General features: G+C 39.6%; 14 protein-coding genes, 3 long non-coding RNA genes and 1 other non-coding gene across 28 annotated transcripts; 9 read left to right on the top strand and 9 right to left on the bottom strand.

The window, feature by feature from the left end:
- Positions 1-13,850: 13,850 nt before the first annotated feature.
- On the bottom strand, positions 13,851-26,533 carry LOC115766349 (clathrin heavy chain). 3 transcript variants are annotated; one of them, XM_030710245.1, is made up of 8 exons: positions 26,393-26,533; positions 24,744-25,138; positions 19,728-19,935; positions 15,358-19,659; positions 15,115-15,281; positions 14,955-15,041; positions 14,653-14,882; positions 13,851-14,074 (listed from the first exon to the last, which is right to left on the bottom strand). In XM_030710245.1, exons 2-8 carry the CDS (start codon positions 24,783-24,785, stop codon positions 14,056-14,058), a joined length of 5,055 nt encoding a protein of 1,684 aa, XP_030566105.1. In that variant the 5' UTR covers positions 24,786-25,138; positions 26,393-26,533; the 3' UTR covers positions 13,851-14,055. The 3 variants fall into 3 exon arrangements, with proteins under 3 accessions (XP_030566105.1, XP_030566106.1, XP_030566107.1); XM_030710246.1 differs by lacking the exon at positions 26,393-26,533 and adding an exon at positions 25,425-25,504; XM_030710247.1 differs by lacking the exon at positions 13,851-14,074 and having other exon boundaries at positions 14,426-14,882.
- Positions 26,534-31,919: 5,386 nt separating this feature from the next.
- On the top strand, positions 31,920-34,206 carry LOC115766467 (broad-complex core protein isoforms 1/2/3/4/5). The gene has a single exon (XM_030710409.1). It carries the CDS (start codon positions 32,041-32,043, stop codon positions 33,796-33,798), a length of 1,758 nt encoding a protein of 585 aa, XP_030566269.1. The 5' UTR covers positions 31,920-32,040; the 3' UTR covers positions 33,799-34,206.
- Positions 34,207-43,951: 9,745 nt separating this feature from the next.
- LOC115766375 (ATP-dependent RNA helicase dbp2) lies at positions 43,952-49,944 on the bottom strand. Of its 2 annotated transcripts, none has more exons than XM_030710274.1 (3): positions 49,479-49,944; positions 46,303-47,932; positions 43,952-45,838 (listed from the first exon to the last, which is right to left on the bottom strand). In XM_030710274.1, exons 2-3 carry the CDS (start codon positions 47,812-47,814, stop codon positions 44,489-44,491), a joined length of 2,862 nt encoding a protein of 953 aa, XP_030566134.1. In that variant the 5' UTR covers positions 47,815-47,932; positions 49,479-49,944; the 3' UTR covers positions 43,952-44,488. The 2 variants fall into 2 exon arrangements, with proteins under 2 accessions (XP_030566134.1, XP_030566135.1); XM_030710275.1 differs by lacking the exon at positions 49,479-49,944 and adding an exon at positions 48,502-48,521.
- A 277-nt stretch (positions 49,945-50,221) lies between these two features.
- On the bottom strand, positions 50,222-51,458 carry LOC115766376 (dehydrodolichyl diphosphate synthase complex subunit DHDDS). Its single transcript, XM_030710276.1, has 2 exons — positions 50,585-51,458; positions 50,222-50,520 (listed from the first exon to the last, which is right to left on the bottom strand). The coding sequence occupies exons 1-2, from the start codon at positions 51,248-51,250 to the stop codon at positions 50,275-50,277; spliced, it is 912 nt and encodes a 303-aa protein (XP_030566136.1). The 5' UTR covers positions 51,251-51,458; the 3' UTR covers positions 50,222-50,274.
- Positions 51,459-51,986: 528 nt separating this feature from the next.
- LOC115766447 (40S ribosomal protein S14a-like) lies at positions 51,987-52,645 on the top strand. Its single transcript, XM_030710374.1, has 2 exons — positions 51,987-52,251; positions 52,325-52,645. Exons 1-2 carry the CDS (start codon positions 52,015-52,017, stop codon positions 52,541-52,543), a joined length of 456 nt encoding a protein of 151 aa, XP_030566234.1. The 5' UTR covers positions 51,987-52,014; the 3' UTR covers positions 52,544-52,645.
- A 447-nt stretch (positions 52,646-53,092) lies between these two features.
- Positions 53,093-60,971, top strand: LOC115766409 (thyroid adenoma-associated protein homolog). 2 transcript variants are annotated; one of them, XM_030710328.1, is made up of 7 exons: positions 53,093-53,238; positions 53,303-53,462; positions 53,529-53,795; positions 53,932-54,755; positions 55,652-57,822; positions 57,887-58,054; positions 59,294-60,971. In XM_030710328.1, the coding sequence occupies exons 1-7, from the start codon at positions 53,130-53,132 to the stop codon at positions 60,800-60,802; spliced, it is 5,208 nt and encodes a 1,735-aa protein (XP_030566188.1). In that variant the 5' UTR covers positions 53,093-53,129; the 3' UTR covers positions 60,803-60,971. The 2 variants fall into 2 exon arrangements, with proteins under 2 accessions (XP_030566188.1, XP_030566189.1); XM_030710329.1 differs by lacking the exons at positions 53,093-53,238; positions 53,303-53,462; positions 53,529-53,795; positions 53,932-54,755 and adding an exon at positions 55,354-55,396.
- Positions 60,972-69,101: 8,130 nt separating this feature from the next.
- On the top strand, positions 69,102-120,685 carry LOC115766474. Its single transcript, XM_030710419.1, has 13 exons — positions 69,102-69,173; positions 69,405-69,704; positions 69,738-70,026; positions 70,123-70,631; positions 70,776-72,222; positions 73,428-74,039; positions 114,327-114,400; positions 114,485-115,256; positions 116,130-118,006; positions 118,067-118,705; positions 118,803-118,962; positions 119,804-119,972; positions 120,044-120,685. Exons 1-13 carry the CDS (start codon positions 69,102-69,104, stop codon positions 120,249-120,251), a joined length of 7,128 nt encoding a protein of 2,375 aa, XP_030566279.1. The 3' UTR covers positions 120,252-120,685.
- Positions 120,686-128,068: 7,383 nt separating this feature from the next.
- LOC115766396 (protein FAM98B) lies at positions 128,069-128,788 on the bottom strand. The gene is made up of 2 exons (XM_030710310.1): positions 128,679-128,788; positions 128,069-128,585 (listed from the first exon to the last, which is right to left on the bottom strand). Exons 1-2 carry the CDS (start codon positions 128,746-128,748, stop codon positions 128,215-128,217), a joined length of 441 nt encoding a protein of 146 aa, XP_030566170.1. The 5' UTR covers positions 128,749-128,788; the 3' UTR covers positions 128,069-128,214.
- A 2,836-nt stretch (positions 128,789-131,624) lies between these two features.
- On the top strand, positions 131,625-144,558 carry LOC115766388 (neprilysin-3). Of its 4 annotated transcripts, none has more exons than XM_030710295.1 (9): positions 131,625-131,747; positions 138,275-138,391; positions 140,019-140,175; positions 140,249-140,369; positions 140,976-141,290; positions 141,369-141,863; positions 143,038-143,867; positions 143,942-144,084; positions 144,149-144,558. In XM_030710295.1, the coding sequence occupies exons 2-9, from the start codon at positions 138,275-138,277 to the stop codon at positions 144,323-144,325; spliced, it is 2,355 nt and encodes a 784-aa protein (XP_030566155.1). In that variant the 5' UTR covers positions 131,625-131,747; the 3' UTR covers positions 144,326-144,558. The 4 variants fall into 4 exon arrangements, with proteins under 4 accessions (XP_030566155.1, XP_030566154.1, XP_030566153.1 ...); XM_030710294.1 differs by lacking the exon at positions 131,625-131,747 and adding an exon at positions 132,403-132,468; XM_030710293.1 differs by lacking the exon at positions 131,625-131,747 and adding an exon at positions 136,172-136,481.
- Positions 144,559-151,839: 7,281 nt separating this feature from the next.
- On the bottom strand, positions 151,840-154,048 carry LOC115766479 (maternal protein exuperantia-like). 2 transcript variants are annotated; one of them, XM_030710428.1, is made up of 5 exons: positions 153,966-154,045; positions 153,715-153,915; positions 153,507-153,659; positions 152,373-153,436; positions 151,840-152,101 (listed from the first exon to the last, which is right to left on the bottom strand). In XM_030710428.1, the coding sequence occupies exons 2-5, from the start codon at positions 153,838-153,840 to the stop codon at positions 152,092-152,094; spliced, it is 1,353 nt and encodes a 450-aa protein (XP_030566288.1). In that variant the 5' UTR covers positions 153,841-153,915; positions 153,966-154,045; the 3' UTR covers positions 151,840-152,091. The 2 variants fall into 2 exon arrangements, with proteins under 2 accessions (XP_030566288.1, XP_030566287.1); XM_030710427.1 differs by having other exon boundaries at positions 151,841-152,101; positions 153,715-153,891; positions 153,966-154,048.
- Positions 154,049-179,275: 25,227 nt separating this feature from the next.
- LOC115766405 lies at positions 179,276-181,565 on the top strand. Its single transcript, XR_004018200.1, has 3 exons — positions 179,276-179,290; positions 180,709-180,924; positions 181,033-181,565. It is a non-coding gene; the product is annotated as an uncharacterized LOC115766405 (long non-coding RNA).
- Positions 181,566-192,945: 11,380 nt separating this feature from the next.
- On the bottom strand, positions 192,946-193,988 carry LOC115766391 (alpha-tubulin N-acetyltransferase 1). Its single transcript, XM_030710303.1, has one exon. It carries the CDS (start codon positions 193,865-193,867, stop codon positions 193,118-193,120), a length of 750 nt encoding a protein of 249 aa, XP_030566163.1. The 5' UTR covers positions 193,868-193,988; the 3' UTR covers positions 192,946-193,117.
- Positions 193,989-209,299: 15,311 nt separating this feature from the next.
- On the bottom strand, positions 209,300-218,214 carry LOC115766489 (dopamine D2-like receptor). 2 transcript variants are annotated; one of them, XM_030710453.1, is made up of 8 exons: positions 218,111-218,214; positions 217,764-218,016; positions 217,191-217,489; positions 211,201-211,253; positions 211,008-211,149; positions 210,254-210,394; positions 209,910-210,010; positions 209,300-209,796 (listed from the first exon to the last, which is right to left on the bottom strand). In XM_030710453.1, the coding sequence occupies exons 1-8, from the start codon at positions 218,167-218,169 to the stop codon at positions 209,585-209,587; spliced, it is 1,260 nt and encodes a 419-aa protein (XP_030566313.1). In that variant the 5' UTR covers positions 218,170-218,214; the 3' UTR covers positions 209,300-209,584. The 2 variants fall into 2 exon arrangements, with proteins under 2 accessions (XP_030566313.1, XP_030566312.1); XM_030710452.1 differs by having other exon boundaries at positions 211,201-211,256.
- Positions 213,692-215,671, top strand: LOC115766490 (centrosomin-like). Its single transcript, XM_030710454.1, has 7 exons — positions 213,692-213,948; positions 214,026-214,399; positions 214,456-214,512; positions 214,568-214,750; positions 214,808-214,954; positions 215,132-215,398; positions 215,464-215,671. The coding sequence occupies exons 1-7, from the start codon at positions 213,921-213,923 to the stop codon at positions 215,584-215,586; spliced, it is 1,179 nt and encodes a 392-aa protein (XP_030566314.1). The 5' UTR covers positions 213,692-213,920; the 3' UTR covers positions 215,587-215,671.
- A 4,217-nt stretch (positions 218,215-222,431) lies between the features above and the next one.
- LOC115766492 lies at positions 222,432-222,932 on the bottom strand. Its single transcript, XR_004018209.1, has 2 exons — positions 222,732-222,932; positions 222,432-222,663 (listed from the first exon to the last, which is right to left on the bottom strand). It is a non-coding gene; the product is annotated as an uncharacterized LOC115766492 (long non-coding RNA).
- Positions 222,933-241,143: 18,211 nt separating this feature from the next.
- Positions 241,144-244,888, bottom strand: LOC115766488 (dopamine D2-like receptor). Of its 2 annotated transcripts, XM_030710451.1 has the most exons (3): positions 243,554-244,888; positions 242,746-242,936; positions 241,144-241,332 (listed from the first exon to the last, which is right to left on the bottom strand). In XM_030710451.1, the coding sequence occupies exons 1-3, from the start codon at positions 244,770-244,772 to the stop codon at positions 241,255-241,257; spliced, it is 1,488 nt and encodes a 495-aa protein (XP_030566311.1). In that variant the 5' UTR covers positions 244,773-244,888; the 3' UTR covers positions 241,144-241,254. The 2 variants fall into 2 exon arrangements, with proteins under 2 accessions (XP_030566311.1, XP_030566310.1); XM_030710450.1 differs by lacking the exon at positions 241,144-241,332 and having other exon boundaries at positions 242,572-242,936.
- Positions 244,889-245,961: 1,073 nt separating this feature from the next.
- Positions 245,962-247,038, top strand: LOC115766493. Its single transcript, XR_004018210.1, has 2 exons — positions 245,962-246,712; positions 246,825-247,038. It is a non-coding gene; the product is annotated as an uncharacterized LOC115766493 (long non-coding RNA).
- A 3,500-nt stretch (positions 247,039-250,538) lies between these two features.
- On the top strand, positions 250,539-250,610 carry Trnap-cgg. Its single transcript has one exon. It is a non-coding gene; the product is annotated as a tRNA-Pro (tRNA).
- Positions 250,611-288,358: the final 37,748 nt, after the last annotated feature.

Genomic DNA, 288,358 nt, shown 5'->3' on the forward strand with positions numbered 1-288,358 from the left:
GGAATATAAAAATTGAAGTCCAATGGATCAAAAGAAATCGTTTGCTTGATATATCTTTCGTAAATGTTCCATTTATAACAAATTGATCTAATTGCTCAGCCTTTGACCAATCTCTCCCTTGTAGTTCTCGGTAAAAAGGAGAAACCAAACAAACGTTTACGAATACGAAGCACAAAGGAATATTACAAATTGAAGTCTAATGGATCATAAAGAGACGTCTGCGAGCTATATCTATCGTAAATATGAAGAAACATTGATTCCGTTTATAAAAAATTGATCTTATTGCTCAACCTCTTCACAGATCTGTCTTTTATAGTTCTCAGTAGCAAAGTGCTAGTAACTTCAAAGGCAAAAAAATACATTTTATCGTTTCGTAGAAGCGAGTAATTTAAATTGTTGCCGGGTGAACCGAGGGACCGAATGGAATTCTTTTGGCAAAATTCGGTTGGGTTTCTTTTGAATGCCTAGAAAATTGTTAAGGTTTAGTTTGTAATTATCTTATCTCTTTAATGAGATTACATTTTATACACATATTTATTTGGCTTTTTTTATAGCGCTTAGTGAGGCCTGCCAAATGTATTGCAAAACCAAACAAAACATAACAAAACCTGCGAACAGTTGGGCCAAATAGCTTTTGCAGACTTGTCATATGAGCCAAGAGAGGTTTGTCGTTATGACAGAATCATAAATAATGCTGCCGTAAGGCAAGTGAAACTTTAAGCTCAAGTGATACGACTGTGCAAGTGCGAAATTCGATAAGTGCAAAAATTAAATAAACATGGACACACTCTCACAAACTCACACACATCATTTTCATATATGTATGTATTTTATACTTATATTTTCAAGTATTTGCATTTGTATTTGTATGTGGATCAGACGTCAAAGTAAATATTTAACCTGGCTTTTCGCCAGCGCAGAATATCAATGGATTCGCCATTCCGCTTTGAACTGCGATAAGTGCAGTGTAAAAGCGTGATTTCTATTCAAGTGAAATCCTATATGAGCACGAGTCTTGCAAAACTGAGCTATCGATAAGGAATCGATAACAGAAACTGAGTACAACTATTCACAATGCAAATGTAACACTGACCAATCACATTTAAATCAATCCAGTATATCAATTTTGTCCAATCGCGTAATTCATCTGATGAGCACCAACAAATCGATCGATACCGATATGTGTCTATCGAGATGAATCTATCGATAAGAATTGCTTATTAAAGACAGCGAGCTGTTTTCATTTAGTAAAAGCCAACTAAATGTTAGAGCAGAGCTTAACGATACATATCAATATATCGAAAACACTCGATGACTTGTGGAAAGCACTCAAAGCCAACCATTTATCGATATTATTTTCATATGCACTGTCGCTTTCTATTGACACTCTGCCAAGGCTTCAAGTGCAATGCGAAAAACTCCATAAAAAAAGGGGTGAAAATAGAAAAGTAGACTTGCTCTCTCGGTACTCGTCGTAGAACTCGCACCTCAAAAATTAACCAATCCAAAAACCAAAACGAAGAAGTAGACAGCGTCCAACGAAGCAAACAATCGGTTTGCGTGTCTGTCGCACACTTTAAATAGTTGTGTCCAAAGCAAAACAGGTAAAAAGTAAGAAACATCACATATACGCGATTTGTCAGGTGTGGGTAGTAACTTAATAAACTCACAAATATGAAAATGAAACAAGAGTTGTGTGTGCTCGACAGCCAGATACCACACATACGTGCTTGAACTTACCTCAGCCGCACACTGTGATCTTGGCGAGGCAGAGGCAGAGGCCTGCTTCGATGCTATATATAACAAAATATACAATTCTTGATCGATACGAACAAAATATCGATTATTCTATACCATACACGCATAGTATTTATTACATATGCGATTACTTGAGTTCGATTTAAATCGATATAAAGTGCTGATATTCCCATAGATATAAAACTTCTTTGTTTTTTGGATTCTAACCCCTTTCAGCAACTTTTAAAATGACTTTCAAATGTTACTCTTATGCTTTGAAAATCGTATAGCTAACAGATACTCCGAACATACGTTTCTCTAAGGTTGCGTTTTGCACACACTCGTAGGGTAACTCGGTGCGAGGCATATTATGGACTATCAACTAGCTGGCACTCTCTTGACTAGAGCACAATTAGTTACAGGCTGCTTGTTGTTAATTTTTAGCTGGTTTATATTGTTTGTTCGTTTTTCCAAGAACTGGGTTTCTATGCAAAGCCAAAGAGCTACCAACTACCAACACTTTTGACAAATCAGTCAAAAAGACAGAAAAAAAGAAACACAGAGCCAGAAACTGTGGGACCAAAACGCCAAACATGGTAAACATTACGAATGGGTAAAACGATCGCGGGGGTATGGGCCAAGGGGCAAGGGGAATGGGGAAAGGGTACCTCGTAATAGTTAATCGACTAATGCGCTGATTAGCTTGGCTTTAAGAGACGAACACGTTGCTTAGTATCCAACAGAGGGGTTGGGTTGGGGGAGCCATGGTGATCGCAGCGTACCCGCAGTCAGACAAGCCGACGGCTAGCAATGGGTGCGTCATATGCCCCAAAAGGGGGCGGGGCGAGGGCGGGAGGACTGGTTAGAGGCGGCAGTGCTTGTCAATCAACAAGCAACGCCACTTCTATGGCTTATCTAAAGTAACTAACGCGCCGCTAATCGATCACTCAGTATCTTTCTGCTGTCTTTCTTTCTGTCTCTCAGCTGTCTCTGATGTTCTGCGCCAAAAAAAGAGACAGACGTAGAGAGAGAGAGAGGGAGAGGGAGAGCGAGAGAAAGAGATAGTGAGATAGAGAGAGAAAGAGAGAGAGGGAGATGAAGAATGCGGCTGATAAGCTGCGGCGTTTCGAACTGAAACTGGTTTTTTGAGCATGCGGCAGGGGGCGGCAAAACGATTTCACAAGCCGAAAACCCAACAACCAACTAACAAAACTGCTCTAGTCGAGAATGACCGAACGGCAGATACCCTGTACCGTATATGCAGCATCCGACCCTTTTCTATTACAGCTCTAGACTGTACTAAATACAATTCCAAAAAACTTCTGTCTTTATAGTCCGGTTTTATATAAACTTATTAACTCTAGAGTTTGGAGTATATATAATTATATATATTAGTATAAGCTTCACACAAACTCACAAGCCTAACTACAAGCTCATGTAATCCCTGCTGGACCAGAGAGACGCACCTGGTCAAGATTGCTCCTCGGCGCGTTGTCTTCTGCCTTTTGTGCAGATAATTTCACAACTTTATGTTATCCTCAGCTTGTTTTATACATTTTTAATGGGTACAGGGTATAAAAAAAGAAGCCAAATGATTCATGCCAAATTCAAATGTAAAAACGATGCGTTGTTTAGTTTCAGCGCACAAGCACGCCGGATATCACAGCTATGCATATGTATATACATATGCATATACATACATGTGTGTGTGTGTGTGTGTGTGCATACATATAGCCAAAACAAAAAAAAAAATTGTTGCTTTTGCTGGCCGAAAGATTGATCGCATTTCAAACAAGCTGGCGATCAAATTTAATGCACACATAACCCCAGCGCTGAAAAGCCGTTAACATTTTGTGCACACACACAAACAGACACACACACACACACACACATAAATAGAAGCAGAGACACACACACACACACACACACACTCATTCACTCACACACACTTGTGCGAATATTGTTTACATTTATATTGAATTGCTCAGCGTCAGCGTAAAATACATTTTTTTTTTTGTACTGTTTTTTTTTTCTGTTCTTTTTTGCAGCTTTGCATTTTGAAGTTTTGGCTTAAACTCGAGTTTTAAGAGCCGCTTTGGCATGCGGAGCGCGTTGACATTCACCCGCAGCATTTGGAGAGCACTTGTTTATTAACCGATATTTTGGTTATCTAAATATAGAAACGCCAAAAGCAAGCAGATATAAAGGTGTGCAGGCAGGCTTGCAGATATATTTTGCTTTTCCACTTACACTATGCTACAAACGAGTTCATTTTTTGTTTTTATACCCTGAACCCATTAAAAATGGGTATAAGGGTATATTGTATTTGTGCAAAATCCAAATGTATGTAACAGGCAGAAGAAAGCTTCTCCGACCCCATAAAGTATATATATTCTTGATCAGCATCAATAGCCGACTCGATCTAGCCATGTCCGTCTGTCTGTCCGTCCGTCCGTCCGTATGTATGAACGCAAGGATCTCAGAACCTATAAGAGCAAGAGACTTGAAATGTAGATGCTCCTAGTTCCCGCGCAGATCGAGTTTGTATCCGATAATCGATACATTACTCCGTTTCGAAGCAATCTGTCAAAATCGATATCGATATCCTGTTTTTTGGGCAATTTTGGTAAATAATAAGAGCTAGAGTCACCAAACTTGATATATAGCTCCTAAAATAGAATATATAGATGCATTTGATGTTGGAAGAAGAGGGTTCAGGGTATCCCCTAGTCGGGAGCTCCCGACTAGAACCTCTTACTTGTTTTACTTTTGTCATGTTGACATTTTGAAAACTTTTTTTTGAGGATTTTCTTCACAATATGCTCACATTTTCGAGAGAGGCGATTTTATGCATAACTTTCATCATAGCTTGCATAAAATATAATTAAATTTAAAAGTTTTATTTATTTTATTTATTTATTTATAGTTTATATAGTTATGGTTAGACTGTTCCAGAGTTTTTGAATTTGAATGGACAGAAAAATATTAATATTTCGCTCAACAAAAACTCGAGAGCTTCGAGAAAAAAAAAACATATTCCAAAGTCCATTGTTATTTGACGTTTATCTAAAACAAGAAACTCCCAGTTATGGAGTTCTATCAAGATGCCAGCTATACGATATAATGTTCCGTATCGGAAGACTGCCTTTATTAAAAGCAAAAAATTGACGTGAAGTTTCAAGATAAACTCAGTAAGCAAACAAAAATAAATGGAGAATTAGTGTATATCGGTTATCTGATCTTAGCTTCGACAAACAGAAAGAATGCTAATAAAGAAATGCCTCTAGTTAATGTCAAATAATCTCTGCGGCAAGAATATAAGAGATTTCTATAGAGCTTATCCCAGATCATCCCCACTAAATACCTAAAATATCAATAGATGCTACGATTCTAATCAAATAACTCTACTAGAGAATAAAATTTGTTGATTCGCTTGAGAAGGTAGCACATAATATTTATTCATATGCAAATACCACTTACTTTTGCCCTAGCCTTAGCTCTATTCTATTCTATTTATTATTAGGCCATAAACTAGAGCTGGAACACTTTCGAGAACTCGCTTTTTTGTGAGTCTCGGCCACGCCTAATCAGACAAACAGGCAAACAGACATTCAGAGATCAACAGTTTTTGAAGGTCGCTTTGAGTATTTTGGGCATTTGCATTTGAAACTGGCCTCGTAGTTTGATAACTACTAAATACAACTGATTCGACTGTTTTTGTTGCTGTTGTTGTTGTTGTTTTTGCTTCAATCAAATTTGTCACATTGACCCATATTATATATAGTCAAATATGTAGTCCAACAGCAAACACGAGAGCTCTAGAGCTCTAGAACATGCCTTCGTATTCGATTGAAAATCAAGGGTTCAAACTATTCACCAAAAAAAAAAAAAGCCCGAGTTGAATTCGCCATTGAAATTTTACTTGAATGTACGCATACTCTACATTGTAGTACCAAAGGGTGAGCCAGTGTTGTAAACTGTCGCTAGCACTATCGATAGTAACTCTGTTGTTGTTGTTTTTATCGATCGATTAAGAGTTTTAATCGAACTCGTTGAAAGTGACAAAATTATGATTTTTATCGATAAGCGCCTTGCTTACGGTATCAATTTAAGCCTTGAATATCGATAAATATCGGTATACACTCATAAGGCTTGATTAATCGGCTTCACTTTCGTCTCGAATATTGATGATAAATAGTATATCAAGCGATTCTTGAAGTCAGCTTGCTTTTCACAGGGTATCTTTCAGTCGTTATTCAACTGTCGCATTTTAAGGCTCATGTCTGATTCGTATTTACTTTGGCTGTCTGTCTATTTGCTGGCGCAAACATGGAAAGGTAACAAACCTTATGAAGCTAATGAAGCTGACAAAGCCGAAAACAAAATGAGCTACAACTACAAAACGAGTACCCGCAAGGCAACCTGAATAATCACGAATACGAGTACCAGTGTCTGAGTGGCTGTGAGTATCTGGGTGTGAGTGTGCGAGTTCGAGTATCTCAAACTTGGACTTGGACTGTGATTTTGACAGTGACGGCGCTACACTTTTGGTGAATGCGTTCAATGGCATCCGAATGTGTGAGGTGCTGATGTGCACTGTCTACCCGCTGTCCCCGACATAGCGTTGAGCTGTGACTTTGAGCAACAAAAGTTTTGATTTGTTTACAACTTTAGTTACACTCAATTTGCGACTGTCACTCCATCATTCCATCAATCACTCTATCAACCAGTTAGTCTATCACTCAGCCAACCGTTGAGTAGGACTTGTCAAGCAACAGCGACAATATTGAATTAGGTAAGAATGATCGCGTCAAGAGTCAACGACTAACAAAATATTCAAGATTTACTCATACAAAATTGAAACTGTGTTTTGGGCCAAGATGAATGGGATTATCCAAGTTTAATGGAATACGTTTTGAACAAAATTTCATAGAGATCTTCGAAGTGGACCATAAAGACGATTATCCTTAAGCCAAAAAAGGTTGAATTCACGCTTTTTCCACTCTTGAGGGTGGAATATAACAGTTATATATGGTTATATAATGCTTCATATAATTTTGAACTAATTTTCATATAGATCTTCCAAGTGTACCCAAAAAACCGATTATCCTTAAGCCAAAAAAAGGTTTAATCCACAAGTTTTTCACGCTTTTTCCACTCTTGAGGTTGGGAATTTAACATATGGTTATATAAATGTATCATATATTTATCGATTTGGGGATACCAAAGGGAGTTAACGTAAAGCTGATCTAGAAATGGCTTTCATAGTCCCCGGAATCGACTCGTTCGTATGGACAGAGGGTCGGGCATGGCCCGTACAGGGTTTAATTACATTTTGCAGCTGAGTTGACTATTTATGGTCCGTCCACAATGCGACTCGTTTTTGCCTTATGCGAAATCGAAATTGAAAACCAAATCCAAATAGACAGACGCATACAGCCCACATTCACGCCATATTATTGTGTGTGTGTGTGTGTGTGTGTGTGTGTGTGTGTGTGTGCTTACATAATTAGTCGTCGCCAAGGTTAACGTCAACGTTAACTAAATGGTCAAGTGCTTGGGGCGTGCTTATCGTGAACACACGTCGCGCGTCACGATTCAATTCCATTCGATGCCTTATTGTGATAAGCGTTAAAAGTACAGTGCGCAATCGTATGCAAAAAGGTTAGAATGGACATCGATAAGATTGGCCCGACTATCGATATGGGCAAACGCTTCCACGATCGCATTGACTTATTGATCAACTTGAACTTGGACTTCTTGGGTGTGGCCAGTCAGTGGGCCATAAATTAGCTGTGAATCATTGATTCAGTATGCGTGCGCGCATTTGAGAATCGATTGTTGAAAAACGAAGCATTCGAGATCACACTGTGCAGTGGAATGCGATGAATGCAATCAAGTGAAACCCATAAGGATCTAAATGCTGATTAATTAATGTAACGAAATAAGTTTGCATATGTAAAATATATTGTATTTAGACCAATACTTATTAATACAATTAGCCAGTATTGGCAGAATGACAACTGAATATCAACATGGTGTGTGCGAAAGTTCCGCGCCAAAGCGTGGAAAATAGGTGGAAAGTTGCTGCGTCATTCTTATGGCTTGTAAAAGAAGGAGCAAAAACACAAATTGCGCTGATACTGGTAGAAGTTATACAAATTGCTTTAATTTCTTTGTAAGACATATGATTTTCCAATGCATTGCTAAGAGTTTTATCTTATGAGGGACTACTGTACATTGTGTTTATTGACACTTGACTACAATCTGAAGCTGGAACTGGAAAACCACATTGGCTTGACCAACAGGCAAATAGCTTTTTATATTCTCTGTTAGCAAATGATCATACACATGTAATATATATGTATATATATATGTATGTATGTACACCTGCCTGCACCTGTTGCTGCTGTTGTTGTTGTTGTTGTGCATTTGTTTTGTATTTTAAGTGCTGCGGCAACAAGAATAACAAACAATACACATGCAATAGCTTCTCGACTAATAAATTATATATATATTATATATTATTATACATACATACAAATGCATGAGCATACATATGTATGATTTCTAACTACACACACACACACACACACACACACACACATACATACTAGCATACGATTGTTGTTGCACTTAGTGACAAGAACAACAGTAAGAGTGAAACTGCCGTTAAAAGGTGCATGCTAAAAATTGATTCTATGTACGTGCGCTCTTTCTCTTTCTCTCTCTCTCTCTCTCTCCCTTTTCTAACTACTTGGGAATTGTTGCTTGTGTATTGTTTGTTGGTTTTATTTGCGCTACTGGTTGACCTTGACAGGCGTCGGCACACACAAACACACACACACAGACAGGGTGAGCAACGCGGTCTCACGCACGAGAGCGCACGTTCGCCTGACTAACAGAGAGAGAGAGAGAGAGAGAGAGAGAGAGAGAGAGAGAGAGAGAGACAGAGAGCAATATAGAAAATGAGAGAATAACATTAACTTTGGCGTTTCTGTGTGTGTACTCACCTTTAGCGGCACTCATTAGATCTTTAACCTCCTTGATAATGCGCTTGATCTGCTGACTAGTGTGATCCAATTCCTTCTCGTGACGATTTAAATTATCACGAAATTCGGGACTATCGACAATGCATTCCTCAAACTCCAATGGCTCCAGGCCGCGGCGAATATCTTTGCCGCCGCCCATTTTTGTTTTTGTTCTTGTTTTTGCTGCTGATGCTGTTGCTGCTGCTGTTGTTGTTGTTGTTGCTGTTGATTTTGCTGTGCTGCTGCTGAAATTTGTTTTATGCTTAATCTTATTGTTGATGTTGTTGCTGCTGTTGTTGTTGTTGTTGTTGCTGCTGCTGATATTGATTTGGGAGGCGTTTGAATTGTTGCGCCGAAAGCGACGACGCACAAAGTAAATGTGTTTGTTTTTTAATTTGCCTTTTGCTGCAGCTGCTGCTGTTGTTGTTGTTGTTGTCGAGGCGGCTGCTGTTGTCGCCGTTTCGCTGTTGCTTTGCTGCTGTAGTGGTAGCTGTTGTTGTTGCTGTTGTTGTTGTTGCTGTTTATTAGTAGCTGTTGCTGTTGCGTTATAATTGTTATATTTCTTTTTATTAGTATTTGCTGTCTGCGGCTCATTAGTATTTATATTTGTATTTGTGTTTAAATTAATATTATTAATATTGTTATTATTATTGTAATTATTTTTGTGTTGCGTCTGCTTCATAATTTTAAGCAAAACAAAATAATTGAACGAAATATTTTTTATATAAATATATATTAATATAAAATTAATATGCACAATTTGTTGTGTTTTTTTGTTTTGTTTTAGAACATTAATTTTTTAGTTGCACTTGGTTTAATTTTCTCTTTTTTTTTTTTGTTGTTGTCAAACGAAAGAAATGCAAAACAAAATTTGCGGCACTGCAAAAACAAAAGGAACTTTAATTAATACTCACACACAGCCACACGAAAAATGCAGATACATGCACATGTGCATACATAGAGATATATATGTACATATATGAGAGAGACATTAATAAAAATGATAATAATTATGAAAATCACAAATAACGGTTTTCGTTTCGTTTCCATTTTGGTTAAGCGCACACAAAAGCCAAACCAGCCGAAAAGAATCACATTCAAATATATTGTATGTATGTATATGCAGGTTAAAAAAAAAAAGAATAACAAAATATGCATGTATGTATGTAATTATGTACATGGTGCTGGGCGACTGTGTAAACAATAACAATAACATTTAACATTAATAAACGGCTGCCGTCTTTATTATTACCCGCAATACACAAATAGCAAACACATTGAAAAAGCAGGCAAAAAAAAAAATAGACACACACACGAAAAGCAAGCCACATACATGTGCATATGTAGTAAAATAATTACTTGTAGTACTAACTTTTTTTTTCAAATACTCAATATGAAGAGTGCAACTGCAGCTGCAGCTGCAGCAGCAGGAGCAGCAACAGCAACAACAACAACGACAGGTTATTTAGCTAAAGGCGCAGCAGCGCCAGAGACGCAAGAGCGAGAGAGTGCGCAGTCTAAGCAGCGCAAAGAGCGGCTCACATGCTCACTTGCTCGCTCAGTCGCTCACGCACTGATGCTGCTGCAGCAGCCGAAAACGTCAAGTCATAATAACGTTTATGCGTCGCACGTAGTCGCCAGCTATTGTTATATTTGTTGATTTCAAATTAAATTGCAGCCAAAAGCGTGCGAATAGTGAAATTTTCTAAATATTATTTATAAATTTGGAAATGTTTGTAATTATTGAGCTTTCATAAAGTCAATAATAACTAATGAAAATATTAGCAATGGCTGATCGTACTATCGGACACTGCATAAACGCAAATATTATTTAGCGAAATTCATGTGGCGGCCGCTATTGCTGCCCTGCTTTCGTTATTGTTGCTGTTGCTGTTGTTGTTGTTATTATTGCAGTTTTTTCTGTTGCGGCTGCTTGCAATTTGACTTTGGTTTGCAGTTACTTTTTGGTTTCCGTTTGCTGCAACTAATTTCATTTGCTAAAAATCAAATTTCGCTCAAGTACACACACACACGCACACAAAACACTCTGACACTCACACAGCTACATGCATTCGCCGCCGTTTTTAGCAGAAACTTGTTGAATATGTACGTAAAAACTGGTTGCGCGACATCAACTACAAAGGCGCGTTCAGTTCGGCACATACACAACACACACACACACACATACAAACACATACACACACACACGCACGCACACTTTTAACAACTGAAACTGCACTGCATATTTTCGTTGTTTATATTTATATTTTTTATGATTTAAGCTCTTTTTGTTTGAATAGTTTTTGCCAATTTGCAACACAAGCACTCACACAGCAGCGCACACTCACGCGCGCACTTGGTCAAAAAGTGCGACATGAACTTTATTTTCCCACATGTGTATTCCACAAAACGAGAGAAAAAATGCAAAAAAAATTACAAAAAAAAAAATTGAAAATAATTAAAACAACAAAATTACACACTTCATTGCATAATTTCAGCTGCTGTTGCGGCGGCTGCTGCTGCCATTTTGATACGCGCGATCAAGTAAATACGCGTATTTCAAACGCAACACCGCGGCACACACGAAAAAAAAAACAACAAAATGCAATTGTTGGCCGTCGGTCGCGCGACGTCGTAGTCCGTTCACGGCAAAAATCCAACAAGACACAATCGAAAAACAACAAAAAAATAACAGCACACGTTGAAAGTCAACCAAGGTATACCATGCGCCGAGCCGTCATTTAGCGTTCTCTGAGAGCGTCAAAATATGCGCATGTGACGTCACGTGTGATTATTATTAATTTTATGCATACATCAATTCGATTTATAGCAGATCTCCAATAGTTTTAAACAACTTACACATTTACTCGCCATTAGACCATAAGTTACAGTTACAACATCTGAAGCCATTTAATGTAAATGTGTGACGTCACGAGCATGTATGTTACTCTCCTGTTAGCCTCCTGTTACGGCGCTGTTTTTATGTTACTGCCAACATAGCGCGCATTCGTCGTACTGTTGCATTCAAATGATAAATTACAGTTTGACAATCAACATATTTTCGGAGTATGATTTAAATCAAACCATTTATAATCGTATTTATTTGAAGTTCGACGAATACAAACAAGTGTGCGTCTTTTGAGTCTGTTTACTTAGCAGCCGGTTTTCAAAAGTGTTGCTTTGCCAATTTATCGATAACGTCATGCAGTCATACGTTTACGTTACTCATTCTTGTTACGTAGCAAGCTTCCTGCATTTGCCGTTAGGTGTCTCCACAAACGTTTTGCTCACTTTGTCCTCAAAGCATCCGTTAGAAACAATTCTAAATACTGACTTAGTCACTCTAGTTAAACCCCCCATCCCAGACACACAGCAGACTAAATCACGAATAAATGCATTGATGTAGCGGAAGGTCATTAAAGAAATCGGGTTTTAAATGTAATTTATATTTTGTATATTTTCAATATGTATATAATAATAGCAATTACACAAAATAATATTAATAGACAATAATAATAATATTATAATAATAATCATAATAGTACAATAATGATCGGTATATATTTATTAATTCATATCATTATTACATCGCCTCTCGACGATCTCCAAATTAAATCATACATTCAACATGCAAACATACAAAAAAAAAAAAAGATGTTTAAAAAAAAAACAATACAATATGATGGAGAGATTAAAGAAATAATTACTGACACTGCTAGTTTTGATTTGAATCATAATAATGAGTTATTTAATTAGGAATTAATGGATATCATTTACGTACGCCTTGAGGGACGCTAGTTGCAATAGTCAAAAAATATGTTTTTATAAAAAAAAAATAAATAAAATTAATATACATATACAAATACATATACATATATATATATATATATATATATATATATATATATATATATATATATATATATATATATATATATATATATATATATATATATATATATATATATATATATGCGCATGAAGAGAACAGAAAATAGATACATAAATAAAAGATGCTTGCAGTGGCATGTTTTGAATATTTTCTCTATTTATGTTTATATACCGTTAGCATATAATAGTTCGAATTGAATTTTGCCTCAATATTTTCTGGTTGATTCGTTATGCGAATTGGAAAGTTTTCTAGTGTGTTTGTGGATCGTCGATCGTGTTTGTGGAACGCAAAAAATTTCTAAATTTAAAATTATCTGTTAACGTTGCATTTTTATTATTATATATTATATAAATATACATATATATATATGTATATATATATATTTATATATTTTATATATAATGTAATTTTTATTTCCTTTTTAACGTGCTACGTTCATTATTTTTCCTTTGTTGTTGTTTTTTTTTTGTTTAATGTTTTTTTGCTTATTATTTTTTATATAATTGTTATGTTTTTATTTTCACATAAATTTAATATAATTTGCTTTAAGTTAAAATCTTTACTTCTTTAAGTAGTAGAATGTTTCGTGAGTTTGTGTTCGTTTTCTTTCATCATTTTTTATACAAACAAGTTACAATTTCAATAAATTTCGTTATGTTTTTTGTTTTTTTTATCAGCAGTAATATTTAGTGTTTGTGTGTGGTGAGATTTGGCAAAAATGGCAAATATTCAACTATGGTGAATTTGCTTAGTTTTCACCTCGCTCTCTCTTTCGCTCTCTCTTTCGCTCTTAGCTCGGCTGGTTGCTGCCAAATTTGCCATTTTAATTAAATACATTTTAAACATTAACTGTGCCTGCTGTTTGCATTTTAATAAATATTTTTAAAGTTTCCTTCGGTTTTTTTTTTTTTTTTTGTTTTTGCTAATTGCAAAAGTGCTTTACGTTTTGTTTATTAGATGTTGCGTGCATTATATAATCATATACACGTGTATATAATTCTCCGATATTGTTTTTTTTTATTATTATTATTTATAATTAATAAATTTTATTTATTTAATTTTTATTTATATTTGCATTAATGTTTATATATTTATACGTGTCTGTGTGTGGGGTGTGGGTATTTGTGTGTGTGTGTGTTTTTTTAATGATTTCTTTTTGTTTATTTTGTATGCTTAAAATGTAATAATTTTAATAATAATAATAAACTACGACCATTTTTTTTTATTTTGTTAGCTGAACACTAGTTTTTGTTGTTAGCGTAAACGTTTCTTTGTTCTTGTTATTCTCCTCCTTTTCATTTAAGCTTATGTTGTTGTCGTGTTCGCTCTGACGAAGCTGTTGTTGTTGTTGTTGTTGTTGTTGTTGTAGTTTTGGAGCTATTTTGAGGCATTCGCTTAGTTGTTGCTTTTGTACCTGTTGGGTTTTTGGACATAGAAAGGGAAAGAGCATGTATTAGAAAGAGATAGCGTGAGCACGGCATCACATAAATATTTCAACTTTTAAAATGTTAAGCAAATGCATTCGATATAAATAATTACGAATGAAATATTTTGGATTATGAAAAGTTGAAAGATTTACAATAATAAATCAAATGAACGAATAAATTATAAAATATTAAAAAAAAATGAAACAAAAAGAAGGAAGCAAGCAACTAACCGAATTATTGTTTCTGTCAAAGGCAACTTTTTTGCGGCTCAACATTATGAACAAAAAAAATGGATATATTTATATATATATAAACATATATATATATATATATATATATATGGGTATACATATTTCACTACGCGTGTTGTTGTTGTTGTGTTGGTGTTTTGTTGTTGTTGTTGAATTGGTCGTTATTGGCGCTCATGCAAAGGAATTATGAATGCGGCATTCAGTTGTCATTGTTTATGTTTTTGTTGTTTATGGTGTTGTTGTTGCTGTTGCTGCTGATTGTTGTTGTTGTTGTTGTTGTTACAGCTACAATTGTGTTGTTGTTGGATGCCTACATATACGGATAGCCCATGTTGCGTCCTGCCGCTGCTGCAGCCGCTGCTGCCGCACCAGGTGGATAATTTGTGGCATATTGGGGCGGTATGCCCATTGCTGGACCTGCTGTTATCATCAGCTGCGGCTCCATTTGTATTATGTTTTTATGCTCCGTTGTGTCGTCCTCCTTCTCGCGTTGCGCCTCGTTCAGCTCCAGTTTATCCACCTTGGTGGTGTACTCGCGCAGCACCTGCAAATTCATTCAAATATAAATCAATCCGTCCGTGTTGTATTTGGCATTTCTTTCACTGCAGTTAATTACCTGTATCAAGTAGGGCATCGCAAAGTCCATGATTTTATGTTTCCATGCCAGTTCCAGGATGACATCGGGACGCAGCAAATCGTAGCACTACCAGGGATAAAGATAAATATTTGTAATACATATAGGGCTTAGTAATGGCAAAAAGAAGACTTGACCGCACCTGATATAGACATGCCGCAAAGCAATCGTGTGCATTGCGCTCCAGGAACCAGCCCAACAGCTCCTCAGCGATTTCCTGTTTGCCAGACTCGGCGGCATACTCCATAGCGTCCTTGTACAGTTTGTCCTTTTTGCACAGCTCAACGCTCTGCTTCCAGCGATTGTTGCCTGCATAGAATTAAATGTTTATTAAAGAATCAGATTAATGTAGACAAGGGCATGAAGATGCCCCATCGATAATTACCCTTGTAGAGATAGGCTGCAATGCGACGGAATTCGGTGAGCTCGTGCTTCTCAAGCTTCTGCGCCAGCGCAATGGTATCAAAGTTGTCAAAGCCATCGATGGAGTTGCGCAAGCCCTGGTAATCCTCCTCATCGATGAGCAGCCCATTGAGCGCCTCGTTGATCGCCTTGTTGTTCAGCGATTGTACGGAGCGCAAATATGGTTTCACCAGCGGCAGGTAGCCCGTCTTGGAGAAATAGCTAACGGCACGGGTGTGATCCATGCGTGGCGCTAGCACGAGCAGCATATCGTTCAGAAGCAGCGGCTTAAAGTCCAAATAGAATTCGATGGCCTTGTAGTAGAGCTCAATGTTGGCCACCTTGGTGATAATGTCCTTGAAGTGGCCCTCGCGCCACGCCTCCGTCGGATGGGCCATCATGGCCAACACAGCGTTATCATATTCCTCATACTTGTCATAGAGGAAGACCAGCTCGGACCACAGATGCGCCGATTCGGCGGCACGCAATACCTTCGGTATATTGACACGCGACCAGAACAGCTCCAGATGCTCGCGCATCTTGGATGGCTTAAACTTGGAATAGAGTATTGCCAATTCGCTGAACATGCCCATGTGTGCGCGCTCCAAACCAAGCGCCGATTCCAGCAGCGCAATTAGCTCCTCGAAATAGCCACGATTCTGATAGTAGTTAATCAAATCCTCGAGCTCATCGGCATGGACAACAATATGCAGGCCGCACATTTGCGCCAAACGGAATTCTTCGGCATCGACACAGGCAAAACAGACCTCCTTCCAGGTGCGCGTCGAGTTGGCTTTGCGTGCCGAATCGACAGCGCCCTGGAACTCCTTCAGATAGACCAACGTAATGGCCAAACGGGCAAAGTTGCTAACATTGTTGTACAACAATTTGGCGGCATCGTACATGCCATCGCTGAAACAGCGATCGCCAATCTTTTGTATGTCCGCATGATTGGGACCCGAGATGAATTCCTCAAGATCGGCCAGGCGTCCGGTGCGGGCATACGCATAAATCAATTCGCTTTCAATGTAGGATTCGCGTGCCTTCTTGCGTGCCATTTGCAGGTAGCGCACCAGATCATCCCAGGATTCCACTTTGCTGGCAACATCAACAACATCCATATAGGCACTGGGATCATCTGCCTTGATGTATGAATCGATTGCCTCCTTGACCAGGCCCTGTTGCAGCTGAGCCTTGGCCAGCTGTGACCATACCGCCGGCTCGTTGCAGCGCTCGGCAAACTCGTTGGCACGCTCCAAATTGTTGACCTGATCGATAAGGACCTGGATGGCTGAGGTGTTCACATCGAACTTCTTGAATATGGCGAATGCCTCTTCATACAATTGATTGCTAATCGCAATGTTGGCAATGTCTGGTGCATCGTAGTTGTCCAAACGGTTGATGTAGTCCATGACGCGTGTGCGATCCGCCTTGATGGCGGTTAGGATGAGCAGATTCTGTAGATTGCGATGATCGCTAAACACAGAAGAGTCCAGTATGATCTTTTCGAGCAGTTCGATTAGCTCGTTGGGCAAATCGGCGGTCATGAACGCCTTGACCGTAACAGATATATCATCGGGATCCTGTGTCTCGGACAGAGCTGTCTGCACCACCTGATCGATGAGCTGACGCTTGTAGGGATTGGCCTCCGATAGGACCTCAGCCCACAGTTCAGCATCGCGACGTCCAACCAGATAACGTGCCTCGCTCTTGAACAGCGAGTTCTCATTGCAAACGGCGATCAGCTCCCGATCGCATTGGCCACGCTCGTAGGCGACACAGGCCAAGTGCGGATCACGCTTCTCGCAATAGCGGCCAACGACGCGACTATCATAGTATTGATTCTCTTTGAGGAAACGTTCCGGATTATTGTTGGAATCAATGTAGATCTTGGCCAAGGCATTGTGTGTGGCCGGCTCAACGCAACCTTCGTGAACGCGCGATTCCAGCCAGGGCAACAGCAGTTTTAAGCGATTACGCTTCTCCACTTCTTCAACCAGCTCATCCGTTGAGAATTGACCCTTGACAACTAATATGAGGTTCTTAATAATATCCTCACTGCAGTCCACATCCAGAAGACCGCCAACAACGACCGGCAAACGTGATGGATTCACCTTCTGCACATAGATCTCAATATATTTTTGGAGATTGTTGCGGTAAAGATAGAGCACCAGATCGTGCACGAAATCGAAACGATCACAGACAATTATCAACGGCAATTGGTCTGTCAATTTGGCCTCCTTTAGGAAGTTCTTGACACGCTCCGGATTATAGCAATTGGATTCGCGACAGATGCGCTCCACCTCCTTGATCTGGTTGGTCTTGCAGGCGGCCTGAATATACTTGAAATGCACCTCTGGATCCTGCGAGAAGTTCACAATGCTGCTCAAAAAGTAAAAGAGACCGTCGTAGCTCTTAAAGCTCTCAAACAGATCAATCAGTGCCTTGGTTGTCAGCTGTTCGTGATATTTCGTTGCAATTTGTACGCAAATCTGCAAATTCTGGCGCAGATTAGCCGTTAGCATAGCCTTCAGGCACTCCAGCGAATCCTCGACGGAGAGTGTGCCAAAGAAACTGACCAGCCATTCGGCATTCAGCATGTGTGTGTGAACAACTGCACGCTTGATGTCATACAGATCCGTATAGTGTTCCAGGGCGCGCTGCAATAGGCCGGCCTTTTCGCACAGCTGGGCAATGTGGGCGCGATCGTAGTGGGTGAACATGGCGTTGCCCAGTATGGCATCCGCCACCTGCGGCGCCGACATCAAATTCATTTCAAGCAGACGCGTCTGCAGGGCACCCTCAGCGGGACGATTATGCTTGAGTGCGTCCAGTAGAAAGGCTGTGCATTGTTGCACCATTGAATGCTCCATAAAGATGTCGACAATTTGATTGATATCGGCCAGGGGCTCCTCCTCAGCGACCAGCATGGAGGCAAAGCCTGCGCCCTGTTCCGGATTGCTGCGCATCACGGAACGCAACAGGAATATATAGTCGGGTGTATAGTTAACCTTTTTGGCGTAGAGCACGATCTTCTGGAATTGACCCGTTTCGGCAAAGCATTGAATCACCTTGTTGGGCACATTGGCGCGCAGATAGATGGACAGAGCTAGTGTCAGATCCGATGTCTTAACAAGATCACCCAATTCCTCGCTGCACTCGAGCTTCTCCTCCTTCAGCCACTTTTCGCACAGCTGCTTTTTGCCCTGCAGTAGCACTGGACGGCACAGTTCCAACGATTCGAACTTGTTCAGTTTACCCTGATCCAGGAGTATGCCAAAGTATTGCAATAGCGGCGGCGTCGTGGAGCCTGCCGGCGTTTGCACCTGCTGGAAACGTTGAATCGTTTGCGGTGTACGCAGAATGGCCTTTGGGGCCAATGCAGCCACCTTGGCGGCTTCGGCATATTGACCGGCGCCAAAGAGTTTATTGAATTTACGAACAAACAGATCCTCGGCACCAGCCAAATTGTTGCGCACGGCCATGCGCAGTGCGAGATCGGGATTTTGGAGAACTGTATTAATATAGGGTATAATTTGCTCCTCGTCAACGGTGACGGACAGCACTTGACCCTTACGATTGACGCCAATGATGCCGCCGCTGGCCTCGTGCGGTGCGGTCACAAAAATCGTATCGGCCGATATGCGATTCATGTAGATGCACGTGGCCGTTTCCATATCGTACAGATGGATATATCCATATTTGGTTATCAAATAGATGGTATCGTACTTGGCGGAAACTTGCATCGCTACCGGAAAATCATTTTGCGCCTCTGGCGGAAAGAATACATCGACGGCCTTCTTCGGGAACGGCTGATTGCCATTGGGCGGTGTGCCGACCTCAATGATGTGCAGCTTGCCACCGGTTGCGGTGCGTACAGCAAAACAGAAAAGCGTTGTCGGCTCCTTGTTGCCCTCGATCTTGAAGGTGGCAAAACTGGCGGCATGACCCTCAATGGCCTGCGACACCTTACGCTCGACGGAATACAATTGCATGGCGCCAGCGACACGACTGGGCAGCGCCGAAATGCCAACAAGCAGCAGCCACTGCTGCGAGGCATTGCATCGGTAATTGATTATCTGACAGCCATTGAGCGAGGAATGTCTATCGAACATTTTCTGTGGCATCGAATCGCCCTCCATTGACCAATGAAAGACGCTCGTCTCGGTGACCAGGGCGAGCGTATTGAGCGATATCCATTTCCAGAATACCACATCCTCGTTCATCGTGTGCGCCTTCATTTTCGATTTCATCTCAATGTTGAAGATCTGCAGCGTCTTTTGCGCTTTAAAGAGACAATCAAAAAATTAGGTAAAGCTCCAATTTGTATGGGATAATTGCTCAATCGCTTACCTTTCAGCGCAATCACCTTGCTAGCCGGATTCATAATGGCCGAGTCCGCTGAAATGGGACGGCGCGTCGGATTCGAGGAGTCGTTCATATCAATGATGACCACCTGGGCGGTATCGTTCGTCTTCTCGCGCACACAAATGAACTTGTCCGATTCCATTGTGAGCGTGCTGAACGAGAAGGAGTTCGGATTGATGCCGACATTTGTGAGCTGCAGCGATTAAGTATAAGAAAACAACGGCAATAAGTTACTCTGTAGAAGTGTTCTAATATACATATATCTATTAGCTAGTTGTTCTTCTAATACCAACAATTTTAACTAACGGCTTTTCAACAATTTTCCATGCATGGGTTTTATTTAAAATAAAAACACGTCTTAAATGAATTTTTTGCAGATATCGGTGTGAACAAGATATTTAAATGAATTGAAGGCCGATTCGATCGATTCTAAAAGTTATATGGAAGAGGGTTTTCTTCAGATATTCTAAGACCTTAAGGGTAAGATTTAAAAAAAAAAAAAAAAAGTTAATATTAATAGTAAATATTCAGACCGCAATTGAAATTTCCTTGAACATATATTTGTCCAATCAATTTCTAAAAAAAAAATCTTTGAAAGTAAGCTTGGGGACAAATGAAACTTTATCATTTTCCACCATTTTTTCACACTTGTGGGTGAAATATATAAAAACCCCAACTACCAAGGCGACTGCAATAAGATATAGCCTCCTAGCTGGTCAGCTATGCATATAGAACACTGTTCCGTTTATTTTTCTGCTTCTCCCAGCTCTCACGTGCGTTGGTTTGTGCGTTAAACAGTAATCGGCCAGGCAATCAGTAATTCAGTTTAATACTTGTGTGTGCATACTTATATAGAGATATAGTCACGTTTCGCGTTTTGCGTCTAGACGTACAGAGGCTGAACCCAAAGATCATCATTATCGATAATCGTGATCAGCCACCCTCGTCGAAATCTTTGAACGAAATCAAGAATATGAAACGCAAATTGTCACAAAAACATCCCCTCTACTAACAGACCCCCCTTCCCGCTACAGGCCAAGCCCAGTAGCTGATCGTCGTCGTCGTCTGGTCAATACTTATGGTAAACAGAGACGAGAAAAGTTCAAGGTTCTGCGATCGATTAGGCACTCTCTCTCTTTCTCTCTCTCTCTCTGTCTCTTGCGCTTGCGGGTACATAAAAACAATTTTATCGTTGATAGAGCCAAGGCAGATTTTATATACTTTCTGGCGCCTGTTGTACAAATAATATATATGTGAGTGCGCGTGTAAATGTAGTATAAATGCAATGCACTCAAACAAAGAAACTCGCTAATGAAACAAAGAGAAAATACAGAGAAAGCAACAATGTGAAATTTTTCCTATATATGTATATATATACATATATATAAGGAACCACCCCAAATGGCGTTTTAACATTTTATATTTATTATTATGCTATATACGAATTGAACAATAAAGATAACACAGATACAGAGCAAATATGTTCGATTGATAAAGTCACAGCACATAGATTAAATCAAACTAAACTTTTTATAATATCCATATATATATATTTATCTCACACTATGTAGATATGCATTATATTAGTATATAACTAGAAATTGCTGTTATCTCAGGTGTGCCGACAATTAAATACCACATACTTGTACTTAGCACCACAGCATGCGCCCTTCTCTGCGATTTTCATGAATTCAAATAATGCACCCAAGTTTTTTTTTTTTTTTAAATTTTTTGTAATAGCGATGTATCAAAAGTTCAGTAGCAATGAAATATGCCGATCCCATAATCTCGCTTTTAAACTTCTTGCCTCAAACATTTTAAACTTTATATTTTGCATGTAGGTGGTTTGTTATACTCTAATTTTTCCTTCTATATCTTGTCTAGCTATACATAGTGGACTGTAACTTTCATGTTAAGTCAGTATAACAGCATAAATTTAACTGTATGTTGGAAGAAACTAGATGTCAAACAATGCGGAGCAACATTTTTGTATGCATCGCTGATAACGAAAGTACAACAAGAAAAACCTACTTATCAGTTTAGGGTAATCGTTGTTGTTCGCATTTTTTACTGCTGTTGAAGCTGTATCGGTGCCTGGTACATACACCCCATAAAAGAGCAGCAAAAGACCAACAAAAACAATCTTTTAAAAGATTTCATTTTTATAAAATATATTATATATATACAAAAGTTGTATATGTACATATATGCATCCGTATATGTATATATAGAACTTAACATTAAAGTGCGGTTTTTTTTACCGCCTTTTAGTCCATGAGTTAACGCTAATCTCAGTAGAAATGTGTAACTAATAAGTTGTTTGTTCCGACTGAATCATCTAAGCGCAATCGGAAATGCATAAACCGCTAAAAAAAAAAAAGAATTTTTTCAATTTCCTACTGTTTAAAATAGTCTTCAGCTTAGAATAAGCGCAAACAAACAAATGTATGGCCTACTATTACAGTGGAAGCTGTTAAATATAGAAGTCCGATGTCGATAAGAATGAACCATATGCTGGAAGTTTTATGAGAAAAGTGTGGGGGGAGCGGATTTGACGAAGAATTCATATAATTTACTCTACGCTAGGTTAAAGAAAGCAAAATAGAAAGTTTAAGCTAACAAAGTAACAGAGAGCGAGAGAGAGAGAGAGAAGAGAGCGAGAGAAGAGAAGAGAGCGCAAGCGATAAAGAGAAAGAAACGCAAAATGAGGGGCGTTAATTGCTTAAATGTACATATGTACATTTGTACATATATACGCATGTATGCACAATCTACATATCGATTCGGTATGTAATAAATGTGAAACTGTGTTGTGTCACTGGAATTGTGAGAATCTACGCGTAGAGCGATTATCAATCGATAATTGCAGTTGACCTTTGCAAATACCAGCACGTTTTCCTTGATAACGTTCATAAATATTAGATAGATACGATATTTGGGTTATTCGCAAATGTTGCTTCAGTTTTTCTATAACGCGTTTTCATGTTATTTATGTCAATTACAAATTAACATATGCTCGTTTCGCACTTAGTTCGAGAGGCGACACACACGCAAACGCACGCACACACACACACACACACACACACACACACACACACACAGAGGTATGCATAAAAGACGGTATAGTGCGTGCTCCATAATCAAATTTAGTTTACACGCCCCGCTTAGCACTTGCGCTGCGAGCGCAGTGGACCACGATTTAAAGTAGGGTGTCTCATGCGTATAAAATTAAATAAATTTACATTAGGTACACAGATAAACAAGAAAATTGTCATCAAAATTGATTTATTTATGCATACTGGAGCCCAAATGTTATATTGAAGCCAACAATATTGATATGCATAGAATCAACAATCCCTTACGAGGAATATACCATTGTATATTATAGAATTAGTTGTATACGAGTCTGGGCAAATCAGGCCAATGATTAGATAAACAGTTCGCCCACAGAGTGAGTCGCCCTAATGCGTTGAGTCTGATATTCTGACTTGGATACAAGTGAAATTAACAATGCCGTTCGACTGATGACATTATGGGCAGCACCATACATATGTAAGTTCGTTTGTACATGCAAGCACGCACATAGTTACTGTAAATATTACTGCCTTCTCTGATTACTTGTGCATCTCTCTGACACACACACACATACAGCAACGAGAAGAAAACGGTTTAAAAAAATCTTTGATTTATTCAATCAAAACGACGACAGCGAGCAGCTAAGCTTGAGTTACAACATGCTTTAGTGTGGTGAATGTGTGTTATGTTAGTGTGTGTGCGTGTGTATTGTTTTGTTTCCCCACACCATAAAAACGCATTGGAAGAGTGGGAGTGGTATATGTATGTAGGTGAAATACGTAACATGTTGCTGCTATAACCGCGGCTAGGCAATGAACTCCCACCTGCCTTTGCTGCACATTGTATTGTAGCAAGTAGTTTAAAAAAAATGGACCACAGTTTACATTGCTCCACTTGCAACGCTTAAGTCAACGCTACGATGCAGCCAGCATTCCCTTTGAATCAAAAAGAAACAGAAAATCAAAGAGTTCGTCATTACAGAGAAACCGGTTTAGCAATACACCAATACAAATGTCCGACAACTTCACCTCATGCAGGTGTGCGTAAGTATACGTGCATACATGTATTTATGTGTATGTAACAGCCGGCATTTGTCACCGGCAGAAACTGCTGCTTCTGTAAGGTCTTTCATTTGAAACCTGCATATGTATATGAAACCTATACATGTATATATGTAACATACATGTATTAGTAATTTTAAATAACAACAGTTGCATTTGGCATGCATTTAACTGTAAAACAGCAGCAATCCACCATAGATAAAAACTGAGCAAAACGGAAAGAGAAAGAGCGCGAATCTCCCAATTGGAGCAAGTGCCGCCTTTTCGGTCCGACTTGCCATGGACGAATTTATCAGCAACATTCACCCAACTCAGCGACACAGCAGCGAGAGCGTGAGAGTAAAAAGAGGCGACAGGCAAAGGGGTCTACCGGCTTGTGTGAGCGTGACTCATTCGACCATTTCATTTCGTAAGCCAGAAGAGTCAAACAAGCGGAGAGCAAAATGTTTTGACTAGTTTTTTTTTTACCAAGAAATTTCATTAAGAAATTAATGCATACAGTGGTTTACAATTTGCTTTCAAGTAAATTTAAGAATGTTAAAAAAACAGTTTTTAAAAAAAAAATGTAACAACTTAGTAAATGACAAATTGTATTTAGTGACCTGTTTAGTATAAAGAATGCTGAGATTTTTTAACACATCGATAATTATTAATATGAACTTGAACCACGGTAGAGTGTGTTCCTTTATTCTAATAAGAATGTGGTAAGCGGCGCTTGGGCTTGGTCAACAAGTGGTTTTCCCCACCACACAATCCACTTAACTCACACTTGCACAATAGGACCAGAACCTGACTAGGTGCCTCATTCAACAGAAATAGGGAACCAAATACCCTTACCGTAAACAAGTCAGAAAAATGTACTCACCTGTAAATGCTCTTGAAAGCGTATGGGTAACGGTTGCGTCATCTTGACGGACTGCTATTTTGGCTCTCTGATTGGGAGTTGCGAGTTGTTGTTTGCTGCTCCTCTGCTCACTGCTCACTGAGTTGCTGTAGTCTCTTCTTCTTGTTGGTTTAACGAGAGATAACACACGCACTTTTATTATTGTTGATAAAAGTAAGTAAAAAAAAGAACGGGAGAGAATACGAATACTGTTGTCTGCGTCAACGTTGACGTTGACTTTTGTTGGTTTTTTTTTATGCTTTTGATCAGCTTCTTGTTTGGTCGTTCGTTGTTTTTGTTGGTTTCTTATGCTGATTCGTCTCGGTTTTAATTTTTAGCAATTTCGTTTCGCGTTGCTTGTGAAGACACACCAAAAACTGCGCAATGGAGAAAAAGACGAAAAACAAAAAATGTTATATATATATATGTATATATTTATAAGTATTAATTGGGATGCAAAGTATTTGCTGCTGTTGTTATCACTAGAAAGTAAGCGGTTGTAGCCGAACCGCCTCTTCAAGCACGAAATAGGCCGCAACAGAAGAGCAACATTTATCCCCACACTCACATACACACACACACACACGGATAACCGAAATGTACCGAAATACTTTCTTGGTATATGTTATTTTTGATTAACAATCAATCAATAAATGTACGTACAATTTGTAGTATTATTCACTTGAAATTTCACATATTACTTGCGCACGACCGTTTGTCGGCAAATACAAAAAAATATTAATGAATCGACACGGCCGACAGCACTGACAGACACAATAACAAGTACGAGTCAGTGACAGAACGGCCCCTATGGTGTGTTACAGCGAAACACACCACAGCTGCGATTTGCCGTTTGTGCTTGTATTGGTGCATGACAAAGTCAAATACTGAAATGTCAAAATGCGCGCCGCATAAGTGTGACCATACATTTATTGCACAAAATTGATACATATAACACAAACCATTGACTAATGCATTATGAAAGTCTAACCGTAAAATGCGAGGTAGTTATTTTCATTAGATAAATCTGTCCCTCATTCGTCTTAACATGGGGCAACACCGCTGCTTGCTCATAGCTCACCACACTGTCAGCCATGTTGAGTTGCGCTCCGACACACTTACACACACTTGCATGCTTGTCGTACTCATGCACACACATACACAAGCACTTGCATATGAACGTGTGAGCAGTGAAAAAATTGCTTTGCCATGTACATACATATGTATAAAAAACACTTTTTGCATTGATTTTTGCCACGCAGCAATATCCACAAGAACTTCAATACTGAAGTTTTCGGAATATAAATGCTAAAGCCCCCAAATTTCGCGCACATAACACGACAAAGCAGCGCATTTGCTTTGAACACGTATGCCACATAAACAAAAAAAATTGTGTTAACATGAAAAACACCGCCCACTAAGCCTTTGACATAGGCATAGGGCCAAAAATACAGTTTTTTGTGTGCAAACGCCGTGACGCCTGTACGTCCGCTATTTCGCATTGGGATCAGCATCAGTGAGATCTTGCCAGTGCATCATATAATTTTTATGTATGTAATTTCTTATTTAAAGCCAAACGATGTTAAAGGTTGATAATTTTGCTGTTTTTGGTGAGGAAGGCGGAAGCGTACCAGTTTATTGCTGTAGGTTAACAATTGCACGTCTGCACGAACACACGACGATACGATTCACATTGAACTTTTAACACATTATTCTTATTCGTTAAAAAATACACGAAAGAGCAAAAATTACATCGAAAAAAAAGTATGAATGAGACAACGTCGGTCACTGCAAGCTAGGGATGTACGACAAAAATATATCGATTCGAATTTCCTTCGGCAGTAATCGAATGGTTTTACTCGCATCGGGCTTTAAAAAATATCGATTGCGCACTTAACGAGCATGTTACCTTCATGTAAGTTTACAATTACTTTGCGCTTAGACAACTCGTTCTACCATCCAAAATCGAATCAACTAATTATCCCGTTGCTAGAAAATTTATGGTTGCTCCTAAACTTACCATTAACAGAACTGCTCCGCAATTTAACAGAATTGCTCCACAGCAAACTAAAATACTCGCTTCTTTAAAATACGCAAAATATCGCTCATCTCTAAACTCCCCAAGCCGAACAGTCAATGAAGTTGGCGGTGCGCAAAGTTAATTATACTTAAACTTTCAATTTTAAAACGCATTTTAAGAACAATTTCGCATGAAAGCCGTGCACGCGATGTGCTAATGAAGTTTACTGTTTACGTTATACCCATGTTATTGTTAAAGCGAGCACTGCCACCGCTTTTCCTCTGCATTCGTTGGATGTTTTAAAAAAAAAAAACACGCGCGTTGCGCGTCGTACGAAACATATTCAAAAGTTGTTTGCTACATATGTGTGTGTGCGTGTGTTGTATGTTTGTCTGTATGTGCGTATGTGCTGGCTTTATTAAACATTAACATTGCGAAAAATCAATACACATTGTGTTCGCAAGTCTCTCAGTGCTTGTGTGCTGTGCACCGTGAGCCGCATTTGTGCAAGAATTGTGTTAAACAAAAAGCGACGCACGCAACGCAAGGATAAAGCCAGCAGAACGCGGCTAGCGGTAGGGGCCAACACGCACCCAACACATCTAAAACGAGGTAAAAACATTGTAACTACATATGCATGCGCACGTGTGTGTATGTGAACTATGTATGCATGTATGTATGTACATCCTTGCAACTAAATATAAACAGTCGGCGATGTCGGTACCACAAATAAATAAATCGCATCAAACAGAAACAAATATTCTCTGTATATGTGTCTTTATATTATATATATATATATACTTATATGCCTGTTTGTTTGTTGGATTTGTGTTTATATTGTTGTTTAATTGATGCCTTTGTCTCCAAATGAATTGCCAACTTCATTTCAAGCAGCAAAATATGCATAATTTTTGCCTGACGCGACGCAGACGCTCGCCCGGCTTTTTATTTATTTAGTTTTTTTTTTTTTGCCGCAGCAGCAACTCTTGTGATTTATTTTGCTCATGCAGACACGCAAGCCAGATAGAGAGAGAGAGAGAGAGAGACACACACACACACACACGCACGCCATGCTGCATGCGCCAGTGTGCTTCCTTTTTCTGCTTTAGCTTTGTTATTGTTGTTGCTTTTGTTTGTTTCTAAATGTTCTCTCGCTCCTTTAACAAACGCACAGTTCAACAATCATACGTGTGAGAGAGATAGCCCACGCTGGCTCTTTTAATTTTGCTTGCACTTTGCTCTCCTGCAGCGATTTTGCATTCACGTTTCTTATTGGGATGTGTGCGTTTTGCCTTTTGAGCGGCAACAGCAAAAACAAACAAATATTAGGGATATTCCTGCAAGTGCTGAGTATGTCCATATATGTATACACATGTGGGTATTATATACCTTTTATTGCCGATCAGATCTTATAGAATTTCTTCTACAAATCCTTAACCAAACAAGAGTATTATATCACATAACGTAACACTATTCAAGTGTGTGCTGCAATGTGTAAACATAAATTTGACATTCTGCTTAGAAAGTCGCACACACTTAACAATATTTAAATTTCGCGCGAATGTTTAGTGCTCAGTTAAATATTTGTACTTACGCAAATTTAAAATTAACGTCTCATAACAGCAGCTAAGAGCTGATTGCTATGACCACACTCATCTATTAATGTATCGATAATTTTTCGCGGTCAACAGTGGCAATTCTTGTTTCGGCTTAACTTTTGGTCTCCCGCTGTGTCAATTTTGTTTTGTTATTGCTGCTGCAGACTCATGTTTATTGCTCTTATTTCAGATAGACTGCTATTGTTATTGTTTTAGTCCATTTTGATGATTGTTTTTTTCAGCAGAAACGATTAAAAGACACGTATTTTCATTTTTCAAATTGAAATTATATTGCTGTGTCATATTTATAACAGACACACACATACATGCGTGCAGATAATCTCGCTCATCCATTGAGGATTGTATGCATGTATATGTATGTATGTATGTAACCAAATGTTTTGCCGTAGGCTGGCAACGCCAAGCAGGCGCGAAAAGCTAATTATTGAAATAACTGAAATAGAATTCTCGCAGTATTTACATTAATACATGCGCTACAATTGTACATGAGCATATATTTACATATATACATTTGTATGCCAAAATTGAAGCAAGTTTTCAACCCCTAACTATTAAAATGTTTTGCTGCAAATATTACAACTTCTTTCTGTTCGCTTGTCTTGTGCTGTGCTTTTTTTTTGCTGTCAACTTTTGCGCATTGTTGTTCTACTCACGCTTTTAATGCTATTTTGGTGTTACAGTCTCCTTTGTGCTGCCGACGCGGCGTTGTCTTCTCCTGAGCAGCATACACATGCACATACATACATATACATATATGTATATATATAAAGTTTTTTTATATTGTTTCCTTTTTCTGGAAAATTTGTTGTTTTTTTTTTTATTGTTGCCAATTTTGCTTTGGTCTTGTACCAGAGAGCGCACAAGCAGGGGCTGTTCTTGTTTGTGCTGAACGCTCTCTCGCTCTCGCATAAGAACAAGGAGTTTGTTTTTTTTTTTTTTTTTTTTTTTTTTTTTTTTGTACTTTTGTTTTGTCTGCACACTATTTTTGCACTATTTGCAAGCTTGCAAAGTAAGTTCTAAAAATTACTATTTCCATGTGCAGGAAGATACAATTCTGGACAATTTTTATGCATATAATCTAAAACTTTATAAATGTATATTTTATATTAGTTTTGTATTACTAGCGCCATTGTTTTTAGCAACTTTCTGATTGGGATATGTTGCAACTCTCTCTGGCTCTCTCGCTCTCTTAGATGCACCCAACAACAAATTGCTTGTTTTGCCGCTTGCGTTTTTCGTTTCTCTTTTTGTTTATCATACAAACATATACATATACGTATATATATGTATATATGTATATGCATTTGTATCCCTTTTTTTTTGTTTGTCAGCCTCCTCGCATTTTCGACATTATGCGGCATACAAACGTAGAGTGAGAACCAAACAGGTGCAATAACATTGGCACACATTTAATGTTTGCAGTTAAGTGCAAAAAAAAAAAAAAAATAATAAAATTATTAAAAATTAAACCGTACCGTTAACATGTTATATGAAATAATTGTTTTGGAACATTATTACTGTAAACCTCTAAAGTGGTTTATGGTTATAAACAAAAATGTCATAAAATAGTGTGTAAATATTCAAACAAGAAGATAGTTAACTTAAAAGCAGACATTCAACGTAATTAGCACAACATTGATATAAGTCATTTTAAATTGTTTACCTTTTATCGCTAGCTCAAACCACTATGCTGCTGGCTTATTCCACTTCCTTTGCACATTTCCATGCTACTGCGCAGACGCGTTCTTTCTCTCGCTCTCGCTCTCGCTCCTGCTTTTGCTCTCTGCGTTTGAGTTTTTGCATTTGTGTGCGTGCCATGCTCCCTTGTTTTTTGTTGTTCCTGCTTTGCTCGCTGCTTCCTTTCTGCCTTTGTATAATTCGAAAATGCTAAAGTAAAGTGCTCAAAATTGCTCTGTTCTTTAGCAGCAGCAGGCAGCAGCATATTTCTGCGTCTCTCCCTCTCGCACTGCTCCACAATGTTGGACTCTGCTCTGCTCCTCACGCCGCCAACCACAAAAGCAGCAGCAACAACAAGCAGCTGCCTGTGTGCTTTCCTGGCTCGCTCCGTCGTCTTCGTCGTCGTCGTCGTCGTTGTCGTCGCGTCGTCGGTTGTTGTTATGCTTGATTTTTATTACTTTACTTTTTTCAGTATAATTCATTGTCTTTTGGCGTTTGTTTAATGCAAAAAAAAAAAAAACAAAATATGAGCAGACCAAGACAAGAACCAGCAGACGCACACACACACACACACGCACACACACACAAACGAAATAACTGAAGATACCAAAAAGGAAGAAGCACAAACTACATTAAGCACAGACAGGAGTCTGTACAAAATAAAATTTTTGCGCAACGCGCTGTCAAATTGCAAAAAGGAGAGAAGGCGCATTTAACAAAAAGAAAAACTAAAATCACCAGCAAAAATTATAAATTGTGCGCAGCAAAATCAGCAACTTTTTAAGCAGAGCAACAGAAATTTGCAAGAAAAAAAAAAAAAAATCAATTTTGCCTTATTTCAATCGTTAAATTCTAGTTATTTTATTTAATTTTCGCTCTTGAATGCATGCTACATGCGCTTTATTCTTGAGTTAAGTTTAGTTTCGACTAAGCGCTCGCTTGTTGATGCTAGTCGCAAGAAGGTGCAAAGGAAACGTTCGTCGCAGCAACAATAAAAGAACTCGCTTTCTTTCGGTAATCATATTAATAAGAAATCAAATCAAATCGAATCAAATAAGTAAAATATGCTATTCAATAGTGTGCTGTGTTCGCGCTTCAACTAAAATATTTGCATGCAATGTCCTAGAAAGCGGATACACGAAGTGAATCATGTGAATGCACAGTTTGAATGCGTCTCGAGCTGTGAATCAATCTTTATGAGTGCCTAGAATGGGTTGAGTGAATGCATCTGAAATGTTGAAACGATTGTATTGAATGAACTCAGATATGCGAGTGAATGAGTTTTGAATGACTCAAAATACTCACAATTATTCATCTATTGTAATGAATGCATTCAAATACATAGAGTTGCAAATGCTTTGAGTATTGAATGAATACGTGAATGCGAGTGAGTGTTTTAAAGTAATTGAATGAACATGAATGCATTCAAATACATAGAGTTGCAAATGCTTTGAGTATTGAATGAATACGTGAATGTGAGTGAGTGCTTTAAAGTAATTGAATGAACATGAATGCATTCAAATACATAGAATTGCAAATGCTTTATGAGTATTGAGTGAATACGTGAATGCGAGTGAGTGTCGTGAATGAACATAATTTATGTATATGTTATTTGCCCATACGAATGCATTCAAACGAACACTGTGAGCATGGAGTGAATGAATTATGTAGCTACTGATGTGCATGATTCAATCAATGCATCAATGCAACCGACTCGAGTGTCTGTGTTGCGATCGATTACTCATTTAGTTTTAACAATAGAGTATTCATTGAATAACTTGTGAGTTTCTATTCACGTTGAAATTTTGACAAAAGCTTGTTTTTATTTTTTAATTATTGTTATTTTATTTTTTTTTTTAGATAATAAAACACGCATTGAGCTTCCTTTAGAGCTTCCATCGGATCTGGAGTTGGATACCGCTTACGAATCGAACGTGGACGAGGCGTTCTTGGCAACAACAGGATGAGCGCCACCACACAGGAGTTTTGCGTGAGATGGAACAGCCATTTGGGCAGCATTGGTGCGGCCTTTCCACAGCTGTTAGCTGGTCAGAGATTTGTGGATGTGACACTAGCCTGTGAGGGGCATCAGGTGCATTGCCATCGCCTGGTGCTGGCTGCCTGCTCCACATACTTTGAAGCCATATTGGCTGAGAATCCGTGCAAGCATCCGGTCATCATATTGCCCAGCGAGATCAAACTGTGGGAGATCCAGGCGCTGGTCGATTTCATGTACAAGGGTGAGGTTAATGTGACGCAGGCTGGATTGGGCCAGCTGTTGCGCTGCGCTGAGCAGCTGCGTATACGCGGCCTCTATGGCTCCGAGGCGGCCATCAACTACAAGCAGCTGCAACAGATGCGCCAGGAGGCAGCGACGCAGGAGTCGGCAGCTCCTCTAAAGCAGGAGCAACAGCAGCAGCAGCAGCAACAACAACAGCAACAACAGCAACAGCAACAACAGCAGCCACATCAACTGGACAGCACTGAGACGGATGACACGGCCACCAACTCGACGACATCGACAACAACCACAAGCACAACGGCGCTATCCGCCAAGCAGCAGCAGCAACAATTGCTACTGCAACAGCAGCAACAGCTGCAGCAAAAGGAGCAGCGCCAGCGCCAGCAGACAAATGGCAATAATACTCTTCAATTGCAGTTGCTGCAACAACAACAGCAGCAGCAACAACAACAACATCAGCAGCAGCAGCAGCAGCAGCCGCAAACAAATGCTGGCTCCTCGGCGGCTGCTTCGAACAACTCGAATGCACCGACCGAAGATGATTCGGCTGATGATGCTAGCAACAATTGGAATGTTTATAGCGAACACTACGAGGACTTTGCCGCGGCCAGCGACAACAAACTGAATGTGCAGCTGGTATTGCAACAGCAACACCAGCAGCAACAGCAACTGCAATTGCAGCATCATTTGGACTCCACCATTGAGGACGATCACAATTATGTGGCCGCCCATGATGAGGACAATGACAGCAGCGGCTTTGCCGGCACCATGGGCAGCTCCAGCGGCATTGTTAGCAATGTTGCTGGCCTTTCGCTCAGCATGGACGCTGATTTGGATACCTCGGCAAACACATCCGGCTCATCGCTAATGCACAGCTCCATCGATGGCTATACATCGTACAAGCGGGTGCGACGCTCAGAGGCCTCGCTCGCCCAGGCCGCCAAATGTGTGTCAAAGGGCGAAACATTTCAAACGGTCAGCAATATGTTCAATATACCCGTCTCAACCATACGCTTCTATATGGCACGCAAGGGCATATTGCCGAAACGGAAGCGCGGACGTGGCGCCTCCCACGCGGGCACCACCATTACCACAACCAGCACGGGCAATGCAGCTGCCGCTGCGGCAGCAGCAGCAGCAGCGGCGGCGGCCACTATGGCGGCGGCCACCACATTGGGCAGCTTATCGACGGCCGGTGCGCATCATGTGTCGCATCACTTGCCACTGGATGCCATACAGCTAAAGCGACTCACAAATGCCAGCAGTGGTGGTGGCGGTGGCGGTGGCAGTGGTGGCGCTGCCAGCAGCCCCTCAGGAGCAACTGCAACAGCAGCGGCAGCAGCAATGGCAGCAGCAGCAGCCGCCTCCTCCTCGCCACGACTGGAGGTGGCCACGGCGGCAGGTGTGCCCTTTCATCTGCTTAGCGATGCGGCGGCCTTCAAGCTGAGCGAACAGCAGCAGCAGGCGCACATAATCTAACCATGAGGTTGGCTTCGCTTGCATTTAAAACCACATGTGAAACGAGAGAGTGAGCCAAACATTTTACCAAGCTCTGCGCGATGCAGTTCATCCAGCTTTGTGGCATCTACGGTAAACAATGGACAATCCAAGCTCTCGCTAACAGCCGGAACAGGCCAGAAATGTGTCTGTTGAGACGTTTACTCATTGCTTAAGTGCATCTCAAAATCACACACACACTCACACTCACATACACACACACACCTGCACACTCATTGCGTAGTCGCTTTAAAAGCAAACCTTCCTTCCCTCCCTTCCCCACATTTGTTCCTCCAAATGCTGACGTTGAACAATGAATGATCTGCAGTACAGTTAAAAGCTATGCATATATACTAATAATTCTGAACGTATATCCTAGTTATACATATACATATATACATGCATATATGTATAGATAATATATACATATATATTTTTTTTAAATCTAATATTTTGCCTTTAGTCAGTTACATATTAATTATGAATATATATATATATATATATATATATATATATATATATATATATATATATATATATATATGTGTATACAGCATACGTGAGCACGCGTATGTATTTTGGCAAATTCCTCTGCTCCCACCACCCACCCCCCAACACCTCCCACTAATTGTATGTATCATCGCTTATAAGGTTAAGGCTTAGTTTTACATCTGTAATATAGTACATGAGTTAATTCATGCAACAATCCCTCAACCCCAATCAACACACAATTTGTTCATAAATCAACAGCATTAACAAACAAATGTAATACATCAAATTTTGTGCAGTTAACAGACAGTACAATAACAATAAGTTAGAAGAAAACAACAACAACAAACAAATCAACAAACAAACAAACAAAAAAAAAAACAGTTGCTATATATACAATACATTTATTTTGGGCACAAATATAGAGTTTTTTGTTCTTCATTAACTGTTAAACCATCTTCAAGTCATAACTTTTAAAGAAATATTTAAAAAGTCAAGCATATATTTTTATTTAACAACAACAACAATCACTAGCGCTTAAGGCAGCAATTTAGCTGTAAAATAAAGAGAGACAGAACCCAACAACACATTAACAAACAAACAAAAAAACAAACAAAAAACATACATTTAATATACTTTATATAAGTTATTACAAAAGATCAACCTTAATATATGCATACTCGATATTCATTTTAAGCAATTTTCAATGTAATGTTTCTAGTACTGGCAGGATATGTCGGTAGCTTGTATTCGTAAGATCCATAAAGACTTGAGAGCGAACAATATTATTATCGGAGTAGCTATTGAAACTATGTATTGGGCCCAAACAATGCCCAACCTGGTACTCGAATGTGCATTTAAGCTGTGTAAAGACTTGCAAAAGACTTCTTATTTTTTTGTTCGATTTAAGTTGCTTTAATATCCAAACTTAAGACTTATATATATATTTTTTTTAAAAGACGTTTTTTATTCGGTTAGATATATATACATGATCATATATATTTATTTCTGTCAGATAGAATACACGTACGCAATTTCATTATACAAATCATAAAACACACACTGTCTCAATTAAATGTTTGCCATACCCGTAATTTTAAATGTATTCATTTTTTGTTTAATTTTTTTATATGAAACTTGAAGCTATTGTTTTTTCTTTTTTTTTTTTTTGGCCATATATGCTAGTTTCTTTTACAAACTCAAGCTATTTTATTAAATGCAGTTTAGCACGTTTATCTTTGGCGAATTTGTCGGAGTCGAAGTCGGATTCGTGTCGAATTTTCGTTATGATCTCTCGAAAGTCGTACATATGTATGTATGTATATGTTTGGGTATGTTAAACTAAAGCGATTCATATGCAACATACATTATTTGCAAAAGAAAACAAAACAAATACCTCGTATACATTGAGCATTAAATAAATAATAGTAAGCCATATATATACACACATAACAACAAAAGGCAGACAAAGTGCATTCAGCATTCAGCAAACAATAAACGATAGCGAATAACGCTTATTTTACACATAAACAAACAGCTGCAAAATAACATTTATTAAATTGTAATTTATAACTAATCGAATGTTGTTACAATAGTCACGAGAAAACAAACAAATAATATTAAAATTGAGCCCGTAGCAAACACTATATATATTTTTTAAAAAACCAATTGTAAAATATTGCAAAATACAAACAAAAACAAATACGAAGGCAGAAAGTTGTGCCGCGCAGCTTGCTATTAAGGAACTGTATCTATTTTTATTAACAACAAAACAAAGAACAACTTTTTTTTTTTTGATTTGGCTTGTAAAAACACGTTGAAACCTACTCAAAACGAATGTGAAAAACGCAAAAATAGGAACTAGTTAATAACAAACAACAAAACAAATAACTAATTGAGGGACTGTAGAGCCCAAAAATATTTAAATCAAATGAAAGTATTATGTATCAAACGCAAAAATTAAAGACGGCAAGAATATTTATATATATAAATAAATATATATATGTATGTATACATACTATATTAACGTACATATATAGAATGTATAACTAAAAGAGATAATTAAACACGATAAGCCAGCAAGCGCGAATTATGTTAAAATGCAAAAAAAAAAAAAAAAAACAAAATTAAAGATAAAAACAGTTAACTTTATGTATAAATTATAAAATGCGACAACAAGCAGATGCAGATGGTATTTTAAATAAAAATTAAAAAAATTATTTTGCAAATTGTTCTTTTTATTCGACTATTTTAAAGCAAGATAAATTTATCGTATTCAATATTCAGCCATGAATATGGCCAATGAAATTTTACCATGTGGTAAAGTAGGCAGCAAATTTGCAACGAACTTCTAAAGTAGGGAAAGCAAGCTTTTGATGTTTTAACTGGATTACTTTCTATATAAACTATAATATTTAACAAAAGTTAACTGAAAGGCACTACAGATCTATACCTAGGCGCTGATTTCGCAGAGTTAATATGAACATCAATAGGATCGGCTAAACTTATGTAGATTAGTTCTAATTTTTTTATACCCTGAACCCATTAAAAATAGGTATAAGGGTATATTGTATTTGTGCAAAATCCAAATGTATGTAACAGGCAGAAGGAAGCATCTCCGACCCCATAAAGTACATATATTCCTGATCAGTATCAATAGCCGAGTCTATCTAGCCATGTCCGTCTGTCTGTCTGTCCGTATATATGAACGCAAGGATCTCAGAACCTATAAGAGCTAGAGACTTGAAATGTAGATGCTCCTAGTTCCCGCGCAGATCGAGTTTGTTTCCGATAATCGATAACTTACTCCGTTTCCAAGCAATCGATAAAAATCGATATCCTGTTTTTTGGGCAATTTTGGTAAATGATAAGAGCTAGAGTCATCAAACTTGACATATAGCTTCTAAAATAGAAAATATATATGCATTTGATGTTGGAAGAAGAGGGTTCAGGGAGCTCCCGACTAGAACCTATTACTTGTTTATTCATATATAATTATACATGAAAATACATTCTTACCCAAATGTGTACGATGATAATTTTGCCATCTTTCTATGATAGAGATTTTTAGAAGTAGAAAGCGGGTAATAGCAGGATAATACAACACTTACAATTAAAATCAGTGCAGGAAGACCTGCACGGGCTACTTGAACTCGTGAGAATCGCATAGTAGGGCGGGAGGTTGGCTTCATAATGTATGTCCATACATACAGGTACACAAAAAAAGTTAATTGCGTGACGGAACATTACAATACAAAATCTTAAATTAAAATGAATGCAGGAAGACCTGCGCGGGCTACTTGAATTCGTGAGAATCGCATAGTAGGGCGGGAGGTTGGCTTCATACATACATGTACACAAATAAAGTGTATTGTCGGCCGGAACACTATGAAACAAAGATGAAACCAAAAAAAAATGTGAGCTCCCATCAACTACGTCCACATTTCGGACTTGTTAAAAATTACTCACCAGACGGTTCCCTTATAAAATCATATTGATGCGCAAATTGTTTAAAAGTGTTTTTTTGTTTGTTTATTACATAGATATCATTCGCTTTGTAAACATACATATTTATGTAATTAGGTTTGCCCGAATAATTTTACGAATATGTATTTCAGACCATCTCTATAATTAGGGCTAGGGGTGCGGGGTTTCAGGCGGCTTGTTAAAGGAGTGGTAATTTTGCGTATGTGTGTGTGTGTGTGTGTGTGTGTGTCGCTTAATATACGTAAGATAAATTGGTTACATTAAGTTTGCATTATTTTCTTGATGCACATGTTTAACGCGAACTCGACATCGAATTACATCAATTAAACCGACATGCACGTACATATGTATTCATGAGTACAAATACATAAGTTGTATATATGTATGTGTATGTGTATGTATATATGTATATATATATATTTTTATAATATATTATATATCATATTATAATAATTTTTGAATGTGTGTGCATTGTTTGTGGATGTACTTAAGCTCTAAACATTTTATTTAAATAAGTAAGTTTTCTTTAGCATGTTTACAATTTTTTTTTTTTTCATTTTCATTTTCATTTTTTTTCTGTTTAGTTTTCAAATTACATTTTGTCCACTGCGTATGTTTCCAGCGTGTTTAATACGCAATCTTTGAATCAATCTTTCGTTAGTTTTAGTTAACATTTTTTCATTGTTTAAATCTTAAAATCATACATCATGTATGTATGTATGTATGTTTGTTTGTATGCATCTGTATATGTATGTTTAAATGCACGCTCGTTCGAAATGGCTAAGAATCTGCATTTGCTTACACAAATTGTATTTGTTTGTGTTATCCTTTCGTTTTTTTGTTGTTTTCGTTTTTTCTTTGCTAAGACAACAAATATATTAAAAAAAAAAATTATTTGTATATATATAAAGAAAATTTCTCATATGTTATTCCCCATTCAAATTAACCAAATAGCTTATACATGTGATAAGAGGTGTAGCTGTTAAGTGTGTGTGTGCGTGTGTGTGTGTGTGTGTGTGTCTGAGTGTTAGTGTGCGAGGTTTTAAAAACTAGTTTGTATAAATTGTTGGCTTGCTTTTTAATATTATGCTTTATTAGAAGTATATTTAGTAAGTTCATATATTGAAGTATTTAGAACGTTCTGCTCAATTTGTTGCCGAAATACAATATCATGACAATAATAAATATTTCTTGTATATCGATTATCGATTATCGTCAATTGTCATCGTCAAATGTCATTGCCGATATAAGTATGTACGTATGTATGTATGTACGTATATGCACACATATGTACTTATGTTATGTGGATACACGAGCAATGTTAACATTTAACGTATGTATCTACGTATTTCTACACATTCCTTTTTATTATTTTGTAACTGTATCACAATTGGGTTTCACGTTTTCTACCACGTTCTCAACTTCTTACTGTTTCCTTTTCTTTTCCATTTTTTTTTTTTATTTTTGTATTTTTGGTTTTGCTTTACTCTATATACCTTTCATACCATTTTAGCTATTATGCGGCCAAAATTTCAAAATTTTGCTTATCACTTACAATGCTGCCTTCGTCTTTTTGTTTTGTTTAATTTTAACAGTTTCTTTAGGTTTCGACTTTGCCAATTTGTTGTTATTTTTGTTTTTAGCTGTACTTGTTTGATTTGCTTGTGTGAAAATTGTTTGTTGTTGGAAAAAAGGTGCATTTAACCTTGGCGCTTAACAGTATGTAGTATGTATGTGTATGTGTCACTGTTGTCTGTGTGCATGTGTGTCTGCATGTGTGTCTGTATGTGTGTGTGTGTGTTTGTGTGTGTGTGTGCATTTTTGGCAATTGTGCGCTGTCAATTGTTTTGTATAAATGCATTTTCACTCACTTCATAACCAGCGGCTGGCTTTTGATAAATGTATGTATTGTATTGCATGTGGTTCTAGGTATATATACATATGGTATGTATGTATATGTATATATATATATAAAGGTATATAAAAACAAAATGAATGATATTTAAAACAAATGATATACGACGCTTGAAGCAAAGTAAATACACACAAAAATCATTTACAGAGAAATACAAAATACATATTTACTATAACGGCATATTTTGTTTCATCTTATTTTGGCTGCTTGTTGCGTTTTTTTTTTTTTTTTTTTTCTTCTACTAAACAAACACAAATCGAAACGTCAGCGACCCGTTTCGTTACGTTACGTTGCAATTATGTTACGTTACGTAACGTTACGTTGCGTTGCGTAGTTTTTGTTTACTTTTTGGTTTTTTCAAAAGTTGCATTTTTCATACTTTCAAAAATATATGTTCTATATCATTTTTGTATATGTACATATATATATTTGTAAAAATATATACATATATATATATAATTTTATATAGATAAGAGAGAGAGACTGAGACTGAGACAGACACAGTAAGTTAAATAGTTTAAGAGACAGAGAGAAAAAGACAGAGAGAGAGACTGAGTAAAGTTTAGCAAAATGTTTGCCTCATTTTTACAAGTTGCAGTAAATTTTCATTAACGTTTTTTTCAATTTTTTTGTTGTTTTTTTTTTCTTTGTTGCATCTTTTCAGTTAGTTACGCTTAAATTTTATCAGTTTCAACTTTTTCTCTTTTTTTTTTGTTTGTTTTGTGTTCTTGTTTCGTTTAACTCTGTATGTATATGCGTATGTTTACTTGTGTCTGTGTGTGTGTGTGTGTGTATGTGTATGTGTGTGTGTGTCTGTGTGAGTGTATGTGTTCACAACAACTTATAGGTAATACAATACAAATATCGCCTTTAGAGGTTTTGTTTCTTAAATAAAAAAAAGAATGTGTGCCTCATATCATCCATAATACATATTTAATAGCCATAAAGCATTGGCTTTGGTTTAGCCATCAGACATTGCCTATATATATATATATATAGTGTGTGTATATATATATATAAATATATATATATACATGACAATAATACAAATACATAACATATATATTCAGCCTGTATCGGCGGCTTGGGCTGTTATTTCATTTGTTTTTTGTTTTTTTCTCTTTTTTTTTTATCGTTTTAAATTGTTTATTAATTAGTATTTTTTATAAGTCTATCACATCATCACAATTCGGTTGCATAAAAAAATGCCTAGACAGCGGGCGGGGCTGGCCGGGAGGGCGAGGTCTACTGGGCCAACACAGCACCGGCAATGCCTGGGTCGATTTTTTCACTTAGTAACATTGTGTATACATATACATATAAAAAATAATATAGTTTTTAGTTTTCAGCTTCTAAAACAAAATGATAAGAAAACAAATTTAAGCGTATGAGAGTTCAACAGAAAAAAAAAAATAAAAATAAAAAATAGTATTCTAAACAGAACAAAATGAAACAAAATAATAATTATAATTATAATAAACAATGTCTTCCACTTATGGTATTCGTTCATATATATATATATATATATATATTATTTATGACATATATATATATATATATATATATATATATATATATATGTAAATATGTATGTATTTTCTCTTCTTTTAAATGTAGTTTTTGTTACAAGGAGATCCATGTGGTGTGATATATACTTTGTTGTCTTATTTTCCTTTTATTTTCCTAAGACATACACATCTATGTATATAAATCATTGCATATATATATATATATATATATGATATATATAAAAAAGAAATTTCGCTGTGTTACAACAACATACTCTACGTGTTTTTCCCTTGCGTCCTGTCTCTTTACTGCTTAACTTGTTTCGTTTCTTCAACTGATATTTATTTTTATTGTTCATTTTCTTTATAATTTATTCTATTTTCTTTTCGTTTTTTTTTTTTTTTTGCTATTCTCTCTGCTTTTGCTAGCTTTGTACTGCTTTTCCGTTTTGAGGATGAACTTAGAAAATTGTTTAATACTAAATGTTTTGTCTGCGATTCGGGCAGAAGGTAAAGCAAACTTATTGCGGTTCCATTTTTAATTTGGGCAACAACTTGGACCAAGATGGCTAACTAATTAACTTGTATATTGGAATCAAATATGCTACTCTCCTCATCAGGGGGGTGGGGGTGAGGGGGTGGGTGTTCTCGATGAAAATTTGTCGGTACATACTAATATGATATAAGAATGATGATAAATGATAATGAAACCTCGGGCTACCACACTAAAAAAGGAAATAATTTGATATATGTATATATATATGTATATATGCATTCCTGTTCTGTATTGTTATTATTATTCTTATTATTGTTGTTATTTGTTGTCATTTGTGAATGTCTGTTGTTTGTGTTCTGCATTGTACATATTGAATTAACTTGTTTCCTGTTTTATTTATGGATGAATGTGGCGTATTTTCTTTTTCTTATATTTCTTGCTTTTTTTTTGTAAATATTTTTATTGCATTTAAATTAATGAAATTTTCAACTTTTTTCATTTTTCATTTATCATTTCTCCAGTATTTGCATAGAACTTTTGAAATCAAAAAATAACATTGCCTTCTGCGAATGTGAATATATTCAGTTACATACAAAATAAAAACATTAGCGTGAATATTTTCCATTTTACGCATACGGAAATAGGTTAACATTAAAGAAGAAAAACAAATCATGTAATAAAATAATGTTAAATCACGTTTCGCCTTTTCGTTTTCAACTTCAAGATACGCATACCAAGCAAATATATGCATGACTATATATATTTATAAAAAAAAAAAGAAAAAAAAGTTTATATAAATATTACTCGAACATTAAAGTGTTTTTCCAATACATATTTCATTGTATTTTTGTTGTTGTTGTTGTTGTTTAGATTCGTTTACATACTTCTACCAAAGCAGCGCTGCTTTTTTGCCCTGTGCTGGGGTTATTATAATTTCTAAATATTTCATTTAAATTTTCAGTGCGATTTCGCAATTTTACTTTCATCGAAAAACGATTAGCTGCATTTCTCTCTTTGTGTGTGTGCGTGCGTGTATATGTGTGTGTGTCGTGTGGGTGTGTGTGTGTGTGTGTGTGTGTGTGTGTGTGTGAATGTTTGTCTGTATATTATATTAAATCAGAATTTATATGTTTTCAGCTTGTTGAGTATTATTAGCTTAGTTTGTTATTATGGAAATATTTTGTATTTATCATTTTTGTATATATTATATAAGCAAACCGTTAATTTCATACCAACCAGGTTAGTGAAAAGGTTTTAAAAATGTTCTTTTCTCGTTTTTGATACAATTTTCTGTTAATTTTCGTATGTGTGTGTGTGTGTGTGTGTGTGTGTGTATATGTTTTTAACAAATTACTAAAATATCTTGATGTTGTGGTTTATCTTGTTGATATTTATGTATACGCTTTTTGTGTATAGCACCTTAAAAGTATGGTTTGACAATATGCATAACAAATTGTGTGAATAGTAAAAAATGTGTGTGTGTGTGTGTGTGTATGGGTGTGTGTGTGTGTGTGTATGGGTGTTTGTGTGCTTTGTGAATGTGTGTTTGTGTGCGTGTGTCGTGTGTGTGTGTGTAAGTGTATGGTTAACAAAAAAAATATTTAGCACATTTTCAAAATCAAATGAACAGAAAAAAATCATTATAATCACTTAACTCTTTAACATTCGAAGAACATGCAATTTGCTGCTCGCGAGCGGAGATTGCTTAAAAACTAGATAAATATTTCTAGTTATTAACTGTTGTTGCAGTTCTTTTGTACGGAGCGTTGCATAAATGTTGTGGTTAACAGCAAGGCGACAGTTATAACGGCGCTGTTATCGGTCTCTGCAGCTATACCGAATTGTCAGAGATGGAGAGAGAGAGAGAGAGAGAGAGTGCAGTTAACAACATTGATGCTCGAAATGAAGCTCAGCTTTTGTGTCTCTACTTACCTATACGTTTGTTGTTGTTGGTATTGTTGATGTTGTTGCTGATGCAGTTGCCGCCATGCGAATAACTCAAGCAGTCTGTGTGTTTGTTTGTATGTGTTTGTGTTGCACAAAAAAAAAATATATATAATAATAAATATCAATGGAAATGAAAATCCACGTATCTATATATGTATAGTTAGGATATATGTATATGCATATATACGAAAGTTCTAAGTAAAAAGGGAGTAACTTGTGCTTCTGCAAATTTGTTGTTATTTTTTCTGTTTGTTTTTTTTGTTGTTGTTTTCAAACTCGTAAATTGTTGCCATTTGTGTCCGCGTTGTTGTTGTTGTTGTAGTTGCTTGCCTGCCCATTGGAACGTTGCTGGTGCTGCTGTTAATTAACAGCGCTCAGCGTTAACAGTGGTGTAATAACAGTTGATGTAAAATTGAATCGATTGAATCGTACGAGTTTACATTATGTATACACTGCATACATATATACATCATTATCGAGCAGACACAAGCAAATAGACATCCTCTACATCACATATGAATGCTCATTAAACAATTCATTTAAATATATGCATATAGAATATGTATAACTTGTATGATTCGAACGACTCGAGTCGAGTCACTCTCTAGTCGATTCACAATTATGACTGTTTATTAATTCGTTATGCGTGTTCAAGTGTGTTTTGGGGTGTGCGTGTGTATGTGTGTGTGTGTGAGTGTTTTCTTTTCTTCTTCTGCTACTTCTGCTTCTTCGGCTTCGTCTGTTGTGGTTGTGTCTGTTGTATTTGCGCTTCATTTTGGGTGTTGCAGTTGTGGACTCTTGGAAAAAAGAAAGACTGGTTTTTGAGCCATCTTAATGCTGGCCAGCCTGCTCAATGGCAGCGCCCGGCCCGGGCCCAGCCACGGCTGGCGCAAACTGATGATGCTGTGCCGTATAATAGGTGGCCGGCATATTGAACTGACTGGCATAGGGATTGGTGCCAGGTGCTGCGGTTGTTGTCAGCACGCCCGCCGCATCGTACATATATGCGGTGCCAGGTGCGGCCGCAACCGGTGCGCGTCCAGCGCCACCGGCAACAGCAGCCGCTGCAGCGGCCGCAACAGCCGCTATTGGCGGCGAATTGGCTGGTGTATAATGCACCATCGGTGTGCTAACACCAGCCGGTGCATATTCCTTAAAGGTTTTATCATCGCCGCCAGGATGTTGCTTTGGCTTTTGCTGTCCCTGCTGTTGCGGCTGCTGATAGTGTGGCGGTGGCTGTTGCTGTTGTTGTTGATAGTCACGTTTGGGAAACTGCTGGAAACGTGGCATGCCACTGCCAGCGGCCGCTGCATTCGGTACAAATTGTCCACGTCCCCGATAATTTGGCGGCATAAATGCGCCGGCCTGTTGACCCAAATGCGGCTGACCGGCATTGTGGGCACCAGCTGCACCTCCAGCACCGCCGGCAGCACCATTATGGCCCATTATGGCACGCGGTCCGCCATTGTTGAAGGGCGCACGGGGGCGATAAGTGGCGCTGCCATTGCGATTGGCGCCATCGACACCCGGTTGCTGGTTAATTGCGGATCCAGCTCCGCCGCGATTCCAGTTGCCAACGTTGCCGCCAACGCCGGAGCCGCTGCCATTCGGCTGATAAGTGTTGCCGCCAGCGGCATATTGCTGCTGATAGCTGGCGCGATTATTGTAGCCATTGTTGGGTCCAATGCTGTTGCCCGCCTGATAGTTGAGCGGATTGCTGCGCTGCTGATAGACGCCGGTCGTATTGCCGCCGCCATTGCCATTGTTATTCCAGCGCTTATTGCCGCGATAATTGGCCGAATTGGGCATAGCACGTGCCAGTTCGAGCAACGCCTGTGACGGTGTCTGTCCAGCCTCCTCCAGGACCGAGATCAGCTCGCGTGCCTGCTTGGCATTGTCCGGTGTAAAGAATGTGTATGCCGTGCCCAGCTGCTGGCAGCGTCCAGTGCGTCCAATGCGATGCACATAGTTCTCCGATGAGTTCGGATAATCATAATTAATAACAAACTGCAAATCCTCCACATCCAGGCCGCGCGATGCCACATCCGTAGCAATCAATATGTTTGACTTGCCGTTCCGGAAATCCTTCAGCACCGAATCGCGCTCACTCTGCGACTTGTCGCCATGTATAGATGTGGCTGTATAGCCCTCGCTGCGTATTATCTGCAATATGTCCTCCACCTGCGAAAAGACAATTGTTTAGTAAGGCTTACGACTAATCCAATTATGGGTTGCGCTACGATCACATTTTCTAAAAAAAGGAACTAATGCACTTCTTCGTCTTTGTCCGTCTGTCTATTGAAGCTAGATAATTGAAGTTTAGAATATATATCCAACCGATAAGATTCGTGTGAAGCTTTTGACAATTACAGCCACTTAGAGCTGAGCTCACAACTGTCCGAATATGAGCTTAAGTTTCGCAATCAAAATTAGATGTTAATATTTCCAAAATAGTATTGCTGAAACATGACTAAATCCCGCTTTTTATAGCTCCTGTATAAAAGTCTAATAACCGACTAAACTTAGAGCAAGCCTTAATTCGATTAATTGCCTTGCTTGAATCTTATCTTCTAAACTACAAGAAAATTGGAGTGTCCTTTGCAAATTTAATCTTAGAATTGTGATTTTGAATAGACGCAACTCACCTTGATTTTTGTCTCCACAAATATGATAATTTTGTTGCCATTGTTGGCAGCATTGTTGGTGGTTGGGGCAATATCTTTAAGTAATCGCACCATGCGCTGTGGCTTCTCGTTCTCGTTGCAGATCTCAACGATCTGTCGTATGTTGTGATTGGCCGACAAATTCATTGAACCGATATTGATCTGGATGTAATCGTTGAGAAAATCACCGGCCAATGCCTGCACCTCCTTGGGCCAAGTGGCCGACCACATCACAACCTGGCGATCCGGACGTATTTGCTCAATGATCTTGCGTATTTGGGGCTCAAAGCCCATGTCAAGCATGCGATCGGCCTCATCCAGGACAAGATATGTGCAGCGCTGCAAGTTGGTGTTGCGATTCTCAAGGAAATCAATCAGACGTCCTGGCGTGGCAATAATAACCTCGACGCCGCGCTCTAAATCACGTGCCTGCGGCACCTTTGAGGAGCCACCGAAAATGCATGTGTGCCGTATCTCGGGCTTGCACAGATGTCCATAGTCTCGCACCACCGACTGAATTTGCTGGGCCAGCTCGCGTGTGGGTGCCAGCACCAAAGCAATCGGTCCCTCGCCGCGCATAATGGGCGGCTGGTTGCCAATGTGCACAATGGCGGGCAGCATGTAGGCCAGCGTTTTGCCGGAGCCCGTTTGGGCAATGCCAACAAGATCACGTCCGCTCAGGGCAATTGGCCAGCCTTGTGCTTGGATGGCTGTTGGTTTGGTGAAGCCCTGGCGCTTCATCTCATCGATAATGTGGGGCGGGAGTGAGGACTCCTCGAAATTGGCCACCGGATGTGGCAGCTCATTGCCCGAGACGGTTATCTCCAGCTCGTGACGCATCTCGGCCACAGCCTGTTCGCTGCGATTCATTGTATTTGGATGCATGATATAGAAATCCTTTTGAAATGGCTGCAAATTCTCCCAGTGCGGCTTTACCAAATTACGTCCTGGATTCTTCGCCTTCTCACGCTGCAATTCGGCGCGCTCCTCCTTCGACAGCATACCCAATGCGGCTGCATTGTAATTGGCACTGCCGCCGCCGCCCTGATAGCCGCCTCCATTGCCCATGCCGTTGTGAGGCTTCTGATAGCGTTGCGTATAGTTTGGATTCTTGGCACGGGGTCCGCCCTGAAAGGCTATGCCATTGGCGCCAGCAAATGCGCCATTCTGCATGGCATTGCCACCACCGCCGCCGCCGGTACGATAGGGATTGCCACCGGCGCCCATGCTAATACCATTCTGAATACCATAGGTCATGACACCATACGGCTGGCCAAAATGCATTCCTCCAGCTGCGGCGCCGCCGCCGGCACCATTTAAAGCTGCCGCATTGCCAGCAGCGCCGGCAAAGCTATTGCGCGGATAATAGGGACGTTCATGGCGCGGTCCATTGCCGCCGCCAGCAGCTGCACCGCCGCCGCCGTTGCCATAGTAGCCGCCCGTGTGCTGCTGCTGGACGCCGCCAGCGTTCGGTGGATATGCGCCAGCGTACATTGGTCTTCCGATCACTGCGTGTGGGTTTTCCTTTGATTTAAGTGTGTGTGTGTGTGTGTTGTGTGTCTGTGTGTTGCTTTGCCGTCTACGCTTTCCTTTGCCGCTTTTTAATGTCCGCCTGGTTAGGACAAAAAAAAAATAAATTAGGAATAACAAATAACAATCAACATAAATCCAAAAAAAAAAATATGAAGCACAGAAAAATTCCCTGCAATTAAAAGTTGACAGCAAAGTATTAACAGTGCTATGTTAATAACATTTATTGCAATGCCCAACTGTCACACAAATATGTGAACTTTGTTCGCTGCGGTTTGCTCTCATCATACTTTAAAGTTTACTCGTATGCCTCTTATTTGTTTATATGCAATATATACAAAATAGCTAAGAGCCCCCCCCTAATCAATATGAAACTTTTTGAATATGAGATGTTATAAACAAACGTTGCCTTAATATTACTTAACAAATATTTATTTTTGAATATAATTTTACTTAAATGTTTAATTGTCTATCATGCGCCAGCAATAAATAAATAGTCTAGAAACTGCATAGGCTTCAGCCGAAGCCAGGCATCAAATTTAAGGAATTTCACATACATATACACTTTCAATTGGAGTATCAAATAAATTATTTGAAAAGTTTCTTCATTTCCTTTTCTTTTTTTGTATGCAACATTCTGATGTTACCCACCTGATTTGTTGTTAGCTTTTGTGCCGAAATGTAAGAAGTGCACAAACACAAACGCAATTTGTAAGTAGGGTTAAGATGTTTTTTATTTTATTTATTTATTTTTTTTTTTTTTTGATAAACAAAGTATTCCTATCAACTTCTATCAAAAACTGAGAGACTAGGGTTTTGCATAGAAATTGACAGACGAACTATCGGCTATATCGAATTTTCTGTTAATGCTGTCAATATAATACTCCATGGATATGTCACTTTAAAATGTCAAAACTAACATACTCCTCTGCAACGTTGACAGAAACTAATGTTTTTCTTTTTGCATTTTGGAAGTGTGTATGTATAAAAATAATGACTGCAGACCCGATGCTGTTAACATCACAATAACATGTGACATGGCTACCACACACACGCACACATACACATGAGCAGGTGAATAACAAACACTAATGCGTACACATATGCAACTATGTATATAAAATATATACAAATTACTGTTGTGGTTCGACTGAGCCAGGGTTCAGGATCAAGTCGTTTGGTGGCCGAACAACCACATGCAGACTTTTTATACAACATTATTAAATATATGCACATGCATACATAAGCATGCATGCATGTAAAATATACCTTTGTTGCGGAATTGCACTTAAGTGTTGATTAGTTTAGTAACGCCTGCAATTGAAGCACACAGCGGCGAGAGCATTCGTTTCTACTGCCTAATTCCATAAACTGCATATAAAATGTACCATAACAGCGAGCCCCTTGGCGTCTGCTCGCCCCCTCCGACAACAGCTAATGCGGCACACCACTCGCGCAAAAAAAATCAATACAGCATCGCCAGCGGCCGACCAAAAGGGAAGAAAAAATGAATAGAAAGAGAGCAACACGCAGAACTGCACATACGCACACACACACACATGTACGCACAAAGTATTCATATGTATATACACACATACAGAAGCACAAATCGTAGCACATTTACTTACCCTTTATTTTCGTGTTAGTTGTTAACTTTGAATAATTTTGATCTACTTTGAAACGTTGAACAAAATATTTGTCGTTTATTCGTCGTAGTTGATGCGGTCGCGTGTAAATCTTTTATGCGGATTTCGAGACAAATTTGTTTTTTTTTTTTGTCGATTTTTTCGTCGTCACGCCTAGTGTAAGAAAACTAGAGCTAGAGCTTGAAATTAATTGCCTTTAACACTGAAAACTAACTTTAAAGCTAACTAAAAGTGTACTTTGTTTTACACTATTTTATGAAAAACTAATTCCTATTACTTTTCTTGTGTATTTGTATATATATTTTTACAACAAAAAAAGTTTTGCAAGATGGTAATTTCAGCAATTACCACCAATGTGAGAAGAGAGTTGCAAGCGGATTTTGTTATCGTATTTGCATGAGAGAGTAATCGATTGCGCGATAGCTATCGCATACCTTCCGCTGTTAATTGTGAATGCTGAAGATTGGCCTGTAACCCTAATCGTTACTAGAGCCAAGCGATATTTTCAATTGCGACTTACCGTGCTAAATAACTGACTGCGATATTCGAAAGAATCCAAATATATTTAAATTCAAAATAAAACATTTTCTGACAATGGCCATGCGTATATATTAATGGCAATTGTATCTGGCATTCTTCAAATATACTAGTAGTACATATATATTGTCAGAACTCTCACCGGCTGCTTTGAGACTTGTTTCAAGTAACGGGTACACAATTTTAAGTTATTTACATTTAATTTATTCCCCTATCACAACAATAAACAATTCGCCTGGCATTAGTTGGAAGCCAAGGCAATCAGTAGTTTCCGACGATTGGCATCCAGCTTAAGCAGAAATTTCTGAACGCGCAGGCTATAGAATTCACTGGATTTGGCCAGTTGTACGCTATGCAGCCGCTCCACACGCCTGTAATCCTCCAGGCGGCATCTGTCGCGCTGGTAGGCAACAATGCTGGCCAAAAAGTTCCATATGGTTATCTGTGGCCACAGCACATCCGTAAAGTACAGCACAGATGTGCTCAGCTGAAAGACAATAATAAGATGTTTATCGTTACAGATGCTGCACACCATATTTTAGGCTACACACCTGCCACATCATAAAGTCACTCAGTCGTGTCTCGCCGGATGTGCGAAACACCAGATCCGGCGGCGATGAGTGGCGCGTGTAGAGGCACGCCTCCAGCAGTCGCTCATTGATATCAGTGGGCTGCAGTGGATCATCAGCTTGCTCGTCGTCCCTCAGGACAGCTTCCACTGCCTGTGTGATTTCGTCGCGGGAAGTGTACGCAAAGGCGACATTTAAAAATAACTTATCGTTGCGTTCAGTGCGCAACATGGCTGTCGCAATGAGCCGCTGCAGGTCGGCCGGCAGCAATAGAAGGTTACCAATCACTCGGATTCGTATGCCGTGCTCATCTAGGCGGCTGGCCTCCTCCAGCAACTTGGAGAACTTATCTCTGGCCAGATTGAATAGACCTTCGACCTCTTCGTTGGAGCGTTTGAAGTTCTCAATGCTGAAGGCAAACGTTGTCACCTCTCGTATGCCCATATCGAGGCACCAGCGAAGCACATCGGCCAGCTTGGAGAAGCCACGCGAATGGCCCTCAATCTTATCTAGTTGTTTGGAGCGGGCGAATCGTCGATTGCCATCCATAACAAATGCAATGTGGTGGGGTATGTGGCCGGATAGTTGCAGCGCCTGGAAAGCTATCTTTTGTATAAAAGTATACTGGTAGTCCGAAACCCACGACATCGTTCCTTGTCCGTTCCAAAGATACCTTGTGACAGTCAAAAAAAAGTTGACTTCTATCGAATGCACTAGTTGCAGTTAGGAGTTATCGAATGTACAAGATTACGCCATGATAGTTTGGCTATCATTCACAAAATGGAAGAGCTTGAAAATTGACATTTTAAGTAACTAAATTAAGCTTATTAAGCATCAAATTAATTTACAAAATCTTCATTTTATATTTGCACATCTATTTATTAAATATTAAAAATATTGATACGATCTGACGTCACGGACTCTTATTGCAGTGGATAAGCACCTATCGATAGCTGCGTTTATGGTTATCTTCCATTGCAACCATGGGCATTTTGACAGCTCACATGCCTATTGTGAATTGAGTGGCAACCCCCCTGTGACAGCTGCTACATAGCCTTCTTTTTTAATATCCGGTTCACGCAATTGGTTCGTGTTGTGACATTCTCTCGTTTTTTTAACACAAAAAATACGTTTTTAAGGCGTAACTTCTAAACAAAAACATGAATTGTAGAACCTGCAATAAGCGCAATATATTTAAAGCAGATTTACACCAAATTTTCTTGTTTTTGTTTCGTTGTGTCCGTGCCGCAATGGCAACTTTTTGTTTTGTTTTTTTTTTTTCTTCTATTTTATTTTTGTATGTGCCTGTGCGAAGCTGCCATGTGCATAGCTTGAAAAATGTGAAAACAACTTGTTGAACTGTGTACATACTTCTTCCCAACAGTTGCTGATTCGTCTTTAATTGCTGCAGAATGGCTCCCAGGAAGGCTAAAGTTCAGAAAGAAGAAGTGCAGGTCTCGCTGGGACCGCAGGTGCGCGATGGCGAGAACGTTTTCGGCGTTGCCCACATCTATGCCAGCTTCAACGACACTTTCGTGCACGTTACCGACTTGTCCGGTCGCGAAACCATCGCACGTGTCACCGGCGGCATGAAGGTCAAGGCCGATCGTGATGAGGCTTCCCCCTACGCCGCCATGTTGGCCGCTCAGGTTGGATTTCTTACCGACAGAATGAATGTCCACATCATTTATGCTAATAAACTTATATTTCTGAACGTTTCAGGATGTGGCTGAAAGGTGCAAGGTCCTTGGCATCACTGCTCTGCACATCAAATTGCGTGCTACGGGTGGCAACAAGACCAAGACCCCGGGACCCGGTGCCCAATCCGCACTGCGTGCTTTGGCACGTTCATCGATGAAAATCGGTCGCATTGAGGATGTCACACCCATTCCATCCGATTCTACACGCAGGAAGGGAGGTCGTCGTGGTCGCCGTCTGTAAATTTGGCAACATACGATGCACAAAAAATGCATATTATGTTCATGTACTTGTATGTTTCTAATTGATGAATACATTGTAATAAACCTAAAACACGGATGTAAATGCGATTTATAAGAAAAAGCATACAACAGGGTTTGTGACTGGAGTTGTTATATTGGTAGAGTCATACCAGATATCAATGTCTGCATATAATAAATAGTTAATTATTGGCAAATTTGAATAATAGAGCTGTCGTCCATCGCTTGGACACGCGCTCCATAAATTGAATGAAGCTCGAAATATATTTTCTTATAAGTCTAGTAATCTGTCAATAAAAGGTTACATTATAAGAAATCGCACATGATGGTGTGCTAGTTAAATATAAATATTGTGTGCGGTGCTGCTCTAGTCGTACAAAACAATGTTAAATACTCATGCAATTTATGTGCTAACACATTTTGCAACACTATGCTTCAGATGTTATTCAGCGAGCAGCGGTAATCGATACTCATCGGAATATCGATAAAGTGTCAACAATCATTTGTTCTCTAATAAGCAAGTCAGCACGTTGCTTTTGCCGGCAATTGCATTTACTTAGTTTGTCAAAATGAATGACTTAAATCTGCGCGTGGCCGCCCTCAAATTGTGCGCGCATCCCAAACGCTTTGCCGAGATGCGCGGCGCACTTGTCCCGCTGCCGCCAAAGTGGTTAAACTGTGAGTACCAGATCCTTCACAAATTGAAGTCATTTTTAATTCGAGTTTCTGGCGTGTTGTTTAGCACAAGTCGACTACGTGCTGAAATTCGCGGCAGCCACAAACTGTGCCAAACAAATGTCTATTGTTAAACAAATCTATGAGGAGCCACAGGCCTTTGGCTTTCTCGCCGATGTGCTATTCGTGTGCCCCCTAAAGCATCCCGTGCGCGGCGTTGTCACCAGGTATGAATCCAAAGTTTATTGGTGAGGTGAGATGCTTTCATTTTACCTGCGACTCCTTTCGGCCAGGCTCTTCTCAAACAGCGAGTGCACCAAAAGCGGCAAAACAACACACACTAAGGAAATTTTACTGAGCGCCCTGCGTGCTGCACTGCGCTACCTCGCGATGAGCATCAATAATAGCACCGTGCACGCCGACGTCCTGAACGATGTGTTCGTCTCGGTTAGCGCTTGCCTGCACAATTTCCCGTTTGGCCGCGATGCGCTCGCCCAGGAGATATACTGTTTTATACCATTGGTGCCCAAGGCATTGCGCCTGTACTGGACGACCATCAGGTAGGCAAGCGTAGCTTAGCTTTTGGTATAGCTAATATTGACTCCTGCGTGGACGGACCTAATATGTATCACTTACTTTTTTATTGTAAGCTGAATATTAATTGATTTTTGTTTTTTTTTTTTTTTTTTTTTGCAGTGAGCAGGGCGCGGAGCTATCGCCGACACGTCGCAATGAGTTCTATTTATATATACAGAATCTGTTGCGCTTCCACGTCAACTTTATGACGGAGTACAAATTTCAGCTGGTAGTGGAGCGTTGCCAGCAATTGCGGTTCATCGATGAGCTGGCCGAGTGCGTGGCACGTAACGTGGACACGCCGTGGGATGTGCGCGCCATAGCCGGCCTGTCGATCGGTCACAATGCGCGACTGTTCAATGATTTTGATGAATACCTGACCAAATGCCAGGAGCTGAACGATTTTAACGATCTGCCCATTAAGGCAGCATCGCTGTTGGTGCTCCAAAAGAGCGACTATGCCAGCCGGTCGGCCCAGGCATTGGACATATTGAAGCGTGTATTGGATCAGGTTAAGGGCTCTGCCAGTATTACCAATTTTCTGGTGTATTTATCCAAGCATTTGCACACCTATTCAAAATCTTTGGCATTTATACAGCTGCAGGATCGTGCACAGATCATGTATTGCCTGATATTGGCCATGCTGATGCGCTTCTCCCTTGAGCACATCTCGAGCAGCGTCGAATCGATTCGCCACATGTGTGCCAATATGCTGCATCAAGTGCTGCAGCATGCCAATGCCGCCGGACAGACGAACATCATTGGACAGGTCTATGCACAGTTCGAGCGTCATCGCATGCCACTCCCATCTGTCTGTCTGATGCTGCAGCAGCTGGTCGAGGTGATGGGCACCAAATCGGTGCTGCAAAATTGCCCCAGCATCTTTGATAAAATGTTTCCCGCCTATCTGGGACTGGAGGATAGCGTAAATTCCCTGTTCAAGTGTAAGTCCATTGCGATTATTTCTTAGGTTTAGTAATTGTCTTTTATTGGTAATTATATAAAGTCTTTGAATAAGTAATTTCCTTAATATAAGCGCTCAAACAACTTTGACTATTTTTCAATATAACTAAAATTTAATTTCGATTAATATTCAATGAATTTATAAGCTTCATTAGGTTCATTTATAAGTTGTATAACAATTAATATTCAATCAAAAGAATGCTCTGCATTTATCCTATATTTTATTGTTTTATATATACGTAGATTATATATTATTTATTATATATTGTATATAATATTATTTATTTTATTTTATATTATGTATTACTTTGTAAAATTCAGTTAATTTGAATACTGTCGATTGATAAAATAACTAGTTAATATATAATTTAAAATATTCATTAATCAACAGAGATTGATTAAAAGATTGAAGATTTTCGTCGATTTCAATTCAACTTAACTCATTTGAATTTCAATCTTGAATTATATGTCAGTAATTGATTTAGCTTAGCTTTAGAAACTTTATATATTATCTTCAATATGTTAACATAAATGTTGATAGATCGACAAGAGGTTTGAGTTGTGTTTGAAATACGAAAAAGATATAGTTGAAGGTTACCTCGAGCCAGCCAGATGCATATTGGTATTTAAATTAAACTGATTGTCATTCTATTATTGCTATTATATTTCTATTATATATAGTATATTATAGTTTAGTTACAAAATATGGACCATAAATTTAAAAACCTTTGGCTGCGACAACATTCCCACAATTAACTTAGAGTTCTAATACAGATACTCGTTGCTCAGTATAATTATTATTATTAGTTTCAATGAAATTCAATTTCCAATACAATAATTTGTCATATTAAAGATAATTCTGTAAAATATATTTCAGGCATGATGACCGTTGCACACAGAGAAGAAGAATCGAAGGATTGGCTGAATGTTTGGTGCACGGCTCTCATTAAGGCGGCACAGCCGTGCGACGATCGTCTGGCGGCGATTGAGCGGCTCATCAAGTCCGCGGTACAGCTAGAGCCGGATGTGCTGCCGGAGATGCTAAAGCAGCGTAATCTGCCATTTAGCACCAAATTGGCGGCCCTGTTGACGGCACGCCGTCATGGCCAGCATCGTCTCGTCAAATCGCTGATGGCGGAGCACATTGAACAGATAAGTGCGGCCCTTATTGGCGTGGATGACAATACGCGCCTGCTCGCTCTCTGCTTTGTGGTGGAGACGCCGCGCCTCAGCGAGCCGTACACACGCTTCGAGCTGGATTCGATTATCAGTTATCTGCAGAACAATGTCAACAATCCTAGCGCCCATATGCGTCAGATTGGGCACGGGCTCATGCAGAAGGCGGTCAAACGTTTGGAACACAATTTGGCCCAACAGATCAAGGAAACGACGACTGTTAGTGAGGATCACATGTTGATTAACTTTTTGAACACACTGTTGAATATGTTGGCACTGAATTTGTTTCCGACCGCCAACTATGGACGTCGCTGGTTGTCGATGCGCATATTGCGCGACTGCATCGAAATGTTGGAACGTCTGGGTCTGCCTTGGCTGGAGAGAATGCCGCCGCAAACACTGCCCTTTGTGGATCATTGCCTGCGCGACAGTTACGAGCACAACAAATTGCAGGCTGCCCATTTGTTGGCCAAATTGCAGAAATGCTCACGCCATCAGCCCGCTGAAATGATGGAGATGCTGCTATCGGCACGTCCGCCAGACTCCGCCACGGGCGCCTATCAGCTGCAGGTATATTGCAAGGCGGCTGAGGTGGACACACCGCTGCCAGAGACACTGGAGCTGCCCAAGCATCATCCACGCTATTATGCCGTCTTGCAGCTGTGCCTGCAGCATCTACGCGACGGCGTTGTCCTGGCACAGACCGATCTAACGCTGGCGGCCAAGACGAATCCATTGTATGGCCTGCTCTTCGCCAGTCGCCATTTGCTGCAGCAGCTGGAGCTAAAACAACTGGCCGAGGATATACTCTGGCGTCAGTATGTGGATCAGTTGTTGCATCTCTGCATAACGATCAGTGACATTGTGTTGCCAGTGGTGGGTAGCGAGTCGCCGGAAGGCCATTTGCCTGGCGACAGGCCCACAGAGGAGGAGGATCCGAAACTGGAGTCTAAACAGGAGCTGGATACGCTGTCCATAGTGCCGCAGCTGGTGTTGTTGTGCGCCTGGCGCAGCATCAAGGAAATATCCCTCCTTATGGGCGAACTGGTGCAGCGTGCACCGCTGCAGCAGGAGCGCAAACACCACTATCTGCTCAGCCAGGAGCAGGTGGCAATCATTGGCGAGCAATTTCTGTTGCTGCTCGCTGATATCAAGCACCGCGGCGCCTTTGAGCAGGCCTATGTCGGCTTTTCGCTGCTCTGTCGACGTTTCTGGCATAGCGATGAGCCGGCTTTGAATCAATTGCCGCCCGTTTGGCTGGACGAGGCCATGCAACTGGTTGTGGGCGATGGCGGCAAAGATTTGTGCGCGACAAGACGCAGCGCCGGCATGCCCTACATGCTGCAGGCGCTCATCTGCACCGAGCTCAAACTGGGCACCCATCATACGTTCAGCAAGAGCATGTCCCTGTTGCTCGATGTGTGTGAGCGTCGTGGACCCGGTCCCGATGCGGCCGTTGCCCGTAGCCATGCGATGAACATAATGCGTGCGCTCTTCCGCTGCAGCGAACTGGCCGAGCTGGTGGGTGAGTTTGTGGGGCGTGGCATTATGTGCGCCTTAGAGAGCCTGGTCGCTGTCGAATGGGCCGAACGCAATAGCGCCACATTGATGCTCTCCGCCCTGATGGTGCGCATCTTTGGCGTGGAACGCGCCCGCACCGATGTGGGTGAGCTGCACGTGCGCAATCGCATGACCGGACGCATCTTCTTCACGCGCTATCCCCAGCTGTTCGATTACTTTCATGCTGGACTCAAGCAGGCGGCGGAAGAACAGCAGACATCGGGTGGCCACACAGTTCAACTGGAGGCCACGCTCCAGCTGCTCAGTCGCCTCTATCCATCCTCTATGGAGGGCGCCGAGTCCAGTTTGAATGTGAGTACTTCTTGCTAAATGCTTAACAATATAATTAACCTATTGCTATATGCCTATTTAACAGCTCAGCGAATTTGTGCCTTTCCTGCAGCAAATCGCGTGCGTGCACGATAATACGACACGCTACCGCGCCAGCCAGGTGTTGGCCAACTTCGTGAATGCCACCACGGCCATCAAGCGTATACGCCGGATTGCGATGGTCTTCAAAGTGCTTAACTTTAAGCACAACAAGGTAGGCCGAGTATTTGCTTAAAGGAATTACCAATGTGGGCAATTGCATGGACAAGCACTTGATAGCTGTGGGCCAGCATTGGGGAAGAAAACAGTATTAGAATTTGTATATGTGTAATGCATAGAAGAAGACTTTTTCGACTTTGTATTGCATATTTGTTTTCTGATCAGTATCAAGAGGCGCTCCGATTTATCCCGTCTGTTTGTCCGTATGCTTCAAAGCGTTTATTTCGAAGAGTGTGGGACTTGTGCAATCATTGAGCTCATCAAAGTCATTGATAAGTTGTCTTGTTTTTCCACGAAATCGATCAAAAATCGATTTCAACATTCTCTTTTTCGACCATATCTCGGAGCTAAGAGGAGCTACGGACATCAAAAATTATATTTAGGCTCTCGTATAGAATATACATATACAAAATATTTCACCTTGTGTATACCTCACCCAATTCTTCCAAAATTTCAAAAATCTTATTTTTCGAGGAACAACCGATTTTTCTTATGTACAAACTCAACGATCTCGAGGAGTGTAAAAGACGGAGATTCGAAAATTTTAACTTACGTCTTCCTGGTGGACAAAAAGGCCGAGTTTATTACAAGTCATCGATAACTCGCCTCGTCTTCCACGAAATCGATAAGAATCGATTTGTACATTCTGTTTTTGAGCATTTCTTGGAGCTTATAAGAGCGGGAGAATTAAAATTTGGCACATAGGCGGCCGTGTAGTATGCACAGATGCAGAATATTTCAGTTTTTAGATTCCCTCATCCTGTTCTTCCCAAAAATTACAAATATATATCTCATTTTTTCGATGTATAATCCTCTGCCTTGGTATTACCACATATTTGAGTGCTTTATATTTGGGCAGAAAGTTTCATAACAATCGGATAATATGCACCGAAGTTATTCAAGAATGAATATCCCATACGGAGTGTGGTTTAAGGGAGAAAGCAGCTCAGCGAATCGTGTGATTGTGTGTGCTTTTCTTGTGAATGCATGGATAGCGAGAAGCTAGACTGTTTCCAAAAGCAGCTGGGCGCTGGGTTTAGGGTATCTCCTAGTCGCGCACGCCCGACTAGAGCACTCCTAGTTATTGCTTGGTAATGAGTAATTCGTAATAGAAAGTTTAATTCGCAAATTGTAATTGAATGAGAGACTTTAGTTTTGTGAAGAGTATAAATATCGTTTCCTTTTTTCGAATTTTTACTTAACATTTGATTAATATTATATATTACTTTCAAAGCATGGCACTCTTCCGAAAAACTTAAATAAATTGCATGGCATAACGCTGCAATTGATGGAACTGTATCGCATCGCACGCTGGCAGGATGTGAGATTGATCAGCACAACGATGTACATGCTCTCGTTGGCCGCCATAAAGATATATGAGCACAATATGTTCATATTTAATGCCATATTGAATGTACTGATTGCCATTATGCAGGATGCACAGGACGGCAAATACTTTGGCGTCGCGCTGCTCAACGCTCTGCTGGTGATCTATGAGCTGGACCATGAGGCCGTCTATAAACGTTGTGAGCTGCACGCGATTTCGCCGAAATTCTATGTGCTGTTTGGGCTACATTTGCAGCGGCTGACACAGAAGCCGGAAAATCTGCTGGAGACCATGCAGAAGTTGCTGGTGCAGCCGGAAAATCTGCCATCGACATTGGAACAGTTGAAGATCGATTTGTGGCTGTATGTGCTCATCCAACAATCAAATGGATGCAGCAAAACACGCGGCCTTGTCGAAAGCTACGAGGTGAAGCACTTTCAGTTCGATCCGGATGTGATGCTCTATTATAAGTCGCTGTCGCCAGCTCAACGTCTGGCGCTGGCAGCCCAATTGCGCGAATCGGACGATGTGCAGCAGCATGTCATGAAGATCGCTGCGGTGGTTGAACGCGGCCCACGCTGGGCGCCCGGCATGGCCGGTCGTGTCTACGCCCTGCTGGCCATGCTGAACAAACTGGAGCTGACCACCAAGCAGCTGCTCGAACGCGGCGGCTTCGATGCGGAGCCTGGTGTCGTCATCTGCATAACGCGACACATCATGCAGAGCGGCATGCGGCAGCAGTATCAGCCATTGTGGCTGCCACTGATACGCTATGCCCTCCACATAGCGGCACCCAAAAAGAAGTCCTATCTGCGGTACAGAGCTGCCCAGCTACTGGATCGGCTCACCGTGCACGTGCAGCAGGTTCTGTACTCGGACGATGCGGACATCATTGGCAACTATATACGTCTGGTGCTGCAGCTGCTGGTGGACGAGTCGGAGCTGGTGCGCAATTATACATCTGAGATGGTATCCAGTTGCATGGGCCTCTATCTAGCCGGTGATCTGGCGCTCGGTGATGTCTCAACCGTTAGCCTGCTGCCCATGGCAGCTGAGAAGTTCTTTCTGCAGCACATGCTCGACGGCCTGCAGAGATATAAGACAAATGGCAGCTTTCTGATAGCCATATTTAATCTGATTGTCGAGCCATTCGTTAGCTCCGAGCTGCTGGCCAATCGCACTGTGGATGAGGATTCAAGCAAGGCCCAGAATGGCGACGATGACGCTGAAGTCTTCGATAAGCAGGAACTCAATCTCTACTGTGAGGGACTGCGCGTTGTATCGCATGTCGCGAAGAGCTTTAAAATTGCATTTGCTAACAATAGGGAGTTGATCATCGCTCTCAACGCCTTGGAGAAATTGTGTTCATATAATGGGTTTGGCGATCAGCCCATTCCTCCCAGAATCATATCCTAGGCGTAGGCGTATTGCTCGATTGATGTAAGGAGAGAGCTAAAGAGGCTTTACTATTAGTACAAAAACAGTTGTATTTTATATCCGATTGGATTTTCCACACATTTAAAGTCGTGTACTTATAAAATATATACAAGCTTTATTGAAGCTACAAATTAAATTGAGAATAAGTTTTGTATTATTAAAGGTAATAAATTTATTGAATTGAACATTTTTATAATTAAATGCGGAACTTTCATTATCATTGTCTCTCTCTTTCTCCTTCGCACTTTCCCATTTACTCACTCGCCCTATCTCTTTCTAACTCGCACTTGTTGGTCCCTTACCCAGTAAAAACATCGAAATCTGTTACTTGAATTTATGAAAATCGCAAAGAAAGGTGCAATTTAAGAAATGAACGGGTAAATATCGAGTTTTACTTTACTCTCCCTGTGTTATGTAATACTACTTATTATATATTATACAGTCTATACATTTAGCCTTTCTTCTTGGATCCCGGTTTAATATGTATCGCTTTTCTACGCAATTCTCAGATTTATATGTATTAGTGACGTGTTTTCTGGTCGTTCTATTTTCTATTCAGTTTCTTATACTTTCGATTTTATTACTTCGGGTTTTGGCTTTCAAAATACATAAAAAAATCAACATAATAATCATTGAATTTTAAATATACTACATAATTTACAATAATTTTTCATTTATTTTATATAAAAACTAACTACCAAAAGTTTAAATCATGTTTATATTCTCCAAAAATTAAAAATCAAGTACCTTTTTTGAAATTTTCGAAATTAAATAAAAAAAATGTATACAAATAAGTGTACAAACACAATTTAAACATTTTTTAGAGCTTATTTCAAGCCTAAAATTCAAGCCTAAAAAGCGTAACCAGCCTGTCACCCTTCCAGTCCCTTCAATACAGGGTACCATTTCTGCCCCAAAAAACTAGCTTCATCTTCTGACCAAATCTTTATTCATTATCAGAATGTTAGAGGTCTTATTTCAAAACTTAAAAATCTATTCATGGCCAGCACTTCCTTCAATTCGGATATAATAGCATTTTCAGAAACATGGTTGAACTCAACCATATCTGATTTTGAGATTTTATCAAATAACTTTAGTTTGTATCGAAATGATCGGCCGACTCGAGGTGGTGGGGTGTTAATTGCCGTTAAAGCCACTCTCCAGTCTGAACTTTTCTGTTTTAGTACGCCTACTGACGCTGAGATTGTCTCAGTTAAGGTGTCTTTTCCTACACGGAATGTCTATGTAACATGCTCTTATGTCCCACCTTCTTCTGATATTCAAGTTTATATGAAACATATTACTTGTATTAAAGAAGTTTCTTCACACGTGCGTGATAGTGACCTATTTATGGTGTTGGGTGATTTTAATTTGCCCAACATCTCTTGGTCATTATTTACTGCCAAAAATTATCTAGTGCCCTCAGCACAGCACGATTTTATAGACTGCATGCTTGATCTTTCGTTGTTTCAAATCAATTCAATTTCTAATCATTTGACTAGAACACTTGACCTTGTATTTGTTAACGACTACCTTATTTCTAATGTGTCTAGGTCCCCTCCTTTATCTCTTCCTGAGGATGTCTATCATCCAACTTTAGAGATTGCAATGCTAAATTGTAATCCTCTCATTTCGTGCTCATCAGCCAATAAGCCCCGCTATTGCTTTCGCAAAGGAAATTATTCTTTGCTGAATCAGCTTATTTATTCAACCGATTGGTCTTTCTTATATGACTCAGTTGATATGAATACAGCTATTAATTTTTTTTACATCACCCTAATCTCCCTCTTAGATGTGTGTATTCCTAAGTCAATTCCTTCGACTACTTTTTCAAAACCACCCTGGTTTACTACCAGATTATCACATCTAAAAAATGTAAAATCCAAATATTTTAAAAAGTTTAAAAAGTCTGGTTCGTGTACAGACTTGGCTAAATATTCCATAGCCAAGTCGAACTTCTTTCTTCTTAATTCTCAATGCTATGAGAATTATCTAATACGTTGTAAAAGACAATTTTCCCGAAATCCGAGACAGTTTTATAATTTTGTAAACTTGAAGCGTAAATCTTCAAGTTTGCCATCTTCTTTTTTTCTTGGCTTGGATAAAGCTAGCAATGACACTGATTCTGCTAACCTGTTTGCTAATTTTTTCCAATCAACTTACTCTTCAGTCTGTCCTAATACTAATGCTTACCCTTATACTATTTCTTCCGCAAGTTATATACCTCCTCTAATTATTTCACACTCCTCTCTCCTATTAGCTATAAACTCTTTAAAGTCTTCTTACTCTCCTGGGCCGGACAATATTCCTAGTTGTCTTCTCAAGGAGTGTAGTTCTTCCCTTCTTTATCCATTGCTAAAGCTTTTTAATCTATCCCTTGAAACTTCTGTCTTTCCATCTCTTTGGAAAGAATCTTATATCATTCCTCTTCACAAGAAAGGTGGGAAGTCTGATATACAAAATTACAGGGGCATTGCAAAACTGTCCGCTATTCCTAAATTATTTGAAAAAATAATCACTTCGAATTTGCAGCATTTCTGCAAATCAGTTGTTTCCCCTGTTCAACACGGATTCGTAAAGAATTACTTCCTTGGTAAACGATGCTTTCCTTTCGAAAATGCAAACTGATGTCATTTACACTGACTTCAGTAAGGCGTTTGACTCTGTGCACCATGACATTTTACTTTTTAAACTTGACCGAATAGGTTTCCCCCTGTCTCTTCTGCTTTGGATTAATTCGTATTTAAAAGGTAGGACCCAAAGAGTAATGCTGAGGCTGACTACCTCTAAACGGGTTCACGTTACTTCTGGTGTTCCTCAAGGTAGTCATCTTGGACCTTTACTCTTTACCCTTTTTATAAATGATCTCCCCTCTGTCATATCACATGCCCGTGTACTCGTGTGTATGCGGACGATGTCAAACTTTTTCTATCATACACTAATCCCCTACATCATTCTCGTCTACAAGACGATTTGAACGCTATGCAACTATGGTGTTCGGCCAATCAATTGCATCTAAACTGTTCAAAGTGTATGTTTATGACTTTTAATCGTACTACACCTTATCTTGTCAGTTATACAATCGACAATATCCCTTTGCAACGTATACTAACAGTTAAGGATCTAGGCGTAATTTTTGATTCTAAACTCTGTTTCAATCTTCACATAGATACCATCGTTAATGAGGCAAAAGGTGTACTTGGATTCATTAAACGATGGTCTAAAGAGTTTAACGATCCTTTTATAACAAAACTTCTGTACATCTCTCTTGTTCGCCCTATCCTTGAATTCTGCTCTTGCATTTGGTCTCCACAGTATAACAACAGCCAGGATCGTATTGAATCTGTTCAGAAGCAATTTCTGCTTTTTGCCTTACGAGGTTTAAATTGGGACCCTAATCTTCGGTTGCCATCCTACTCCAGCAGACTGCTTCTTCTCAACCTTCCGTCGTTAACCAACCGTAGGACAATTCTCGGTGTTGTCCTTCTACATAAGTTGATTATTGGCGACATAGATTCTCCTTTTCTGCTAGGGCGTCTTCAATTCTCTGTTCCGGCTAGACCAACCAGAAATTATCGCCCCTTTTTACTATCTACGTGCACAACAGACTACGCTATGCACAATCCTTTTCGCGTGCTATGTAAAAATTATAATAGTTTGCATCACGTTTTCTCTACCGAACTGTCTCTACCCCTAATAAAATCGTTGCTTTCAGGATACCTTCGGGAAGTCGCTGACCATTCCCAGCTATGAGCAGGGGCATAGCTTGCCGGACAGGCTGAAAAATTTTTCCCCCACCGGGTCGGTGATTTCCCATTACTTTTCTTTCTGTCCTATCTACTTAACACTCTTTATCTAACTTACATTGCTTTACTTTATTAACAATTCTTCTTACTTTCATTTTTCCTATTTATTGTATTTTCTTTATTAATATAGCAAATTAAGATTATTTTAATGCTACTTGAAAACACTTTTTTCCTACTTACAACCTTCTGCTTAGATGTAGGCTCTAATAGCGTCACTGACAAAATTAGCTGTGAAAAGGGGCACAGCTGGCCGGACTGGCAAATAAAACACCTCCATCGGTCGGTGATGCTATTTAGAAAATTGTATCCTTTAACTAGGCTTTTAGCATAAAATTCTATTGTATATTCTATTGAATAATGAGGAAGACACTCGTTTTGTCGACCATTAATAAATAAATAAATAAATAAATTTGGCTTTTGACAAAAATAATGCAACATATTAAAAAATTGTTGCCATTAAATTTAATACGAGCTGTAAGCTATGTTTGTACTGCTAGATAGTTTAGCTAACATCAATTCGTGCTGTAATTTCCATTCGTGTTAGTGTTAACAACCACTATCGATAGATGCGCACTAACATCACTGTTATATAACAGCCCATACGCTTAGCGATATATCGGGACGTTTAGCCATCACTATAGAGAGCGCCAGTCTGATAAGATGCTCGTGAGCGTGTGTGTCGAGTGTCCGCGTTAAAAAATTTTTTCGCTGCGTGTGCGTGTGCTTTGGCAACGGCAGCTGCTGCTGTTGTTCTTTTATTTTTTGTTATTTTTTCTAGTTTGTTGAGTTTGAATGTGCATATGCCATTAACATTAAATGCAAGCATCTAATACGCAAGGCAATTCACTTCCAATAAGAGCACTCCTGCATCATTAAATTGTGTACGCAAGCGGGCGGGCGTTCGCCCCAATACTCGAATTGTGTACATAAGTGTGTGTGTGTGTTGATGCTGTTGTTGTTGTCAATTTGCTTGGAAAATACAAATCCCAAATTCATACACTTTATAAGTTGGAAAAAGTGCGCCCAGTTTTTAATAGAGTTCTGCTAAGGCAGCTCGATTGTGTATCTCCTTGTCGTTTGTGCGTCTGTGTGTGTGTGTGTGCGTTGTTGGCTATGTTAATTTCAGTTTTTCTTTTGTTGATGTTTTAGCAATGTGCCCAATGCCCAGTGTGTCTGTATATGTGTATGTATACGTGAGCAAACTACGCACAGTGTTGCCATATCGTCACAAATGAGCGAGCGTAAACAAATGTCTTGTAACTTTTTAACTTACATCCATATGCGTGTGCTTGTGTGTGTGTATCTGTGTGTACGTGAGTGTTGGCGCATTTGCATAAAACGCTTGCAACAGCCGCCGCAGCCGTTGTAATGCATAAATTATGATGAAATCTGCTCAAAATGCGGGTTAACCGTTTTGTTTATATTCAATTACTAAAAAAAAGTGTTGCATATTTTATAGGCTAAAACAGTGCAAAAGCACTAAAAACAACAAATCAAAAGACAACTTTATCAAACAAAAACAAACAAAATAATTGCATTTAAACTCGCAACAGCGCAGCGCCTACGCTAGGCGGCTCATCACCCAAATGGCGCTGCTGCTGCCAATGCCCAGGAATGGCTTTGGCTTAAACTGTTACTGGTATTCCCAGCTCACCTAAAAAAAAACACTGCTAGTAAGAGAGAAAGAGAGAGAGCGAGAGCGCGCTCGCGCGCCCGCCTTCCCGCCAACTGAAAGAAGGCGCGAGTGCAAGCGAGCGAGAGCGTAAGGTAAATATGCATGTGTGTATGTATGTATGTGCATGTAACTGTAGCTTAAGAGCTTGACTTGGAGTTAACAAATACTGTGAATGTGCTTGTGTGTTGGTGTTAGCTGAAAAAGAGATCTTGCCTAAAAAACTTTGAATTCGAAGGTAGACAATCTTAGACTATTGCTCAGCTTATACTCTGTTTATAATATAATTATGTATGAGTCATTCTTGTGGTATTGTGAATGAATGGTAAAGGATATATTTAGGTATGTCTAAATCATGATTATACCCTGTAATGAAAATATATTGAGAATAGGTACACAGTTATATCGGTCTAGTGTCTGTTCAACAAATCTAGAATATTCGCAAATTTAGTTGAAAACTAACGATTCCTTCCCCTATTACACGTAAATCGATAAATTTTAACTTGCCTGTGTTCTGTGTTTTGAGCATATCTTAGAGTTATAAAAATAAAGTTATAGAAATAAAAATTGTTTCAATTTTAGTATATATTTCCCGTTATGGCTAAACTTTGAACTTTTGTGAACACCAACATTTCAATGCCTTTTACATTGGCTTAAAGCTTTGATAATCCATAATACATGGCCTAATCCCAGCTTCGAATATTCGAAGGTCAGCCCATAGTAAACCCAAAAAAAAAAAATTTGTATAAGCTTGAAAAATATTTGTATCAACTTATATACATATAAGCAAAAAGCTGTGAATTCCAGTAACTTCATAATATAGAATTTTAATAAATGGGATACTTTTTTTTACCAGCCTTAAACTAGGCTTAAATAACTTCCGTTGCCTAAAACACACCAAGTAAAAAATACAGATTTTTCTTTTGTTGGAATATTCCTTTGACAAAAATGTCCCTTAAGTCTCGTGTCAGGTCGGCTCTCTAATGAAGAGACGCGACGCCAAAGAACTGACGGGTAGAAATTGCGACTACAATTTTCATTGTTTGTCACGCGCTGACACTTGAACCAGAAAAAAGGGAAAAGAAATTAAAAGTGAAGTGGAAAGTCGCTGAAACAACTGACTCAGCTGTTTCCTCTGACATGCAAATGAAATATCGAGCACATACATATATGTATGTAATGTAAAAGATAAAAATGTGTAGTCATCAAATTAAACAGGAATAGGGAACGGGAACTGTGCACGATGAGAACATTATTTTTTTTTTTTTTTGATGGAATAATCAATTGGATACTCGGTTTTCGGGAGAATGTATGTAACAGGCGGCAGGAGGTATTTACGATACCATAAAGCATATAAGTTCTTGATAGCGACAACAAGCCGAGTCCCATGATCTTGTATATATGAACGAGCCGTGAGTCGAGCAAGAGACTTAAAAAATATATACCGTAATCATGACAAGCTTATCAATTTTCCGATATATCTCCTTGGATAATTGTGTTATCGATTAATATCGATTTTGAGATATGATTTTTTAGGCCAAACTCAAAAAATTTAAAAGCTAGATGCACGAAACAAAATATCTAGGCTCTTTTGTAATGTATACAGATACAGGCACAGACACATTTACAGATAGAGATAGAGATAGAGATAGAGATAGAGATAGAGATAGAGATAGAGATAGAGATAGAGATAGAGATAGAGATAGAGATAGAGATAGAGATAGAGATAGAGATAGAGATAGAGATAGAGATAGAGATAGAGATAGAGATAGAGATAGAGATAGAGATAGAGATAGAGATAGAGATAGAGATAGATAGAGATAGAGATAGAGATAGAGATAGAGATAGAGATAGAGATAGATAGAGATAGAGATAGAGATAGAGATAGAGATAGAGATAGAGATAGAAATTGAGATAGAGATACAGATGCAGATGCAGATACAGATACAGATACGTTCAGCTTTAGGGTATCTAGTCCGGGCTAGTCCGGCACTTTTGACTAGAGCGCTCTTGTTGTCCCTTAATTCTTAATACGCTCTTACCAACCAGGGCTACAGCTTATACACTTTTCGATTTAATTTGTTTACAAAACAGTTTCGTATGAAGATAAAGTGGTTTTTAAATTCACACCTGACAAGTGTATCGTAGACGTGTAACTAGCACATATCGAGTGTAGTAAAAACAAGTAAGAGGTTCTAGTCGGGAGCTCCCGACTAGGGGATACCCTGAACCCTCTTCTTCCAACATCAAATGCATATATATATTCTATTTTAGAAGCTATATGTCAAGTTTGGTGACTCTAGCTCTTATTATTTACCAAAATTGCCCAAAAAACAGGATATCGATATCGATTTTTATCGATTGCTTGGAAACGGAGTAAGTTATCGATTATCGGAAACAAACTCGATCTGCTCGGGATATAGGAGCATCTACATCTAGCTCTTATAGGTTCTGAGATCCTTGCGTTCATACATACGGACGGACGGACAGACAGACAGACAGACAGACAGACGGACATGGCTAGATCGACTCGGCTATTGGTGCTGATCAAGAATATATATACTTTATGGGGTCGGAGATGCTTCCTTCTGCCTGTTACATACATTTGGATTTTGCCCATTTTTTAAGGGTTCAGGGTATAAAAACACTCTTAGCACAGGGTATGCATTTAGCGAGTACATGTAACGATATTATTCGCCTTTAGGTTTATCCTGCTTTCTCTTTCTGTCTCTCTTATGAGCTTTATCTCTCTTTCTCTTCCCTTGCGCACACTAGTCTCTTGGCTGGGCAGCGCACAGAGATGGGTCCGAAGAAGCGTTCCAGCGTTGCCGAGCGACAGCAGCGTGCCACAGCTGCGACGACGGCGACGTCTGCCACAGCGACGACGTCGACGTCGACGTCAAAGAAACGCAGCAGTGGCAAGCAGCAGAAGCTAACGGACGAGCCGGAGGATAGAAGGTGTGCCAAATCCGAGGCAACATCAACAACAACAACAACCGCCACAAAGCGACAGCAACAGCAGGCGACGGGGTCCAGTGCAATAGCAACAACAACAACAGCAACAACAACAGCTGGAGCAGCAGCAACATCCGCTGCAACAGCAACAACAACATTAGCCTCAGCCACCGCCAGCACGGACAAGTCTGGCGGATCGAGTACGCTAAAGCTGTCGCCGGAGGAGCGTCAGGAGGACGGCAAGGCGCGAGCCATAAATAAAATGCTCAAGAGTCTGGACATCAAGATTCATGGCTTTGACAATCTGCTGCCCAGCGGCGAGGAGCGCATGAGCGAGGGCCTCAAGTCCTCCATATCGGAAAATGTAAAGACCAAATCGCGTGCAGCAGCTGTCAAGGTCATAGCCAGCCTGAATCCTGGCAAGCCGCTCAATGTCAAGCGCCAGCGTGTGGACAACGAGGCCAGCAAGTTGGACAGGGAGCGCGACAAGGAGAAGGAGAAGGAGAGGGATAAGGATAAGGATAAGGATAAGGAGAAGGACAAGGAAAAGTCCAAGGAGCCGGAGGCAGTATTAAGCGAGCCAAAGGATGCTCATTGCGATAGTAAAGAATCTCCTGGTGCCAAAGGCGCCAAACAGTCCGCTGCCAAAAAGGCCAAGCTCGAGCCGCCGTCCACATTGGCAGCCAAAGCGACAAAGGCGGCGCCCAAAAAACAACAACAACAACAACAGCAATCGCAGCAACAAACGCAAAAAGACAAGGGCAGAAGCGGTGTGACAGCACCCAAGGGTGGCAAAAAGGGGGCGCAAGCAACAGCAACAGCAACAACAACAATAACAGCAACAGCAACAGCATCAACGACAACAGAGTTGGAGCAGAGCAAAACGAAGACACGCGCCCAGCTCGACTCCAACACGGAGCTGGTGCACATGGATTTGGAGGAAATCAATAGCATGCAAACACCGCCAACGCCAACAGCGACGCCAACGCCAACGCCGGCGCCGACGCGCACGGCCACGCCCATAGAGTCAACGCCCACGGGCAGCGGGATAATAACACCAAGCCCCGCAGCTGCAGCAGCGGCGCCCGCCAAGCAGCGCCCCAAAAACAAATACAGCAAAACATCAGCGGGCAAAGCCCGACTGCAGCAGGCCTGCAGTAAAACGGCGCTGAGCTCCTTGAGTGCGGCGAATGATATATACGACTTCAAGAGCGGCTCCGAGGATGAGGAGCCCATCAAAATGGTGCTGCCAACGCTAAAGGAGCTGCGCGAGTTTTCCGACGAGGACAACAGGCCGCTCAAGCAGCTGGAGCAAAAGCTGCTAGCCAAGGACGAAAAGGTCAAACAGGAGCAAGCAGCTGCAACAGTTGCTGCTGTGGAGCCCTTGCCCAAAGGCGGCGGCAAGAAGCAGATAAAACGCAAGCCGAATACGCCCACGCTGACAGCAACAGCAGCCACAGCAGCAGCAGCAACAACAACAGCTGTCACAACAGCAACAGTTGCTGCTGGCAAAAAAAAGCAAGCGGCAGCCAAATCAAAGCTGCCAACGCCGCCGGCAGCGGCGGCCAGCGATAGTTCGCGCTCCGAGAGCAGCGATTCGGAGGATGAGAAAAAGCTGAGCAGCTATGGGGCCAAGCGGCATCGCATGGCCTCGCTGAATGCGCTGGCCAAGGTGCAGTGCCTCTATGAGAATGAATCCCGTACCGCCCATGAGCTGGGGCTGTCCAAGGCGACGCAGCAGCCGCCGCGCATACGCACGCTCGATGGCAGCGACGACGACAACAACAAAAGCGAGCTGCCGCCAGACAGGGACAGGGACAGAGACCGGGATAGAGACAAGGAAAAAGACAAGGATAAGGATAAGGACAAGGACAAAGCAGAGGCAGAGATTGTCGTGGAGCCGCGTCGTGAGTTACGCTATGTGCCCGGCGGACGCGGAGTGGGCAAGCATTGGGAATTCGATAGCGACAGCGAGGCGGAGGAGTTGCAGCTGCAGCGCTTACAACAGCAAAAGAAGAAGAAGCTGCAGAAGAAAACGCCAGCCAAGAAGCAAACGCCAGCAGCTGGTGATGGTGAATCCAAAAAGAAGAACCATCATAAAAAAGTGCCGGTCGAGGACAGCGATGCGGAGACGCAACAGCATGACACCGACAGCAAGGACAAGGATCGTGACAGGGAGAAGCCAAAGGATATGGATAAAGCTAAGTCCAAGCCGCCGCCCAAACAGCTGCCCAAGAAGCGCAAAACCGCCTTCACCGAGGAACTCATTGGCGACTATAAGGGTATATTAGCGCGCAAGCGCATGGCCAGCCTCAATGCCAGCGCCATTGTGGCGGCCACTTACGAAGTGGAACGGCATCTGGACAAGAATTTGGCCAGCGATTGCAGCAGCTTTGAGAGCTACGATGAGCTGGAAACCACAAGGCCGACGGTTACGAAGGTCACGAAGGTTACGAGCGCGACCAAAGCCCAAGCCGAGCTGCACATCAAAAAGGAGCCCAAAGATTGCAAGGATAAGGACAGCAAAGAGTCCAAGGAGGCCAAAGAGCTAAAGGATCTGAAGGATGCGGCATTAAGCAACAAGCCGCAGAGCAATATGATCGAGGAAAGCAACGATTCCAAGTACTCCAAGGAGACCAAGGAGACGAATACGGACACTACCATTACAACAACTGGCTATCGTGGCGATTCGAGCAGCGCCAAAGATGCTAAGGACTGCAGCCGTCCAACGTCATCCAGTGTGGTCATTGTTCAGGACACAGATGTCACCATTACCGGCGTCTATGTCAATGCCAGCAATGGTGCCGCCCAGGAGGCATACTGTAAAATGCAGTATCGTGTCCAGTCCAGCGTGACAGAGGAGCGCCTTCTGCGACCCGGCTCCGTCGAGCCACCCAAATCCTATACGCCACTCAGCGCTCTATCCAGCATGCTGCCGCCTGGTGCCAGTTCCGGTCTCAGTGAGGGTAAGTTACAAATTCAAAAATAATCCTATTACAATTTTATCATTTTTAAATTTTAATAATATGGCAACTCACGCTGATAAAACTTGCTAAAAGTAAAAAGTAACAGAAAATTAGCAAAAATAAAAGTAACTTAAAACCAAAAAAAAACAAAAAAAAAAAAAAAAAAATAAAAAGAATATGGCAACTCTGATTTTTTTCTTTCGATTAATTTACCTGAAAATCGAATATAAATATATATTTAACCATTTGAATAATATGGCAACGCTGACAATCGAATAAAGTGATCTCGATTGACTTTAAAAATAAACAAAAATTTAAAAACGCTGAAAATTGAATAATATTATATAGATTAAATTTAGAATCAGATATAAACAATTTAAAAATTTGAAAATATGGCAACACAGTCAATCAAATAAAAACATAAATTTTACAACATTTTCATAATATGGAAACGATCAAAATTAAATAAAATTAACAGAATTGAATAAAGAAGTAAATATTTGTATAATTTGATGATATGGCAACGCTGGCAATTGATGAACTTTATGTAAATCTAAAAAAACAATCGATCGATTGCACTTGCTTCCTCCTTAGAGGAGGTCAGCGGACATGACAGTAGAGATGATTGCGTTTATTCGAACAGAATACTGATATATTTCCATATTCCCTTTTTCGCGTTGTGTATAGAGTATACTATTTTAATGCATTCAGTATCTATTGCTTTTATTCCGTTACAACGATAAAATTCGATGTTAAGTCCAACATATTCGATTCTTAAGAGTATGGCAATGATGACAATTCATTTGCCGTTTGTTTTGGCTATTTCAAACTATATGGCAACGCTGATAATTACCTTGCCAACTGGCTAAAATTACTTATCAGTTTCTATAAATTTTGGAGCTATTTAAATTTTATGTAGTTGGTTTTCCACTTACTAAATAATGTCAATATTGGTAGAATGTGAAAAATGTCATTCGAGATCACATACAAAATATATTTATCGACTTTTTCCATATAGTTATAAAGACTATGAGCTCGAATAAAATAGTTAAAATTCTTACGATTATCAAATTTTTTATCGAAATGCCAATATTGCCAACACAATGCACTTTTTTCAACGATTCATATCCAATAAAATGCAGTTGTTAGTTGCCATTCAATAATGATTGACAAAATTCTTATATTTCCATCTTTGCCGCTTGCAGCGCACAGCTCACCGCCGCTGCCCGTGCAGCCGCCGGCGCCGCACGTGTTGCTGCCGGGCGAACCGCTCAGCGCGGGCATGTATCATGCCCCGGATCTGGGCCTGCATACGGAGCATATGCCGCCGGATCATCATGGACCGCCGCCGCCATCTTATGCAGCCGCTGCGGCTGCAGCTGCCGCGGCCGCTGCCGCTTACCATGCCCATCAATTGGCGCCCGCCGGCAGCGGGGTGCTGCATATGCATCATCAGCATCAGTATGCGGCCGCCCATGCAGCGCATGCGGCACACGCCCATCATTACCAGCAGGCGGCTGAGTATCATGGTGGTCCGCCACCGCCGCCTCATCATTATGGTGGACCGCCGCCGCAGGCCCATTACGGTCCGCCGCCGCCGCAGGGTGGTCCGCCCACGGTGCCGCCGGATCGTTGCGATGTTGGCTCACCGCCGCCTTCGTATAGGGCCAGTGCATATCCGCCACCCCCGCCAGCCGGACCACCGCCAACGCTGGGCGGCGGCTCAAGCGCATTCTGTGCGCCCAATCCCCATCATCATCATCAGCAGCATCAGCCGCAGCAGGCGGGTCTGCCGCCACCACATCACGATCCCAGCGGTAAGTCGCCGGTTCAAAGAGACCAAAATATTTTACATAACAAACTTTATCCTTGGTTGGTTGGCCCAAAAAGAAATTGTGCCTTTTGTTATGCTCCCTCACAAGGAGAGGGTATTAAAAGTATATGAATTATCTAATGAATCGCTTGGACATACTGTTCATCTTACAATATATATTATTTGAGTGTTCCATTCCAACGTTCCTAATTTGAAGAAACCATTTTTGAAACCTAGCAAAAATTTGAAGTACATTATATCAAAGGACGCATAATATATTTGAAGTCTGTTTTATTTCCACTTCGTTCCACACGCTTTAAGCATAAACAATGTATATTCATAAAGTATTTTAATTTCAATTTGTAACAATTTTCTTTAAACTTGATATAAAATGCCCCGATTTTGAATGTTCCAATTCCACTGAAGTGTTCCAATTTCATTTTCTATCACAAGCGAATTCTTTTATGTAAAATAAAAAAAAATAGGAGTGTTTAAAGTCTGTTCTCTAATACGTTCCCTTGTATCTTGTCGTTACGTCTATTCCATTCCATTTCGTTTCACATGTAGAAAATTTGACACAAATTGCACTGACACTGTCCAAAAGCCATATAGAGTTGGTTCCATTTCGTTTCTCTTGTGGAAACGTTTGAAATTCAAACATTCTATAACTAAATGTCTTGCAAATGCTTTTCTCATGGCTTAAATGACGATAGAGCATTTAATGTTCGATAATAAATTCGAAATGAACATTTTATAGAATTTCATTTCTTTGGCAATGGGCCAAAACTTGAACACTGACTTGCCACGCCCCCTTTGCAACGCCTGCATTGATTTCAGTTATCAGCAAACAATGAGCGGCAATTTCTGCTGTTTCCAAAAAGTTTTCAACACAACGGATAACTTGGCGATTGCCCGCCAGGCAGGGCCCACTTTTTGGGTCTGATTAGTTATTAAAGAGCTTGCCAAAGCTGCAAACTTCAAAGCGTGTGTGTGTGTGTGTGGGTGTGCCGGCCTCATCTGCAGCGTTTGTGCAGGCTGCTTAAAAATGAAGAAAAAATCATTGCATACATTTAGGCGCGCGCATAGAAACTCAGCCGCTGTGTGTGTACAGATGTATGTCTGTGCGCATGTGTGTGTGTGTTGGCTAAAGCCGGAAACTGTAAGCAGGCAAGCAGCAAACGGAAACCGAGACCAGAGACCAGAGAATGCAAGCAAAAAGTAAACACGCTGCACTCGCACTCGCAGTCGCAGTCAGCGCCCGTTCGCGACTGAGCAGCCAGCCAACCTCCATTGATGTCATTTACCTTTTGGTACAGACACTCACACACACACACACACACACACACACACACACACACACACACACACACAACCTCACAAAACCACACAAACACATATGAATATATACATATGAATATATGTAACCACAAGGAGGCATGTTATACAGACATACTAATACATATGCAGCTTACAGAAAGTTGCCGCTTGCAGGCGCCCAAAAGTGTGCTACATAACTTTTCAGAGTCTGTAGATGATTTAATAACGTGCCAAGCCCAAGGTTAATAATGAAAACATTCAGTCAACGCCTAACTATCGATACTCCTATGCATATACAATATATACATGTATATATCGATTTTGATTGAGTGCATTTGTTAATTATACAATTACATGAAATTATTAAATTCACCGATTGATTTGTTCATATATCAAATGGAATTGGAGAAATATTGTAGTATGGGATAGAAACATATGTATGGGATAGTGTGAATTAACACTAGAAATTCTTTTAACGATATATTTACCAATCGAGATAATATTTTGAATAAATAGAGTACATTAAAGGATAGCGTTCGGGATATGCGTTATTCAGAGGTCAAGATCAAGTTTTAAAGTAAAACTTCCCTGAATAGTATACCATATGAACCGGCTCTTGTTATGAGATATATATTGCAATCAATTTATCGATTCACAGTCATTTTGCAAACAGTAGTCCCTTATCTTCTGATCAAATAAGTCATAAGCTTGCAGCAGTTATAGTGTCAATTGGTCTAAAACTGGATTCATAACGCGTTTACATTGCGTTCCGTGTGAATGCACTCATTCATTAAGCTGTTATTCATTTGCCGTTGATTGCAGTGTTCTCTCCCTCTATTAAGTAGGCTACCATTTGGATTGTCCCACATACAGTCGCATGTCTTTACACATATATATATATATAAAGATATATATGTACTGGTTATTTGTATTTTTTTTTTTATTATCCCCTCATCCATTCATTTATCCTTGTCCATTCGTCGCCGTGTCCGCTCTAACGTTTACGCTGTGCCGACAGTTGATAATTCATTAGCACATGTTCTATTTGACGTTCGTTCATCCATGCTGAAGTGCACACATACCAAGGCACACACACACATACAAACACATAAGCGAAATTGAGAGCGCGCTGCGCTGCCTTTTGTCCTGACGCCTTGACGCCCCCAAAAGCTGCGGCCGCTGCTTCTTTTGGCTGCTGCGTCTCTGTTACAAACTGCTGATAAACGTCAGGAATGCGCGCGCGAGAGAGAGAGAGAGAGAAAGAGAATGAGAGCGAATAAAAGCGCACAGAGAGTGCAGCAAGGATAGTTTTATATGCTGCTGTTGTTGTTATTACTTTTTTTATTTTTATTTTCATTTTTTTTTTGACTGTGCCGGCTGCCCGGCATCGTCTGCGTCGTTGAGTTACGTTTTAGTGCTCATTTAGACGTCGGAACGACAACGTAACGTAACGAATCGGCGACGGCAACGATGCCGACGACGTTTGTGGTTGGAATACGAGGATGATAATGGCGACATCTCATGATAATCACGTTCATGATGATGTTGTTTATCGTATGATGAGCGGGCTAGCCATGTATTGCGTATACGTAACGTGTGTCGCGCGTGCTGTTGATAGATAATTGTTTTTGTTTTTTTTTCTTCTTTTTTTTATTATTCTTTTTGTTATTGTGCTGTGTTGTTATTGTCGGCATTTCGTTTCGCATGTTGTTGTCAGCAGTCAACAACAACTGGCAATTATTGTCATGCTTGTTCGCAACGTTTGTCGGCGTGTTTCGGCTGCTGTTGTTGTTGTTGTTGTTGTGACTGCTATTATTTTAATTGTTATTAAACAAATGCCGCATCGTTTTTCCTGCAAATTGTAAATCACACATATGCGTATATACCGACAAATGCTTAACAAAAATTCGGTGCCGACGAGCCAAGTCGCACCGCGCCGCCCCGCCCAAATGCCGGCCGGTTCCGTGCGCCGCGTGATGCAGTCCGATTCAGGTCCAGGAGCAGTCGTAGCCGCAGACGTAAAGTGCCCCAAGCATAGTGCTGACCGCAGATCTAATTAGCGTTGCATTTTCCAGTTAATTTTAATTGAGACTGATTTATGAACAACGCAATTTTTTAACTGCGCCGCGTTGTTTTCCTCCCTACCCCTTTTGCGCTGATACTTTCTCTCTCGCTCCTTTCTCTCTCTGCTTCTTTCGCACTCTTCTGTTGCTACGAGGTTTTTTTTTGTTTTTTGTTTTTTGCTTTTATTCTTTTATTCTATTGAGAAAAAGCTAGCTAAGCATCCGGCTGACGACATTATTGCGATTGCGACTCAAAACTCTCTTTGTGTATATAAACAGGCGACAAAAACGTCATTCATGAAAATGTTCGGAGCAATAAAAAATAATTATTAATTACCAACAAAATAATGATATTTGATAATTATATGTTTTATAAGGCAACATTACTATGATTGTTAAATGAAAATAAATTTTTAAATTTTATATATATCTGTATAAATGAAAACATAGATTTGTTAAATAGTCAACCTTACTCATCAACGCATAGCTATAACGTCGCCTTCTCTTACGAGTTCAAGAGTTCAGATTTTTGATTTTCTTGTCACATATTGATTATATATAACTGTTTTCCTGCTTTTGTGAACTAGTATTGCGCAATTGTGCGATAATAATGTTCACAATTTAATGGAAAAATAACATGGGTATTTTATTTATATTCTTCCTATCATACAAATTATGTTGTTATTAAACACAACGAATTCGTCTTACATAAAAAGTTAATCCTTAAAAAACGTATCTTGCCTTGCAAGTTAAAACATTTGCGACGCTTTTGTCGGGTGACATTGTGACTTATTCGCTGCATGTTGTCTTCTTTAGGAAGCGCTGCACTAGCAGCAGCAGCAGCGAGCGCCAAGTCGCGGCTCGTGCTGCGCTCTCCATTCCGCGCGCTCTCTCATTCGCATACCGATTTTACGCTCTTTATCTTGCACTCTCTGAAATGGCGCGCCTCTCGAGACGTTGAGCTTTACGCTGCGCGCCGCATAAAAAGCTAACGGCAGAAAATCGCAACGCTGTCGTCGTTTGTTTTAGTTTTAGTGTTGTTGTTGCTACTGCTGTTGTTTTTGCCTTTTCTTTTTGTTGTTTTTTTTTTTTTTTGTTGTACATCTTTTTATTTTTTTTGCTAATTTCTTTTAAGAATTTTCTTGAACAATTTTCCTGCTGCAACGCTTTCGTTGTTGCCGTCCCGGTTTTTATTAGAAGTCGTTGGCTGCGCTGGCAACTCGTTCGAGTTTTTTTTGTTTGACATTGTCGTTGCTGCTGCTGTTGCTGCCTGCAACCGCTTTTTTTTTGAGTCTGTCTGAGTCTGTCACCGTTTAACGGTGCTTGTGCGTGTGTGTGTGTGTGTTTAGAATCGTTTGCAAGCTTGCAAAAAGTTGCGCTAGTGGGCGGTGGCTTTTGCCTGCCCGTCGCCTGTCTCTTCCTCTCCTCTTCTTGCATCGATGGCTCTGTTTGTTTGGGCACTCGCTTGGCTCTAAGCTCTTAACTGTTATCAGCTATCAGCGCAAGCCACACATACACACACATATATACATGCACAGCACGTCGTGCAACATTCATGTGGCATGTGCTGTATACAAATCGACACACAAAGCCATACATTTGACTAGAGCGACAGAGACAGCGCGCTAGGCTGCGGAAGCGAGAGCGAGAGGCCAAGACAACAAAGTGGAAATTGTAAACAGATTCATTGAGGCAACTGGCGCTGACACATTGCAACAACCAATCCTCAGTTACCCATTGTCCCCCATTCCGCCCCTATGCCAACCGTCTGCATTTAGGCCACAAAAATGCCATCGCCGGCAGTGTCCAAAAAAGCAAAGCACAAAATGAGCATAAGAAACAACAACAGCAACAAGAAAGAAAAAACAAAAAAAAAAAAAAGAGGCCCCCCAAAAAAAATAAGCGCGTATGCAATAAGAGAAAAGCAGCGTCACAAGAATGTGAATGCGAACGGGAATGTATACATATGTACATATGTATATCGAAAAATACAAATTCCCTTCCCCTCTCAATGCTGCGCCGCCCGCCGCCCATAACTGCATCAGCTGGCCACAGGCGCAGCGAATGTTCGACAAAATATATTTTGAAAATTCGCGTTGAAAATAACTCAATGTGACACATAAAAAAACTGAGTGTGGATTTGCAACAGCCGAACAGCAGGAGCGCAGTAGGGCAGGTATGCTCAGTGCCGGAGGGCGGGGACGGGGTGGGGTCTCTCATGAAACTGGGAGAAATTTAGGAGACATGATAGCCTGGCTACCAGCCGAACGTGACCTGCACCATGTGCCCGTGTCGAGTTAGCTAACTGACACAATGATTAGCTCTGGTAGTTTATTAAGTCCACAGCTACAAGATAGATACATGCATACATGCATGCATGCATATGTCTACATGTGCACATATACACACATATGCATGCACACAAATGTGCGCATAAATAGAATACATGCGTGTGTGTGCAGAGAAATTTAAATTCATGCGGATTATCATTAAATCAAGCACTACGAAAAAATCTATAATATCGAGTAATACTTATTTAAATTACGACTGTTTCTAAATTTGTATGTAATTCTTATGGCTTAAAACTATTTTCTAAAAATTAGCACACGTATCGGAGTGCTCTGAACTAAGGCATCAGATACATGTGCAGATACGTGAGATACGTGGGGCTGTGATAGCTGAATATGCCGTACATACCTCATTGTAGGGGCTTTAAGAACTCAATAAAATCTATTTCTTATACCTCTGTGGAGGGTATTTTAATTCTGTCATGGAATGAATGAATATATATTCTAGATCAGCATCAAGAGCTGAGTTGACATAGCCATGCCCGTCTGTAAACTAGTTTTTCAGTTTTAAAGCTATTGTCATCAATATTCTGTTTCCAAAAAGGTTTTCATTTAAGAGCTTCATCATTTTCACATATCTGTTATTGTTAATTGTTATGTACCCATTTGAGATTTCAAGTATCGTGCCCTACTCACTAACAAATGGGTTAAATCGGATTATGCAAACCATCTTTGTGGTTAGTTAAGCGTAATCAATGTTTGATTGCAAATTGAAATAGCCAGAGTTATGCCAGTTGCATTCCATTTATCTCAGACATACCTGCGCCTGCAGTTAATTTGAAATTTTGGTAAATCTGCGATTGTGTGATTAACGCACTTGAACGGGAACAGGACGAACGGCCTTGCTTGGCACACCGAAGATTAAATACCCTTGCACACATTTGGCTTAGATGTGCTTCAGTGCGAAAGCCTTGTGATATATCTGTCCGATTTGTTAGGGTTTTTTTGCTGATTATTTGGGAGCAAAGTGAAGCTTGTCATTGCTGAGTTTGGTTAAGATATCTAGAAAAAACGGAAAAGATTTCTATTACAAGCCAGTTTTAGATCGATTCTGCTTCAATTATATATATATAAGTAGTAATTACAAAAATAATCTCTGCCAAGCACAAGCCTATGAAATAAGCGTTAAGTAACAATTTAGTAGCTGGTGCTTACATTGAGGGATATTTACATTGATGGGGTATTTACAATGCGGACGACTGAGGATAAAGCCCAAAACTGTAAGGTATTTAATAATTCGTCTCCTAGAAAGGTTGCTGGGGTGTTACCTTTGAAGGCGCCTCTCTGTGATGGACCCTGACGAACGCAGCAGCTTTTGTTGATCTGACCTTTGATATAAGTTAGGCACAGATCTCGTTCGCATAAAAACGGATAAACGGACATGGATATATCGACTCAACTGTTGTTACTGATCAAGAATATATATGGTATTTGTATCTTATAGATAAATATCTTTACAAAATCAATATACCTTTCGGCAAGGCCATCAAAGGCAGGCATATAAAAGCCACAAACCTTGTTTAATGGGATGCAGTCAGAAACAACGAAATCGAATTTGCATTCATTATTCACTTGGGAGCGCGTCGGGCACAAACCTCATTCAGGATGATGGCAACAGCAGCAGCAACAATAGCCGCAGCAGCTGACCTTTGGTGTATCCAACGGGACACCAAGGACACATACATACAGCACTAATTGGGCCAGTGGGTATCCTTCTGCATGTGTATGTGTGTGCGCATGGATGTTTGCCCCCTTTGAAAACGCAATTTCAGTGCACGCACATTTCAATTTTGCGGTTCATGCTCGCTGCTGATGGCTGCGTTTCCGTTTCCTGGCTTTGGCCATTTTGTTTGCCCCGTGCACCTGTTTGATTCGGCACAGTCTGTGGGAATTTTCGTCAAGCTCGCATCAATTTTCAGTCGGGTGCTCTGGAAAGGAAAATGAATGTGGCTCTCAGCTCGTGAGCAATTAACTTGCCATTTCTCGATAAGAATCGAACACACACTCGCACGCACACGCACACACACACCCGCACACACGCTGAAAGGTGTTAAAGTCGAAAGAATTGTGCACAGAAGTGTTGTGGCAACAACACAAAGTTAACAAAATCTGATTTGACACGCAAAGCCACGGCAAATGCTGATGGCAAACGGGCAACAGCAGAGCTGAGACAGAAAGTACAAGAACGCGCGAGAGAAAGAGGGAGAGAGGAAGAGAGAGAGATTGTGGCGCAGGGGAAAGGGAGCTGGCAAGTGCGAACCTGTACCGACAATAATTGCCGTGTTAATATTCCAGCTTACATGGTCGTGCAGATTGGACAAAGTATTTTTGTGGCTGCAGCATAATTAAGATGCAACGTCTAGCAATAGGGTGGGAGAGGGAGAATCATAGGGAGGGAGACAGCGATCAGGGGAGGAAGTGAGGCTGAGTCCCTTAAGCTTGTCTTTAAACAAATTTTAAATAAATTGATATTAACGAAAAATGAAGTTTGGATTAGTTCGGATTACGTTTCAAACTAGCTTTTTGCCTTAAGGTTCGGTTCATGAGGCTTTGCTGCAAAACTTGGTTTTTTTATGTACTCTAAACATTTTAATGAAACATTTAAATTTTCAATTAACCGTCGCCCGTTGCACTGAAAATATTGCAATACTTTCACTTCAAACGAATATGTGTGGGTAAATCTCATAGTTAGGGCCCGAATTCTGTATGCTTTGGTGCTAAATATCCCTCTGCGTTTATTATTTTAGACTAAGGCATTTTTTATATTATCGATTAAGCTGTTTTTTGGAAAACAGTTTGACGCTCGGTTTATAGTATTATAAAAATCAACATGGAATTTCTTCCATTTTTCACTTAACCCGAAACCTTCTCTTATATTTTTATAGAGGGCATTATAATTTTGTCATGAAACGTTTAACGCATAAAGGGAGACATCTCCGATCCTATGTAGTATATATATTCTAGATCAGGATTAAGAGCTGAGGATCGGACTGCCATAAGAACGATCTGTCGGAAAGTAGGTCAATATTCTGTTTCCCAAGATATTTTTATCAAACTCAGCATTTAGGAGTTTTACTACTCTCCAATATCTGCAAATGGGCAATAAAACATCGTTTTCACCCGTTTTCCACCTGCTTGGGTGAATATCTACAGTTTTCAGTCAAAATCACAAGAAATGTTTAAAACTTGTTGTTTTCCTCTTAAGTCATAATTAATTTTTGTTAGAAATTAAAAGAGCTGACTAGTCTTGATATTCAAAAGAGACAAATTTGAAAATTTGATGTAAACTATTTTAAAAATGTTCGAAACTTAAACCTGGCCAGTTTTAAACTGGTTCATGGCCGTTGCATAATTGGTTCAGCATGAAAAAATAATGGTTCGGTTGGCTTGCATTTTATACGACAAACAATTTGCTGGCAGGATTCTTTTTTTTTTGTTCATGGATGGAATTCGCAATTCAATGAATCTTCAGGTGGAGACGATGACGACGATGGCGCTTGGCGCTCGGCGCTATTTGCCATCGAATTTTAACTGGATTGTTATTGTCCTTGTTTGGCGTTTGGCAAAAGGGTTGCCAGGACCACCAAGCCCTAAGGGCCTTGACATTTTTGAGCCCTGCTTGGCCTCGTTGGCGTTTTCGCCTGTTTCGCGTCCTTGTTGCTTATTTGCGTATCGCGCTTGCAGTCAGGAGCCGCAGCGAATGGCGCTTGTCGTTTTGGGTTGGGTTTGGTTCGGTTGGGTTGGGTCGCTTTCTAGCGTCCGCCACATTGACTTTGCTTGGCTGGCATCTGCTATGCACATCCTTCGGCTTTTCGTTTACACGCACCTCGTTCCGTGTTCCTCCTCCTGCCCGGAAACCATTCTTTTGCCCATTCCCGCACTCATCCATTAGGGCTCATTGTCATCTGCAGGTTGTTAAGCCAAATACTTTGCCCTCCGTTTGCTTGACTTGACACGGCAAATACGCGGAATATGCATGGAAATTGTGTCTGTAAGAGTGCGGAATAATTGCGCATTAGCATTTGCTATGTGTTAAACATGCCATATGGAGCCTACATACGACTTATGCCAGAAACTATAGAGATTTCCATTGTATTTTACTCCGTGGTCTTTGTGGATCTTGTAAAGGATGCTTGGGGATTTGATAGGGAATCAACGTGTAGCTAACGAGTGAATATGTTGGGGCATGTATAAGGGTCTATGTGGACTTTGTATGAAACCTGCGCAGATGTTGGTTGAAGGGTATGTGAATCTTAAGCGAAGTCTGTGTGGAGCTCAGGTGGTGAAACATGCCCAATGGAACCTATATATAAACTGTGCGAGTAGTGCCAGAAACTATAGAATAAAATTTGATGGTATTTTTCTATGTGGATCTTGTGTGGCATCTATGTGAAGCGTATGATATTATACGCAGTCTATGCGGATCCTATGTGAATGTTTTGTGGAATGAATAAGGAGTTCATGCGAAGTCTCTAAGGACTATATTGTTTACCTTATGTGGAATATATTGTTTGCCTTATGTAGGGTCCATATATATATGGAGTCTATCTGTATCTCATGTAAATATTTTGTAAAATCGATGTCGATTTTATGTGGAATAGAAAATTTAACTTTTATGGGATCTATGTGGGCACTCAGCGGTTCTTATATACATATTTTGTGGAATGCATAAGCATTCAATATGGAGTATATGTGGATGTTATGTGAAACTTATGTATATCTGGGTGGTTGTGTGGATACTCAGCGAAGTCTGCGGCTGAGATGGAGTTTTGTGGATCTTATACAGATTTAATGTGAATTGTATTTGCAAGCTTGTATTGTAGCCAATCAAGGTGACCGGAGTGAATCCTATAAAGAACGTTTAAGTTTTGTAGACCCTAAGATTATTTCTGAAACTCATAAGAAATTCATACGAAACACAGGTGGAACTCATATGAAATGAATGTGTAACGCATAGGAAGCTAATATCAAACGCTATTATGGTAAATAATATTATTTATTCATGTTAAATGTGCCACAGTTTTACTAACAGAATTCACTTTCCCATGAAAAAATATATAATCCTAGTAGGCATCGTCCAGTTTCGAGCTTATTTCTTGTCTGATATGCCTGTAGAATGGCATTCCATTATTATTTGTTTCTGTGTGCACATTTTCTAGAACATTTTTTAAAATTTCGAGTCCTTTGACAATGGCTCCATTTTTAATCACACTTTTCGTAGCATTATTTCTGCACATCGGTGAACTCCTGTGGCAGCCTTCGGATGGCCACGAACCGGACTTAACCTCCATACTGTTCATTTGCTCTGTGCTGACGCTATTGATGCATCCAACGATGATCAAACAGCAGAGCCCCTATCGCATCTGTCGTTTCTTTGGATTGCTGGTGTATATGGCCGAATGTCTGGTGATGCAGTATCTGGCCGTAACTTTCACCTGGATCAGCTTCAATAGGCTGTTTGCCAAGTTCTCACCTGGCGATGTGCTTGCCATTTTCTGCTGCCGCTTGCTACTGTCTACGGCGATGTTCGTCTTTTCCATTTGCCGATGGCGCCGTAAAACCAGAGATGCTCTCGACGATGCCATGCACGCTGTGTATATGGAACTGCTTGCGGGCCAAATGTTGATGCCATTCGAGGTTTCAAATTCGCTTTATAGCAATCTCCATATGGGCCGCCTGGACGACCGCGACTTGGAGAACATTAATGAGGTCGACGACATCGATGGGCTGAATAATTGCAAGCGTCATAGCTCCCAGCAGACTATCTGTGGTGGCCTAAACCAGGGCAGGCCATATGGTTTTGGCTCCCAGATTGATTTGGATCCGTGTGTGCCTCGCAGGCGAACAGGTCGCTATTCCAAACACATCTCTGCTCAGGGCTCGCGTAGTGGCCGGTTAGTTCAGTAGAATGGGCAGATTTTAAATTTGTGTAATCTAGTTATAGTTGAAGGTTTTAGGAGGTTGCTATTGAATAGATGATAGTCATGCAAACAGTTAGTATTAGAATGCGTTTTAGGATGGGCAGCTAGTTAGTGAGTTCTCATTAATTTGTCGGATCTTTCAAGCCCATAACTATCCTTTCTATGGAAATCACACTGAATCCCACCATCTGCATCTGTATCAAGTCTATTCCAATTCCCAAATCTTCCTCAAATTGTTTTAAGCATTTCATTGATTTTCGTTTCGGTTTCGACGAATCCATTCAAGGCTCCGCGGTTTTTGAAAGGATTTCCATATTAGTCAAGCCTAAAGATCTCTACTAGGACTTTTAACGTGTAACTTTTCTATAGATTCAGAGATGGGATTGGAATGTTTTTGCTTCGGCCGCTCCTATTACCATTTGAATTCCATTTTGCAAGAGGTGTTTTTTTGGTTCACCCTAGAATAATGGAAAGTTTTTCGGCAAATATCTTCCATCAAGATCAAATATTTCGTAAGTCCTCTGTTACTCTTCGGAGCTGTCAAGCCCAACTATCCTATGCTATAGTATTTATAAAGTCTATTTAATTGTTACCAATTGGATTGTTAGCGAGCCTATTCCACTTCCCCCCGCGACCTCTAGTTGTTATTCGCCCCCGAGGTGAACGGCTTATTGGATCTCTTTTGAGATATTTTATATGGAATTTAATTTAAACATATTTCGGAGAAAGGCAAGCTTGGGATATTTCGTGCCTTGGTCAGTTTTTTAAATAAATTTTCTATTTTTATGTATTCATTTAACAATAAATAAATTTTGAGTTCTGAACCTGTTTCAGCTGATATGTTTGTTGTTGCTTTTGCTCTCTATCATAATTCTCGCCATAATCATCATTATCATCATCATTATCATTAACGTTATCATTACCATCAGCATTATGAGCGAGTGTGAGGCTTATGTAACATTCCATGCAGCCTGTCGTCAAACTCCGGTAGGCGTCGATAATTGTTCTATTAGCCAAATGAGCCCCTGCTATTCAGGCAGCAAAAGTCAGAGGCAGGGGCGTAGACAGCGGCAGGGGCGTGGAAAGAAGCAGCTGGCAGTTGGCAACTGGCAACTGGCAACTGGCAACTGGCAACTTGACCATGAATGCAGTTGGACGAGTAACACGCCCACAGGGAATGTGACCAGTTGTTTGGGTTTCGTCCATGTCAAAATTTTAATATTGCGTGTCAAGGCTGACAGTCGCTGTTAAGCCTGAAAACCCTTCGATAAGCTTTGCTCTGTCAATATAAAATCAAAGGGAACTTGATTTACGTACGTCTTAGCCTGCGATTAGCCTTGAAATTGTGTTCGGTTATTCGCCTGCAATTGATTAAAATGTTTTTATCAATAAACAAATACATGTTATGCATATGTATATATACTTCTAGTTGTGAGAGCTGATTAAATAATAAAATATATAATAATATCAATTTAGTTAGTTTCAATATAAAAACTAGAGATGCGCAATACAAGTTTGTTTTCGATAGCTTGACCCGTTTCCAATCGATGCAATCGATAAAAATCGATCTCGAAATTCTGTTTTTGAGCAAATCTCATAGGCTTGTAGAGCCATAGCCAGCAAATTTGACATGTAGCTTCAAGAATTGTATTTACAGATCAAGCTTATTTCATTTTTTAGCTATCGAGCTGCATTTGGTGTGTGTAGAGGAAGGTTCAGGGTATACCCTAGTCGGGCACTCCCGACTAGAGCACTTTTACTTGTTTATTCTGGCAAATCCTACCTCTAGCCAGGTTGTTCTTTAGTTCCACTTGGGCGACACTTACAGGAACTTGTCATTGTCATTCATTTCATTTCAGTACAAGTCGACAAATTTGATTATCAGATCACTTAATCATATATTATGCCCCTCTCTCTTTTCCCCTATCTCTCTCTAGCGCTCTCTCTCTCTCTCTCTCTCTCTCTCTCTGTCCCTATCTCTCTCTCACTCTCTCAATCTGTCTCTCCCTGTCCCTCTCACTCTCCCTTTCTGCTTTCCTCTCCATTTGCCCCGTGGCCGATCTTCATGGTCAGCCCTTGCACGCTTGGACGCTCTCTTTTACTTCTTGTCTTTTTTTTTTGTACTCATTCACAATGTGGCAATGGGTATATTAGCTGTCCGCCCGTCTGCCTATATAAACGCAATTTTGCCAGGCGCTATTAAAGTAAGAGACTTGGTTATGTTTATAAGCGATAAAGTGTTAAGGTTTCTTCGCCAGTCTGAAAGCTAAACCAAAGACTGTTCAAAAAACTCCTCGGAAGATGTATTCTGACTGGGGACTTCGCAGTCTTACAAATTACATATCTTCCAACGTCTTAAAGCTAGAGAGACCAAATCGGGGACCAAAGAGTGTTTATGGGATCTTCCAGGGATTGACTGATGTCACGTAATTAATGTTGCGAGCGAGTGTTGCGCAGTCGCTTATACCCAACTACAACCTTGTTTTTTTTTTATTTAGTTTTTTTTTTTTTTTTGGTTTCTTTCTGTTGTTCCTAGACGCGTTCGTTCTCACGACGCTCCTCCGTTTGCGAGGTTCATAGTTTTCTGCCTATGCGCACGTAAGCGTGACCGTTTTGACATTTTTATGCCCCACCCCCCCACACCGAATGGCCCCCTTTCTCTGTCTCACTACCTCCCCTGCTCTCTATATCGCTCGCTCGATTTTCTTTAATTTGTGCTTTGTCTCAGCCTTTGGCTTCGTGTGCGTTCACTTTTCATTTCCGTTCTGCTTTGGCGTTTCGGTCAGATACATGTGTGCCAAAAATCTCACGATGCTCTCCAAAGTCCGCGTTCGTGTCCACTTTCAAATCTCGCCAGTTGCAAGTAACCGTTGCACTCGCAGCTCGATGCAACTGTGGCTGCATCCGTACCTGCATCTGTATCTGTGGCTACATTTTTGTGTTAGACAATGGCAGGGCCGCTCAACGGGGCGGCGGGCTGTCGTGTTTAGGCTTTCAAACAAGTTTGCCAACATGGTCAAGAGTAAAAAAAAAATAAATATATAAGAAAAAAAAAAAACAATATTTGGCTAGCGAAACGTGAGGCAAAGCAGCAAACTATAGAAAAATAGAAAAGAAATTAAGCATAAGCAACATGCACTAAAGATACTCCCTCTGCCTTCCCCTCCTCTCCCACTCACTTGACAATTACAAACAATGGCGTGTTGGTCGCAGGCGAGGGGCGGCCGGGGAGGGGTTGCATACAAGTTGTGGGCCAGCATTTTCACACAAGCATCGCCAGCGCCGCCGACTTTCACCATGCATTTCGGCTGCGCTGCCCTTAATGTCCGAAATTGCAAAAGATACAAAGATACAAAATGTATCTGGCCAGAAACGAAAAAGAATGGCAACGCCATCGGGTCAAGGGCGCCCCAGATACCCAGTTACAAGATAGATGGACAAATGTGCAAATGCGATGGACGGCTAAATGATTCACCTTTAATGGACCTGCCGTATTCATGACTCACTCACTGCGGCTGGTAAAACCCCGTCGTTCTTCCTGGCTTCTTCTGCCCCAACCATTATCTAAAGGGGGCTGGGGCGGGGCAGCGGACATGCGGCACGCGCGCGCTCATTTTACAGTATTTGTTAAACCATTTCGTATGGCTTCTCTTCTGAGCATGGCCCAGCCGTCAGAAGGTCGCTTATCTTATCACCAAAATGTGCAAAAATAAAACCAACGCAACACAACAAAAATATACAAAACGCAAAACAAAATTTGTAGCAAAAAACTTAACAAATTTCAACTGAAAAACAAAAAAAAAAACCAACTACAGATTCGTGGTTCGACGAAAAAGCGCAGTTTATCTTTATCAAAAGCGACAACAACAAAAGCAACATTCAAATGATATACAAACAATTTTCGCTGATTTGTGACAAAAGTTACAGAACAAAAAGTCAAACACGTTAAAATGTTGCACTTGGCAGTTACCGACTGCGCCACACTCTGTTCGTAATGTATTAAATAGGCAATAGGACGCAGTTCCTTAAAATCTCTTCCTGTTGGGTTTTATTTTTGAGCGAACAAACAAAATGTAGTCCATTGTTATACCCTTGTATTATGATACAAAAGAAGACACATCCGAACCTATAAGGATATGCCTCATATAAATATACTCTATATATAATATATATATATTATATAAATAGATATATGCATACCTTATAAATATTTAATTCGCTAGCTCGAGCCAATAAATTATTTAAAAAGGGAAAGCTCGCCAAAATCAGCATTATAAACCCTATATTTATAGAACTTTATATATTCATGATCATGATCATAAATATATTCATTTATATTGAAAACCTTTTCTTTTTCTTCAAAATATCTTGACCAACAACAGCAGTTACGAGCTCCGATGTCCTACTTTACGCATCTGAAAAACTATTGAACAGAAAAAGGGTGTTGAATGTTCGGAGTGCCCTTCTTCCTTGATTTTGAGTTACATGTCTATTGCTCAATAATCAATATTATTTATGGTCTGTGTCATATAATACGACTCCATAAAAGTCATTGGAATATTCTAAAAAGAATATGTTAATCTTTTGTTGAATATGGATAGCTTAAATAGTCTAAAGTTATAGCTATAATATAGCTATATATACATAGCTATAGCTGTGACTAGATATTCTCTTGATATAACTATAGTTATTGTACGGCATTAAATAAAGTTATTAATAAAAATATGTTTCATATTGACTACAAATTCTAATAATAGAAAGAGTCTGTTTGAAACGGAGTCATTTCCCTTGGCCCTTAAGCTTGATATTTTGCCGAAATTCATCAAAGTCGGGTATGCACGATCTTATATTCGAGGTGTAAAGTGTTTAGCTTTAGCCCAATATACTCTTTTATACCTGCCGAATAGTATACACAAACTAAGCAAAAGGTTTTAAAAAGTATTGAAAATACCTGAAAATAACTGAAACCCTACAAAATTTGAATCGCCAATTGTTGCTGAGATTTTCCTTCTTGTAGTATCTGTTGTTATTGTTATTAGCATTTGCCAGTCGTAGATTGTAAAGTCGTTATTTACACATAGAGCCACCTGTTCCTAACCCAAAACTGTCAAAATTAAAATTTGGATTTTCGTAACTTAAGTAGAGCTCACTGAAGCACTAACTATCCTAACTCAATGTACATATAGTATACAAACTGAGCTAATCGTTGTAAGTCATTCGAATATTAAAATGCTTGGAAAGGTTTTTGTATTTTATAATTCCCCCAAACTCATTCAGCTCTAAGCTTATTTGCGCTTAAATTTGAAAAGTAATACTTGTAATATATTTAACACTAAATTGACTCCATGAAATATTGAGTTTGAGTTATATATATATAAACATTTATTGGATTATGACGTGAATATGGGCTTAATAATATAAGTATATATAATAGACTTTAACACATTGAAACAAGCGATTGTTATTATTGAATCTATATAATGCGAAGACTAGAAAAAACAGTATATATTTTTTTAAATAATTCATCTAGATTCATCTTCTAAGTGAATGTTAAGATATTTTATATATATTTACCTAATATATACATATATATTTTGCAAATACTGTGACAAAATAAATAACAGCCTGCATGAATACTCTTAAATGGGACCAAGCAAATAAAATAATATTATTATATAAATATTCTGTTTTTTATAAATGATATAGAAGTTACCAGATCATTTAGATCTACCACATCGAAAATTGCAACAGTGTCTCAAGTCGAAAAGAGCTATACCTTTCTATAACCAGATATTTTCGACTTATATCCTTATTTATATCATAAAATAATTTAAACTTTGTCTCAAAATACTCAGTTGCGTTTCGATTCAGATTTGTATACGTGGTATCTTGTTTTGTATTTCAAGACAGGTTTAAACAAATTGAACAAACCTTGTGGAATGAAATATGTATTACACAAGAAAAAGAAACTTGGTCATTTCTGCTGAAGATGCAGAATATTAAGTAAATTTGTAGTAGACAAAACGGAAATCGATCACAGATCCTTGTCAGCTGATGATGTCGATAACGACAACGATAACGATAACGACTACTCGATGACATTTTGGCTGACTTGTCGCATGGCGACTGCGACTGAAGCGTCGACAATGGCGCTTCCTTCCTCTTGGCAACTGGCCTCCCGTAGCCGCAGCCACAACCAAAGCGGCTGCTGATGTTTTTTTTTGTTTTACGCTCAATTGCTTGACCAGCATACGAGAGCGGCCAGTGCTGGTTTGGCTGCGGAGTGAGAGAGCGAGAGCGTACGCTCGGCTCGGTATGATACGCTCGGGTACTCGGGCGCACGTCCTGCTACCAATCAGAATCGTTCGTGTATTGTTGTCGTTGTTGCATAACGCGGGCAACATTTACAGTTGCCTGCCCGACTACTCGACTACTTGTAGTGGACCACACAATGTAAAAGATATTACAATAGCAGCAACAATACAGCTGCTCTCACGATGTGCGAGTCTCGTTTTTCTCTGGCTCTCGCTGAAAAGTGTTGTCGGGTCGCATTCTGCTTGCTCTGCTCTACTCTCTCGAACCACTGTTGCTGCTGCTGCTGTTGCTCGTCGTCGTTTTTGTCGCGTCGCGGCGTTTTTAGCCGATGCGCTCAGCGTGAACGTTTTCAGTGCTGCTCTACCTGTCGACTCGCTTACAACGTGCGGACGACACCGCTTTAAAACGCGACGACGACGACGCCGCCGCGGCCGCAGCAGCAGCAGCGACGTCAGTGTAAAGTTTTGCGCGTTACTTTGACGTTTGTGTTTCGTTTTTGTTTTTGTTTTTGTTTTTTTTTTTTGCGCGTTTCGTTGTTTTTGTTTAATATTTGTGCAGACAACAGCAACGCAACAAAGTGGCAAAGTTTTCGTCTCAGCCGTTGCTCATACGCCCTGTCGCACAACACATATGCACACGCACACGTAGCTCATAGACACACACATACGTTCAAATATATAAGTGTGTATGTGTGTGTGTGCATATATATATATATATATATATATATATATATATGTATGTATGTATGTATAGTGCTTTTGACGACGGTGACGTGCAAATTCATTTCGAACGCGAAAGAAAAAAAAAAACGTTTGTTTTTGTTTTATGTGTTTTGCTTTTTGGTTTTGGTGAAAAGTGCGCAACAAATGAAAATGCGCAGCAATGAAAAAGTGCATAGCAAATAACAACAACAAAGTAAAACAAAATAGTTAACAATTAAAAGTAAGCCAATACACATACAAACATACCAACACACACACACATATACACACACATACGCACACACACACACACACACACACACACACACACACACACACACACACACACACACACACACACACACACACACACACACACACACACACACACACACACACACACACACACACACACACACACACACACACACACACGCACGCACGCACATATACACACATACACACACATATACACACATACACACTCACTCACATACACACACACACACACATATATATATATGCAGTGCAACAAGTTTGCGCCTGACAAAATTTCCATCGCTTATTTGGCAATTTTATTTGTTGGCTGCTGCAACAGCAACAATAAGTTGTATAAATAACTGTACACTGTTTTGCGGCAAAGAAGCAACAAGTTTTTTTGTTTTTTTTTTTTTTGTTTTTTGTTGTTGTTGTAGCATCCTGGACAACGTGCTACATCAATAACAAGCGGCGGCAGCATCTAAATAATTGAAATGAGCTCAATCGAGAATTCACTTGAAAAATTCAAATCGCAAAATTAAACGTCAAGAAGTACACATACATAAATTATGTACATATGTAAATAAATATGCACACACACACACATATGTGTGTGTGTGTGTGTGATGTTCGCTGCTTTCTGATAATGAATGGAATTTCAGTTTTATTTCTTTTTTCCCGCTAAATTTGACGCGATATCAGCCAAAACAAAAACAACAACAACAACAACAACAACAACAACAACAACAGCAACAGCAAATTCCAAAGTGTCGGCGAAATATGAATAGAGCTTAGTTTTTAGTTTGCAGTAGAATCCAATACATACTAGAACATAGACTCAGCGAGAAACTGTTTTCGAAATTCTGATCCCCTGAGCTCAATAGAAAACATAACGCTCTGTTTTTCCAATCTCAAGTACATAATCTTAAAACTATGAGTCAGTCGTTATTTCAAATGTTGAATGTCTTAACAATAGGGGAAATGCTTAAAGTTCTGCTTCAAACAAGTCTAAAATGTCTCAAATATTAATATGTACTATATTTCTGCAGGGTCTGAATAGAATAAATAATGCATTGTTCTCAATATATCAGCTACTTGCCATGAGTCATTCCCTATTGCAAATGCAAACGTAATTGTTGCATAAATAAGAAACATTCATTGGTGTAATTAATACTTTTATTATAAGAATTTGTCAAGTCTCAATGTGGAAGTACTGTATTTGAGTCTTGTATTTATCATTTTTGCAAGCCTTTTGTTCAGTTGCAGCATTATCCTGAGCCTAATTTCCACCCAGAGTGTTGAATTCGATCGATGAAACATGTTTCGCAAAGATCTCTGATCGAAGTTTGGCTCAATTGATAAAAGATGTGCTCATCTTACGAGCCTAAAGTTGAATAATTGGCACAGGTGTGAGTTCTATATGTCGAACGGATCGTTGTGACATGGCAATCCGTTAAGAGAATTTCCAAAGTTTCAAGATTTTGAAAAAGCGGATAACTATATAGCTTACATAATGAGCATATGTACCATATACTACACATATAAATACTCACTATATATATTGATATAGCTACGTAGAGATAGATAGAACAATCAATTGCACTCATAAATGACTCTCAGGAACTGTAAATGTTGCATATACATACATATATAAGGCTGCAATTCCAATTAGATTTTTGAATAACAAATAAGCATTTTATGATTTAATCAGACCTTGACACATGCAAAAGAGAAACAAAAGGCGTGATATATTGTAGAAATTCTATGATTTATTAGCCAGCTAAATTCAACAAGTGTTCACATTCCGAATTGTGAATGAGAATGTGAATGCAATTGAATTTATTCGTTTCATGTGAAGGAATTGGAACTTCTGGGAAAGCAAATCCATCCAAATGCATAGTTTAACCAATATATAATCAGTATTTATTTGTTCTGGATCCGTAGTACCAATGCAACTCTATGATATCAGAACTATCAAAACTTATGTGCAGCTTCTTTGATATTATGAGAATTATCGGATCCATAAAAATCAAAAATATTTCACCCTTATGTTACATGTGCTCAGATCCTATAAAGAACATATATATCTTATGTATGCATAAATTCGTGGTCCGTCTGTTGATTCGTTTTCGCATCTGATTCTTTATTAACTAGTTTCTCCGTTTTTATACCCTGAACCCATTAAAAATGGGTACAAGGCTATATTGTATTTGTGCAAAATCCAAATGTATGTAACAGGCAGAAGGAAGCATCTCCGACCCCATAAAGTATATATATTCTTGATCAGCATCAATAGCCATGTCGATCTAGCCATGTCCGTCTGTCTGTCCGTCCGTCCGTCCGTCCGTATGTATGAACGCAAGGATCTCAGAACCTATAAGAGCTAGAGACTTGAATTTTAGATGTAGATGCTTCTAGCTCCCGCGCAGATCGAGTTTGTTTCCGATAATCGAAAACTTACTCCGTTTCCAAGCAATCGATAAAAATCTATATCGATATCCTGTTTTTTGGGCAATTTTGGTAAATAATAAGAGCTAGAGTCACCAAACTTGACATATAGCTTCTAAAATAGAATATATATATGCATTTGATGTTGGAAGAAGAGGGTTCAGGGTATCCCCTAGTCGGGATCTCCCGACTAGAACCTATTACTTGTTTGAAATGTTGTTTGGGAAATCTTGTGTCTATTGCTGCATTCAATTCCATGAAAGATAACTCTTGCATCTTGTCTTTCCTCTGCGTACTAGCCTTGAGTTGTGAAGATCAATTGCGTGATTATTGTTGGGAAAATTTCCCCATTTTCCACACAAAAGTTGGGTCTACGAAAAGTGTGCTATATGTGTCTTCAAGGAGTTTTCTCTCGCAGTTCTCTGCAAATGAGTGAATGCAAGTGATTTTTTTTTTTTTCAATTCTGCATCTTTTATATTTAGACATATTTTTATATTCGTAGACGTATTTGTTAATGTTCATATGTGTATTTATGTATAGTACTCGGCGGTTTTATGCGCACGTTTATTGCGAGTCTCATGCCTCAAACTCCTGCTGCCTACTTTACTTTACTTCTTGTTGTTGTTGCACACCTTTGGCAGCCTTGCTGTTGTTGTTGTGTGCTTGTGCCTTTACACTTTAATTCCTGCTTCTTATTTAGCATCTGCGCCGGGTGTTACTCGAGCCACATGGCAAACACAAACGCAACGGCAACGGCAGGGGCAGCGGCAGAGGCAGAGGCAAAGGCAAAGGCAAAGGGAACGACAAGGCCTCCAATGTCAATAAGAAGCAGCAGCAGTTGTTGCCAGTCAGTCAGTCAGTCAGTCAGTCAGACAGTCCGTCCGTCCGTCCGCCTGCCTGTGCACGCGCGCAGGACGTGCACACACAACCAAAAAAAATACCCACACACGCAGTGTGAGTGAGAGAGAGAGAGGGAGAGGGAGAGAGAGAGAGCGCATCAGGCGCATCAGCAAGGCATTCTTATACTCATCCTCATTCTTATACATTCATTCTTATCCTTACGACGGCAATTCCTGTCGCCATTCCCATTCGCATTCGCATTCTTCCCTTCCCTTCCCTTTCTTCGTATTCTCTGTCTGTTTCTTGCACGGCGCTTATCCGTTTCAGTTGCTCTGCTTATGAATGGATTGCACTTAAGCCGGCCGCTAATATGTTTGCCAGCCGTTTTACCGTTGCTTACTACCTGCCCTCTCTTAACCTCTACCCGTCGCGCGCTCTCTCTCGCTCTCTCTTGCTCTCTCACTCATTGTCTACCCTTTGCTATTGTTGCGTATGCGTAATCGAGAAGCGGCAAAAAGCTGTTGCTTCCATTTCATGAGCTAAGACGCAGCCGCGTAGATTCTAGATAATCATCTTTATATTCCGGATGATAATCCTAATGCTGATCATGATGACAATGATGTTCATTATTGTTAATAATTGAGTGAAAACGAAACAGAATGTTATTACATTCGACGAATATCCTGTACTATGTGCTGCAGATATTTGTGAGTTTCAAGCGGAAATTGATAATAGTTTTGGCTTCAATTTCAGTTTATATCAATGGCATATAACATGATCTTTGTTCAAAAATACAGAAATTATAGTTGCACTTTCACATGGAGGTTTTAGCTTTTATAAATATATATTATATTTGAGTGCCGTCGACATTTGAAAGTGTATTTGCATCTACTTAGAGATGTGCTTTGAAAGTTGTATGAATAATATTCGCTTATACTTTTTGTTTGTGTACTAGCCGGCATTATGCTACATTCTATCTAGGTTGTAGGGTAGCAGCTAGTCAAACTTAAGAAAATTACAAAAATGCATACTGCATATTCATAACTTACGCTTAAAATGGGCATATTGGATTTTTTTTTTTAATTAGAATTTCCCAATTCTTCAAATTGCCTACTGAAGACCTTCTAAAGATCGAATAAGGAAGATTTTATGCCTACAAATTGAAAAGTGTATATATCTTAAGTTACATATATTAGCTACAGTGTATTGAGCAGTCGCTTACACCCGACCGCTGCGTTCTTACTTGATTTGGTTCATCAGCTAGTTGGCAAGCTTCAGAACGTTTGGAAATTAAGGGTTGTCCCGTTCGTCGCTGCTCAGTTATTCATATTGCTGTATTCGAATGGCACTCATACACTCACAGCTGTCAGCTGGTCTTTAGGGTTAAGTTTGAGCTCCTTTTTCCTTGTATTTTGTTGTTTTTGGGAAGGCATTTGAAACTCGTTTCTCGCTCCGCTCACATCATTTGCGACGTAGTTTAAAAATGTCCTTGAACGGCAGTTTGTTGTTGTTGCTAGTCGCTGTCTCCTGGCACAGCCCCTAGGCTGATTTTATTATTATTAAATTTGTTTCTTTGCTATGGGAACTGCCTGAAAATTTGCATTTTAAGCGCAGCAAACGCAACTAGCCGATCAACTCGGTGGAGCCCGTTGATATATCTACTCCAAGTTGACTCGAAATCGACTCGACTCGACTCGACTCGACTCGCACTGACTCGCATCGACTCATAAATAAACATGCAGCCATGCCATTCAGATCCGACTTCGACATATCTGTGGCAATACTGGAAATGCAATTAAACCGTTTTTTTTTCTCGCTCCATCGTTGTTTTTTTCTGTTTTTTTCTTCTTTTTGTGTGCTGCGCAATTGCACGGCAATGTCAGAGCTGCAAGTTGAAGCCCCACTTCAACTAGTCCCACACCCGATACCCCACACTTCACACCCCCCTAGCCGCCTACCAACAGCCCAGCAAAATCGTTAACTCTATATAGGGGCATGCAGGCATATATTTAGATGTTATCGGGAGTCGTAAAAACCGTTTGGCTAACTCGCAACTTTGTGAGCATTCGCATTAAGATAAAACACCAAAGCGTTACCAAGTATTTAACATATTCTATTCTATTTACATGTTTTTAGAAATACAAAGCCTTCTTTAATTTAGCTGAGTTATTTTTTTAATGAATATATTGTTCTTTTAAGAATATTGAAAAATTATGTTAAGAGTATATGTAGAAATATGTAGAGTATCTGTAGAATAGTATCAGAGTAGAGTATATGTAGATGTGTAGAAATATGCACTTTTCTGTATATATGCAGATGCTGGTTCAAGTCCACTTATAACTCAGAAATTAAAACAAAATTCCAGATATACCAAATTGGGTTGAAAATAAATGTTTTGTTAGGCTCAAAGTTAAGATTTAAATTTCGTAATCAATCTATCTTAAAGTACACTCAGTTTCGTCTGAGAATTTACCCGGTTTTCAATGATACTCACATTCAACCAAATCACACTAGTTAAGCGATTGAAATATAAAGACATTTGAGTATTTAATTATACATTCAATTGCCATTCATATTTGAGAGTCTGTGACATGCAATCATGCTTAGTTTGAATAAGTATTTTGATTCAGAAATCATTAACTTCCTCTGAGCTGTTACATACCTTGTTGTGAATTGTGTTCTCACTAAATCCAATGAACAATCATGAATAATTTCACGAGATTAGCACACTCATTTCTAATATACGCATAGTTTGTTATTTGTGAATGATATTCATATTCATTCATTCATATTTAGGGTCTCACATGCCTGCAAGCTTTTTCATTTTTATACCGAATAGTTAAATTCATTGAGGCGCATAAGTCAGAATGAATCTGTGGAATTCATTCGCATAGTACTTCATTTTTCGACTGAATCATCCTTACTATAATTCAAGTCATTTTAAGTACCCATAAATATTTTCAGTACACCCACTTGATCTAACATACATTTTAGTTTTAAGTTGTTTCGTCTTCGCATTATCAAACCCACGCGTATTTTTCTTACTCCCAGTTCCTTAGCCTCGCCTGCTGCCTTTCTCTCTTTCTTCGTGTCTTTCTCTTTGGCTGATTACAAAATTTCCACTGTGGAATGCAAATCAACTCTCGCAGCTCTCGGCTCGGCGTTGAGCATTTTGTTAGCGCCTTCGTCTTCGACTCCGCCCACGTCTCACGCCCCCTCAAGCCAACTATCGCCACTGGGCAGACACATTTATTGCTGTTGCTGTTGTTGCTGTTGTTTCTGGTGTGTGACCTTCGCATAGCAGCGCGTCGCCACCAGCTCCGCTTATTATGAGCATTACACCGAGCGAAAATCTGTAGTTAGCTAGCAATAAATACGAGCTTTAAATATAAATTTATAGATTTTACAGTTCCAAAATATTCGCATATTTCGTTTCATTAAAAATTAACTTAACATTTATTTGTACTATATAGCTACTTATAGCTGTTCATAAATGTGAATTTTTTTATTTAAAATTGCATAGAAATGTTAATACAAAATTGCATACGTTACGTTACAATGAGTTCAAATTATTGTTAAAAGGTCTCTCACTTTTTAGAAAAGAATATTTCTGTTAGAAGAACATATAATAGGACAGCAACTGTATGCAAAGGTTGTTCTCAGTTAACAGCTGTTACATTACAGAATACACAGAAATGTTAAGCTTAACAGTCAAGAGCCATTATTGTTTCTTTTCTTCATTTGTATTTTATTTTTTGAAGTGTATCGCAGCATTTGCGGCTGCTATCGAAGCAAGTCCACGCTTTATCGCATAGTTGTGTATGTTAATTCGCTTACAGTCGGCGGCATCGCATTCGTCAAATGCTACTTTACGCTATGAGCCACAATAATGAACCACTCGCCGCCGCCGCCGACAACAACAGCAGCAGAAACCGGAAGCCAGCGCAAAAAGCGTCGAACGGCGACCCAAACATGTTTTCCGTCAGCCGGCACACACACACTCCACGCACACCCCCTCTGCCCCACCCCAGGCATTGCCATAGAAAGTAACTCGCTTTAAGTGAGTGGCCGGTCAGCCAGCACAATGCTGTGTGTGTGTGTGAGAGAGTGTATCTTCAAAATATGAAGTGCTATTAAGAAATATAATTTTAAATTTCGCTCCGCTAAAATGCTACTCACAAGTCGATAAATATGTATATGTACATGTGTGTATGTGTGGATATTATATAGAATTCTTATATACATCAGACAATTTAGCCCAAATGCTAATGAAGTAACTTCAAGATACACTGCTGCAGGTACAGATACAGATACAAATACAGATACAGATACAGATACAGATACAGATACAGATACAGATACAGATACAGATACAGATACAGATACAGATACAGATACAGATACAGATACAGATACAGATACAGATACAGATACAGATACAGATACAGATACAGATACAGATACAGATACAGATACAGATACAGATACAGATACAGATACAGATACAGATACAGATACAGATACAGATACAGATACAGATACAGATACAGATACAGATACAGATACAGATACAGATACAGATACAGATACAGATACAGATACAGATACAGATACAGATACAGATACAGATACAGATACAGATACAGATACAGATACAGATACAGATACAGATACAGATACAGATACAGATACAGATACAGATACAGATACAGATACAGATACAGATACAGATACAGATACAGATACAGATACAGATACAGATACAGATACAGATACAGATACAATACAGATACAGATACAGATACAGATACAGATACAGATACAGATACAGATACAGATACAGATACAGATACAGATACAGATACAGATACAGATACAGATACAGATACAGATACAGATACAGATACAGATACAGATACAGATACAGATACAGATACAGATACAGATACAGATACAGATACAGATACAGATACAGATACAGATACAGATACAGATACAGATACAGATACAGATACAGATACAGATACAGATACAGATACAGATACAGATACAGATACAGATACAGATACAGATACAGATACAGATACAGATACAGATACAGATACAGATACAGATACAGATACAGATACAGATACAGATACAGATACAGATACAGATACAGATACAGATACAGATACAGATACAGATACAGATACAGATACAGATACAGATACAGATACAGATACAGATACAGATACAGATACAGATACAGATACAGATACAGATACAGATACAGATACAGATACAGATACAGATAAGATACAGATACAGATACAGATACAGATACAGATACAGATACAGATACAGATACAGATACAGATACAGATACAGATACAGATACAGATACAGATACAGATACAGATACAGATACAGATACAGATACAGATACAGATACAGATACAGATACAGATACAGATACAGATACAGATACAGATACAGATACAGATACAATACAGATACAGATACAGATACAGATACAAATACAGATACAGATACAGATACAGATACAGATACAGATACAGATACATTTAATAGCAGTCAGTAGATTGACAGCCTAATTTGATTTATGCACAAATTGTCGCCACACTGCCAGACAATTTCAAGTTTCTTAATACCCTAACTCGCCTAGCATCAAGTGGAGCGTATTGGCTTTTGTGTAAACTTCTCATATATAAAAGAGCCTAAGTGCGCCAGAAAGTGTTACCATATTGTTGCATGCCCCTCTTCGCCAAAATATTGCTAAGGGTTCAGTTTACGCCTGCCTTGAGATTCGGCTCGTGAATCTGGTTCTCCACTTTTTTGAAGCAATGAATACCATTTTGAAATAATTTTGATTTGATTTGGGTTTTGATTAGGCTGTTTTATAGGAAACTCCTTTGGTTAGGGTTCTGTTCATGACAAAACATAAATTAGAGTTTCGGGCCTCAACCGGTGTGCAGCCTTGACAGCAAACTTTATCTACAATGTAAACAGAGTATTGCGCAGTTGTCAATTGCCAAACGCAACTTTTCGAATTGTTGTTGCGAGTTGTAAAAGTATCTTAAAGATTGCTGTCTGTTTATTGTTTAAATGTTTTGTATAGACAGCTATTTTGGGGGGTGTCCAATAGTTGAGTGAGCGCTCCAGTGACAACAGCAACAATAACAACAACAATAACAACAACAGCAACAACAACAGCAACAACAACACCAGCAAAAGCAAATACAACATGTGATAACAATAACAAATCAAAACAAAACCAAACAAAACAAAACAATGTAATGCAACAAGCTCGAAAAAATCAAAAGAGAAACTTGAAAACTTCAATCAACAAACAGCAACAACAACAAACATCAACAACAAGAAACAGCAGCAACTACAACGAACACAAATCAAATTTTTGCCACGCCCAACAATGCACGAACATTTTACCATGTGGATTAACTTTGGATTGCCCTTTTTTAAATGTTTGTACACTTATTATTATTACTATAATTTCTTTACCTTACTTTTTCCGCTATTTTCCTGTCTTATTTTGTTTTTAAGTTTTTTTGAGATTTTCTTGTCTAGTCGATGCGCTGGTTCTTGTTGTTGTTGCTGTTTTGCTAGGCCATAAAACACCTAAACAAATATTAACTCTGCACCAGGCTGTCGTTAAAAAATCGCTTGTGCTTCGGTTTTTGGTTTTTGTTTTTTTGTGTTTTTCTAAAAACAACCTTGCATAGTTGTATGTGTTTTGCTCTTTCTTTTCAAATAAAAACTAAGATAATAAATACAACTAAAAAACGAGCCAACCCAAAAAAAAAAATATAATTGTCAAATTTGATGTTCACATGCGCATAAATAGTTAGTTGGTGTCGTCATTTGAACTTGTTGTCTTAACTATTCATAAGCTCATGCCACTTTTAGCTTGCAGACAGCCTTGTTCGATAAATAGTTTGAAGTTATACAGACCAGAGTATGGACAATTGCTGCAGAGACAAAGACAACTGAAAGCTATGGATAATAATAGTTAATAATAATATATAGCAGCCACGTTGGAGTTAACAATTACTTCTGTGAAGGATCGGTTTCTTCTCTAGTCAAGCCTCTAAGCCTCTAAGCCACCTGCCTCGTCAAATCCTCTTCATAGTACGCTTTAAAATTGTTCTATGTTGCTTGTTCGTTGCAAACTTTTTTTGCACTCATGAAGCTTGCACTTCGCAATTGCGTGAAATATCATGCCAAGTTGACAGAACATCAGCAATACAATAAATACCAAACTTGTATAGGAATGATATAAAAGATATAAGCCAACTGTTCGTTAGCTCTGGGCTTAAGAGCGCAAAACTTGCATTCATAAAGTTCTCATTTCGCAATTCCTTATTTAACGAAACAGAGAAAAGATTTAGTTTTCAATAATTTAAATATTGCGTTTTTATAAGAACGACAAAATAGATGGAAGCCTCATTTTCAATGTCGTGTAACTATTTTTGTGAGTTGTGTTAAGTTGGCTGCGCTTCAGAGTCTGTTAATGAACATTGATAAAATATGTTAAATATACCAATTTAGCACATTTGTATAGACTTTCTTCACTTTTTGTAAATTAGATATGATTAATATTGAGATATATAGATTTATAGATTAGATATAATATATATAGAGAATATAGGACTAGCTTGTATTAACAGAAAGAAAATTTACTGAGAAAGGCATGTTATTGAAGCTGTACAGTTTTGAAACACAATTTAGTTCTTTTATTTTTTGCTTATTTGTATTAATTATTGGTAGACAAAATGTTATTTTTATTTGTTACACGTTGCACTCTCAACTGCCACGTTAACTTCGTGCAGTTGATCGATAAAATTAATCGCTATCGACACTTGAAAGTTTTACGGTTCTAATTTGCGTGTGGCGTTAACTTTTAAGGTTTCTGTCGAAAAACTGTTGTCAAGCCAAATCTTGCGCGCAACTTGGTCTAAGGTTTGCATCAATTCAATTAGCTATGTGTGTGTGCTGTGTGTGTGCGTGTGTGTCTGTGCTAACTTGTGTGCGCGCAAAATGCTAATTGGAATGTGTTAATTTGATTGGCAGGCAGTTGATATCTGAGCGGAGTTGACTTTTTAGACCATTTTAAAGCAACGACACCTTGTATTTCATTTTATCCAAGTTTTTGCTGCTTTCTGTAGTATTCGGCTATTTTTTTTTGGGCATAGTTCAAAGCACATGAAATAACTTGAAGCGACGACAAAGCTAATGAATAAATATGAGCAACAACAAATAGCAGCAACAATAATAAAAACTAAGGGCAATAAAAGCGCGCACATCGAAATGGGCAAAATTTAGATACCCTGTAGCTCGTCAATAGAGGCATGTGCGACTGTGTACAAAGCATATTTTCAAACTTTGCTTGAGAGACACTCAATGCCGCTTTATTTGAAATGTTTAAGTATCTTTTATTTATGCCTTTGTAAAATGTAATTAAATTTTATTTGTGTATATTTCTGGTGTTCATATTCTTTATAAATGGTTACAGGGCATCTCATAGTCGCGCAAGCGCTGTCAAAACCTTTTTGCGTTTTATTTGCTTTTGTTTTTTGCGTGTGGTTTTTACCTAGCCTACAAGTCGCACACACACACTCACACACACTCACACACAGTCACACACAAATCATGCAATCTATTTTACTACTTTTGCAGCTTAAAAACTTAAATAAATAAAATTAAAAATTCCAAAAGAAACCAAAAAACATAAAGAAAAAAAAAAAACAAAACAACCCAAAAGTGAAAAATCGCGTGTGTGAACCAAAAAAAAAAAACCTCAAAGAGAGTTTTGTAGAGTGGGCTTATAACGAAAAAAAAAAAAAAATTTTTTTTTAATAAAAAAGAGAGAGTAGGACACTAAGAAAAAAAAAACCGCGACAGAATAGGCGCGGGCGTGTGTGCGAAGGGGCGAGAGAGGGAGAGAGAGAGAGAAAGAGACGATCTGCTGCTGTGTGAGTATTTTGGTCAACGTAACAACGTTTCTTCGTCTTCTGTCTCTCAGTGTTATTGTTGTTGTTGTACCTATTCTTGATGTACCTTGTTTCTTGTTTCTACAAACTTGTATATGCATAGATTCATACATACACACATACATGCATACATACATACATATATGTTGTCTTATCTGTGTACATTTCTCGCAACTGTTAATGCATCTATTCTATTGCGTTCATTCATCTCCCTCCACCCCTCCACCTCTAACTGGCGTACATCCTGAATTCAGTCACGCCCCTCTCACGTCCTCACGCCCTCACGCAACTGTTGTATTACTTCGACATTCATTTTTTTCCAATGCCCTCCACTCATTTGGCAAATTGTTTCTGTTTTGGCCAAGCAATTTTGCACCTGTCTGCGTTAAAGCGGCGCGCAATCATTTAATTTCGTTAGGCCAAAACGAGGAGCGGGGAGCGGGAGCAGCAGCGGGATGCGGCAGGAACTCTGGCAAAAAGGAAAACAGATTATCATGATTGCGATTACATTGATTCGATTGCAAAGTGCGCAGCGAATGAAGTTGTTGGAGGAAAGAAATGTTTCGTTATTTCGACTTTTATGTAGACAACAAATATATTTGAGTACATTTCAACAAAACGGTTATTCAGGCCATTTCTAGTATTAATTTGCACCTTTTTGCAATTATTTTAGAACTTCATTGATCCAACTTTCATCTTCATGTCTTATGTTTTATATGAAACCTATCGATAAATCGATATCTTCAATAATCGATACTTGTTTTAATCGGTGAATTCTTTAGGACACACAAACCCTCATATTTGAAAGCTAGTTTCCATTCATTCATAAATTTATTTAATTTAAATATCACTTTTTTTATTAAAATATCGATACATCGATATCGTCGTTAATCAATAACCTGTCAATTCCTTGAGACATACAAACCATCATATTTATTAGCTAATTTCCATTCACTCATAAATTAATTTTATGTAAATATCTATAAATCGATATAGTCATTAATCGATACTTGTTTTAATCTGTCAATTCTTTTAAATCTACTTTACATAAATGTTTTGTGTGTTCGAGCATCTGAATATTTTCGTAATTAATAAAAATAAGTCTTTACTAAATAATATAGTTAATATTCTCTGTGTCGAATGGTATAAGCAAATATTCTCATCGTTTCGATACTGCACCTCTTAGTTATATTTTGGAAATGAATTTTTATACAACACTTAACACTCTTATATGATAGCTAAGAAGATATGCATATTTAAGAATTTAAGATTGTTATTAAGTGTCTTCGAACCGCTATAGGAACCTTTTTCTAATTCTTGCATTTGATTGGACAGACTAATTAATTGATTGATTAAGTCAATCTGAAAGTGAAACCTTTCTTTGTGCTAATGGATGCTTAATATATTATCTGCGATTTTTAGTATATGTGAGTAGTAGGAAAAATCTTGATATATGTGCGAATACAATTAGTTTGTCCAACTGGCACTTTAAGTTAAACTTAAACTTCTTACTGGGTCTCAGTAAGAATTTAACGATATATAAAATCTTTTAATTCTAAGATTGTGAATGTCTTATATACTAAACTTTATAATCTAAAGGTCATGGCCTTTTTTTGGCTTGTAACAGTAACAGGTTATTTGGTAGAACATATCGACTCAGTGACAAAATGATTTAACGGTCTTTTGACGATTTGACTTGGTGGACAAAGGTCACACGGAGATGGGATTTGCGCAAGAGCAGCTCTTCGCACATGCCCAACAGATGGCCCAGGCGTGGTAGCTAGTACTCACTTTTAACTCCCTTCTTAAAAGGGAGACGGGCCTGTAGGCATTGCGCCTACAATAATGTCACTGGACTGAAAGGGGTGTCAAAGAGGGCGTCCTAGGATATACGAACCCTTTTCAGATGACCCATTTTTGAGTTTGCCCGACGAGCAGAAACGAATAGCTCTATGCCACAGAAACTACTCTGTAGAAATAAACAGCAGAAATCTTTAGGAAGCAAATATTCTATGTCTGGAGAGGAACTGTCCTTCATATACCTAACAGTTTACAGGTCTGTTATAAACACAGATCCAATTGAAAAATGCAGATACGGGGACTGGTATTTTGGATCTAGTATCAAAAATACAGTCTCCAGGGTATGCACTATTCAAATAAGCGCCTCTGCAGGAAAATTCTCTGACAGTATGGCGGCACCTAGCTCCTTCATCACTTCTCATTGGCTGTCCGCAGCAGCTGAATGTGCTAGCAGCACACCACCACAGCCTCACAGTGGGATATGTTCATGAATATGTTGGAAACATACTGGCCGATGTTCTAGGGAAGCGAGGAGCAAGTAGATGCTTAACCTGAGACTTGCTGTGCACTCGTGGAGGGACACAGATTCGAGCTTTTCAGAAATAGGAAAAACTGGGCAAAGACAAGGTTTCTTATATCCGACAACAGACGCCCAAAGCGGCTTATTAATCCCTTTAAGAATTACATACGCATCTTAAGAGGCTGTCCCATCAGACTTTATAAACGGAGAGATCGCCTCACAAAAGTTAAATCTATCTGACATCGATAATTGCTGATTCTCTGAAGAGGAGCTGGCGATATCGGAACATGTTAACTTTACAGTTGTAGATCTCAAAATCTAAGTACAAAATATCAAAACATGGATAATAATAACAAAACTTGGTTAAAACTGCAAGAAACGCAGTTGTCTGAGAACTCACAATCAACTCATGAAAAATTGCAGTTTAACTGAAAAATCGATTATGTTCGATTGATCGATAGATTTCTATAAAGTATCGCAGCAATTCTCAGCGCAACTTCAAGCTGATCTGTTGCAGACGATTTATTCGCATTTGCTAATCGAGTGAATAATGAGTTTGGACACGCCCACTTCTTTGTATTATGTTCACCCTACTCGTTTTTTTCGTTTTATTTTTTTGGTGCCACAATCGCAGCTGGCTGATGATGATGAAGCGCTGCCGCTGTTGTTATATTTGGCTCTGGGCTATGTCCGCCCGATCCTCGCACATGTTTCAGCCGGCACAGCTGACAATGTTGGCTTGTGGCAGGTGCCATAATACACACACACACACACACACACACACACAGAGCACAGGGAAAGAGAAGAAAACCGCAAGTGAGGCAGACGGATGGCACTTACCTTTTTTTTATTTCTGTTACCTGTTAGCAGTTTACCTGTTGACCGGCGAAGCGTTGCGGCCGGCCCGCTTGCAATTTAATTGAATTTTATTTCAGTTTCTCGAGCGGCATTTGGGCAACGCCTCAGTTGCTTGCCGCACAACCGCCTGCCCCTGCCCCAGCACCGAACTCTGCTGCTTATCTCTTGCTCGATTTCAATATCATTTTAGGCCGCAGCTCCTTCGGACGCTTCGTTCTGTTTTTCATTTCTTATATTTTTTTCTTGCGCTTCCTTCGTTTTCAGCTGTTAATTCAAAGTAAATTATGTATTTTGCATAATTACAATATTTGACTTTTACTGTTGACTGCACGCCAACGTCTCTGCAGCAAGTTTCCTGGGGGAAAGGGGGCAGCGGTGTGCGGTGTGGGCTACCGCCTGCTGTTGCCGCTGCTTACTTATAACCAAGTTAAGTCTGTTTTTTTCTTTTGTTTTGATGCCCTGCACTCCCTGAATAGGGCATGATGGCTTTGTGCAAATGTGTAGCACGGGCAAAGTTCGTCCCCATTAATTCAATATGTATATATAAATATTCTTGACCACATTCTTCCTTATCAGAAACAGATCGTATCTCAAACGCACCATAAGCTTATCGTTTTTCGATAGTCCACTACGTTTCATATATATCGATAAGTATCGATTTATTTAAATATGGTTAGATAATTCCCGAATAGTACACACATATTTAGAATATTTTACCCCTTGCAGCCATTTCCATCTGCGTGTTCCTTCTTATCAGAAACTATAACACCTAGTCTCATGAAATTTTAAATATTTATAATCGTATGTCATACACAGCACAAGTTTAAAATTTTTCGATATATCCTTTATATCGATAAATATCGATTTTAAGTAAATTTGGCATTAGGATTCTCGTCTGCAGACAAAGAATATTGTTCAGGTTAGACCCTTGACCCCACTCTTATAAAAAAAAAAAACAAAATTTAAAAAATATACCTACTATATATACACACCCATTTTGATTGCAACAAACACTTAATTTATTTCCGAATGCGTTTCCTATATGCTGGGCTTAAAAAGGAAGATTGAATGTTTTATGAGGCAGTCCAGAGCTAGTTACAGGGTATATCTGCTTCGAGCTATGTGCACTGAGCATGTTTATTGTATTTTTTTGTGTGTGGACTATTCGAGGCCTCCTTTGACTGCGGCTTCCGTTCATTTATCTTCTTTATGAATAGCTGATGTTCTTGTTCTTGTTGTTGTTGTCGTTGTTGTTTTTGTTGTTACTGGTTTTGTTGTTGTTGCGTTTTCTTATTGTGCGCTGCCTAATTTGCTTAAGAAATTCGCAATGCCAACTGTTGTGTAAAAACGTTCTCATGGCAAACCAGCGGGAAAAATTCAAATATTTCTTAATCCTAAGTTAATTAAATTTACTTTAATTAGGCCTTGAATGTCATTTAGTGTCAAAATGTTGCTACATGGTGTCTGCACTTCGGACACTTTTTTTTTTTCAAAAAATGATGACAGGTCCTTCAATGGCACGGGCCGATCAGGTTTGTTTCAAATCTTCGATAGCTTTGCTTTTTGAGGGTATCTGCTAGTCGGACACTCCCAACTTATTGTTTGTGTTTATTGTTTCGCATAAGTGATCTATTTTAAAATGAGTATTTGTATTTTAAAAGTATTTAAAGAGTTTTCTTAGAGCATTTTAATTAACAAATGGTTCATTTATAAATGGAAACATTTCTTCCAAAACTTCTTTTAAGTTTCTGCTGCACTTGAGCTTAAAATGTTGCCCAACATGATGCAGATGATAATTTGGCGCTGTTTCAATCTTCATAACCGATGAGTATCCAATCAGCGCGACGGGATTCGGTTGAGCGTGTACAGCGGGTGCAGCGGGTGCAGTCGATGGAGCCCCTTTTACCTTTCACCCAACAGTGATCGGATCGATGCATGCTATAAATTCCAATGCTTGCCGTTCGATTGCTGTGAAAGGAGAAAGTTGCTGTGCAACAGTGCCACAAGCGGCAGGAACGCAGCGTGGATGCAACAAAAGGCGGTGGCTTTCACACGCCGCCGCCGCCGCTGCCATTGCCTATTGATGCAACAGGTGCAGCAGCAGCAGCAGCAGCTGTGCAGATTGCACTGGCTCGTTGGCCAAGTGGGCGGTTGCGCCCACTGGAATTGGGTAATGGACCGAGTGGTGCGAAGGGGAAGAGGTGAATCACGATTTTGCGTGCATTTAATTGTGCGTAATTATTCACTTTGGTTGTTATGCCAACAACTGTGGCCCTTGCGCACCGTCTACGGCTCTTAATTGGCTAAGCCGTCGCCTGCTAATTGCCCAACGGTCAGACCGTCCCGTCCCGTTCCGATCTCCCTCAGCCCGTCCCTAACTTTTGCGCCCCATCCGTCCCGTTCCGTCGCGTTCAACATTTCCATGTAATAGGTGTCTAACATGTGTTGCCGCCTAAAGTGTTTGCTTACATTACGTTTTCATTATGTAGTTCTCACGTAATTCATAATCGGGCTATTAGCGATAACTAACTAGGTTAGCATCAAGCGAAGAGAAACAAATTACAGAAAGACTCCAAGGGTTAAGTCTCGCTGGGGCCTACTAATTGAAAAGGCTGTCTGTATATTTTTTCTTTAATGAATGCGAAAAGATAACTTTGATTGCGTTTGTTTAGGAAAAAAACAGGAACTTCAGATGGGAATTAATTTTATTAAAAATAAAGCAAAAGCCGAATTAGCTTGAATAAGTTACAATAGTCTGTCTCAAAGTTTCAAGTATTCATCTTAAGCAATTCACAAATTCACGCTTAAGAATAAAAAAATTAGAGGTGTTACCAATGTATAATGCATTAGATGTATTCCCTCAGCTAGTTGGCTTTTCCATATAGTCGCTATTCCTGATATTGATAATCGCAATCTTTAACTTAATCGACAGAATTTAACAGAATCCATGCATTGTATATCCACAATATTGTTCTGAGTAAACGAAAGTGAAAAGGTGAAAGAGTTAACTTGCGCAACGTGCTTGCTTTTTACTGCCATATTTATTTTTACTTGACAGTTTTCACTCTACATTCTCTTTCTCTCTCCAACACACACATTCTCGGGCTGTCTTGTAGGTCAAGTGCAAGCTTTGACAAATTGTTTATACGCGTCTTATACAATTTAGTTGCATTTGAAAGGCGCTGACATTAAATAAAAATAACACCTGACTGAAGCACTCAAATATCACACCCCCCCTCCACCCACACACCTATCAGCTAGCTTTGTAACTCCCCACACAAGTGTCACCATAAACGATTGCTCAATGACGCCAGAGCTTTCGTTTAGCTGCTTTCTTTCTCTATTTCCCTCTCCCTCTATTTTGTACGGTCTGCATGAGTGTCCACGCAGCGCTTACATTTATTCTCAGGCTCTCTCTCTCTCTGGTTCAGTACTTTTTTGCTTCGGTACCCTTTGGAACTTTCCAGTTGAGTAAATGTGTCTCGGAGTGTCAAAAGCTATATTTATATATATATATACAGACTTAAATATGTACATGTATCTCTATAAGCCGGCAGCTGTTGGCGCTGACAGAACGTCATCATCACCTTTCCCGGCAGCGCATCATTGTAATTTGGAATGCCATCGCTACCGTGACGTCACAGCGCAGACAGCGGCAGCGTGGGAGAAGTACAAAGCGAAAAGCACTGAGAACCGAAAATTGAGCGTACGCTTTACGTTGATAGGTTGTTGTTATATTATTATTTTATCTATTATTTCTTGTTTCTGCCGTTTGTCTACGTGCTTTAAAACATGCCGCTGCCGCTGCCGCTGCTATTGCACACTGGACAAAATTCCAATAAAATGCAAGCATTGTACAGAATAAAGCTCAGGCTTTACAAATTCGCTGTGCAATAAAATTACAATATATATATATATATATACATATACATTTAAATATATATATATATTTTAATTTTATGTTGATATTATTACTGACAAGCTCGTCGTTTGAATTGAACTTTAAGTGAACTCTGAACTTTTTTGCGTTTACCACTGTGCGATGCTCGCTTGGCGTCGTCAATGTTTACACTTTGCAGCTCGGGCAGTTTGTTGTTGTGAAGTTCTGTTTGAGCTATATATATATATATATATATATATATATATGTGTGTGCATGAGTGCGTACGTGCGTGCGTATTTGTGTTATTGGCTTCTCGATTTTTCTGAGCAGCGAGAGAGCAAGCAACACAATGAAGCGATGAGAGCTGAAAAGTCGACAGCTGTTTGTTGTTGTCGGCAAAGAAGCCATGGCTGCCTGTGCGAGTCAATGGCACAAATACATATACGCAAGCGCACACACACGTACACGTGTATGCAGAGGACGGCAGTCAAGCTTGCGTTAGCGCCACCTGTCGGCGGTTTGATGATATCCTCCAATGTATTTACGAACCCTTGACCGACCGAACGAACACTCTTCTAAACCCCCCTTCAATCTAATCAACTATGTACTTAACAAGTGGGTGACTTTTGCACCTTTTGCCAGGGGGTGGGCAGGCAGGCATGGTGCAGCAGTCCGTAGAGGCATGGCTGAACGCCTGGGGTAAAACACACAACACTTTATTAAAGTCAAAAAAAAAAAAAAGATGTTCGTTTAAAATTGGAAATGCGCTTTAAAAACCCGAAACAAACAAAATATTCGATAATAATCGCAACAAAAATAAAACCAAGGAAAAAATACGCGCGCGGAAAAAGCGTCATTAGAAAAAACGCGAAACACCAAATAAATAAACAAAAAAAAAAATAAATATATTTTACCTTGTTGCAAGTTTTACGAGCCGGCTTGCCTTGTGACCTCTGCTTAACAAATAAAATTGTGTTTTTCTCGTTGTGTTTTTTTATAGCAAAGGAAAATGGGAAATAATTAAAAAAAAACTAAATCAAAAAAAGCAAAAATTATCGAAATAAATAGTTGCCTTAACAATGAAACTTCCTTGTTGACATTATAAACATACAATATATACAAAAGTAATTAACATATATACACCACAAATATTATACATATATACAAGATTATATAAATCTATATACAAGCTATATTTTTAATACAAAAATTAAAAAAATAAATAAAAAAAAAAAAACATAAACGCAATGCGCCTAAAAGAGACCACAAAAAAATCACCAACTCTGCTGCCGCTGTCGGGCGAGCTGTTCAAAACGCTGCGCATATCGCCGCCAACCATTGCGCAACAGCAGCAGCAGCAGCAGCTGCTACAGCAACAGCAGCAGATACAGCAGCAATATCTACAACAGCAGCAGCAGCAACAATTGCAGCAACGTTGCAGCAGCGTGGGCAGCACCAGCAGCAGCGGCACCTGCGAAACGGAACGCTCCACACAATCAACATCGGCGTCGTCGTCTGCTCTGTCGCCGTTGGCCGCGATGGCAGCGATGCCCACAATGCCAACGCTGCCCGCCGGCGTTGATGAGGCGGCAGCCGCGGCAGCGCTGGCGGCCAACATAGCCGAGTCGTTTACGTTTTTGCAACAGCATGCGGCGCATCATTTTCGCGACATTTTGTATGCGGCCCACATGCTGGGAAGAGGTAAAAACCACAGCGGTGCGGGTTGGGTGGTGCGCGGGGTGCTTGCCGGGATATTATACTAGGCTAAGATTGTTGCACGACCAGCTGTGTGGCTTGCTTAACTAGTTTTTTTTTCAACTGTTTCTTCTTTTTTTTTTTTTTTTAGTCTTTTGTTAAGTTTTTTTTTTTGTTTTTTGGCCAACCAACCGACCAACTTTCACTTTATGCTTGGTTGCCGCATTTCACTTGGCTCAGGCGGCAGCTTAATAAAAATTCAAGCATTTACTGATTGCTGCTTCTTCCTTTTGCTTCTTCAAATTTTCTTGCAGGCTACTATCAGCCGGCGGGTCCGCTGATCTCGCCGCATGTCATTGCGCCACCGCCACCGCCAGCAACAACAGCAGCAGCCGCCCAGGCAGCAGCAGCAGCAGCGGCGGCAGCAGCCGCAGCAGCAGCAGCAGCTGCGTCCACGCCACAGCCAGTTAAGAAGCTACCCGAGGACGAATCCCCGACGCATCCATCTAACAACGCCGCACAGCAGTCCCAACAGCAGCAGCAGCAGCAAGTTGCTGGTAGCGCTGAGGTTGAGCCGCCAGCGTCCGCCCAGCAGCAACAGCAGCCGCAGCAACCGCAGCCGCAGCAACCGCATCCATATCCCGGGGCTAACGCTGTGGCGGCTGCTGCAGCGGCCGCTGCGGGTCATCCGGGTGTGCCGTATCCGCGCTCCATGCATGCGGCCCAGATGCACTATTCGACGGCATATCCGCCCAACTATTATTCACCGTATCCGGGCGAGGTCATGTGCTACTCGCCACCTGCGTATCAGCCCTATTTCTCGAGCAAGGTATATCAGAGCGGACCGCCGCCACCGCCGGCACATCCGGCTGCACATCCGCCGCCGCCGCCACCGCCGGGCGCCTATCGACGCTATCCGTATTATCAGCACGCTGGGCCGCCGCATCCACCGCCGCCCGAGCTTTACGAACAGCAACCGCCGCCGCCGCCACCGCAAGGGGTGCCGCCGCAACAGCAGCCGGCCTCGATTGCAGCAGCCGCCGCTGCCGCAGCCGCAGCGGCAGCTGCAGCCGCCGCAGCTGGTGCAACGCCCGCACCAGCCGGCTCACAGCTGGTCCCCGCACACCAGCAACAGCATCTGGAACATTATCCGGGACCGCCCAGCTACTACGCCGGCTATAGTCCAGGAGGCGGCAGTGCCGCCGGCCAGTGCTACACACGCGGCCTGCAGGGTCCGTATATGGGTAAGGAAAAGTATGGTTCTTATACGGATCCACAGATTCTTAGGGATAACAAGCACTCCATAGAAGCTTCCCTAGTTGTAGATCCCGCCGGAAGTCCTGAGGTCAACCAATAGACATTTTTACTTTTAATAACTTCTTATCTAGACAGTTTACGACATTGCGAACATTGCTTAAAATGATTCTGAACGATACTTCTTAATTTTATTAATTATAATTATATTGAGATAAAGTTCGATTAACGGGCGAGGCAAGGTGAAGGACTATCAAAAGGATATTTTTCCTTAATTTCCATTAATAAAATTTGGTTTCTATAGAAGAACACACTTTCAACTTAAAGCAAATCTTACAAGTCCCGCTCCTAAAAGTGTAGCCTTATATCGTGGGATCTATATTAATATTATCAAGTAAATAAATCAACATAAATGGTTGGCGGCAAAGCGTTTTACAGGAATTAAGTCTTGAGCTTAAAGTTTTTGAGATTTTTGCAGGTCTATGTAGAAATTAAGTCAAAAATCTCAGAAATACAAGCTATCACATTGGAGCACTTGGATTCGTTCCCAATTCCGTTCGAAGAGGTGGGTGCCAAGTCACAGGCTAGTCTTATTGTACTCTCGTTTGTTTACATTGGATCTCTGTTAATTTCCAATTGTCAGCAAAAGGTATTTTATGAATCAAGAAAGTTTTCTTTTTCTGTTTCCAGTCTTGAATCTAGAAGTCATTTGCAGTAAACCAAAAAGTGTATGAGGCCTTTAGTCATCATGTATATACATGTATATATATAATAAATATAATATGCATAAAAGTAAATCCTCTTAAAGTCTTCCCTTCATAACTAACATATTTGTGTTATATTTTCTTTTTCTGCCGCTACAGAGTATCCGCCGCAGTGTCCGTGTCCAATGCAACAATCGTGTCCAAAAAACGTCCATACTGGGCCTCATATTGGTAGCAACAGCAGCAGCAGCAACAACAACAGCAGCAGCAGCAGCAGCAACAGCAGCAACAACAGTTCCACGAGCAGCCATAGCCAGAGTTTGCTGCTGAGTGCTACGAGCAACAACAGCAGCAACATGCCTGTGCATGGCAGCCAGTCGAGCAGCGATGGCAGCTTGACTGCCAGCAACTGCAACAGCAGCAGCAACAGTTTAGCAGTTACAGCAACAGCATCAGCAACAGAGACATCGTCAACAACACCAACAACAACGACAACAGCGCTGACTACCAGTAGAGGCCCAGTTAAAAATGGCATCAATAACAACAATAAAAGCAAAGACACGACAACAATGACAGCAACAACACCAACGGCGACGGCAGCAACCAACACAACAGCAACAGTTGCATCTGTTGCCACGTCGGCAACAACAACCACCAACAACATGGGCACCCAGTGCCAAATGCTGGTCAAAACGGAGCTCAAGAGCGACGTCGAGTGCCAAGTGACCAAAATGCAATACGAGGCGCATGTAATGCCGCCGCCAACGCCGCCCGAAAGCTACTGTGCCGGCGATGATAAATTGCTGGAGGATCAGGAGCAGGAACACGAACAGGAGCAGCAACAGCAACAATTGCAGCTGCAGCAACAGCCAAAGGATATCGAGTCCTATGATTTGACGGGCAGCACACCGCCGCCGCCAGTTGTGTTGCCACGCAAGGCGCGCATTGGCAAGAGCATGGCCAGGGAAATGGTCTATGCGGCACAGCAGCAACAGCAACCGTTGTTGCAGCAACAGCACCAACAACAACAACAACAGCAACTGCTTAGCAAGCACGCAGAAGCAGAACCACAATTGCCTTTTGTACTTAAAGCAGAAATCAAAGCGGAGACCAAAATCAAAATCGAGCACGATGAACTAGCAGCAGCAGCAGTCGCAGCTGCATCAGTTGCTTTAACGGCAGCAACATGCAACACACATATCAGCAAACTGCCGGATCTGAAGCCCACAATCAAAACAGAACCAGAGCTTGATTTGGAGAAGCCAAACCCGCAGCAGGAGAAGGAGCAGCTGCCGCAACAGGATCAATTGCCGCCCACCAACAGCAGCAGCAGCAGCAGCAATGTTGACGCTAGCAGCAACAGCAATTGCAACAGCAACAAGCGCATCAATTTGCTTGCATCGGCAACGCAGGGCAAAAAGTCAAAGGCGCACAGCTACAAGAGTCTCATCAAGCAGGCGGAGCCAAAGAACTATCTCTGTACCGGTCGCAAATTTGTGCAGCGCTATGGACGAACGCCGGCCAAATATGTAAAACGACGGCAAATGTTGCTAACGCAGCAGCAGCAACGTTTGCGCGCGCAGCGACGCGAGCAACTGCAGCAACGCAAACAACAGCAGCAACAGCAGCAGCAGCAGGAACTGACGGCGGCAACAGCAGCACAGCCAACAGTAGCCGCAGCAGTTGCAGATGAGGCAACAGCAAGCGCTGCAACAACAACAACAGCAGCAGCAGCAGCGACAGCTAATAGCTGCTCGCCCAGCGCATCGCCAAAGCGTGCGCGTCCACGTAAACAGGCAATTGCAGCACTGCATCTGCTGGAGAGCCTGGACACGACATTGACACGCGGCTATTTCAGCGATCCGGAGCTGAACAGCAGCAGCTGCAGCAACAGCCGCGGCACAGCAGCAACAGTTGGCCTGTACGCGCCGGCAATACCATCGCCATTGCTGGCGCCGCAGCCGGCGCTGTTGAGCGAGAAGCGCTCCAAGTCGGAGACGAAAAAACCGCTGCTCGCAGCGAACTGTGCGGCGAGCGTTGCTTTGGCGTCGCTGGCGACAACGTTGCCCACAAAGTCTACCTCAGCTGGCGTCGAGCCGCCGGCCAAAAAGTCGCGCAAGCAGCCGCCTAAGGCCAAGGCCAGGCCGACAACGGCCAAAAGCCGAAAAGCAGTAACATCAGCATCTGTAGGAGCTGCAGCAACTACAGCAAGTGCAGCAGCAGCAGCAGCAGCAGCTGCAGCTGATGCCGAGACCAATAACAATGAGTATCAGATGGCAGATTTGCAGGTGCAAAAACTAAGTGCCACGCCCACAGTGCCAGTTGTCGATGCTGTGCAACAATTGTTGCCAGACGAAACGGTAGCCACCGTCGCAGTCGCAGCAGCAACTCATCCGCCACAACATTCCGATGAGCAACAACACAAGTTCCTGGTGCCCCACAAGCCAATCGAGACACCTTTAACGCCCACAGCAATGGCAACAAATGCAACGCTAGCGTCCTCGACGCGTCACGCCCCCACAACAACAACAACCACAACAACAACAACGCACACAAAACGGGCGCGTTCTCGCTGCAAATTTGGCAACCGAAAGAAACAACGCCATCGTCCAGGCGGCGTCAGCTACGAGCTGGACGAGACGCAGCCGCCGGCAACGCGGGCGAATGTGGTGCCCAAATGGAACAACGGCTGGATGTGGGCGGGCAAGGCGTTCCAGGGTCCAGTGTTTCTCAATGTGAGTCACGAGTCAATTTCTATGCATAAAAGTCAAATGTTAATATCTCTCTTTCTCTCTCACCTCTCGCTCACACACACTTTCTTCGTGCCTGTAGAGCGATGATCCGTTGGTGCTGCGCACTTGCTACCCGGCCATGCGGCATGTGGAGGGCGACATCATTCGTACACGTGACTGTGTTTTGCTGAAGGCCAACGAGGACAACGAGCTGCCCTATGTGGCCAAGGTAGCGCATCTCTGGCAGAATCCTGAGGATGGTAAGCACTGCAACTGCAACTGGACAGGTTTAAAAAAAAAAACAGAAAGTAGGGCTAGGGATTTTATTTTTATATTTGGCCTAGCTAGTATACAAATATTTAAGAATCTTTCTTCGTTCATAATCTGAATCCTTATATTATTAATTATTGAGAATCAATGTTCGAACTGAACCTAAGGGCAAGACATTGGTTCGAACGCGTACCGAAAGACAGAAGTTGTTGATTTAATTAATTAGATACAATTTTCGAAAACTGAACTAGTTCTCTGGCATATTGTGAACTAGTTCTTGAGCATATTGTGAACCAAAGGTGTTTAAATATAAAAGTCCTGTAAGAAGAATACATCAGAGAGTAATTGATAAAGAACATGTTTTAAATAAGAAATTAACAAAAAGAGAACTAGTTCATTAGTAAGCATGGCCTTAGAAATTGAAAAAAATAAAAATTAACGAAAATTTTGTTAGGCAAAAAACTAGTATGAGGAAAACTAGTTCATTGGGTGAGAAAAAGTAATTGATAAAGTTAATTTATTTAATAATGAAAAAAGTAATTGATAAAGGAAATTTTATATAATAAGAAACTTAATACAAGAAAATTAGTTCATTAGCGAGCATATGCTTATTTAAGGGAAACACATAAATTCTCATATTATAAAGTTAATGAACTGGTTCATTTTCTTGAGAAAAACGTTTATTTAGAAACGTGTTCGTTGTGTACTAAAGAAAATGAAAGGTCGCATCGAAGTTAAAAATTATTAAAAATACTTAAGCGTAAATGAGCTAAATGAGCTTTTGGCGAATATTTAAATGGAGCGCTTCTAATTATTTGGGCACTATTCCAGGCGAAATGATGATGTCCCTGCTATGGTATTATCGCCCCGAGCACACGGACCAGGGCCGCCAGCGCAATGACTGCCCGGACGAGGTGTACGCGTCGCGTCATCGGGATCACAACTCGGTGGCCTGCATTGAGGATAAGTGCTACGTGCTGACCTTTAGCGAATATTGCAGGTAAGTTGGCGCTGGGTGAACATTTAAGTTGGATCAGATTAACTAATGCCAAGTCCCAACAATTCCAACAGATATCGACGACGCCTGCGCGCGGCCGAAGAGGATGTGGAGGATGTGAGCATTGTGCCGCGACGCAGCAATACAAGCAATTGTTTTACGGTACGCACCGTTCCGGATCAAACGAATCCGGAGCTGGTCATGTTCTGCAGACGTGCCTATGAATTTCGCACGCGTCGCCTACTCAAGCTTCCGCAGAAGAACGCGCTGGTCTGCAGCTAGCGCCGGGCCACTTAGGGTCTTGCCCTAACCGAAAATCAAAGCAAATTTAAGAATGCGCTGAGGAGAGGCGAGTGCGGCATGGTGCAGTCCAAGCCATGTCACAAACAACAGCCTGGGCAGACGAGAACGAGCCAAGACAAAACACATAACACACACACACACGCACACACCCAAACAAGCACACACACACGCACACACCCAAACAAACACAAATACACGACCAAAATGGGGAGAGCAAAATGAATGGAAAATAGAAAATGTAACTGGAGAAACTACACAGTTTTTTTTCAAGTAATTTTTGTATTACCCAACTTATTATTTATTATGTGCCCGGCAACAACAAAAGCACACACACACACACACAAACACACTCACACACACACACCTTGTTATTAAGTTAAATGTATTTATTATTCTTAAGTTTAGTCAGCAATCTTTTTTTCCGCTCCTTTACTCTATATGTTTATGTTTTTTTTTCTATATATATATATTTTTTTTTATTGACTACTCTCCAAAAAACTTATTTAATGCTCAGGCAAACACTTTGCGCACACTGCTCCAACTGGCAAAATCTTTGTAAAACGACTTGGAAACAAGAAGAAGGAAAATCCTTTGAAGTGAAAAAACTTAACACAATTCTACGCGCTGTTGGTTTTTTTGTTGTTAGTTTTTGTAAGCGAAAAAAAGAAAATTGAAATGAAAACAGCAGAGAAAGCACTTTTTTTTTTGTTTTTAATTTTATATATTTGAGCAAAATACTTTGGGAAATTTGATTTCTGCAACCAATTATATAAATATATTTAGTTTTTACATACATACATAATGTAGACCAAATTAAGTACATATACTATTTTTTTTTAATATTTTATAAAAGGAAAAACTTAAGCTACGTGCATAATTTATACATTTGATGAAAGCATTAACTTTAAGTACGAGTTACACAAATCCTTAATGAACAGAAAAAAAAAAAACAAAACAAAATAACAACAACAACAAGTCACATACATTAACAAATGTATTTTAATATATACATATATATATATATTAATATTATTTAATTTTAATGCCTAAGCTCTTAGTTTGAAAGCAATTGAAAATCATTTGTTTTATACCAAATACAAAATAATTTATGCACCTAATTTAGAAACAAACAAACACACACACATACACACACAAAAGCAACTACATATATAAATATATGCACTTGTGTATTATCTATATATTATTATTATTATCATTATTATTTTTTATTATGATTTTGATTATGATTTTTTGTAATATATTTTTTATTTACTATTGAAACAAACGCTCATAATAAAAATACATTTTAATCGAGCCAATGCGTCTTACCTTGCAGACCTCAGATCAAGAATTTACTATGATAAAAAAACCCGTAACTTTTTATGTTTTAAAAGTTTATTCAAAGTTTTAGATTGTTTTCCAGTTAATGCGACATGCTGTCCTGAGTTATGCTCTGGTTTAAGCCAGTTGCGAATTAAAGAAGCGCTGGAGTTTTAGCTCAGGATATAGTATGTTATTTGAATAATACGCACACGGCATTATGGTCGAAATTTTACTTTAAAATATATCTCACAGAAATAGATTGTTTCTAGAATATTTTAAAAAAGAACATACGTACTTTAAGAAGATTAGGAAGCTTATGTTTTTGAAACTCCTTTAAGTATGCCATTTAAAATATATCGAAAATGTGTAAATTTGGGCGTATTTGATGAGAGTGCGAAATTTATAAGAAACCTAGGCGTATGTATCTCAGCGTCTAAATTCCGGTTGACAAGCAATCATACAGAAATATGCAATAATATATACTGACCAGGATAAAATTAAGAACCATTTGTGCTGTGGTAGTTTTATTTAATGTTTACATGCTTCTAAAAAAAATGCAATGGACATTTCTGTGATTTTCATGCGAAAATGAAACTCGGAACATAAACGAAATAAGGAATATCAAATGTGTTCTATATTTGAAATATTTGAGTTCTCCAAGACAGTTCTTTGTAAAAGAAGAATGTGTTTCTTCTTTAAGTATGTTAAATGACATAAACATTGAATAAATTCCGGTACAGGTTAGGGAAAAATTGAAAATTTTCCAGTTTTCAAAATATATTAGCATACTTTTAGGCTGCAAGGATTTATGTTTAATTTTGTAATCTGATCGTGTTCATGTTGGGCATCTACTTAAGCTGGTTTACGCTGTGCAAAGCCAAAGCAATTTAGTAGCAGGCATAGAGTATATATATCTATATAAATATATATATTTATATATACGTAAATACATATTAACAAGTAGCGGCTGCAGTAGGCGTGTCAATGAGCTATATGTGTGTAGGGCAGTAGAGAGCGTTTAAGGTATTGCAAAGTGAAAAGTGTGGCTTAGGTTAGCAATAGGAAGCGTTATAAATATACATACACACACTCACATACACACATTATATATATATATATATATATACATATATACTATATAGGGAGCATTGCAGACATATGAAACATGTATACCAAAAGCATATATCAAAATAAGAACACAGTTTACAACTCGGGGCCATTCGGTTATGGGTATGAACCGAAGCAATGGTCCAGCCCAATTTATTCAAGCGCAGGGGAAATAATTCAATTATAGCCATATGTAAGGTATACAGAGAGCCTAAATTGCGAATGATATTTCTATACCCTATATACATAACACAAACATAAACATAACACACACCACAAACACACACACACACATTCATGCATGCGACTATACACACATACACAGGTACACTTATTGGGCCACAGTTGCAGAGCTGCAACCAAATTCTACAATACATATACATACATATACAATATATATATATATATATATATCTATATATATATATACATAAATTTACATATATATTTCTATAGACAATGGGTTAACAATAACTAATGAAAATAATAAAACTCATATATTTGTACAATAGAATGTAAACGAAAGCAATTGAATATTCGCACAAGAAGCTAACAAATGTTGGTTAATACCAAATACTCAATACATACACACACACACACAGACACACATACACACACAGAATGCCTGAAAAAATAACAATATATAAAATGTAACAAAAGCAAACAAAAAAAAAAAAAAACGATGAGTAAATGAACAAGAATTTAATTGATCTTTTTCTTGAAACAAATGTTATAAATTAATTGTAGCCCGTAGCCAAAATTGAATGTAAAATTTGTAATTTGTTTCCAACTCTCCAAATAGTTAAATGCCTGTTCTATATTCTATACACACACACACATATATATATATATATTCCTATATATATATGCATATGTACAGTGCATATGTTCCAGTGTATGTGTACATGCGTACTGCATAAATATTATTGAGTATTTATTATTGTATTTAAACAAGTTGAATTTTTGTGCGTCGCCCAATTAATAAAGACATTTACCAAGGGCACGCTGTTCGTTTACTCGTATCATCTTATCGACAAAAAAACAAACAAAGCCTAAGCCCGCATTTGTTCAATGGGGGAGTCATTTTTTTTTCTCAGCGAAATGTTTCAAAATGCTAATGAAATACAACACTTGGCAATTAAAATCATAACACGAAAAAAGGTCAATAAAAATCAAAATATTGTTTATTAGACAAATAAATGTATTTTTTGGCAAACTGGTTTTAATGTGGGCATGGGCTGAAATGACAGCTTTTTTTTTAAATCAGAGTTATGTATTCTATCCTAATATATTCGTTTATCAATCAATTCTGCCCCATGTGAATTCCACACAATAAACTAAGAACACTTTTCAGAGAGTCTGTGTGATTTCGGATTGTGTATCTGGAATGTGTCTGCGTGAATGTATGTATGTATCTATGTATGTATGTAGTTATGTATGTATGTAAGTATCTATGTATGTATGTATGTATGTATTTCAGTAAGTATCTATGTATGTGTGTGTGTATGCATGTATGAATGAATGTAATTATGTATGTAGCATATGTATGTATGCATGTATGTATGTAGCGAATGTAGACAAAGTGAATTTACAGCTGAATTTGAGAACAACGTACTTAAAGTGGTGCCTTACTCCTCGATTCTCTTGAATTCAAGTAGGCCAGGCAAGTTTCCTTGCTATGACTATAAGTTTTTTTTTTTGTGAAAAATTGTCGTGCTTATATAAAGGTATGTATTTGTATTATTAGACTACCAATATGTATGCATGTGCTTATGTATGTATGTTTGTGTGTAAGAATGCATATATGTATGTTTTTATGAAAGTATGTAATTATTTATCTATGTATGTATATGTGTATGCATGCAAGTTTACTTCCCGCAGAAAAAAAAAAATGTAAAAAGTAAAGTAAGTAATGCCTTACTATGCGATTCTCATGAATTCCAGTAAGCCTCAGACGTTCTTGATTTTCTAAGTGTTATATTAACAGAATGTGCTGATAATTTGTGGTTTTATTATTGTTGTTTTAATTTGATTTACTTATATATACAAAAATCAAATTAAAACAACAATATTAAAATAACAGAATTAAATTAGTTTATATCAAACTCTTATTTGAATTAATTTAGCCGTAAATTGATTTTCAGTAAGTGTTTTTTTTTTATCGAATATCATTTAATACACTTGCAGCTATTTCAAGTTCAAACGAACCACTCGTAGCTTTGGGGTTGGGGTACTTGAAAACCGCTTTCATAGGTCGAGCTGAGATCCATTAGCACTTGTCACTTCAGGCGTCACGCACGCCCACAACAAGTTTCCGTGGCGTCTTGGCCAAGGCTGATAAGCATCCAAAACACGTACTGCTCAGGGGTTATATTTGCTCCACGTACAGTTCTGGGCGGAGGGGAGGAGGGCTGTCTTGACATTGATGTGCCGAGTGGGTCGTCTGACGCATTCTGCGAAGCGCAAGCCTCAAGCTCGAGCCTCAAATTAAAATTAGTTGCGACCGCAATTAAGTTAATCGTTGCTGTTGTTGTTGCTTCGTTTGTGGCATGTTCTCATGACTGGGCAAATTGCTTATTCATATTTAAAGAAAGTCAACAATTCGTTTTTATGTTCTCACAAACGTAGCCCAATTACCTCTCTCGTATACAAATCAGCATTGGGCCCGTCAAGTTAGATACGCGCTCTGCCCCTTCAATTAGTATCTATATACAAATACATAACTCGCCTACAGATACAGATACCCATAGAGCGTATCTCTAAGGGCGCTCAGTTCTTATACCCTGTAGTCTGAAGGCTTGAATAATGCGATTTTCAATTGTAAAAAAATGATTAAATTAATTTTAAATTTAATTTTCTATCATGTTTAATAACAATCGCATTTCTCTCGCGAATGCTTGAACGTTTTCATAGTCTTGTTTCCATCTAAGTTTATTACAAAATGTAATAAATAATCCATCTTTATATTTATATGTAGTAGACAACATCACATATAAGCCAGGGCCGGTAGTTCGGTTTACGATTCGCACCGATGTTTTGCCTTTGGGCTCGATTCCTGAATCTTATTTTCGACATTAGAATTTAATAGTATTTATTTATTTATAACATCTGCCCGTTGGTACTGAAAATATTGCATTCCGTAAATATTTTCATATCCAAGATATGGGCTATATATAATCCCAGCCATTGGCAATCGGCATGTATCAGTTAAGATTAGATAATTTGAATGGTTGGTGCCAAAGTAATTCCGTTTGAATCAATCTATTTTTGCTTTAATATTCGATTTGTAGTATATAAAAATATAATTTTGTCTGTAATCTTGGTATATCACAAATTTTGAAACAAATGGTTAAAAAATCTCCCAAGGGTATTGTTTAAATCGTTTTTTTGTTGTTATATTTATATATACACGCTTAACATATATTAACATACATACATTAACATTCAAATATTAAAATACATACCTTAACATACAAGCATTAACATGCTTACATTAACATACATTTAGCACTATTCTAATAGGGTATTTCCCTAAAGCACATTCTTTGACTCAAGCATTAGGACTTGTTGTGTTTTGCGTTCGCCTAAGATGAGCTCATAACTTTTGTGACTCAGTGTTTGTGGTCGTGTTTTTTATCAACAGGTGTTTGCTACAGTTTACAACGCCCCCCTTTTGGCGGCATTTGAATATTTTATGTGTGCCTGCTTCGTTTTTGGCTAATTACATGGGCGGTACTATTTACATATATGGCATAGCATAGTGCCAGTCGCGTTGACTGTCGCTTAAGTCGTGCAGCTGTCTGGGAAATTGGAAAATCTGTTGACTAAATGACAAACATGCTTCTAGCCCGTCAGGTATTTTCGAAATATACAAAAATAACTTGCTAAAAATTGTACAAACATTAGGTGTTTACAAAAATAAACAATTTAATATAATAACCTTTACATATTACTTGTCTAGTGTACGTTTCTGGCATGTGATAACATCATTATTTTTGCGTGCTTGGCATTTTGTCATCATTTTTTTTATCGAAGATATATTTATTTACAACAGATTTTTTTAACCGACGCGGTTTATTCATTAATTATGTTTGTTAATTAATAATTAATTATAATTAGAAGTTGTAACAGTTTTTTAGCTTTGATGATGATCTTTTGATATGTTGGCTGGGTTCAATTTCCAGTTTAGATCTCAAGCCACGTACAATGTTTGAGCATAGAAAGCGTATTTTTTTTTAAAGTGTGTTAATTACTTTGAGATTTCATTTAAAAACTGTTTATATTGTCTTTTTATAGACTTGCAAAGCAAGTGCTTCTTTCCAAATTGTAGCGCAGTTCTTCTACACACTGTTGGTGAAAAAACGAAGTCCAGAATTTATTGAAGAGTTTCACTTACAGGCTGAAATTTACTTACTAATTAGAAAGTATTTTTCAGCTGTAGTATTGAAATACTTATCCTTTTAACCTTTTTAATTAATTTTTAATTATTTGCAAAATATTCCTTTCGATATATGCTTGGCACATGCGAGTTTTCGCAAACATTATCCAATGTTAATACCCTAAAAATTAATACTAATATGTAAACATTTCAAATGCGTCTTTATATAACATATTAATGGCGAATACCCGGCTTTGCCAGTCCTAAGTTTTAGTTAGATTCATTCAAAGATATATATGTTATATATATGACTAAGGTATATGACTAAGGTGAGACCCAATATAACTTTGATAATTCCGTTGCCGAATTCAATTATAACAAGCCTCTTGCTATTGTTCCGACACTGATTACAGGGTATCAGACAGTTGACCGCTTTTGTCTTACTCTTGCTTCAATTTATGCACACATCATATGAAAACAATTGAAATGTGAAAATGTTATATGATATATCTACTGACAAATGCGGCCTATCGAATCCATAAAGCGCTGAACGAGTAAACAAAGCTTAGATCACATGTAAACCACTTGAAGGCAGCAGCGTTTGCAATTAATTTCAGTTTTTCCAGTCACTCCAGTCTATAATCTATTCGAAATTACGTAGTTCTGATAATTGTGATAAAATTAATTAGTCGCCGTGAGTTTTATATGAGGAGAATATTATAATTTCGTCGTAAGCCGTCTTCGATCCCACAAATTATTATATTGAACTGAATTGATAAATATTTCTGTCCGTCTGTCTGTTCAGGTATACAGCCTACAAATACTAAATAGCACAAATACATTGCTATATGTGTCTGAGAGCATAATATTAAAACGTCTTATCGCAATGCCATGTGATGCCGGGTTATTTTTTACCCGATGTTTACATAAGACATTGTAGGTTATTTGTGCATCTGAGAGCAGGGAAATAAGATAATACCGGAAATGCTTAAAATGTATCCAATAAACGCATTTTTATTGCTCACTTCACATTTTGGTATCTCATTTCTATAAATAACGCTTATAAATAACAAAAAAAAAAGGGTTAACAATATACTTATTATAAAAAAAAATGAGTCAAAATTATAAGAGGCTTTAAGATCTCGCCACCAGCAGAGCCAGCGACAGAGCCACGCCCACAGAGGCTACAGCAGCGCCAGCACTCGATCTATATCCATAGTTGTTCGGATAGCCGGGCGGTGGGGGCACGGGCTGGCCGCCCATGCCGCCATTATAGGAATAGGGTCGTCCATGCTCGTCGGTGCCGCTGACATAGTAGCCACCATTGCCGCCGACGCCGCCGTAGGGGCCACGCGAATCGATGCCCGCATAACCGTAGCTGTACTGTGGATCTGTACTGCCCAGGCTGCCCGGCGGATGCATGCCGCCCGCCTGCGCGTTTGACCAGGCGCCGGTGCCCGCACTATTGCCAGCATTCCAGTTAACGCTACCGCTCTGGGCATTCACTATGTGGAACAGAAGATTCGAATGGTTCACATGTCAACACAATTTTCGGGCACTGATAATCCACATTTCGGGGCAGTGGCATCGAGACTTACCCGCCGCCGCCAGGTAAGCGATTGCACATATCCAAATCACAACAAAACTCCGACGATCGGTTAAAGACATGTTTATGGTCTGGCCAACTAGCTGCAACTAATTCGCTGGCGGCATCACGTCAACGGTTTTAAACTGGTTCCCAAGCAGCGCACTACCCACGTTTATATCTTCAGCCCCCACTCCCCCCGCTTGGGGCGACCACTCCAGCTTGTTTTTTAAGCGCTCGAACTGCGACTGCAAATGTTTTTGTGGTGTCAGCGAGTCAGCATTGTTGTTGTCATTGTTGTTGTTGCTTATAATTGTTTAGTGGCTCATTGTTGTGCCCTTACGGCGGGTATAATCGAATTGTTACGGCGCTTCAATTGATCATATGATCAAATTAAACTTGTAAGCGTCCAATCATTCAATATGTCTAAATGAAAGATATAGATATAGATATAGATATAGATATAGATATAGATATAGATATAGATATAGATATAGATATAGATATAGATATAGATATAGATATAGATATAGATATAGATATAGATATAGATATAGATATAGATATAGATATAGATATAGATATAGATAGATAGATATAGATATAGATATAGATATAGATATAGATATAGATATAGATATAGATATAGATATAGATATAGATATAGATATAGATATAGATATAGATATAGATATAGATATAGATATAGATATAGATATAGATATAGATATAGATATAGATATAGATATAGATATAGATATAGATATAGATATAGATATAGATATAGATATAGATATAGATATAGATATGATATAGATATAGATATAGATATAGATATAGATATAGATATAGATATAGATATAGATATAGATATAGATATAGATATAGATATAGATATAGATATAGATATAGATATAGATATAGATATAGATATAGATATAGATATAGATATAGATATAGATATAGATATAGATATAGATATAGATATAGATATAGATATAGATATAGATATAGATATAGATATAGATATAGATATAGATATAGATATAGATATAGATATAGATATAGATATAGATATAGATATAGATATAGATATAGATATAGATATAGATATAGATATAGATATAGATATAGATATAGATATAGATATAGATATAGATATAGATATAGATATAGATATAGATATAGATATAGATATAGATATAGATATAGATATAGATATAGATATAGATATAGATAAAGATATAGATATAGATATAGATATAGATATAGATATAGATATAGATATAGATATAGATATAGATATAGATATAGATATAGATATAGATATAGATATAGATATAGATATAGATATAGATATAGATATAGATATAGATATAGATATAGATATAGATATAGATATAGATATAGATATAGATATAGATATAGATATAGATATAAATATAAATATAAATATAGATATAGATATAGATATAGATATAGATGTAGATGTAGATGTAGATGTAGATGTAGATGTAGATGTAGATGTAGATATAAATATAGATAGATGGTATGAAATCTAAAGTAGGTTCTCTTTCTACAGTACATCAACTAGGGTACGTAATCTTCGGTGTGCCGCGTAAACCGTTATTTCTTGATTATTATTTTTTTTGTTAATTTCATTTTACTTAGTTTTATTTTATTTTTGCAATACAGAACACGCAAATTTGTGTAAGTCGGCTCTGTTGTTGTAATTTGTACGAATTTACGTGAGAGACGCGAGTTTTTTTCCGGTATAGAACACGTTAATTTGCTGGGCTCATTAATGATATGCATGACGAGGCGATGGGCTGCGTATACTATATGGGCCCAGCTGCTGTTGCAGTTCGGCATGTTGAGCTTAGTCGAAAACAACAGCGGCAATCAGATGCGTATTTCATATAAGGCTGATAAATATGGCGGCTATATATGAATAAGAATGCGCACATATGCTTCAGTATACAATAAAGAAAAACAAATAAAGAGCAGCAACAACAACTGCAGAGCATTACTTTTACTTTTATTTTCGGATCGGGCAGCGACTTGTTAACACATTTCGTTTATTATACGGCCCGGAGACTTCGGGCTGAGACTCTCCAGAGACAATGCAATCGCGTTGTATTGTGGAGAAGTCGCATTGACAATGGCAAATATTTGCGGCTTTGCTCACTTGCAACAATTGTCGAATCACGAATATTGTTTGCTTTCCACGTGCGCTGTTGTTGTTACAGGTATTACATCAAATTCAGGTGAAACGACGTCATAAATAGGTCAAGCCATATGCTAACAGCTACAAATTCGCAGCGAGGTTACAACTGCCCACAGCCACCCATCCCCCCAATCGCACACAATATACATACAGTCCGGGAAATGGGAAAAATCTAAGCTCAAATGATTAAAACATTTTTGCAATATAAAAGAATAAGTTCTTAAGACTAATATAATATGATATATATGTTAATAATGTATAATGATATATAAATTTCTTAAATACGTTAAGCAATAAACAAATTATTTCTGTGCATCCAAAACAAGCATATTTTGCATTAAGTCTAAGAATAACACAACAAATTTATCTTGAGGATAAGACGTGCTCAAAAAGGTCAAGGAAATTTGAAGTTTCTTGCGGAAAATAACGCACTTTTGGAAAAATAATGAAGGAACGTATTATAATTTCTTTCATTTATTTTAAGATAGTTTCAGACAAAGAATTGTGTATTTTAAAGTATTAAAGTATTTATTAAAATAATTGTTTGTCTGCAAATGCTTAAAAGGAATAATATTTTTAATATGATTCATAAATATATTAATAGAAACTGTTTCTATTCTTTTTTTGTGTTTCGAGCGCATCTGAGATACATAAAACAAGAGGCGCCACCTGGCGTGCAGATTGAAGTTGCAGATATGGCAACGCTGGCAGAGTGGCCACTTCTGTGTTTACTGCAACTGCGCAGTAGCAACGCACTGTGAAGAACCGAACTGGTAATCAGAAACCCCAAAATGGCCATCCTCCAGTGGGGCAGGTCCACCCCAACCACACAGACATTGCTGGAACTCGGCAAGGGTAAGTCAGCTATGCTGTGTGTTTGCCTGTGTGTGTGTGTGTGTGTGTTTGACTGTGAGTGTGTGCGTGTGTTTTGGGTTTAACTACACTTTTTTGTTTTGCTTTCTCTTTGTGTTTACAGCCGTTTTTCCAGCAGCAGCTTTTAGCTTTTTACATCGTCGACTCTCGCCGTATGAATTTGATGAGCGTGCGTGTGCGTGCGGGTGTGTGTGTGTGCGCGTGTGTGTGAGTTTATTGTTTGCGAATGTTTGCGTGTGTATTTGTATCGGTTGGTTTTCGCTTTTCGCTTTTCGGTTTGATAGTGACATTGCTCGGCTCGGCCAGCCGCTAACTTGGCTTTTGGAGGCTTCAGTCGCCTGGATCTGGTGGTGGAATTTCAGTTGCAGCCCAAGCGCCAGCAGCGCCAGCCAAAACAATAAGCATTTTTTTTTACTATTTCGGCTGCCAATTGAAAAATTATAAACAAATGTGGCACACATAAAATAAACATCAATTGCCAGTGGCTGCAGGGCCAAAAAATAAGAATATAACAAAGTTAAATAAATAAAATAGTGATAATTTAAATACGAGAAAATAACGCACAAATAAAATAATTTAGGCTAATATATTCCAACTAAAAACAATTCAAAGCAAAAAAAAAAAAAAATAAACGAAAGGCAGCAACAGCAAAAGAAAAAATTCATTGCATCTATTCAGGCGCATAAGGAAAATGAGCGCAAAGGTAGGCCAAGAGCGCGCGTCGCTCTCTCTCTGTATGTGCCTCTATGTGTAAGTGTGTGTGTGCGTGTTTGTGCGTGTGTGCCTCTGTCTGTTCGTGTTCTGCTTGTGTGTGTTTTGCGCTTAGGTTTATCGCAATATCAACATTGCTGTAGGCCGTTGCTTGGTGCCGCTTTTGTCTGACAATTGCGCAAATGAATTTGCAGTTAATGAACATTTTAATTGGCTTCCCAATTTAATTAGCGTTGCGTATGCCACGCCCCCAACTGCCAGCCCCCTCGCCACCTTTTAGAATTTGCTCTTGTTAGGTATACATAAATTGCATGGCCTGCAATGTGAATTATTGGGCTTGTAGCCTTCTGAGCTCAAGACATATGTCTAACATATGTCAGACAAGCCTTCAAAAGAGCTAGATATAGTGAGCGATAGAGAGAGAGAGCGAAGAGTGAGAGAGAGAGTGGTAGAGAGACTGAGAGGGGGGGGGGGGGGGGGGGGCTGTGTGCGAGCGAGAGCGCGCCTGTGGGAGAGCAGCATTGTTTGTGTGTATGTCCTGCGTTTACATTTATATGATATGAACCAAAGTCAACTTATGATACCCTTGCAGAGGCTTATCTGTAAGCAAGCCTCTTTATGAGCACGGTACTTTGTCCGCATCATAAAGCTGCTATACGAATTATCGGTCGTATAGCTGCTATTGGAATTATCGGTCAGAAATTTAGATCAACTTTATTGTTTTTCAAACTATTTGGACTAAGCTTAACAATTACGAGCTTCACTATTCTCTTAGCATATGTACAAAGCCGTATAAAATCGGTCTTCTATATAATATATTTGCCATTGAGACGCATGATTCAGAAATACATTTTGTGTATAAAAGCACTTCTATGTCAATTATCTGGTAGGGTATTTAATATTCGTTGTGCCGTCGATTGCTGTTCGTTCGTTTTGAAATGCAATTTAGCGCATGAACAGCGGCTGCTGTGGTAGGAATTGCATTTAAAATCCTATTCAGTCACTTGAACATTGACCTGCCCCCCCCGCCAACGTTCACTACCTTACCCCTACCCAGGCGACTGTCTACCCAACTACCCAACTACGCAACTAACCAGACCAGGAACCAGCTCCAATTATAACTCATATAAATGCGTAGTTGCGTGTGCACAAGTGCATGCCATATAATAAAGTGCGCAGTTTGCCATACTTTTGGCTTTTATTAGTTTATCTATTAAATGCGCTTTGAAAACTTTAAGGTATACTTTAATATATAGAGACTATTAAATTTCAGCTTGACATTGTTTAAAGTTGAACTTATTTGATTGTAATGGAAGAAGTTAAAGGATATTTGATAGAGAATCTAGTGAAGCTGCCTGTTTTTCAATATTTCTAGAACTTTTAAAAAAAAAACATTTCACATTTATCTCATTTTGATATTCACCGATTGCCTATAAATAGAAATGCGATTTCTGAAAATGTTTGCGATTCTATCTGAAATAGTTTTTGTACGGCAAACATAATATTTGAGTGAAAGTAGGTCTGGAAATAGGTATACGTACATATATATATATATATATATATATATATGTGTATACATAGATTGAAGATCAAAGCCCAAGACTTAAGAACTTGATGTCTGCATTTATTAAAATAGCTTTTTTAATGAGCAGTATATAGGGCTTGGCCATAGGTTCTTGAAAAATGTCTACCGCCAGGATAAGATATTGATGGAAAACAAATATAACAAATGTATTCTACCTTATTCAGGCGTTGTGAAAATTCGCAGCAGACGTTTTTCGCACTTGTCAACATATGTCAACCCTCTTGGTGGAAATTGTGTAAAGCTTCCGCTTCATCGAGCACCATGTGAGTTGGGCGAAAATTCAATTGCTAGAACATAAGTTGAGTTTGTCGAAAATTCAACACGTTGGGTTGGAATGGTGAAAATTTGGCTTCAGAAGTTGAATATCAATTCGATTAAGTAAGGAGCAGAGCATTATATTTTGTTCAGCTAAACAGCTGCTTCCGCTGAATATATGCTCTATGTATATGCGTATGTCAATGGCTCAAGATTCGCGAAGATTATAACTTAAATTATTCACTTCCGTTTGCAGACTGTCATTCGCCAGAGTCTGAGTGTCATTTAGTCGCTTTCAAAATTTCAAATTTCTTGTTTGGCAATTTTGATTTAATTTATGTTTACATTCAACAGCGGCATATTTTCTTTCTGCTGTGTTTACGCTATGGGGCATCTCTGCTGCACGTCGATTAGCTTTGGGCAAATATTATCCCCGACAAGGCAGCCCGCCCACATACCCTCCCCGGACTTGGTAGGCACAAGACTAACAAGAAAAGGCGCAAAAAAAAAACTGCGCAACAGTTTTCATATGCGCTGTGTGTGTGTGTGTGTGTTTGTCGGCTGATGGTGATGGTGATTAATGGCATATTGTAAGTCAATACAAAATAAATACAGTAGTTACTGCCAAAGTGATACGAATAGAAACCATTCAAGCATTGACATTATTTTTGGAAGGAATATTCTTTCATCATGTTAGAACTTTTCAAAATACTAAAGTAAAAGCTTCTATTATTTCGTTTTAAAACTCATTCTCATTAATTTATGTCATTCACATGATTTTGATGTTGTATTTAGTAAAATAAATTTACATACATTATAAAATGGTGTCGATTTGTTGAAGACCAAAGGCCTTCGAGCATCGCTCGTTCCCTCTCCCCCGTCTCTCTCTCTCTCTCTCTCTCTCTCTCTCTCTCTCTCTCTCTCTCTTTTTCTCCATCTCTATCTCTGTCTGTCTCTTTCTCCCACTTGGGCTCTAACTCTCTCTCCCAATTACTTCGCTCTTTTATATTGCCTTTCTATGCAGTTCTCATGATCACAAAAAACGCTCACAGGATTTGATATTAGTGTTTATCTGTGTATATAAAAGTGATATGTCAAAATATGTTAGTAAATTATCGTGCCAGCTACTTTAGGTTATTTTTTTGAGAGCTCACTGTCATTCATACTTTGTTGTCCTGGCCACTGTGTACGTGCGAAAAGATAGGAAGCCCGATAGACATATTGTGTACAGACATGCATATATTTGATTATTGAACATATAATTCGAACGCTGTCATTTCGAGCACAGCACACACGCCCACACACCCTCACTAGTCGGGCAACTTATTTGAAATATAATATGCATACAGACGAGTGCTTACTGGGATCGTATGTTCGGGTATTTACATAATATATGTTAAAATATGGTAAAACCAATTGACGCACAACATAAAATAAAAAAAGCTGCTAGCTATTTAATTGTCGGGCAATAATAATTATTATTTTGCATTCTTTTGGTTAGAAAATTCCTACGAATATTTATGCAGTGCCGAGAGAGGGGTGAGAGGGGGACACTGACAGTTACACTCACACACGCTCGCTTACAAAATTGAGTCAATTAATTTGTTTATAGTGCAAAATCATTTGAATGTGAGAAGCGACCCCAAAAGCCTATGAACTCGGTATATTTGAACACACACACAGGCACATGTATATATATATATGCATGTGTATGGTGTTGCTGCGGGTATCGGCATCGCCATCGCCATCGCCATCGCCTTCGCCTTTGCCATTGCCATTGCCATGAGCATCGGTATCGAAGCAGCTCGGTATCGCTGTTCGGCATCGTTCAGTGCACATTCAACGGTCATGGGATGAACATCGGATATCGTGTATACGCGTTATCTCTGGCGCCCCCTCTCTCTCACACACACGCTCTCTTTTTGCCACTCTCTCGCAGACCAAGATCTAGGCGTCTAAAACTGTCTTACGCGCGCCCAGTATTTTAACAATAACTACAACAACAACAACAACAACAGCATCAACAAACAACAACAATCAAAACAACGGCAAATAAACAAATACAAATACCACGAGTTCCGAATTCATACGAATTAATTTTCAATTGTTGGTTTATCTTAGCCGTCGCCTAATTGCTGAAAATGTGGCTCACCGATTGCCGCTCGGTAGGTGTGGGGTATGGGGTGCCTATAGCTAGGTGTGCGTGTGTATGTGTTTGTGTGTATGTGTTGTGTGTGCATGGTTTATGGATATTTGGCTTATCGCTCTTCGAATTCCGATTTATTATGAACAAACATATAGCGATAAAATCGTAAGCAATGTATGTTGTACATGTGTACATATTTATAGTGTATATCATATAAAGAACGTATGCATAGAAAAATATTATTGTTGCAGCCTTGAAACACTTCATTATTTCTATGAATATGTTTATTATGTTAAAAATTATTGTCTAAATTATTATGAATATTATTATTATATTTAGTATTTTTATTATTATAATAATACTAGTAATTATTATTATTAATATTAATATTTTTATTGTTATTATCATTATTATTACAATTATTATTATTATAATTTTTATTATTCCTCCTTTTTCATAATAATTTTTTTCATTATTATTATGATTACTTTTGTTATTTTACATATTATTATTACTTTATTTATAGTTTTATATAGTTTTACACAAACTATGAATGTTTTTGCTTGGTTTTATTATAATTATTTATATTTAAATGGTTTCGCAATCTTATATATATATTTGTTTTTATTAAAGTAATACTCACAAAAGTGATATGGGCACGGATACAAAATACATTATACGAATCGAATTAATAATTTTAAACTTATTTGATGAAAAATATAGATTATAATAAGCAACCTCAATTTTCGCCCCTTCGCACTTCATGAAGTTAAATCTTAGACCATAATTCAAAAACATTTCTGGCCCCTAGGCCCCCTAACAATCATGTGGCGCTGGTTAGCTGATAGCTTAGAGCATTGGATAATAAATAAATTTGACTGTATAAATATTTACGAAACAAAGATGATATTAATATTTGACAAACAGATTGTATGAAATTATTCTTACCAGCACGCCCATTCATTTGACTACACACACACACACATATATGATTATCTTGTCAAGTTGAACTAAAGATCTGTTGCTTTCCTTTTGACATGCAAAACACTTCACACAACAAAGGGTTAAGCTATATACATAACAAATGCCTTATCTGAACAAGGCAGCCGGCTCCTTGTCATGGAAGGGTGCTTGGAAATAAGAGTGGGGTACGGGGCATCAGCCAAACGAAATGTGAGAAAAAGCCCCAGATATACAAGTGCCGGCCGTAGAGGGCATCCGAAAGCTCAACGAAGGCGGACGGGCGCGTGTTTGGTGCAAAAGTCTTGAGAATTTCAAATGATTGTCAGATGTTGTACAATAAATAAACAAATAAGCACTTACATACACCGCTGGCCACTTGGCTAAGGACAGTGTAAACTGTAAGCTTCTAATAAGTTGAAACATATGTATTTGGCTGGGAATTCGGAAACTTTTAAATATATGTGTGCCAGATCATCAGGCACCAAACCCAAAATAACATGTTCGTGGTTCAGTTCAAGGCAGCCTTCTGCTCTCATGAAGTTTGGCAAGCTGGCCTTCCATGCCTAAGCCATGTTTTGGATTAAGCCCTGTGAGAGGCTGTTTTTCTGGCTTCAAACTGACTCAGATTTCAAGCAATAAAAAAATTGTATCTGTATATATGATGTGCATGTTTTGTGTGGATGGCACTTGATGCTCTGATCTCCGATCTGTATAGGCATAACAATGAGAGGTGAGATGAGCCGCTAACAACAACCGACTTAAATAAGGTCGTCTCCGAGTGTAGCCTGTTTTCGAAACTACTGCGGATCATAACTAACAGTCCGGCATTGTATTGTATGCATCTTACAGATGACACGCTACAAACAGACCGAATTCACGGAAGATGATTCAAGTTCAATTGGTGGCATACAGCTGAACGAGGCGACGGGACACACGGGCATGCAGATACGCTATCACACGGCTCGGGTAAGTACAATTACAATACACGTGCCCAGGCGGCAAAAAAAAAAAAAAAAAGAAAATCTACACCAAATACACTCGTACATACGCACACCCATTTGCAGTTTGTGTTGGGCAGAGCGTGTGTCGCTATATGACAATGACCCAAAAAGACGCGCCTGAGATTTGATTAGCTTGAAGGTTACCACGCTTGTGTGTAGTGTATAAGACGCTCATAAATTTTAACTTTTTATTTTTTAATTTCTAAAAGTTCCATTGGGCTTGACAAAAGAGAAAAGGTGACGATAATACACTTTATTTTGAATTCCATTTTAAATTTATAATATCCATGCTCAAAATTAGAATTTATAATTCAAGACATTAGCCCCGATTTGTATTTTAGTTAAGTTCAGGACCCAGCTTTAAAATATCAAGCGTAGCCTTAAAATGCACTAGCACAGACTTCAAACAAAAACTAGCCCAGGATTTAAATCACGATCCTTTTTTTAACCTATAACTATGTTCAACACGAAGCTCAACAAAGCTATTCTGTTTAAGATGACCCATAGAAATATATTAAAACAAGTAAGAGGTTCTAGGGGATACCCTGAATCCTCTTCTTTCAACTTCAAATGCATATATATATTCTATTTTAGAAGCTATATGTCAAGTTTGGTGACTCTAGCTCTTATTATTTACCAAAATTGCCCAAAAAACAGGATATCGATATCGATTTTTATCGATTGCTTGGAAACGGAGTAAGTTAGAGATCCTTGCGTTCATACATACAGACTGACGGACAGACGGACGGACGGACAGACGGACATGGCTAGATCGACTCGGCTATTGATACTGATCAAGAATATATACACTTTATGGGGTCGGAGATGCTTCCTTCTGCCTGTTACATACATTTGGATTTTGCACAAATACAATATACCCTTATACCCATTTTTAATGGGTTCAGGGTATAAAATACTTATTTGCGAAACAGTTAATATTTTTGTACCCTGAACCCATTGAAAATGGGTGAAAGGGATAAAAGGGTTTTGTGCAAATGCATTTAACAGGCAGAAGGAAGCATCTTAGGTCCCATAAGGTACATATATTTTTGATCAGCATCAAAAGCCGATCCATCCATCAATGTCTGTTTACCCGTCCGTCCGTCCATCCGTATGTATGAACGCTTCAATCTAAGATCTCCAATAAGAGCTAGAAATTTGAAATGTTGAACATAGTTCCTGCTAGTGCTCTAGTTTGTTTGGGATAATCGATAACTTGCCCTGTTTCAAAGCTATATAAAATCGATATTGAAGTTCTATATCATGTAGAAGAGCTTACAAAATGTTTACTCTTGCTTTCATATACTAGCTCACAAACTTTAAAATTTGCCTTGCTTTCCCGATAAATACAAATAAAATATTCATTATTATTCGTATTTATTTTATAAGAAACTAATTTAATTTAAATTACCTAAAAAGGTGAGGCTCTCATATTGTCGTCTGCTCTCGACTATACCAATGTTATTTCTTTATCTTTTTAAAATGTGTAAGATTCTGACAAACTGTCTGAAAGCCTTAAAATGGCCTAAAGTAAATATGCCGTAGAGCCGTGGACATTTTATTAAAAGAATATTGATTTTCTTTTTCGACAGGCTACATGGAACTGGCGTTCACGGAATAAAACTGAAAAATGGCTGCTCATTACCACATTTGTCATGGCTATCGTCATCTTAACGCTACTCATCATGGTATTATCGAACAGCGCCGATAACACCAATCATGTGGTACACGTCCAACCGCATAAGAAGGGTAAGTGGAATAAATAAGTGTAGCACGTGAATGGATTACAAAATATATAAATATACGTATGCATGTATTTCAGATTGTGTGGAGGCCAATAAGTTGCCCTGCTTAAACGAGCACTGCATTTTTGCATCAAGTGAGATTCTGAAGTCCATCGATGCCAGTATCGATCCTTGCGATGATTTCTACGGTTATTCATGGTAACGTATGAACATAAGACTGGGATCAAGAAAATGAGAAGAATATCGGACTGCAATCGGGCAATATAAAACAAATGATACCGAATAATTTCTTAGATAGTCCATGCATATTTTTATATATAAATAACAGTTTTCTTATATGGATACTACTCAGTATATCTCTTTGATCCTTTTCCATTTACAAAGGTATTACGTGTCTCAGATTCTTTTGTATCTTGCATTCTATCTCAAAGATACTGTTGCAACTATTATATTATTATTATATTTATTTTTCACTTATTATTTTTCACTAAATCTATTATTAGAATTATACCTCACAAATATTGTTGTATTGTATCTTAAAAATACAATTATATCTCATTGATGACCTAAAAGACCTAAAGATGCCTCTTAGATGCTATTGTATTCCAAAGACCTCTGGTATATTTGAGGACCCGGGCATCATAGAAAATGTACTGGAAAGAAAAATTTATAGCAGATACATAAGTATCTTTGTAGTATACAATAATTTAATTTTCATTTATTAAAGTATTATTGAGAGTTATATTGATTTAAGAAGCTTTTTAATACACAGGCGATAATAGCTTGAATCTTTTTAAATTTCAGCAATCAATGGATCAAAAACAATCCCATACCGGAGGGAAAATCCACTTGGGGTACATTTGGAAAACTGGAGCAGATGAATCAGCTAATTATACGCAACGTTCTGGAGAAGCCAGCCAAAACCTTTAAGTCGGATGCGGAACGCAAGGCGAAAGTCTACTATGAGTCGTGCCTGGATGTGGATGAGCACATGGAGAAACTGGGCGCCCAGCCTATGAACGATTTGCTTAAGCAGATTGGAGGCTGGAATGTAACGCAGAGCGGTTTTAATGTGACCAAATGGAAACTGGGCAACACGCTTAAAATACTACACAACAAGTGAGCACCTCGTATTGCCTAAACTCTGGATGTAGACATTAATTAAATTGTCCATATCATATCTCAAACCCATTTTAGGTACAATTTCAACTGTTTGTTCGGCTGGGCCATTGGTGAGGACGACAAGAACTCCACGCGCCATGTCATACAGATTGACCAGGGCGGCCTGACGCTACCCACCGCTGACTACTATAACAACAAGACGGACATTCACCGCAAGGTGCTCAGCGAGTATATCGAGTACATGACCAAGGTATGCGTGCTGCTCGGCGCCAATGAGACCACTGCTCGCATTCAAATGGAGGCGGTCATCAACTTTGAGAAGAAGATAGCCAACATAACCATACCGATGGAGGATCGACGCAATGAGGAGGCCTTGTACCATCCGATGAAGCTCAAAGATCTGATCAAGCTGGCACCGTTCCTCAATTGGACAGATCACTTTGACAATGCCATGCAAATGGTCAACAGGCGTGTTACTGATGAAGAGATCGTTGTCGTCTATGCGCCCGAGTTCCTCAAGAATCTGTCCAACATCATTATGAGCATGCAGCAAACAGATGCTGGCAAAATGTAAGTCTTCATGAATATTTGATTGAAGGATTGTTCATTGGCGTAGCATAGGGCGACTGTTTGCAGTTGGGCTTGGGCCTTAAATTTAGCATCTGAATTAGCTAGAACAACTATGAAACATTTTTAAGCAAGAAAGAGGTTCTATTCGGGAGCTCCCGACTAGGGGATACCCTGAACCCTCTTCTTCCAACATCAAATGAATATATATATATTCTATTTTCGAAGCTATATGTCAAGTTTGGTGACTCTTTTATTTACCTTCATTATTATTTACCAAAATTTCTTAAAAAACAGGATATCCATATAGATTTTTATCGATTGCTTGGAAACGGAGTAAGTTATCGATTATCGGAAACAAACTCGATCTGCGCAGGCACTAGGAGCACCTACATCTAAAATTTCAAGTCTCTAGCTCTTATAGGTTCTGAAATCTACGACGGACGGACAGACGGACGGACGGACAAATACAATATACAATTATACCCATTTTTAATGGGTTCAGGGTATAAAAAGAGAAAGCTTAGCTTTACGCTCAGAAAGAATTCATAGCATTGCACTCTAATCGAAGCATAGGTACACTCGACTAAAAACAGGCTTAAGATTGTGCGCTGTGTCAATGATACAAATTCAGCTAAATCTAACATCTAATTGGTTGAAGCACGCATTGAAATACTTTGGTAATAACTTTTAATGTAGCTTATTATATTTATATTATTTTGATTCTGATTTTCGTTGCTTGACGCGTTACAATTCGCAACAAGTTATAGCCTCGAAAGATTGATAAGCTTTTACCAGCCTGCGATAGCAGGATAAGACGCTTATTCTTTAAAAATGCTATACAGACAATATGTCCAGCTGAATGTTATCAGTGTTAAGCTGCATAGGCCACCCATTTGGGACATTACTTTGCTCTTCCAAAACTTCGGAATCTGGTTTCGGTATATGTACTATGTATACCATGCCCGGAGCAAGCTGTTTGGAATTCAAATAGTTTCGCCGGTCTTTAAATAAAACAATATATATAAGGAAACTTATAAGTTAAAATCTTTGATACTGCAGCCTGCAGCTGCTGTTGGGTGGTCTACCTTACGACTAGGTTATCTTTTATTCCGAAACGCACAGCTCTATAATTTTTAGTATTACATGTTAAATAATTATGTTGTTGTTTTTGCAGAACGCTGAACAACTATCTAATTTGGCAGGCAGTGCGCACGCTGACCAGCTGCTTATCCAAACCCTTCCGCGATGCCTACAAGGGCGTGCGTAAGGCGCTAATGGGCTCCGATGGCGGAGAGGAGGTGTGGCGTTACTGTGTTTCCGATACAAACAATGTGATTGGGTTTGCAGTGGGCGCCATATTTGTACGCCAGGCATTCCATGGCGTCTCCAAGCCAGCGGCGGAGCAAATGATCGGCGAGATACGCGAAGCCTTTAAACTGAATTTACAGAATCTCAGCTGGGTAGACAAGCAGACCCGTGAGCGCGCCATAGAGAAGGCCAACGAGATCTCAGATATGATTGGCTTCCCGGACTATATACTCGATCCCGTGGAGCTGGACAAGAAATATGTCGAGCTAAATATTACAGCAAACGCGTACTTTGAGAACAATATTCAGGTGGCCATCTACAATCTGAAGAGCAATCTGAAGCGTCTCGATCAGCCGGTAAACAAGACCAATTGGGGCATGACGCCTCAAACGGTGAATGCCTACTACACGCCCACCAAAAACCAGATAGTCTTCCCCGCTGGCATTCTACAGACTCCATTCTTCGACATTAACAATCCCAAGAGCCTGAACTTTGGCGCCATGGGTGTGGTCATGGGCCACGAGCTGACGCATGCTTTCGATGATCAGGGGCGTGAATACGACAAGTTTGGCAATATTAATCACTGGTGGGATGCCAAGAGCATCGACCGCTTCAACAAGAAGGCCGAGTGTATATCCAACCAATACGGTAGCTACAAGCTCAACGGACGCAACCTGAATGGCAAGCAGACTCTGGGTAAGTGTCAGATTCTCCTTATATCCTGGTATATATATGTTGAACGCGCCCACTTATACGACAACTCCGTGCAGGTGAGAATATAGCAGACAATGGCGGCTTAAAGGCGGCCTATCATGCCTATCTGCGCACCAAGCTTGACAAAGATGCGGATATCCTTAAGCTGCCAGGCCTAAATTTGACGCATCCGCAGCTCTTCTTCGTTTCTTTTGCACAGGTGAGTATTTAATGAGTAATGAGGTTTAACGATACGCTATCAAATATGATCTGTTCATGCTTAGGTCTGGTGCTCCAGCACCACAGACGAGACTAATTTGCTGCAAATGGAGAAGGATCCGCATTCGCCATCGCAGTTCCGTGTCATCGGCACGCTGTCCAATATGAAAGAGTTTGCCGATGTATTCCAGTGCAAGCCCGACACACGCATGAATCCGACCAATAAATGCGAAGTCTGGTAAAAACAATAATAACCAATACAGATCTCATAACCTCTGCGAAATACCAAATATAACAAATTCTTAAGCCAAATAATTTATCAAATCGACGCACAAAAACAAAACCAAATGAAAAAAAGAAAAACAACTATTACTCGCGAAAAAAGTGCTATAGACAATTCGTATTCGTTTGATTGTCTAATTAGCTTATAGAGAAGTTCGTTTCAAATGTGTGCTATATGTTTTTGTTGTTGCTAATTTAGATATATACATCATAAATATATATATATATATATATATATATATATATATACGCTTGCAGATTGATATAAATCTATGGGAACACCATAAATTACAAGTCTGTCTAATATATACACATACTTTTGTGTACCCCGCCCTCATTATTGAGGTTATTTTCGATACTAAGGAATGTTTCAGCTATCTGTCTATGCTTAGTTTTGTTTTCCTATCCACCGAAATCCATTACTTCCGTGAGTGGTAAATCATTTACACACAGATTCACTTATCATGTACACTCAACTATAGATTAATTGCATAACTAACGATAGATATAATTACTTAAGTAATTGTAACTGACGCGTGTCAATAATTAAATATTTATCTTTGAAAAGTAGCAACAACATTATCTCGACTAATTACAAACTACAGCAACTTTACAGCTATGAATACGTTAGTAATTGTAATCGTAATCCTTTAGTAATTGTTGTTAGGCAACTTTATACATTTAAAATCTTTCAATTATTAACGTAACTGTTATAGAAATTTTATCTAAAAATTGGAACAGCAAAGTTCCACTCCTTCGCTGCGTTCATCTCGCATTTACAAATTGCTCACATGGGAAAAGCTCAACTAAGCAATTCTATTATATTTTTATCAAAGTGTTTGATTATTATTAAAGAATATTTTTATTAATATTCTAGTCTAGATGAATTTGAAATACTTTTAGCTATTCCAATGATTTGTCAAATGATATTTTGCAAGCTTATATAAACTGTTTCGGCATGCCGAATTTTATTTCAATTGTATTTATTTACTACAAAAAAACGAAAAAAAAAAAACGTCAGTCATTGTGCCTAAGGAAAAGTGAAAAACTATCTGACGATAAACCTATTGCATACTTTTGGGAAACGGGCATTGATCGACTTTAAGCCGCGCCTGTACCAAAGCCGAGACTTAAACAACAGCAAAAACAACAACAAAAACAATTTGGAAAATTGCGAACTACGAAAATGAACGCATTACACGAATTAAATGAAGATAAAAAACTTCGATCGTTTTAAGATATATATATATATGTATATGTATGTAGTAGTTATTAACAATTTGTAACTGTAAACAGCGGATCGGCGTCGAGATCCTCTCTAGATAAACGTGGAACTAGCTATTTGTATAACTATTTATGTTTTTGGTACATTTGTACTGGAACTACTTTGGAATCGGCGAAAGATATAGGCGTAGACAGTGTGTATGCGAGTGATTGATGCGAACAAAATATCGAAAATGGCTATTATCTCAACACGGATATATATGTAAGTGTGCAACAAAGTCTCCCCTAACCTTAGTGTGTGTCTGTGTGAGAGAGTGAATTTGTGTGCGTGCGTGTCTATGTGGGAGTGTGTGACGAGATGAGAGATACTTTGCGAGCGAGATGGAGAACACATTCGTGTAGTATTTGATGCAGTTACTTCTGCCTTTTTGTTGCCAAACTCCAAACTGCGAACAATATAGCAAAACGAATCAATTTTTGTATTTTGTATATACCCTTATATGCATATATATGTATGTATATGCATAGATCCAAATTAGTTTGATAAAACGGTACCAAATACGATACACATATGTTTTTTTTTTAGATTGGAGCGAACCAAACAGCTATGTCATAATCTTAAGGAAATTAAATCAAAAATTGTCGTGTAAAAACATTAGTATGTGTATTATCCGTTTTGCCTTCGTTTTGTCCTTTATTCAACTGAACGCTGTGTTAGTTTTTTGACACCTGGTATATGTATGTGTGCGTGTGTGTGTGTTTATAGATTTTTTATAACAAACGCGACCATAGAACCAAAACCAACACCAATCAAATGCACGTGCATTTTAGTATAGATCAGTCTTGGACATGAAACTCAAATAGCTCAAATAGAAACGGTATACGAAAATAGATGAAGATCTCTGAGCAAGCATTTGGCACATATCAATATTTCAATGGAAACGTACAAGAATGATATATGTGCGATACTGTCATACAACAATCTATTCAGAACAAAACACCAAATGTATGGAATTTATTTAATACTAAACTAGCCAGGTTCCGAATACAATCTGGCATATAAGTAAATTATATGCATATATATTTAATGTGCTCAACAGTACCAAATTCCACATATTTCTTAGGTATAACACGAAAATACAAGAAGAAATACAAGAAAATTCACAATAAATAAATAGCATAACAATATATTAGATATTTGTCGAGATCTGTCTATAAACGGGTTCCTTAATTGAACTACCACTCCAAATGGACATAAGCAACTAACTATGTGAATTGCACAAATCTTTAGAAATCGATAATGTTTTCTTTTATTTCACCGATAAATTTTTTTTTTAAATAACTAAAATATATATAACGAATGCATTTAATTTTTATTTAATTGTTCTTATTTTATGGAAGTAAGTTGACACAAGCTAAAGCTAAACAATTTTAGAGTCCAATAATATAAATATATACACACGAACATAAATATGCAAAAATATATACATATATATGTGTACCGATAAATAAATAGAAGGAAATCATAACTATATTAATAACTTTACAGACATACATACCTGCGTGCTTGTATGTGTGTGTCGAGATACAAATTATTTTTATTGTCGAAAAAAAAAAACAAAACAAAACAAAACAAAAAAAAATATTGTATGCATATGAAAGCGAAATAAATTCAATAACTGAGTGTATAATACAATTCTATTACTGCCGCATGCATCAGAGCTTGAAATTATTCTGCGTCAGCAGCGTGGAACCGCACAGCTGAAGAGGAGATTCCATTTTGGCCAACTCTGTTAGCCAGAGTCCTAATTAGATTCAAGTGGCTCGCCAGCTTTGACCCATTCATTTCATGGCCGTGGTGCGACTATTATCGTAGACATAATTACCTGAAACCTTTTATAAATATGCTAAATAACACAAATTGTAATTTAACGCACCTGACCAGGCCATTTGTTGCCGTGCGGAGACAGTTATCAGCCGAGACTTTAAATTCATTTGGAATGGAAATTGGATAAGATATGAATTCACTAACTGCAGTCTTTCTTAACGATTTAAATTTAAAAGTATAGTATAAAGTATAGGTTGCGTACACAAGTGCTTTTCATTTTGACAATAAGCTGTGTTTTCGTACTCTGTCAAAATATTGCAACAGAAATATACGGCAACAAAGACTTCGCGCCATAAGCTATGCAATGCTTATTTAAACAACTTATATGTCTTTTTTTTTTTAAATTTATTGACAAGATTTCTGCTACTTATTTGCTTATGATTTTCAAAACAAAAATGTATCAAGTCGATTAAAATATTGAATATTATAGTAATAGTAATATATAATCTTTTCGACCTGACCTGAACTGATCTGGCATTTATATATATATATATTCAATTATGTATATATTTAACCTGTTGAGTAACAAAAATTAACAATGACTTTTACTTGATGACATTTAAAATATACAGTGATTTTTTCAAATGAAAATTTCACAAATGAAATGTTATTTCTGGTCTGAGGTACCTTTCAATTGCCAAAGGCGGTTACTTGTTTAAATACATACATGTCTTTTAAAGGCTTACACAATTTTGGGTTGTTTTCTTTTTGGTGTTCTTTTGTAATATAATGGACTATATTTCGTATTTTGCTTGCTGCAAATCGTTATTATTATAATTAGTTGACTGTGTCCAGAAAGGCCGTATTCCAGCAGCTGACCCCAAGCCTAGCAATTTGCGCAGATACAAAGGGCGCAGAGGGGGCAGAGTTGGGCGTCTGGCGCTTGGCGCAACATTAAATTGCTTAAAGCTGTCGAATGTTGATTTTGTGACAAAAGTTCTAATAAACTTTGTCCGGTGGCAAGCCTAAGGATACACACCCACACGCAAATGCCTGCAAATTGCTTACATAATAAATAATAATAATAGCGTGCGATTTTTGGCGCAATTTAAATTTATTTATGGTCCTTGTTGTGGTTGCCTTCGCTCGCATGTTGGGCTCAAGTTGTGCCAGACTCCAGTGGCTGCTGGCCACTCCTCCGGCTATTGGCAGCTTAGACGAGGCATGCGTCATGCTTTCTGCATGTAGATGCCACAGCACAGCACATATATATATGTATATATATATATGTACCCCCGTACATACCTGTGCTGCCTGGCAGCCAAACGCGCCGACATCGCCATCGATTTCGTGTCCTGGCGGACATTCTATTCTTATCATTGCGGCTGATCCTGGTCGCCAGGCAACCTGCGCAAAAATCATTTAATCTGCTTAGCTGGGAAGCCGACCTCGGCCCTGGCAAGTGGTTGGTTTTTGCACCTCCGCATTTGCTAGTTATTCCTAAAGTGGAAGGGAAGGGGGTGGGGGGAGGTGGCTTGTTGTCAACCAAAATTGTAATTATACAAGGCGCACTTACTGCCAGCAGTAAATCCATTCTGCTGTTTTATGATGTCACTGTTGAGCCTACCGATTGCCAATTTGCTTGCTTTTATTTCGCATTTTCTGCTAAAGTTTCCGACATTAATTTGCCTTCATTTGCATTTGATTCTCAGCGTAATTACGACTCTGCTTAATTCTGAATATCGCCCCCAACTGATTGACAAATTTCCTTGAAAATCAAATTACTATAAAATGTCAGCGATCAGTTAAATACCTAAATCAAAGTCTGTTTAATGTTTAATTCCCACAATCCAATCGGAATACATGTGTTTTTCGTCTGAGCTTCGTTTAAATTACAAATTTCTGATTTCGACATTAACATTCGACATTCGACTGACATATGCAGGTGTACAATATGGTATTTCGCATCTCATTTAAAGATGATACTATGTAAAATTCCGATTGTTGTTATGGCAGCCATAAGAAGGCTCATTAAAGTAGCTTTAACACTGAGCGAAACAGCCAATCGGCTGGTATAGCTAAATGGCACTAAGGATGTCTTCTTAAAGGCAAAGGAAAGCAGTTCGCATGGACATCAAGTATGCTGAGAAGTTGTCAATGCAAATATTGTTTATTAATTTCTTGAATCTGTGACTTTGCATAAACTAAATCGAAATGCAAATTTTGTTGACTAAATTAGCACCATGCTAACAAATGTGTTGAGCATTCGTCGTTGTTTTGCATAACAGTCAGCAATATACGTAGCTAATTAATGCAATTGCAGTCCAAATTATTTACAGCCACACAAGTTGCACAGACAGCAGCTCGAGCGGCCACAAGGCCGGCAACAAACTTGCAACTGAAACTATAACCGAAACCAAAACCAAAGCCAAGTCCAAACTCAACCAAAACCAAATCCAAATCCAGGCTGGGCATTCGCCAAATGTGCTGAGTCAGACGCCCAACCGCTTGCCGGGCGACGAACCGTGCCGGTCGGCAATCAGGCGTGCATTATGTTGACACGCCCACTCGGCCAGCCTGTCATCATGTTGTGTGTGTGTTGAGAGGGGGAAGGGCTTTGTTTGGGCCAGAAATAATGCCCCTCGCCAAGTGAAATAATTTGCCAGCGTTGCGGCATTTCATTTAAATATGTTAATCAAGGGCCAAGTAATTAAGTAAATTAAATGTCCTCTTCCTTTACCTCTGCTAGAGTCGTAGCCCCCAGCCACCAGCCCCTTCACCCTTTATCATTCTGCTGGCTGTCTGTCTGTCATGTCAAGTACTAATTTTTGCATGTTGATTTAAATTAACATAAATAAACGCATATTGCGGACTTTTCTGTATATATAATTTACACATATATTAAATAAATATAAATGTATGTGTTGTATGTGCTGGACATATGCATATATAAGTCTATTTTGAAAGCACATTTTCGAGTGTGTTAGAGCCTTGAACTGATCTGCATAATTTTAATTGTCAACAATTTGTTATGAAATGCCCCTCAGAGTGGCACTTGTCCGCGTGGACTCTACAAATGTCGTCGACATGCTCGTTAAAGCAGTGCCACGCCCATATTTTTCGAATGGAAGAGAAACGACAAATGAATCGCACTCATTGGAATTGTAGCAAGAGCAATTGATTTACGAAATTTAAGATTTGAAACGAGTAAAGTTTGTGCAACAATTTGATGTTTGATTTTTATTACGATTTAACAAAATGTGAGTTAAATTGAAACAAATATGGTTTGCTTCGTGTTTTGGTTTGGCTTCCTCTTGATTATGAATCGATTTATAGTGAATATAACTTGTAATCCCTGGCAGGAACCGGCTCAGCTGCAAACGGATTGACGCCTTGATTCGAATGTTCTCTTCTCGCAAGATCTATTTCTCTCTGTGTAGAGCATAAGTTTCAATTAATTGGCCGAATTAGATCCCATACCATTTTATCGATATATGACCCCGGAGAGCATTCTATAAGCTAATAGTGCGTTATCAGTTTCTGTTGACCGGTATTTCTTAGCTTATAAAATCAGCAGCAAACAGTTATAAATTGTGTTTCGTGACTTCTGTGCTCACATTTTAATTGCAAAACCGTTCGCCAATTTTTGAGCCAAAGGCGTAGCTATTGGTTGTTGCCAGGGGGGGGGAGGGGGGGGGGGCGGGTGTTGTCATGTAAAAGGGGTATATATTGTGGTGTTGGGGCTTGCACGCTGAAATGAGATTTTAACCGCAAATAGCAGCAAACAATTTCTGTTTTGGCCCGTGACGCTCCATGCGCTGGCAATAAAATAACAATCAACGCAAGCCGCGGCCATTCCGCGGTTAAGGAGAGGGAGTTGGGCGAAAACTTTGAAAAGCTGGCAGGAGCAGGAGGAGGAGCTGCCGCAGCAGCAGCAGCAACCGGTAACCAACATAGTCGGCCAACCGACAACAATGTTCGGCAACAAACCCACCCATAATCGAGAAGAGCGCACTTTATTTTGACCCAGCAAAAAGCACAGGCGCTCAACCACCCCCTGCTCCTCTTTCCTTCCCGCCTCAACACAGTCATAGCCTGGACAGTATTCTGTTTCAGAATCTGTGATTTTCAGATTTTCATTGCAAAAGTTGTTCAGTTCTCTGGGCTATTGTTTTCACAAATTAATGAAATAATTTCAATCTCTTAATTGAAGTTAATTGTCCATGGTGCTTAAAAGTTTCGAATAGTGCGGCAAGATATGATAATATACGACATATTGTATAGAAGAAGCTGGGTATTAGAGAGGGGCATGTGTTAGTTCAGTAAGTTTTCATCTATCCCCAACGAGCTGCTAAAAAGGTCATAATTAGTTCGAGTACTTTGAACACACAAAACTAGTTCGTTTTCAACATCAAATATATTTCAATAGTATAATTATTTAAGTTATGCACATGCATCATTTTTGCTTATAATCGATCTGTTTGTCTAGTTTCTTCACAGCTTTGACAGGTTCAGATCGTTTGGGTTTTTTTTTTTAACGTTTTTCTTTCTTTTAATATTAAAAAGTTACTTTTGTCTTCGTATCAACTTCGCTTCTTAAATATTCTTGTTCGCGCAGATTTTGTTTCGATTTAAACTTGAATTTTGATTTTGTTTTGAAATTAGTTTTGCAATTTAATTACGCCTAGAAATATAAAAAAAAAATGGGTTGGAAAATTGTAGTATGTAATTAAATTTTATTTGACATGTGCTAAGCTGTCATTGAATTCTGAACGAGTATAACGCATTCGGTTGTGTTTCTTTAAGTAAATAGATACAGCTACAGTAGTATAAGAGGACAGACAAGACAGATTGGTACAAAATTTGGTGTACAGATATGACCCATATATAGAGCGACAGACGGACGGGCACAGATTTGAAGCGGTAAGGATCAAAGAGTACAGAGTTAAATTTACTTGTTCTCCTGTAGAGGCTGCTCCGTGGCAGCCCCATCCTGGCCAGATTTATGGGCGGCTGGCTTCATGCGGCGAGCGTTGCGTTTGCGGCGAACTTTTCCGCGATGGTTGTTTCCATCCTCGTTTCTGTTTTCATTGTTACTCTCATTGCCATTGGCACTTCTAGTTCTTTTGCCATTTGCTACGCGTTCTTTGTTGGGCGTCGATGTTTTGGGCGTTGAGTCTGGCTGAAAGGACAGATTCTGGTCAAGAGTCTCTTTCCCGCCAGTTGTCGAAGCTGGCGAATTATTGTGTCTACGGCGGCGACGCGCAGCCTTGGCCACAGGCCTGATGTCGACCTTCTTGGGATCAAAATAACTATCCAGCAGGATGACTAGCTCAGTCTTCTCCTTGCTGGTCAGGCTCTCAATGGGCGCCAACGTTGAGATCAGGCCCTGCATGCGTATCTCATTCCAGATTTCGTTCAATATGCCCAAATCGAGGCCATTTTCGGCCAGTAAAATGCGAAATTTAACAGCACGCACACGGTGCACCGTGGTCTTGAAGTAGTTTAAAAATAGTGGGCGGAACGAGTTCTGGCGCTTTAGATTCACGTTCTCCAAAGCCAAGTCACGGATTTCAATATCAATGGTATCGATGTATGGGCTTAGTGCTTGGCATAGGCTGCCGGAATCCTTGGAGGAACGCGGCTCCCGATCGCACAGCTCGACGGCCACATTGAATGCCAGCTTGGCACGTGCATTGGCGCTGCCAACAAACTCCTCGAGCACATTGTCCTCCCTGCCCTTGTTGAGGAGCTTCGATAGGTTGCGCACATTGAAATACATGCGATCGGCACCGCCCATCGTGGCCATGGCCAAATTATTTGTATTGACAAAGCCTTTAACTAATTTGGCGAATGCGGTTAGCATATTAAGGTTGATCAGCGATTGTACTATCATGAGGGGTATAAATTTACGCTCCTCATGGCAAATGAGCACAATGCCGTCGCAATTGGAATTCTGCTCTTCCAGCCAGCCAATTAACTTCGTAAAGCCCGCGGCTTCAGATTCTGTTCTAATTATCTATATACATAGTAATTGGAATATCTTAGGAATATCCCGAAATTAACTTATATTCGTTTTCTAGATTCACCTTGTTCGATTGCATCGATTTCAGCACACGATGGCCTTTCACTTTAATAACACAAACCTGATGGCGCTGTCGGGCAGCCGAGTTTAGATTCACAGATGGCATTATGTATTGCTCGAAGTGTTCAGTTGGCGTGAACGCGGCCAACTGGAATATCTGGAAAATTGCAACCAGTTAGTCGGTTCTCCAGTCGAACTTTTGCTTAGTATACCTTGTCACAAAGGCGACGTCCAGTTGTGTCTATGTCGATGCCAATAGCCTTAAAGTTGCCGCACTCCGGCTTTCCGTGCTTCGTATCTGCATTTGCTACACTATCTCCAATGATATCGGGCAGCATTGTGCTATATCTAATATGTACACACTTCTCATCCAATCGTATTTGGTAATACTAAGGATCCAAGGATATAGTTTGCTATTCGAAAAGGTTTCAGCAGTAAAAAAGAGGATGGTTTTTTCATATACCTTGACTTTCTCTCGTCTGTGTCCAATAATGTGCTCTCTGCGATTTCGTTCGACGAGCTTTAAATAAGTACAAACAATTCGTACGACTATTAGACACGAAGTGACTTCCTTTAGGTCTGACGCCTATAGGTAGGTTTATGAAAATAAAAGCAGAGACTACTTGGATATAGACGAACTATTTAACTCATAGAAGAACCATAAAGTATATGTAGTCGTCCGCCGAATCCGACCTTCACATATATACATATATAAAATATAGTTGCGATTACCCGCTTGAAAAGTAATAAAATTTATTGGCTTCAATAATAATGTATAATTAAATTTATTCACTTTATTTTGTTTATTCCTTTTGAATTTATTTATTCTACGTTTTAATAATAATAATATCACGTATCAATGGAGATCCAATTTAATAGCTGCATATTTGTAAAAGCATTTAGTATAGATATAACAAAATTGATGTGTAAATTTATACGTACCATGTATTAAATTGTGTATAAAATTGCTTTTAATTAGCTGCAAGCGCGACTGGTTCAAGTGAATCTGTAATTGAGCCATAAATTTATATATTTATTACACTGGCCAATTTTACAAATTGGGCTACCATTGAACCCGCCCCTCGAAAGGGCTCATTTGGCTTGGGGGCAAGTGTTAAGTGGCTCTCGCTTCCCCTGCCGTCTGTCCCTCGGATGTGTTTCGCTTCTGTCCGGCGCTGACAATTTCAATTAAGTTCGACTTTGGCCCGAAAGTATGCAACACATGTTTGCACTCAGCTGCGCACAAGACGCCAACTATAGTCGTAAAGGACGCACAACTGTACATAAATATCGCATGACTTTGGTGTAAGTTAAAGCAATGTGCACTCAGCACTTAAGCACACTCCTACCCACTTACACACATACACACACATACAAGCACACACACAGAGCCAGCGAGATGAAAAGCGTATGTAAAATATATTTTCACGCGCCGCAGTGAATAATTCAGCAGCTCTGCCAAGCCCATCATCAAGTGCTCCACCCGAAAATGAGTTACTTTACATAACTAAGTAATTGGCGGGCCTCAGTGACAGCGGCTCAAACGTGAAATTATTATAAACAAACCATTTGGCAGTCGTAAAAAACAAACAAAAAAAAAAAGTAACAAGAAAAAAGAGAACGCAAAAAAAAAAAGAAATTTTGGTTGCTCACATAAAAAGCGGCGGGAAATTTCTTCATTATGCTGAGACGCGCCCGCAAAAAGCGCCCGAATTGCCAATAGGAGCAACAAAAGTATAAAATATAAAACATATTTAAATGTAATAAAGCAACAGCAAACATCAGACACAAGAAACGAGATACCAGACGGCGGGGCCAATATATCCAGTCCTCGTCATTCCCCTCGACCATTTTTTATATTGGCACATGTAAAAATTTATAAAAGTCGTATCAGATGCCGCAGCCATGTCCACACTTTTGAACATTTTTAAATTAAATATTTTCAGACCGTGAATTGTATTTTATTTGTATCCTATTACCCTGAAGCCAGGTATGTACCATCGCCTTATAAATCAATTTAATGCAACAAATATGAATAATTCAATATAAATTTTTGTTAATTAATTGTTAATTATAATGCTAAGAGATATACTTAAGAGCTAGAGGTGAGCGTAGTGTAGGTTCCAATTATTGTTCTCAATGATATATATTTCAAAGCTTAATGATAAAACTAGCTGCTATTACTGGGACTTGCCTGGCCCAAATGTGTTTCATTCATTTAAAATCAAAGCTTCAAAGTTTGTGTGAACCCTCGTATACCAAATGCAGAATAAGTTTACTTCACTTTTCTGCTAATTTACCTTACTGCATATTGCCCCTCTACGCGATTCTAATGAATTCGAGTAAGTCTCGCAGTTTTTCGTGCTTTGAAGAAGTGATTACAATCTCTCTCTGTCTCTCTGCTATTATAGTCTCTTTCTTTTTCCTACTCTTACATTATCTAATTAATTCAATATTTATTTTTGTAGTAGCTCCCTTATGTTGACAGAACACCATCAACTATATGTTTGTGTGGATTTGAATGTTTGGGAATATGTGTTAAGGTAAGTTATTCCTGGGCAGGGGTTAGCAATCTTCTAGTTTAATATATATTGATGTAATGACTTTCCACTATGTCAGCATGCTTGGCTTTTCCCATCTCAATTCATAACTAGTGTCGCATAATGAAAGGCACTCGTACATTGGCTGCTACGTTCAAAGAAAAATATATAAAACATTGAACAGCTTATGGCTATGCCAAGAGATTAGAGCACTGATCCAGGAACCTGCATAAGCTGGTTTTTCAGCCGCGGCTGCTTTTGTTGTCTGCGATTTGTAAAACGAATTTCATCCGGCCGTAGTCGCATTCAGTAGTCAATCCCGGAGCTTCAGTTTCAGTTGCGGGGCGCTCAACCAAAGCGCCATACAATTTAATATAGTCCTCAGCACAATGGCACAGCGAATAGGCGGCCAGGCGTGGTCATGGCCAGCGGCCGAGGCATAAAAGCGCGGCAAGAGTTCCATAAGGGGGATGACGGCTGCAAGAGGTCAGCTCTTGGTCTAAGCTGATGTAGCATGTCAACTGGTTGCATTGGTTGGGCTTCTGGAAATGCGGCTGTGTCTGCTGCTGCACTTTCACCTGCCTGGCCCAGGCTCTCTGTCTGTCCGCAATTGAAATGCACTTCAAGTGAATGACGGCGTTTAATTTGCTGGCTATTGGGGCTTAAGTCTCGCATTAACTCAAACTGAATGCCATGCATTTTTGATTAAGTTGAAAATTCTCTGAAATTGCCTCTGGTCTGCTTTCTCTATCCATCTGTATCTCTCTCTCTCTCCCTCTCTCAATCCCACAATTGTGTATCTCTCGCCACATACACAATGGCTCTGCCGCAAAGCCTTTGCTCCCTGCCCCTACACATAATTGTCGCAACATTTCTTGCTTCAAGTTGTATCTTTTATTCAATGAAAATCGATTGTACAAATATTTCGCTCATCAAAAACTTCAAACAACTTTCGGCACTAAAAAGACTCCACACTCCGCCGCAGTCAGACACACAGACCGTCCTTTGCTTAAATTTCTGCTTGTCCATTGTTGTTGTTTCTCTTTTTCTCTTTACGAAAGAAATTGTGTGTGCCACAGGCATTTTCCAGAAAATGTTTGCCTTACGGTGACCTTCAATAGGATTTTACTGATTTGCGGCTCTTCAATTAGCAAAGGACCGAAAATGTGTGTCGTGTCCCCACTTCTCTCTAGAATTTGACTGGCATCCGCTGTACATTTCAAAGAACTCATGCAAAATACATTTCAAATACTTATTTAAGTAGAATAACTAAGTGTGCATTCAATATTTTTTACATTTATAATTTATAAATTTTTTTTTATTAATATATATAATTATTAATATTAATTTATATTAATATATATTAATTAATATATAAGAGATAGCAAAAATTGAAGAACGTCCATCTTCGGCACGACGAAGAATAAAAACCCTTAAATACATTTGTTTGGTGGTTTTGTAGATATGCCGGCCGGTTCTGACAGTAAGTCGAACCTATGGAAAGTTCTAAGACTATATTACATATACTAGCAGGTATTTCCCCGTTGCCCGTGGCAACCTTTGTGTTTTAAAAAGTGCGACACAAAAAATATTTCAAACAAGAGCTTTCTTTTCGACCGATCGTTCTATAGGCAGCTATAAGATATACTTGTCCGATTCCACCGGCTCCGCTATACATATATGCTGCCTGCAATAGAAAAGTTTTGTGACAATATTTTTGAATCTGAGGGCTTAGTTTGTACAGAAAGAGATAGACGGACAGGGCTATATCGACTCGGCTGATGATACTGATCAAGACCATATATACTTTTACATATCACATGTCAAAATTATAAAACCCTATACAAGGGTATAAAACCAATGCAGAGCAGACCGTCTTAAGAGTGCCGAAGGTTTTTGACTTCTCTGTAAATAATCTTGCCAAGCTAAATGGCCGTCTCTTTGTTCCTGTGCCGACTTATCTTAAGAGGATAATTTTTTGTAATTCGTGAATGCGGTCAAGATATACAAAAAGGAAAAAGTTTTCAACGCAACGATTCAATTTGGGCTATAAAAGTTTTAAGTTATAGCGATCCGATTTGATTGGCTCCACAATACTTAACTCTCAAAAATGTTCAACAATGTATTTAAACAAAGCATTTTCATAGCAATTAATCATTTAATCGTCAATGGATTTCCGGAATTTTTACAGCTGCGGTTGCCAAATCCCCAATCCCAGCCCCTGGCTAAGCAGCCGACTATTATTTAGGTTTGTGTTGGCAATTATGGCATTCAGTTGTTCGTCGGTCTGACTCTGAGCTGCCCACGTTAAATCAAGCTAATGAACTGTTAATTGGACAAGGGTCGGGAGAGGGTGTTTGAGTGTGGGGGAAAGGGTGCATGAGAGCTGCCAGCATGACGCACTTTGGGTTGGGATACATTTTTGAGTGCGAGTATTTTTGGGAATTCAATGGAATCAATTTTGTAAATAATTAATATGCCCTTTAATTACGTGTGGCCCAAGGGAGCTCGGCGGGGGGATTGGCGGATGGGCGCCGCAGACAGGACTTGTATATATTTGTTCGGGGTATTTATCAGCCTAATTGCATAACACTTTTGCGGTTTTATGGCTAGAAATTTGCAATTAAATATGAACAAAATGGCGACGGAGTGTGTGTGTGTGTCTGTCTATGTTCTTTTGTCAGTCTCCAGTCTCCATCTCTCTAAATGACTAGTAGAATTAATGTTTATTATACCTACACGCAATTATCCATTATCATATCAAAACAACATACTCAAATGACTGTGAAATATGCGAACGCCCATTGACATCATTGTGATATTTAATTTTCGAATGACTAATTGATGTAATTGATGACTGGCCTGATATTAAAACATATTAAGTGTTAAATAAGTTGTCAATGTGAAAAATATAGGCAGCTGAGTGTGAAAAAGGTAGCCTACAAAGTAAGCGCTCTCTGTGAAAACTCAACCTGACAATTTTTTTTGATGGATCATGCAATTTTGGGTTGTTTATTGAGCCACCCGGTCGCTAGGTTCATACGTAGTTAGTAGTTTTGTATCGATCCTGTTTGAATCTTTTGGACCAAACGCCATTTACCTAGCTACAAACCAAAAAATATCGAGTTTGCATATTGCCCAGCTATGCGATTCCCATGAATTCAAGTAACTCTCTCCCTTGTCGTGCTTAGGAAAAGATATAAGTACCAGATGATGTAGGTCCCATATGCTGTAAGCCGTTTTTAATATAGATATTATATGATATCGGTTCCATGTAATATAGATCCTATATGATCGAAGTCCCAGGTGATACAGGCCCCATGCGTTATAGGTCCCATAAGAAGTCAAGATATCAAATGTTTAGTAATATGGGCGAAGCAAATAATAGATATCGACGCATTTAGTAGAAAGTGCTCATGTTCAGCTAATCGATTCCTAAAGCAAAGACAATCGGCTTGAGCACAATCGCTTCTGATATTTCGATTGACTTCCGTAAATGTGTGTACATATGTATGTATAGAGCCATACGCCTTCATAGAATGCTGATGGATGAACGATTTATCAATCCGAGCAGAAGCAACACGCATTCACTTGAAAGTGCTGCCGCTCTAATGACCCCAGCTACAAAACTGCTGCAACTTTAAAAGAGAAGCGAAACTTTCCCTTCAGCTTTCAACGTTGATGGATCGTCTGCACTTTGTAGAACCGGCAAAACATGTTGACGGGCTGTCCGCGCTCAGCTCTTCTACACCCTCGTTCCACACACACACTGCAGTCAGGATAACTTGCAGCATTACTGTGTGCTGCATCCTGATGCTGCAGTCGCACAGTCGTTGTGAAACATGCTTGAAATCCTCGACTAACAAGCCATATTAAAAAGTTCCGAGTGCGAACGCAAAAATGTAGATCCAAACACACACACACACGGACACACACAGCCACACATATGCATATATCAAATCGCGCTGGCAAAGATTAACAGCATGAATGCTTGTGGGACTGGGGCGGGACACAGCACCAAGACATCTTATTACGTTGTTTTATTGGCAACTAAGAAATCAAGCGGCAGCAGAAGTGGCAGCTAACCAAGCAGCACGAGATACTGACCCCTCTGAGCCCTCTGTGGCAGATCTTGTCCAGCTTATTCAGCTTGTGCAGCTTGTGGACCTCCTTAGCTGCAAAAAAGATTAATGACTTTTATAAAATTTATTATTGCTCTTGCTGCCACAATGACGTCGCTGCGTTACCTACCTGCCCCGCCCCACTCCGCCCACTCACTCCTACCCCACATCGCTCTGCTGCTGAACACATTTGAGAATCGTTCGGAATTTTCAATAAGGCTATAAATTAAAGAGGCATTGCAGTTGCTCCCGCTGCTGGCACCCTTTGAAGTAGCTCACTTATTATGCAATTGCCATTGCACTGTCGCACAGTACCAACACCCACATCAACACACACGCACACACACACTGGAATAAAATGAAGCAAATGCCGTGCCAGACATTGCGTCCTCCAAACTGACATTCAAATTCAACACTTAAGCGCAGCGCGCAATCCCCCTGCCACCCGGCACACTTCCAGTTGAAATCACGCCCTGTCACGGCTGAGTCAATCCCCCGGCAATAATTTATTTTAAAGCATCAGCAAAATTATCACCGAGCATATTTTATAATACTTCTGTTTTAATTTGACGTTTTTGGAATTTTAGTTTTTGCTTAATTGTATTTTGTTTTGTTACCATGATTAAATGTTAATCAAACGTTTTCCTCGTATGAAGCACTTTGGCGCTGTAAGAGATGGAATAATGATAAGGTATCCCTCGTGACACGAGTACGCACGGCACAAGAGGATTTGCTGTACATAGCGCGATATAATTAAAGCCACTTTTGGAGTCAGACTCTAAATACCGAATCAAGGCTATTTAGGTCATGTCTACTTCCTACTCTGAACTCTGAATCTCTAAACAGAAGATTCGGTTAGTCGGTTAAGCCTGTGTGCTATAAGCAATATTTTGATTTTAATTCGCTTTGGGTCAAACTGTTTTCAAACATTAAATGTGTTCTTTTCGAAATTCTAGTGAAAAACACTTTTTCTTGAAAATATATTTTTGAAACAAATGCAAATAAGGACTTTTCCAAAAATATTCAATACTATTATTCATGCAATTATTCAAAATACTTGATTCAAGCCGTGCTGGCACAAGAACATGAACGAATGAGAATGAAACGAAAAAGTGGGTCCTTGCTTTGAGCCACAAAACTGTCCCGCATACCGGATGAAAGTATGCTAAGATAACTTTTTTTTTAGCCAAACGGAATCGCAGTCAGGTGCCAAACCTATACGCATCCTGGTGGAAATGTTTAATTTTTGCATTTTCGCAAGGAGTTGGGTGAATTTGTTGTTGCCCGTTGGAGTTTTGGCATCGTTCTGTATCTGGGAACGAGCATCTCGTTTCTGGTATTTGCTCTGCGCTGCTGCGCTGCATTAAGTGGCTGTAGGTCTATGTTTAGGCTACGCTCACTCACACTCACACAGACACAAACCAACGCAAACACAAACACACACACGCACACATTAAAAGTGCGCTTCGGTGGTGTTTGTAGCACACTTTTGGGCTGCGGCAAGGGTTCAACGATTTTCAGTTAAAAATCATTCGAGTGGATAAACAATATTTATTGGTTTCCATGTCTATGTTCATGTCGGTGACTATTTGTGTGTGTGTGTGTGTGTGTGTGTGTGTAAGTGTGGATGCGGGGTTGCTTGTATGTGTGCTTGGGTGTCTATAGTCCGAGCTTCCGGCTTCGTAGTGCCAGTCAATACATATATATATATATATATATATATATTTATATTCCCGACATACACACACACCCCCAACTCTCATGCCTGTATGCCTGCAAAAAAAAATATGATATTGGAGACCCTTTTGCCAACGTGTTCTTCTAGCCGTGCTCATTTAACGCATTCGTGCATGGTTTATTTATTATAAAGATTATTTACATATAATCAGTATTTAAATTAAAACAAATATTACCAATATTTGTGGCAACTATATCAATTATTTTAAAGAATGGATAATTTTTATATATAATATCTCAAAGCTATCATACAACTGTGCTGTACTGACTTATTTTTAAAGAAATACATATTGTTAAAGTTACATGTATCGATGTAAAATGTCATTTGAAACGTGATTCACCTGTTTCAGGCAATCAATTGGGCTGAGTGAGAATGTAGGTTCACGGTAGTACCTATGAATTTGTATTTTGTCAGAAGGAGGAAATGGTTAAAAAAACTGGGTTTGAAATCTTGACGACAGTACAATACCTGCTTACATACCTCTATTGAGCCGAAATGTTTATATTTTATTTGGACTATTTGATAAGCTTTTTATAAGCTTGCGTGCATTATAGTTGGTTGACTAGCACAGTTTAAGGTCGGTAAATGAGATAAGACTATTAAAAGAACTTGCAAACGGAGAAACTTAAGCCCAATCTTAATGAGCATTATTTTTGTGTGTTTGCCAGCAAATTTGATGGCTTATTCGCCTTATATTTCCGATGCTGATGATGGTGTCGATTGCGACAACGAGGTTACTGCAGGCAATCCCGTCAAATGCCCGAAAACTTATTTAAGTCCATCTGAGTGGTAATTTCAGCGATTCCATGTGGGCGGGCGGTGTGAAATTCTCTTGCTTCTTGTTTGCCATTTGGGCGAATGCAATGTCGGCTTTGTGGCTGCGTTTTTTTGTGGAAATTTCTCGTAACGGCCTATTCATTCTTTGTGTTAGTGTATGTGTGTCTGTGTGTGTGTGTGTGTGTGTGTGTGTGTGTATGTGTGGGTGTGTGTGTGGGTGTGTGTGTGTGTGTGCGAACGGGTAAAGGGATGGAGGGGGAGCTGTTTTATGGCTTCCGTCGGCGTCAACGACAACGGATTGAAGCTAGCAGCACTATATAAAAACACCACCCTACCACACACACACTCACGTTCCCACACACACGCACCCATAAAATGTAGGCCAAGAAAAAAATCAAATAAAAAACAACAACAATACACACATATAAAGTTCAATCGAGTCAGTCAACAATTGGCACAAGCACACACACAAGCTGAAACACACACACAAAAAGTGTCTGCTGCATGTTTTTATACCCTTGTAGAGGGCATTATAATTTTGCCATGATATGTTTAACGCATAGAAAGAGAATGTTCTAAGCCCCATGTATATAATGTGAAATTGTACATATTGTTGATCAGTAGTAATAGGCGAGTCGATATAACAGCCCGTCTGTCAGTATGAAGTTATAAAGTTTTTAAGTTTTAGTCATAGAAGCATTGCTCTTCCTGTAAGAGGCGATCGGATCGGACCACTATATAATAGAAGCCATAGCCAGATAAATTATTGGTATTATATTATGAACATAGAAGACTATTTAGACATAATTATTTTTCTAGATTTCTTGACCAAACATGGTCTTTGGAATTTTTTCACACATAGCTTCCTAATTTGATCAACATCGGATAACAATATCAAAAGCGCCAAATCTTATCAAGATCGCACTACTATATCATATAGATCTATGGGATGAATCGTTTGGAATATAAGTTTTTGCATGGAAAACTTTTCTTTTTTCAAGCTATCTTGAGTAGATAAAGCAAATACGAACTTTAATATATTTCTTTTATCTGCAAAACAAGGGTATTTTGTGTTCGACATACCAAAGATAGCCATTCTTTCTTGTTTTTATTTCGGTTTAACCGAAGTCAATTGGGTGGCTCTCTCCCGGCTTTCGCTCGTATGTATCTGATTGAGAGTTGTGTGCGTCTGTGTGTGTTGGTGTTGGTGGTTGCGGGTGTTTTGGCAGCTGGTAGAGGTGCAGGTTAAATTTTTGGTCGGCTTAGTGCTTAAATACATTTGATTGTAATTCGCTTTTAAATTCGATTCGTTGCGATTTCGTTGCGATTTGTTGTTGGACGTAATGGTGCGACATCTGAGCTCCTTGGGCCCACGAGGCTTTCACGTTACGAATTTGGGTTACAGTTCGAGTTGAGGTTCGGGTTCAGATACGAATTCGGATATGGTTATGGGCTTGGGTGAAGGTGTGCGTATACGTGATTAACGCGGGTCACACAAATGCAGACAGTATCCCAATATAAACACGCACACACATATTACACAAATGTATATGTACATCAAGTCTGCATTTATTTCAACTAGTTTTTGGTTTTGGATTTGCTTATATGTTGACTTGGTCAACGTGGGGCACCGAGCTCAACGATTGCTTTGTGCTGTCTTTGTATATCTGAGAAGCCATACCTTATTTAGGAGCTCTGCCAAAAAAAAAACCCAAGAAGCTGCTTGCCTAAAAGCTTTGCTATACTTATACAGGTCGTCTGCTATGATACTTACACAACCTATTTGCCCAGAGGAAAATCATACTTCTGGCGTCTTTCAACCTGTTTTTGTTGTGACAGGCTAAGTGTTTATTATCGATACACGTGCTTATTTGTGTAAACGAAAATAGACTATGGGCATTGTGAGATGGTCTTAGTAATTACGAGACTCGAACGCGATCTCCGCCTTTAAAGGATCAGAGATCTTCAGCAGCCGCTAGGTGCGTCTCGCTTCGTGAAGCTGGTTTCCCATATCATCGAGTGACGGCTTTGATTCAAATCTTTTCGAGTATATATTTAAAATATTCAATTTTAAACTTACCGTTGAACTAAAAATATTGCCAGACGTAAATCTAATATTTTCATATACAATATGCGGGCTACATTTTATCTCTACCTAAAATTTGCATCCACTAAATATCGTCTAATAAATCCCATGTTTAGCAGTAAAGTTTTTTATATGGCTGGGTCTCCCTCGAGTGATTTTATCTTGATCCAAGCCATTTTTTTAAAATATAGCTTGTTGCAATTTTTGGCTTCGGCTGTTTTTTGGCCAACTTTGCTTTGGTTTATAGTTAAAATATTGGAATTATGAATTGGAACTAGTTAGGCTCTAAGTCAGCTTGTAGCGATATTAAACAGTTAAGCGTGTTAACTAAATCGGCTCTGTGCATTTGCCTCTCTGTTGCCTGCGGATTAATTGCCGTGTTTCACTTCCCCTATCCCTCCCTATTAGTCTGTCTCACTTTCGCGCAGGTGTACGCTGACTTCGACACACCAAAAACTTTCGATTTGTTTAATTTGTTGTTGCAGTTGTTGTGCATGTTATCGATGTGGTGTTGTTGTTGTTGTTAGTTGCTTTGTTTGGCAACCAAGTTTTACGGCATGTCGCACTCATCGGAGCCCCTTGCACCCAGCTCCAATCTCAATTTGGGTTCCCCCCGTACCTCTCCGATTTTGGGGCACAAATCATTTTCGAATACTAAACTTTACCAAGTTTTCTGCAATAAAGTTGTTGCTGCCACACCTCCGTGTGCCCCCGCACCGTTGCTGCCACAGCTTAGCCCTTTGCATGCATGCAACTGTTTGTTTTTATGTAGCAGGCAATTTGTGTTTTTAAATTGTAAAACGTAAATTTAATGGAACGTTTAGGTGTTGTAAGATGGTAGTTGCTGTTGTTGTTGCTGCTGCTGTGTTTATTGTTATTTGTTCAACTTGTTGTTTTTAGTGGCGCGTGGCTTCACGTGTGTGCCAATAAATTAAACGCAGGATTTGTGGAGCAGCAAGCATTGGAATTGAATTCAACTTAACTGAGAGTGCAATGAGAAATAATACTTTTAATTCTGGGCGTATTTTGCAGATACTTTTCCAAGACATACTTCGATTTCGTATTCTACGGCGTGTCTTTAATTTAACTTAAAAAATACGTATTGGATTTCAAATTAACTTTATTCATATTTAATACTTGCTTTTAGTTTTTTTTACACAATTAGCAAAGTTAATTTAAGCTCCGCACATATTTTGCAGATACATTTCCACGTGGTTGTGAGTGCGAAGTCATATACATAATTATTCTTACACATTCATTTAAATTTTTGGATTATTTTAATGGATGAACATTTAATGAGTCTTAGCGGAAATTTTGCTCAGCCTACACCGCACTTTGAATAGCTCTCACACACACAGAGGCCTCATTCATGTATAGATACATTAACATGCGTTTTGGTGGCTTCACTTTTAGATCCAGCCGTTGGGTAAATCTATATTTCATCTGTTGTATGTATCTGTACCTGCAATTGTGGCTTTTTCTTAACGTTCGCCATTGATGTCTTGCTGCGTCAAATTAATTTGCGGCTTATCGAAGCCATAAAAATTTTCTAATCCACTTTGCGTAAATAATCATGAGCGCCAATTCAATGCCTGTCTGTGCGTCTACGTGTGTGTGTCGCACATTATGCGTAGCATATTTACTTATGCATGAATGTGGCTTGGGCCATCATGCGTTGCGCTGTTGCTGCAGCAACTTTGCTTTTTGCTAGGATGTCAAAGTTAAAAAGATAACTTTATATACCCATTGGTGATATTGATCGGATTTGGGATAGATACATCTATTAGAGCCTTGCAGTAGTAACCTACTATCGATGTTATGGATTATGTATGGATTACGTAAAAGTCTTAAATTGGAAGCTTTCAAATATAAATCGAGAATTCAGACTGGATTGGTATGCACAACATTATTCTCAGACAAGATTTCAAAATAATCAATATGCGCTATAAGCAAACGGTATAGGATAAAAGATGTTTTAAAAGTAACTGGGATATTTGGTAGTCACAGAATACCTCGTGATAACATTAAGATCATATATATTTATTTATAAGTTATGCTATTTAATCATCAAGAAAGCCAACCATTCAATGGGTAATTCTAGCAGTCAAATCTTTAGTTGCTTAGCTTTCCGCTTAGTCTGAGACACGAGGAATTCAAGCTTGCTCTAATTACAGGGCATTAATAAGAACATTTTCCATTAACAATGTTGAGTTTTTGTCTGTGTTTTAGCTTGGCTAAGCGCCACCACAGTCAACGCCGTAAGCGATAACCAGAGTAAGAGAAATAGTCAAAACCCACAGACAATATGATATATGTTGTGCCTGCCATTTGCCGCTTGCCTAATGCGGCCGCCAGCGAAACATGAAAAATGTTGGTGGCAGACAGCTTTACATTGTTGCCAATGGAAATTGCAACAAAGTTCGATGGTCAGGCGTAAGCAAAAACAACAGAAACAACAACAACAACAACACTGACGACAATATGCGACGCTCCAAAAATATTGCAAGGCTGCCATAATTTTTGCCATATTTGTCAGCATTTCGTTAGCAAAGAGAAATGAAAGAAATCGTTTCCAAGCAGTACTGGCCAACAGAGGCATACCCTGTAAAATACATTGGCTTTCCCATATGCACGTTCCCTTCGTATTCTTTACTTCTGCACGTTATATGACCCTAAAAACCCGATATCGATATGTATCGATCGATCGACCTGGCAATGCAATGCTTATCAATAAGTTGAAAGGCATTTGATCTAGTTACTGTCTATAAGGTGGACGACACACGAATATATGCACAAGCTTGCTTACCCTTCTTTACTCAATTTCAATGACTACAGGGTATAATAAAAACGACAACCTCTTAGTTAGCGTTTATACAGATTCCATTCGCGTGTGTGTATGTGTGTGAGTTAGTGTCGGTGTCTGTCAGTTGCAGTTGCCATGAAATTAGAGCCCAAACTCAATCAGCAGACGTGCAACTGCGAAAGCGCCAAACCCGGATTGCAGCTTAGAGCTGAAAACAAAAGTGCAAGAAAACAAATGACAAACTTTGGTCGGACTGTCAAAGTGGGTGTATTACAAGGAATCTTGATAAAGCCAACGATAAGGCAAGCCAGGGGCCACCAAAAGTTTTTTAGCTAAATATATAGATATTTATATATTATATGTATGCTAAAGAGGCGACTCTGCAAAAAACATAAATTATTTTTCGATAAATTATAGATCTTGGTATTATAGTTATATTTATTTAATATTCTTGTAATATAACAAGCAATATATTTAAAGCTTTACAGACATAGAACTTTACGTTAAAAAGGAGTGAAGAAAACTTTAATTAAAAATGTGTGTGTATGTAGGTTTATATGTCTTTATGTATGTATGTGTGTATATTACATACATATGCATGCATATATGTACATACGTGCACAACATAAGTTCTTCCAAATGCAGACAAAGTTTATTTCTCGCTGCTTTGCAAATTAAAAAAATAAACGTATTTTTCTGCTTCGCCCTACTACACGATTCTCATAAGTTGAGGCAAGCCTCACAGGCTTTCATGCTTTGATTATAAGTGTTGTATTACCAACTTCTACTGGCATATAAACTTTAATTTTGTGCGTGTCTATGTATATGTATCTCTCCAACTAATTGCTGGCAATAAAGTAGACGTACGTGTATATGCGAATTTATGGCACACATATATATGTACTTATATATACAGAACAATATATGTTAAGGTAGCTCAGACCCCCACATCTTATTGTATATGATATATAAATACTTCTGTTTAAATAAAAGACACAATACTAAAAAACACTATTTGAACTAAGTTCATATAGAATTGTAAGTTGTATAGGACTTTATATTAGCGTATTATTCTCAAGTTAAATATTTAAGTTTATGATCCTGCACTTTCCCAAAGTGCATGTCTATAAGTTTACTATAAAGCCTAAAACTTTTGCTATATTCAGATCTATTTATGCTTAAAGTAACTGCTTAATGTTAAACCTTGATTGCGTCAAGAACTTCTTGTTCACACTTGCATTTAGGCTGGAGCAAGCTCCAGATAAGCCTCAATAAGTGTCAATGCCACAAATTACATATAAGCCACACAAACACACGTGCACAAGTAAATTTACTTGGTTTATTTTTTGACTATTTTCTGGAAAAATCGAATTTGTATTCGTTTTAAGAGAAAGGAAAATGGGAAAATTTGTTGCTTGTGCGCATGAAATGAAATGCAAATTTGTGGCATTGGGTAATTAAATTCAACAAAAAAAATCACACACGCATATACACACGCACATACACACAACCATACACACACACACACACCTAGGGTGAAAGCCACAGTCATATTGTATGACACACATGTATCGTGTGCAGGCATTGGAAAAAGATTTGCATTCTAGCCAAAAACTTTTCAAGGCAGAAAAAAAAAATATATGGATCCGTCGTATACGTATTTATTTGTGTCTGTGTGTGGGTGTGTGTGTATATACAAAGATGTTGATGTCCTAGCAAAAATTACAGCTTGCCAGTCGCAGGAGCAAAAACAAAAGCAAAAAAACCGAATAAATTCTTTAAAAGTTTGCATTCGTGCCGTATCTTTGCATTAGGCATAGTTTAAACTTTGTGTAGTTTGTTGTTGATTTTATTAGACCGAAATTAATATGGCGTGTACGCAATGTAATAAACTGTAATTGGTCCGAACTGAGCCGAATCCAGAGCGACGCCTGGCCTGTCGATAGGGCCACACGTGGCCATAAAATGTCGAGCCAATTATTTTGGGATTAAAGTTTTCGAGTGTGTGCTCCTTTTGCTTCTGTCCAGGTCTTGGCTTAAGTTTCAAAATTTCATGTCCAGCCCAGAGGCAGACGTGAAGAGCACTTCAAAGTCATCATTTGCCCCACTAACACTGTCCCATGGGGCATCCACCTGCCCCCCGCCCATTGCCTCATATGCCCCTCTGCACCATGCCTAAGTCTTCTAATGCGTATCAATTGCAAAAGCGTCCAACTTTCCAAAAACTTGCACACTTCATTAGGCACATCATTTTGTAATATGCTAGGGATAGTCAGGACGAGCGCCCAAACTTTAATCAATTTGAAAGCTTGTCATTCAATCAGAGATTATGCATAAGCTCTTCATGCTAGCATTGGCAACGATTTGAGTATAGGTCCAGCTGGCTAACTAAAGGAAGCACATGATTATTTAATTACTGTTTACCTTAACAATTTGCTAAATAATTTAACTACGCTTTTCTTGACTTGTGCAAAGTTTTAAATAAATCTAGAAGCTATGACAGTGATTAAGGTACTCTTTTTAGGAGTAATACATGGTTCGATTAAAAATCAATTTGGGTCTATCAATAGTATCGTTTGACGACTATCGCCATATATAGCACACAATTTTCTTGAGTCACCCTAATGCGTACATTTAATGGCCTTGCATTTTTGATAATTTTCGGTCTCTTCGGCACGGGCGTCTCACTTGCCCCAGTTCCAGTTCCACCTTCGTAACATATTTTACAGTGTTTTATCAAAGTGCAGTCCTCATTTTAACATTATTATTTATTTTTTTCTCTCGTTTTATTATATTTTTGTTCCTTTTAGTAACCAAACTCAAAAATTTCATTAATGGCAAACTACGGTTGCGTCTCCTTTTTGGCTGGCTGCTTGTGCAGCATGCGCCGCGTATCTTTGGCTCTTATTTTTGCTGGGCCGGAAAAAAGAGCAAAAGAAAACTTAGTTGATATTCCAATCGTGTTTGGCTTAACTTTAATAACTTTTCAACTTTTTCCAGCTCGACTTCCTTTTGTCTACTTGGCTCGCGACATGCTTTGATTACTACTTACAATGTGTGAGTTCCGTCCGAGTCTTGATCCAGAATCACTTGCCACGCCCACCGTTACGCCTCCTTCTCCAGCAACGAAGCTTTTGCTGTTGCGTTTGATTGCCGCTTGTGACGTTGATGGTTGCTGATGACTCCGACTCTGGGCCCTGGCATGATTTGTGTGCCCCAAAAAACAAAAAACAGCAAAAACTGTGCAAAACTTGCTGTTATTCGAGCGAAGCGGCAAGTGAACAAAAACAATCTGAAAAGATATGCCACCGATTGCTGCAACACTGCAAGAATTGCTGATTGAATTCAAATATTCCATATTCATGGGTACACAATAAATCAAATGCACAACTTAGGTAAGTCGAAACCGTACATAATTTTAAATTGTGTTTATTTACTGCAATATTCCTAAGATGTTAGTTCAGATTTGTAACTCACTAATGCCCATGGTGCTGAAAATATTACAAGCCATTGATATGTTCAAATGCAAGATGCGGGCTAGAGTTGATTTAATTTTACCGAATATTGGCATCTGCCAAATACATGTGGTTGGATAAATCCAATAAGTGGGGCCAAGTTATTCATTTATTTAAGGCTGAGTTGCCTATAAAATGTTTTAGAAAAGAATTGGTTCTGTTCAGGCTCCGACTCGGCTCTTTTCAGGCAACTGGTTTGGTTTAGTGTTCGATTTATAGTACAAAAAATAAGGATTTGCGGGCTTCAACCGATTCGCCTTGTTCGTTGTACTACATGAAATTTTCAGGCATGGAGTGCAATTTTCAATTAGTGTATTACGAAATATAAAAATTGTATAGGTTTTCAGTTATTGTAAAATTGGTCTGAGAATTGAAGAAAACTAAAGCTATGTAGCATAGTTTGGTATTCATATGGCAATTTTCAGTTGATAGCGATTGGTTTCTTGCAGTGTAGTCGGATTCGGATTTTCTATGAGCAAGTTGGTCAAGTATTAAGCGATAATGAAGATAAATAACTCCAAAAGAAAAATACCTCAATTACAAACTTTAAGCGCACTACTTTTGTAATCAAATGAGCGATTATCAAACTTTTCATGGCCGTCGGCCGTGGGCCGTGTGCCGCAGCAGCTGTCGCCCAAACCCGAAAACTAAAAGTGACAGTCAAGTCATAAAATGTAAAATGGCCAATGGAAGCAGCAAGAAGTATTAATACTGGAGAGTGGGTACAGCAATTGCTCAACTAACTACATATACTAAACTATATCTTTTGCTCATCATCTACTCCGTTTTTTTCCTTGCATGCAAAAAGCAGAAAAGCCACTTGCTTTATCTGAGTTCATCTGAGTGGATAATGAAGAAGCAAAAGATTACTTGCAGCAGTCTAAAATAACTTGAAGGGTTTATTTATCTGCAACTTATTTCTATTATTATCTTTATTTTATTTTCAACAGCAATGTTTTTTATCTGTTATTTAGGTCTGTGCATTTAAGAGACGGTCAAGATGTTTGGATAGATACCTGCTTTTGAATAAATAAAATAGTGTTAAGGTATTAATAATATTAATATTGGCTGATAATTCAATTGTTCTGAACAATATCTATATATCTTATAATTTGATATCTACTACCAAAATTACATGAAATAAGATCTTAAATTATTCAAGAATCCTTCCCAAGAACGCCACCTTTCATTCATTTTGAAAATTTCAGACAGCGCGTAAGTGTGTGAGGTGTTTGCGTTAAAAGTTCTCATAACTTGACTAACTATCTCTATACAATCTGTCACTATTTATTAGTTACGCTCTAGCTAGTTGTAAGGCCGCGCGACTTTGAGACATTTTCAGCTCGAGTGCCACTTGCAGCTAGTGCCATTAGCAGCTTCTTGAACTCATTCGCCTACTGAGCCCTCAGGCTGTTCGCCAGCAGTTGCTTGACGTATCAGCGTGGGTCATATTTTACGCAACGCTTAGTTGTAAGTACTTGAACGTGGCAGTGTTGTAAGCTGACGGCGCAATCTAGTTTTGAGCCAGGTGATTCGTTTTGCAGCACACACACAGACACATTGCACAGCTGCCTAATACAAGTTTCTGTTTCGCCGTTTGTTTGCCTTTCAGGCTGGAGTGCAGGCCAGTTACGTTACTGCAACAAGAGTAGAGCTCGTAAGTGTTTATTTTGAGATACATTTGGCCTGGCTAGTTGCTGTTGCCGGCAGTAGAAACTTACACAGCTGTCGAAGTCGGGGCCAGAGAAATCTATTACCTGTGTTTAACAACAACAATAAAATGCTCCGGAGCATAAACAACGTCTAGATGCGATGGGGGAAGATGCCTGCGGCAGAGGCACAGTCACAGGCAGAGAGACTGCAAATGGCAGGCCATAAAAATGTTTGCAATAGGTGGCAAAAGGTGCTAAGGGTGCCAAAGGGGCAAAGATGCCGAAAGCAGTTGTCGAAACGGAAACAGAAGCAGAAACAGAAGCATCGATAGAAAAGCATGGCCGTCGCGAGCAGAAAGCAAAATGCTCATGACGGAAATGGCTGGGGGAGGGGATGAGTGGGCGTGGCACGCCAAAACATATTTAAATAAATTCCAATTCACACACCCAAAAGCAAAGCCAATAAATAATGTTAGCTGCGAAACGGGTAAACTTGTAGATACAAAATTTCATCCCATCTTGCAGAGCCGCCAGCTGCCGCTGACAAGCAGCCCCCTTCCGCCGGTTGACACCGCAAAAGCATCCAGCACATGATTGCCCCTATTTTCTCCACATCTTTCACATCTAGCATGTGGCACCTGCTGTACAGCTCCACCTGTCTATCCGCATTTGTATACATTTTTATTGCCAACAATTTTATTTTGATAGTTGCTCGAGGAAGCAGCCCGCAAAACTCAAACAAAATGGTGTTGCAAAACAAATGGCGTCTTTTACAGCAACTTTGAAGCAGTCAGGTGATGCAGGGCAGGCCCAACCTGTGCACTGGGGTTGGGCTAGTACGATGTGGGGCAAAGTTGGCAGTAGCTGCGACGAGGAGTCGGTTGTGTGCCTGTGTGCTTTTTGAATTGGAGAAAACATGCATAAAGCTGCAACTGCGCGTTTCTGCTCATAATTTGGTTATACAGGAGTATCTGAACACCATATTTTATAGCTCCGTCCTCCCTCTCCCACCACCACGCACCGTTGTCACAATGCCCCTCCTATAACCTTGATATATGGCAACGTCCTTGTGGCAGCATATTGAATTCCGTGCATAACGAATGCAATTTGTTTGATTGACTGTTTGATTGAATGCAATTGCAACAAGCGGCAACAGATGATGTGAACCTGCGTGAACCTTATACTCTCCGCAAACCACATAATATGCCACGCCCACCGCAAGCAACGTCTTTACCATACATATTTTATACATGTTTTCGCTATGCAGGGCGAAGCCGAGCAGAGTGTTGCACCATGCACAGTGCCACACGATGCGACGCTATTTAATTAGCAGAAAGTGTCACTATATAAATAACCACATATATGACAAGTGATTTAAGTGAGCCCCTTAATGTAATATTAACATTAACCTGGATGGCGCCAAGTCAATGTTGGTTAATATTTTACATAAGGGGCAATTCATGCGGTCAAAAGAGCAGCATCTTGCTACTCTATTGAAGCTTTAACTTTCTGTGCATTTTAAAGCGAGCAAATCCATAATCTGCTCTGCAGAAAAGTAGACCTGTAAAATGTTGACAACTCATGCAGGTGACCAATTATTTACGAGGTAAAAGCTCAAAATATGTTGTGCAACAGTTTTCCACTTAGTTTCCACCCATGTAAGTGGAATTTCCTAACATCCCGTCCGCTTTTTACTTTCAATGATTCCATATGATAAAATATGATAAAAAAATTAATTAATTTTATAAATTTATGGACATGATCAAAAAGGTTCCTGAATTTCAATGATGTGTCGACAATTTCAAACTTATTTAGTTGGTTTAAGACCTGATTGTCAATTCGAGAGAAAACCTATTGCAAACATGACGAAATCCAGCAGAGAGTTGCAAATTGATTGATGTAGTTGTCTCAGGCATTCAGCCATTGAGCGAGGAGCCAACCTGATGAACATGCAGCTCAATCTGCAAGTCTCAATTGGCAAAGCGAATTCGGCAACCAAACACCAATTGAAAGTCTGACAACATGCGCATCTGGGGTATGCATTTAAATAAATGTATATATATATAATGTATAGCTCGGCATTCTTGGGAATATTCGCAAACAACTGCACATTTATATATATATATATATATATATATATATATATATATATATATATATATTTATATTTATTTGTGTTGGAAATGTGCTTTGGTTTAAGCTGACGCACAAGAATAGAACGTATTTAGTTTGCTTGGCTGGGTTAATGTGTGAGCCGGATACGGTAATACTTAATATTGCATCTTGTATGCATTGCAATTTCATTAATTTAATGAATTACGCTTGGGTTAAGCTGTCAGCGTTGCTCCGCAAAGCAATTGCAATTTGAACCACAGTGTGCCTTTGGCATAGGCGCCTTTTCATTATGGTATTCCATTTAATTATACCGAAACATACGCCTGCCCAAGCCGAATGGGGAAATGGACACACACAGTCAACTCAGATTATGGCTGAATTGTTATTTAAGGCAGGCTCTTAATAAACACCCGATCTAAGTTCAAGTTAAGTCTATATGTGGCTGTAGGTTTTTTATATGACTTTTTGCTCTAAACGAACTTAAAGAAAGTTTTTTGTTTTTAAATTGTATTTAATGACTTTAGCAACTACTTAAGCTTTATTTAATAAATAGAGTTTAAACTATAAGCAGCTGAAATTAAGTCTACGCCCCATAAAGTATATATATATATTCTTGGTCGGCATATCGGCAAAATCAGAAGGTTTTTGTAAAGGCATAAGCTCTATGTTTGGTATACTTGTACTATATATATTTTCTTAAATGTTTGTCAAAATTGGACATCTAATAGGTAGTATAGAATTGATTTGAATATAAACTAATTGCACAAGGGCTTTTTGTGAGCGCATTCCAACTTGAATATATATAGCTTTTATAAATGGAATCTTGGCAATAATTTTTCCTTTGGTCGGGTACTTTTTAGTCAGGCTGTCTTTGAAATTTTCAATTTCCAATGAAATTTTATTGTTGTTCTGCACACGCAAATATATGCTGTGCAGTTATACAAATTTGTACTTTTGTCAAATTCCAACTCAATGCCAATCAGAGCTCCAAAATAGTGTTCAATGGAAGTAATATTAATAATTTTGTAAATTGATAGGCTTACAATTTAGGGAGATGCCTGCCAGGCAACTGCATTCAGAGTGCCATATCCTTTAATTATATTGTATGTGTTGAAAGAGGACCTTACACGCAATGTAAGCATGTTTTGCTCAAAATTATTTCAACTATTCAAATGGAGAAGATTAAAGTTAGTAAGATATAATTTAAAGATGAGCATAATATTCTTCCGATAATAGTTTATAATAATGAGGAAAAGAAAGACATGTGAAAATATTGTATGTATATAAAATTACACAGGCTAGTTTGCTCTGACGATTGTAATTTTTGGAATATAAACAGAACCCTTGAGAACTTAATAGAGATTGTTAGCAAAAATAACTTATCCAACTGTTGAAAAGAAGATAAATGAATGCAACAAGATTTATCTAGATAAGTAGATGAATATAAGGAGTACACAGATGTTCACTTCATTTTTCAGACTCGACTCCATATTTTATGCACTTTCTGCTGCAATGTATTCGACTATCCTCAGACTCTTTTGACAACACTCGTAACACACACAGAGACATACACACGCACTCGAATGCAAGTGTAAACATTGCTGGTGTCCAAATGACAAAGCAGCAGCCCCAAAGTGGCCACACATTGAGGTCGCTCCGGCTTCAGACTGACCTGATCCCGCCCTAACCCCACCTCAAACACATGATGTTTTGCCTGCGGTTGTGGCGAGCTGCTGGATTTGTAGCGATTCAAAATGCCAACTGGCAGGCTCTCTCCCCTCCTCAATCCACTTCACGGCCGCATCGCTCCACGAAACTATATTAAATTAGTCAGATTACAAAGCCGAGTTGGGCCTTGATTTGAGGAAGCCTTTGTTCCCCGAATATGACTTGCTTACCTGGATAGCCTCTTGATTAGATTAATTAGCTGCATATATGTAAGTGGAAGCTAGTGCAAGCCCGTAACATGTATGATGAAATCGGTGCGATTCACTGGCAACAAAAGACAGCCAAATGGCAAATGTTATGGCTTAGCCTATGGACTGCCTTGTCCATTTAATTTTGCATTTTTTATTTATTGCTGAAATGAATTTTCAGTTCACCTGTCAGCTCTGAACAGGTAATACACCTGTATGTATATATGTACATATATATATATATACAGAAGATGAGACTTTGCTGCAAATATGACAAAATATTAATGACAGTACTCGAAGAGTTGACTGTAGCTTTTTATCAACAGCATTTGCGTTTTTGCTATTTGCGTAGTAGTCAATATTTGATATCATTCTTAAGAAACTCAAGCACTTAAGTAATTGCACAAATGTATGTATCGGGCTCTTTGTTTGAACCAGAACTTTCTTTTGAAACTGTTTTATTGGGCTTTAAACAAAGCATTATAAAATTAAGTATATGTCGGAGAATTAATGTCATCTCCCTGCGGGTCGTCATTATTTGTCGCTTGGTCGTACCGATTCTGGTGTTCCACACTCAGTCCTGGCGAATGCAGCGAGTCTTCGTTGCCTTTGTTGCTTATTATTCTCTTAAATACGCGCACATGACCAACTCACATCACGCCGGAAAAACAGGGCAGCCACAAGAGAGAAACCAGATCTAGCAACGCATACGAGGCCACACACAGCCTCAGTTCGCAAACTGAGTCCCCATTCTACCAGAACTAGTATCTATCAGCACATCCCATGGTCACACCTTAAAGTCTCATGCCTATCGGGATGCTACAGTACTTCCTCTCCGACATATATATACACTAGACTTGGAGGTTGGATGTGGTTCTATTTACTTTAAAGATAAATCTGTAAAAAACCTGTAAATGGGTACGCGAGAAGTTCAAATAGTTGGTCATCATAGCTATGATTTAAATTTTAAAAGGATGCAGTTGTAGTTCTTTTGCTCGTTGCTGCTGTTATTGTTGTTGTTGTAAGCTGTGTGAGTTTGACAAATTTATTATGCCGCCTGCGGGCGGCCAAACAACAAAAAGTTGCATCCAAACAAACAGCGAGCGTGTGAAGAGAGGCGCTTGTTGCAATAGGGCGATACAGGTGATAGGAACGGGGTGTGGTTGGGGACTCGACATACATATACAGATGGTAAATATGCTGTACGATGTGTGTTAAACTAACGGTTCTGTTTGTCACTGTCAGGTTTATTAAAAGGGCACCAAATGCGAGCTTGTATGCGTTTGAGTGTGTGTGTGTGTGAGGGTGTGTGTGTGCGTGTGCGTGTGAGTCTCCGCCTGTCCATTTAATGTATTCATATGCATATAAACAAATATAAATTACACAGACAGTCGCACACGTTTTTGCGTTTTATGCAAATCTGTGAGCTGTGACAAAAAGCAATTAGCCGCAGTTTTTACAGCTGCAATAATACACAGCTGTGTGTGTATGTGTGTGCCTGTGTGTGTGCCTGAATTCACAGGTTAAAATGTCACAACGACAACAACAAAAACATTCGCATACATCATATGTTTGTGTGCATCTTTGATCAGACAATGCCTAGAAAAATTATTGTAGTGCAGGGCAATGGGCGTGGCGGCGTGTTGCAGCAACCATTTGCCATTTGCCATTTACCAACCTGGAGCAGCTGCCTGCCTACTGTATAAATGCTGCGATTTAGCGTATTTACAATTTGACTCTGTTCAGTTGAAACCGCAAATTCCCATTTGCTGGCAGCCATTGACAAGCGATTGATCACGAAATGAATGCCATAAATTTATCGAATCCTGTTGGCTGTACACCAGAACAAACCTCCCCCCGGCTCCACTAGATAGTTGGACTCATTACGGCTTAGTTTGATTTCAGCTCTCGTTTCAGTTATTTATCTGTGCCGTAATAAAAGTTATAGAGCGGAATAATCGGTCCATGCAATACTCTGCTTTCAGTGCAAAACCAGCTTAATAAATGAACGTATGTTTGGCTTCATCAACGTCCATCATCAGTTATCCATATAGATTTTGGCGGATACATTACTTTAATACAATATACTCGTTATGTTGCCAAAAGAAAAAGAGAGTAAAATAGAATAATTTCTAAGACGGACATTTTATGCATATTTTACTTTTGAAGTCGTTTAGATCGACAGCATGTAGGCTATTGCACGAAACCTATAAACTCGTTATCAATTTGTGATCAGAGTATAAAATCAAAAACAGTTCCGCTCGTATAAGTGCCGTTAAACTACGCAAAATAGTTTTCATTTTTCATTTGAAGCGGCATCACGTATACGCCGCGTTGCACTGCGCCGCGTCCAAAGTCCGACGTCCAACGTCCGACGTCCGACACTTTGGCTTCCGCCATCTGCCAGCGTCACGCGATCAAATAGTATTTTGTTAACAACTCTCAGCTATGCAGATGGTGGAGGGAAGGTGGAGTGCACTCGTATGTGCGTGCCTGGTGCACTCGTCGCGGACTGGGTCTGGGTTGTAAGTTCTGGGTCTGGGTCACAGGTGGATTTAGTTGCGAACCGACACGCTGATTTATGCCGCTCATTAAGTGTTTGGTGCGCTGCGGGGTGGTGGACGGTGCACGATGTACGGCTTGGGTGCCTCAGGGTTATAATAAGCTTAGCCTTAGCGTGCAAGGTGAATTAAGGAACACGATACGAGCACAACAAATTTGCCTGGCAAAGGCCAAAGGAGTGGCGTACACTATGCGCCTGGGTCAAGGTTATCCGCACGCTAGGAACGCGGCTCTCTTTGCTTATGCCTGTGCTCCGTCTTGGACTTGGTTTTGGTCTTGGTCTTGGTCTTGGGCTGGAAGTCTGACTAATGTCAGCCGCTGTTTGGCTTTAATCATCGCACCACATCGCGTATGCGTAATATGCAAATAAATGCAAGCTAATGGCTAATGGCTAATGGCTAATGGCAGGCGACTGTCAACTGCTGCAGCTGCCAGCTGCCATATGGCGCCATCGCCTGGCAACAATTTTACTTAAATTGCACTCAAGTGCAAGCCAAACAGACGACACATTTTCCAAGCATAGCACCAAGGCAGCCCAAACTGCATGCCTCTTCAGCCGTTCTCTTCAACTGGGAGCAGAGTCAAAAAGTTGCAATTCTTGTAATTAAAAAGCTGACTTCAAGCAGCCCCATCGACCACATCAATAATCACTTAATCGTTGTGGCAGCCTTTAGCAACGACAATTATTGATCTTTAACTTGGCTAAGCAAATATTTTCACAACGCCTTAAGTACTTGACTGTCTCTTTCTCCCTCTCGCTTCGTTGAAACTTTTCCAATGAGTTCATCCAAGGCAAATACCGTTATTTCAGGGGATAAGCTGATGTCCGCCTGTTGTCATGTATGCTCTTAGAACGTGGAGTAAGCGTTAATATATTGGCTAGTTTTTGTTTCGCCCAGCCGCGTTTTCCTTAAAGACCTTCGCATGGACTCAACGTACTGAGTCCTATCACTCATCGACGTAATCTAATTGCCCAGTTCTGTAAAACTGGCTTTCTATTGAAACTACTTTAGTTGGGGAAATGCATTCTATAAGCCATATATACGATGACCATGGACTTCTTCAGTCCTGGCGCGAAGCACTATCTTAAGCCTATGTGAGATCTAAAGTTGAAACCCAATTTTGTAGCACTTTTTAATAGACGACTAATTTGCTACTCAAGGCTTCAAGCGGAACCGGTTAATTCATGTTAAACTAATAAGTTAAAATTATATTGAAAATGGAATGAAGTTTGATTAGATCCCAAAAGAGATTCAATTTAAATTGAATTAATTTGCACATAGAAATAAATGTGAGACGGCAGAATGTGTTTTTTCAAATCAAATCCATCTTAGTTGGCCACAAAAAAGGAAAAACAAATAAAAATAAATTCGGTTGACAGTTTCAGAGCATCACGTATATTCTAGGCTCATTACAAATTGAACACTACGACAAGTTGGAGCTGAGAATTTTAAAATACAACAACAAAAACAACATAAATTAGTTAAAATGATTCGTTTGCCTTTGCCCGAAAACGAGGATGAGACGAAGCGCCGGATTACCGATGTACGCAGTACATTCATTCTCTTTGGCGTCATGGTTATCATCATACGTTTGAGTGAGTAAGGATTAGAGATCCATCTGTATTGTCTGGGGGAAGGGGGCATCCCTTAGGAATAGCTATAAATAATATGCAACTTTTTGCTTACATTCTTCTGGTTTACAGTGCCGCCTGTGCTGCGTCTCATGAATATTCATTAAATGGCGTCCACTGTCCAGCTTCAATTAATCCCAATCAAAATTCTTGTGCCTAAAGGACCAACTGGGTGTGCTGTTAATCATAGCTAGCTTAGCGATGTTAGTTATTAGTAGATGTATTATCGATGCGTTTAACGACCGGAAAGCGTTATTTATCGCGATGCCACGGAGTCTTTAGCCGAGTTAGGTGTGACGTCACTTGGAAACTGCAATGACGTCACCAGTGAAGCCAGTTATTAACTAACTTTTTATTAAACCAAAGCGACGGGCAACGAAATTTTCAAAAACGTTTATGAGCAGCGCTTTTAAAGGCCATGAAAATGCTATCAAGTGGTTATTGTTTCCCTTATACCACATGCCCTCACGAGGGTACCTTAACAAATTTCCTGTACATCGATTTTTGCATACTCTTGGCAAAGATCAAGTGTCTACATTTGCTATACCGGACAGTGCTTTAAATGGACTTAATTGTTCTATCGTTTCAATGTGCAAATACATATCTATATAAATCTATATTGTTTTTAGTTTTCGGCTTAAGCTTTTTAAGATATGCTTGCTGTGAATCGCTTTTAGACACAATGGGAAATGAATATTAATTGTTTACAAATCGGGTTTTAGTTGGTTCAGAGCCGATTTGCATGAAATGTGATTAAAATAAAAACAACTATGGGTTATGAAACGATGGAGTGGTTCGGCTTACGGTTCAAACGAATGCCTGACTGCAAGGTTCGATTCGTGAACCTGATTTGGGTCAGATTTGCCTTTTCAAAATAGTCCAGCTTAAGGTTCGGTTTATGGTAAATAGTAAATATTGGGATTCGGGTCCCAAAACGGTTTGGTCCAAAGACAATTTTGCGATCTTTGCCTTTGGCCTTTGGTTTTGCTGCGCATTGCTTAAAATGTGACTTAAATGAAAATAGTCCACATTGCTTGAGAAAATCATTTCCATCCTCGTACTTTTCTTCGCTACGCTCACTTATGCGTAAAAAATTCAAATGCTGTGCTATGTGCTGGGGGTGTGTGTGTGTGTGTGTGCGCGCCCTTCAGCAGGGGGCAGTAAGGAGTAGGCATCGCCTTGACGGCAGTTAATTTTACGCACTTAGTCAATGACGTTGCGCTGGGCACCTTAACGCGTTTTAAAACTGGGCAAAAAGTATGCCACTTGCTGAAATGGGGGCACAGACTATGGCTCCTGCATAGTTGCTAAGGATAACAAGCATGTGCCCTTATGTTCACATCCATATATATGTGTGTTTGTGCCTGTGCCTGTATGCGTTTGTGCGTGTGTGTGTGTTTGCTATGTCGTTTGATGTATGTCGCCTTTAAGTTGTTAACGTACTGCGGCTGAGTGGCAGCAAGGTTTGGCGGAGAGTTCGAGGGGTGTGGCTGTCATTGACTTGACTGTCATATAGCCAGGCCTATTAAGACGTAGAAGCGCGCCAAAGTAGCGTGCATCAGCACCAACCGCACAACAACAACAACAACAATAACAACTGTGGAAAGAACAAGAGCAACAACATTAACACTCGCGACGCATTTGCGTTGGTCTATTTCTTTAGGCTTTCAAGTTGAGTGCCTTACATTGTCAGCACCGCCCCCCCAGCCCGCGTTCCGCTCAGACCCATTTGACAGCACTCATAATCCAATATGAGTGCATATTAACTTTAATCAGTTGGCGCACGAGTAAGTCAGCAACCTATGTGTGTGTGTGGAACAGACGTTCCACTTAGGCATTTTTAAATATGCGTTGCGCTGCGCTTCCCTTGCCAGGTATTTGTTACTAAATTTAAAGTCGCGTCAACTCATGCCATGTCAATAACAAACTCCATAGAACACACAAGCACATACACACGCACCCCCACCTCCCACGTACCCCCACCGCACGATATTGTGTGCACAGTTGAAGCAGCAGTAGCTTTCGGAATGCTGCTTCAGCTGCGCTGGGCTAGATACACGGGACAACAGCTTCGCAGTTTATGTTGTCGTCGGGGACGTCTTGAATATTTCAATTTTATTTGGCCTACACGTGACAGGTGTGTGTGTGTGTGTGCGTGTGTGTAGGTCTCCCGGGCAACTGTGCATGCTCAGCTCAAGACTGAAGTTTATACTCGTATTTGTCACATGGGCATTTAATTTCATTTGGCACTTTTAGCGTTAATTTTTTGTAGGCTTTCATTGCTGCATCTAACAACACGTTTTGTTGTTTTGATAGCTTCATCTGGAAAAACACAGTATATTCGAAGTTCTATTTGAATGCTGTTTCTTTTTGCAAAAAGTGTGTTTCGAAAATGTATTATTAAAGTTATTTGTTGTAAATTATGGTTTATTTTAATTATTGTGAAATTAGTTTTAAAAAAACTTATCAGTATATAAAACAAGTAAAAAGTTGATAATGGTGAACTTTGGGCTTAATGTACGATAAATATCGCAAATCGAACAGAACTTATAGCAGATCTAGTATCTTTATACTGTGTGAAACGCTGATGTAGATAAAACGATCAGATACTTAGCAGAAGATACTCATTGCTGCCTCTCTTAGAGCATTAAGTGTGCTGTTGAGTCAATTTAAATTACGATCTAATTGATGCTTATTAAAAACAAACTTTTTTTGTAATGGCACTCACACACCAAGTCATTTTTAATTAGCCCGACGTTTATTTAATATAATTTATGCCTATACCTGAGCCGTTTTTAAGATGCTAAATACAACTCATAGCCAAAATTATGGCAAGTTTTGTTTATGTTTCCAACAGAAAATCAAAAGGAAACCCTTTGATATGGTTGTAAACTTGGCTCAGCGCGAAATGCGAGCAGCTTTTTCAGAGTTGGCGAAAAATAAACACAACAACACAAACAACAACAACAACGAAAACAACAAACAAACTCAACAGAAACAAGAACATCAGCCAGCACAGCAAACGCGTTGAAATGAAATTTGGGAACCCTTTACCACGAAAAAAAGAGAAAATCAAATAAAACAAGTATGAGTGATATGGGGTACTACTCACTTGTAGATACTGTGTACTTTTGCGCATGCATAGCCAACAAATGCAGAACATTATTTAAAATAACTAATTTTAATAATTTAAATTATGAGTCCATCAAAATGACTTGCAAATGCGAGCTGATGCGAAAATTCCTTTATGCGTTAAATATTGTATTTATTATAAGTTTAATGCATAAACTTGCCAAACCAACTTATCTTTTTGAGTATAGGGTATAAACAGAAAAAAAGTATTTAATTTTTCATTTTGGCTAAAATGTTTAATTAGTCGACTTTGGTGCAATGTGTATTTGAAAGCCCCTCCCGTTAGCCCCATTCTTCAGCACACTCTATCAACAAACAGAAAGACAAACACTACGCATCAAATTCGATGAATATAGGACATGACGAAAGCCACGAAAATCACAAGAGTTAAAAATGCTACTAAAATGGAACTAACACAAGAGGCAAAAAAAAAATAGCAAAAATAAACATAAGCATTTTTTTGTGGGTTTGCTCAAATGGTGAATACTCTGCAATTTATTGCGTCTTTGTTTTGTACGTATCATGAATATACTTATTACTGTTATCATAAGTATTATTTTTATTATTACTATTATTATTGTTATTAGGTTTATATTAAATATTATTTTTATAAGTACATGATATAGTTGAACAGTCCAAATTTTACAAGTGCCTGGTTCACTAAGACAACAACTTAGGTCATGTAACAGGTATTCCATTTATGAGTACATTTGTTATGAGGGTCCCACCAAAAATTGAAGGAGCATGCTGAGTAAATGAGCAGAATTCTTCGATAATATAAGACTTCTTGAAACTTGGGAATAGAGATCGACGTCGCGGCTCGAGCTGAAAGCTTTGCGCCTCAAAGGGTATACGAAATATGCTATGTATATATGGAAAGTTAAACAACGAATAAACATAATTTTGTGCAAGTTTTTCTTTAATGATTTGCTTTTGTGTTTGCATAGCCATACACAGACACACACACACACATGCACGCATCCATGTGCGCGCGTGTGTGTGTGTGTCTCCTTTTCTGCCCCAGCTCCAAGCCCTCTTGGCTATACGTGCTCACGTCCTGCTCCGGCGTGCACGCTGTACATGCATGCAAATCCCCTTTTTGGATTTACTTCTTTCGGCTCGTTGCCTGGCTGTGAGTACCCGGTAGTCCCATATCCCTTTGTGTCCGGATCTGTGTATCCTTTTAGCCATGTCACGTGCAAGCAGCGCATGTAAAAATTACAGAATCGCACCTACCCGATGTAAAGCGGCAGAATGTTCAACGTGTATCTAAATAGCTTTAAATGAGTGGCAGACGGGCGGCGTGGCTCGGCGTCGGGTGGGTTGGGGGCTGTGCTGTGGCAAATAATCAGCGGCACATTTTCCATTTTTAATTACATTCTAAGCCAAGTCAACATTTGTTTGTCTGTCACTTCCGTTGCCGAGCCTGCAGCTGCCTTCGCCGCCTCCGTGTCTGTGTCTGCAGCTCCGTCTCAAATTTGGTTTCTGTTTGTTCTTTGGCTCGAGTTAAGCCGTCGTCGGGGCGATTTTTACAAATGCCAAAAATAAGTACATGCTAATGTCACGCCCCTTGTGACGCCCACTCTTTATGTTTTTGTTCTTGTTGTTTTTTTTTTACTAATTAACAAAGGATTTCTGTTTGCGCAACGTCGCTTTCATTTTCTTTCGATTTGCGACGCATTACAAAATGTAGCACAAAAAAGCGAAAACACAAAAATAAGTAACAAAAAAAGACAAAAAAGTCGGATAATGTGGATTTTCACAGTCTTAAAGTGGGGCGTGGCAGGCCCCACACAAATCGCGAATAGCGATTGCCCTAGAAAAAGAAAAAAATATATAAATAAAAAAGAGAGCAAAGCTTTTAAGGCTGTTAAGCTGATATCTCGGTAACATCAGTGCCATTTGCAGCGCCAGCAACAGAAGCTACAGAAGGCCGTTGGGGCACAGACCCGTCCTCTATCCCCTGTCCCGTTACCATGCCTCATGCCCCATACAGCATTGAGGGGCGCCTCAATTGTCAGCATCTAGACGCAACAGGCGCCCCCCAATGCGATGCCAACTTACCTTTATGGGGGTGGAATCACAGCTGATCGAGTTATCACAATCACAAATGTTGATTGCAGAATTCAGAAATTCAGATTGGAAAATTATTGAAATTAAATGAAATAGCTTTTTAAGTTATATTATTACTATAAGTTGCAGGCTATCGACAGAATAGTTTTCAATAGCATTACCAATTATGTCCTTTGGCGAATACAATAAACTAGCCTGGCATTGCATATTAAAGTCTATTTTCTGTGTGCTTCGCACACTCTTCCTACTTTTCCTTCACTTTGCAGTAACAAAATATTTGTGTATATATTAATATATGCTGTGTAAAGCAGGGCTCAGATTGATTAATAGTCAAATAGGCATGTAATACTTACTTAAGCTAGTGCTAACATGTCCATAATTAAAGCAAAAACAAACGAAAATCAATGTCAACAGCAAACTGATGTAGTCTCAAGCTGCTTTCGTTGAGTAGAGTCCCAGTGGGTTTAAGTACTAAGATTTGCCTACAGGACAAGTCAAAATGTATGTAGGTGTAGTGACATTTGAGGGAAATGAACAAAAATTTTCTCATTTCCTTTTGTGAGGCTGTCGCTGGCCCATTGCTGTCCCCTTCCCTCAAACGCCACACGTTTCAAATAGGTAAGCATTTAAATTCTTTAATGTCATTTGGGGGGCATTAAATGTTTATATTTGTGGGACTCTTGCATTGTAATTTCAGGCCAGGCCAAGCGAGTGATGCGCTAGAGTATGCAACAGTTTTGGGTAACTTGTTAGCATGCTCCTCCTCCTCCTCCTTCTCCCACTGCTTCTATCAAGCTTAGTTACCAATTGCGGGGGACAGTGCCTCATGTTGCCGCTGCTGTCAACAGAGTCATTATTGTCATATTATTGCCAACTAAAGGCTGCGACCGGCTGGGAGGAGTTAGGTACCCCTCCCGCTGCCCTGCCCGCTGCCACTCTGGTTGAAAAAGTTTAGCTTATATAGTGCAAAGTTTCCTAAGTACTTGGAATGAGCGCAACGCTGACACTGACGATGATAATGATGTTGATGATGGGAGAAAAAACCCATTGCCTACCACACAACATACTTGACGCTCACCCCATCCCCTGCCTCGCCTCGCCTCGCCTAGCCTCGCCTAGCCACCTGTCAGCCTGTCAGTCGCTCACCTTAACCGCGACATGTTCTGTCTGCAGTTATGTAGTTAGTTGGTTGACTATTACCATCCCTCCCTGCTGGCAAAACCAAGACCGCCTCTGGTACTTGCTGCCGCTGTTAAGTAGCAAAAAGTTGTCATGCAAAACATTCACCCAGTTACAGTGCCACTCCCCTACCCCAGTCCCGAGCCCGACTCTAACTCCCAACTCCAGCTGGCTTGTGGTAGCTAGCGACTGGGGCGGCGGCCTTGCTGGGCCACACGTACGTAATTGTTCGCAAAAACTTTGCGTTAAGAAAATTTTGAAAGAATATTCCTGACAAACCTGATGGGTTGGCCAAAACTTTCCTACATGGTAGCTGTAGCCAAGCGCCAGGTATCAACGTCTATTATAGCACATAGTATACATCAAGCCCACAACAATTGCAATGAAAATGTCAAGTAAAAATAAAAGTAAGATGTATAGAGAAACCGGAGAAAAGAAAATTAAAACTTTGGCGAACTGCAAATTTAATAAGCACATTCTCCACAATTATTCAATTAATAATTAATTAAGTATTTCGAATGGCTGTAGAAGTTGCACTGAACTTAAGATTTCCTATGGGAGTGTTGAAAAATGCTTTAAATTCGTTTTTCGACTAGAAGATACCCCAGTATTGAAGTATTAAGTGCTCGGATAGTGTTGCGTGTGTGTAAATTTCCAGAATGAAAGTTGGAAATTTTTGGTGCTGAAATGGGCTATAAAAATTCTCAAATTAATTTGGCCAAATTGAATTTCTCTAGCGCTCTAATAGTCGTAAGCAAATGGCTGGCTTACGCCATGGTCCGAAGAAGTCGTTAATGCCCTGTCACACATGCATTTGCTCTACGTTTCTATATCGATTTCCATTTTGAATGGGCATGAGAATAAAAAAAGTAGAACGTTATGAGCTCTAGTTCAATTCTAATTCCCTCGATCCAGCGCTCAGGAGAAATCAACCTCAATTCTGTCACTCACCTCAACGAGATTCACGCAGCGAATACTTGAATACATCGACCGCGATTACGAGTGCCAGTTTTTGACTTTCATGTAGCCCGCGGCTTAAGCACAAAGCGAGTGAAAAATTGTTGAAAAAGTAGCAATTTCCTTGATTGACGCTCATCAGCGGAATGGGTGGCAGCTATATTGAAGCAGACGGCGAGAGAAAGAGACAGATAGCGAGTGCGTTGCAAATATATGTAATTGTATATAAGCGATGGAACAAAAGCGGTTGAGTTTTGAGCTCAGATGCAGCACAACTGGGTTAACCAGTTGGGAATCGCAACAGGATAACAAGACGAACGGAATGGGGAGTGGAAATTGGGCTGCTTGAACTTCCAGTTGCGCAAACATTTCCGGACGCCATTTCGCATCTTTTTGTTAGACTTTTAGAAAATATATACATATGGCTATGTGTGTGTGTCTGACGTATATACATATACACATAAGTATATTTATTTTTATTTTTTTTTAGTGACTTGGTTGCTTTGTTTTACTTTTACTTCGTTGTGCTTTTGCTACATTTTTGTCTTAAATGATTGCTATAAAAAATAAGTGCACATTATTGTAACAGCGAAAGCTACACACACACACACACACACACACACACACACACACACACACACACACACACACACACACACACACACACACACACACACACACACATTCACATACGGACACACATATATGCACGCACACACCCTGCGAATGGCAGAAAGGCACTTTACAGTTATCCATACGCGTAGTGTAACAAATGATTTTCACAGCATTTTTGCTTTATGTGCTTTTTAGAGCAGCTACGTGGGGCAAGTCGCGAGCCATCAGAACTCTTAAGTGATTTACATGGCTTACTTTACGGAAATGCAATAAAAACCAACCAGAAGCAGCAGCAGCAGCAGCAGCAACAATAACAAAAACAACAACAACAATGATGACAACAACAAAAGTGAACCAATAGCTGTGCAAAAGTCTAGAATATGGTCGTGTATTTTTGGGGCTTTCAAGTTCTCGACTTGCTTTTTATTTATCGTAATTTAATATTCATTCATTTTGCTATTTTTAAACGTGCTGCCCCCATTCTAATATTTTCGTTGGCTCTCTTCATGTTTTTTTGTTTTTTTTGGTTTGTACGCACGGAGTTTGGCTGAGGGAAAGAGACAGTGGGCGTCACGTATTTTTAGCCTGGAATGAGCTTAAATATTTGCTGATGCGGCTTTAAAAGGTTGCCTCAGCCATCTGATTTGTGAACGATACTGACATTGGGGCTGCTCCCCAAAAAGTAGGCTGCGACTTCAGTTTCTCATCGCTGACGGTATTCAAATAGGGTTGCGCGACGGCAACCCTCATTAGGAGCAATATTAGAGCTTTGCTGTTAGCGAAGCCATACGATTCGTTTAGGATATGCATTAAAGACCCTTAAAAGCGCCAGTTAAAGTCTGCGGGCTTACATCTGCTATAATGGTATATTAATATTAATAAGCACTAGCATACGCTGTTTAAGCCTTTTAAGAAGTCTTTTTTCATAAGAAAAAATGCGTTGAAATGCGTTTATTGTTTAATTCATATCTAAAGCTTCAAATCCCCTTAAGCTTTCGCTAACCAAGCTTTAATTCAATTGACTTTATTGAAAATGTGCTTTAAAGCACACATTTACTTGTATTCTCAATTGTTTTTCAGTGTAGGCTTAAAGTGATCTATCGAACAAAATCAATATGCAGTTTAGCTCTGAAGGTTAAAGGTACTGTGGGTACTTTGCTCATTAATTGGCTCGCATGTTGGCTTGTGATTCAAGAATTTCGGGTCATAAATGCACGAACGCTTTGAGCCAGTTGTAGGCTGTTATTTTTTGCCGTGCCAGGCTGCAGGTGAAGCTGCAGCAGCTTTTGGCATTGGTTTTGGCAAAAACTGCTGGTTTGTGCAAGTCACTCAGTGCTCTCGTAGCTAGCCAAATGAAATGCCTTTTCAGCGGCAAATTCTGGACATTTCCAGGAATACCCAGCCAAATTGGACTTTACCTGCTCAGTACGGCAAGAACTCTTATAGTTGGCCCCTTGTCCATCAACTCGTAATGGCATACTCAATTTCTGCTAGAGACTGCCAGCAACGCCTGCTTTAAAGAGCAGCGGGTCATTAAATATTGAGTGTTTATACAAATGGTTTCAAAAATCCAAATTCAAATTAAATTGAATTTATAATTAGGCTGTGCAGTATTTGCGTATATATATGTGGTCAACAAATGCAATATGCGGCGATGACGCACGCAGCGTATGCGCAATATTTCGCATACGCCTCGTGCTCAATGAAAAATCTAAAATTTAATAAACGAAAAAAATTAGAGACCAACATTTCGATCGAAAATTAATTTACAATTAAAAGACACATGTATGCACTGTGCATAGCAAATAAATACTTGCTGTGAAAACAAATCATGAAATTAAAACTGAATTAAAAGCAGCTCTAACAGTTAAAATTTTAATAGTGTTAACTGCTTAAATCAAAAGCATATTGAATATGAAAACAGAAAATCGAAAAGGTTAACAAAACAGTGCAATAATATTTGTATTATTTAAAAGTTTGCATAATGGCTAGCAGCGCAGTAGAACAATCGATATGTGTTAATAAAACTGCCGCACTCACACACACGGACACATAATCACGCACACACACACACACACACACACGCACACACACACACACACACACACACACACACGCACACACACAGCAAAATTCATTTATATGTGTGTGCATAAAAGCAAGAAACGTGCAAAAGTTGTCCGTGGGCGGCCACACACGCACTTAAAAGCATCAACGCAAAGCACACTAGAGCACATACCCAGCTTTTAACCTGATTCACAATAGTACTCACACACAACTTCAAAATCAGACAATTTTCTGAGCATTCAAAACGTCAGCAACATGCACCAAAGTTTAGCCAAATATATATCTATGCCACAAACATACAGGAGCGCAGCTGTAGACGTCGGAACAGCCAAACATTTGATGCCAGCTCAAGTTTAAGTTAAATGCATTTTTTATATACAAAAATAGACGTGCAAATCTTTTACTTCAGACCCGGAAGATATATAAGAATGCATTTTGAGTAATTTATCTATAAGATTTTAATCCCCATCTGCAGTCATAATAATACAATTAACATATAAAATAATAAAACTAATAATAACAAGAATAAATTAAATAAACTTGATATGTCCTGAAAGAAGCTTTCGATAATAATTTGGCCTTGCTTTTGGCCGAGCAAAGAGTCGGATCTGAGTCCAGTTTTATGAATATATTTTATCAACTAATTGCCTCGAGCTTGCAAAAGAACAAAAGACACATAAATGGATCAAGAATATATAAACAGGGATTTCTACCCGAATGCGTTACACATTGCGTGACACAATTATAAGACCCTTAGCAAGCGTATATTAAAAACAGAGTCTCGTATTTTTGCTTTCCATCCCACTCTTGATATATTTCTCTCTCGCTATCCAACTTTCTGTTGCTTCTAGCGACCGCTGCGACGCGTCGTCTACGTGTCCTCCTGGCTACTGCCTACGTGTGTGCATTAGTATTAGTATTGCTATTGCGATTGGAGCGTGCGTATCTGTGTGTGTGTGTGTGTGTGTGTGCGGGCGGGTGTGCTTGGCTCATGTGCAGATGTATGGGTGAGCTCGAGACTGAGCCGCGTGCGATCACGAAGCGCATAAATGGCGTTTGACACGTGACAAAAATTTTGAGTTTTAATATTTTTTCCATTGTGTTTGTCTATCTCTAGCTGTATGTGTGAGCGTCTGTGCCTGTTTGTGTGTTGGTTCAGCAGAATTTCATTTGGTTTTCTGACCGTCATTGTTTCTTGCCAACATATCGCACATACACATGCATATGTATATAATCTATACATGTGTATATTTGTATATAACTAGCCTTGCGGTTAGAAGAGCCGAGCTCGTCGCCGAAATGGCCAAAAAATTAAACTCCATTCGCAATTCACAGCGCGCTCGAAATTTGTTTGCCTTGCATGTGCCGCCACTTTGTTGAAATGATGCGACATAATAACTGCGAGGATCTCAACTGGCCATAGATACCCAGACCGGTCCGCAGAGAAACGCACACAGCCCACTTGCCCCGCACTTTTGCGCTAGTCAGCTATTGGCTGCCTATTAAATGTTATGGCAATGCAAACCAAGCAATAACAACAACAGCAGCAATCATTAACAACCTAATCGCCAAGTTTTGGCATTTGGCAACGTGGCGGTAAATAAAAGTTTAATGAAAATGAAACTATGCAAATACAAGCAAAAAACGATGGTGGCAACAATAACAACAACAACAACAACAACAACGAAAACAACAAGAATAACAGCAACCCATACAATCACGCTTACAACAACAACAACAACAACTATATAGTTAGTGTGTTATAGTATAATAACTATATAGTTAGTGTGTTATAGTATAATATCGCATTGGTTTTAAATATCTGGTTAATTGGCCAATTTTCGAATATATTTCTGAACTAGAGATCAGAAGCATTGGGCTCAATTTCAGTCCCAAGAAACTGTTTTATTTGGTAAACCTTAAGCCAATAAATTTAAGATATTAATTTGAGATTCGGCAACTTTATCATTCGATATATTCTTCATTTATTTGTGAGACAAATACAGTTTAGAAATGGCAAACGTATAGTGTAGTAGGATACAAATATAATACCTATCTCGAGTCGCTACGTTTAAACCAGTTCGGTCCACAGTTGAGTCTAGTCGCGTCCTGTCTAGTACGGCTTCGTATATTTTTATTGCCAGCTTCTGGTATCTCCGCTACGCTTCAAATTAAGTCTATTATCTCGAGAGTGTCTTTTACCAGCTTCCATTATTTCAGCCATGCTAAGCACCTTTAGTTCCTTTTCGGCTTTTTCCGGCGACTTCAATTGCGACTTTGGCTTGCTGTCCTTGCCGTCTGTCGAGTTGCCGTCGTTGTTGCCAAAGAATCCTTCGAACAGGACATAATTGTTGGCCTGGGCAATGGTGCGCACCAGTCCGTAGTGCTTGGCCAGAAAAGCGGTCATCATGGCCGAGGGTCGATCCACCGCGCATTTGCATAACTTCAAACCGAGGTCGGTCAACATGTTATCAAAGAGGCGCTTGCCCAGACCGCGCCGCTGGTGAGAGCCATGCACAAAGAAGTCCAATACTGCAGGCGTGCCTATACGGCTGCGCAGCTGTCCGCGCTCGTCAAACAGATAGAGGTCCTTTGGGCCCATCTTCAGGAGACCAGTGACAACAAGCTTACCGCTTTCATTGGCCTTAGAAGCCATCAGGTAGATGGTCTGCTTGTTGCACATTTGCCGGGCGCTTGTTACCGATGTGTGCAGGCCCTGTGATGCAGCGGACTGCAGGCCCATCTTGTCGATAATCCAAGCCATCTTCCTCTTGATATCCATGCACTGCTCCGGTCCGCCCTGAAAGCCCTCCGGCAGCAGATCTGACTGTACCTTAATTATCTCGCGTTCAAACAGCGGCCTTATGTCGAAAGCGCACTCCATGCTGGATTTCAACTTAAAGAAACACAGAAAGTTAAGTTCAGTAAATTTAAACACAAAATCGCAAAAATATATTCAGTTTGTTATTGTTGCGAATTCAAAAGGAAAATTTATTATTTTAGCTTAAATTTTTTCAACTGAAAAATTAAAATTGCTTGCAGGCCGAAATCAAATCTGAATTAGATTCTATTTTCTGAAAACCCTGCTAAACAATACCCCTAGATAATAAAGGACTACTAGATTCCTAGAACTTGGCATGAGTCACACTTATAAAACTAAACACAATGTTTACTCGATTTCGGAGAGGAAAATTGAAAGTGTGATTCGAGGGTCAACCTATGTTGTAATTCGTTGAACAAGGATAAGACTATTATCAATAATAAGAACAAAAATTTAAAAAAAAAACATTATACTCAAATAAGTTATATCCAATTAATGATATTCCCTTGTTGGTTGCGTTCTAGTCAAATTTTAAAATAACAATTGATTTATATTGTTTTTTATTTATTTTCATATTTTCTTTTTTTTTTTTATTATTTTTTTAAACTTTTTACAATTCAAACCAAGTCTAAATATAATGGCCTCCCATGTTCCATGTTCCACGTTCCCTCATTTTCGCACATATTTTATAGAAGAATATTTGAATGTGTAGTCAATACACTGATTTGTGTCTGACTACAGGGTATGCGAGTGTTGCTTAAAGTATTAAAACCGCTCCATGCTGGATGCGTGCGAATGTACTAAAATAAAAAAAGCTAATTGGCAGAATCAGTTAAATAACACGGCTCTTGTAGTGAGAGTATCCTTGGAGACACTGCAGCAGGAAGAAGCTGAAGTGCGACACGAACAAAAATAATTATAATAGCTTTGGTAGGTAATATGCAAAATTAACGTCAACGTTAGTTTTGCTTTATTTTAATGGAACTGCGGGTAAATGGATATATTTTTCAGACAGCGCAATTAATGAAGTAAATAGTAGCTCTCTATTCTTTGATGTTTGGTGTGCGTGGATATTATTTCTATATGTTTATGTGTGTGTGTGTGTGTGTGTGGATTTCAGCTAAATCTTAAATAAAGTGCAACAAATGAAATTAAGAAATTCTCGAAAAGGAATTGTATTTATTTGCCAAGCGCTTGAAACAGAAAAGTCCACGAGCTTACGCACTCAATGGAGGCACTTTCTTAAATGGACTGAGTCAATCCAATGACCCCACTCTTGCCCTGCGAACCCCCAGCCGGCACTTTTGATAGTCAGTGTCTTCTTGCCAGCATCAATTTTCAATTACTTAATGTGTGTACCGACTGCCAAGTGCCGCGACGAAGCCCCATCCAACGCCAAGTATAAGAGAAAGAGTGCAGAGTGCTCAGCCCGTAGATACCCTGTACCCATTTGTACAACATTTCCATTTAAATAAACCAAATACTTAATAAAAAACTATTAGTGATACAGTAAGCCCTACCTGAATTCATGAAAATCGTATAGGAAGGCGACAATATTATGAAAAAAGGAAAGAGTAAGAGGTGGACACTAAGCAAGTGGAAGTAAGAGGAAAAACGGGATTTCTGTCACACATGTGCTACCCTTCTTAATGGGTCTTAATGGGTACACGGTATAAAAAATATAAGAAAACAACAAAAATCTCTCGAAATAAACCAAATTGTAGAGCAAGCCGAAGTGAAATAAAAAAATCAAATAGAATTACTAAGCACACATTATTAAAAAGTAAATACGTTTTGCGAAAGGCAACCAGCAGCAGCAGTAGCAGTAGCAGCAGCAGTATCACCATTGCAAATTACGAGCGGCAGATGAGAGTGCCATTTTCGGGGCATATTTTGACAGAAGAGTTGGTGGCGAGCATGGCGATGGGCGGTGGGCAGAATATTGGGTGTGGAACGTGGAAATGCTAACAAAGCAATAAATTGCCACTAAATCTAATTTGTGGCAGTGGCAGCAGCCACAGAAAAAAAGGACCTGCTACCAACAGCAAACATGATACGACAAGGGGCACAGGCAGACAGGCGGGGTGCCCGTCGAGTTGATTGCATTAAAAACAACCCAAAACGTGCCGTGAAATCATGTCATGAGCATTGCAGTTCTGTGCAGGGTGGTGGAGTGTTGTGTGTGTGTGCTTGGGGGAGTGGGGCTCTGGTACGGGGTGGCCTGGCCAACTGATGAGCACTTAGACGCACACTTTACCGACTTCCGGCGGAAGTGAGCGCAAAAAATTGCCACCACACCGAATTGCTGCGCCGCAAACTTTTGCACTGCCGCAAACTTTTAGCGCATATTGCAACGTTATTTGGCGAGTTGCAGGCGCGCACTTTGATCGCGCTTCGAAATACAACCCACATCCGCCCCAAACGCCCCCGAACATGCTCTTGGATTTTATTTACCGTTTACTAGCAGTTGCACATATTTAAAATGTTTGTGCCAATTAGCAAGCAATTAGATAAAAAGAAATCCTATGCAGCTGTCCTTCTCCCACTTGCTCGCTCTGTAACCCGTGAGGAGCTAACCATGTATCTCTCTCTTATCCTTGATATGTCGCGCTGAGGTTGGAGCGGTGCAAGAACCTAACATAGTTACCTGGCATCTGGCAGCTGTTGTTGGCTATAATTGTTGCCATTGGTCCCGCTGACCGGCAATTTGCGTTAACTCTTTATGCATTTTTAATACAATTGTGCCCTTAACGTGGCGGCCAAGCGGAAGTGGGGAACAATTTAAAACATTTCATTGTAATAAATATTTAAATGACGTCGCGCTTGTCATGGGGTTGGATGAGGGGGTGCACTTTTCACGACTGCCGCCGTTGCTTTGCCTGAATCAGCGATAAGCGAGCGCCAAAATGACAACCCCGAAAATGCTCGAAGTGTCAACAACTTGGCAAAGAGGCTGCCGGGGGCTCAACGGCCGAAATACATGCCGGCAAATCAACAAAAGCAGGCCAAATAGAAAGCGGCACCAAAATAAAACAAAGCAGCCACAACAACAATGAGAATAAGCGTAAAAATGTCAGAGTTTCTCTGGCAGTTGAAATAAGGGTTAGACACCTAATTCAATGCGATAAGACAATCTGGGGGCTTAGCTTATTTGTTGCATGCGGCTGCCTCGCTCTCTCTATGTGTATGTGTGTGCGTATGGTTGTGTGTTCCTGCCCGTTATGTAACTGTTTTATTTTGCATGTGCCTTGCTGATTTCTTGCCTTCCACAAACACACACACACTCACACACCCACACACACATACACACACACACACACACACACATACACAAACACTCATCCCTATCCCTAAGCAGCCTCGCCCTGATTCCTGTCCTTGGCCTCGGGTTCGGGTTCAGGTTCAGCTTTCGATACGGGCTTGGACTTGAACTTGAGTTGGGTTCCGCTTGATAGCGAATTCATGCTAAATTTTACTCACAGCAACTGCTTTTTATGCCCATCCTAAGCAGTTTATCGACCAGAAAAGACAGAGGAAAGCTAACCAACATCTGTACAGGCCATACTAGTAAAATCTGACTTGAATTCTAGTTTCATTCCACAAAATAATATAGCTACCCAAGCTCAGATTTACGGATATTTAATTTCCACAACAAAAAAAATCACAATATATATAAATAATTTAGATGTCAAAAGAATCTAGAGAACATAATGGGCATTCCACAAGCAATCTTGTTTTTTTTTTTGCAGAGCAATGGCAATTGGGAATTTTATGTAAATAATAATTGTCCATTGTTTAGCATAACTAATAGTTATAATGTAGAAAAATTTCCTTAGGATTAAGTAAAAAATGTATATATACAAACTGCATAAAAATAATTTAACTACTTACCAGATCCTTGAATTGGTTAAATCTTTGTTGAAATTTTGGTTGAAGTAGAAAAGCCTTATCTTCCTTGGTGCGCATGTTCGAACATTTTTTTATCATGTAAATCCGTAAATCTCAGCGAAATATGCGTGGTATTCGGTGGCCAATCAAAACTGCATCAGAAATGGTGCAACGACAGTGTCATTCGCAAAAAGAGTGAGGTCGAACCACAAATACCCTTATAAATAAATGCACTCCAAAGATTATATGCCAAACGAATAGACAAATGAGCTTTGAGAGCAGGGATAAGTGCTAGACAGCTGCAATTTCTGTGGCTTTAAAGCTATAATATGGAAGAGCTAAGCCTGTGTCATGCGTCGTGACTAAATAATAATATCCCAACAAAGGCAAGGGAATAAAAAACGTAATGCATTTCAAATGCCTCTGTGCATGACGTAGCTTCACTTTATCCTACTGACGCTCAGCCAGTGATGGCTTACCCAAGCGTGATTTGGCGCATATTTCGATTAGGAAAAGGAAAACGCAAGGAAAAAACGGAGTATATAGTGTAGGTTGTGGTGGGGAAGGTGTGGTGACGAAAATGCGTTCCAAACGTAAAGTCGTGTTGATGCGACACGCTGAAAGTTGCGTTGAGCGTCCTATGTCCTGTGGTCCTGTGGCCATGCGGCCTGTGGAAATGCTGATAGGATAACAACTGGCGACGACAAGGATATTAAAATTAATAAATAATAGTTCGCACTGCTCCTAGTTGAACAGCTGCAACACACAAGCGACAAGATACGAAAACAAGATACTTGTAGCTGTCACATCAAAATGAAAACAACATCGCAACAGCGACATCTTTTGGTTTTGGTCTGCTCTCGACCCTGTCCAAATACCATTCAAAATGCACAGCATGCGGTTGCCCCATCCCCATCCGTATCTATTGCACTTGTCTGGCCACAAAAACATTTTGACTCCAACTCGGACAGCAAGTCGAAATCATGACAAGACAACTTGTATATTTTTCATGCCATTTGGCTGCGTCTTGGAATACTGGACGAACACGCATTAAATACAACCCATTTGGGGGTAACACTTATATAAGTATAGTCCGACGATCGATTAGTTACACCTATTGGAAATTACATACGGCAACAAGAGAAAAACATAATCACAAAATATGGCTGGGAATGAAAAAACTTATAATATACATATGATACATATCGCCTCCTTCTGTTTCTATCAGTATGAATCCTTGGAAAATACAAGTACATGTTTACGTTAATAAGAGCTGACATGACTTATTCTGGCAGCTACGTACATGGACACAAACAACTTTATCATACCCTCCAGCATCTATAGTTTTGGTGTTTGTGCGCCAGCATAATGCTTATGGGTCAGCAATTAAATACCCTGTATTAATTTATTGATCAGAAATATAATCATAAAAATGTATATATATGTCATATTCTGAGTTGCATACGCCTGGCAAATAGATTTCTTACAACGATGCCTTCTATTATCCAAACTTCATTGTAGCGCATTTCCACGCAACAGCAGTATTGCTCATACGCCGCATGGGCTCTGCAAACTGGGGATGTTGCATCGCAGCAGCCACAGGACATCAATTCAAGTGTGTGCAAACAGCTAGCAAATGGCAAACATATTTGCAGCTCTTCATATGTGTGTATTAAATTCGCTACACTCCCAAATACACACACACTTACTTACACACTTACAAGTCGAATAGGAAACTTAATTAATTATACGCAGCGTATTTGGCTGGGCGGCAAAAGTTTTCTCTGACCGCATTATACACAAACTTTTTGGCATGTCTTGGCTGAAGCGAGCTGTGGCAGTGGGTGGAGTAGCCAACGACTGTTTGGTCAGGTGTTGCTCGTGCTGGCCAAAACCTGACACGGACAACTCTGACGGGTGTTGAAGCATAATGTATTGCATGTCTGTTTTTATTGTTGTTTCTGCTGCCTTTCCATTGGCATCCAACTAAGTTGTTCTGGCTTTCGGTTTGTCGTTGGTTGGCCTGTGTGTCGGTAAGAGCTCTGAACATAAGCGAACACTTAGCGAGTTGGATCTATCAATGCCACAATACACAATAACATTAGATAAGCTACTGACACTATCAGTCAGATCAATCAATCATTGACACGGTCAATCAGCTGCCGTGATCACAATGTCAATCATCAAGGGCGATTAAAAATCAATGTATTGCATGTCTGTTTTTATTGTTGTTTCTGCTGCCTTTCCATTGGCATCCAACTAAGTTGTTCTGGCTTTCGGTTTGTCGTTGGTTGGCCTGTGTGTCGGTAAGAGCTCTGAACATAAGCGAACACTTAGCGAGTTGGATCTATCAATGCCACAATACACAATAACATTAGATAAGCTACTGACACTATCAGTCAGATCAATCAATCATTGACACGGTCAATCAGCTGCCGTGATCACAATGTCAATCATCAAGGGCGATTAAAAATCAATCAACTGGTCAAGCATTTAAGGTGTCTCAACCAGAACGCATAGTAAGAGAACACGTTACAGTTCGTATAAATGCTTCAATTAGACACTAAATATTTGGATTAATCAAGCACGTCGAGGACAGCAGCTGGTATAAGCAGGCGTTGAGTCGACTGAAAACTATCTTGTGAATAAAGGCTTTCTCTTATATTTTCAAATTAATCAGATAACTGTTCTTTCAAGTCTTTCATGTGCTTTAATGGCTAAATTAAAAGCTTAAGAATTCATATGCAACATATAAATACGTGTATGTAAAAATTTTCAATTTTTACTTGCGGCTTAAGCTTTATTTACGATAAAGTGTATTTTCAGTTTTTCTTGATGCCGAAGAATAATAAAAATGTTGCTCTAAATTTAGACACTTACAGCAACAACAATTAGTTATTTGTGGCAATTTGCCCAAGCACATAGTTCTTTGAATTTATTAATACATAAAAAACAAAATGCTTTTCCACTGCCATACTTTTGCAGGCTGTGTGGCCCAGAGTATACCACATATGTGTACCTACATATTGCAGTTTGGCAGCAGTTCATTTTCACGCACCACAAAGTCAGTCAAGTGGTTATCTTTGTTATTGCTGTTGTTTTTCGTATATCGCCAAAGGCGAAGCAGAAAAGAATCGTTTAATATCTAGTGCACTCGACTGTGAGATAGCCTGTATTATAGTGTACACATATGGCTGCGTATTTATACAAAATATAAAGTAAAGAAACTACATATAATAACAAATTTCAGTATACATAGTAAAAGTAGTTTCAGGCGCCATATTAAATTAGACAGTTGGAAATAGTATTTTTATTAAAAAAAAATATATTTAGATAGTATATGGATATATACAAATTACAGGGTAAACACGCTGCCAGCTGCTGTCGTAGTTAGCCAGCCGAGCACGAAAATATTGAAATACATACTTTGTAAACTCCGTGCTGTCCGTTCTCATATGTTACCTTAAAGTCAAAAATACACAAAGCACACACACACACATACATGTGAATTTGTGTTTAAGCTGTGCGTGTGTGTGTGTGCTTTGCGGCAAGTTAAGATGAGCTGGCAGGGCAATGAAGTAGAAAGACAAAAACCTTTTAGGCAATGGATTCTGTTTTTTTCTTTTTCATTTTAATTTTATTTTTTTTTGTTTGACTGTGAAATTTTATAAATTTGTTGGGTGTGCAGTTTACCGGGCGTGAAGTTTTTAAGCGTAAAGCTGAAACGACTGGCCTCCCAGTAATCCACATCCCACATGGAGCCATGCTTGATTGCACCGCGGCCCACTTGGTCCCTAGACCCGATCCGCTGGGACCCGAAAGTCGCTTGTCAGCGTCGACTGAGTGCGAGTAGTCCAACGAATTTTGAAAAGGAGTTGCGCTGGCATGCTGCACGCTGTTAAAATATTTGAGTTTTATGAGGGAAGCCAACTCGACAGGAGATGCCAGACAGACACACATGCAAGCACACACACACACACAGACGTACTATATAAATATGTGTATATATATGTGTGGGCATAGATGCAGAGGGTCTTTCACTTTTACTTTTGCGCTATTTTGCAGAAACATATTAATATTTTGTTCTTAACATTGAAACTATTTTTCGATTTGACTTTGGTTCGCTGAAGCTAGCTTCCGGCCCGAGGTCAGGGGCCAGGATGCGGCTCAGCATCGGCTGCCCTTGTTTGGTAAGGCATAAAATTTTCAACTTATGGCCAGGACTGGTTTGGCCTAATCAAGACCCAAAAACCTGCGGCAAATGGCTTCAGCAACAGCAGCAACAGCCGCTTATCGGGCATCAGGACTGTTTAATATTTATGCGGCTCTTCCGACAGTTATCCTGGCGGGGCAAAGGCAAGCAGCCGGCCAGGCATCCTTCTAGCTGGAATGAAATGCAATCAAAATAACTGCCAGCAAACAAATTTGACTCGTTGTATTTGCTCCGTGTCCCATCTGTGCGCGTTGACCATTTTTTTTTTTTGTGATTGTCCCGCTATCCTCTGCTTTCCCTTCTCCCATCCGTTTCCGGTTGTCCCCTCTCCCTCAGTCATTCACCCTCATTGTCAACGTCGCCATTTTGCACCTGTAATGCGAGACGTCAACAAAAGTTTTTTTACACCATTTTGTGAAACGCATTCTAAGTTATTTTTTGCCGTTGCCCTACCTTTTTTTTGGATCGCTTCATCTCACTCGCTCTTGTACTTTTCACGCTTTGCACCTGAATTCTGGCTGCTCTTGCGGGATTTTCCCATTTTATGTTGCGGCATGAAACATTTTTTTGATAATGTCACGACCGTGGGCTAAGCAGGGCCAACTTGCGACGCTTAAGCCGCACAATTGTCGCACTTGTGGCCAACTAAATGCGAAACGCAGCTGCTTTAATCATGATCCCGACTATGAAGAAGATGATGATGATGCTAATGCTGATGCCGATGGTGTTTTTCTCTCTTTAAACAATGCGCAACTGTTTGCTTCGTCAAGTAGACAAACCTTCTTTGTAAGCTAGGTGTGAACTGTATACACTTCCAAAAAGTTGAAAGCTGCTTTTGCATCAAACATTTGTTTAACCTTACTGTTTAACATTTGTTAAACCTTAATTACTCCACCTTACTTTAGTCTATAATATAATAATTAAATATTGGTTCAGCTATAAAACTTCTCTCCTTAATAATGCACACATATTAAGTTCAATATAGAACGATATATGATTAACAAAAGAGATGTATTTTTCTTATTAATTTTCAAGCGTGCATAAATATTACAGACTATCAAGACTATCGGTACTATCTCTTGCCCGTTTTATTTACCCATTCTGCATCTGTAAATGGAAGAGTTTTCAGTAAGTTGAGAATTCGACATGATGTTCAGGATTGCAAACGCATAAAAAATTGTCGTAGGTTCGGTTTATGCTTTGAACTAACTACCTGCTTTTAGCTCCTGAACCATGAACCTTCGTTATTGAGCCCAAGTTTTGTGTTCAATCTTAATTTCTCATATTTTCAAAAGTTTAAAGAAACAATCCACTTTTGATTTACATTCACGCGCCCGTTCTACTGAAAATATTAAGTCAATAATTGACCTCAACTTAAAAAAATGATATCTACCAAATACATATAGTTAGATAAATGCAATGGTTAGGACCAAAGATATGAATGCCCTCTTCAGACATTTTATATAATTAAAAACCTAACCATGCGGCTGTTTTTTTTTGTTTCTTTTTTTTTTTTTTTTTTGATATTTAAGTGGTAAGTATATAGTAATGAAAATGAATATGCAGTTTAGATTCGAGCAGATTCGGTACGAACAGATTCGGTTGGCAGATTTGGCAGGAATATATCTTATTTGGAATATTTAACTAAGCAGTCTCTTGCTGCCTGTGGAATCAGAGTATGCAAAAGTATTAAGTAAGCAAATTGTTTGAAAATCGTCGTTTTAATTATCCAGAGCTTAATGAATTCGTTGACACCTCGGTCCGTCACACTTTTAATTATTTTTCGGTTTATTTCTTTGTAGTATTTGGTTTCTTTTGTTCGGCTATCTTTCGTATTGTTTCTTTGTGTTCGCTTATATTTATTGCACACATTTGTACTTGTGGTGCTACGCACTGGGCTTGAGCTAAGCTTGGTACGGTGCAGTTGATGAAATTGCTTTGATAAATTATTTGGCAAGTCTTTTTCTTAATAAATTAAAATGTTTTTTGCTGTCTGTCGCTTGCTTTGTTATAATTTGAATAGATAGTTTGAAGCGTGTTTTGCTCTCTTTCCCTCTCGCTCACTCATTCTAGTCACTTTCTGGGAATAACCAAAACGGATGTCTCGCAAAGTATACTTGCGTACGGCGACAGACAGGGCCACAAGCTCAACAAAATGATTGTGTAAGTGTGGGTGTGTGTGTGTGGGTGTGTGTGCATTTCAATGGCTTTTCTAAATCAATTGCAAAATCCCAAATCACCAGAAGATGTAGAACAGCAGGCAAAACGATAGCTAAAACGACCAGAGGCAGCTAAAGTATATTGAAAAAGACTTTCAGACAACTCCATAGAATGGGGGCGATTCGATGGCTGGGAATGTGAGAGGGCGTCGAAGTGGGTTATGGTTGCAGTGCAGCCTGCTGGCCTGCTAGCCTGCGAGTATGTATGTGTGTGTGGCTGTAGAACTAGGCCGGTGGATGGAGTGCCTTTAACGGCTTGGCTATATACTTGCAATGCATATTTGCTTGAATCTAACGCTTGGTCAGGGTTGAGGGGCGTCTGGAGTGTGTATGGCATTTGCTACTTTAGCTTTTAGAGTCTAAACGTTAATGGTCTGTCAATTATCGCCACCCAGTGAATGTAGCGATAAGATATCGCTCCAGGCGCAAGACTTTGCACACCCCCACACATGCATGTGTGTGTGTGTCGTGAGGTTCGAGTCTAGGGTGACGGTTACTGGTACACTTTAGTACATCATTTAGTGAGAATTAGTTATGGACACAGCCGCCCGCACAGCAGACTGCCTGCAACTGGACGGCTTCTTGGAATTCAATGCTTATGAGTAAGTGCCGCCCGGGGTTTGGGGTGGCCGCAGCGTCTGTTCCTTGCCGTTGTCCATTGGACTTCTTGGTTCTAGGGTCGACTGCTCGGTTGCCCTTTTTACATTTGTACTTATGAGCAATGGATGGGCAGCAGTACAGCATAAAGTTGAGCGACGCGACGGGTTCGGGCAGTCGTTAAGCACACCATAAAATGGTTGACTGACACTCTGCACTGGCAAAAGGAAATGGTAAGAATAGGTAAGCATATATTGTCAGGCTTGTGGAATAATTTCCCAGCATAAGATAGGGACAGAAACGAATTGATTTTCAAAGATTTTAATTTGGCTATTTAAAAATACGTTTAATCTAATTTAATTTACTGTAATTCAATACTTTTAGCTGTACTCAAAGTGTTTTCTCTTTACCCTTCAGCGCAAGCTAGCACATCATATAATAAATACATACGTATATATCCAATATGCACGCACACATACTCACACGCGGCCATTTGAATTCGGCTGCTAAGTATCCATTAGAAGCTGACGACGTTTGGGGCGGCAAAGAAGGTGGACCATTGCGTGGCAACAACAAAAACTACTATGCATTTATCTATTTAGACGCTTTTAGTTACGTTTTGGTTTCGGGTTTTCCTTCTTTTCCGCATGGGCTCAATGGGGGGGGGGGTCTTGAATTGATTTTGAGCAGCCATTTGGGCTTGGCCTTCGTCATTTTGCCAGTTACTTAAAGCTTTGCTCAGCCTTTGCCTATTTCCGCCAAGTTCGATTGCCATTGTTGTGCTTGTTTGTCTTGTGGAAGTATTTTTATTTCGTTTAATGCTTATTGGAATTTTATTATCAGCTCATATAAATGCTATATAATGTTGATATATATGTACAATGTGTGTGTGTACGTGCGTGTGTGGCACATACAGCTGCTCGGGGTAAATGCCAAAAATTCAGTCATGTACTGCCAATCGACACCGAATATGCCTGAGAAATCTTTTCATGACAATGTAGGGTGGGCAAGGACTAAGAGTACACTTGACCCACCTTTAACACAGACTAGATTTGACTTTGTAAAAGAAAAGATGTGCTATTCCTGATTTCTGAAAGCTGAAACTGAAATTAAGTGTGTTCACAAAGAGTTCCAACTTAGTAGTAAAACAACATGTTTTTTGGTTTGAAATATTTTCATTTTTATGTTTATTTAATGTATACTTTTTATGTTTTCTCCGTGCCTTTCATCGCCTTTCTTTCATTACTTCTTTTTGCTATAGTTAATGCTATGGTAATTATGCTTGCATAAAGTCGAAATAGTTTGCTTTTAATTTTAACTCGGGGTTTTTTGCAGCCCATTCACGCTTATAAATATCCTTTTGTTTATTACTTTAATTCATTTAGATTTGATTTAATTCTAAAAAAAAAATAACATTATCATTGCTTTAAAATAGTTTCAGTTTTGTCTATTCTTTTTTTATTTCTCAATTTATTTATTTGCCTTTATTTATTTTTAATGTTAATTGTTGTGCTTTTTATTGTGGTCTTACTGTACTACTTAGGTCTTTTGTTATATGAGAATTTTTCACTATTTTGCTTTAGCCTCTTTGTCATTGCAGTTGCCTTTAAGGTTGCATTACATATTACACAATTATAATCATAATCATGGTTATGGTCATAATCATGGTCATGATAATGTGGAAGGTCCTTAAGAGTATGATCTTAAATACTTATGTACTGACGTTTTAACAATTAGAAAACAAATGTAACAATTGATTAATTGATTTATATAAACAAATTTAAACAAATTGAGAACCCAATAACACTCGCAAGTATTTATATAATGTACTTACTTAATGATGATTAACATTACCCAGCTCGAATCTATTGGGTGGCATATCCATTCCATCTATCAATCATATAATTTGTGTGCCTGTTTAAAACTGAAACTCTCCGACCACTTTTCTATAACTAATAAGCGTTTTCTTTGGAAGAGCTTAACTAAAGCATTCGATTGGATGCTCCGTTTATGTTTCTGCTTCTCTTTTTTTTTGAAATTGTTGATTTTCACTCGAGCAGCCACACTTTTTCTTGCCATTTTGAGTGCTTTGATCTATTTAACTAACACACATAACGCATCTTTAAGAATCTCGAGTATTTTGGGATTATTTTTGCTAATATAAAAAAAACACCTATATTTCCATTAAATTTTCTATTTGGTTTCTTTTTCTTATTTCTTTATGGAAAAGTATAAAAATGTTTTCAGCTTTTCCCATAAGGTTCCATAATTATGAGATGGAAACATTTAGCGTACATGTGAGTACATACATGCTCATATGTAATTCTCAGCGTATGTATGCCTCTCTCGAGGAGTAAGTACTTAAAATGTATTATTTTAGCTTATCATTTTTTAAATATTCTTTAAATGTTTGACTTTTTATTGAATTTTACATTATTTGTCACATAGAAACAACGAAGAGGACGGTTATTGAAATCGGGGACCAAAATCTAAATATGTGTGTATGAAGTATGAGATGTGTTGTGTGTGTGATTGTGTATCATGATGCCGATTTAAATTCGTTACCATTTGTTTATTTCTTTGTTTGTGAGTAAGGGGCGTACTCAAAGTATTTCGAAATTAAGACTCTTTGCTTGCATATTCTAGTTCCATTTTTTTTTATATATTCTTTCCAACTGATTTTTAGTGTATTCGTGGATGGGTTAACGCACAGCCGCACTGTGACGCTTATGTCTAGTATAAATATATAGTTAGTGTAGTAGTGTGATCTTGTTCTAGATCCTGATCCGTTCCAAAGCCAGTTCCACATAGCACTACAGCATAAGCAAATTTAAGACGGCATCTGTTTTTTAATGGGCGAGTATTTCGGTCCAGGTTTCAAATCAAGTTTTCATGCTATTAAAGTTCCTTAGCTAGTTTTGATAAATTTATTTTTTTCTATTTGTAAATAGAAATTTATGCGCTAGCTTGCGCTTACCTCTAGTAATTTGTACGCCTACGCTTTAGATACCCTGATGCAACTTATGGTATAATTCTTTTTAAGTACCATTTTCTAGTACGTATTAGATTTAGATTATTTTTATTACTATTTTTTCTTCCAGTGCTTATCTTAGGGGTATATGTCTAGACATGACCATACAAAAAATACTGAATGAGTATTTTTTCGCGCACTTACTTAGAACGTTATTAAACAAGTGGCTTAAGCTAGTTTTAAATGCTCTTACATTTTACTAATGACATTATTTGTTTTTATGTATATCTCCCACATGGATCTATTTTGTAGAACTGTCATTCTTTGAGAATACAACCCAAGGATGTGGTTCAAGCAGTTGAGTCAAATTCAGCGCCGTTTTTAAACATGTTTTTATATTTTTGTTTGTTTGGGGCTCATTTGTTTCAGTGTGCGTGTGCGTGCATTTGTCGCCTGCTTGTCAAGTTTCATTCTGTACTTCAGCTTGATGTCTCGATCTATCGATAAGCTTTGCAAGTCGCCAAGTAGCCAAGTAGCGATGGATGAACGAATTGATTGCTTCTAATAGTTGGGCTTGGATAGAAATGATAGTCTTTTATGGGAGTTAGGGAATAATAAGTGTAAGGACGGGTTTCATAAAATTTCAATTCGATAAGCCAATTTATCGGCTAACTAAGTGTTGGGTAACGCTCATTCACTGCTATATATCAATTAACATATCGTTATCGTACCACGTTAGAAAGTAATCGATAGCTCATCGATTACAGCTTGACTAATTGAACAGCCCGCATATCAATTATCTTTAATATTTCTCTATATCTCTTTTGCTCGATGAATTCGTGTGGGGCGCTGACTTTGAGCCACTGCTTGGTACTAATTTAATTAGCAGTAGAGCATAGTTTAATCTGGATACCTTATTTGAAAGGAACACATCCCATCGATAGGATGTGTGCCGTCGTTCAATATTTTGTTTTTGTTTTCTTAATATTTTAACTAGGGTAAACGCAGCATTGAAGACAAGTATCAAAAGGGGGTGGGATTGGGGAGGGGTTATTTCAAATTTAGCATCGTGGTTATAGTTGCTTCTGGTAAGGATATGCTCTGCCATTGTTGAATTTGCTTAACAGGTTATCAAAATGTCTCGTTGGGGCAGTACAGGGTGTAGATGCAAGCTGTGCCTAGTCCCCGAGGTAAAAACGTACACAAACTGAATGCGTGATATGTAAAGTAAACATACATATACACATAGTAATTATATAAAACCATGTTTTCTATAGATCATGAAAGCGAAATACGTCTTAGAGGCTAAAATGATCTCACATCAAGTAACGATACAATATAAATATATATATATATATATATATATATATATATTATATGCTGAAATTAACTACAAGTTTATGTTAGACATTAGCTAAATGTTTAAAATTTGTGCCTAGCCTACAGCTCAGAGTACTTAACAGATAACTACAATCGAATACAAGACATATAACAGATTTAAATTAAATTTTAGACGCTATTTACAGAGCTATATACATAACCTATATACTGTATATATATATTTAAATATACAAGTGTATATATATTTTATATGCTTATTTAGTTTTGACTATTAACAATCTTACGAGTCTAATTGAGTTTCGAGCTTTGAGTTCAATTTCATTTTGTTGCTTTTGGCACAGTTTCGAGTTTTGAGTTATCGAACTAATCGACCTAATCGACTTGACGATTGTCGTTAATCGATTTTCGGGAACGTTCATATTGATGAGCTTAAAAGAAAACAAAGCATCATCTAATTGCCTTGCTTGTTGTTTCCTGTCAACTGTTGTTGTTTTAGTAGTTGTTGTTGTTATTGCAGAAGTTGTTGTTGTTGTTGTTGGTATTGTTAATAATCACCCCATGTGCATGATCTTTTTGAATGCTTTGCGAAATTCTGGATTGAATATCGTATAGATAACCGGATTGACAAAGCTATTGATATAGCCCAGCCAAGTCGTCAGCATAAACGCCGTCAGACCCGGCCGGCAGTCTTCATTGAATTTGGCGCACATGGCATCCATGATGTTGCACGTAAAGAATGGTAGCCAGCAGAAGAGAAAGACGCCTTTTGGAATACACACATACACATACACACAAAAACCAGTTGTTAGGGTATCAATTATTGTACTCAAAACGCAAATCGTGGCCAAAATTGGCCGCCATTTAGCTCTGACTTACCCAAAACGATGGCCAATGTTTTGGTGGCCTTGCGTTCCTTTTTCGCCGACGATTTTTCGCGTTTCTTTTTCGAGGCCTTGTGAACCTTGTATATTGTGAATCTACGATCCAGAGCCCACACGCAAGCGGCAGCAGCAACAGAATAATGAGCCATAATAAATTGCATTTAAAGTTGCATGCAGCAGTGAGTTAGTAGTAGAAAGAGAGAGAGAAACAAAAATACAACAAGGCAGAGAGAGAGAAAGTGAGTATTGTGAGTGCGGTGGCAAGTTGAGTCGAGCTATTAGCCAAATCAAACTAATAACTGCAATTTGGCTATTTGTCGGCGTCGGACTGTTACTCACCTTGACGCCTGCGAGTTTTTCTTATCCTTGCGCGAGGACGTCTTCGATGTGGTCGATAGCGTTGAGTCGTTGCGTGCCAAAGTCATGGCCTCCTGCACGCCGTAGCGCACAAAGGACAATGGCTTCATGGCAACGCTGCTGCTGCAAAACACAAGAGCAAAACACACAAAAGCATGTGGTCAGCACATAACTCGAATAAGCACAGCAGCTAATGCATGATATATAGTGTATTTACTAAATGTCTACACTGCACTTATTGTAAAAGGAAACCATGTTTTGACAATGACGAGAATTATTATCGTCACTTTACTTTCAACTCGGTAAATGGGTTGTCCAAGTGACCCAGTTATTTAGGCAACAGAACAAAGAATAATAATAAGAACATAAATAAAAATTGTGGAAAGTTGAAAGTTGCCCCCGTAGCGGTAGAATGGCTAAAGTCCCATGGTATTATATATACCTAATGAATTTATATCTTCATATTTAAAGTAAAGCAAAGTATAAAAATCCTAGCGTAACAGTTTTGCTAATTAAATTATTTCGTTTTAACAACTCCTCGACAGACGCATCGAAATCTGTGTAAATTGCAAAAGAGTTTTTAAGCTAATATTAATAAACAGATAAAAATAAATTAAGATTTTAATTCACTTCTTCGACATACGAAGGCAACATTTGAATTGATTTGGTTTTTGGCCCGCGGGATTTTTTTTAAGAGATTTACGTATGATTTTAATAGTTGTATATATGAACATACCTGAGGGCTGGCTCGCCGCGCTTGGGCGAGTCCTCGGCTGTGTTGCGCCGGCTGCTGACACTGGAGCGCTGCAAAGTGGCGCCGCTGGGCACCGGACTGTCCGGCGGCGTTGTGCTGCTAACGGCGGCGCCAACGCTCACTCCTGCAAGGACATCGTCAACGTTTGATGCTGCATAACCAGAATCATGATTACCATTCGGATCGGCAACAACCAGCTGCGGCTGTGTGGTGATCTGTGCCACAACACTGCTGTCACGAGGACCAAGGCAGCAGCGGGAACAAGGGACATGGAGGTGCAAGGTGCAACGTCCACGACGACGACGACGACGATTATGATGATGATGATCATAATGATCATAAAAATGTGGCAATCATACGCAATCCGGCAATGGCAATCAATCAAAGACAGACCGTGCAGTCAACGGCAACATCCAGAGGCAGAGCCAAGTGTGACAAGCGACGCACGGCAAGACGCATCGGGCGAAAGTAAAAGAAAACAAGGAGCAATGTCAATTAAAAACAAGGCAAAAATTGAGTTTTAATTAAGTGACGCATTAATTGAATTATTGAGATTTATTTTTCTCTGCCTGTCTATCGGTCCAACTCTAGGTTGGGCGCGTAGGCGGATGTAGAGGCGGAGACGGTGTCGACTAATTAAACAGCAAGCGGTCAGAGACCGACAGACGGAGGTTTCTTTTTTCCCAATTATGTTCGGTCGCGGCAGCCCTTTGGTAAAAAGTTTTCAATATGGTTTGCTCATTCCGTCGATTGTCGGGTTGACCGCTTCTCAGACCGCCCTCCTGTCTCCTGTCGCCTGTCCGCCTGCCTGCGTAACCAGCCGCCTATCAATAATGGTTTCATTTCATGTCCTTATTGGATTAAAGAGCCCATCAGATCGCTAATTGACTGTGCTTAACGTTCGCGCTGTGTTATGGCCAATATCTATTGGCATCTCTCTCACTCACCTACCAAGTGTTTCACTTTTTTCCCAGGCTCGTCAGTCAGAGCCCAATGCAACTGATAAAAAGGATATATTCGAAGCCTGTCTGTTAACTCAGCCAAATACACGATATGATTATTCTTTGTGCATAATGCAATAAATTTATAGTGTTTTATACTTGCTGTAGGTATTTTAAAAACTTTCTTCCATGAGGGAGTTTTTTATCGAGTGTCGTTTTCTAGGGTGGCGAACCAAGGTTCGAATCAAGACCTGGGTGCACGTGTGCGGAGCAAACCGATCTTAAAGGTATTGGTTAAACACTCGAACAATTTGTTAGCTTTAGTGCATTGACATAACAAAGATCTCCAAAGAGTATTAAAAGCGCAACCCAATAAATAGCTCGTATTTTGGGTACTCTATCAATATGTCTATCAATATTCTTCACAGGACAAGTGGACTTGGCATTAATGGAGTATGAGTACCAAAGTAACGAAGTGCGTACCCAACATCCTCAACATATTTCTTTAAGCCCATTAATATACTAAAATAATTATAATCGAGTTTTTGTGATAAGGATAAGGCTAACTCAAACTTCTAAAACAACTTAAGACATTCCCGCAATTGTTTCCAGAGCACATAAGTAGGCGTTGACAGTTCAAAAGCAGGAGCTACGCTGCTTGTAGGCTGGAACTCATTATAGTTAGACTCTCACAGCACGCGTAAAAAATCAGAAAGAAATATATATATATATATATGTATATATATATGGAGCTCAGCGTCATCAGTGAAATATATTTATATGGCTCAGTATATACCAAACCTATCTAAAAATGCCAAATTGAAAACTCTAAAAAGCAATGAGATACAAGTTCGCGTCAAGTCAGCTAATAATGTTAGCATTATTTGGAATTTGAAACGTGACATTGATGTGTTCCGTCGCTTGAAGTAGACTTATGAAGTACGCCTCGCAAATTTGAAGCAACCGGCAAAGGCCCAAGGCAATACTAGCAGTGGGGGAGTTTATGAAGCTTATCCGTATAGGACCAGTCCAATCGTAGGTTCACGATTTCAGTCGTCCCTTTCGATTGCAGTGGTGGAATGCGTATAAGGAGGCTAACATGCTTTCCCATAGATTAAATGTCCAGCCGCTCATCAAGATTTTACGTAGTATATGCCTTCCTCCGAGCACTTTACGTTTTTCGATCGGTTGCACTAGGCAAATAATGAAGAGCCTCGGATAAACCGCATTGTCTCTCGTCGAACGCAGCGTTCGATTTGTGACATTTTTTGTACTAATAAACAAGTTCAATTAAGCCCTCCGATCCTTTAAAATATATAAAAATTTTTTGAATCTAGTCTTAAAACAGCGCGTGTTTAACACCTTTTGCAGAACGGGTAGGTTGGCGGTAATCCTGCGATACCAGGAATGGATGACAGCACTAAAGGGAGCATTGGAGGATACTCTGCCAAAATTCCGATTAGATAGCTCCTCGCAGCAATTGGTTGCCAATATTATGTATGTTACGGGTGGCTTCGCTTTTACTTCCACATGGACCACAGTAGCTTTTCGCTTAAGTTCGTTCAAGTTGTAGACTTCTTTTTGCTCTCAGGACTCATGAAATTTCCGTCTAGTACGCTTTTCAGCTGCCATAGATAAATCAGCATACCATACATCGCCTTAACCAAATATATTTTGGTTACCTTAGTATGCCGAGTTATTCATTTTAAAATTATTTTATAAACATTACGAACATATTTCTCACGTAATATTTTTTAAATTAAACAAACTTTTGGAGCAAGACTTAATTAATTGTGTGATCGCTGCCGCGCGTTATTCGAGAGAGATTTTTTAAAATTGGATTCGACTGCCAACGTGAAATGCTTTATTTTAATACTGTCTAAATCGGTTCTGCTAAAAATATATATTTTTTATATACTTATTTACGGTATAGGCAGAAAGCAAGAATCGAGCAATGGATTCCAAGGGCTCTTCACCAAATGGTTAAATCACATTCGAGTATTGCTTTTAGCGAATACTGTGTTCATTATTAATTATGTGATTTTTTCTCCACCAACAGATTATAATAAAAGTTGTGATGACACCCCGAAGCGTAAGGTATCCCAGTCCCTACATGGACGTTCCGCTCGCGAGCTGGATGAGGAAATTATTAGATTGCGTAATGAAAACTTTAACCTGAAGCTTCGTCTTCACTTTAAAGAGCAGGTTAACGAAGATGGCGCACGTGCCAATACTTCCAACGAGGCATTGGCTAACGAGTTGGAAGACGCCAAAAGTGTGATCCATGCGCTGCGCCTAGAGGTCGGCGAGAAGACGCAACTGTTGAAGGATGCTGCAGATGCAATATCCGAGCACGAGGACAAGGAAAGGGAGTTCGTCATGGAGAGTCAAGCGAAAATTGCTGAACTGGAAGGCTACGTAGCACACTTGCAGGTCAAAATAATGCTTATAGCTTTTAAAGATAGGAATACTCATCGATTTCCTTTCAGGATGAAAAGCCCCTGGAAGCGCTCTTCGCCAAAGATCTGAAGCGTATGGAAGAAAAGGTTAGTACGCGAATCCATTTCCTACACACTACACAGGCTCACATACATTGTGCAGCTGTCTCGACAAGCCGACGATCTACATAAGGCTAAAAGGCAAATTGAACAATTGAAAAGGGAACTGTCCGAACGGGATAAGGAAATACTCTCCTACGAGGAGAAACTTAAGGAGAGTACCGCCGAAAATTCCGATATGATGAGCCTACTCCAACAGCATTACAGGTTCAGCCTCATGGCGAATGTAAGTACTTTAAATGTAACATTATGCGATTATGTGCAAATTAATCGGAACTCTTAGCAAATGATGGAGATACAAAAGAAAGAGCTAGATGCGTGCTTGGTTGAGAAACTGGGCTTTATAAAGAAGATGAATGACATTCTGCCCGAACTGAATTGTCAGAATGAGTTGTTAAAAGAAGCGACAATAACTGTGCAGAACCTCTTAGTAAGTGCTTATGCCATAGTGTAGATAGTTTTGCTGAATATTTAATGCTGAATACATTTATACCATCCAATGTATTCGGTACCGATTGTTGTAATCCCTAAGCCCCTAAAACTATCGATAGAGTCGATCGACTCACTCTGCTGAAATTTGTCTGACTGTTTCTAATCCATCCCAAAGGACACGACGGATCTTAAAGAGAGCTTCTCACGGGAATTGCTGGCCAATTATAAAGCTGCTATAATGGAGTCAAAAGTGGAAATTCACAATATTACAGAGGATATCATAAAGTGGACGCAATCGCATGGACTGGACTGTGCCAGCAATATGAATGTAGAGAGTAGCTCAAGCAGCTCACAAATTAACTCTGAAGTATCATCGCAGGATCTGCTAGGCTCTTGCTCAGCCGAGTCATCACGGTTCTCGCACTCAGCGCCAGTTGAAGAGGTGCTCATCAATCAATCCACTTCATTCATACACACAGTTAAATATAGTTTCATTCTTGCCTCTAGGATGACAGTCCCCAACCTGCTAAGGTACGCTCCTCAGGTAAACACTTGCGTGGCCATGCCAAGTCCAGTTTTACCGGACTTCGTCAATTTGTTAAGTGTTGGGGCCGCCAGTACTCGAAATAATCGTGCCACATTTCAAAAGGTCCAATATTTTAGTTATTTCAGTTGTTGATTATTGTGGAATAAAAAAAAATTACCGAAACGAGGGACATAGATTGAAAAATTGAAAATATCACAAACATAAAAGTACAGTCATATAATATTTCTACCCTACTCGCGGTAGTTGTCTCAACATTATTATGTATTATGTATTATGATTTGTTTCCTCTTTAATCGTGGAATATCCCTGCAGGTTCGTGCTACTAATTGCAATTGCCACACAGTGGCATGTGGCAATTGGTATGTAATTCCCCAAACAGATTTTAAGATTTCCCAATGTGGGGCAAGTTCGTTTTTGTAAATGTGAAAGCAAATGCTGTGGCAGACAATCGGTAGTTGCAATGAAATTGCTCCGAAAAGCTGCACTCGCATGCCCTTGCCGGAGCCCTTAATAAGAGGCCAAATCCTCTAAGCACGACAATTGCAACAAAAGCCAACAGTCCCAATCCCAGTTCCAGATACAGATACAGATATAGATGCAGACCTATTCGGAGACTTGGCTACCACGTTTGCTCGAATGGGATGCTGAGTGCTCAGTTTGGATTTTCATTTTATTGCAGCGCGTGTGAATTCAAATGAACAATCTGTGAATTGAGTTTTGCCTGCCAGACAGGGCCCAGTGCCAAGAAGTTGCAATTACGAATGCTTTGACAATTTTCTTTGGATGCCACTAAGTGGAAGGTGCCGCTAAATGCATTTGGGAGTGCTTCGAGTCCGTGCCAGCGAAAGCGGCAGCCGACCTCCAATTTGTTGTGTCAGCAGCTGTCCAATGAGCCACTAAGACTCCACTCTGCTTATCTTTTACGTGCCGCACGTGGCAGCAATGGCAACTAAAAACTTAAAATTGACTAGCAGGTGGCCAGGTGGCAGCTGGCGGGAATTACCGGAATTACAGCTACGCATCCTCACATTCTCTTCCTCAACGTGAAATGTAAAACACGTCCAGAAACAAAATCAATAAACTAAATGTCAATCTGGATAGTATGAAATATGAGTTGCTTAAATGGGTATTTTTGTTTTAATTCCGAATGTGATTTTCCCTTTGTGTAATTTTACGGCCAAAAAGTTGTATCACTTAGGCGCAGACTAGCTGATTTAATAAGTACATAACACTTGATACTGTTTTTGCCTTCGCTTAATTAATTTGCAAAATAAGTTACTTTGAGGAGTTAAATATTGATATTATATAATATGATTCTTAATTAATATTATGCTAACAATGCACAAGTTTTATGTGTTCACCGTCGGTATTATTGATTGAAATTCTCAACTTTCAATATTCCCCAAATTATTCACCGCTCGGCAAAGCTACATAGTTTTCCTTAATGCTTATGAGCTTTTCCTTTTAAGCAGTTGCCAACGCCGAGCCCAACTCCCATTCCATAGCTTCACTGTGCTTCCCAGCCCTTACATTTTCCCTCTATCCACGCATTTACCCAGTTACCTTTCACACTTTCTATTTTATGGCTCGGGCAGTGACAGGAAAAGTGCTGGCAGCACAATTTCAATGGAGCGTTGGGTGACCTGGTGGTGACTGGGAGGGGGGTTTTGGCCACTTAGTTACTTACTTGCCGGTTTCCTCGACGACTGTGGCCAGCATAAACTCAGTCGACTTATCGTTCACAATGACGTGGCAGTCGTCGATATCGGGCGATATGGCATTCTCATCCTCCTCCTCGTTCGAGCCGCTCGCCGTGTTCGTTGCCGGCTCGTCGGGCATGATGCGGCTGGCGTGCCGGCTGCTATCCAATGCCGTCTCGGCCAGGCGGCGTGTCTGTGCAATGTTCTCGATGACACTGCCGCCCGTCAGCTCCGACAGATGCGGCTTGCGGGCAGCACGTTGTTTCCGAGCACGGCTGCGCAGCGCCTGGCCAACAGAAAGAGATGGGAAATTGTTCAGTAAAAGCTTTGCCTGCTTCGTTTGCAATATTGAGCTGCATCCCACAGCCCACAGCCCCCATCCTATACCCTGACCTTCCGCCTCATTTCATAGGGCATGCCAACAGCTAATGTACGTGTAAACAAATCCGATGGGAAATTGTGCTTAAATCAGCAGACTGAATTCATTGTCAACTGCATGAATATCTAATGCAAATTCAAATGCAAATCCGTTTTTGATTAGCTCGCGGCTGTTTGCTCACCTTGAATATGTTCCAGTAGAGGAATACCATGATGATGCATGGTATATAGAAGCTGCTGAGCGATGAGTACAGTATGAAGTCAGCATTGTAGAAGGCGCACACATCCGGCTCCCGATTGGGCGTGTTGTTTAATCCCAGCACTATCGGCGATCCAATAGCAGCCGATATCGCCCACACCAATAGTATCGTAAGGCAAACTCGGCGACTATTTTTGTGCTTCGCATACTTTATTGGCTGCGTCACAGCGATGTATCTGCAGATAGCAAAGATAGATGGAATGTCCACCCAGTATAAGTGAATGGAATGAGAGCAATGCTGTGCTGCAGCGACGGAATGTCTTTTTATACCTGTCTATTGAGATGGCGACTAAATTAAATATCGATGAAGTAGAGCATATCACATCCATGGCTATATAGAAATCACAAACAACATTAGGCAATGCCCATGCACCATTCACCTGTAAATAGACGCAAAATAGAGAAAAATTCATCAGTTTTGTGTAAGGGCTCAGGTATATTTAACTTTAACCAATATAAACGAAACTCTTGCGCCCGATTTCTGACCCACTTTGGGTAATTTTCTAAAGTACATATAAAAGAAATATGCAAGTTAAAAAAAAAGACTGATGCGGTTACAATGGTATAATGGTAGGCAGGGCTTTCTTAACAGCAACATTTCGCAAGCCTATGTTTATTTATCACTCGTGTCTATGGACTTCTCAGTTTTTTTTTGTAAATATTCTCCAATTCTCTACTAAAAGCAATCGAAATTTGTAATAATTTTTAATTAATTATTGTCCCCAAAGCGAAGAATATTGTGATATAGTTCCTCAACATTGTACACGCCCATTATACCGTCTACTTAGAACCCGGGTAGGTCCTAGGGCAGTCCCAACATCTGTACGTCCATAATAGCCTTTGAATGTTAGGTTATCTGCTACGGATGCCTGAGAAGTCATTTTAAACAATTATTTTTGCATCATTTGAGTGAGTAACAATTTTTCTTTAAAAGACATAAATTTCTATTGGCTGTCCTTTGTTATGCCGCTTTGGACAGCGCACCAAAGATGAATGGATTCCATTTTGCAGATAGGACTTGCTATCGCTGCCAATACAAATACATTTAACGATGTCAATTTGATCCTAAGTGTCATATGGAAAAGCAATTTAATTTCCAATTGCCAACCAAGTGTCTGTGTAAGACTGCGTGATTCGTTGTTTGCAATAATCTCATTGCTTCAGAGCTCAAGACCTTAACAGTTTCACAGCTCTGCCAGGCGCTGCCCAGAACCAGATGTGGAGAGAGAGAGACAGAAAGTCAAACATAAATCCTGGACGGCTGTCGACCATTGTCATCTATCAATAACAATATTCTTTCGTGCCCCAGCTACAAATTAGTTTTTCGAGTCTATCTTACGGCGCGCATCTATGAGTTTCAGTTTACTTGCAGCCGCACCGCACCGCACCGGACTGGACCGCCCGTCCCGCAATGCCGCGCCCCGCCATCGTGCCGCCCATTCAAGTCCATAAAAACCTCAACAATAACGCAAGGAATTTCGAAAGCCAAACAATTTGTAGCACACAAAGCACATAAAAAAGGCAGGAGGCAACCTAACCAAAGGATGATCAGGCCTGGTGTGTAGTACGCGCTGCGTATCTGTGTGAAACTGACAGGCACACACACACTCACTCAAACACACACACACACACACACAGGCGCACAAATACATTCTGGCATCCATTTTTTCCGCATTCCGGACAATGTGGGGGGTAAATAAATAGAAAGCCGATCGGTTTATATTTAAAGTAGGCAAACAAAATCCACAAAAAGTGCAAAATATTTGATAGAAAACACGCACACACATACACACACAGCAATACACAGCAGAGTGAAAGTGAAAGTCAGGCGAAAGCATCAGAGAAATGTACGAAAATAGCTGAGCTGAGCTGCGAGACGAGGATAGAGACGCAGCCTGGGCTTAAGCGAGCATAACAAAAGTTGAGCAGCGCTAAGAAAGTGGCAAAAACTTTTTGATATAAAGACATACGCACGAATGCTCCCTCACATACACACACATGCACGCACACACACGGACGCACACGTACACACACTAATAGATATATACATAATGTAACACGTAAGCTGCTCAAGAATTTTTACAGCGTTTATTTGCTTCCTGTTCTCTATTGTCGCCGCTGTTATGGCACACCCCCTCCTACCACCCTACTACCCTACCACCCGCCCACCTTACACACTCGCACACTTATACACACACACACACACTCACAAATGTCCTTTTTGCTGGCATTGTATGGCTGATTGCGTATACGCCGCGTTAGCTGCCTGAGAATTGCTGCCCCGCTGTAACTGAAATCCAACTATAATTTATAATGTATTGGCATTTTGGTTGGGCATAGAAAAACTATTTTGCTATTCGCATATCGCAGACAGACGCCTTTATTTGTGGCGCCAACTGAAGTGTCCCCAATCGATTATTTGATCGTCTAAGTGAATCAAATGTGGCTTGTGGCCTGAGCCATTGCTTTAATCTAAATTTTATAGCTCCACTGCAAATAGTCAAGGCATTTCAAAGCAAGTTCCGCCCATAAATATATTTTACTTGCGATCCTATTTAAAGTTGCCCAACTGCATTTTTATACAAAAGGCCAGACAAACACGTTGCACACACCCCAAGTAGGGGCTTATGCCGGTTATCTCTTTTCCTAGCGACGAGTCTCAATCTGACTAGCAGGCTTTCCATGTGTGTGTGTGTGTGTGTTTGTGTGTGTGAGTGTCCTTTCAGAAATGTTCAATGCCTTGCAATTTATGTAGATTGTGCGCATAAGTAAAGGCATTTAAAGGTAGTCGGACCTTCAATTTGACGGTTAAGCTAGCGCTCAACTGCATCTCTCTCGCTCTCTCTATGTCTCTCTTTCTCTGTTTTGCTTTCCCTCCATTTCCCTCGGCTTTTACAGTAGCAGTTCATAAAATAAATAAATTTATCTATTTGCACAGTCAAAGGCGACCACAGATACAAAACCTAAAGGGACAAAGCCCTCAAAAGAGACGCTAGCGACAGCGACAATAAGAATGGAAATGCGTATGCGAATGGCTATAGAATACTCGCCATACACACACACAAACACAAACACACACACACACACAAGCACACGCACATACACATACTGATACACAAACAACAAAGCACACGTAGCATTTTGATAATTGAGCTTCTGGTTTTTATAGCTTGCACGCAGATAGAGCTCAGATGTCTGGGTGTGTGTCTATCTGTGTGTATGTATTTGTGTGTCTCATTGGGTCTCTGTCTCCCACACATTCTCTCTTTCTCTCTCCCTTTTTCACTGTATCCCCTTGTGGTAAGCAGCTGAATGCCTTGAGAGTTTGTTGCCGCTACTTGATGTAAGTAACTACTTCTATAAATCGGTAAATCCAACAACTTGTTCAAGTATACAAACCCGATACTAGAAAGGAACCTTGAGTCCTTTCTCGATGGAACTAATTTTTATAGAAGCAGCAAAAATGTATACAAAATTAAATAAGAAAACGCAAATCTTTAGTCAATATCTATTGATTAAATTAAAGCAGTATCAACAATTGAGGTTACTGTTTAGAATAGAGAAGACGCGCAATATATCAAAAGGCAAGTAACATTTATCAAAAGATAATATCATAATAAATGAATACCAAATATTTTTACAAATTCAAAATAATTTATGGTGTACTTAAAATATGGAATTCAATATTTTGAAGCACTTGCAGTAACAACCTGTCAACCTTGCCTGGCTCAATTATTTTCCTTCTGAAACTCGTATTCATTATCCTTTCCATTCAAATTAAATCTAAAGAGTTGCCACCCTTCAGTAGATATTTTAGCATATTTTATTAAACGATGCTTAAATATTGAGCCCAGAGTCCGAAAATTAGTTTCATTTGCAAATAGCTGGTGTTTTGAACTAGTTTTTGACTCGCTTTGCTTTAACTTAGTTTGAGGAATTCGCTACCATTTTAAAATCTTAAGTTGGTTTATGCACTTTCTCTGAAACTCTAATTAGCAATTAACGATTGCAGCAAGTGGGGTGCAGAAGTAGATTCAATTCTGGAATTAAGAAGAACTTTAAATAAAAAATAAATACCAACAATATATAAAATACTATGAAAAGCCGCGGCTGATGTATCAATCGATGATTCAAGCGAGTCAACCGTAGCCTATATTGGTTACGGTTGCCGTTACAATTCAGTCGATCCGCCCCAATACGTCGATTTAAATTCACAAAGGGTATTATTATTTTGTTACGACGTGTGTAATGCATAGAAGGTGACAAATACGACACTAGAAAATATATATATATTCTTGATCTTGATCTTTGTTGCAGTCCCCCAAATTGAATCCTGGTGCAGGCGTTACATCTATCGCGATCGGCCGGATCGAAATACTTTATGCATATGGCATAGGAACATGTGTCATAAAGTAAGGACTTGCATGACAAATTTTCTTGTTCTTCAAGATACCTTGATATCGCTCTCAAAAAAATATGTCGAAATAAGAATTTTTGTCTGATATCTCAACCAAATTCTATACGATTCTCTCCACATATTTGTACAACCCTAAGCCAAATATCTACAAGAGTATTTAATCTTCGGCGTGACTTTACCGTTTTCGTCTTGTTTTTTAATATTTTTCGTTTATTATTACATTTTTTTTTTTGCTTCTGTTTTTGCCGCGGGCATTTTCAGTGTCCAGTGAGCAAGCCGGGCAGATGGAAAAGCTTTTAATTAAATTCTACTGTCGGAGCCAGCGATGTTTATTGTAGCTGTTGCCGCGCTGAACGACGAGGAACAAGCGCAGATTGAGCTGCGGCTGGGTGGGTCGACTGGTTAGCTGGAAGGAGAAAAAGCGCGGCGAGCTTGATGCCAATTTGTTGGACAACTTTTGCATATTTTTCTCACTTTTGCTAAATGTTATTGCTGCTGTTTCTAATTGTGTTTAGGTTTTGTTGCTGGCGTTCTTCATGTGGATGGTTGGGGCCATTGTTGCTGCTACTGCTGCAAACAGATTGTTCACCTACTCCTAAAAACCTGCATTGGGCTACTGCTCTGGCTGAGGTGAGAACTTATAATATGCCTGCATTGTGACGTAGGCAACCATATTTTGCAACTGACTCCGATTCTGATTTTTCATTAATTAGTTCCAATTACACGAATGCAAATATAGTGTGTACTCTCTTCCTCTCTCTCTCTCTCTCCCGCACTGTGTTTGTGTATTTGTGTTTGTATTATTTTTACTTGCTTATCAACATTTATCACGGCCAATTGGCGCAGCAACGCGCTTGACCATGATAAAATGTAGGCCTGTAAGGCACTGTTTAATTTTTGGATGCATGTGTACGTGTGCTTGTGTGTCTGTGCGTGTGTGTATAGATGTCCTGGTGTTGTTTTCGTCTGTGGCTGCTGCTATTTCCTGTTCGCTTATCTGTTGCGCAGCAGAAATTTCTTATAGGTGGCACTTTAATGTTGTGTTGAGTGGACTTTATAGAAATCCAAAAAACAGTTACTGCAACAGTTTTTCGCTCATTTTCCGACAGTGGGAGTGGTTTTCCAAAATCATTTTTTCTCTCACTGTCTCTCATTCTTACTCTCTCTCTCTCTCTCTCTCTCTCTCTCTCTCTCTCTCTCTCTGTCTCTCTCTCTCTCTCTCTCTCTCTGTCGTTTCATTTTGTTTGTTTGGCTCTTTGATTGCAAGCAGGATGCTTGCAGGATATGTGCGTGTTTTCAGCTATATGTAGGACTTCCACTCCCTCGGGACAAAGTGCACGTGTCACACGCTTGAATACTTGTTTTTGTCGTTGTTGTTACTCTCGTAGGTTGTGCGTATTAAAACTTCTATAGCCTCGGGCGTCTTCTCTAGTTGTTAGTGCCTTACTTACGCGTGCATAGCAAATGCGAGATTCTGGCATCAGCTTGGCAAAACTTTTCAAATGTTGATTTTTTATTGTTCTCAAAGCAAAGTACTTGCGCTTTGTTATGTCGTTCGTGACAACACGGGTATATGTATTCCATTTAAATTGGTCAACCCAGCCAAAGGCGATTATAACATTTTTAAATGTCAGTTCCTTAATAATTCTCCGTTTTGCGCTGCAACTTAAAGAGAAACCGCATTTGTTGGCTCTACCATCCAATTCTCATGAATTCAAATGATGCTTTCACAACTATTAACTATCATACGTGTTATATTAATAGGTGGTTTTGCGGTTGTGCGTTTGTGTATGTTTGTGTACTTCCTAATGATTTTTTATATTTTTATATTTTAATATATAAAAAGACAAAATGCTATTCAGCCATCTTGGATATGATCTTGAATATATGTCTTCATATTAAAATTTTTTTAATTTGTATGAGGGGGAGCCCCTCTCTATTAATCATATTATAATTGGCTTGGATTTGACAAACAAGAATCTGTTTTCTAAGATCTCATTCTCTGTCTTAACTTAAAGATTACTCAAGCCAACTTCTGAAAAGATTATTGGGCTCAGGTATTATAACACAATCATCTCAGCTCCAGGATGGGCTAGCTAAAGCCCAAGTCAGTCAAGGGTTTGACTTTGGCCACCCAACCTATACATGCATACAACATTTACGTATGTCCTCCATGTTAAACGAATAGTTTTCATAGAAACTATTCGAATGCCAGAGTTCTCTAAACTTACGACTGGTTAAATTTATTGGATTATTTGAATACCCGAAGCTTATTTAAAGCTGTGCCCGGACTTTGTTTTTGTTTAATTGAATTTGCATTTAACGTAATCTTTGCCAAAGCATTTTGCGGTGCCTGCGGAGCGGGCAAAAGTTGCGTAAAAAGTCCAAAGATGGAATTTTAAGGCCACGGTCGAAACTTTTTCCGTTCGGGGTTAGTTCATTAGACTGATTTTGCACTGTGAGTTGAGGTTCTGGCAAAAGCGTTTAAAAATAGCTCAGCCATAAGTCAAATTAACTGCCAAAAATATGTCAGGGAGTGTGGATCTGTGCTCTAGACTACGTGCCACAGCCAAAGCCGGCACGGGGGGGGGGGGGGGGGGGGCACGCCCACATGGCGTGTAACCACGTCGTTTAGCCAAGCAGCTTGGCTGTGGTTGGCACGAAGACTGAAAGCAACAGCCTCGAGTTGTAATCGTGGCACTTTTGGACCACGTGCCACAAGTCTGACCACACACAGACACAGACAGAGACACAAAGACAGACGCAGCACTTTGAATTGCTGACATGTGAGTGTAAATTGAAGGATTCAGGCGAGTGTAAATAAAATCAAATTATACAAAGCCCGCCGCATTCGAAACTCAAATTTTTGGCAAAAGTTTGGGCAGTAAAACCTCAAATAAAACTAGAAAACAAAACAAAGATGGCAAAGCGTTTGAGGATGAAAAACATCTTGATGATTCACATCATGTTGATTTTTATGCTAATTTTGCTGTTGATTTTGAAGTTGATGCTGCTGCTGCTGCATTTCGGACCTAAATCAAAAAACTTTGCCAGATTGGACGCGGCCTTGGCTGGGTCATCGGCTGGGATTCGGCCATGAGCCTCAACTATTTTATGCGGCGCATAATGAGCATAATTTGTTACGCATATCCAACACTCGCCCCTCACACGGTTGTTTGTAGCGCCTGCGGTCGCCCACTAGAGTATCAAAACTCTGTTTGAAGTTGAAAGCGTTTTTGGGCAAAATTTGCAACAGAGTGTCCAAAGCTACTAGAATTCTAGGGCTGAGGCGGTTTCGGGGGCCGATGATGTTCCCCAAAGGGTTGTCAGCTTGTTATGTTCGCTCGCTGTTTGTTTTTTTCTTGGAAAATGTTTACCTACTTTTGGTTTTATAATTAATTTTAAAAAGCTTTTAATGGCTGGCACGCGTTGCCCAAGATGGCCAACCGTCAAGCCCCTGACGACGGCAATTGTGTGTGCGTGCGAGTGTGTGTGTGTGTGCGTTATTAAGGGGGTGTCAGACCATTCCCCTCGCACTTTCCGTCAGTCACCAACCACTGCTGCTTGATCCTTGAAGCAGCTAATTGGCTTGGCAGTGCGTACATCTCACTCAAATCGTCATTTGGCTGGCTCCTAGGCAAAGGAGGGCATGGGTTCGCCTTTGGTATGCAGATGAAGATATTAGGGGCAGGAAATGTGCTCACTCAGAAATTTGAGATGTAGCTAAACTGGGCACTACCAACACGACATTTATTAATGTTTATAACTGGCCTGTCAGTCTATTCAACACTGAGCATGTCATTTAAAATGGTTTCGTTATTTATTTTCTAGCTGATAAGTAGATTTAAAAAATATCTAGCTTGTTTGTGGGCTTTAATGTACTCAATGAATTAAATAATTTTATTCTTTTATTCTTTTTGCATCCTGAATGCACATAAAATAATATTACTTGCTATATAAAAGGAAATGTAAGAATATAAAATTTTATTGATTGTTAATTTTAAAAACTATTTATGGTTCGGTGCCTGGCTACAGCATCCCATGCTGGCCCTTTAGAGGTCGCTCATTGTACTTCCATTTCGGCAGCTACCTCACGCCTCCTCCCCTGTTGACGTCCATTTTGCGACAAAGGCGGCTGTAAGCTGCTGCATTAAGCGTCAAAGTCAACCACTTGAGCGCTCCTCGCCTTTGCTGCTGGCCACCTTCCCCCCCGGCGCCGCTTACGACTCGTTTAGCAGCTGTTGTCGCTGTGTGTTGTCAGTTTTGTTGATGTTTGTCGCAGGGAAACGACATGATAAACGAGTCAGCGTAAACGAGTTTAGTTGGCAAGTGATAAACCAAGAAAGAAGAAGAACGGCTGAAATTGGCAACACTCGGGACACTAAGGAGACTGCTGCTGCCGCAGCCGCTGCCTTTGTCGCTCCCGTTGCCGTAGATGCTGCTTCGGCACCGAGCGCAAAGTATGCCATAACATTTGGCTTTTTATGAATTTTCATAATTTGGCGCATTCGCTGTAATGCCCTGATGCGGGGGAAAGAAAAGCCGGGCAGCCGGGCAGCTGAGGAGCCAACTCGCCGGGGCTGCTTAGCATAAAAATGTCACAACAGCTGCATAAGAATGCTGTCAGGGATTTTGTTGGCATTGGCGCTGAAGCTGGAGCTCGAGCTGGTGCTGAAGCTGGCTGCTTTGCTGCCTTGTTTCGGTTTTTATGCGGCAGGCGTATTATATATTTATATATGAGTATGTGTATAATGTTCAGTGTATGGGTGCGAGGATATGCTTTCCATTTTTTTTCTTGTTTTGTATTTGTGGTTTTCTTTGGCGGTAGCTGGGCGCGACTTTTGCCTATTTTATGAGCGTCATAAAAGTTTACTTAGTGGCCAACCATGCAATAGCCGCAACCATTAGGTAGGGGCGACAGCGGCAGCAAAACCCAACCACTAGCTGAAAGCCAAGCAAACGCGTAAGGGCCATTAAATAATTTGCTTATGTTGCCAAATTCTGCAAGGCTTAAACCCAGCTAGCTGACATGATCAGCCAGTTCATGTGTTCCCTTTTGTTTTTTTTTTTCTTTTTTCAATTTATTGAAAATGAAAACAAGTAAGCTCGCTCTACGCTACGCAGAAGCAGACGCGCATGAATGTGTGTGTATATGTATACAGAAATTCTTGGAATTTACGCTAACTGCCGCAAACAAAGTTTCTTAACCGATCTTAATGAAATTTTCTACAGTATATCTTATTGTACAATAGAATAATTGTTTATTCTAATAAAGTAAATTGCATTTAAATTGTGGCTTAAATTGGTTGGCAACAAGCTGGGTTATTTACTTGATTTATAGTTATGAGGTGGTATCGGGGAGGTGGCGATAGGTATAAATTGAAAGATACTTAATATATATACTTTTCTAGAATAAACATATCACTTTTGGTGACTCAAGCTCTTATTTGCTCAAAAAACGGGATTTCGATATCGATTTTTATCGATTGCTTGGAAGCGGAGTAGGTTATCGACTATCGGAAACAAACTAGATCTGCGCAGGTACTAGGAGGACCCACAGCTAACTTCAAGTTTCTAGCTCTTATAGGTTCTTATATGCTAGCGTTCATACATACGGACAGACGGACAGACAGACGGACATGGCTAGATCGACTCGGCTGTTGATGCTGATCATGAATATATATAATTTATGGGGTCGGAAATGCTTCCTTCTGCCTGTTACATACATTTCCACAAATACATTATACCCTTTTTACCCATTTTCAATGAGTTCAGGGTATAAAAAGTACACTAAACTGTACAAATCCTGTCAGCAGCAGCATCAAAACAACACAGGATGTGCCAATGAATCTGCACTAGCTTCAACTGCTGCATTGAAAGAAACATTGCCTACTTCTGCAGGCAACATTTTAGGCATATGCTGCAATTGTGAAATGTGCTGCCTACTTTTGTGGGCAGCCATTAAAGGAAACAGTCGAATTGCATTGCCTACTTAAGTGGGCAATCTGTATAGACAGACGACAGTGGGCGGGTAATCAAATCAGGTCCCTCTTACGACAGAATGAAGATAGTCCGAACACCCCCAAGCCCAAACCCCCCCATCCTTCTCAAACCACGCAAGTCGTAGCCAAACGACTATTAAACGAGTTTCGCATACATTTTGTTATGCCAAAGACAAAGTTAATTGAACTTGCTGCCCTAATAGAGTAACATATACTAACTCGTACAGAGGGAGGGTGTGGTGGAGTGAACGAGTGCAATAGAGAGGGAGAGAGAAACATAACGCAGACAACACACAGTGGGGCCGACGCTGTTGCTGAAGCTGTTGTTGCTGTGATATCATATCAGGCGCGCAGGGCAATTAATTGACTTATTTATTAAGTTTATTGTGCGTGAGTGTGTCAGTGTGCGCCTGTGTGCGAGTGTGTTGGTAAAAGTACCATCCGTGACTGTAACAACTTTAGTGTGCTATGCGGCATTTTTAATAGCCTCGGACGGCCCCAAAGGCGATGTCGACGGCAATGTCTGTCTATATATTATTTACATACACACATATGTATGTATGTATAAGGAGTGTGACTAAGTGGGTGTATTTGTGTGTTTGACTGCTGCTGCAGATGTTAGCTACCGTGTGTATTGAGATTTTAGCACAAATTAGTTGTCATTAGCGCCGAGGGAAATTTTATTTTATGATGACATTTCCTACACCCTCGGTCCATATTTTACTTCCAAAGAGCTTTTATATGATTCGTGCGTGTGTGTGTGTGAGTACATTTGTATTTGACATAATGAGAGCTTTGCATAAGCCTGATTGCGTTTAGATGCTGTCAACTTTTGTCATCGAATTAGCCATTATAGATGATAAATGGCTGGGGAATCAATCAATGCAACAATCGAATTGCGCTGGGGTTGAGTTTTCCATACGAGTAATCGTATGCCTTAAATTCTACACAATTAAATAAATGAGAACAGTGAAAAAAGTTTATAATTACAATAACAGAAAGAAAAACGCATAGTGGATGCCCAAATGCTAGATAGTTTTAAATAATGTGCCAGCCTTTGGCTTTTGCCCAAACGGCTGCGAGCAGTTCCCTAGCCACATCCTAAACAATTTTCAAGCTGAACAAAGCCTGAAAACCGAAAAGTTTTTTGATTCGGCTTTTAAGCTGTGCCCATCCGTTGGAAGACCCACGGTTTGATTAAATGCCACGCCTCTGTGCCGGAAGGGGGCTATGGGTGAAAATTTAAAGCATTGTTAATTATTTAAGTTATAGCTGCCCTTGGCAAGGGGCATCATAGTGGCATTAAATTAGCTTAATAACCCAGGATGGGCTGGCAACTCGTAAACAGGAAGATACGCACCGCTAAACGCACACACACCCGCGCGGGCTGGCTGCGGTTCGGCAGGAAGTGCGCGCTTTAACTCAACTCGCATATGTGCTGGCGCCCCAGCAGGGAGGGTGGTGCCGGGGTCATGGCCGCCGAGCGGCAGCAACTGGCGATAATTTTGATAGCAGCCATTTAGCTGGGACCTTTTGCACCCACAAGCCCGTGCACTCGCTGAATTTTCATTTCTTTTTTTTTCTCCTCTTTTGGCCTTGTGGAAACCTCAAAACGTTACAGGAAGACGGTACAAGAAGGGGCTGAGCAAACGCTAAGCGTGTGAGTGTTGAAAACTTTTGTCGGTGGCCAATTTCATGCTGTTGGATTATTTATTTGAATTGATGTGCGGCCAGGCCCTGACTCTACCTCTCGGCCTGGCCCTGGCATTCCTACGGCCTCTGGTTCTGGTTCTGATTCTCGTTCTCGTTCTGGTTCTGGCTGCCTGCCACGGATTTCTATAAATTTTCTGGTCGCTCAACTCAAGTGGCTGCCATTTAAACTTTTTGGCAGCTGAGCCGGCTGCATCTACTTGGACCAACGCCTGCTTTGTGCACTTGCCCGCTTCGGCTCATGCTAACATTTTTCCAGCTTGCCGATTGCAGCTGTTCCTACTGCAACTGACACAGATGGTGCCATTGGCCTCACTCGCACTGCATACATAAACAGTTGCAACATGTACAACATGCACTCCAATTGCGAATCATAGCTGATTTGTATGGTTGTTGTTTTTTTTTTTTTGGCTGACCAACTTGTTTGCCCGACTACACGCAGGTGGCCTCGACGCTATGCTGTACACCACGGCGCATGCATATTGCATTTCCACATTTAAACTGCAACCGGGTGCCGTCTCGCATAACTTGTGCTTGATGACTGACCCTGACAAATAAGGGAAACAAACTCGATAACTGCAAAGCTAACGACCCAATCGACTGCTCCTTACAGAAGCATAAACACGGCTGAGAAAGTAATTTTTATGAGAAATTACAAACATATGAAAGCCGTGTCCTGAAATTATACTATTTTATATATTTTTCTTTTGAAAAATTTTAAAATATATAATCAAGAAAATGTACAAAACTGTAAGGGAAAGGTCTAGTTTGTGATTGACTTAATACATTTAGGGGTTTAGTTTTTTTGTACTACATTCGATAATATCTATACTTGCAATCTAAAGATACTATCACTTTTACAACACTGCTTGTCAAACGCAGAGGTAAATTTTCATCAAAAAAAAAAAAATAAAAATTGTGTACCATTAAATTTATAATTTTCGTGAAAAATTAATAAGAAAAAAACAACATTGAGCCAAACAACATTGGGCATGGATGTTAGTGCATCCACGCCCTCTCAACCGAGAGAGCTGCGACCAGAATTCGCTAAAATGATGAGAATTGCTGGCGCTACACCTGCGGAAATTCGTGAAATGATTTCCCTAAATACTGTAAGTGCTTCAAATACTGCAATTAAGTGCAGTAGTAGCAATTTTGCAGCAACGACATGCACATTGACGTCGACAAACTCCATCTACGCGTCTACCTACACTGTCACAACTTCAAGTGGAGGAGTGTGCACCATCCCAAAAATTAACTACAAAAGTGTAGTTGCAGGCGCACCAGAAAGTAATATCAATGAACTAGGAAAGTCATCAGTTAAATCACTCAGCTGGATGACGACCAAAATAAAACGTAAGCTGCCTTCAAGCTTTCCAAAAGCAAATGGTAAAAAAGGGAGGTTAATTGCATCTCAGATATCGATGGACAGACGTCTAAAGGAGATCCCAATAAACTCAAAAAACCAATTTGCAATACTGGATAATGAAGAGAACGATGATCCTACAGAGGAGGAAATAGCCCATGCCGAGGCACTGGCAGAAGAGATGGAAGTAGAGCTGAATGCGGAAAAAGAAGCCAGAGTACCCAGATCCAGGAAGCCACCCCCCATCTTCATTGAAAATGTAAATAATGTGACCCAGATGGAGGCAGAGCTTGATACAGTCATTGGGTCAGATAGTTATACCCTCCACGTTGGAACACAAGGAAAAGTAAGAGTTCACGTTGAAAACTCGAATTCATATCGAAGCCTAGTGCAGTTTCTCAAAGAAAATAATGCACATCACTTTACATACCAACTGAAGGAAGACAAGGCCTTCAGGATTATCGTCCGCAATTTGGCTAGCACCACCCCTGAAGATAGCATTAAAGAGGAGTTTATGCGATATGGACACAATGTCCTTCGTATCCACAATCCTCGTCCTCGTAAGGCCCAACAACAGGAAAACGGTGAAGCTATTGAGGAACTAATACAAAATAATTTCTTTTTCATTGATTTGGCTCGCGAGCCTAATAATAAGGATGCGCTGAAAATCAAGCAAATAGGGCGACAAAACGTCTTGGTTGAAATACCAAAGAAAAATTTGAATGCCATCCTGTGCCACAGATGCCAAGGATTTGGACATACAAAAAACTACTGTATGAGGCCTTATACCTGTGGAAAGTGTGCTCAAAATCATCCAACAGCTCAATGCAAAGAAACCTTGGTTGAGAATCTTTGCTGTATCAACTGCGGTGGAAACCATGAGGCTTGGCATAAGGGGTGCAATGTGTTCAAAGCTAGAACGCAAGAAAGAAGACCAAAAGTAAGTCTAGGACTTAAAAGTAATGTCAGTGGCAAAAAAGACCGTCAGCAACACATTCCAGCAACCTTAGTGCGAGGAAATATTTCGTACGCCGATACTCTGCGTACTGGGCTGGAAAAGTTCAATAAAGAGACGTCAATTAGGAACCCTACCCCCAAGCACCAAGATACCCCACCCCACAATAGTTCAAGGCTGGAGGCTGCAATAGAAGCACTCACTGTGAAAGTCGACACTCTACAAGCTATGTTTAAGGAACTTCAGGAGACGAATCAGTTCCTAAAACAAATGTGTCTGAGTCTATTGAACGCCAAAAAATGATGCACAATTCACTAAGCCTCGGATTGTGGAATGCCCGTGGTATCTCTGGGCATGTGGAGGAGCTTAAGCACTTCCTAACTGAACATAATATTGACGTGATGCTAATTACAGAGACCTGGCTTCAGACCGGTGTATCCATCTTTATTCCAGGCTACAAAATTCACAAAGCGGATCATCCTAGCGATAGAGCAAGAGGAGGAGCGGCGGTGCTTATTAAGCAGGAGATCGAATATTTCCAAAATGAACCGGTAAGGATGGAGAAATTGCAAATGGCCAGCATCCAGATTGCAACTAACAGGGGTGAATTAACCATTGCTTCGGCATATCTCCCGCCGCAACTGTCGTGGTCAGCAATGGAATTCCAGCAACTTTTTAGCGGACTAGGAAGAATGTTCCTTATAGGAGGCGATTTTAACGCAAAAAACAGATGCTGGGGTTGCTTTAGAGCTAACGCAAGAGGCACCTGCTTACTGGACGCGGTGCAAAACTCATCATCTGAAATACTAGCGACTGGGCAAGCCACTCATTTCCCGTTTGCCCAAAGTTACACGCCGAGTGCCATTGACTTCTTTATTTATAACGGACTTCACCCAGATGGCTTAAGTATAAGGCCTGAGTTTCAGCTATCCTCTGATCATATCCCACTAGTAGTTGGTTACGACTGTATTCCAAAGGGCAAAACAATTAAAGGTCGTCTGCTGCCTCCTGGAGCCAACATTGCTGCTTTTCGACGAGATCTAGAGGAAACTCTAGACCTAAACTTGGAAATACTTGCACCAGAAGACATCGAAGATGTATATGCGCTATTCCTGAACAAGGTTCACTCGGCAGCCCTCATTTCTGCGCCAGTAAGCCGATCAGAAAGCTCACGACCACAAGTGAGACTTCCGCCAGCAATCCATACACTACTGCTGATTAAGAGAAGGATTAGAAGGCAGTACTGTCGAACCGGAGATCCAATTGTGGACAGGATCTACCGTAGAGTGTCGAACCGTGTCAAAAAGCTGCTGCAGCTGAATAGACAAAGGGAAACCGACCGTTTTTTGGAAAATGTTTCTCCAGATGAATCCTCAAGTCACTCCCTATGGAGACTGACGAGAAGGCACAAACAGCAAGTGTCCCCCAAATTTCCGATCAGAAAGCCTGATGGATCTTGGGCCAGATCCCAAAAGGAACGGGCTGATGCATTTGCCGAAGACTTGGAGGATCGCTTCAAGCCTTTTAATACAAGTTCGGCAAGCATGAACAGAAGGGTTCAACTCACACTGGAGAGCCCAGGCCAGCTAAGCCTCCCAGTTGCTCCAATCACTGTCAACGAAGTATCAGACCACATAGCAGCACTTAAGACAAGAAAAGCTCCTGGCGATGATGGCATCGACAACATAACACTAAAGGCATTGCCGGTCAGAGCAGTCCTATTTTTAGTGTTAATCTTTAATGCGGTATTGAGATTGGGGCATGTTCCAAGCCAATGGAAAAAGGCGAGAATATGCATGATCTATAAGGCTGGAATGAGCCCATCGTCCCTAGACTCATACAGGCCTATTAGTTTGTTGCCCACGATCGGAAAACTATTCGAACGTTGTCTGCTTACGAGACTGCTGTCTTTGGACAGAATTAAAGAAAAAATTCCCCCCTTTCAGTTTGGGTTCCGAAAATCTCATGGCACACCGGAACAGCTAAATAGGGTGGTGAATTTTATCCTCGAGGGTTTCGAAGCCAAAGAGTACGTAGTGGCAGCGTACTTAGACATAAAACAAGCCTTCGACAGAGTCTGGCATGATGGGCTACTCTGCAAAATTAAGCCCTTACTGCCACCTCAACTATATTTAATTGTGCAGAATTATTTGACAAACCGGTCATTTTCGGTAGTACTCGATGGAGTTGAGTCAAACATGAAGGCCATCGGGGCTGGCGTTCCTCAAGGGAGTGTGCTAGGGCCCACGCTCTACACCCTCTTTACCTACGATATGCCCACTGGCTCTACAATTGAAGTCGCGGACCCCCACGACCTTACAATCGCCACTTTTGCAGATGACACAGCCATCTTGTCAAGAAACGATTGTGTCTACGAAGCTACCGACGTCCTGCAGCAATATCTCCACCAATTTGAAATGTGGGCCAAGCGCTGGAATATTGGCATTAATTTAAATAAATGCGCCAATGTGACCTATGCGCTACGGAGGGACATGTGTCCGGGAGTTTTCTTGCGCGGCCAATTGGTGACGCACTTCAACAGTCACAAATACTTAGGTGTGCACCTAGACAGACGCTTGAACTTTAACAAGCACATCACAAGTGTTTCAGTAACCCTAAAGAACAGAATAAGAAAACTAAGATGGCTTCTGAACAGTAGAAATGCGCTATCTTTGAAAAATAAAGTCACCATTTATAAATCCTGCATAGCTCCCGCCTGGCGTTATGGTATCCAGGTATATGGCATTGCTGCAAAGTCCAGTCTTTCAAAAATCAGGGTGCTCCAAGCAAAAACGCTCCGATATCTGTCTGGTGCCCCCTGGTATATGAGAACCTCCGACTTGGAAAAAGACTTAGGAGTGCCCAAAGTCGGGGACATAATAAATATACAGGCCGCAAATTATATAGCGCGACTGAGAAGTCATCCTAATCGACTGGCTAGGCGTCTTCTGAATAGGCGCAGAATTGGAGGACTCCGAACGCGGAGGAGACTACGAAGGTCTCACCCAATAGATCTCCCAGATCGATTTATATAGTTGACACTGTAAATTTGTATATAAGACTTACCAGTAGAATAAGTAGATTGTAAATATTCATACAAATTTAATTTAAGTTGTTCCAGATAATAACAGAAAAATTAAAATAAAGCTAAACTTAATAATAAAAAAAAAAAAAAAAAAAAGATACTATCCGAAGACACAATCTAAGCTTTTATGCATATGTCGATTTAAGCTTCTCATACATAATTCTAAACCTATTCTCCTTGTGCTTTATCGTATTGCATTTATGTTACTACTTGTAATATTTTAAATATACAATTTCTTTTTGGATTAAATTTTCATGTTTGTCCTAAGGGAAACATGTGAGCCCGAATTTGTTTCTTCATGAACATGGAATAAGTTTTAAGCAGCTTTATGAAATGTTTCCTTTTTTGCTTTTTAGATTAACTTTGCTTTAAGCTGTACACACTTAGCTTTAAGCTTTAATCTCTGTGCTTGTTTTAAATTTTATTTTTATTTATGCTTAAGTCGTTGCCTGAATTCGACTGAGCCATGCCGGAGCAGCAACTCTCTGGCCTGCAGAGCACTTGAAGTAAAGCTACCAGGCATTTGCCAGCAACCTTCTAAATGGCCATTTAAATTAAAAAACTTTGAGCTGAACATCTCTGCTTGCAGTTAGCAGTGAGCAGCTTTCAGCGCCTCGACTGGCTACCGGGGCCACAAACTCAGATGAATTCAGTGGTCGGAGCCAATGTTAGAGCCAGAGCAAGAGCTGAAGCTAAAGCTGTAGCTCAACTCGACCAAACTAAACAAGTTGCAGCTGGCGCAGTGTTTTTATTGACCGCCACATAAAAAGTGAGAAATTTATGAGCGATATGCCAGAGCATCACATCCCAACAATAGATTTCGAGAACCAGTTAACGGGTCGAACCAACCTCTTGCACTGAGGATCGGTTCGTGAACCTTGTTTTCCACTAAGGTTTGTTTCATATTTTTTCAAAATTCTAATGGAACAGTATATTTGTCATTTACGACTGCCCGTTGAACTGAAAATATTGCAAGCCGTAAATATGTTCATATAAAAGTTGTGGGCTAGCCAAAATAGCTTTCTGCTAAATTTAGTTAGATAAATCTTGTGACGGAATCAAAGCTATTTATGCTTTGGGACTGCGTCTTTTGCAAAGTTTTTGATACTAAGCCGAATCCTTGCCATAAAAATATTTATTTATTTCTTGGCATTTGTTTTGGATTTAAGTTCGTTTCACAATCATGAATAAATAAGATTTTGTAGCCTTGCTAAGAAAAAATATTTTTTAAATTAATTTTTTAGTGGAAAACCTAATATCGCCATATTGCGAAAGAATAGACTTCAATTTTGCCCCCAAATAATATATTATATTACGGAACGAACTCAAGAATTCCTTGTTATCCGAGCACTCTCGTTTTTACTCGACTTGCCCTCCAAAAGTTGCGGCAGCACTTGGAGAATAATTGGCTTAGAATTTCATTAGAAATTATTTGAAAAGAGTATGTATCTGTCGAGACGTTGTTACAGCTTTTGCTGCAGGGTCAAGTTATGCTTCCGGATCGTATATCTGATACCTGAGAAACACGTTTTAATGGTTTTTTTTTTCAGCTAGAATATAAAAATAGGCTACTGGTGCCACGCTCTCGCATCGTCCGCCCTGCCCGGCTGCTGCGCATTGAGTTGACGTCTTTGTCGACCCTTCAGTGGCTGCTGGCCACTTAGCTCCTGACCCCAGTGAACCTGCTTAGCTCTGCTGCCTGCTTATATTAAACAAATCCAATCCAATAATTTCGGCTCATGCATAATAAAAATGCGACGGACAAGCGAGGGTTTGAAGAGGGTCACAGGACCACAGATACAAAGTGTGCGAGAGAAACAGAAAGGGAGAGTAAATATATACACATATATATCTCTGAAATGGAATCGTGGGGATGGACGAGCTCCAGAGTGCGACACTTGGCTGTCACTGCCAGGCGACTACGCGACTATTTTTGCCAAAATATTTTTCCTTTTTTCAGCACCAAATGCTGACTAAGTGCCGCTGCCGACTTCGCGGCGCTGTCGCCGTCGCTGTCGCTGCTTCTGTGCACCCTTTTTACTTTCATTGGAAATAACACTGCAAATAAATAAATTTAATGCGCCAACTGGCTAAAAATATTTGTTGGCTCCTTTCGGACACTTGTGGCGGTTGCAGAACACAGAGCAGAGCGGAGTTGTTGGCCAAGCCCGCCCAACAGCCCGACCCCCGGCACCCTGCGCCGCTTACGCATCCGTCCAGGATTAGGTACAGTGCCAATGCCAGGACATTGACGCTTCTCTTACTTTTGGCCAGGGCTCAAGTGTCACTGCGTGTGTGTGAGTGAGTGTGCGAGTGTGTGCGTGCATGTTCCTGTTTGTGTACATTAATCAGTTTATTTATTTATGTGAACAACTTTATTTTTGGCACGTTGCACGAAGCTGCTGGCTGCTGGCTGCTGCTAGCGTACGCGCAATTGAACTAGCTTCATATTAAATGGGGGCATTTGTATAATATATCTGTGACAAATTTCTGATATTGCGCATATTTTGAATAGCAGCAAATTGCATATCTGCGAATTATTTCCTTGAATTATTCATTAAGCCACAAGTTTGTGATTTGTATATTACCAATTACAAATACTCCTGCTCGATTGTCATACACATTTAGGGCTTAAGCTTAGGCACTGTGCGAGCTGGGTGCAACCAGAGCAACCGCAACAACCAAAGCCGCCGCACTACAACAGCAGCAAGATCAACACTGTAGTCAACTGGCGCATAGGAAAGCAATTAGCAGCGTCCAACACGTGTAAAGCACAACCTCACACTCACACTCACACACACACACTCGTGACATGATTATAGCAATGAACATGAAGGGAACTTGAGGCGAACGTATACTTTGAGTTTGGTGCAAGCCACGCCCAGTGTCGCCCACTGTCTCCCTGACGCCCATCACGTTGCACGCTTTTACACTGTCAATGGGCACTTGAATGTCGACAAAAGCTTTCAACTGGCATATACAACCACTTAAAATAGAAAAGCACTGCCCCATCACACGCGCACACACACACCCACACAACCACACACAAACACACATCTGAACTTGCTTAGCCGCCAACCGCCAGCCGCCACATGGCGTATAACACGCTGAAAGACCACAGCAGAGTCGCATTCGCTGCCTCAGTTAGCTGTCTGTTTGTCTAGTTGTCTGACTGTTTGTTTGTCGGTTCGTCCATATGAAATGCGCCTTACAATAATTCCCGGTGTTGGCCGAATCGCCAGCTTGGGCAACGCTTGTCTCTTGTTGCATTCCGAGTCTTGCGCTTAGAGCCGTAGTGGCAGCAAGATCCTGAGGCTGCGTTAAAATCTTTCTACCCCAGCTCAAGCACACCCACATACACACACAGTCACTCATTTTTATGAGTTAAGTGCTATCCACACAGTACCCAAGCCCTGCGCCGAAGCCCACTCCTAGTTGGCCCCAATCCACAGTCGCCAGCGTAGTCGCCGTTGCCCAGTGCCCCGTGTTACTGCCCACTTATAGTGCTGTTGTTGACGCAAATCCTCTTAACTAAATCAATTTTCATTTGTGTTTACGTGTGTGCCTACCACTCTCACGACCCCCCTCTGTCTCACCCGCTCGGACCCAAGCTCTTCACTGTGGGTATGCCCTCACAGACACAAATACCCATGGACTTGGCCAGGCTAAATAATTGTGCGTGTATTTCGGATCTCTTTAGCAGCGCTAAAAAGTATACTATCATTTTTTACCCCCCTTCCACCGTGCCTCAGCAGGGCCTCCGACGTGGACAAGGGATCTCAGTTATGGCTTGAGTCAAATCATTTGGCCTTTCTTAACCTGGTCAACACTCACATTCAAGACCCACACATCCGCAGAGATTGCGAATGAGAGAGCCTTTGTCTACAACTTTATCCTTGTCTACAACTTTATCATTGAAGCTTGATTCTGAGAATTAATAGTCCTTACAATATTAAAAGAAATTTTAATTAAAAGCTAATTTATGAGCTTAAATATTCAATTATACAATTATTGTGGTCGACATCATTTCGAAGCCAACTGCATTATGTATGCATGAATACGCGAATGAGTACAGTGGGTACTGCTCGATTGTGTCACGCCCTTGGCTAGTTGACACAATTGTGTCTGTGTATGCGTGTGTCAGTGTGTGTCCATGGGTATGTGAGTTCGCATGTGTGTCTGGCAGTTGATTTGTTCGGCACAATGCAGCTGCTGTAACACTTTGGCAGCAATGCCTGGCGGCGGTGTTCACAATGTTCTCTGAATGTTCAGTGAATGTTGTCTGAATGTTGTCTCTCGTTCTGTTCTGCTCTGTTCTCTCGTTGCTTTCGCCACTTGTTGTAGTTGTTGCTTGTTGTTAAACGCTATAATTGATACAGTGTGCTGCACCTGACACGCCAACATGACTCGATTTATGTGCATGAGTGTTTGTGTCAGTACGTGTGTATGTGTAAAGAGCTTAATTAGCACCTGGCACATGCACACAGGCAAGTGCAGGAGCATCACACCGTCAGAAGGGAAGGCAAAGCGCATTTAATGACAAGTTAATTTTCCTCTGTGCGTGCGTGCGGGTATTTCTATCAATGTGCAGGTGTAGCAGGAGTGTGTGGGTGTGTGAGTGTGTGGTCGCCCTTTTGGTATTAGAAAATCAACACACAGCAGGCGGCCGTTTGACAGGCATTGCTGGGTGAGTGTCAATTTAATGATCAAATTGAAATTAAATGAGCTGTCATTGTCGTTGACTGAAAGACTGTCTGAATGCACGTGTGATTCTGTGAGTGTGTGTGTGTGCACGTGTGTGCATGTGTGTATAGGTGCGGCAACAGGCTGATTTGCTTGTGCCCAAATATCAGTCGCTTGTCAATAGCATCTAGCGTTTTTACCTTCGACAGCGCCTTAAATGTGATTAAGGGAAAAAGCTCTTAGTCAACAACTAGATGAGTTTAATCTTATCATTTCATTCAACGGCGGTCTCTTGCCCCCCCCCCCCCCCCCCCCTCTCGCTCTCTTTCTCTCTCTCTCGCTCTCTCTGTCGCACAACTCTCCAACTTTCCCTCCCTTTCTTTATCATACTCTTCACTATCTCTATCTATAACTCTTTCTTTCTCTCTCTTTATCACTCTCTCTCTCTCTCTTTACACTGCTCCTTAACCAATAAGAAGCTAATTGGGATAAAACTTCTCCCTGTACGCATAGTCAGCACATTTGTGTATTGTGTTTGTAAGGCTTTTCTTTTAATATATCGCTCGGACAGGCAGTTTTCTTTTTATCTTTGTACTCATCTGGCAGTCGCGACAATTATGCAAGAGCTTTTGATAAATTTCAGCAGGTTGTGCAACTTTTTATTTTTCGTGGCATTTAACAAGTTTGCACATTAATTAATGCCAACGGGCAGCCAATTACCAGGTGACCCGCCCCATAGGAAAACCACTGGCTGGTCAAGGGAATGGCCTTCCACCTGAAACTCCGCCCTGTACGAGAGAATCTGTCAGTTGGCGCTCAGTTTTTATTAATTTCGTTTGACTTTCGAGCATTTTAATTTCGCCAGACGTCAGTTAGCATTTTACGCCTGCAACAAATTTCGCTTTTTAAATTGCAATTGCAATATTTATTTGACTTTATTTACTATATAATATTTCTTTTATTTTACAACTACAGCAAGTATGGCTGAGAAAAAATAAACACACACTTAATTGTGGCCAACATGACAAACGTTGAGCTGTCTATGTCACAAAAACTGCTTGCAATTAAAAATGCAGATTTCAATATGCATTAATACGTGCATACATGTCACATTTATATGCACACGCATTCATATATCTGGATGTGTATATCGCATAACTGATGACAGCTGGCAGTGTATTCCACAGTTCACAAACTCAGCAATTCCAAAGGTTGTCCACAGTTATTGTGAAATTAAACGAAAGCTTCAACTTTAACCAAATAATAGAGTACACCTTAAAGAAATGTACATAAATACTTTTTAATTCTTACTTTTCAGGAAACGGAAGAACGGACATGCCGAGTAAATCATAAGAGGATACATGTATTAGCTATCAAAAGTTACCCATCGTCTCATCAATAATATCGATAACTATTTATACAAAAGTACAGCCATGTTCAACTTGAAATAATGTTGTAAATGATTTTCTTAAATTATATGCTCAAGGGTCTTTACTTTAATTGAGGTATATCAAATAATTGACATAAACTGCAAAAATTCGTTAGAAACTAACTTTAAACTTTTGCTTTTCAGCTGTTTAATAAAAGTGTGAACAAATGATCAGTGCTATCGACGATCGACATAATCACACAACACTATGCGTATTCTCACTGAAAGTTTTGCAACACTATTAACTATGCTTATGACGCGGGGGTAAGCGGCAAATGTCTTTGGAATTCAGAGCTAAATCCAATTTAACCATCTAATATGAATATGCTCAAAAACCATTAATATATATATAATTTAATATAATATAAATTTTAAATTTAATCGCAAATATATTTTTTAGAAAGGCTTCAAGTCGTTCAATGTTAAAAATGAACCACTATACGAAAATGGCAATTGCAATCGATGGAGCGTGCGTTCCTGGAAGCGTGGAATAGGGAAATTTTATCAGCCAGACGGACTGCCTACTAATCGGTTGGGGCGTGAGGTAGTAGGAGGAACGGCGGGAGACAGCATTCAGCTCAGCTGTCTGCCAGCGGGTAGCCAAAAACCAGAACGTTGCGTTCGGGCCACAGGCAGCAACTGGAGCCTCAGTGGCAGATTGAGTGCTGGAGACACGAGACACGAAAGGCAGGCAGACAGATGGAGGCTGGGGAAGCAGTCAGTCAGTCAATCGAACAATCAATCATTTGGAATGACAGCAACATCGACTTAAGTCAAAGGAAGTACGTGAAGGCAGCGGCTAGACCTGTTCTCTGTGTAACTCCCAGTCTCCCACCCACTTTCATTCCCTGTGTCCCTCTCTCTCTCTCTCTTGCTTGCTCATTCGATTGTGTAGCCTTCAACTTCTCTTTTTTTGTTACTTCCTTACTGTGCGCACACATGCATACATTGATTTATAAGCTCGGGCCACCAAAAATTGAATGTTATTGCTTGAATGGCCGCAATTTACTAAAAAGCCTTGCCACGCCCCAAGCTTCTATACCCTCCCGGTGCCCAGCATACACTCTTTAAGCACACTGCTCGCTGTTATTTATGTGCATGTTTATTTATTAGATGGTCCCCAGACACTTGATAAAATTAAACGCAAATGGCCGGCAATTTTGCATTTGGCATTTTGATTTTGACACCGTGGCCGGGCCACGACTTCCGCCCCCGTCCCCGCCCAACCAAATGGTTGGCCATATATCTTAAGACTTACCAAAAAATAAACAGCAAATGGCATTACGACTACGGCCACCAGCAGATCGGCTATGGCTAATGAGACTATAAAATAATTCGTAACCGTTTGCAGCGACCGCTCGCGGCAGACGGAGAGGATGACGAGAATGTTGCCGAAGAGCGTTAGGATCGGGAACAGTATCAAGATGAGCGCCCAGTAATTGTGGTCCACTGCAAAGGAACAGTCAAAATGTGTTAGCAGAATCGAAAATACTTTAAGGTAACTTAAATACAATATATAATATAATATCGGGGTTGCTTGTGATATACGAAGGCACATAAACACGTAAACTTTCATGGAGCGGGCAGATTTAAATGTACTTATTGTAACCTGTATTCATTGGAAAAGGTTAGAAGAAAAGCATAAGGAGGCTTCTCTTCATTTTGGAACGGATGTCGTCCAATTGCAATCCCAATTAGATTGGTTGGGCATATATTTTGAAGCTCATAAGAGCTAAGTTCACAGATCTTGAACGTTTTTCCATTTAGAAACCTATCACATTGTCCCCAACACTGGAGGAGCATAGCTTTGAGCTTTTATTAAAGAAATCATTTGAGTGCCGCATTTAAGTTTCGAAAGTTATTATATTAAGGTCTGATTTAAATGATCGAAGCTATCGGAAATGTAAATGGAAGATATATATAAGACGTCTAATTGGCAGTACGAATGCTTATAATGGCATCTCAGTGCTGGATGTAGGGTATCTACTCGTGGGTTACTCCCCTTAATTGATATCAAATAATTTGAAGGCTACCCCGAAGCATCTTAAGCTACTTCAGCTACTCACCAATTCGCAGTTCATGACAGGATTCCGTTGTTAGATTTAGCGATGAATTCGTGCAATTAGTTCGATAGTTTTCAAAGTAGATGCTCGTCACGTTCTGATCGAGGAGAACGCTGCTGGCCGTTGTCGTGCTGACTGTTGTGCCCGAAACCGTGCTGCCGTTATAGTTGGGAAAATAATCGTTAAAATTCTCTAGCAGCAGCATAAACGAGCTGCCACCCGTGCCTGCACCGCTACCAGCAGCGGCACCGGCACCGGCACCACGACCTCCGACGCCGCCAGCACCAGCGGCATCCGCACCCGCACTGGCGGCGTGTGCTCCTGCACCACTCAGCCAGACGGCGTTCGCATCATAGCTGGCGCCGGCTGTCGTCCGATTTGTTATCGTCGCCGCTGTGCGCTGCAGGAGTTCACTGGTGGCATCCACATCCGCCTCGAGGGGGGCTCCATTGAAGCCGCCGAGAACGCCATAGTCCGCGTCCCCGTCGGCGACACTCTCGAGTGCGCTCTCCTCCGCGCTGTCAATAAGCGCTATGTCCTGCGCATCCTGTGCCGACTCTCCATTCAGCTGTTGCTCCACAAAGTTGCGCAGCGCATAGAGCCCGCCGCCGTCACCATCCAAGTCGTTGCTGCTGCTGCTGCTGTTGTTGCTGCTGCTGTTGTTGCTGCTGCTGCTGCTGGGCAGCGTGCTGTTTTGAACCTCACCCACGTCCAGAGTCAGCCACCTTAGGGTCTCATTAAAGTCGCTGGCACTGGCCCTGTTGCCACCGAGGCTTAGGGGCGTCGCCTCGCTGCTCAGGCTGAGGTTGTTCCCACCGGCTGCACCCAGCAGCCATTCGCTGATGTCATCAATTAACGCATAGCCAGCTTCTTCCGCCGCTTGTGTCTCGTCAAATGCGCTCGCCACATCGTCGTACAGGGACAGGTAGCTGGTGGGCGTCGAGGAGCTTCCGATGCCCATGCCATCACCTCCATCCCCGTCGCCCTCTCTGTCACCGTCTCCATTTGCGTCAACGATCCTAGGCCCAAGACCCGTCTCCGCTATGCTCTTCACGTTCGCGTCCGTCGTCCGGTTGTGGAAATGACCGAGCAACTTGCTAGCCAAAGTGGTTGTTGTTGTTGTGGCTTTAGCAATTGTTGCGCCTGTGCTTGTTGCTGCTGTCGTTGCTGTTGCTGGCACCGCCACAGCGGTGGTGGCTGCTGAGGCTAAGGCAGCCATCATTCCGCTTCTGGCCCCACCCAACGTCGCCCAGTTGCCCTAGTGAGGCTGTGCTTGAGGCAGGGAGCACACCGTTCGCTGGGCACCAAGGCAAAGCACCCGCTGCATACTGCCAGACACTGTAAATAAATAAGAAGAGCACAAACTACGTTAGAAATTCAACCGGAAAAGTTGAGAAGGCATATGCCATATTCTGCAAAACTTGCAGCTTTAAGATTTTAAAAACATAATATTAACTCATCGGATCTTAAAGGAAAAACCTGATCTTTCCTCATGAACTTGACCATACAAACGCACAATCTTAACAAGTCGGACAGACAGACGGACATGGCTAGATCGAGTCGGCTATTGATGCTGATCAAGGATATACATATATACTTTTTGGGGTCGGAGATGCTTCCTTCTGCCTGTTACATACATTTGGATTTTGCACAAATACAATATACCCTTATACCCATTTTAATGGGTTCAGGGTATAAAAACAATCATGCGTTGTTCGGTTCACGATTCGATCCAGCACCCTGTCATATGTTTTTAAAATATTAACCATTGTACTAAAAATATTGTAAGTCCCAAATTTTTTCATATACAAGATACGGGCTGAATTTGATCTTTACCTAAAATTTGGCATCTGCCCAATATGGTTAGAAAAAGCCAATGTTTGGGGCTAAAGTAAATTATACTTTGGTGCACGATCTCTTTCAAATGATTGCATTTGGCAACCAATTTTTTTAATTGTGCTCAAAATTTTAGTTAAACTCATAGAAGAAAAGTTCAAATGTATTCAAGAAACCTGCCAAAAGAGTCTGTTTTGGTTAAGGATACATTTTCATAACTACATCATTTGGCTTAATATATATTTTTTATAGTTTAATTTATATAAATATATGTAGCTGATTATTTTTATTTAGTCCCTTGTGAATCAGTTTTTTATGCATTTATTTGTGTATCGAATGGATTCAATCAACAACTAAAATTAGTTGTAAATAAGTAATTATTGTGAAATTTAAATGATTGTTATTGCATGCGATTGATTGATTGCTGTAAGCGATTTATTTTAAATATTCATAATATTTGCATTAAGTACAATGAACACAGCTGGAGGCGAAGCTCGCGCTGCACAAAAGTTTAATTGAAATTGCATTTAAATCGCAGCATACACACACACACGTACACACACACACACAGGCACACACAGACAGGAATTCGCTTTAATTAATGCTGCTTTTTGCGCCAATGCAATTATCTATCCATCTATGTAGTTTGCCGGCCCCGCACGTTTAATTACCCTTAATCAATTTATTGCCAATTATTCTACAAAAAGCGCCAACGAAAATTGTATAATTTAATTAAGTTAGCAAAAGGTTTTTATGTGTCGCTTTGCCATTCGACATCCACCCCAACATCTTAACAGTCTTGACTACCCCCGTCGACAGCGTCTTGTTTCCACTCCACAGACCCAACCAAGAAGTTCAGGTTTAGATTGAGCGCTTGCCATAGTCAATTTGCTCGGCTTCGTCTTGTTCTTGCTCCTGCCTTACACATTTTACAATTTACACATTTCGCCTTTGTATTTGCCAATTGGCGCTGATTAAAGCCTTCTTAGTCATTGGCCCACAATTAAGAGATGCCTCATTGTGCCCTAATCAGAGCAAGCATCGAATGAGCACATACTCGGAATGTGACTCCCATTGGCTAGCCAGGGGCCTTACAATTCGTGTTGAGAGTTTCTCGACCAACCGATTCCAGGTATCGAGGGGCAAACCAAGCTGGAGTCCAGTCAACTGCATTGATCGAATCTTAACACTCTAAAATAAATGAGCTGAATCTAATTGCCCCTTTGCCACACTAGCTGTTGGCTTATATATGGGATAATATGGGAGAGTAGCAGCCGCAGTTGCGATTTGAGAAAGGTAGAAATATCAAAAGAGAAATTGAAATTTGTATGTGTGTATAATTTGTCTCAGCTTAAAATGTATTTTCTTTGTTTGAAATATTGATCACATCGAAATTAAAATAAAGCACTTTGTTTTTATATTTTCACAACGTTTTCAGAAAAAACCTAGGCGGAAAAATGTACCAGCATGTAAAGGAAACATCCCGGTGTTCAATTGAGTTAAAATTGTTTTTCATTTTTAGTGCAGCGACTGTTACTGCTGGCTGTGTAAAAGCCAGTGCCGCGTGAATGCAAAGGCACTATTAAGCCCATTTAATGCTGATACTGCAGTCACGTCCATGACAATAAAATAAAAGACTATAAATTAAACTAGATTCAACGATATGGCGATACACATGTATTCGATAAATAGGGCAGATGAGCTGATTACTGAATAATTGCCAGTTAATTGGATTGTCCAATTTATTCCCTCAGTTCAGAGAGAGGTTAGCCATTAAATCTGCCTGAAAGTGTATTTTGGTTTAGGCAATCATAATTATATTCTCCCCAGTTGTATGATAAGACTATATAAGAAATAAGCTATATACTATATAAGATATAAGCAGGACATGGCTACATCAAGTCAACTATTGTTACTGGTCAAGAATATATGTACTTTGGTCAGAGACGTCAGCCTCTATGTGCTACACACTTTAGGACGATATTATAATACCCTCTGGCAAGGGTATAAAAATAAAAATAGCTCAGCAATTGCCATTTACAACGTATTTAACACATGCCTAGTTTGAAGCGGACTCTGTTGGCATAGACAAATGTTAGACTCGAGAAGAGGTCGAGGCCAAAGTTAATTCCACATCAGCCGAGTGTCAAAATGTCTCGTCAAATGCGCACATAATGCGATCGTAAACGTGTCATGATGTGCGTGCCGCTAGTACACGAGTATATTTGTCTGTATAGTACAATTTTGGTATTGTTGCGGCTCACATGCAGATGCCACAAGATAGTGGATGCCGTTACGGCTGCCGCAGAGACGTGGCACTCAAAATCCGTGCCAGCTGCCAGAGCCACAAATAAAGAAATGAGCAAATTGTTGGCTCTAATGAAATTCTGGCGCAATACGCCAAGCAAATTAAGAAGAAGAAACAGGAAGCGGCAGTGGATGATAGTTGGGCAATGGAAAAAGGAAGAGAAAATCTAAAATACACAAAAAGAAAATGACGCCCCAATCAAAAAGACGCAAAGCAGCGGTGCAGCTCTCTCCTGTGTGTGTGTGTGTGTATGTGCGTGTGTGTGCTTGCGCGTTTTGGTTGCCTTTTTCATTAATTACTCCAGCAAATGGCAATAAGAAAAAGAGGCAGGCGAAGTCGAAGGCGAGGTTTAGGTCGAAGAAGAAGCAGGACTAACAATGCCGAGGACTCAGCACAATTCAACTTGGCACTGAACTGAACTCAAGTCGGGTAATTAATTTCACTTTCGCTTGAGCGATGATTTTGAATATGCGACGACCGCACGCAATCCATACAATACGAAAAATACTGTGAATACCCCGTGGACCCCAATACTTGCCGTGTCTGAAGCCACGGCCAGCAGTGGAGCGGTGGAGAGGCGCAACTACTTACCGCTCAGAAAGCAACCTCAGCTCTGGGCTAAGCAACTGCGAGTAAGAGTGTCATTTCCTGTCGCTGGCACCCCATTCACTTTCCCCCTGCCTTGACCGTATCCGTATCCTATCCCATTACCGAGCCGGAGCGACTCGGCCCGTCAGCAAGGCTAAATGGCATGCGACCACATAATTTGGACTTGTTTGTTGTTGGCCTGGAATTGTTTTGTCTCTGCCATACTAATCAGCATTGTAGGCATACTAATGGCATTATTATGGAAGTCGGTCTCGGTCTCGCTCTCGGCCTCGGCCTCGACAAAGGCCATTGCTAAATCATATAAGTATATAATTCATCTCCATTTCAATAAGTACAATCCAAATATATAACCTAAATATTCGCATATACATATTCAGTACCAATTTCTGTTGAATGTTATATTTTAAGGCGAAAAGCTATATAAATTGAACTACGTTTTGGTATCTATAAAATTTAACATAAGATCAGATTTGTATATATTTATTGAGATTTATTAATGTTGCTGATATGCACAACGTTTCCTCTAACTATATTTCAAGTTACCTTCTGCGACCTCCTATACTTGTGGGTAGATTATATTTATTTTTAAATTAATTCGAAGAATACGGTCTCCCGGATTCAAGCCCCTCTTGTTATTATTTCATTTCTCCTCTTGTCATTAAACCACTATCCAAGCATTGACTCCACGAAAAGCTGTCTCCAAAACTAATTGCTAGAGACTTGACTCCATCTTTTAGCTCCATCGAGTCGCTGGAGTATGATATTGGTGCAGTCGCAGTGTCACGGCTCATTTACAACATCCTCTAGGTAGACGGATGATGGTGAGAAGTAGTTCTGTGGCTGTGGGGAGCACTTCCTCTTTTGCCAGCCGCAATAACCACGACACTCAATAAATCAGCAAGTGTAATTATTTGCGACGCCATTGGCGGCAGTCGGCGCACGCGAGTTAGCACAGCAACAACAACAACGACAACAGCAGCAACACACACATATAGACACATGCACAACAATAAATGGCAAAAAGTAAGCCAAAACAATTGAGCCAAAGTTTCTCAGCAAAGAGCAAAAAACGTTTGGAGCTGCCTCTCGTGTGGCCCTGGCTCAAGGTTACAGGTTACATGGCATGACCCCTCCCAATCTCACACACATGCACACAAATTCCATTGCCATGGCCCTTGGCATTTGTTAGCAATTAATTTGTTATATTTTTGCCGCTTTTTGCTGCACTGCGTCGCGTCGTGTCGCATTTCGATGTATTTATTTATGATGACGTCGACGTGCGACATCGTCTGCTTGGTATTTCGAAGCACGATTACAGCATTTGGCTGAAATTGAGTTGCCACTCACAGACACACACACACACACACATACACACGTACCAACACATGCTGATGGGGTTGCTGCGATAAGCAAATTGGTTTCCGATTTAGTTAGCGCGTGCATGCGACTGGGACACATTTAGCCCAAAGGCGCAGTCGAGTGTCCTGGGCTTAGTATTGGCCAGTGTGTTGTATGTGTGTGGTTGTGTACGTGTGTGTGTAGGTGCCTGCGGGCAGCGAGCAGCTGTCGCTAAATAAATTTTATGGCTCTTTGGCACTGGATGCTGTGGCTAGCAGTGGCCCCTGGCATGCCCATGACATATGCTCGTTAACTATGCAGCTAGCGCCAAATACAATCAGCCATGAGGAAAAGGAAACGCAGCGGCATTGGCAATGGCCATCGCAATGGCAAAGTTTAAGCTCCTAGCTCAAAAACACCTGACAACTGTCAATAAACACAAGCCGCAGAGAGGCAGCGCCACGGGACAGACACCTCTACCAGCAGCACGTTCTGGCTCTGAACCGGGCTTCACGTCCCGCTGTCCAGCTTTGACAAGGGACCAACGTTTTATTGTGCCTGTGTTTTTATTGTTGTTGTTAGTGGTTTTGTGACTCAGCATGACAATTGGTTATTTCCATTTCTATTAGCCACATGTCCCAGGAGTCTGGCGTGCGAACAATTTAAATTTATTATGAATTTAGTATAAACTTTCGGCAAACGCTACGTATGAGTAATGCGACCAAAAGCGGACGCGTTGCGCATACGCAAAAGTTAAGCATGCTGATGAAAACGATCAGCCAATTCAAGCGCTCAGACTCTTTTTCTCTTTCGCTTTCGTTTTCGCTCTCTTAGCTTTCTTATCAGCGTGTCTCGCACTTTATTTAAATGCCTCAACCGAACGGCTTCGCATACAGCGGCTCGTTGGTCTAGGGGTATGATTCTCGCTTCGGGTGCGAGAGGTCCCGGGTTCAACTCCCGGACGAGCCCAAAAGCTAAATACTTTTTTTTTAGGAAGTGGGGATAGGGGAAGTGGGTGGGGTTAACGGATGTGCGACTAGAGCAAAATATATTTTTGTATATGGAGCAAAAACCGCTTATCGCTTCAAGTCTACTCAAGCGTCAACGGAGCGATTCATTCGAGAATTTCTTATGCTTCAATGAACCAGAAGTGTCATCGTCGGCAGCATTCGCGCAGCGTCCACATTGATGTTAAATATACACATAATATTACATACATACACAGACTTACATAAACATACATACATGTTTGCCCTATATAAGCTGTGGCTTTTTGTGTACATATGCATGCATGCATAGAACGATATATGTGTGCATGTGTGTGTCTCTGTGTGTGCTACGCGCAATTTATCCAGTCCCTTGGCCTTTTTTGCAGACCCCTTTTTTGAGCCATTGTCGCGCTGTTCGTTGCCCGTTTTCTTGTCTAATGGAATATTATTGATGAGAAAGCTAGCGTGGCCAGCGTTGTCTGCGCTCTCGTCTCGGCATCATTTTAAAACCCTAAAATTATTTTTATAAAAGCAATTTATTTTTACACCAAACCAAAAAATAAATTTTTTTATATGCTTGAAATACCACAAACAGACGCTGAGCAATATTGGCAAGCAGCATTTCGTACATTGATCTTTATATCTCGCTGTCTCCCTCTTACTGGGGCTTTTCTTCTATCTTACTCTAATCTATGCATTGGTTGTTTCGTGTGTGAAAAATCGCGATCGTGTGGAATAATGAGAAAATAACCGAATGGCAGAAATGCAAGCATTATCATCATTATTATTATTATTATTATTATTATTATTATTATTTTTATTATTTTTATACCCTGAACCCATTAAAAATGGGTATAAGGGTATATTGTATTTGTGCAAAATCCAAATGTATGTAACAGGCAGAATGAAGCTTCTCCGACCCCATAAAGTATATATATTCTTGATCAGCATCAATAGTCGATGTAGCCATGTCCGTCTGTCTGTCCGTCCGTCCGTCCGTCCGTCCGTCCGTCCGTCCATATGTATGAACGCAAGGATCTCAGAACCAATAAGAGCTAGAGACTTGAAATTTTAGATGTAGATGCTCCTAGTTTCCGCGCAAATCGATATCGATATCCTGTTTTTTGGGCAATTTTGGTAAATAATAAGAGCTAGAGTCACCAAACTTGACATATAGCTTCTAAAATAGAATAAATATATGCATTTGATGTTGCAAGAAGAAAAGGGAGCTCCCGACTAGAACCTCTTACTTGTTTAATATTATGTTCATGCAAATGGCTTGGGTATGCAAAGTAAGTATATTGATTTAGATAAAGCTACCTACTTATATGGCTTGAATAAATCCAGTGGACAGAGCTCGATTGGGACACTACTTCGTTTAGCATAATTTAATGAATCTCACTTGAGATACTCCAAAAAAGGTGGACTTGGCAAGCGAAACGTTTTTTGGCCAACAACTTTTTTTTAATGAATGCCATATGATAGTAGGGATCCGTACGCATTCAAAAAGGTATAACATTTTAAAATAAGATTTTATTTACCCGAGATTTTCAAAAAAAAACTTCAAACAAGTTGAGATGTTCGAACCTACCCCGATTTTGGAAAAAAACGTGGTGTAACCCCTTGCTTTTTGGTCGACTTGGCTCAAAATTTAGATTTTAATTTTTCTGATGCCAATCGATAGTACTGATCCTTACGAGTCAAAAATAGTATAAAATTCCAAAATCTGAGATTATTTGGCCGAGATAGTCTAAAAAAATTATCAAAAAGGTTGATTGAGTAAGGCTGCACAGTCACGTAGGTAGTCGGTGGGCTCTGGGGCTTCTCCTGTGTCGTGGTTGGAGGAGGTCTCTAAAGGATCTTTTCTTGAGCCTTCTGACTACACACCTCTCAGCGAGGTCTCTTGTATGGGTTGGCGAATGCTTCGACTCTGAGATTACTTGGCCGAGACAGTCTAAAAAATCAGCAAAAAAGGTTGATTATACCAACGAAACGTTTTTTGGTCAACAACTTTTTCCAACCCATCAATTTTTAATTTCTTTGAATGCCATATGATAGTAGGGATCCGTACGAATCCAAGAAGGTATAATATTTTAAAATCAATATATTTACCCGAGATTAAAAAAAAAAAAAATTTAAAAAAGTTTTGATATTCGATGACGTTCCATAACGACATAACTCCGCGCGGAGATATGACGTTCCAAAACGACATAAGTCCGCGCGGAGATATGACGTTCCAAAACGACATAACTCCGCGCGGAGATATGACGTTCCAAAACGACATAGCTCCGCGCGGAGATATGACATTCCATAATGACGTTCCAAAACGACATAGCTCCGCGCGGAGATATGACGTTCCAAAACGACATAAGTCCGCGCGGAGATATGACCTTCCAAATCATCACGTTTTTTTTCAAAATCGAGGTCGGTGCGAGAATCGAAACTTTTTTGATGATTTTCTTTTAATATCTCGGGTAAATATGCTTGATTTTAAAATGTTATAGCTTTTTGAATGCGTACGGATACCTACCATCAATTGGCATTCAAACAATTTAATCATTGATTGGTTTAAAAAATTTCTTGACAAAAAACCGATTCTTTCGTAAATTCAACCTTTTTGATGTTTTTTGGAACATTTCCATCAAATAATGTCCGATTTTGTAATATATACCATTTTTAACTCGTAAGGATCAGTTCTATCGATTGGCATCAAAAAAAGGAAATCCAAAATTTTGACCTAAATCGACAAAATGGCAAGAGGTTACATCACGGTTTTTTTTTTTAAAAAGTGGTCGGTGCGAAAATCGAAACTTTTTCGATGATTATACCCTGAAACCATTAAAAATGGGTATAAGGGTATATTGTGTATTTGTGCAAAATCCAAATGTATGGGTATCTCCTAGTAGGGAGCTCTCGACTTGAGCCTCTTACTTGTTATTTTTATTATTATTATTATTATTATTATTATTATTATTATTATTATTATTATTATTATTATTATTATTATTATTATTATTATTATTATTATTATTATTATTATTATTATTATTATTATTATAATTTTTACTGAATATTATTGATATTTCAAGGCTAACAATTAAGATTTCAACTTCGCTGATTTTTGAAAAGTTTGTTAAATTTCTGTTTTGTTGATCAGCTTTAGAATCGAGTCAGAATTTCATATTCATGCTATTATCATACTAGTGTCGAAGACTAATCAACCAGGTTATAGGCTGGAATCATCTTTAAGTGCGCCACATGGAAGGTTAATAAAAGAAAAGAAATGACTGCGTTGCAATAAGCATTTCATAACTGAATAAACATGAATGAAAGATCGCTGAATCAAAAGTATGTAATTATTTATTGGCTTGGCAGCACTTTAAAGCAGCCAAAAAAGCAGTGCTGGCAAGGGTATAAGCGATGGGCTGGCCCCTTAAATTTATAATTTATTCAAGCAAAACATTTTGCATTACAAAAGGCTGCAGCCAACCGCCGTTGACCACGCAAATGAGCGGCGAAAGCGAAAGAATGAGCGCGAGAGAGAGAGAGAGAGAGTGGGTGAGAAGGGGAGAGCGTATAACAATACAAAGAAAGGGAGGAAGGGCGCAGCGAGTGGAAAGACGCTGCGGAATTATGCAGCAGCAATGCCGCTACTGCTGCCGCTGGTGGCACAAAGAAAGTGGCATAAAATGAGCAGCGAACGGCGAAATTGGCAAACAAAGGCCAACACGATTGACGTGGCAGCTGCCCGGCATCGCGGTGGGAGTGCTGGATGTACGGGCTGGCGGAAAGGTCACAATTGCCGGACAATGGACAATGGACATGCAGTGGATGTACTTTATGTAGGGATTGGCTCCGTGCCCCAGCCTCAACAGCGATGCGAGAGATGGGGTAAAAGCAAGCGAGTGTTGGAGCCCAAAAAGGATTAGGGCATGTTTGAAAGGACATTCTCGACACATGTTGCTTGAAGCGAGCCATCTAATCAATGCTTTGGCCAAGCTTCTACATGTTTTTGCGATTTTTGCTTAGTTACGCCACAAGGTGCCACGCCCCGTGTGGAGCTGTGTGTATGCCGGAGTAGACAATGTAAAATATCTTTCATTAACTAATTAGCTTACTTTTTCATCTAGCTGCCTGTGCCCTGTGCCCTGTGCTCTGTGCCCGGCGCCCTGTGCCTGGGCAAACTCTTCGACAGAGCATCGTTGCGCTTTTGTTTAGCACCGTTCCACGCCAACCCGCTCCCTTAGCAACACTCACACATACACACTAACACATACACAGCCATACACAAACACAGGCAGAAAGGTATAACGTGTAAAATACATCTACTAATACACTTTTTGCCTCGCTGCTGCCTTTACTTTTGCTCTTCCTTGTCTTTGTTATTTTACGCTTTACAATTCTTTTGGGCATGGCAGCAAAATTTGTTCAGCAAACGTTGGGCTAGCCGAGCTGCGTCCTGTGCCCGGCATCGTCGACAGTCGGCCGTCGGCGGTCCACGGTCGACCGTTGCCCGCTGTCCTTGCCGTTCGTTCGCTTTGATTAAAGTGAAAATAAATGAGGGTCCTAGACAACTGGTGTTGTATGGCGCCCCCAAGCCAAGCCCAAGCCAAACCCTTACCATTACCCTTACCGTTGCCTAACCATATCCACATAATAGTTCCTTTCGAAGACGTCAGACTTTCTTGATGGTTCTTTATTCAATGATTCTTAGAGTTAGAGCTGTCCACCGTGAAGCAGTGAGCAGCCGTTTTACATACATGGTTTTTAGGCTTATATACAACAAGAGAGTCAGAGAGAGTCATGCGCGCACGTATGTATACACAGCGACGGTCAAGCGTGAGAACGCTGACTTAGCCATTTGGGCGGTCGTTGCTATCAAGTGCGGATCATATTTCGTATGCACTTGAATATGCGCAGAGGGCACTTAGCGTTAGGCGCGCTGCGACAAAGTCGCTGCTTATGTTTGCATTATGTTGGCATAACAACAAAGTGTTGTAGCCTTATTCATATGTATGTATATACATATGTACGCATGCTACATCTCCCTCCTTTTAAAAAATAACGTAATTTATGTAGTTATTTTAAGTATTAATGTTAATTATTTTTGTTTTTGTGTTTTTTTTTTTTTTGTTTTTGTTTATATAATTTTAATATAAAAATTTTTGTTAATATTTATGCGTAAGTGTATATGTTTAAAACTATGTGTATTTAAAAAAAATATATGTATGTTTTAGTATTTTATTTTAAATGTTGTCTCTTTTCTTTTTTTTTTGTTTCCTTTTCTTAAATTCCATTTTTCTTTTTATTGTTTTGTATTATTTTGTTCGAACAATTTTCTTTGTTTATGTTAAAGTTTTCAATTCAATTATTATAAAATTTTAATCTATCCTTATGTACTTTTTGTTTTTTCTTTTTAGTATCCCTAATTATTATATTATCGTTATCTTCTAACTTTTCTACTGTATAGGGTCCTAAATAAGTTGGATCTAACTTATGTCCTGTTTCATTCTTAAGTAGGACTTTATCTCCTACCGATATATCTACGTTTATTACTTTTTTATCATATAATTCCTTATTATTTCTCTTATTTTCTTCTAACATAATTCTAGCTCTTTTATATGCTATTTCTAGTCTATATTTACTTTCCTTAGCATAATCATCTATACTATATAAAGGTTCTATGGTGTCTGTGCTATTAAAATGTTTTAATAAATTGTTTGTTTTACCGAAAACAAGTTCATATGGACAATAGTCATGTGCCATAGATGGGGTTGTGTTGAAACAGTAAACGAAATATTGGATCCATACGTCCCAATCAGTTTTATCAACCGATATGTATGAACGTATGTATTCATTAAAAGTTCTGTGACTTCTTTCGACTGTTCCAACTGTCTGGTGGTGGTGTGCAGTTGATGTTATGTTATTTATTTGTAAATACTTGCACAAATCATTTATTATAGAATTTTTGTATTCTGTTCCCATGTCCGTAATGAACGTCTTCATTGGACCGTACTTTAGAATAAAATTCTCAAAAATCGCTTTTGCTACTGTGTTAGCACTTTTGTTTGGAATTGGAATCGCGACTAGATATTTAGTCAGATCACAAATTAAAGTGACTGCGTATTCATTTCCATTTTCAGACTTGGGTAGTGGACCAATGGTGTCTACTATAACCCTGTCGAAAGCGTGTATTGGTGTATCAGTTATTGTTAAAGGAGTTTTTATTTTTCTTGTCACTTTTGATTTTTGGCATTTTGGACATTTTCGTATGTACTCAGTAATATCTCGAGTCATACCTTTCCAATAATAATGTCTTTTGACCTTGGCCAAGGTTTTTGAGATGCCTGTGTGACCTCCTTGTATTGGATCATCATGGAATGTAGACAATAGAGCTTCTTTTTCTTTTATTGTTTCTATTTGGGTCACCGGGTTGAGTAGCGCTACTCTCAATGAAATTAATATTTTATTGCCCATATTTTTGAAATTATCGATTGAAACGTGTTCAAAGATATTTTCCCACGGTGCCACTTTGAGTTGGCTGATTTTATTTATACCGGCTTGCGTTTCAAGCCTTTGGAAAAATTGACCTAAGTCAAGAGTTCCATTGGTATATAAATCGCTAACATCATATCTTGCAGTAATTTTCTTACCATGTTTAAAAAAACATAGCATATTTTTTACATGCAAGGTCACTACTTTACGTACTTCGTCATTGTTAATGACTTTATATACGTTGGGCTTTGAAGCTTTTTCTATAGATTGCCATGGCAATTCTATTTTTTCTTTTCCTGCGCAGGAATTTTGTCTACTTTGATATCTTGTAGTGACTTTCTTTATTGATCCATTTATTTGTTGTAGCTGTTGAATGGTTATTCTTGATAACGCATCCGCTACAAAATTGTCTTTACCCTTCAGATATTCGACTGTAAAATTATACTCCTCTAGTTCAAGTCTCATACGAGTTAGCTTAGAGCTTGGATTTACCATTGAGAACAAGTATGTTAATGGTCTGTGATCTGTTTTGACATTGAAGTGTCTACCATAAATATATGGTCTGAAATAAGTTATTGCCCAATGAATTGCTGCCAATTCCTGTTCTGTTGTACTTTTATTACTTTCACCCTTAGTAAACGATCTTGATGCATAAGCAACTGGAAGTTGGAGTCCATTTTTGTTTTGAGTTAAAACTGCTCCACATGCTTGTTTACTTGCATCTGTTATTATGCAAAATTCTTTGCTGAAATCTGGGTATTGTAATAAATTCGGATTTATTAGTGCCGATTTGAGATGTTCAAAAGCATGCTGACAATCAGCTGTCCATTCGAATTCTACATCTTTTTTACATAATCTTGTTATGTGACGAGCATAGTCGGCAAAATTTTTGATAAAACGTCTATAGTAGTTGCAGAATGCAACGAATCGTCTGGCGCTGTCCGCATCATGTGGAACTGGGTAATTTTTAATAACGTCGTATTTTTTGTCGTCAGGCAAGATTCCTTTATCCGTGCATTTGTGTCCCAAAAATGTGACTTCATGCATGAAAAATGAACATTTTTCAGGATGTAATTTAAGATTGTATTTCCTACATTTCTCGAAAACATCAGTTAAGTTTTTGAGCATATGTGTTTCGGAACAACCAATGACTATTAAATCATCCATATAAAGGAAAGCTTGAGAAGGTTCTAATCCGGAAAATGCTATAGTCATCATTCTCTGGAAAGAATTTGGCGCTATTTTTAAACCGAATGGCAATCGCGTGAAGCGATACGAGCCATTGCTTGTTGAGAAAGACGTTATATCTCTTGAACTTTTTTCGAGTTCAATTTGATGAAATCCTGACATTAAATCAAGGCATGAAAAGTATTTTGCCCTTCCTAGTTGATCCAAAATGTCATCAATTCTAGGCAGCGGGAATTTATCCGACAACAGTTTTTTATTAATTTGACGATAGTCAATTACTAATCGCCATTTTTTCTTGTCAGAACCTGGAAGAGATTTCTTCGGAACTAACAAAAGTGGGCTGTTGTAAGGGGATACAGACGGTTCGACTATTTTATTGTCGATTAATTTTTGTACTTGTACCTGTATCTCATTTATTTGACTTTGAGGGTTTCTATAATTTTTTATGTAGACTGGTTCATCATCCTTCAATCTTAGCTTTTGTTTGTAGAAGTTATTGGTAGTGATCGATTCGGTTTCGAGTCCGAATACGTCACTAAACTGGGTGCATAAGTTAGTCAATTCGTTTTTGAATTGTGGTGGAAAATTTTTAGCTAATTGAGATAAGACAGTTTTTTCTCTATTTTCGGGATTGTTTTGAACTATATCGTAGTTCGAAAGTGGTTCATATGACAAATTTTTAATATCTACTACTTGATCGGTACTGGTCGTATTCAGTAATCGGACAAATGCATTTTTGGTTGTTGCAACTGTGTTTGCAACATAAATGCCTTCTTTAATTTCCTGGTTTGGAATTAGTACACTATCTTCTTCTGATGATAGGTGAATTTTTCTGACTACTTGGGATCTTGCTGGTAGAACAATGGAATTATTACCAGAACTGTATGTTATTGGAACATAAATTGGGAAATTTAGATTATTTGGTCTCATTATGAGCCAATCTTCATTTGGTTTGAAATCTAACTGGCAATTGAATTTCTTAATGAAGTCAATGCCTATTATTCCATCACAAGGTATTGCGAAATGCAAATCTACTAAGTGAAAATCGTGTGGAATTATGTATTTACTTGTCTGTATCTCTATTGAAATCAGTCCTTTGGACTGTATTATGTCTTGGCCTATGCCTTGAATATTGATCTTTTTATTTTTTTGGATATCATGAAAGATATCAGAATTTTCCTTTAACAGAGATATGTCTGCACCAGTATCTATTAAAAATACAAGTTTTTTATTTGTCTTTACATTGAAAAAGTTTACAAATATATTGAAACTAAGATTGATGGTATGAACCGCATAATTTTCTACTGCTGAATATCTGAGGGTTGTTGAGAGTTTCCCTGATTGTTCTGGGTTACTCTAACATTGTTTGTATTATTATTATTTTGATTGTTTCGGCCTCGGTTTGAATTGTTGTTTCCATTTCCTCGGCCTCTATGGTAATTGTTGTTTTGATTACCGTAGTTATTATTTCCTCTACCACGATAGTTACCACGATTGTTACTACCGCGGTAGTTGTTATTCCCTCTTTTAGAGTACATCACTGTATTCACACTACCAGTAAGTCTTGTGCTAGTACGGATGTATGCACTAACGGCAGCATCCATGGTAGTGAAAATACCTGACTCCATAACGGTTTTAACACTTTCGTGACTAGTTTTACTAATCATTGTGTTAATGGCTTCTGTAGTGCTGAGCGTGTCAGCATTTTCAGATGGTATGCCTTGGTCAATATAAGCAGCTTCAAGAAGCTGTCGCAGATTTTCTAGTTCAGTTGTGAACTGAGTGGCTGTTTTGCCTTTCTGCGTTAAAGTCTCCATTTTAGCCTTTATGTTGGCGGGTGTTTCACCGACAACTACGGCTTTTAATCTTGCAATAATTCCATCTATTGTGGTTTCATTTTTTATTTTGTTGAGGGTTGTGCCCGTTATTTTTGATTTAATCAACTCTATGGCAATTTCCTCATAAGTTCCCTTTGTTAAGTTGACAAGTCTTAATGCCGTTAAGAATTTTTCAAGACGGGTTTTCTTTCCGTCAAATTCTGGGACTGCTTGTGCAATTTCCCTAATATATGCCCTCTGGGCAGCGGCTGTGTCAACCATTATACGGCTATTATCATCACTTTCTTCACTTTCGGATAAAATATCTTTGGAATCCAGTGTGATAACAGCAGGGATTGTTAGATTTGTTAAATCTTCTTCTTCTAATTGAATATCCTCAGTCCGAACCTCAAGGTTTTCACCGAGTTCCAACTTTGCGGGTGTATTCAAAATAGAAGGTAGTATTAAATTTAAATTATGCTTGTCTTTAACTGTTTGTATATTATTTCTCAGTCTTATTAGCAACCTTGACGTTTCTGACCAATGTTCATTGGTTAATACATCTTTATGTTGATATATCAATAATCGAGCTTCGTTAAAGCTGTCGATCAATGTTATGGAGTGCCTATTAACTGTATCTATATGCGTTTGTCTATTTTGTGTTAGACATTTATACGCTTTTTCAAATGTCGTTTTAATATTTTGGATCCGCTCAAGAAGTTCTGGCCATTCCATAATATCGACAAGCTACTTTGTTTTTTTTTTTTTTAGATTATTCTGGGATATTCTTACTATTCATTATTATTTATTTTTTCCTTTTTTTTTTGCTTAACTGGTATCTTATAGTTATTATATTGTCAATTATGATTAATCATTGTTGTTTGTGCTGTGCAAATTTAAATTTTGTCCAAGTCATTTGCTCGGCTCATGAATCTTTTCTTTAGGCATTTGTTATGCAGTTTATATATTTTATAAAAACAATTTGCACACATTATAACAACTATGATTATCAGTAATATATTTGTTAATTTTAAATCGGTGTTGTTTGATTCAACTTTATTTATAACGTTAGCAGTGGAATCCACTGACTTAACGTCTAATAGTCCCATTTTGGAGTTCTGTTCAAAATTATGATTCGATTGAATTAGAAAATCTTTGGAAAACTTGCTTATTGCATTACTATTCATACATGGAACATTTTTCCTGCCTATGGCTTCAATTTGATTCGATTTGTTTTTATTTTCTTCTTATTTCTGATCAAACTGACTGAACTGAAAACTTATTATTATTTTTTTTTTTTATTTTTAAAATTTCAAATTTATTTGGAATTTAAGATTTGGATTAATTTGTTTGCTACTGGGTAATTTACCCAGTGCCTGAGACGTGTAAAAAAAAATTTTCCTTTTTTTTTTTTTGACATAGCAACCTGCCTAATTTTTTAGTTTGGCTTTATGGGCCTCACTTCTGATTGGGCAAAAGATTTTCTGCTCAATTTTACATAAATTGTTTCGATAATAATATATATATTTTAAAATTATAGCTGGTGTCCGCTGTTCCTGTTCTTCCGCGTCAGCTGGTCATCACCATTATGGTTGCGCTGACGCTCCCTTCGAAGGCGCAAGGGGCGGGGGTGCCTCTCGCGCTTGTTGATTTCTCAGCTGCTGTTGTCCTGGGCCTATGGGCTCAGGCGGAACCGGTGCCGGTCTTCGCACAGGTTATTGCCTTACCAGGCAAGTCGATCTGCAGTGTGGGCTGTCCAGAGGTCCAGGGCAATCTGCTGGGCATTGCTTGACGTACTTAGGCACTTTGCTTTTGGGAGGTGGTGCGGTTATAGCTTTGTTATTAACAATTTGAATATTTTTGTTATTCACTGAGTGAGTCTGTGGTGTAGGGTTTTCTTTAATTTGTTTCAGCTGTTGCTGATAAAAGTCAAGCATGGCCTGTAGCCTTGCTGTTGCTTTCCACGGTGTGTTGGCCTTGGGTGAATATAATTGCCACTTAATGTGAGCAATTTCTTGATTCAATTTTTTAACCCGGCCACCGCGACCCATAACACTCACTACACTCTACTCACTCAGCCTTTTTTTGTGTTAATTTTTATTCCGCCTTTGCTTGTTGTTGATGCCTCCCTCTGCTGGAATCCCGTCCTGTCACGGTCGCCATATAATAGTTCCTTTCGAAGACGTCAGACTTTCTTGATGGTTCTTTATTCAATGATTCTTAGAGTTAGAGCTGTCCACCGTGAAGCAGTGAGCAGCCGTTTTACATACATGGTTTTTAGGCTTATATACAACAAGAGAGTCAGAGAGAGTCATGCGCGCACGTATGTATACACAGCGACGGTCAAGCGTGAGAACGCTGACTTAGCCATTTGGGCGGTCGTTGCTATCAAGTGCGGATCATATTTCGTATGCACTTGAATATGCGCAGAGGGCACTTAGCGTTAGGCGCGCTGCGACAAAGTCGCTGCTTATGTTTGCATTATGTTGGCATAACAACAAAGTGTTGTAGCCTTATTCATATGTATGTATATACATATGTACGCATGCTACACCCTAATGTCAGCTTGCTTCAGCAGCAAGTGGGCAACTTCATTAGATGCCACTAAAAATACAAGCGCCCACGGCTATGCCCTGTGCCCTGTCCCCTGCCTCTTAGTCCGTGCCCCTATGTACGCTTTAGTGTTCAGCCTACAATTAAATGTACCACTATGACGCCAACGGTCCTATACAACAATTCATGTAATTCTCTTCTATGGACGTTGCCATCGTCATCGACACGGCCAGCGTTGCCCAACTAATCAGACGCAAATTAGTCGAAAGGTGCAGGTTACAACCCCCATTCAACTAGGAAGCGGGCTCAAATAGCAGTTTTGGTGAGAAGCGCAGAGAAAGGTTATCCTTTCTCCTGCGATTCACGTCAAGAAGCAACTGTGCATAGGACATATTAAGCGAATTTTGTGCTCTTTCCTGTTAAAGATTAAGCTTAGACATGTTTGTAATATATTGTATTATAGATGATGAAAAATGGGGTAGGCCACTTTATTATCCTTAGTAAATTCTACAACGGGTAGCTTTCATATCTTGAAACTTCATTTTCACACAAAAATGTGGATTTTCTGCAATTAGCAAGAACACGTTTCGTATGACATTTTACATAACTTATTCCTTAAACGTAATTTTCCTTCATTTTCGACGATCAAAGGTGACACATTAAATGTTAATACAATCGTTTATACCGATTTTTCACCGTTGGCAATCGAATTTTAAAAATTCAATATTATTTTGGGAATATTTGTAGTATTTATAAAATAAACATTTATAAAATGTTGTTGATACTTGAACTACTAATATATGATTGGTTTTCGTGTCAGTTAAAACCTTTGGCCATGTGGTGTCCATGAACAGGTTAGTCTGGTAAGGATTTATTCAAATATTCAGCAAATATTTGCTTCTACGTGCCTGGGTAGCACTGGTAGGTGATTTGTTGGAACGGCCTCGGCTAATTTATCGGCAGGCCAAAGTTGGGGCATTTAATTGACTGGTGGTGCGAGCGTTTTGGGCCAATGAAACCACTTATCCAACTAATCAAACTTATGCAATTATTGCAGCTTATTCAATTTAACGCGCATTTGTCTGGGGCACACATCGACGCAATGGCAAAAACAAATCCAGCAACAAAAACTCCAATTAAATGCGCATAATACGTAAAACTCATTACGCAATACAGCCCGAGGCGTGTTCAGGACTGTGGGTGGTGCGGAGGTACGCTGCGGTGCTCTGGGGTTTGGTTACCCAACAATCAAAGCAAGTTGTTTAAATATATATGAATGCATATGGCATTATGGATTTATATATTTAGACGAGTATATATATGTATATGTCTTTTTTGTCCCTATAACATGTTCAACACACGCACACCCACACACCAGGCCTACTCCATGTACACATGAAACCGCATGTTAATTTCCATGTCCTACGCTTTTCCAACACTTTGTGATGAAATTTGCATAAAACTGGCTAATTGCATTTGTACAGCTGCCTCTTCTGGGTGCATATTGCAAAGATATTTATTTTTACATAATATTTTATAATTTTAGCCAAATCTATTCAAGCAAAATTTTCCATGATGAACATGCTGTGGTTGATATTAAGTATAATATTTTTCCGATTGGCTTCAAACACCATTCAAAGCTTTAAATTATAAACAACCCAATTGTCAGCTCGGAAATGACAGGTAAACTCTATATTGCCAAATTAGTTATTTATTAACTGGCGGAAAATCCTCTCTCTGTGTGGAAAAGGAATGCAAGTAAACATTATATGTAAACAATACACCGAAGGTGAAGTTTGACAGCGTACGCTTTGCTCTTTTGTGTTACAGCTGACAACAAGTTTAAGCTGCAAAGGCGCCTGGACTTGATATAGAAAATAGCTGCACAAACTAACTGAAATTTATTGTTAAATTGTTTCTACATTTACTTCTTCTTACGTGAGTTTGTGGGTGAAATCTGCAAGTGATTCAACTGTGATCAAACACAATGTATATGGCTTGACTGAATCAGCAAGTTTTTTGCAAATTAAAAAATGAATACGCAAATTTGCTCGCTGAGAATCAAAAAAATAACAATTTCGACAATAATATAAGCACACAAAGGCAATAATTGAAATGAATCAGGACAATAAAACAGCAACAGAAAGCAAAGAAAACCCCGAAATGAAATAAAAATCATCGCAGCACGTCAATGGAGCAGCTATGTATGAAAAGAGCAGCGCGCCGAAGGAGACGGGTCAATATGGGTGAATGCGTAACAATACCCAAAAAATGAAATGAACTGTAATCCCGAGGTCGAAAAGTCGGCCAATGGTCAGCACTAGAGCTGCCTAGCGGTACAGCTATAATTTCCGAAACAATTTATGGAATGCACCATCCTCGTCACCACCGCCACCGCCTCCGCTTCCACCCCCGCCTCTGCCTTTCCGCTCGGCCACCTACTTCTTCTATCCGTTACAGCATCCCACACAGAAATGCCAATTATTAACATTTTGAGGCCTAACAAAAAATTTCCCAACCGCAAGGTAAAAACAAAACAAATTATTAACACCGGGCCTCGTCGTGGGTAGGGGTAGGGGCCACGGGTGTTGCTGTTGAAAAATATTTTCAATATTTTGACCATGACCAACTGGCTACGGGCGGTCGTCGTAATTCTTTCTCTCTTCCTCACTCGCTCTCTTTGGTTTTTGTTTTAAATTTTAATGCTTTTTGCGAAACTTTTGCATACAACAACATTTTCATTTTTTTCTTTATTTTTTGGTTTTTGCCTTTTTGGCTTTTTAACTATTCAACTTTCTGTTTGCCTTACAGTGGCTGATATTTCATTCACATTTGGCCAGGCAAGTAATATTTATGAAATTTCGACGAGCTACTGATAAGAGGTGTTGCGGGGGGCGTGGCAATTGCCAGGCAAAGTATCTTGTGGTTCCAGTTCTAGTTATGCGCCCAAACTGCTAATTAATTTTTGGTCGCTTCGCTTTGAAGTGTGCTTCAGTTGCCGGTTGCAAGTTCTCGGCTACCATTCTGATAATTGACAGCCTACCAAGCACGGAACAAAGAGGCCCAGGGCCAAGGCCTTGGGCCAGTTACAGACCCGACTCAGCCACTGCTCTTCATTGGCTGCGACATGCAGCGCACTTTATCAATTTTATGTTGACAATAATTGCATTAAACGGAGTTTGCTGCCAACTCCAGCTCTATTGCCTGCCACACAATTTGACGGGCATGCATACATATATAGACATACCACATATATATTTCCACATGCATATGCATATAGATCATATTAAAAAGTTGTCTGCAAATGAAGCTGTTGTTTATGCTTGAGGCAGGCGAATAAAACAGGTAAGTGCGCGCCATGGCCTGACTACCAGATACTCTTTACACACATACGTAGTCATATTTACTTAACAACAAAGTTTCGACGCAAAAACAAAATACTGTCGATGGTTTCTTACAGGGAATATTTATAAGCTGAAGCATCCATGAAAATTCTGTGAAATTCTCATTAAGCAGAAATAAATTGGTGCTGGTGCAAACCGTTGCCTGGCTACTTCGTTTAAGGCTTGGCGCTGGGAAAGCACACCAAAATGAAATGATTGACTTTCCCAGAGAGGCAAGCAGAGTGGCCAGCAGAGGGGGTGAGCAGAGTGCGTGAGACAAGCACATGACACCACATGAAAATGCGACAACAGACGAGGAAATAAGAAATTGAATGCCTCGACATGCTCGAACGCGTCAAGTCTGGAACATGAAAATGAAACGACAGACGGCCCAACAAAGCCCAAGTGGAAAACATTCCCATGTCACATACATATACACACACACGCACACACACACACACACACACACACAGAGGCTGCAGCTGTGGCTGTGTTTGGTCCTGGCATGTCCTGTGAACAGAACGATTGCACGTTCCACACTCGCTGTACCTTTTGTGGGCGTTATAGGCGTGGTAAACGAGTTGCTGCTGCGTTATTGAATTAAACGTAAAGACACATGCACACAGCACACACACTTACACGCACACACAAACACACACTCATATGCGAAGCCCGTACTTATGTATGCATATTTAATGAGCGAGGCGGTTCAGCAATTTATTGTTGCTCATATTGGGCCACGACAAATGTATATCTATATGTATATTTCTTTACATGTGCATGCGTGTGTGCATGTGTGTGTGCGTGTGTGTATTTGTGTGCTATAAGTGCGACCATTGTCCAGCGCGAGTGCCATTCATTTGCACAGGTTTAAGACACTTTTATAGCACTTTTCCGTTTCAAAGAGTGGGGAACGGCATCTGTTAAAAGTTGAGCAGCAATACAATAAATACATTATAGTTAACCAATTTAACTCTGGCATGCAAATTCGAATTCGAAATTTATGCAGTGCCACAAAACATACGATTTTACATATTTATATAACATGAGTGTAAACATACATTAACAGGGGCGAAGATTCGGTAATCGATCGCTTCTTTGAGTGCTATTTGCTATTTAGCTCACATTTTCGAAGCGAAACGAAATATTTATTTGGGGGGTTTTAAATATCAAAAGAACAAACTATTTCATGCAAATATTTTGTAATTTAAGGCGACAGTTTATGTGGTAGCAGTAGGTTTATCATAGGGTTTCGACCGATTCCGACATATAAATACTTTGGGGTTCGGTTCCCGACTCGAACCTTGATGTTCGGTACGCAAGGCTGATATTTCTTTAATTAAGAGCTTTCTAATATATATATTTTTTAATTTAATAAAGAAATTAATTTCTTTATTTACGATTGCCCGTTGTACTGAAAATATGGCAAGCCTTTTATATTTTCACTTGCAAGATGCGGACTAAATTTGATTCCTATCTACAGCAAATATGCTTAGATGAAGCCAATGCTTGGGATCAAAATTATTTATACTTTAGTGCACGATCTAACTCAAAAGTTTTTTATTTTAAATCAAATATTATGCAGAAGTTGATCAGTAAAATGTTGGGCCTATAAAGTTGTTAGCTCGAACCAGTTTTGTTTTTTGTTTCAAAACGACAAAATTTTGTATTAATATCTATTTTTAAGCGAACAGATTAAAGTTTGATTATTTTTCATTCTTTTTAAACTCATCTTTAAATATGAAATCATGCAATTCTCAGCAAATAAGGCATAAGAATAAATTTTAAATAAATATATCCATATTTAAGCTATATGCCTTTATATGTATTTTTATCATTTCTGAATAGCCGCACACTCACTGAATATTAATATCGTGAATTGCGAATATTTTTACCACCGAGTACCTCTGCGAGAATTCTCGATTCGCGATTAATCCTTGGGCAGACTCCGTGATTTAACGCCTGGAAATTATGCGGCTCAGCGGACCATTTAACACTGGACTCCACTGGACCCCACTGCACCCCGCTGTGCCCCGCTGGACCTCACTGGACCTCACTGAAGTGGCTACTGGCGGCCTTCGGCCAGAAACTGATTAGAGGTGGATTGTTGTAATTAATAGAGGGTTGAGGGTTCTTGCAGGAGTTGCCACGCAATGTGCGGTAAATGTCATAAATGGCGTATTCGAGTGCACCAAAATATGCAAATCAAAGTGAACCTTTTTTCTTTCCTCGTCTCTTCAATCATTTTTGCCCTTTTTTGGTGTTGTTGAGCCCAAAAATATGCGCATAATTATTTTCCGCCTGGTTCTTTTTTGTACTTTGCGAGCTCGAAGCTGAGTAGATTAAATGGAATTTTGTCAAAGTGTGTTACTTATTTTAATTAACCCCGAACATTAATTCTTTGGCTGCACAGTTTCCCAGTTGTCGCGATCTGAATACCGCATGTACAAGTTGTTTTCTTTATCGCCATCTGCTTGGACAGCACTTAATGCAGTCGATGTAAAGGCTATAGCTATTCTAGGTCGATGTCTAAACAATTATTGCTTTTACTTACCAATTCTCGATTTTCGACTCTACACGTGATCAATTCAAAGTGAGTAAATTCCAAAGTATTTAGTCTGCAAGTACAAGAGTAATAAACGAATAAATCTTACAATAAACTTTATTTTAAACCGGAAATCGTCTTAACCAATTGCCCATGCAAAGTTTTATGACTGAGCTAAGGCTCAGGAAACGAAGCCTCCCCCCCCCTTCAAAAAAAATAAAAAAAAAAAAAAACAAGTTGGAAAATCAACGTACTATTTTTTACGGCCCAGCATTCAGCAGCGGCAGTAACAGCTACTGCAGCAGTTAAATCAAAAATATAGGCAAAACAAAATGTTCATCATAAAAACAAAGAAAGCACATAAGAGTGCTCTAGTCGAAAATGACCGACTAGTAGATACTCTAAACATGCTCAAAACTTAAATTCAATTCGGATGAGAGCTGTGGGAGTTATCAAAAACATTAACTTACTAAATTAGTCTTTATACTCGACGATATTTGCGGCAGGTTTTTATCGATTTTTGTCGTTTGCACTAAGTTATCGACCATTAGAAATAAACTATACACATAGAGGTCCGACTTACAGTCGGACTTGGAATATATAAGTCTATCATGTTATATGTCACACATGAAAACAGCATACCACTTGTTTACTTACCCATTTAATGGATACAGAGTATAAAAAAAACAAAGAGATAACAACAATATCAATGTATATGTCAGCTATTTGCATAACCACCGTGTTGCACTACGTACAATTGTACAGCATATAGTATAAAAATATAGCTACGTGGTGTGTTATATAAACTGGCATCTGTCTCTCACCGCCCCGCTCGGGTCCACTCCACTAACAGCTTGAGCCTCAGCGTCAGCATTCACGGAAAGGGTACTTTCCTTCTATCTCAAAACATGTCACATATTAAACTGAATATTTGCTTTGGAGATTCAGGCTAATAATGAGGACAGCCAAACCATTGATTAAGCTTCAAAATATTGCTCAAAACCCTTATATATATTTTCTCTTGCTAGCAATATGTTGAGCCCGCAGCTTAAGGCTTTTCCAATTCTTTTTATTGTTTTATGTTCGTCGATTGAAATGTTTTATACTCCAAGTAAAAGAGGCTATGTTGGTTATATGCAATCGTGTATATCTGTTTTAGATAGATCTATGGTAGATTCAACAATATTGCAGAAGCTTTCAAATATAAATCTTTGCAGCCTGCCTTTACAGCTTGCAAAAATCTATTTACCTTTAGGTTACAGTCAGTCTGGGGTTTAAGATTATTGATTACTATATCAGCATTTAAATTGAACAGTTCATAGCTGATGCCTTAAATGATGTTCATGATGAATACCCTTTTTAAGTACCATGCCAAGGTAGGGCATTTACTCTTCGGCAGCTCACAAACGAGTATTTATACGTATGTTTTTTCAGCTGTTAAACACATGTATTGGCATTTTGTGTCTGCTGGCGCCTTTGCACGATAAAATAATAACGATAAAATATTTGAATAATAATTGTCTGTATGGTGCGACCTTTGTATTTTTTATTAAATTCCCCATAAATAAATAAATAAATAAACAAACAAACAGAACAACAAAAAAATGGAAACGCGTTTCAGCAAAACATGTTTCATAACACTCAAGAAATTATTCGACAAATATATTTAAAGCGGTCCTAAAATCAAAGAAATGAGACACTCTTTCCGTTTTATTCTGACTCGCATTTGGTAACCAACTTTGCAGCAGCGAGGGGATTTGTATTCGACTTTAAACCACATCGCCTGGACACTACTGCTGCAATCCAATCAACCTAGTATAGTCCCTTTGTTCCAGGGCCCCAATTGAAACATTATCCCCAACAGCTGCGAGTGCAGTCAAATTTTAACTTCGTATAGTCCAACGCCTTTTTCGAGTTGGTAACCTGCAGCGATAAACATAAAACAAAACCAAAGTCAACTGCTTAAAATGCGTTAGATGGGAATGTCTAACTTCCAGATACCCTACATCGACAGATACCCCACAGATTCCCTACAAAGTGACTGACTATTGGGGATATATACGGATATGTATACCTAGTTTCAAGTGTCAAGCTTTAAAAGTAAATGAAATTAAAAGGTCAAGCAGTAAGACGTACAATATGCAAAACAAATATACTCTTTCTGAATTTGTAAAGCGTTCTTACGTCTTTTTTAAGCAAAATGGGGTATACTCAAATTGTAAAAAATAAAGTAAATTAAATTGCTCTTGTCGGCAGTACCTGATGAAATACCCCTAATGGGGCCGGGCCCAAGATACTTTCCTCATATTTTCTTCTTACACATACTCTAACAAAACTCCTCACTCTTTGCCATTTGCAATAGGCACAGGGTATTCAAATGCTACACACAAATGCTACACGCATTTCATGAAATGCGATGTGTACAGTTCGGCAGAATTTGTCTTTTATTTTTGTTCAATTCTTTTGTGATATATTTTTTACTTTTATTTGGCAACAATTTGTGCCTCATGCACAGTTTTTGTTGTTGTTTTACACCGCCCGAAGTGCGAATTTCGCGTAAATAAATTTAATATCTGACACAATCTGCTCGAAGCGCCAAAAACAAAAAATATAACTAAATTCATGTGCTCATTCGAAAGTGCTTGACTCAGAGATATCCTCTATTTTAAGCGTACATAAGACGTGCACTGTGAAGAATATCTTCAATAATTACTTTTTAATCCTAAAATCAAAGCTGATCTCTGTTGAAGCACTTTTTTGGAGAGCTCTAAATAGTATTTTGAACTTTAGGTAAAGGTAATCTGCGGAGTCTTTCGCTTGTTTCATATGCACTGTAGTAAAGTTATGCCTTTTTCGACTTGGTTTAATGGGTGCATGGCATGGAAAAGGCGAAAACCTGCAAACTGTTTGCTATAAACAACGTTTTCCAGAGACACACCAATAAAATCACCTGAACTAGATTCTGTATCGAAACACCGTAAACGAATTTGTAACTCGATCATGCTGTTGACACGGCTCGCTTTCTTTTATGTAAATAAATTATTTTCATTTATTTCTTATGCATTTCATTATTTCGTATACAATAAACAAACAGACTCGGAAAATGATCAAAGAGCAGGTCACATTTCGTCCCTCAACTGACAGTTGTTGCCTTATGATATAGAGTAATTAAGTTAATCTGGACTACAAGTAACTTTAAATGGTTAATTAACTTGGATGTACATTTTTAACAGGATAGGTCTCTGAAAGAAAATTTAATGCATTATTCGATTTTAGTCAGATTGTTTAGGTTAGTTATTTAGCTATACTTTAAATGTTCCTTTAACTGATAAGTTTAATCTATATCCATTTAGAGCTTGAAGGTATATTTGATAAAAAGGCAGAGAGGGACTGAGAAAGCGAGAGATAACATGAAGTAGACGACAAGTCGTACACCTTTGCGCCATGACATTTTAATGCTAGTGAGGAGTCTGCCCCCATGGGGCAAGAGTGCTACTGAGATTGGCTGGCTGTTGGCCATTTTAGTATGGCATCTGCTATTATATAAACTTTTTATTACCTATATCTTTTGCTTGTCCCGTCTAGGGGTCCGGTCAAGTCTGGCCTGGCCTGGTCTGGAATGGCTTGGTTTGGTTTGGCTTGTTTCGCTCTGTTCTGTTCTGTTTTGGTCGTTTAGCTGCTGTCGCTGGCACTTTGTACTCTGTTATTTGACTTCATTTCATTCAGCTGTAGCTGGCTTTTATGGCACTTTGGTGCTGCTTGGCTCCAATATGCAAATGCGGCATGCCACGCCCATCAATGTTGTGGCAGGGCGGCCAAAAGCGTCCAAAGCCAAATAAATTTATATGAAAAATGTCATGTTTCTCTTTCAGCCAGCTTTTCACGCGCTCGCGACACTGGCACTGAAAATATTTATGCATTTGGCCGTGAGGCATGTTTAAAAACTCGGCTGACGGTATCCTTGCCCCGCTGTCCCCGCTGCCACTTCCACTGCCCCAGTGTCTGCCTTAGTTCCCATTCTCGATTTCGGTCGCTGTTGTTGGGCGCCAGTGCGAAACTTGCGCGTAGATAAAAGTCATAAAGTTTGTTCAGCACCCTTGTCCCCCGGCTGCTTCACCTGCTCCGCCTGCCTCCATTCCCTTTTCCCATATATTTTATGCTATCAGCCAGCAGATGAGGCGCGGCTGTTGCTTTCTACTCGCCTTTAAATAAATACGAAAAAAAAACACTTTTAGTGAGCGTCATTAAAGCGTTCTGCTCGTATTTGCCTGTGTCCCCAACCCCTTTTGGCGACCCTACGGGACTTGGTGCTGAAACGCCCTTAAAAATAAATGGGTATAAATTTGACTGAGTGCATTTAATGAGCAACAAAATGTTTGCAATGCCAATGCCAGCAGCCACCGTCGGTACTTTTAATAGCCGCGAGTAAACGCTACGCACATTTAGGCAATATTCGTAGTTTTGTTGTGAGAAATCAATGTTCATGTTCTTTGGATAAAATTGGTTGGGAATTACTGTAAAATTAAAGTTCAAAGTGCTGCCCATAAAAATAGAAATACAACAGAATCGTGCGGGCGCTGGTTACAATTTTCGAAAAGCTGATTTATATTTCCCTTAGATAAAGTCGTGTGAGTGTCATTAATAAGTCTGCTCAATATATCCACATCTAAGCAATTAAAATGAGATGCAAAACCTAACATTTATTTTAGGTATCTTTCAACATGTTGAGCGAGAATTGCGTGCGCCATTCGTTATGGCACATCTCTATAGCCCATATATACTTTTATAGCAAAACAAAAAAGTTAGAGTATTCTAGTCGAGCGTGTGTCGACTAGCAAATACCCTTCAGCCAGTTTCCAGCTGCTGTTACATTCATTTGCGTTTCCCTTTATGCATACATATACAAAAGTAGCAGCGGATGTGCTTCTTCTTCGCCTAACTCCGTTCCATATATATATACGATAATTTTGTTTTTTTCAGCCTGATATTTATCAATTGTTAAGAGATATGTTTAAAAGCCGAGCCAAACAATAGTAAAATATTGATTTAGGGAGAGGTATTCAAATATTTGAAATTAACTCGCTTGGTAAATGGTATTCAGGAATTTATGTTCCAAATTTTCAAATATGCTTCAGCATATTTAAGAAGATGAAAGGCTGACAGACAAAGGGACGGGCATGGCTCAAACAACTTGAATATGTATACCTAAAGGGGTCACGGAATGCCGCCTTCTGCCTGCACGGGGAAATGTTTATGCATTACACCCGTTCCGAATGGGTACAGGGTATAAGCACGCGATCTCATCAAATACGACAGTAGAAAGCATAGCGAAGCGATAAAGTCGCAAATTTATTTGTCATGTGGCAGCACGAAAAGTTTTATATTTGCTTTGGGTATCTCGCGTGAAAACTTTTGGCGTTGGGAATGCGATATTGAGATGTTGTGAAGAAGTTGCAGGTCTCTCACTTGAGATGCCCCGACTATTCAGCCTCTGTGCGGAAACTAAGCCCAAGACACGACCTCAAAATTTGTGGTTTTATGCAATTTTCAGCATTTGCCGCAGATACAACAGACGTCGGACGTGGCAAAGTTTTGTCCAAAGATAGACAAAAGCAGCGACTGAAACTTTAATTAAATATCAATTTCCGGTAAAGCATCTGCCGTGTGTGACTGTGTTTGTGAGTGTGTGTGTGTGTGTCTTTGATCTAACTGTTGGCAAAGAGCATATCCGAGGTCCGACAAACAAAAGTGGAAATAGGAAAGCTCATTTATTTGACCAGGCACGCAATTTTTAAGCTATGCCCGGCAAGCGAGATGGATTGACATATGGAAAGAAAGAGACAACGGCAGGCAGATAGAGAATGAGACAGATAGGGGAGAGGGAAAGAGGGAGATGGTTCCTGTGATAATATATGCAGCTATTTAGTATACACATATCACTAACTGACAAGATATATGCAGGCAAACTTTGCGTGTTTGCTGTGCCCTTTGTCGTTTGCTGCCTCCAAGCAAATGGCAAAAGTTTTGTGACAATCCCCATCTCACCCTCGAGTCCGCAACAAAGCCCTGCCCTGCTCGCCCCACCCGCAGGGAGTAAAGCTAAAACTGGAGCTTGGGCTTTGGCCGCAGATGCTCATGCTAGCCGCTGTCTTTGCATTGGAAATACCAATGTCAGCAGGCACAGAGAGAAAAAGGGAGGGATAGAGAGAAAGTTTTTATGTCAGAGAAGGATAGAGAGAAAGAGAGATCAAGCCCTTGCTTCATAATTGAATGTTTGTTAATGCAGCGCCGGCTTTGTGTTGCCTACTTTTTGGAGTGCAAATTCACAACGGCTGCGTTTGATGGCACAAACACACAAGCACACACGCACATACACAGTCGCAAAAAGGGACAAACTGCTCGGCAACTAATTTAAATACATGTCATGAATTTAACATAAATAAATAAAATATAAAAAAAAAAAGTTGCCCATTTTTTATGACTTTTATGGCATTCGAGTTGTTGTTGTTGCTGCTATTGCTGTTTGCTTTTGGGCCAAAAATGCAAAGCGCAGACAGACTTTTACATGGCCAAATAGTGTAAAAGTTGCTTAACATTGGGCTTGTCACTGGGTGCCACACGGTGGCGGCAGCCGCCCATTGTGTGTGCGCCTTGTGGGCGTGTCATTGTACGTGCCTGCTGCGCTGAAACTTTCAATGAACTGGGCACAACTTGCAAGCTCAAAGTCAAGGCAACCCAGGCGACTAGTGAGGGGCAGTGAGTGGACTGCCTGTAGAGAGTGAGGTCGACATATCAGCAGCAGATAATATCATTCAACCGGATTTTTAATCAAAAGCAAAACGATCCCAATGACCCCCCTCGTGAGCTGTGCCAGAGGTTTTTGAAATCATTTTTTTGTTTTTGTTAGTGTGAGCATTGGCAATTATTTAAGAGTATGCACGGCAAGGGTATCAGTATGTAAGAGAATCCAAAAAGAGAACTCCTTTTCCAGGCACTAAGTCCCGAGTAGACAGGCATATTGTTTTCTTTTTTCTCAGAGCTCTTTTAAAGATAATGATAATTAATATAAAATTAATACTAATAATAATAATAATCACGATAATAATGACAGAACTATTTTTAAACATTTATAAATAAATTCTTTATATGAAGTATATCATTTCTATCTTCTTACTTCTTCGCGTTTTTTGACCTTTAAATTTCTTCAAAAGCAACATTAGGGTATTCCGAAGTGTGTGGATGCAAGATCTCCAACATTTGTTTGCTCACTCTTCGTATCAAATAAATAAACTTTTGTTTTTGCTGCGTGGACTATTTAGTGGCGACAAGGGTATCTTGGCATGGGGCGGGGCACTGGAACCCGCTGGCTGTGGATGGTGGGGGCAAAGCGATGGGTGCCTTGGTGCCTTGCGCCCACCAATCAACATGAATTTTATTTTTTGATTGCCAGTACTGGGCCAAATAAATAATTTTGTCTCTGCTTGAGTTTATTGGGTTTGTAATAAATTTAAAGTTATATTTCCCTTCTCTAGCTCCCTGTCTATCTATCTATCTATCTATCTGGCTGGCTGGCAGTCTGTCTTTTGGTCTATTTGCCCACTAGACCTTATTTCATTTCAGTTTATTTCATCGTGCGCTACTTATAGACCTGGCTTAACCGGAAGGGATCAAATGTTTTGCATATTCCGATTTCAGTGAATCCGACAAGCAAAAAGGATAACAACTCGGCTGCTGCCGGTGCTGAGTCTGTAGTTGGAGCTGCGCTCAACCAGGAAGACCCTGGGTCAACGGGCAGCAGCAGACTTCATAATTTATGAACATAAATTGTGGGCGTGGCGCGGTCAAAGAGCATAATATGATAACTAACGACTTTTGTTGCTACAAATGCATGCAAATTGTTCGAATTTACGCAAAGCTGCTAATTTGAAATCCGATTTTTAATTAACCAATTGGGGCCAGAGGTGGGCGTATATACATTGTGCAGGCAAATCCGTTTAATGTCGGAAATGTGACACTTCGAACTTTTCACTATTCCGACAAGAGTATGGTATACCATTAGCAACTGCATAGAAAATACAGCAGATAGACTGTAAAGGCAAGAGAGTGAGTCAGCCGTTGAGCCGTGAGCTATCAAGAAGATTTATCACACCTAGCAGAAAGTCGAACTAAGAAAAGATTATATTGCATTGACCTAATTAAGCTTTTGAACTATTATGCCACTTGAACAGATTAATTTATCGAAAGGCGGAGCTGCAAGTCACAAAGGAAGTTGTCAGTGGTTCGGTTTACAGTTCGAACCAACTCCCTGCTTTGAGTTTCGCATCGTACATGAAACAATTTAAGTTTTAGCTTACAATTTCGCTTTGTACTCAAAGTATTTCTGAAAGCCTTGAATATTTTCATATACAAGATGTGGATATATTTAATCTCTAACCAACAAAATTGTGGTTGGAAAATTGCATTGGCTTGGACTCAAGTTATTTGAGAATCAGCTCTTTGGATAGCTAAGATTGATTTGGTTCGAGAAATGTTTATAAATTTTAAGAAAATATACAGACTGAAGCCTTTTTAAATTAATATCAATTTAACTATTTCATCTCAGCTGGAGAGAGCCCTGGAGCAATTGCCTCTGCATGTACGCGGAGAGTAATGTCTGTAATCGGTTTATTTAAGTTCGGCCAAGGGAGCCCAGCCAAGCAGCTAATAAAGACTAATCGCATGGAGCTGCCGCCGGCTATTTTTAGTAATGTTCCCATTCAGTTGAAGCCAATCAAACGCGTCATTAGGTTTCAGTTTCAATTACAGCGCAGACCAGTGGCCAAAAGGGTTTTCCACGCACTCTCTCTCTCTCTCTCTTTCTGTGTGTATCTCTAAGTATCTCAGACTTAAGTCTACATAATTTATACTATTAATACAAAGATTTTGCAGCGGCCTGAGTAAATTATAAATGCGCCTGCAGCCGTGACGAGCTATTTGCATAGAGATGAAAACGGTTGGTGGCGGAGTGCGATGGCCAACAAGGGTCAGTCAGTCACTTGTTCGAAGCAGACGACACACACTTCAAGTGGAGCCAGCACTTCCACTCGGGCTACGTTCTAAGCCTACCTAATGGTCGCTTAATTTGCCGACTGCTGGCCAAGCAGTTGCTGATTCAATCAGTGGCCGCGCAGGGAATGCTCGGAAAATTGATGCTGAAATGTATTTATTCCAGCCAGATGATTTCAAAAAGCGATAAAGACTCAGGCAGCAGCACCCAGCAGCCAACAGCTAGTGGCAGCCGCAACACAATAAACCGAGGCACAAACGCGCGATGAGACGAGGCAACTGCAGCTAAATTCTATGAAATATACTGCCTGTCCATTCACAGTCAGCCGGGCGGAAGCAGCTTCAGCGCCTGGCTGGGCGTCAATTGACAAATTGGCGGCCGGCAGCTCCAGCAACGTTTCAGCTACGCTCTGCATTGCCATCGTCGTCGTCGTCGCCATCGTTGGCGAAAGTCATCACAACTTAAAGCTAATTTTATTTCGTTTCACTTGTGCCAAAATAAGCTCAAACCAATTTGGTTATTATTATTCATACTTCTCCCCCTCTCTGCCTCGCACTTTGCTTTATGTACAATTTTTTCTTTACGCTCCTTTTTACAGCTTTCTATTGTTTATGTGCTTGTTTGGCTGTCGTCTCCGTGGCACGCATGTGCGCGCAAAAGTATGCTGCGTTTTCTTCATATATTTTGCGTCTTCTTAAAATATATTACTTATACGCAATGCTTAAAAACGAACGTAAAATATGTATATATGTTTTCAGTGTGTCTTAAGCACACAATGGCCGTGCAGAGCTTTTGTTTATTTTGCTGTATTGTTGCTTTTAGGGCTCACACACACAGACACACTCACTCACACACCCACACCCACACGCACACACACAGGCACACAGTCTGTTGCCATTGTGCGTTTGCTTTTTGCGGCCCATTCGCAGTATATTTTTGGCAACACTGCGGAAAATGCTTAAAAGACGGCGAAAACACTCTGCCACACAATAATAATCAGGCACAAACCTGACAGCAGAGATATAGCTGCTAAGCCCTAATGAAAGGACCTCTGTCAAAATTGTCAGTCTTGTCGTTTTTTTTCTTTTTTTGCGAAGAATAAATATTATGTAGCTGAAAATAAACATTGATAAGAAAAACGCTGCAGAGCGGTCAATTGATGAAATACAGATTCTGCTGAAATATACGGGCAGATATAAAACATATTTCTGATCTTAGCCAAACAACTAAATTGTCTTATTTATATAATATTCAGTTGTATTATTCAGTGCTTGTTATTGGTAAGCTTCGTAAAGAGACACCTAGGAGGCAGAAGGATTTAATCAATCGTCATTAGTTTCTATGGCAAACTATATTATATAGTTTACCAATCCGATTGTAACATATCAACTGTAAAAATAAATACTTAATGTCAAGGTTCATCAGGATGATGAACGCACAAGTTGGTATGGAAACAGACCGACAGACAGACACGCACGCTTGTGTCAATTCAGTTCGCAGTGAGACGGAAAAATCTTCTGCTTCAATATGTCTTGAAAGTATTATGTGTTTTTCCGCTTAAGTATATTAATAAAATACGTGAAAATACGTGTCGCTCACAAGAAAAAGAATTTTAATTGTAATTCAACTATAATAAGATTACATACAATGAGTAACAGCTCTGCTAGTCGGTTTCGTCCTAGAGCTAATTATACCTTTTTTGCTAGAATATGAACTCATGAACTGCACCTATACCGCATGAGCCGCTCTATGGGAATTCCGATCTAATGGCATGCCAAATGCGACAATAAAAATGTCACTTTTGCGTGTTGCGAAAGAGAACTGCGAAGCATTGTTTGGCACAAAACAACAAAGGCCAGTTGGTAATCCACAATAAATCACGCGCCAGCCACGCCCATAGCTCATTGAAGGGCTGGCAAGTGGGCTAATTAATTAATTGGCAGCTCTCGCGCAATCGCCATCGCCATCGCAATCAACGCTGACGGATCTGTTGACGTTCTGGCCAACATTTGCGTGTCACTTTTGTATTCGGCACGACATTTTTCGACCAAAAACGAATTGTCAGCAAAAACACAGCAAACAATTAGCGCCAACGGCCCCTCATTCTGGCCCTGCCCAGCGCTTAGCTTATCTTGGGCAATCGACGGCACGCACTTTCTAACTCCCAACCTAGACTTTTGGGGATTTATTCATGCCGCTCACGGCACTCGCCTCATAACTCATAAGTTACAACTTAAAACTCCCACGCACTCCTCCAATCACGCTCCCCAGACTGGCCCATGTCGTGCTGGAAGGCGACAAATTAGCGCAAATGTTTGCAAAATGTTGCCAAACGCGAATATTTTTGGCCATTCGGCCAGCAGCAATAACGACAGGTGGCTCAATAAAAAACACCTTGTCTTGATTAGCCGAATTTTCTGGAGTCGCTGTCATAAATACTAAGCAAAGGAATGCCAACATAAAATGTCAACTTCAAATATAATGATATCTTCATCAATCTAGATGGATAAAGCCATAAAAAATGGTGCTAAACGCAGCAAGTTCCCAGCTCGTGCAAGAATATGATAGAAGAGTATCATCCGATTTGTGAACATCTTTATTATTAACATCTGCCTGGCAAGCGGACCCAATATAGCAATTGTGTTAATCATAGTTAATATTAGTACACTGCGTAGCTCACATGCTATGGTTTTGAAGTAAGCTAAGCTCTGTCAGTCTTATCTATGTTTATAAAACTGTTTGCCAAGGAAGGCCTTTTACAGCAGTTTTCTAACTAGTCGACAGTTGAAAATTTTAATAGTTTTTGTTGGATTATCTCGGGTAAATAACATCAGATTTTTAAAAGAAATACCTTTTTGAGTTCGTACTGAAGCCTACTATCGATTGGATGTAGGTGTGGATGAAAAACGAATTGGTCATGATGTCGAACTCAATAAGAAAATTTCCAACCATTTGCAGGACTTTTTCTTAGTTTACTTCCGTCTGATTTCAAACTCATGTTTATACCCTGAACCCATTGAAATTGGGTAAAAAGGGTATTATGTATTTGTGCAAAGATATGTAACAGGAAAAAGGGAAACATCTCCGACCCCATATATATATATATATATAACATATTCTTGATCAGCATCAATAGCCGAGTGGATCTAGCCATGTCCGTCTGTCTGTCCATCCGTCTAGCTGTATGTATGAACGCAAGCATATCAGACTTGAAATTTTTTGAGCAAATTAAGTATATGTTAAGAGCTAGAGTCACCAAACTTGAAATGATGCTTCTAGGATATTATATATACATCAAGTATCTTTCATTTTATACCTGTCGCCACCTCCCCACTATTACCGCAGAACTATAAATCAAGTTAATAACCTAGCTTATGTTGCCCACCAATTCAAGCCACAATTTTAATGCAATTAACCTTTTGAGAATACACAAATATTCTACGGCACAACAAGATATACTGAAGAAAATTTCGTTAAAATCGGTTAAAAAAAAATGTTACGTGTTTTGCGCACGTGTTAGCAGCAGCTATATACATGTACACACATACATTCATGCGCGTCTGCTTCGAATTCTATCAACACCATTGCAATTGCGATTGTATTGTTTTCTGTGCTGCTTTTTTAATTTGCTTTTCGTCTGTCGCGAGTTCGAGCCCTACCGAGGAAAATTGTTGTTGTTGTTTTTTTTGGCTGGTGTGGCTATTAAGTAGAGTCGTCAGCAAGTAATGCTGTCAGTTGGGAGTTCGACTCCTGCCAAGGGAACTTTTTTTAATTTTTTTTAATGAGCTGAATTTGTTGTGTTGGAATAAGAGGGCTCAGGGTATTCCCTAGTCGGGAGCTCCCGACTAGAACCTCTTACTTGCTAAAAAGATATTTATGTCAATTCGTTGAAGACGTGTTTCACACATCTCAGAAAATACACCCTCTCTACTTCAAGCTCCTTATAATAAATATTTAAAAGTATACATTTCAACGATTTGGAAATTCCAGCCTAAGATCGGAAACTGTTGAATGTAAAGTCTTTATACTCATATGCTGCAATCCACCATAAGCTCATTTTTCAAAACATAGCAAAATAGGTAAAATCTATTTGGAGTATCCACGCCCAACTGCGGAAAATGAGTGGAAGGCACGCATTCACAGTTTGAGTAAAAATTTAATTGAGTATGAGATTATATTTCTAAAAAGTCAACTATTCCAATCGATAAATACTTATGGCACCCTATTACACAGAATATGTTTCAAAATGAGTGTACGCATCATAGTCTTTTCCATTTAGGCATTGTCTCGGCTTGACTTTACAAAATGCCAAGGCAAGCCAAATGAAATACCACAATAAATGCCAAAGAGATTTAAAACGCGCACAATATTTGCCAAAGCCTGGGATAGCTTTTGACTTTGATGCATTTAAAAGCAATATATCTGTTGAAGTATAAATATTCCATTTTTGTTTGGGATATTTTTTAGGTCCAACATGCTGAGAATCGCATTTCGGACATAACAGAAAATAAACAATTGCGAGGGGCCGCAAAATGTATTTAAATAAATATTGTTTTTATTTTAACTTTTGTGCAAGAATTCAAACATTTACTTTATTTAATGTTTACTGAGTGTGTGTGCTGGAAATATTGTACTGTTTGGCATTGTTTGGATGCTTTATGAAAATTTTTAAGCACATTAAATTGTTTTTTATTATTTCTCAACAAGTGTGCGTGTGCTCATGTGGGTATGCGGGTGTGCGCGTGTGTGGGGCGTGTGAAGTGTGTGAGGAGAACTTCTTGGCAGGTTAACGTGGTTTGCCAACACGTCGACGTCTGTGGGCCTTTCTTGAGCATCGCTGGCATCTGGGATTTGATTGTTAGGCCGCATAACACACAGGCAAACACACACACACACACATATAAACGCACACGTTCACGCAGGCACGCACACACACAGACACGAGAACAAGTGTTTCGCATGTCTCTGGGTTGCTTGCTTTATTGATAAATGTTGTTGTGTTTGTTGTAGTTGTTGGCATTTGGCGTAACTGGCAGCATTTCCATGCTCTGTTCGTAGAGAACTTTAAAGAGCATATGTTTTATATACATTCCAATAATATCACATATAGATCTAGACCAATAAATAGGACTAGCTACTATGGCATTTGATTAAGACATCTTCACAGCTAGCTTAGCGACCAGGCTGATACTAAAAATCATTTTTATTTCAGGTTCGAGCCGGCGTAGCTTTAAAAACTTTAAAAGCTTTGAAACTTAGAAACACTTTAACCATATGTGTATACGGGGTATCAGTTACTTGTGTTGCGCTTCTTTTAATTTGGTTGTCGATACTTTTTTGCCTGCCAATTATAAATTCGTCAGCATGTTTTAAGGATGACAGCTGACTTCGCTTGAGGATAATATCACAACACTGATTGATAATTGATGTGTGTCTTAAAAATGCTTATTTTGTGCCCACATTAACATACACACACATATAAGTACAGCCAAACATTTCAGATTGCAGCATGTTTTCATAATTTTTTTGTGAATTCCATAGGGCTTTCCATTTCACTATGTTTGGCCTTTGACCTTTAAAAGCGACTAAAGCCGGGCTCTGATGTTACCAATTTTGTCGGTAAAGGAAAAGCCACAGAGTATCAGGAATTTGCGTATCGACGGCCGGAACTTTATGGCCACCAAAAATGTTGCTCACTTCTTAATAGAAACTTTCAAGAATTTTATATGTTGTTTTAAGCTTCCTGGCAAAAGTTTCGGTATTGGAACCATTTTCGTCCTTCAAGTTGAGCGCACACAACTCACAAGGAATCCGAGCACATGCCACATATGGACTATGACAGCGGCACGCACTGACAGTTTTCTGGCGTTGCTTTAAGAAAACTACTTATTATTTAGTGTTGGTATTTTACCTAACATTATATGTCCGCATAAGTTCTCTTTGACCTGACTGACTGACTGATTGGTGATCGACGATTAACGTAAGTTGAAAGATCTCGAAAGCTTTGAATTCTTTGTTTACTTTAATTTTCGGCTTCAAATACAGCTTTATATCAAAATAAATGCACATTATATGACGTATGACGATGGAACAAGGTGACTGGCAGGAAAAGTAATGTCTGAAACTTGAACCGAGCAAAGCTGGGTAATACAAACCAGTAATTATATAACTGCTATGTTTAAATGTCATTTGATCAAAGATGTCATTGAGTCATTATAGAATAAGCTCAACTTGTGCCACTGGCCCAAGTTATAGAAAAATATTTGTCCCACATAATGTATGCTGGTGCTAATGGGCTGGCCAATTGGCACGAATCGAAGGAAACGAATGAGGCGGAGGGGAGGTGTTGTGGGGGGGAGATTGGGAATTTACTAGTTACTGCCTAAAGAATGTTTCTGACTTTTATGCCCAGCCTGGCCACGTTACGGGCTTCCATCTTTGCTGTGGTCAAGATCTTGACCCGTGCACATGGCCCATGGCACAAATCTCATAGCAGAAAGCCTGGCGGCAGCTGGCAGCAACTGTGCCAAGAGCAGCTGAGGCTGGTCGACTTGTCAGCGTTGCCTCAAACTCAGTGACATTGATTTTCATTTCGTAGTCGGAACAAGAAAAGTCGAAGAGAATTCACATTTTGGCTATGCTTTTCATCTTGTTCCTTTTCAGCATTTCTTTTTCTCTTTTTTTTTTTTGTGTACGCTTTTTGATTTGGTTGAGTTTGGGTTAGGTTTGGCTTAGCTTCGCTTGTTTTGGTTCAGTTGGGTTCCTCCGGTACCCCCTGCTGCCTGATGCCTCGCTGTTCAATTTTCAAAGCGAGTTACCAACAGCTGCTACTTAATTGGAATTTTTGTGCTGCTGTGAAAAATGTGGCATGCATTGTCATTTATGTTTGCTTTGCCGTTTTGGCTTTTCAGAGGCTTCGACGGGCTCTGGAAATGCTGCTCCCACAGCCGGGCGCAGCACCTCTACTCCACTACGCTGTGCTGTGGCAGCTGTCGTTCGTTCAAACCTGCATATGTTGGCAACTTTTTATGGAAATTCACTCAGCATTCAAGATTGAGATGTCACAGAGATGTCCCTGTCCCCAGCAGCCATCAATTGGCAGAGCTAATTCATTCAAATCTGGAACCTCAGCTAGAAATGAATAGTTTGCATCATTTGTTCGCTTTGTTATGAGATCCACGTTTTTACATTATATTTCTTTTCCGTTTATCGATATTTTTATAAAAATTTAAACTATGATAAAAATTTAAACAATTTGAAGTTTAAAAAGAACTGCCCTTCAACAGGTGAACCGATTTACTTTGAGTTCTTAAATTGGTATTCCACCAATAATATATTTGCTACTTATTAACAAAATTTAAAAATTAAGAAAATGTTTTGGGTGTATTATTTTTCTCAATATTAAGCCAAAAGTGAATGCCAAATAAATTTGGCAAAATCGATTTAAATTATAAAAATTACTTTCTGACTCAAATAATAATTTGAGTGTCAAAGGCACATCCTTGAAATTGATAGAAGATATTTGTTTTTGAAACTTTATAACTTTTTGTATTCATAAGGATCCCTACTATGGATTACCAATCAGAATATTTGACATGAAAAGGTTCGTTCATTATGTCAAACATTTTTCATGTTGTCCGATTTGAAAATGATATGCCGGTTGGTACTCGGATCATTACAATCGATTGGCATTCAAAAACTCAAAATCTAAATTTGTTTTCACGTTTTTTGATAAAAATGGGATCGGTTCAAAAATCGAAACTTTTTTGATGATTTTTTTTAATATCTCGGTAATAACCTATGATTTTGGAATGTTATACCTTTTTGAATTCGTACGGATCCCTATTAGCAATTGGCAGCCAATTGAATCAAAAATTAATTATTACTAAGTATTCTGATTATATTAATTATAACTATTATTAAGAACATTACAATATTCATATATACAATCGGAATATTACTATATTCATATCTACAATCTGTTTTCTTCCCTACACAAGCGTGAGTTTCGAACTTAAAAATTGTTTACATGGAGCCTTCTCATCTTTGCAATGTTGGCACTTATCAGCTGGTTGTCTTCAGTTAAAATGCAAATTAAATGGAAAATGTTGCTTTCAAAATACCTTCACTGGCCTAACATAAACACGAAACACACACTTGCAAAGACACACACGCACACTCCGGCACATACATCCATATATTTACAATAATAATTATGCAAATGCGAAGCCGTAATGTTGGCAAGATTTTTTTGGTCCCATTGTCTGTCCCAATCCCCATTACCATCTGCATCACCCATCAGCAGGCTTCCAGCTACCATCTCCTCCGGCTGGCATCAGCACTTGTCTCCACTTGGTTGATTTTATGTAAACAAAATGACGTACGCCTTGAGGTTTTTAGGTTTATGCAGGATACCTGCGCCTTCAAATTCGGCTGCAAATTTCTTATGCTTGGCAACGGAAAAGAAGTGAAGCCAAAGCGAATAGAAGAAGTAGAAGCCACCGCAGCAGAGGCAAGCAGAAGGAAACCAAGCCAAAAACTGAGCAGCGCAAATCTCTCGGCTCGCGGGCAAATGCGCATAACTCGTTTGAGCAGAGTGCTGCAGGAGCAGGATGAAGCTGAGGATGGGAATGGCAATGGGATTGGGAATGGTAATGAAAAGGGCAATTTGTGGGGAGGGGGGTGTGCGGATGGGGCCTAAAGAAGATGAGGATGTCATTTCTGGCCAGGAAACGGCTGCCTCCTGTTAGCTGCCGCCAGCTGCCTCGTTAGCGGCTAAAATTGTCTCATTTTCTGCGAGCGAATTTTTTGTTTTTCTGTTTTTTTGTTTTTCAGTTTTTCTGCGCCGGCTTAGTTTTATGTCTGCTAACTAACCGAATTGTCGAAAATGAGATTACATAAGTAAATTCTGCTGGCAGCTGCGATTTAAAACTGTGCGCTGTCAGATCTATTATCTGCTGTGCGTCCATTGCCATAGCCAAAGCACCCCTCGACCGGCCCCATTAAAGCGCCCCTCCCCACTTACTGGTTGTTTGTCGCCCACACAAAGCCAAACAGCATTCAAATGGGGAAACCTTTTAAGCACCTAAAACGAAAACTGGGTTTCCACTAAAATGCACATGAGTGCACCAAAACGCCAGAGCGCCAGAATTGCGAACGTGCTGGAACAGCTGGAATGGAACGATAGTAAGGATGTGGGCCGGTGCTGTGACAAAGGGGAGGGAGGGCGTATAGGGTATGGGGGACTGCATCTAGCCAAATACAAGTAAAGTGCATAAAGCTGTTTGTCCTTTGTCTGTGTGTGTGTGTGTATGTGTGTGTGCCACGCGGTTTTTAGATGTATTTTAAAAGATTTAGCACACTTCCACTGGGCGCCAAAAATTGCTGGACACAAGCTACAACACACAGAGGAAACCCGAGAGTGAGTGAGAGATAGATACAGAGAAAGAGAGGGGACAAACTCAACCGAGCGACAATCCTATCTGAAGGGGTAGACCACCCGGCCACCAGGAGGGGGCAGTACCACGAGCAGCAGGACAGTGCCAACCGCAGATAAACTGCAGGCACGGTTCGACTTCAGTTGCCTGGACACCGCAGCCAAAGGGAATGGCTGGAGGCGGGTCTGTGAATGGGGGCGCCGGGGGCGTGAAGCAAATGTGAAACAATTCCGCTAATTGCAAAAAATGCAGGATAGAGAGCGAGCGAGAGAGCAAGACATGGAGAGAGAGAGAGAGAGAGAGAGAAAGAGAGAGGGGGAAGCAGAGCGTGGGAGTTGCGATTTGAGTCAAGTGCGACGCTTTGCTAACCGCATGAAGAGACGCCGAGGCGCTACACTGTAAAAAAATAAAGCCAACAATGTGTAAGAATATAATAAAAAACAAAATGAAAGCAAAGCGTGGCACAGCAAGGGCAAATGCAATCGGGCAGCTGTGTGTGGCACACAGAAAAGTGTGCAACGCTCTTCATACAACACTCCCCCGAGAGCAGCCCCGCCGCAGACCAGGCGACCAGCACAAACCTAAGCTAACTTTTACTTAATTTGACTTTACTCTGCTGATTTAATTTGGACGACGTCGACGCTGGCAATGGCAGCAACGACGCTGAGTTTTTCACATTTCCACGTGCTTCAGCGCAGATTTTCTTGCAATTTAATTAATTTAATTTGGTTTTGGCTTTGGCTTTGGCTTTCGCTTTGGCTTTGGCAAATGGAAATGCTTTCCACAAGGGGCACTGCAAAACGAGCGCGTTGCACGTTGCAAGTTGCACGCTGCACGTTGCACGTTCCCTGGTCATTTCAGTTCACTCGCCTGCAGCTTACATCTAGCTCCATGGCTCAAGGCTTACAGTTCGCTGCTCGCTTCTCGCTTCTCCCTTTTCGCTTCTCCCTTTTCGCTTCTCGAGTGTTTCATTTCTCGCACGCTTTTAATTAAGCGCCGCTTGCCGCTTGCCGCTCGCAGTGTATACCACACTTTTATTCCATTTCTCACTCGATGTGTGTGTGTGTGTGTGTGTGTGTACAATGCATTATGTGTGTTTTGTTTATATGGTGCCTCCGCTGCTGCTGTCACTGCTCTTGTGGCAATGTTTGCAATGGCCAATTGAATGCGTTGATATTGCTACTTATAATGTTCTTTAAAAATCCAATTAAGAATAAAAAGCACAAAGGTCACTCAGCGAAAAAAAAAAACAACTTTTTGCAGC

The sequence above is a fragment of the Drosophila novamexicana genome, unplaced genomic scaffold, assembly GCF_003285875.2.
Source record: "Drosophila novamexicana strain 15010-1031.04,08,12 unplaced genomic scaffold, DnovRS2.1 tig00001151-arrow-arrow-pilon, whole genome shotgun sequence".
NCBI classification, from domain to species: Eukaryota; Metazoa; Arthropoda; class Insecta; order Diptera; family Drosophilidae; genus Drosophila; species Drosophila novamexicana.

Coding starts and splice junctions, on each gene's coding strand:
- LOC115766488 (XM_030710450.1), bottom strand. CDS start 244,772: ATGATGGCTGCCTTAGCCTCAGCAGCCACCACCGCTGTGGCGGTGCCA. Junction 242,937..243,553: donor CTGTCATGAACTGCGAATTG/GTGAGTAGCTGA, acceptor GTTCCTTTGCAG/TGGACCACAATTACTGGGCG.
- LOC115766490 (XM_030710454.1), top strand. CDS start 213,921: ATGGATTCCAAGGGCTCTTCACCAAATG. Junction 214,513..214,567: donor TGAAGCGTATGGAAGAAAAG/GTTAGTACGCGA, acceptor TACATTGTGCAG/CTGTCTCGACAAGCCGACGA. Junction 214,955..215,131: donor TAACTGTGCAGAACCTCTTA/GTAAGTGCTTAT, acceptor TCCATCCCAAAG/GACACGACGGATCTTAAAGA.
- LOC115766489 (XM_030710452.1), bottom strand. CDS start 218,169: ATGGATGTGATATGCTCTACTTCATCGATATTTAATTTAGTCGCCATC. Junction 211,150..211,200: donor GGTTGTTGCCGATCCGAATG/GTAATCATGATT, acceptor ATGTCCTTGCAG/GAGTGAGCGTTGGCGCCGCC. Junction 210,011..210,253: donor AAAAACTCGCAGGCGTCAAG/GTGAGTAACAGT, acceptor TCTGGATCGTAG/ATTCACAATATACAAGGTTC.
- LOC115766409 (XM_030710328.1), top strand. CDS start 53,130: ATGAATGACTTAAATCTGCGCGTGGCCGCCCTCAAATTGTGCGCGCAT. Junction 53,463..53,528: donor GTGCGCGGCGTTGTCACCAG/GTATGAATCCAA, acceptor CCTTTCGGCCAG/GCTCTTCTCAAACAGCGAGT. Junction 54,756..55,651: donor CGTAAATTCCCTGTTCAAGT/GTAAGTCCATTG, acceptor AATATATTTCAG/GCATGATGACCGTTGCACAC.
- LOC115766479 (XM_030710428.1), bottom strand. CDS start 153,840: ATGCTGCCCGATATCATTGGAGATAGTGTAGCAAATGCAGATACGAAG. Junction 153,660..153,714: donor GACGTCGCCTTTGTGACAAG/GTATACTAAGCA, acceptor GCAATTTTCCAG/ATATTCCAGTTGGCCGCGTT. Junction 153,437..153,506: donor AATCGATGCAATCGAACAAG/GTGAATCTAGAA, acceptor CTATGTATATAG/ATAATTAGAACAGAATCTGA.
- LOC115766375 (XM_030710274.1), bottom strand. CDS start 47,814: ATGTACGCTGGCGCATATCCACCGAACGCTGGCGGCGTCCAGCAGCAG. Junction 45,839..46,302: donor TTGTGGAGACAAAAATCAAG/GTGAGTTGCGTC, acceptor GTCTTTTCGCAG/GTGGAGGACATATTGCAGAT.
- LOC115766447 (XM_030710374.1), top strand. CDS start 52,015: ATGGCTCCCAGGAAGGCTAAAGTTCAGAAAGAAGAAGTGCAGGTCTCG. Junction 52,252..52,324: donor CCGCCATGTTGGCCGCTCAG/GTTGGATTTCTT, acceptor TGAACGTTTCAG/GATGTGGCTGAAAGGTGCAA.
- LOC115766376 (XM_030710276.1), bottom strand. CDS start 51,250: ATGTCGTGGGTTTCGGACTACCAGTATACTTTTATACAAAAGATAGCT. Junction 50,521..50,584: donor GTGACTTTATGATGTGGCAG/GTGTGTAGCCTA, acceptor ATTGTCTTTCAG/CTGAGCACATCTGTGCTGTA.
- LOC115766474 (XM_030710419.1), top strand. CDS start 69,102: ATGGGTCCGAAGAAGCGTTCCAGCGTTGCCGAGCGACAGCAGCGTGCC. Junction 69,705..69,737: donor TCAATGTCAAGCGCCAGCGT/GTGGACAACGAG, acceptor TTGGACAGGGAG/CGCGACAAGGAGAAGGAGAA. Junction 72,223..73,427: donor CAGTTCCGGTCTCAGTGAGG/GTAAGTTACAAA, acceptor TGCCGCTTGCAG/CGCACAGCTCACCGCCGCTG.
- LOC115766391 (XM_030710303.1), bottom strand. CDS start 193,867: ATGGAGTGCGCTTTCGACATAAGGCCGCTGTTTGAACGCGAGATAATT.
- LOC115766349 (XM_030710245.1), bottom strand. CDS start 24,785: ATGACGCAACCGTTACCCATACGCTTTCAAGAGCATTTACAG. Junction 19,660..19,727: donor CAAGGTGATTGCGCTGAAAG/GTAAGCGATTGA, acceptor GTCTCTTTAAAG/CGCAAAAGACGCTGCAGATC. Junction 15,282..15,357: donor TGCAGCCTATCTCTACAAGG/GTAATTATCGAT, acceptor AATTCTATGCAG/GCAACAATCGCTGGAAGCAG.
- LOC115766396 (XM_030710310.1), bottom strand. CDS start 128,748: ATGTCTTTAACCGATCGTCGGAGTTTTGTTGTGATTTGGATATGTGCA. Junction 128,586..128,678: donor CGCTTACCTGGCGGCGGCGG/GTAAGTCTCGAT, acceptor TGTTCCACATAG/TGAATGCCCAGAGCGGTAGC.
- LOC115766467 (XM_030710409.1), top strand. CDS start 32,041: ATGAGCGCCACCACACAGGAGTTTTGCGTGAGATGGAACAGCCATTTG.
- LOC115766388 (XM_030710293.1), top strand. CDS start 136,458: ATGTGGCTCACCGATTGCCGCTCG. Junction 136,482..138,274: donor GGCTCACCGATTGCCGCTCG/GTAGGTGTGGGG, acceptor TGCATCTTACAG/ATGACACGCTACAAACAGAC. Junction 143,868..143,941: donor GAATGGCAAGCAGACTCTGG/GTAAGTGTCAGA, acceptor AACTCCGTGCAG/GTGAGAATATAGCAGACAAT.